At 40.5% G+C, this 268,009-nt stretch overlaps 4 protein-coding genes across 4 annotated transcripts; 3 read left to right on the top strand and 1 right to left on the bottom strand.

The window, feature by feature from the left end:
- Window positions 1–110,555: 110,555 nt before the first annotated feature.
- Window positions 110,556–119,365, top strand: LOC139291244 (uncharacterized). The gene is made up of 10 exons (XM_070913213.1): window positions 110,556–110,603; window positions 111,979–112,116; window positions 112,686–112,782; window positions 113,472–113,566; window positions 113,702–113,785; window positions 113,912–113,973; window positions 114,140–114,226; window positions 114,884–114,938; window positions 115,482–115,670; window positions 117,112–119,365. Exons 2-10 carry the CDS (start codon window positions 111,994–111,996, stop codon window positions 118,090–118,092), a joined length of 1,773 nt encoding a protein of 590 aa, XP_070769314.1. The 5' UTR covers window positions 110,556–110,603; window positions 111,979–111,993; the 3' UTR covers window positions 118,093–119,365.
- A 30,038-nt stretch (window positions 119,366–149,403) lies between these two features.
- spock1 (SPARC (osteonectin), cwcv and kazal like domains proteoglycan 1) lies at window positions 149,404–240,944 on the top strand. Its single transcript, XM_070913020.1, has 12 exons — window positions 149,404–149,538; window positions 193,547–193,555; window positions 196,660–196,705; window positions 207,127–207,207; window positions 219,418–219,532; window positions 223,051–223,183; window positions 226,032–226,152; window positions 237,096–237,215; window positions 237,586–237,807; window positions 238,317–238,379; window positions 238,992–239,129; window positions 240,748–240,944. Exons 1-12 carry the CDS (start codon window positions 149,404–149,406, stop codon window positions 240,942–240,944), a joined length of 1,380 nt encoding a protein of 459 aa, XP_070769121.1.
- Window positions 240,945–246,411: 5,467 nt separating this feature from the next.
- bicc2 (bicaudal C homolog 2) lies at window positions 246,412–256,631 on the bottom strand. Its single transcript, XM_070913019.1, has 19 exons — window positions 256,364–256,631; window positions 255,144–255,190; window positions 254,709–254,778; window positions 254,474–254,553; window positions 254,147–254,308; window positions 253,982–254,035; window positions 253,507–253,722; window positions 253,129–253,380; window positions 252,889–253,020; window positions 252,398–252,587; window positions 251,554–251,675; window positions 251,241–251,446; window positions 250,553–250,658; window positions 249,980–250,019; window positions 248,312–248,475; window positions 247,302–247,533; window positions 247,042–247,208; window positions 246,657–246,756; window positions 246,412–246,542 (listed from the first exon to the last, which is right to left on the bottom strand). Exons 1-19 carry the CDS (start codon window positions 256,629–256,631, stop codon window positions 246,412–246,414), a joined length of 2,739 nt encoding a protein of 912 aa, XP_070769120.1.
- Window positions 256,632–260,826: 4,195 nt separating this feature from the next.
- On the top strand, window positions 260,827–267,809 carry dele1 (DAP3 binding cell death enhancer 1). The gene is made up of 12 exons (XM_070913358.1): window positions 260,827–260,953; window positions 262,277–262,394; window positions 262,802–262,904; window positions 263,833–263,977; window positions 264,172–264,405; window positions 264,524–264,606; window positions 264,738–264,831; window positions 264,988–265,130; window positions 265,246–265,404; window positions 265,948–266,040; window positions 266,529–266,688; window positions 266,842–267,809. Exons 1-12 carry the CDS (start codon window positions 260,923–260,925, stop codon window positions 267,096–267,098), a joined length of 1,620 nt encoding a protein of 539 aa, XP_070769459.1. The 5' UTR covers window positions 260,827–260,922; the 3' UTR covers window positions 267,099–267,809.
- The last annotated feature ends 200 nt before the right edge of the window (window positions 267,810–268,009 follow it).

Below are 268,009 nucleotides of genomic sequence, written 5' to 3'. Positions count from 1 at the left end.
ATACTTCCTGCATTTCCTCATTCTCCTCTCCCCTCTTCACCTTCATCTTCCAATTCTCTTTCTATGGTTCTTCCTTTTACTTCTTTTCTTTTCTGCTTATTCAGACAAAAAATCACAGAGTTTCATTAAAAATAACTTGATGACTCAAGACATTGTCTCGTTGGCATTGACATTGGCAAATGTAGTAGAATAACAGACTTCAGGCATGGGTGTAACATCCACTAGGGACAGGGGGGGACATTTACCACTTTTCTGGCAGAATGATTAAACTAAGAATGATAGCCATCTTAATCATTATGTGTTTATGTATCTGAGAATATGATAGATAGATAGAAATGCAGAAAATGGTATTCAAATCCTTCTGGGGGAGATGGAATTGATTTTTTTTGTTGATGAAATGAGCACAAACTTATTTTAAGATCACATTTGAATGTAAATTATTTGGATGAATGCGCGCCACTGAAACAATCAAGCTGTAAGATTATTAAGATGCTGGGTCTTAACTATAAAATAGCTCTATTCAGATATAATCATCTGATATGCGGGTTTTAATTGGAAAGCTAAATTCATTTGAACTAAATCTAACTTTTAATTTGCGTATGACTAGTGAGAAATGCAGCTTCATTGTCTTCCAGTTTGTTGATCATAGAAATACTGCAGTGTTCAAATTAAGTAAAAAGTCAGTATGGTGAATATCAACGAAGGGTTGCTGCACTACCAGTGTGTGTTAAGACGTTACACATGCATCTCCTTTAATATACTGAAAGCCTTTTCTATGAGGATTAACTTGTTATGTTTCCCGCACTTTTCTTATACTATTACTAGAAGATGTACATTTTGAATAACTTTTGAATTTTAAAATAGTAAAAGTAAACTACTCATAATGGATTAGTACATTAAATTTGACTTAATTAACTTAAAATAATTTTATTGTATCTTTTTATTTTTTATGTCTAGAATAAGCTATTTCATTCATTTTTGTACATAATATGTACATAACTTTCAATACTGTTACAGGTATATTGGTCAGATTTAGGAAGAAAAAAAGAGAGGGATAGAGAAAGAGAATTCAGTAAAAGTTATAGTACAGAGTAACAATGAAAACTACATAAATGACAGCAGAAAAGAAAAATGCAAAGTGCACTTTATGGGAGTTCTTTGTTTAGCTCCACAAAACTGCAACTTAAACCAAAATACCAGCAATGCAAAAACTATTATTTTTCACATTATTTTTTTTGCCTTATTGCTGTCCCTCAGCTTCTTTCTGCTTGATTATGTATTTTCCCTGACATTAAGCAGCTCACAGCAGACCTGGTTTAGTGTATAATGTGTTATGACTGAATCTGCCAGTGATGCATTTTTTATATATTGGATTTTACGAAGGTAATCTGAATGGTTTGATGTAAACAATGGCAAACACAGAAGCCGGCACTGGCACAGAAAGAGTCAGCACAGTCATTGGATCGCAATGTAAAGCAGTATGGACGATGGACGATTAGTAGTAGTAGTGCTTTATCTACAAATACACTTGTTTGTCCCTGAATTTCAAACTCCACAATGATCCATTCTTCCTTTTTAGGCTGCAGCAACACTTCCAACCAGGCTGCTGGCAGAAAACAACATTACAGCCCAAACTTAAAAACGCCATTACAAGAAAGGTTAAGTGTGAAACACCTTTCCCTCCCTGGAAACTGTTGTCATGTACTAAAAGACCTAATGTGCCTTCAGACAAAAACTGAGTCTAGCAGAGGAAGGGAAGATGAAACACTCTTCCTGGGTCCTCTAATACTGGACGGACGCCAGCACTGATTGGATAATAAAGATAGTCAGAGGGCAAGAGAGCAGGCCACTTTGCCAACAAGCCCTCTCAGACAGAAGAAGGTGGCCTCTAATTAATTGCTACAGAGCTGGACATGGGTCAGTGGGGTGTTTGAGACACTGTGTGTGTGTGTTTTTGTACTTCTATCTGTATGAGAAACAGCTTTAGTTAGTTTAGTTTTAGACCTTCAGAGTGAGGATATTTTCAGTGCTGTGAAATGACTTTGGCCAGTCCTCCATTTTTCAGTTGTTAGCCCTGAGGTTAAGAACGAGATGTTGCCAGTGAAAGGTCTTCCTAAGGGTAGATGAAAGAGGGTACATGTGTGTTGTTGTGTTGTGTTTGGCCATTGCTCTCTAGTGTGTGTTTGCCCAGCTCCTAACAGCATATAAACCAGTTTGCAATTAAATAAATGGGAGCTTCAACAACCGTTCCCAAATGATACATTACTGACTGTTATTAGAAAAATTAGCATCACTTTCAGGCTCGGATAAACAAATTAAAAAGGTGTTTCTTCTCTTTTACCCTAGGGCTACAGAGGAAAATACGAGATGCAGAGAGAGAAAACAGAAAACAAACAGACCAGGGGAGATAAAATCTCTTCGTCTCTCTGCTTTGTGAATGAGTCCAACTGTTTGGCCACTGGAGCAAAGGATGACAGAGGAAAGATGGAGGGATGAGAGCACAGAGAGCCTCTGGGAAGATAAAGTGAAAGAACAAATCATCAATATCGAGAGAATTAAGCACTGACATGGCTACTTGCCTTCATTCCTGTGGCCACAAAACATGGTAAAATATTAATGAGGATGGAATCAAGGACTGGGAAAAATAAACAGGCAATTTTCATTTGATTAAAGAATAAGGCAGAGTAAGAAAGTACAGGTTTTCAGCTGTTCACTAAAAGTATAATATCAAGTGTTATTGCGCTATTTTTATATAAAGTTTATACATGATCGAATTATCACATTCATGCACAACAAAGGGCTGTCCATGTTCTCTCTTATATATCACACTTGAACTTCTAGCCTTTGCAATACATATTAATATCAGGCGCATTAAAGCAGACATGAGGAACATGAGCAGCTTTTACACATGGATGCCATATTGTTGATCTCAAGCATCTCAGAAATTGCTGCTCCAGCAATGTTTTCTCTAATCAATACATTCTTTCAGACATCCAGCTACAAAATAAACTGGACCAAATCTGAGGCAATGCCTTAATCAATAAATTGTCCCCCAATAGTTAGGATCAGCTGGCTGTTTCAACAGATTCCTTCAAGCGTGGTATTAATCTCACAACAGACGCTGAGAAATAACAGCTGACCTTCAACCTACATACAGTATTAATCGTAGCATTCAGAGTCTCCTACATAATTCAGGGAAATTTAATCTATACCTATATATTGCGTTAGCTTCATGAAAAATTATAACCATCTATATAACCTACAGTATCTGCTGCCAATTACCCTCCAGCCATCCAGAGCACAATCATCTTTGATTTGGCCGGGGAAACAGCCTTCTTTTAATTGCTAATAGCTGTTCTTTGCCGAGGAGAGCACAGGACTCTCGCTCACTAGATCAGACTCACATCATTTGTGATTTTCACTCTCACAGTGAGCAAACGTTGCCACACAACAGGGAGCCTGCTTTGGGTTTAAAAGAAGAGATGTCTGATCCCTTTCCAATTGATGGTTTTCTTATCCAATAAAACCAAAACCATATCTTATATTTTGCAAGCCAAGGTGTTGGATTTTTTGGTAGCCACTTCTCTGACATATTCCAGTCATACATGTCAAGCCTCACATTGCAACTTTGCCTTAAGGGTGTCTTAAATGTAGCAAATCATCCATTTTAGCACACACACACACACACACACACTAATGAGAGAAAGCAAATGGATCTGTTTTCTACAGAGCAGTCAAAGGCTAATCACTGGACTTTAACACTAATTCCAAAATCCATCCTCGTAATAACAAATGTGTTAATCAAATTAAAACAAATAATGACCCTATTTGCACTTTTAATGCAGCTGAATGCATGATTAAGGGTAAACAACTTATATCAACAATTAAGTACACATTAGTTTGACATTCTACTGCACACACACTGAAATCAAACGGATACACCATCCACCACTGCAGTGAGAGTGCATATGACTACAAAACCAGGCATGTGTTTTAATCACACAAGGTCAGAGAGAAGGACACAAGACGTTCTAGTGATCGACCAATCGGGCACTGCCTTGTATTTGTGTAAAGGCTGTTCTCAGTGCAGGAGGCCCGTCAAGGTTGTGTTGATGTGGTGATTGGTTTGGCCATTTGAAAGATTCATAAAAAGACGCGGGCTGACCCTGTGATTCTGTGTGTGGTATGCAAGCTTAAGACCAATGCCCATGGCAGGGCTAATGTTGTGTGCATTTGAGAGTGTGTGTATGCGTGTGTGTTTGTGCGTTCATGCATGGACGTGAGTAGGAGGGTTATATCTTTCCACAGTCACCTTTGATATCAGCTATACACCAAATCCCAGAGAGAAAGCACATTGACTTCAGAGAGAAACAATTGACTCTCAGCTGCTGACAGACAAGGTTGAAGTGTTGCTTTTAGTTCAATGACGGTGAAAAATTCATTGACAGACTATAAATGACTGACAGTATGTCGGAGGCTGCTCATCTGTGCACTCCTGGCTAAAACGTGGCATTATGTTGCTTTCGTGCAGCTGCACGGCTTCATCCTTGGAGCAAAACTTCAAAATCACTTCTATTCAAATTTCATGTTTATATTCAGTTTATTTCCTGCGCACGTACGCAAAACACTGTTATATTAGTAACATAGCTAATAATAATAATAATGTATTTTGTATTAAATTACAGGGTTTTATAGTAGAGGTGAGCCACTTCGCCTGAAACAAACATCATCTTCAATACCATAAAAAACGCATGCACTTTTTGAAAAAGAAACTTAAATGACTTAAAATTTTACGCAACAGATGTTTAGGCTTTAATATACTAAACTGATGACAGGACGTCAGGATGTGGGTGGCCTGTCCATGCATACATACTGCCCTCTGTCTGTGTCCCGTCTCTTCGCTTTCAAGCTGCAATAATCTGCATCCTTGATTAACATTATGCTAATCAGCAGCAAAAAAGCACAATGCCAGTGGGTCAAAAGGTTGATTCTTTGGTGGGGATGTAATGCCCCTTTTGCTGCTGGAGTTTAACACAGCTAGACGCCATGCTTCAACTCAGCCCTGTGTTAATTAAGGCTCAACAGTGTGACTGGGAAGCCCATTCTGGCTGCAGGCTTTATATTTCCTCCAGAGATAGTGCAGGGCTTCAGGGCTGGCCTCCAAACTCACTGCAGGTACACAGCTGACTGAAAACATCTGTGTTCATCACAGCTTAGTGTCTGTTTCTTTTCTTTCAGCAGTGTTGCAACTTTTTCTTCCACTTTATTTATCACACACACACACACACCCCTCTCTACTTTCCCATAATCAAATGCATGGCAACCTCTTGGTTTGATTAGAATTTAATTGACTTAATCTCCCTTGAGCAGTCTGCTTGCTAAATTCACAATGCCTTATTGCTTCTTTCTTTCTTTTCCTCTCCATTGTTTCATTGTGTGTGTGTCAGTAGACTCCACATCACTGATTATATGTGTGACAGGGTAATATGATGTGGGTGAGAGCTTGTGTCTGGCTCCAGCTTTGTTTGTGTTGTACTGATGGGTCACAGGAAGCGCACGCCTCCATGAAGCGGAGTGACAATAATAATCACTGAGGTCGCGGGTGTTGATATTGAGTCACTGTTTGTGAACCATTAACATCAGAGGAGTAAACGAGCGTAACGCCTGAAGAACAAGTTACAAACTGTCAAGACATTACAAAAACGGGACACATTTGTCTTCCTTCACTTAGGCTGTGAGCTAATTGTTATTTACTGTTCTTTGTGTCTTTGTCTTTCTGTCATATTCTTTTCTCTTTCTTTACTCCCCATGGAGAAGATGATGTATTATGACATTAACCAGCACTAAGAGGGAGGAATTTAAGTGAAACAGGCACAGGTGGACTGGTGGAGTTTGACTAGGAAATTAATATTCAACAGCAGACAAATACTTCTTTGACTGATAAACTGCAAAGTATGGAGACAGATTATGTTGATGTTTCTAGTATAAAAGATCTGAATGTTGATTAAATATTGTTGTTTATCCACTTTCAGTGAAATCATATCAAACTAATATCATCTGTTATTATTTAACAAAATTAATTTTAAAATGTAGACAAAATTAATGATTCCATGCAAATTGTAGTGAAAAACTTAGTTATTAAAGTTTTGCTTTAGATGTGTCAAGAGTTTTGCCTCCTGTCATGTATAACAATGGAAGATGTTTCAATGCATTGCCCAATAATTTGATTATTTTATGTAATTGTGTAAACTCTTGCCATATAGTTATATATATGTTTTTCTTATGCATGATGAATTTAAAATTAGTAAGTAAAGTAAATAAAAATTAAAGACATATATTACAAACAAAACAAGGCATAAAAATCAAATAAAAGAAGTAATAAATAAGCAGCATACACCAAGTAATACAATCTAGTATAACAGACAGTACAACAATGTGCAATAAAGTTTTAAACTGAAAATTCATGCACAAATCAGGTCATCTAATTTCTCCTTGACCTGGAGTCAGTGCAGGCAGTCATATCATCATCACATCATTTTATTGTTACGCACATTAACAATAGTGTTCTTCCTGCCATCAGACAGATTGACAGGTTATGATCACAATGTAACTGGACTGGATGTGGCAGCTGCTGCTAACCTGCCAAACAAATCCAGCAACATCTGAGTGAGAATGTACCCTGACCGGACAATGAGATGACTGATGAGTATTAGCCAAGAACAAACTGCAGCTCAACAATGATGGACATTGACTGCAGTAGGGCTGCTGCCTACGAGTCGTTGATTCAAGTCAGCAGTCAAGAAGACCCCAAATCGACTCGCATTTTGTCAGTCGAATCACTGCACTTTCTTTTAGCTGAGTCATTGTATACAGAGCTCAACACAAAACTGTGATGGAAATAGAGAGGGGTAATGGAAATGGAGGGCAGCATGAAGCATGGCAGCTACGATTTATAACTGAATTATGGCCAAGGACACTTTCTATTTCTCTGTGTGGTAATCTGATGTTTTCACCTCACAGATAATGAACAAAGGCCTTAAAACATGAGTCTTACAGGTAAATCATGAGACTTATGTAGGATGTTATAGCATTACAGAGCAGTGCAGGGCGGCTGCTGCGGCTGCTTTTTTGGAGAGAAAACATTAGTAATAATGTTGAGGGTTTATAAAAAATGTGAAATATCTATAAATCAAGAAAAAGCATGAGCCATAAGCATGCGACAAATTAATATAGTGAAGACGCCCCCCTTTAGGAGGCGATGCATTGGTTAGAAGCGCCAACTGAGTCGACTCAGTACAGAAAATCCTGATTCAGGTGCAGCCCTAGACTGCAGCTGTTTCACCACTCTTTCTATATGCAAATGTCTGTGTACTGTGTGTTCTGGTTGTGTCTCTGTGCCAGTTTGACTCTCCTGTGCTCCCCTGGACTGGCTGTGATAATGGGGCACTGTCTGCCATTTGTAATCCTCCCTTTGACTGCCTTTACTAGATAATGCACTACAATCACAACCTCACAAATCTGTTGGGCATGCCGATAGACAAGACTCGGAGAATAAAATTTGCCTTGCTGACAGCTCAACTCTGCTCCCCAGGATTCTTCTTCACGTCTTGTCTCTCTCAGCAACTCTCCAACCATTACAGATGGCACAGAGCAGAAAATAATGCAGATGATGAAAACAAATAAATAAATCAGAGTTTGAATTTGGAAGAAGGCTGTGTAAACCTCAAGGACATTGTGGGCTGCACACTGGAATCCATCCAACATGGGACCTCACAATGAACAGAAGGGGGTGCAGAGTAAGTGTTTAAACGCGTCCTTGCATTTCTCTCTGAGCTTGTTTGAGAGGTTTCCTTGTTCACGTTAATGGGAAATGAAGGATATGTCAGGACACGGCCGACATATGAATGACTAGATGGCAGCTGCTCTAACCTGAGATTGCCGCAGTCAAGTCATACCTGAGGGGCAGAAACAAGGGCGACCACTTGTGTGTTTGGTTGTAAGTATGTGTGTGTGTGTATGTGTGTGTGTGTGTGTAGGCCTTGTACATAAATGTTTGTGTGAAACACTGGTCGAGTGAGAATGTTGGTGGCACCAGTTTACACCAAAATGGAAACAAGGGGAAGAATATAAGATCATGATCAACACATCTGCCATATGACCTTCCTCGTGAAGCTCAGTGACAGTGTTCGTCTGCCAAGGTACTGATCAAAAGTCAGCCTTCAAGATCAATCTTGTGATAACAGTGTTACCTCTAAGGTTTGAAGATCTTATCTGACATCAGTTTCTCATATAAGCACTGAAGCTACAACTCCTATCCAACGCTCCATCTCTCTCTCTCTCTCTCTGTCTCTCTCTCTGTACGCACATGGGTAGAGGCAGGTTTGTCAGGGCTACTTTGTCCCTGAAGGTGAAGTATTACATTCATTAACAGACTAACTAACACACTCACACACACACACACTGGGGTCAGGCATTTGGACAAATATATTGCAGATCACTGGTTGTTGTTCTTTTTGGGGCGATTTTTGTCATTTTATTTAGCTATGGTAATGGTTTTCCTCAAGAATTCAACTCAAAATATTGAACCTGTAAAGTGCAATTCAAAGCGTGCACGAACAGAGTTGGACGATATTATGCATGTTCTTGTTGCACTGATTTCCAACAAGTCTTTCACCAAACAATTAAGCCGTTTTCAGTGGTTGCTGTCCGATCGATTTGTGCTGAAAAGCAACGTCAATTCATAAATAAAGCTAAAAGTACAAGTAGTACATTTTTTTTATTGGCACAATTTAGAAAAAAGGAACAGATTAGCCATAAATATTCAGCCAAAAACTTCATAAACTCTCTGAAGTTGTGTTTGGGCCTGGATTCAAATGACGAAAACAAAAACTGGGCAGATGGTTACAGCACTTGCTTGGTCTAATGAAGATTCAAAGCAGTGCATAAGGGGCTGATGAAGCAAAAGACTGGTGAGATAATAATGAGCAAACCACTTTGTTCAAGTATGTGTGAAATGCATGCAAATATTTATCAGCTAAATCCCACAGGTCTTTGGTGTGTTGATTCACTGTCATCTACTGAAATAATTTAAGATTCATCTAAGGTCTCAATACATAAAACAAAAAAAGAAAAAGAGAAGAGTGACACACATAGAGAGATTGAATAATAATCATAGGAGAGAGGATATAAACAAAGAGAGGATCGTATGTGAAAGGCAAAGAAATGTTAAAAGATATAAAGTCAAATAAAATAAAACTGCAGTGAAATTGTACATTCAAAAGGGACAAAACATTCTTGTTATCATCTATTTTTATTTGTCATCATTTCCAAAAGACATACTTGTGCTTTCCCAACAGTCAGAAGAAGTGATCATTTACTGCAGAACTCAAAGAACCAAAAACTAGTCTTTATGCATATTTTGTAGAAATGTAAAAAATAAGCAATCATGTGTCTCAATCACGATTTTAATAGCCATAGAACAACAGCAGAAGCTCCAATAAACACTCCATGATGAACCACAATAAGGAGCTGAGGTATTGCCTCTAATATACTGTGGGTTTGGTTAATTGTCTGCTTTGTGACTAAAATATTTTGGAACAAAGCTGAGGCAGAAACTTAATCAAATGTGCAAACAAGAAAAAGAACTTGATTTAGTAAAACAAGCCGCCTGTGACAGAAAGTCCCTGTTTTAACAGAAGCCCTGTGGATTCAAAATGAGGCGTTGATTTAGCCGAGATTACAATGAAACGATACAACTAAGAGCCACAGGAACAACAAAATGCTGCCATGTAAATAGGACAAATACCCTGGTGAGATGGGGGCATATGTTAAGTACGATTCCTTTTTAATTTAAAATATTATTAATTGTTTATCTTGTTGCCACTTGGGGGCAGCAGAAACAGCTGACATATTATCACCTTATACAGTTGATATGGGAATTGTCTTCGTAAACACTTGCCTATTTACACATCCAGCAGATGCGGAGCAACATTAGCATCATATGAAATCATGTCTCTCTCCACCTGACAAATGCAAGTCCAATATTCACTCTCCTTTGAGCCCTGATTTCGTCTTCACTAACTCCGGAGGGAAATATCTGGTTCTTCCGCTACTAAATGTTCACCAGCTAACTTTGTGCTGGGCAGGTAGTGTACGATGGGTTTATCAGAACGTTTTCACTGAAAACAGCTGTCTGCTGCTGCTGAAAATATATCTGGATGAGAGTGAACCAAAACAGTAAAGTTGTAAAACCAAAGCAATGAGCTCAGCTGAGGAGCTGAGGAGAAGTGCAGAGTTGGTGGGTTTGTCTCTACCAGCGCCCTCTCTTATATTACATGTGATAATTTGACCCATTGTTCATAGACAAATACTGATTACTATTAAAAAGAAAATCTTCATATGAGTAACGTTTTTCTCTCTGTGAGATTAAAGATATGAAAATGAACTTGAGCAGAACACATTTTTTAACAAACATACACACCACGTTCTCCAGTCTTCTGTCAATTTGACAAGTGTTCATATTACACAAGTGGATGGTTGGGTTTCCAATACAAGTGATGACTGGGCTGTGCATTTGTTTATTTTCTTAGCTTAGTCACATGACAGCAGGTAAATATCCCATTCAGTTACGCCATACCTACACTGTGCTCCATATACTGTAAGGCAGGAAGCTCTCACCACACTGAACACTGCTTTACTGTTTAATGGACAGTTTGATATACATCAACTATAGAGGCATTATGGGAAGGGGCAAAAGGGTCTCTCCATAATGGCATAATTGTGCTCTTCCATTAATTTTGTCTCCTCTCCAGCTCTGTTCATTTGCCAGTTTCCCCACTTCAGCGGAAACTGTAAAGGTGAATAATGACATATTCCTTTAGCTGCCAGAGTCTAGCCCAAAAGACTTTACCTTACTTAAATTATAATCTCCTTCCACACCTTACAGTCATCTTCTCCTCACTGAATCATATCCCCTTCTCCTCAGATAACTTATTTTGCTTTATTCCATTTTTCTACACATTTGTAGAGGAACTAGTATTTCTAAAATGTTATGTGATAATGTTTTATAATGATTTGAAATTGTAAATCATTTATATAAGCATCTATGTGGTGGAGTATATGGAAATATGTCACCTGTGGGGTGTTTTTTTACATTGCAGATGCTGCTTATCAATAATGTTCAGAAACACTGGAGTATAACTATACTTTGCTATATATTTCGGATCAGTTGAGAAACACTCAGAACTCCCTTTTTCCCTCTATAACTCAAACATTTAAATTATGTTCAGTATGGAAATACTGATTCTATTATATTCTTCGAGCCCTCACGTTCTTCCTTCTTCCCATATTTGAACAATCTTTTTGTTCCTTTTCCAGCCCAAGAAAAAGGCATACATTAAAAGGCCAGGACAGAGAAGTCTTACCTCGGTCTTGGGATTTGGCAGGAGTCCAGCTCTTAAAGTAGTCATCCTAAGAAAAAACACAGCAGAACAAAAGCATGAAAAATAAATGCCGGTGCCACTGAATATACATACACAGAGACAGAGACAGACACAGGCAGACAGTTAAATGTGTGCATGCATGCTAGATGATTATTTGCCCCTTTGTATACATGTATCACTACTGAGAATGAAAATAAAATAATGTCAGCGATTAGTGCAGCTAATTTGTAAATCTCTAATTTCTTAGCTGTTTAATTCCTCTCTGTTACTGAAATGCAAATATTTAAGGAGCCCTTAGGATTGTAGGTCTTCATGAAGTATTCATCCCTCCAAAATCCTTATTTGTGCGTCAACAAACCACACCACGAGACAAAATGGACGCCAAGTGGCATTAGTGTTATCAGGTTAAAACACTGTAGGAGTACGCACACTGACGAGTGCACCTGATCGCTCAAACAAGAACATCCCTCCCACACTGTAGAGTGTATCTGACAGGGATTAATCATTTAGTTTGCCTGACTGAGATAGCTTTTGATTTAAAAAACTACAACCCCCCCCCCCCCCCAAAAAAAACAGTCAGTGATTCAGCATGCAGTTATGTTGTGCTGCTCTGATCTGCCATCAGCTTGGCTTATCGGATCCAGCAGTTCAACAGGGGTTTAGAGACAGACTACAGTGATTTGTTCACCTGATTATCTCCCCTCCCCAGACCGCTGATCTGTCCCATTGAGATGAGACAAATCACAGAGAATTAGCCTCCAATTACACTCCGCGAGCAGGCTAGCCTCTCTTCATCTGTCATCCCCAATTAGCCCCACACAAGCAAATGTTTGAAGTTAAATACTGATTAGAGGGTCGTACACTGAAAATGATTCCCCCTCTCCACCCACCTACACAGGAACCCGCTATCTAATGTAGCTTCCAATGCTGTTTTTCCTCCAAGGGCATCATGTTGGCGTAATTACAATCAAATTGGTGTATGATCAAAGTGTGTGTGTGTCAGTACCTGGATATTTCTAATAAATCACAGTTGCATGTTGCACAGATGGCAGTTTGGCAAACATATGTGTGATGTGTGTGGTGCTGCAGAGCAACATTGTGTGGAAAATAAAGGTTTTACTTCCAACATATGTATATTTTTTCCTCTTACACAAATAATATGTCAATAATCTGCGCCAGGATTTGATAAGAACTCTTAATGACTCTAAATGATACCCAGAAAATGATAAATGAGACTCTAACCTCAGCTTGCTATTTTGGTTTGCATGTTAGTTTGACTGGAGGATGTAGGTAATCACAGAGAAGACCACCTCTGTCAAAAACATCCTTGTTACACTTTACATCAAATACAATTGAAGTTGGCATAAACACTGAGTCATTCAGCACAGACACACGCAGCTGTCAGCCAGCTCAGAAAACACTTTGATACCCGTGCGTCAAATTCCAGAAGCAGTTTCTTGTTTTTTGACAATGCTGCTGGGCACCTGCTTCAGGAGAGAGACTGCTTCATCACCCACAGCTGGATCCAAATCATTACCTACAGCTAAAGGCTCCCTAGTTCATCAAAGTGGCTCAGTTGGTTTGAGGCCGGTGAAAAAGCTCTCTCTCCCACTGAGAGATGACAAAACAGCTCAGTCAGTCCCCAGTTGTGGCTTTTCACAGCTCACTACCCAGAGCTGCTTCAACTCTTCAGGCTGTGCTGACTTTTTTTCACCAGCAATTTGTCTTAGGCTCCCCGTCTCTCTATCTTAAGGCTCCATTTTTTTCTATCTCTATCCTTAAACACCCCCCCCCCCTTCCTGTAGCACTGCTCCTTTTGCACAACCGTTAACAGGAACATGTACGCTTAAAATACGCATGTACAAATAAAATATTGCAGTACACTGACATTAAACACACACACAGATAGTGTAGTAGTGGCGTCCACACTTCGAGAGTGTCATACCTGTGTCAGTGGGCCGTAACATGACATTGGCACCTTTTCCTTGATGCGATCACAGGCGTTGCCACTGTGCATGTGATAACCAACCTGTGATATTATGGTCCTGCTTATGACCAGGGCCAAACTGTATCCTCACTGTTTTCTACTTCACTTTTCCACAGTATATGAGCTGTACTCGCTGTGTTAAGTTGCTGCTAATGTAAACATTTTCTGGTGTTGCAGGGTCACAAAAGCTTTCAAGTGAGTCATCGATGGAGGGCTTTTATTGTGAGGCGGCCACCTGAAAACGCCTCGTCACTGAGGTCAGCAATCGAGTACTTGTTTGATTAAAACATCAACTTTAAACGTGGCAAAAGAGACGAGTGGTAAAAGACACAAAAGTAAACAGGCCACAAGAGACGGAGAGAGGGAGTGGGATGCATACTTATGTAACATCAGGATAGGCAATAATCTACAAATTTACCCCAATAACGTGACTCTGAGTCTTGACGTCCTTGTCCTATAATCTGCAGCTGCTGATGGTTCTGTTAGCTCGACGTGAGATACACAGTTAGCTACCTTCGTATCTTTTCCTTCACACTATTCATCTCTGTCCTCTCATTCTCTGTTTCACTCATTTTAGTTCCATTTAATGAGCTTTATTGACATGAAAGTGAAGTGACAAGATTGCTTTGAGACATAAGTACTGATACATATTTGATATGAAAATGCTTTTTTTCCCCTTTTTGTAAGCGTGTTTGTAAGTCAGTCTGTGGACAGTAGAGGTTTTGAGCAGTTACTTGGTTTCCATTACAAAACTCCTCTACTGCCCACTGTGAAACAAATAGTCATTGTGATGTGTGTGTGTGTGTATAACGTTTCTATACATCTATACATGTTACATTCAGGTTATGAAAAAGCAGACTTTCTACGCCATCATATTCCCCAAAGTAGTTCAACACAATCATAAAGTATTCACACAATCTGTGCATAGATAATACTTAATGCACCAAATTATGGCTGACCCAAACGTGTGTGTGCTGTGCATTTAAATGAGAAACACTTCTCCAGCTGTGCAGTAATGGCTCATGATAACACCTCCACTTTGAGAGGAATTCTACAATGTCTTTCAGGAAGGCGCTGCACCGTGTTTCAACATGCTACACCACCAAATATAAACAAAGTGGTTTTAGTTACCTCTGCTTCTGCAAATGGTTGCAGAAGAAAGAGGGATGAAGGCCACACAGATGAAAGAAAGGTCAGTGATAATGACATACTGTATGTCTGTCAGATATATTACAACCCCCTGCTACTCATTCTGAACACTGAAGTCAACCCAGAGTTTAATTTAATGGGAATCTGGTTCTGAGGGTGGTAGTGGTACCACTGCATTGCAGGATACACACACACACACTAAGGCTGCAGAAGCCAGATAGCCTTATTTGATGTGACATGTAATTCCAAACACATCGAGGGCAAATTATACAGGCTAAAAGAGAGAGGAACAGAGAGATAAGTTCCAGGAGAGAAGAGACACAGGCAGCTTCCCGTCCTCCCCCCGTCTATTTCTCTGCCTCTAATATGTCCTTACTAGTGGACAATAACACATAACTGTGAGCATGATACATTATGCCAATTAGGTGGCTCTTTAAGAGCAAGCTATTAGGAATAACTGTTGGTGTGTCTGTGCAAGTATTTGAGACTCGGTTTAGAAGTAATGAGAGTCATTCTTGATTTCTGTACCATCTGGATGTTCCCCAAACTTCTACATGTGGCTGGTTAATGTTGACTTAATTTTAAACTGTGGACAGAAGCATGCCCTGTGTATGACAAAGATTTTGGCATCCTGACTTTTATAAAACACCGGGTCCTGCAGTGTCTTTCATAAGACCCTCTCTGCCTGGTCGATGCCCAAGTCTTTCAAACACACCCCAACTTAACAACACAGACTTTCTGTCATAATGTCTCAGAAAATAACTCTATAGACTTTTGAAAGCTGCTTTCAGAGCCACAGACAACATTACAGATTGAGTAGCACTACTTGTGACAGTCATGTTTATTTGGCACATGTAATCATATAAGGTACAATCACTAAACAAATCCACTAAGTAAACTGATCTTCCCCTTTACTGTGAAACTACTACTCCATCTTACAATCATATTGGTTGCTACTAGCTCTCTTATTATTCCTCCTATGTCTGAGAAATGACCTTTCTTTTCTGAGATCCTCATTAATATTTAAGTATACTTATTTCAAAAGCATTAACTTAGCCTTCCCCGACTTTTCCCTGGCGTCACTCAAACCCTTCGAAGTGATTACAAGAACATAAAACTGTCTTTTGTGATCATATCCTCCTTTTATTGCTCCTGTCTGTTTCCTCTCTCGCAACTAATAAATAAAAAAGTTATGTCCGTGTTTTTCATCCATCTCCCTCCAAAACCTGGGAGGTGTGAGACAGATATAGAATGCCATCAAAATGAATGATGCATTTGCTGTCTTGTGTTATATTACAGTGGTAGGAGGACCAGATTGTGGCAAACACGAAAAACACCAGACACAAGGATGAGTCACACACTTGCAGTTAAAAGTCTTCACAGTCTTCGCTGTAATTGGTAATGGAAATGAACACTCAGAGAGTGAACTATAAAATGTACTCGGCGGTGGGCGGTGTGTAAAATGACATGAATGGACTAATAGTTTAACAACACATTCCTATCATGCTGTCATCTGTCCAGTGAGGCCATGCAGAATAAATACCAAAGATGTCAAACAGGATATAATCATTGAGTAACACAGGGTTGAATAAAACAAACTAGACTGCAGAATGCTCTTGACTACTCTATGAATAATGAGAATGGTATTTAAAGCAATTTGCCAACTTTCCAAAACGAAGTGAAAATCATTATGGAAAGAAAGCCGGTACTAAGCCCATGATGACTTTATTAGACACTCAGTGTTTGCACAGAGACGGGGCTTCAATCATTGAGTTGTGCCGCTGATTCGTATAAGCCAGATGGCACAACTGACATCCTTCCTGTGTTTCTGCAGGTAACATGCATCCTTTGCATTTGGGCAACAGCTGTTGTATCAGCTGGTCAGGGTGTCCTGGGATACTGTGGGGGACATTTCAGTCCTCTGTATCCATTAGGTGATAGACTGGTATGAGCCATTAGGTAGTATCTCATTTGCCTTCATGGCACAGTTAATAGGCAGATTTGATTCGGAGAAGTGACTGCATGGATCTGGTCGGATAGATGACTGGATTTCACAGCGTCTGGCTTGCACAGCTGCAGAGACGCTAGATTAAAAAAAATTATCTTCCCAAAAGGACATGTCATTAACCTCAGACACTTTACATCACGATCACAACCAGAAACTGAGCATGTAGACCTTGAATAGTTGGAGCCGTTATGTATTTTAGAGACTCACTATACAAACCTTTCTCAAAGGATAAACTGACTAATTTGTCAGGATTCTATTATAAGTATAAGAGATCATATACGTGAATCCACATGTCTATATATATATATATATATATATATAAGTTATTATAGCAGCTTGTTTTTATCTGTTTCTGTTGTGTGTTTGTCACAGTGGCAAACAGACTGAGGGAGACAAGACAGTGAAAGATAAAATCTGGGTGTTGCTGTGTTGAAAGTTTAATGATCGGAGGATTGAATTGCCTCAAAGCTAGATAATTATGATAACACACACACACACATACATACACTCTCCTTAGCTTGAGGAGGCCACTAGGGAGTCATTACAGTCAACTATGACTCCCACTAAGTAGGTTACTTACTGTGCAACTACAGAGTGCAAATTAGGTCTCTGACATGTGATGCTAATCATACTGTTGTGTTCCAATATTAACACTGTAGTTAGACAGACTGTGCAGAGCAAGAGCTATATCACTGTGGTGAGACAAAAAGCACTTGATAAAATCTATAAATCAAATTCCATAGTTGTTTCACTGTTTTGACTCTACGTGTGTGTGTGTTGTGTGTTCACGAGTCCTTTTATACACATTATTACCAATATCGTGTGCTGAGGCTTTCTGAGTTTCTGGTTATTCAAAGTTCAACACAGCACAAACTTCTGGGTATACTGTGAGTGATGACGTCCATGTATTTCTTTTGATGATAAAAAGCGATAGAAGAGCTTTAAATGTGCAGGAAAATTGATTTAGAATCACATTTTGTCTATATCTTCATATGGGTATACCCGAGTGTTTTGTGCATAACGTCTGTTTTTTTTTTTTCAAAGCCAACAAACTGTTTAACGTTAAACATCTGTCTAAAGCTGCAACTACATAATCAGTAAAATATTTGTAATACAGCCCATAGAGGCCCACAACATTCCTGCAATCGAGGTGCTGTGTCTTAAACGACATTTGGTTTACCAAGCCTCAATTTTTTTTGTATTCTTCGTTGAAATTCCTGCTGAATATCAATGTCCTTTTTATTCCTCACTTGTAATAAGAGGCTTGGATTATTTATTGAAATTTTTCTTTTTTTAAATGTACAGGTTTTTCTTTTACCCACTAATGCTACACAGTAGTTGCCAAGTTACCATTATCTGAACTGACTTGTGACCAGCGATGGACATTTCCCCATATATACATCACAGTACAGTCATGTCATTTAGTTACAGCTCTAACAACACGTTTAAGTGTGCATTACCTCTTTTAGAAACATGTGGTCACATATTTTATTCTTTCCCCAACTCAATGCTGCATCACTTGTGAGGGAAAACACACACTTGTTTTATTCATGTGTCTGCAGCCTTGCCCAACTCCTTCCTCCTCCTCATCTTGTTCCTTCATTCCCCCTCCTTTCTACACTGTGTAGATAGGTACTGGTCTAGGATCAGATATATCCTGTGAAGCTAAAGAAATGAGACTGATAGAGAGAAATGGAGTCTGTTGTGACGGAAAGATAGGCCAGCTTGGAAAATGGAGCAAAGGCAAGGATGTACAGAATGAGGATGGTGAAAGGAAGAAGGAGAGGAGAAATGAAGGTAAAAAGAACAAACAAGTAGAAGAAGGAAATAAGAAGAAGACTTGGGTCAGCCCACCCTTAAACAGCAACATTCAACAGTGAAACAGAGAGAAATGACTGTAGTAAAGGAAGAGATTTACTTCAGAAGTCCACAGTTCTCCAAATACAAGTCATAGTGGCACAGTTGTCACTTTTTCTGTACTGGTCAACCTGGTAAAAGCTCTCCTCTACTAGCCGTACATCTCCTTTTACCAATGCCTCAGGTCCCAGCAGGTTTTGTGGGTGTTGATGAAGGTCTTTCTGGGAAATGTAGGAAATCACAAACTGAAGTGCAGCAGCAGAGCAAGGTCGAGGGAAAGTACCACACCTATTTCACAGATTGCTAAAATATATTTGAGTATCTGAGGGTACATTTTTCCTTCCTACATTGGAAAGTGAAACATTGGCAATGCATTTTTCATTCTAAAAACACCTGAACTGAAGTCTTTTATGAAAACATGGGACATGGTGCTCAGTTCATTCAAATTCAAGGTCGTTTTCCACCCATGTATCCCCATAGCAGGAGATAGATGTCAAATCTGAGTTATAAATAATAAATAAGACAGCAGGTCATGTCTCTCGATTAGCCAGATGCTACAAAAATCCTGCTGCCATTGGCTATTTGAGATGGAGGGAAGAATATAGAAGGAGAGAAGAAATAAAGGGAAGAAAAAAGATGGTAAATACCTATAGGGGTGGACAGATAATGAGGGAGCAATAAAGGAAGGAAGAGTAGGGATATCTGACTGGCAGATTGCTGCATCAAAACAATGGCAAAAAATAACGAGGATAGGCAGAAAAATGGAGGAATTTCTCATAAATAACAATGAATTATTTGACCAGAAAGTCGTGACAAGATTACTGCCCTACAAACAGAAACAAGTCTGACTGAAATATGCAGGCGAGAAAAGAAGTGACAGTAAAACGCTGGAAGTGCAGTCTTGTTATTCTGTTTTTCTGTCTGCTGACCAATGTATTTCTCTGCTTGTGTGCCAGCTATGTAATCTTAAAAAGGTTGAAAGTGATTAAATGTTGTGCATGTTTGAATTTGGTTTGGTTAAATGATCATCAGAGATTCAAAGAAAAATTGAAATTGCACATGTAAAAGCAGCTAAAGTTTGAGATGAGCTCTACCAGTGAGTTTGCAGCTAGAAGGTGGTGAATTGAGTTTGCTGCTGCTGAGGCGTTTTGATGCTGCTGCTAACAGCCTCACACATAGCTTGCATGAGTGTGATGCTTCTGTAACCTTGGTGTGAAAAACAAAGATGTAGCCGTCTTTTTTTCCAATCTGTGTGTGTTCCTGAGAGAACTCGACAGCTTGCTCTAAACATTTCAACCCATAAGAGCCCATGGTGACACCAGTGTAACACACACTTCAAAGGCCCCAGAATCTTCCTTATACAGCTTTGTGCTTGATCTTAACTCATTAAGTCCCTAAACGACATATACGAAACATCCTGGTGTGGTGGTCATGTCACAGTCATGTGACTGTGATTGGTCGGGACCTTTTCAAAATGGTGGTGTGACATGTAAACGCAAGTGAAGGAAGCAACTAATTTCAAAAATCCTCTATTTTGATACTAAAGGTAAGTTAAAACCCATTTAACGATTCCAATGCTTTAATAGTGTGTCCTGTATACAGTCAACCTGTTTTGACCATATTTCTTGAACAAATTAATATAAAACAATAAAACAAGTAAATTTACCATAAACGCCCAATGTAACGTATATGTATCATCACAGATCTTTGACATTAAGGGGTAGTATAAAAAAAACACATCAGAAATGTCTTCAATGTGGTCCACTTGGTCTGTGGTGTATTCCCCATAATTTTCCTTTGAGGGGAAATGGGCCTGGGTTCTTATGGGTTAATGTTCACTCTCTCTTCTCTCACTGGCAGATGTTGGTATACCATCACTGTTAGCAGGATATAGATCTTCAGAATGAAAAAGGTTGTTAATAGCCCACCTGTTTCTGCTGAGTGTGAGTTTGTGTGTGAAAGTGAGAGAATAAGCAAGTGACAGACAGAGAGAGAGAGAGTTTGTGTACCTTTGCGCTGATATTCCTGTCTGTTGGGCTTTTACAAACCGAAAAGACACAAACTTTACTCCAGGCCATGGCCACATGTCACCCTAAACTACATAGAAAGCAGTTTTGCTTGTTATTAAAAAAAGAGAGGAAAAAAAAACAAACTCTTTTCAACTTTTGGTACAAAAAATATGTTTTTACTGTGTGGGCTTTTCAGGAGGTCAAATAAATTGTTTTGCGGTAAATGCTGAGCTCAGCCCAAATCCCAACCAGCCAATATTTCCTTCCCTTGAGGAACTATTAAATAAATTATTTTATTTATTGATGTAGCCTACAGTACTCTTAATGATCAATAACTCACTGCAAGTTTAGAACTGTGTAACAGCAAATACTGAATTAATTCTATAAATCCTTCTTTTTCAATGTATGCAGCCATTATTACAGGCAGCTATGCTTGTTGAATATAAAAGAGTAATATTAGAATATCTGCTACAACTGCAAACACAAAATTACATTTTACAACAGAAGGTAGCTTAGATTTCCTCAGGAAACTGTGTGTGTGTGTGTGTGTGTGTGTGTGGGGGGGGGGGGGTGGGGGGGGGGTGTATGTGAGGTGAGTACATGTGAAAACATATGTAGGTAAATGCCACCATGCACCGTCCATGTTCGTGGTGAGGATGGACTATAGCTCAAAATATCTTATGAGGGCACAAACCACATCTAGTCCACATGTCTGGCATGACACAAGATAATTAAATATTACAAAGCATTCCCTTTCTCTTAAGGAAGCTTAATTCTATGCCAGCATGTACATTTCCAAATCTCTCTAAATCATTCATGAGTTCCTTGCCCCTTAAAATGTAGGTTTAGTCACCAGAATCCTGACTCTCAGACATCTATAAAATGGGGTAATGGAAACCCTCATTTTATGGTTGCCATTTGGAAAGTTCCAAGACTGCCGCTGTGTCTATGTTGACATCTTGCAAAATGTCAACTTGTTTCAGTGATATTTCTCCACAGCCAAAGACCAGAGAGATGACGTTTACAGCCTGCAAGTTGAGTAATTCATAACATTTCAGAGAAGGACACCAGGTGATTCGGTAGACTGTCCTATGACCAGACTACCTTCGTCACCAGTCCATCCTTCATCGCTGCCCTCTAATCTACTGGTCGTGCTACAATACTACACCAGTGAGATGCTAATGAGTCCTCTTGGGATGCGACTTTCCCATTTGGAGATCTGAATGAAGGGACACGTTGTTTCACCATACAGAGGTGTCATGAGTTACCATGGGAACTGCTACTCAGCAAAATTATTTTTGTGAGGTATGAAGACAGCTTCAGCCCACCTACACACAAGAAGTCCACATCAAGAGAGCTTCTTTATGATCGCCACATCCTCTCTGACATGTTTGCTACCACCCCTCCGCCAATGCCCCTTTCCTTCTTATTGAAAGAAATAAATATATAGTGCGAGTATGCAGCTATAATATAAAACCAAGAATGTCAGGAGAGACAGGCGAGAGTAGAGGAAGAGAGGAGAGTGGCATGCTGCTGAAAGCTCAACTTTATTGACACCGTGATGGATGATGAATGATAACTCTCATCCCTGAAGTATTTTGGTTTCTTGTTTATTGTTTACTGTCTGCGTCTGTTAGTTAAATCTAGATTAACTGAAGCCATTGCTGTACGGTTAACACAAGAAGGGGCCAGAGTGAGCCTGAGTGGGTCGGCCCACCAACCACTGTGAGGAACAAGTGGAGCGACAGTGGAAAGTTAAACTCTAGTTCCTCATTCCACATTAACACAATAAAAACCATGGCTTGATGAATAAATTCATCAAAACTGCCAAAGACAATCTCTCTGTTTAACTCAAAAAGCCAGTGCCTGTGAACAAGAATTAATTACCTGTACATCAATTATCTATATATTAATGTACGTGTGTGTGGATGTGAACTTTTAGTGCTATTACTATGCAGCACACACACACATGCTGTCTGACACTGCAAAATAAAAGTCACTATATAAAGTCTTTCTAATTCATAAAATAAACAGAAGTCCAGCTGCTCGCACAGTTTTCTGTTCACATTCTCTTCAACAGGAAAACCTTCATCAGTCCTTTTTCTCTTTACATCCATTATTCTCTCTGCAGTAGGTAATGAGAATGGCAGTAAAACATGTAAAGCACAAGATTAAAAACGCCATAGAAATATTTTAGTGCTTTGTGTGCAGCAGACCAACAGTTTATGAGCTGTGGGGGGTGTTGGGCAGGGGGAGATGCTCTGCAACAGAGATGGATATATTGATTTTAGTGTAGGTATAAAACTAGTGATCATCTGGAGTCAGAATAGTCTCTCCAACCACCATCCTGTTGTCAATGGCAACACAATCACGCTGTCTTACAGATATTAATGATATCAAAACAATCTGAGGTTTTACTGCAATTAAATTAAATTGAAGAATTAGAGTAGACGCTGGGATAAAATCAATGCTCTTCTCAGCTGCATCTATTCTCTCCTGGCTCAACAAGCACCAACTGCACCTCTGGTATTATACCCTACAATGACAGATGTAAAGTCAATAAACTCAACTTCTAGTCCTGTGAATGGAGTAGATTATGGTGGACTGAATGACTGTTTGGACAATGCTGGATCTATACTACCTGGACAATTGTGCTATCAGACCAACTTTAAGGCATCATCTTGCCTCCTTTAATAACCAAATCAAATTCAGGTTTCCAGCAGTCCCTCTCTTTGGACTTGGTCTGACACGCTCATGTATCATCCCTCTTTTCTCAAGATTTATTAGGTCTGAGCGATATGGTAAGTGAAATCCAACTCTTTTTCAAGGTTGGGGACGTTTCACATTCATAATATACATTTTTATTCCCCACAAAACGCAGCTACACAAGCAACAATAGTAAAAGACCTGAACCACTTCAACTCTAGTAGATAATGAGTTTCAGCACAGACAGAGCAGAAACTCAAAGCCTGCTCATTAATCGCAACTAACAATTATCTACATTATCAATTAATCTGCCTTTTTATTTTCTTCATTAATCAAGTGGTCAAGAAAATAGTGAATAATGCCCATCACAATTTGCATAAAGTCATCAGATTGCTTGTTTCAGTCCAGAACACAAAAACAAACACATTTAATGAAGAGGAACAGATGAATGTTTGGCATTTTTACCTGAAAAGTGACTCAAACGATTAACAGATTCTGAAACTAGTTGCCAATTATTCTTCTGCCGACTGATTAATCAATTAATTATTTTATCTCTACATCATCATTATAAAACTGACAGAAGGAAAATAGTAGAGTGGACATTTTATTGGAAAGTACCGTAGAGACGGACTGACACCAAGGGGAACGATATAGCCTCCCTGCTTCATGCATGTGCCCCTGTGTGTGCTTCTAGGACAGTCTATGGGATCGTCAGTGAGGTCTGTGGTTTTATGAGTCTAATTCCAGCAGGCTGGTGTTAGCCAGTCACCTCTTTTACAACGGCCTCTCTGAAGCTGGCTGCTCCTCTCTGGCCCCGGCTGATTTATCACTAATCTACCAGTCAGAGGAAGACTGAGGAGGAAAAGTGGTGAGAGCCGCTCTAAAGACTTCAGGTAAATGACAGGACACTGGACTGTTACAGTCTTCTTACTGCATACTAGAGGCAAGAGAGGAGAAGGAAACCAGCCAGTGGTGTACATACTATCTGGCATACTAGGACAAATCCCAGTGGGCAGCCGCATTGGTGGGCCGGTGGACCGTCAAGAATCTGAAGATCTGTTATGTCATGATTTTGACATTTTGACTTTCAATTTGATAAGATTCAAAGAGAGCAGAAATGCTGCTCCTCTCCTGTAGCAGGATTTGAGCCTGAAGAAAAGTTGTGATCTGGGATCATCAGAGCTGCCTCAGGCTGGAAAAGGTCAAATATTATCTGAGTTAATAGGTATCATTTTATTCTAAAAGAGATATATTTGCCTGTAGTCTGGTTCACACTTCTTAGAGAAATCACACTGAATAAAGATTAACTAAGGAAACGCCTTTAACCAGTTTAAAATAGATTCTTTTTTTCTCAATTTCTTTAGGAAACAGGACAAACTAAACTAGGCTTCAAGCACTTTCAGATATTTTCCAAAGTATGTGTTGATCTGCCAGTACATCTGGAGATACAGCAGTGCTCATTGACTGATCTCCAATTTTACCAAAGGAAATTTATTTTACATTTTACATTACATTTGTAACACCAACTAACTCCAATTAATCTTTTTTGTTCTCGCATCTCCACATTAAGCGTTTTCTGCTTATTTTCAACTAAAGTGGACTTGAATGTGCCCGCACTCACATCTTTCCATTGACTTTGTATGCATTCATGGTGCTTTTAAATTTTGCTTTGCTGTAGATAATGTAACTGAAGGGCACATTCACCACATTTTCTATGAAGCAAACTGGTTTTGCAATGACGTGATTACAGGAGGCTTTACTTGAGCAACAGAAGTGGCTGCCACTCCACTCCACTCACATATTCGTTTTGTATCATTTAATATCGGTGCAAAACTCTAAAGTACATTCATTTCTTGTATACCAACACCCAAAGTAGTGTACTGTCAACATTAGTGGTAGTATTAGTAAGTGTGACACTTGTAAATAGTCTAAATTCTAAATTGAGCCTAAATTGAAAGAAAGAGCGGCAGGAAAGTGAAAATTGCCTTTTAGCCATTTAGGACAAAATGCCTCACAGTCTTAAAAGCAGAAAACTATGAAGAGAAAGGAGAAAATGCAGAAACACCAAGCTCAGATGTCGAAATGCATTTTTCCTAACAATGAAAGCTAATTAGACCAGTTGCACTGTGTGTGTGTTTGTGTTTCATGATCACATTTTCTCCAGCTTTTAACATAATTAAAGTTTTTCTGTTCTTTGAATAGAAAATACATCCATGTTGTTTTTATTGTCTGAAAGGCGATTTGAATATCTCTGCAATCAACATAATGTAGATACAAACCTAATTGATGTCATTCAAATTCAGAGCAAAACTGGAAATTGGAACTAAAAAAGTGCTAATGTTAAAAAAGCAGCATTCAAAATGAGCTTTTACCGCTGTATTCAAAATATTATCTGCAAGAATAGCTGTGGAAAAGACCTCAAACAACAATAATAACTTAGTTATTGTCTGGAAAACACATCAATTAGTTTAAGAGTGATTTGATGTTTTGAATTCTGGTGTTAATGGGACCCATTGGTTTGTATTCATATCACAGACTGTGTCTCAAATTATATCTTTATTACTTATTGTTACATTGTTAAATATTTCCTCCAGTTAGACAATGATGATAACATTTTGGTAAATACGCTCATTTGCTTTTTATGCCGAGAGACTCATGAGAAGATTAATATAAATCTCATGTCTGAATGCTAAATATGAAGATAGAGCCTAGAGATGATTAGCTTAATAGCATAAACACTGGAAAGTAACAGAAGAAAGAAAACAAAATCAGCCTATAGGCACCTCTTAAGCCCATTTACTGACACATTATATCTTGTTTGTTTAATCCATACAAAAACCAAAAACAATAAGTTGTTGCTTTATAGTGTGTGTGTGTGTGTGTGTGTGTGGGGGGGGGGGGGGGGGGGTTATGTGATGGACTAGTTCTTGCTCACTTGCTGGAGTTTTGTCATCACCATAAGGTTGGCAGGCAACGGTATCAATCTTCTCTGACTCTTGGCATTACTGGAACAGGCGTATATTTCCCAAAGTGTTGAACTATTGAAGTGTGAGCACAGTGGTCCTTAATATGGCTTATTATTAAGCAAATCTACACTTAGATGAGGCATCGCTATAGCTAACATTGACACACACACCCACACACACACACACACACACACACACACACACACACACACACACACATTTTTCATTCAAAATGGATTCTTCCAAAATAAATTCAACAGGAACTCCATGATGGAAACCATCCCACATCCCACTGGCTCTGAAACAATAACAATGTTTCTGACCAGAGAGAAAAAAAAATCACCAGTGACATTCAGGCTGCAGGCCAAACTGCTAATAGGCTCTACCCTGCTTATCAGTATACTGCACTGTCTGCCAGCCCATGCGCGCACACACACACACACACACACACACCTCCCTTCTCTTCTGACTCCTAGCCCCGGGTGATCCTCCCTCTCCTGCTTAGAGTTGAGAGATTTACAACTTAAGCCAGTTAAGTGCCGTATTGTTGTTGATAAGGAGGAAGATGAGGGTCCAGGAGGAAGGGTCTACAGTCTAGAAAACCAATTCAGGTCTCAGTCATAAATTTGTATGCGTGTGTGTATATTCTGACTGTGAACATGAATGCTTGGCTAAGCTGCAAGCTTGAGTTCAGAAATGCAATTACACAGCAATTCAAAATGCCACCTGTGCACTTGAGCCTGCATGAATGCACGTAGCCCCTACCTGCACCTGTATGCATGTGTGTGTGAGTCTGACTGCGTGTGTGAATGTACTATGGAATGTACTTCTTGAAGACACATACTTTGATGTAAGATAAAAGAGAAAGTAAACAAAGTGAGCGTGTGGTAAATACATCGAGCGATGCTAATTCTATGATGTCATCAGACGAGGTCAAGAGATAGGAAAGGTCAACCAATTAGTCCTCTAAATTTAAGCGTTGTCTTGGTCAACTCTTGTCATTTTAACTGAGAATGTTGTCTTGACTCGGCTTTGTCTAAACAGAAAAATCTCCAACTAATGAGGATCTGCTTGTGTGGTGGAAGGCGCGAGTTCATTCATACTTGAAGCAGTTGTCCAACAACCTGCACCCACACAGACTGACACTACAGACGTTTGTTCTTCAAGCTGCCATCTGTAACTTTCTACACATTAAAACTTACTCAAAGATGAAAGAGCACTTCATGTAATGTTCGTGAAGTTGGCTACTATGTTTAACGAATGATTTACTAACGTGGTTAAATTCGACTACTTCGGCATTGTCAACCAGACTTACCTTATTAACAGGTTATTTGTTATTAGTTAATAGTATAAAGAGTGTTATCATACAAGGTAAGTGTGCCTCTTTTAGGGTTACACCACACTCTTTCAGATAAAAAACAACATACTAATTGAAAAAGAACATGATGGATTTCAACTTTTGGGAAAAAAAGCAACCTGAAAAATCTAAAATGGTCATTGAAAAAAGAAAAGAAAATACAGGGTACAGCTGCAGGTTCTTATTGGAGTAGGCGATCAATCCTCATAAACAAGGTAAGCAACGCCTTTGCCCAAGCTGTTGCTGCCCTCCATGTTGAGGCAGAGAAAACCGTGTAATCTGTAATCAGGCACATCTTTTGTCCATAGAAAACTAGGAGGTAGGGAAAGGAAGAGCAGCTGAATAGTTGAGGAAACATTTACAAACTTGACATGGTGACAGTTGAGAAAACAAAGGAGAAGACACGATGAAGTGTAAGATGTCCTCTATAGCGGTGAGATATTGGAGGGAAACTAGAAACAGGCTTCTTCTCTCTAAAATGTAATTAGTTTAATCCACTGTGGTAACGACGCAACGAGAATACACACACAGGACAGACCACAGACATCAGTCTATCTGCCTCTCACAGTTTGATTACCATTCACTACAAACTTCACATGGCTGATGATTGGCACTCTGTTTGAGGCCCGAGATCAGCGCTGTGTTTGTTTGTGTACGTGCAGGAGGACTCATTTCTAGCACTAATGACTTAGCTGGCTCTTAATGGATGATAGAAATAATGGAGCCGTCACTGTCTACACTCAAACAAAGTCCTCCAACACATATAAAGCAAACATAACTATTTAGTATTGCCTTCAAGCTTTCCTGCGTGTCTCTCTCCAAATCCAGATATTCTTCCAACAGGCCTTGGTAAGACAATATGATCTCAACGCAACAGTCCAATTACATCCTTTATCTGAGCTTCATTAGCGAATGGAGCTGGCTCAGGTGAAATCAAGTGATCTAAGTGTGGAACCACTCTCATGTGATAACAAGTGGTCGCAACCCATCTCCATTGAAGGATGGTCTCTGATAAGATGTGGTTGAAACCTCAGGAAAAAGCTACAAAGGGGGACCTTTGAGTTGAGATAATTTTGTCGCACAGGATGTGATGTGGCACCTACAATCTATAACATATGGCTGCATAAACTCTGTGATTTGTAGTGCACTAGGCCATTGACTTGAAATTATAGTTCAGTGTTACTGGCAAAAATGTGCCTGCTTCAATGGGAAGGTGATGAAGGAAAGCACCCATTGCTCCAATGTGAAAAACTGCTTTTCCATTTCAGTTTTTATGAGAACACTAACTTTAAAGAGCTGCATAATAAGATATGGACTTTTTACTAAACATAATGCTCTGGTGAGCGACTGACCCAGTAAATCATGATGCAGTTGTAGAATCAAACAGAATAACACCCTGTGATTGGAAAATGTGCATAGAAGAAGAGCCACAGCTCATTCCTTCTCATGTAGAGTAGTAACCAAGGTTGTGTGTTCATACTCCATGGATTTTACATAATTAATTTGATCAATGAATGTTAATTATAATGAAATGATAATTGGTCAAGTAAATTCAGTTACAGTGCACCAGTACAAATCTGCACTAATCCAGAAGCAACGCAAGAGGCAACATTCAAAACACATTAGACCAAAATATCTGCCACAATGTGAGAGTGGAGAGTACCAGTTAAAACGTGAAAACATTAAGATCTCATGTTACAAATTTTAGAGAGATTAAACAAATAATTAATTTAGAATCAAACTATGCAGAGACAACAGGCGTTAACATTAAATTAAGGTGAAAGATACATAAGTGAAATCAAACCAAAGTAAAATCTATGATCATTAATGCTCTTTCTGCCATTATGGAGCACACACACACACACACACCCTCACTGTATGTGTATATCCTCCAGAAAAGATACAGCCCTGTCCATTTTGCAAACAGATCCGTCTTGTGTGTGTCCTTGTGAAAAAATAAACCACTCATCAATCTGCGAGGTAGAAGAAACTCTGGACCACTGCTGTCCATCAATCAGACTACCGGCCAGCTGTCCAATGGAAGGCAGAGTGACACAATGACCCCGCCCACCTGGTTGCCTAGGTGACCTTTGAATCATCGTGACAAGGTGATGGATATCCTGTGCCACAGGAAGTGAAACCTTTTCCCTCGAGACTGCAGGTGAGCTGACAGAATTACAACTCTAATACACTTAGAGTTTATTTCTGATTCTGAAAAAAAAAAAAAAAAAAAAAAAGTACAATTTCTGATTCTGATTCTGATTCTGATTCACTTTCTGCTGCAACCACACAAACCTTTACATGTCAGAACATGAAAAATACATTTATAGAGATAGATAAACATAACCTGAGAGCATATTTACAAAGTTTTCCAATCAGAAAATGAGCATCAAAAACAGCAATGAGAGGCATAAACTACCCAAAAGAGCTGCAAAGTGTTACTTCTCTCGAAGATGCTTCTAGTGCTTCTATTGATTAGCAGAATCAATGGGATGTCAAAGGGAAAAGCCACAGGTTCCCTCTGTGAAGAATCTACCAATATGGAAGCACACGAAGACAGTTGCTACTTTTACATCCACAAGACTAACACGTGGAAGTGAGGAAGAAGCAGTGCTGCTCTCCTGGAGGTTTACTCACCATTACTGTAGAAATGAAAAAACACTACTTTAACAAATAAATGCAGACAGGCACATACACGAAGAAAGCAGATCAACCGTCCCTTTAAATATTTTATCTTCTTTGAGCTGCTCCCCATACCACTGAACAGCCATTTACCACTGAAACACACACACACACATACACATACACACACACACACACACACACACACACACACACACACACACACACACACCCCAAAACTGCAGTGTCAGGTATCTGCAGTCTCTGCCCTTGTTTGGCGAGAGAAATGTTTTCCAGCCTCATTAATTATCTACCTTCCAGTCTCTCTCTCTCACACACATTGACACACACACACACACACACACACACACACACACACACACACACACACACACACACACACACACACACACACTGAATTAGTTCCTTTACGTCTGATTACATTAAAGGGTGGTAGAGCGCTCATTATATACTGTGGCTGAGTCCTTTCCACCCTTTCCTGCCTCTCTTTGACCGTCACTAAGAGATCCGTTCCCAAAGCAGTTTCAATGTAAGTGATGGAGGACAAAATCTATAGTCTTCATTCTGTGTAAACTCCAAAGTCTATCTGATGCTAGTTTGAGGCTTCAGCAGTCTGGGTTAGTCAAATCAAGTGGATATCTTCCAAAGTTACTGTCCTTTTCAGTATAGTTCCCTACCCCAGGAAGGAAAGACTGTCCAGGCAAACACAAAGAGGGAATTTTGTACTAACAAGACTATAACTTTGGAAGAAATCCACTTGATTTGATTAACTCAGACTGCTAATGCCTGATATTAACTTCATGTAAACTGTGGACTGTAGATTTTGTCCCCCATCTCTGCCATTGAAAGCACATCAGGAAGGGATCTTTTAATGTCCAGTAAGAACAGAAAGGAGGAAGCAAAACCTTTCTCAGTGTTCATATGGGCACCTGACTATTGTTTTAATACCTCAAAAAAGGTGAACCTATCCTTTGAGCACCATTTCTTGGTTAATTTCTAGCCCCTTTAATCAATCAAAATTGAATGGATAGATGATGAACATAATAGCTCCGAGGACACAGATTTTGATATTTAATGACCTTTAAACTGTGGCTTCTCTTTGATACATTTCTATAAAACCGACATCAAATGGGTTTATACGACCAGGGGATCAAACACCATCTGTTTCAGCTCCAGATCAGTTATCAGCAACTCTGTCTGTCTCACACACACATATAAAAAACGTAGAGGGCTGGAAGGTCGGCCAGAAACATGACGTCCAGCCAGATGTTACCACATCATAGAGTGCCATTTAAGTGGGGGAGGGGCCATTAACTCTGATTAAAAAGGTTAGGGTGAGCAGTGAGAAAATGCTGGATATTAATACTGAAATCAGCAAACTCATTTGATGTGTTTTGCTGAGAGGGTTCTAACAGGTTAACAGTGAAAATGAAACGTGTGCCAATTTTTTTTTCATTAGCTTGTCAATGAATGCCAAACTGAAGCAACAGACAAACACCACCCATCAGTCTGTCAAACTATTCTGTATCAAGACTGGAGCCATGGAGCTGTCCATGGCACTGACATATGATGTCTGCAGATCAGAGCTGATAAACAGCACGGAGATACAATGATGACACTATATTGACAATAAAACACAATGGACAATGGCATGGTTAGGTTTCTTCAAAGCTTTTTGATACTGGTTCCTAAACAATACTGTTTTTCAGAACCCTCATTATTAAAAACATAACGTCTTCAGGTAAGAAAATAAAATGTCTGATTAGCTTTAAAAAAACAAACATTTTGTTAATTACATGAGAGATTTACTCTCTTTTAAAACTTGTTGGCCAACGACTAATTAAGGAAATTGATTAAAGTATGTATCCCAAGTAGGAAGCCTGTTGAATTGGTCCTCTATATTCTGAAAGCCGGCCTGATTTTGAAAGCCATTACCACTTCAGAGGAGTGTGTAAAAGAAATGTGTGCTAGTGAGTGATTCTACCGTAGCTCCAGTCTACAGGGGCAGTTCTGAGTATAACCTTTAAACACTCACACACATTAAGGTCTACACTTGGAAAACCTGAAAATACCAAGAGGTTTAGTCATTTAAACATGCTTTAAAATCCCCCTTCTACACACACGCAAAGATTAAGTCAAGGCTCTAATAAAGGTCTGAGGCTAGGTAATTTCTCTGATACATATGGCGTAAAAATGTTTTAATCCCAGGAACCTCAGGGTGGTTAACTGACTCTGTGTGTGTGTGTGTGTGTGTGTGTGTGTGTGTGTGTGCGTGTGTGTTGAGATGTGAGGCTCTTCCACCGGTCTGCTCAAAAAGGTATCACACCACAGAAACACACACAGTTGAAACTGCCCAGAAATACTTATCCAAGCACCTGAGAATCGTACTCACTTATCACAGTCGACACACGTGTGAAAAAACAAAAAAAGAAGGAAAGACAGGAAACAGAACAAATGGAGGCGCAGAATAAGATTAATGAGATGGAGAGACAGAGGTTGACAACAGAAAAAGACAGCGAGGGTCATTTGGGAGAAAAGAGCAGAAGAGACAGAGAGGAAGAGTGAGAGAGAACAAGGCTATATGATTCATCAGTGATTAGTGAAGCATGAGACAAGCGATGGAAGAGCCGTGAGATTTAGAGGACGAAAGAGATGGAAGAAGAGATGAGGAAAGAAGGAAAGGAATGGGAAACAGGATAGAGATACAACAGAATTGTACAGTAGATGCTGAGCCAAGGAGTAAAACAACTCAAGATCCCAATAAGAGGGAGAAGCTGTATGTGTGTGTTGTGGTGTGTGACTGGCTGGTCGTACATCCCAGAGGGACGAGCTAGCTGTGCTCTAGAGAAAAAGCTCAGATAAGACAAAACCCGGTAGATCTGGGAGTCACAAAAAGTAAAAAGTTTGTAAAATAGACAATAAAAGATGTGATTCAGCCTAGACAGAGACTTATTCAAACAACAGGAAACTGTACAGACACAAACAAGTGCTGAATCTTCTTTCTTTTCATAAATGTTGTATTGTTGCATTACAACTTAAAAAAAGCAGAGAAATCAGAGATCTGTCTATCAGCACAAGGAGACTCAGAGAGAGAGAAGCGGAGGTAAAAGGACAAGCGGTAGAGGGCGTGTATGAAGAAATAACAACAAAAGATCTTTTCCACCTCTTGAGGATCAAATCAGTTGTACTTGTTCAGCAACAACAAGCTTTCTGTTACCACTTCCTCATACAAAAGATGCTGAAAAAGCAGGAGAGGCGAGGAGACTGCGGTCCATTTGGTCCAAATCTGGTTTCTCAGAAGTAGGCAGACAGAGACTACATAGTAATCACAACTCCAACACATATTTCTGAAGAAGAATCTCCTTTCTAAAATGAGCAAAAACACCCTTCTCTCACAGAAGAGCATCTATAATTACATTGCACAAAAAAAAGCTCAGCCATGAGCAGTGCCAGCTTCTCTTACCAGGGACATTTACCTATTTTTAGGCTCATGCATGAGCTGTGACAGATTGACCCATTTCACTCTGCTGCTAACAGCACAGCAGGCAGCCATAATAAGACTGTCCCCTACCTGAAAGCTGTACTTGACTAGAGCCTTAAGTTTATGGGGTCAGTACTCAGCTGTAAAAGTGTAAACTTTTAATATGCATGTTTGTTTCTAATTCAGTTACGCTAAAACTTTGGCATGTGTGAGGGAACAGTTGGTTAATCGGTGAGTTAGGAAGGAGTGAGCGTTTACAGACTCTAGCCATAACTGTTCAGTACTGGCAGCATCACTTCACTGACTACAGGATACCGTGATGAGTTTCCTGTCTTGAGACTTCTAATGTGATTCACTAATAATGTAGTTACAGGCAAGGTCCCCTGGGACAAACTGAACTTGCCACGATTATAAATTACAGGCACTGTGACCAGATTTAATGCAACTCTTTGTATCTCATTGATTCTAGTTTATGGTCCTGCATCTTGTGTGAAATCTAAGCATGCACCAAAAATCCTGCATGGCAGTACATCAGAACAACTCATAGATAGCTTTAATCTTGGACATTGCTGCTCTGCTGCTATCACTGTGTTTGTGTGTTTTAGGCTGGATGATTAGGCCCAAAAAATAAATGTGCTTTTAAAATGACACAAAAACGAATTAATGGAATTTCTTTGCGTGTTTTGTGTCGGTGAATGTAAAAGGTTAAAGGTGCCCTATTGTATATAGGCCTACATATAGAACTACTTTTAAGTAGTTGTTTCTAGAACATTCTATGTGTATTGGTGTGTGTGTGTTACAGTCACTTTGGCCAATTGGTGTGTAAATGTGCGTGTGCTTACACAGTTACTGGACTTCCCCTTTTTACTACCTCCCAGACTTCAACCGGACGAAATCATGTACAGCTCAGCATAATACTTTGGTCACAGCTCATGATAAACTTGAGATTCTGATCCATTCCTTTTCACCCATAAGGTCAATTTCTTGTTTTTATACTTTTATACTTTTATAACTTCAACAATACAATCAGTCAGTAAATCAGTTAACATACAGTCATATTAGTAAATCATTACCATCATGTTTTTTTCTTTGATACAACGGCTAGTGCTTAATCATCTCATATACTTGTTTTATGGTTACATGCTCTGTGTGTTGCTCTATTACCATTCTTATGCAGTAGGAAATCACCTTACGCCCACAGTTATAAGGAGAGTGTCCCTTACGCCTTTTGATGGAAAGAGTTTGTGTGTGAGTCTTTATCATAAACAGGCTTTTTGTGCTGTTAGAGGAGGGAGAGATCTCAACTCACCTGACAATATACTTTGGATAATAATTACAGCCTTTGTGTTATTCCTGCAGTGCTTTACATTACATGTTTATTTGATCAAACTTTTGTTTTGTCTGATAAAGCCTACTGAAGAAAGAAAATTTAAAGATGATTCCAAATTATCTTGCAAGTGGTGCACTTCTGTTATCATTCTTCCACACCTGTTTGGTAGAAATTGGTCTTAATGATAAAAGTATACGCTGTACATCAATCATTTCTCTCTTCATCAAATCAAGGCTAAATGGTAAATCAGTAATAAGCCTAATAAAAAAGAAACACATTTCATTTGTGGCCATATTACCCAACCCTACTTAGAGGGTCTGCTGTACTTGGGTTGTTAAAACTCACATCTCTGAATCTGTCCTTAACGTTACCGGAGACCACAGTTTCTCTGCTCAAGAAAAGGCGCAGGACAGGGAGCAGAGAGAGGATCTTCTGGAAGCAGCTAGTGAGCAAAAGACAGAAAAAAACATGAATAAAACCAAAGTTATTGGCACAAGTTACACAGACCTGGAGAAACGGATAACTGGGGACAGAACGCTGCTTAACTGCAGTTCTAACGTTAGAGTCGCATTTACAGAAGAGAATGCAACGTATCCCATTATGACATCACAATGTTCTAAAACTGTCACTGCCTTCTGTTCTGTCATAAAGGAACGTTAACAGTAAGGAGGGCAAAGCTGAGGGCTCCTTTCATCAAAACACCTAAGACCACCATTTGCCAAGCAATTAAGTAGCATTAATAGCTGTTAACATCAGCTAAATTTGACCATTCTCCTCTATTTTTGTTTTCTAGGTGTATTAGCGAAAGCCAAAACAATGCTGACAACTTACTTTTCTCTTATTCATTCTTCTCTTCCACACTTTCAGCTCGCGGTTCACTTACATGAGAAGTGAATTGTACAATACAAGTCTACGCTTGTATGGAGACATCAGGAGGAAAGGACCAAGTAGGCACATCAGGCATGTTTTAACAGGTAGCTTGTAGGTAAGCAAATATGTGTAGCCCATATGATAAACATAGGTTAGGTTTGTTATATGGTTTACAATGTGTTCCCCCTCAATATCCCTACAGACCTATTCTATCTATCTAAATTCAGCTTTGCTTTTTTGACATGACATGACAGCATGTTGTACAATGCCTTCAGTTTAAGTATAAATACTCATATAAAATCATTTATATAGGATGAGATTAGTTAAATAGTTTATGTAGTTTAACAATTGAATGTAATGAAGAACCATTGAAGGAAAGATATAGAAGAAAGAAATATAGATATTTTTCAACACAATCTACTTGACAAGACAATATTTTACTTTGTTTCATGTACGAATCTGTGACACAAGTTATAAAATAATGAATTATTCCTAATGAAATCTATATATCTATACTGTGTGCCTCCACTACCACCTCTCTGTCCCTGACTCTCTCTCTAGTGATCAGTGTGTCATTGATTCACAGTACAACAGATGGCGCGGTGCATCCACATGGGAATAGTGCCTCAGTTTGTATGGAGATTTCCAGGTGTTAAAGGCAAGGGGCCCCTGAAGAAGATTCGATGGTGTACTTGCATGCTGTTTTTCATGCATGCTAAGCATTCACCTGGTCTAGAGACCATTTGGGGCCACTGAAGGGATTAAGGGCGTCCCCAGCAAAGAGAAATCATGTTTTAATTACAGTTAAGCACAATTAATTTTAGCTGTTTTGACCATCTGCTTCCGTCTTCCACAACTTTTATCTCCTACATACAGGAATAACAGTTGCATTGCCCCATTAATATCTAAGTACACGCAGTACATCTTGTCTCGTTAAAACTTTTATCAACTTCTATGCTTTGGTGTGACAAAAAAAAACTTTAAAAATCCTCTAGTCTATCCTTGTCGACACAATGGTGAGATGAATTATGTATGTAGGCAGGTCAGGAGCCAACAGGTCCACAGACTGAGCTCTGACCATGGTGCTGAAACATTTGTATTCAGGCATTAACTGCACGTATCTACAGAACTAAAGCTGTAGCCTACAGTATAATTCAGTACAATAAAATAAAATAGAGAAGTGTTGAGTCAAATTTATGGTCTGTAACCATAGCAGCCCGGTGGTCTATGGAAAGTACATTTACTCAAGTATTACACTCAAGTACAATTATGAGGTACTAGCACTAGCAAGTATTTATGTTTTGTGCGACTGTACATTATACCTCTGCGCCTAACAAGTATTTGCATTATCGATTCATCTTACCATTAGTTTCTTGATTAATCTATTTGTCTACAAAATATCAGAAAATAGTGAAAGTACTTTGTCAACGCTCAAGAAAATGGTAGTTTACTATGACATGAAAAAGAAAAACACAAAATCCTCCCATCTCAAAAGCTGGAACCAGCAAATGTTTGATTTATTTCATGAACAATTATTGAAACAATTATTATAATCAAATTATTAAAATAGCTGCTATTTATTTTCTTTCTACTGACAAATCCATTAATTGAGTCATCATTTCAGCTACAAATAATGTTCTATTAACCACTTGTACTGAAAGCTAGTTAAAATCGTTTGCCTGTCTGCATAATGAGCTCTTCTACTTTTGTATTGTATTGTGTATTTAATTACTTTATTCAAGTAAAAGTTTTAATTCAGGACTTGGTTTTACCAATATTGTAGTTCCTACAACTACAAGGATTTGAGCACTTCCTCCTGCTGGTGTCAAAGCTTGTCATTGCAAGGTTGGGTAAATAGTCATTATCTTGAATAAATGTGGCCCAGAACAAAGTCAATGTGTCTCCCTCCTACTGACACCTCTCTAAGTAATCCTCACTGCAGCCAGCGTCAGCGAGCTAGATTACATTTTCAACCGCACCTACTTAATAGTCCAGTGCAGGTGTTCATCAAAGGCAGAAAATGTAAACTGAAGATGGTGGTATATGCTCTGCAATTATCTTTAAATATACCAGACTAATCAAGCAAGACAGAGTCATTAAAAAGCAGAGATCATCCAATCTGTCTTCCACTCACACCAGCTTTCATGCTCAGCTGTAACTACAGGTCTCAGCCACCCACCACTTTCCCTGAGGCAAGAAGTCCTGCTCGCACACTCATGCAACCCAGTGGCAAACCACATTGGGGTCACTCGCAAGAACAGTGTGTATGTGTGTGTGTGTGTGTGTGTGTGTGTGTGGACCATTAGGTTCAACATGCCACCACCATTAATTTACATTTATAGAAAGAGAAACTCTCCACATTGTGCAGTTCTCATTAACACATTGCCTGTAACAGCAGCCCAAGGCACCCCCGCAATCACACCCTATTACCGAGAGCGGTCCCTTTCAAAATAAACCGAAAGAGAAATGGCACACACGGTTCCAGAGGTTTCTCTGCTGGTGACAGCTGACAAGTGTAATTGCAAATTTTAGTTCATTATTACTCCAATGCATTTTTTGGTTATCTTTATCTGTGTTGCATTTTTACACACATCCCTGCAGTTGTTGTTTTGGTTTTTGGCTATATTCACCATCCTTCGGTGGTGAATGGTATTTTGAATGGTATTTTCCACTACTATTTTTTTTTTAACGTTAACTGAGCAGAAATGTAAAATATACTCACATTTTCATCACTGCTGTACTGTAAAGGTTTGGAATAGCAGGTATTACACCACTGCAATAGAGAATTTGGCCATGTGGACTGACATTAACTGACATATACGATATTCAGAACCAAAAGATCACAGAAAACTTAGTGGCTTACAGCAAAACAATGTGCTTACATTTCTGAGCAAACTTTCTGGCCTTTCATAAAATCAGAATTACGTTAAAACCCACAGTCACGCTCACATATGCGTACATTTCATGGCTCTGTCTGAACTTGTAGTGGCATTCTACAGGGAAGCCCCGTTGCACTAGAGCACCAGCATCTCTCAAAACAAATGGGAGGCCACACCTCCCGCCTAACCAGAAACAACTGTTATATCACTCTTTTCAAAGCCACCAGACTCCATTGACAAAAACACTAATTTTATTTTAAAACACACTTTATTCAAACTCAACATAACTCACCAAACCATCTATAAATAATCTATAATCTATAATGAACAGTAATAGTAACAGCTTTCGTTGGGCTTTGCAGTGTTGTGTGGGGAGGACCGGGCAGAGCAGAAAGACATAGTCGCTGCTTGCCGGGGGCAGAGCCAGTACTTCTGGAAAAATAAACACCTGGAGTCACACCAGCGGAGCTGTTTACCACGGGAGGAGAGCTCAGAGTTTAGTTTAACTTTTGGGATTAAAAAGTGGATTTATCTTCAATCTCGCCTCTCACCCTGTCTGCAGCTGCGAGCTGCGGAGGTGCCGACCTCCACTGTTGGGTGTTATAATGTAATTAGTCTCTCTTCGTCCATGTTGACTGCTGACTGGAGGGGAGGGGAAAAAGAAGATAGACTGGAAGGAAATAACAGAAATAATCGGAGTCTCTGGTGAGTGAGTTCAGTCAGAGGTTGAAGTGAACACACACCTACAGACACAGTCGGTACCTGCTTAAAGTGCCTAAAGTGACCCAAATCCATCTTGCTAATGCTAGCTACCTAAAACATCAAGTAAAATATGCCTTAGGTAGCTTAAGTTTGATGGTTTCAATTGAATATGAATGCCTTCAGCTGAACACTGCCATCACGCTTTTACAATTCTGTGTGAGGTCACTCCCTTAGTCTCTGTATAAACGCTGTGACATCCAACAGTATCACAGGGAGGGACTCACATGCACTCACATGCATGTGCGGCTGGACCAAAACACCAAAATAAAGAACCGAGAAACTCGGATTACAACCCACACACAGGGAGTGTGACTTAATCTCTGGCCAGGACGCCATTACTCCACTTTATCTTTACATAGCAAATAGCTGTTTTGCTGCTCATATATAGAACCTTTTACTAAAAATGTTTTGAAAGAAGTTAGTAAGTTAGAAAATGTTACTCTTTACAAGTGGGTTTTAAAAAAGTAAAAAGTGAACTTGAGAGGAACAGAATCAAAGTCTGCTGCTTCTATGTGTCCTCCTTTTCAAAGCGAAGAGATAAGAGCATTTTCTGCTGTTTCCCTTTATGTCCGTTTCTCTTAAGAGGGACGCAGCTTTGCCAAGATTTAGAAAAGGTCAATGATAAGATTTCTTTGTGTTACTGACAGTCTTGAGAGATAATAGCATTAGAGGGGGATGTGACTTAACATGCTCATAATAATGCCACTAATAACAAGCTAAATTATCAGAGGCAGCATTAAAAATACTCCAAAAACCAAAAATTTTACTTTTACTTTTTGTGTTTGAGCGCTGAATTTTGTACGGTCAGATTGAAGATCCTAGATTTTGATGTTTTAATGTGAAACAGGGTGTTGGGGCAAGGCTTAAATGGGAAATGGCTTTATCCTGGGCATCATCTCATATCTGAGAACTTTGGCAGTGGAGACAGCTGCTGCTGGTGTTAGCAATGTTGATGCAAACTCACTCACGCACAAAAGTGTTACTGGTACTGTTAAACTTTATGTTATATATAATTGGGGGAGGAGGTGGCTGAGCCAAAGATATTTCCTTTGTGCAAAGAAATTTGGTATTTTTAAAAACCTCAAAAAGGTCATTGAACACTGATTATGAAGTTCTTTGTCAAACTACATTAGACACAGTGTGAGTCATAGAGAGAGCAATGTAATCAGAGTTTTAATAGTCACGTTGTTCTGCAGCTAATCATCACGTATCCCATGTACACCCCCACTTCATTGTTGTAGGCGTTGTGTCTTTCAGAGAATTCACTTATTATTGTGATGTTCCCCAGATTTCAATATTAAAGAGAGGCTCTGCAGGCTGTCTCCAGACGGAGAGAAGACAACCACACAGCAGTCCAGCTGGATCAAAGTGTTAACAACAAACACAAAGCTTTCCAGACTGGACTATGTAGAAAGGGGCTTGGTTTTGTGGTCAGTCTCCTTGCCATATTTGTCTGCATACAAACAATGACTGATGGTGCTAAAAAGAGAAAAGAAATATAACACAAAGGAGGACAACAGGAAACAGAAGCAAGGTAAAAGAAGATAGAAGAAAGTAAAAGTAAGAGACGAGATGGAAACACAGTAGAACTGAATTAAAAGCCATTGTGTGTTACTGTTAGATTAAAGTCACATGTGATCCTTTGTATTCTGACTATTAGCTCTTGAGTATTCACAAACTGTGGTCAACAATCTATTACAACTGTGAAGGCTGCAGGACAAAAACCACACAACCTGCATATACACATGCACAGATGCATTATAAATGATTCTTGTTTGTTTTTGTGTTAGTCTGTCATGTATTCCCTTTGCCTTTTCTTTTTAGTTCCATAAATAATAAAAAGTCATCCCAATATGGGTGTCTGTGAAAAGTGGTTGAGCGTGTGACAGCTGTCAGTCAACTTGATTGACCTATGTGTCTTTTCCAGTGACCCTGAGTCTGACTCCCACTCATCTAATTCTGACAGGACACACCAGGATCAAAGAACACACAAGGTTAAATGATTTATTCGTTACATCCATTCCAACAACCTGTTCAGTGTTCTTCCCACCCCCATCAATCTCTCCCCGAGCACCAAACGTCCCTCCATCCTTCTCTCATCCCCTTGTTTTTCCACACCCGCCAACTCTTCTCTCTTTCACCCCCCCCCCCCCCCCCCCCCCACTCCCCAGCTCTCCTTGGTTTAGTATCTCAACTCGTCCTTCTTTCCCTCCCTCTTTCCATCAATCTCACTGCACAACTCCGGACATCAATATTCTGACAACCGTAGCACCACTTGCATTTCCATCAATTTCACCTGCACTCACATGTTTACCAGAAAAGGACTGCCTAATGAAACACGCACGCACACACACACACTCAGGTCAGTCTGTCAGTCTCCACACTGACATGCTCTGTGTCACTGCAGACCACACACACTGGGAGAGGTAAAACATCCGTCACACTGTCACTGGAAATTGGTGATAAACAGCTGGAAACAACGAGAAGGGGAGAAAATACAGGAGCCACACAAGGTAGAGAGAGACATAAAAGACAAAGAGAGGACGAGGGATGTTGTGTCTGTGTTGTTGTGATGGATTGAAACACATTAAAATGTCCTCTGCTGGGGTACACCAGGTGAAATGAACAAAATAAAGAATCAGCCATTGTCCTGGAGTGAGAAGCATCCAGAGGATTAAAGGCAAGTGCACATTTCCACATACTATCCATTAATGTAACTGAAAAGAGTGCTGGTTCAATATTGTGTAACAAGTAAATGGGACTTCAATAAAAGAAAAGCCAAATAGATCACCAGGGCACCTCAAACTTGTCTATCGTTCCCTCTCTGTAAGGAGGTGCTGCATGTGACTGGCGAGGTCTTTCTTTTCTTGTTTTTTTGTTGTTGTGAAGGTCGTAACAAAGCCAGAAGCAAAAGCATTCTCTTACTCCTACTGAGACAACCGAAAGTCAATAATTATTGGCTGGATAAGGATGTGTGGGTAGGAGGGGGTAAACTGCTGTATCATTCCAAAATTCAAGATTTGGAAAAACTCAGTCTTTCTGCATGCAATTTGTTGTGAATTATTTCTTTCTATAGTTTTGGAATTTCAGCAAAAGCAGATTTCGTCTCAGACTCTCTCTCTCTCTCTCTCTCTCTCTCTCTCTCTCTCTCTCTCTCTCTCTCTCTCTGTCTCTCTCTCTCTCTCTCTCACACACACACACACACACACAGGAATGAACCAACTGTATTTCACGATTATAGTTTGAGAATGTCGTGTTGTTTCAGCCGTTGTAAAGTCCAGGTAAAAGATTGGAACTGAGGAGAAAACAAATAACAACATTATCTGGCCGGCTATCCAAGCTGACATTTCTACTTAAATCACAGGCTGGTCTGTGTGTGTGTGTGTGTGTGTGTGTGTGTGTGTGTGAGTGTGTGTAACAACTCTTTTGGCAAGTGCAGACGGATAACATTTCAGAGCGTTCTTCATTTCCACAGGTCTGCGCGCAGAGAAAGAAAGATCAGGATAAGCTAAACATTATCTGCCTTCACCTCCTAAATATCATTCTTCCTCAGCCAGAAGTGGATCTGTAGCATGTTGCCCTTTTCCAAAACACAAACCTCAGGAAAACTCCAGCCTCTCTTCATTCATCTGACTCTTCTCTTTGATCCCGTCATCCAGCGTTTCCTTAACCGACCCCTCTCTCTGTCGTCTCTCTGCTTTTGTCATCCCACCGATGCCTCTCAGGACTTATTCATTCCTCTTGGTATTGCCTGTCCCCTCTCCATTTCTCTCACCTCCAGCTGTCAATCTCCTGCTAGTCAATAGAAGCCACTTATCCCAACTCCACCTATCCCACTTTCTCTTAGATCATTACACTACATCTCTTGAGCTCTGTCTCTCTCATCTCTTCTTTTGACTGCCCGGGGATGCTCTGAGTGCTTCCTTTCTCATTTCTCTCTTCACTCCCTCTACAGCTTTATAGTGCTGAAATACATCTCTTGTTACTTTTGATGCTCACTGTCTTACACACAATCCATTTTCTCTTCTCCTGACTCCCACTCATCTCCCTTTAGATTCTGCTGTGAGGCCCAAAGTGAGTGCAGAGCGACTACCTCTGTTTCACTTCTCTGACCTAAACTGTTGTGGAAGGACTCCAGGCCTGGTTTAGCCATCTGGCGTACCAGGCAAATGCCCAGTGGACAAAGTATTAATTCAGAATATAAATCACAATAAAACAAATTGAGAAGTTGAGCATGTTTTGTTGTTTTAATATCAGAAATTCGTACCAGTGGCTGGTCAACAGTTTTGTGTCTCTACTTTTTATTATGTGTAACTTTGCTTTCTCAGAATTTCAGGGCCTCTTCAAAGTCTGACCCTATATGAATGATTTGAACATTCATGCATTGTGAGGCATTGTCAGACACAAGATGAGAACACAATGGAGAAAAAAGCTAATGCACTTCAAAATGTCTGACATTGAATGTGGGTCTTTCTTAAGGCAGAAGACTGTGGCAGAGCTGGATTTAATGTGGAACTGCTGATCTGCTGCTGCCACTGGAAAACCAGCAGAAAACAACCATTATAGCACTGAAAGCGCATACAAACCTGTTGGTTCACACTCAAATGTTCACAATGTTACAAGACTTACAGGGAAAAGGAGAGAGAAGAGGCAAACAGGAGACAAGACTTTAGGATATGCTATATGCTGTGAATCTCCTGTGTGTTATTCAGATTTAGAGGCAGTGATAAACTCTGCCTCGGGCACTGAGCCACAGTCTCTTATCACACACCGAGAAATACATTTTCTTCACACTTATATACAAACACACACGTACAGAAGCTTTCAGCAAAAAGGGATTACCCACAAAGACATTAGATTACGCAGATACAAACAAACACATTGATGCTTGAACTGGAGAAACTGAGAAATCAATAGGTCATCTTCTGGATAGATAAAGAAGAGGAATGTTATTGTTAGATCTTATTATCTTAAATTCTCTATGTGAATCTCACCCTCTGCACCTACCAACAGCAGAATGTAAAAACACCATCTGTTACCTGTAAAGACAGCTTCCTCTCCATCCTGATCCCTCCTCACCCTGTTGGACAAAAAACACATTGTTCTCCAGAGAAGGAAGGGGAGACGAGGAAAAAAAGAGCAACTTAAGTACAAGAGAAACACACCTTCAGGTGCCAGGTTGGCATCTTATCAGCTTCTAGGTATTGTTCCCTTCAATACCCATGTTTACTTTCACTGTGATACAGAGCTGAGATCGTGGTGAGAAGAAGGTTTGCAGTGGAGACTTTGTTAGATGTGTTACTGAAAAGAAGCAGACTACTGAGCTTTTCTTCAACATCCTTATGTTGTTTCCACTGTCATCTGGCACTCGTTGAGAAAATACAAACAACACAAGCTGACCAATCAGAGCTGTTGCGGTATCTCTGTAGCCATCGTAGCCCCAACATGTAGTTACATTTCTGAGAAGGTGAGGGTATGGCGGCTACACGTGTAAGCTCCGTAACCATAACCTTGCTAGTCTAACCTAAAATAAAATAAGTGGGGTTTGTCTTACTGTATATTGAATCATGAAATATGTTGTGAGAAAAGCTGACATTTTGGCCCGACAGTGATGCAAGGGGAAATCTGATAAAGTGATTTTGATATTTTTTGGGGACGTGTGAAAAATTTGATCTGATAGTCGCGCCAAAGGAAAAGTCATGAATTCACTAAATGTATTAAGATTTGCTCTTATAATTGACTGACTGAGCGACATTGCCACCCTGAAGACTTGCTCGTAGCTCGTAGCTCAGGGCAAGCCAGACTTGTCCAGCTAATAAGTTGAGGCTAATATTTGATGTCTTTAGGGTGGCTTCAGGCTGACTATGAATTGCATTTTTTACAGCCAAAACCTCATGTCTCAGCTATAATCAGCTACAGCACATATAATTTGTTTTGGGGGAATATGTCTCCACAGAACCCAGGAGCAAGTGATACTGAGAAGCCAGCCAGACAGTCAGCATGCTTCTCACAGGAGAAGCTATCGATCAGCTGCAGGTCAGATATGAGAAACTGGTTTATGGCTGGAAATTACCTTCTTTTCTTTTTCTGCTTCCTGTCTCTGTCCTTCCACCTCCACGTCTCCCCCACTCCCTCGCTCCCCATGTCTTTCGTGTCTGCTGTCTCAGATCGATACAGACTCCTGGAGCACAGAGCGGACAAAACCCAACGGCCAGACCAGACATGCACACACACACACACACACACACACACACACACACACACACACACACACAAATACACATGTATTGTTTCATTGACTACCTGCTTCAGGGGAAAGTGGAAGATACACAAGCATACAGCACATACAGTGTCTACAAACATTAGCAAAACACAAATCCCAGCGACACTTTCCTCTCTAATACGTCATCCATTCAGTCCCTCTTCTCTGCCTCCTCTGTTCCTACAACTGCAGCACAGTTTACAGCTATATCAAAAACACATTTTCACCCCACGAACTCCCCTAACTTTTTTAATCTTCTGAATGATCCGTCTCTACAAAATGTTTTGACATCCTCACTGTGCTGTGGCTGGATGAAAGACAGGGATTAACAGAGACAGAAAAGGAGGAGAGAGGAGAGAAAAGACACTTTTAAACAATGTAACAGGGTTCAGCTTTCTGCTGCTGCGTCTTTTACTTAGTGTCCTCTATCCTCACACTTTGGATTTTGGAGGTTATTCAAGAGAACAGAAAAAGTGTTTAGTGGTTTCATTAATCAGACGCAACTCCATGAAAGGTTAACCGACTGCTTGCTTGGTATTACAACAGGCAACATTTATAGCAACACTGATCTTTAATGTGATGCAAAACCAGACAGATTACTCTGGTTAAAGGGATTTCCCTCACATGAATTAACAAAGGAAGAGACGATAGGGAAAGGGGGGAAACTGATGTTATTTGGAGACAAAGAGCCTTTGTGGAGGTCAGACACGACCTCGCGGTGCAAACAGAGGCTGTGTGTTCGTAATAACTCACTTGTATGAGTCAGGCAGGTCCTGATGTGCTGCTGAGACAGTTTACCAGTGTCGCCTGGGGTTACTGACACCTTGACGTGAAGGATGAGGACGTGACAGCTATCGTCATGGGAACACAGAGGCTCAGCACTGTCACATACATCTCTCTGAGTGGCAACATAGTCTGTTTCTCGAAATTTTTATCAAGTGGAATTTCCTCTAGTGTCACTTCGCTTCTCTCCTTCCCTCTTGTTGTTAAGTGAATATTCTCTGTGAAGACAAAGAAAAACATTTGGAAGGTAGTGGATGCAGTCAGTTTGTCAGCACTCATCAGGAGGCAGGTGCTGGTTAACAACAATCTGCACAAAGAGATGAAAACTTTCCCTCCATCCCACTCCTACTACTTTGATTTTACATGCACATCATGGCATTTTGACCACCTTCAGGTTAAGACAGGAAACAACAACAACAATAACAATGAACAACCACATTAATATAGCACTTTTAAACCATGTTACAAAGCGCTTTACAAAGAATAAAGATCAGCACCACAATTAAATACAATCCACCAAATAAAAGTACAGGGAATAAAAAAAGAAAATAGAATAGAATACTCAAAGAACAATAAAAACATAAAAAAATAAAAAAATAAAAGAAAGTCATAAAACAGAGTCAAAGTTGTAACATTACCATTCCTGGCTTTGGAGATTTAGTTGTTGGTTATTGAAAGTTCTCTGTCAATAACTGTGGCCTCTTCAAAAGTAAAATCTGTATAAAATGAATTTGTGGAATAATTTGTTACAACTTAATGATGACAGCATTTGTGTGTGTGTGTGTGTGTGTGTGTGTGTGTGTGTGCATGGTGATGGGCATGTCTCTGCAGCAGTTGAGACGAATGTTTAATTACACGGGTTCAAAGACACTCCATTATAAGAGATCAGACAGAGTGGAGGGGAGGAAAAGGAGTGGAGCAGGAACATAATCCATCCTCCTGTGAGCTCTGTGTGGCTGTCAGACAATGTTGCAAGGACAAATTTAATTTAGTCAGGGGATTTAGCCCATTCAGTGGCTGACTTTGCTTTGTGGATGTCTAGTTTCCTTTTGGCTGCTGTGAGCTGATGAAGAGGCAGAGTTAAAGGATCCAAACCCATTCACCTTTGCAGCTCCGATTTGAACATCTAATTAACTTTATAAAATGGAAAGAGACTTTCACGGCCTAATGAGTTCATATCGGCCCCAGTGACTATTTGGAGGACTGAACCACGCTTACACATTTCTACTGCTGCAATTACAATTGCGGTGATAATGCTGAAACACATGAATTATTTCTTTTCAGACAGCAGAACACAAATACCATTTGGTAAATAAGCAGTGAAGATGAGGACAGCTAATACAAATGGGATTTAATCTGAAGTAATATATTTGCGTATCCAGAGCAGGAGACTAATAGAGAATATTAATGGCCTAAGAGCCATAAAATACCAAGCCAAGTGTGTAAGATTTCCACTTTGTAGATAAAACTGTGAGCTTCTGGATGAAAGCTCACAGTTTTGAATCCGTGATCTTCTGGGAAAAAACCTGAAAATGAAATCTCTGGAAAAAAACTGTGAAGACGGAAACCCCAAAACACCTTCTTCCCTGTAAAGCGCTGAGATATCCCTCGTGTGCGGAGAGATTTGCTGGCGAGGAGGGCATGGCTTCATAACAACACCGCCTGTCTCCCTCCGCCCATCATAACCACAGAGCGGGTCCCATCGCACTGAGCTGACAGGTGCAAAGGTCTGAGAGAGTTTAACTGCTGCGCTCTTATCCCAGCATGCTCGGGTCTGTCCCCATATGGGCAGTGGAAGACAGAAAATAGATAAGAAAAACTGAAGAAAGTTGTCTGGACTGAAAGAGTGAGCGAGTGAACATCCCTCTGCATTGCATACTGGCCTTACTTGCCTGGCTGCCATTCATTCCAGATGGTGCAATATCAAAGCAGAAGAGTAGTAGAGTCAGCAGAGGGAGACATGGGGGGAGCCTCACCTTGTTTTCATCTCCCCATCAATCTCATTACAGCGTGATGGAGAAATATGACAAAGACACAGAGACTGGCTGGTGAGAGAGGGAGAGTTAGCAATTAAATGTCAGAGTGGATTAAAGAAAACTGTGAGAAATGAAACTCTGTCTGTGAAGTTTAGTCCATCAGGCAGAGAACGAGTGAGGAGGGAGTGAATGGATGCTAAAACTAATTAGTGAGAATGCTGAGGCTAAAGCCTGGATATTAAAGACAGCTGCCAGGATAAAAACAAAAAAAAGGAAAGAAAGATAAGAGACTGATGTGAGGAAGAAGAGGAGCAGACTTTTGACTTAACGAGTTTAGTTCTGCTCATCGAGCTCATCTGTCTGCATATCAACTCGCCGACTGCCTCTTACTTCTGAAATTAATATCTTAAGTACTGACTGTGATGTTTTAAAGAAAGAGACGCAACAAAAAGAGCAGCGATAAGAGTGAAGGCAGTGAGCCAAACACTAGAAAGTAATGTAATGTTTTTTGTTTTTTTTTTACACAGTCCAAGACCTGGAAATAAGAGACCGCACACACACACACACACACCCACACACACACACACACACACACACACACACATACATTCATCCACTTCCTTAACTCCCACAGCCAAGCTCTGAGCAAACCAAACACATAATTATAGTTTCCACTGATCAAACATGGGTGCGAAGTAATTAGGCAGCAGTCAAGATGGTAAAAGACTTCTCTGATATAGCATCACTCTGTGCTCCCCCTATCAGTCAGCCTTTTTCAGTGTTTTTCCAACCTGGACCATATTTTCTGTAGTTTTGGAAATCATTCTCGTCAGCTATGGTAATATTTTACTTGTAAACGTTATTCTATAGTCTCGGGATGTGGCAGTAAGTGCCATGGGACACAGCAAATTAATCAGAAAGTGAAACGTTTTCAGGAGGCTCAGATTTCTAGAAGCATCGCTGACAGTTTTGGTGACTACTGAAATAAAGAGAAAATTAATTTAATCAGTTCAAGCAGAGAGCACCGAACTTTCACTTGCATCAGCTGATTGGCATCAGCCTCTCCATTCATGCTTCGCCGTCAGTCCCTCATTCATAAGGTGCTTGGCAACCAGCTGACAAGCGGTATATTGTTTATTTAACTAAGATTTAATGCTCATGTATGCGTTTATTAAGGGAGGATTAGTTCGACCAGCAGGATGACATTTCACTTACCAACGCTGCTGAGATACGGAGACACGGCAGCTCTGCCATTCCTTTATAACAGAGTGCACAGGCACAGTGAAACAACAGGCCAACATATTTTGTTTTACATATTTTCCTTTACTAAAAGTCAGATCAAAGTCTGTGGTTTTATCAGTGCTTTCACTTCACTGTTTGAATCAAAGAAAAAAAAAGGTGATGTGAGCAGATATTCAGAGCTCTGGACCCAGGCTGGATCAATGACCCTGAATATTAAGATGTTTCTAAAAGACACACAATGCAGACAGTTGCTGTATACGTTCCAATGCAACAGAAACGTTTGGACAAAGACTCTCATCTAGGAAACATCCTTGAATATTTTCATTCTAAATGCCACAGTGAGAGCTTTTTTTTTATACTCCACATGTTTATTCTGTCATCGCTTTCTACACACACTCACATGGCTCTTGTTCAATGCTACCTTCTGCGTATTTATTTTCACCCTCTATCATTTCCTTTCACACCTGCCACAATGGGATTGACAGAATGGGATGAATGTGCCGTGTATGTTCTTGATTTGTGCTTTACATGTTAAAGGGGATGCTGGGGTTATTTATTATCCTACATATGTCTGATATACAACAATCTGCCAACATGTGATGCTAATACAAATATAGGTAAAACATGCGTTCTGTGAGTTGCTACTGTAGTCATCTGCTGAGACAAAACAACAATTGTTTTAACTTTTTATGTATTTTAACATACCTTGAAAGAACTTGTAGAAGTATGAAAGATGGAGGCTCATCCCACCACCGCCCCACCCGGGACGTATTAAGTCTGTAGCCATAACAGTCCATCCATTCTGCACTGGTCCCTTTAGATTACAATTCTCCTCCAGAATCTCTCCATCCATCTGCTGAAAATCCTATTTTCATGACAAACAATAAGACACGCACACACTCACTCCATCACTGCTGCCTGAAGCTGCCAGAGAACGGCGCCGAAGGAAGGGAAGGAGCAAAATTAAAAATGATGAGGTGGGAGGAAGCTGAGAAAAAGGTCCTGGTCCTCTTACAGGGTTTAATTAATTAAGCTGATATCATGTTAGTCACAACAAATGATGATGCAATTCTCATCCTATTAACTGACTGGTGAACCGATTGGCTATAAATGGTAACATGAGTTAAACCACGTATTGCACCGTGGCTTTAAGAGACAGCGCTAGTTTTACTGCAGCTCATCAACAGTTTACTTTTCTTATCACATTGATCTTCAGTTGTTTTGACAGTGAAATGCTGACTATACCTGCAACTTTGAAGATTTGAGCTGCTGCTCTGGTAACAAGATGGACCTAAACTGGCTTCAAGGAACAGAAAAATCCTGGGCATATTCCAAACTGTCAACTAACTCAACTGTAACTCGGTTACCCTGGTTCGAGGAACGGGATCCAGATGTGAAGTCAGCATGTGCTGTCACAACACCACTGCCCTCAAACATCAAAGTAAGCTGCCGCAGATACTGTGGGAGCGAGTGCTATTGCTCAGAGCCACGACTCACCCGGGAATAAACCTTCTCATCATAACTCTGATTGACCTACTCGGCACTATATCAGTTGTTTCTCTGCAGTCTACATACGTCCTTCTCTACAGCCACTTCCTCTTCCTCTAGCTCGTCCTGTTGACGACCGAGGCAATGCAGTGGATGACAAAATAATGCAGGGTTGCCTGGAGAAAAAAAGTTGAATCCAGGTCCACATGCAGTGGACAGTCAAATACATGCAAGTGGACATTCCAGGTGGATTACTTTGTAACGCTAACAGGCGTATTTCTATGGTTTCCCGCGTGATCGGTGCAATAAAAGATGCCGCTGTAATACATTTCCAGGGTTGTAAAATCCTAATATTAATAATTGCTGTGCAGTGTTTTCACATCTGACAAGCCTTCAAATTCACAGATCTGTTACTCAAACTGGACTTCCTGGATTGATTTTCATGTCTCACTGGTACATAAAGCAACCCGACCCCACCAACGCAAACACTTGCACTGTTTCAAAGGCCTGAACGTCCAGTATGAGTGAGCCCAGTCACCCTAAGAGAGAGAGGCCATTTCAGTTGCTTGTACAAGGATCTCATTCTTCAATCTATCGGTCACCATAGGTTGAAACATATATCAATTTATAAATCGATAACGTCGCCTTCAGGCTTGGCTGCCTCTTTACCACAACATTCAAAACCGATCCATGTGTCAATCTCATGCTTCATCTTACCCTCACTCATAAACAGGACACAGAGGTACTTAAACATCAAGCTCTTTTAATTGGGGCAGCAACTCCCAAACCAGGAGGCAATCCTCCATTTTCCAGCACATGACTGTGGCGTCAGACTTCGAGGTGCTGACGCTCATCCCAGCTATTTTACAACTGACTGAAAACCAGCCCAGTACACACTGGAGGTTACAATCTAATGATAGGAACTGCATAATCAGCAAAATGCAGTGGGAATGGGGGCTTGTGAGTATCCCCACAGCCGCAAGGTGCGACTCACCTTGGGCACCTTCTGCTCTGGAAAAGCAGGACCAGGCGTTATGTTACAGAGCCGTTGCTGTGTAGAGGTGAGCGCAGGGATCTAGCTGGTACTCCTCCTTCTACACTAGCTCCTTCCCTATTAGAGATAGCATTTCATGTTCAAACTGGCACGTTAAGGCCCGTACATTTCCCTGCTGCTGGATTGGTAACAGATCCCTCAAGATGAAACATATATTTGAACAGACCTGCACACATATGCACAAAGAAACAATAAACACAACCAATTCCCTGGTATGTGGGCTGTGTGACAAAGATAATACTTAGAATGCACTTTAATAGCATCACTCCCCTCTCAAATAAGAATGAGGTGAGAAATTGTTTGGTTTGGAGAAAAACAAAATCCAATCACAAGCCCCCCCCCCCCCCCCCCCCCCCAACAGAAATAATGGGAACTTAAGTAGGATATGTAAATCCTGCCTTTGAGCGGCTGAGGACAAGTGTTGTTGGAGTGACACCATGCTGCTCACATCGGCTCACTTTTCTCCCGCTGATGCCTTCTTTTATCACGTTCTAATTCAAATCCATTTCCTTCCTGTCACCTCTCTGATAGCGCTGCTAATGCTGCTTAATAAAATTATGCAAAGGAACAAGCTCTCTGTCCTGTTCTGAACATATTGAATTATCTGTCTGAGGTGGGAGAGAGAGAATGAGAGGAAAAACCCAGGAGATGGATGACCTCTTCAAGTCACTGGCACATCTCTCTCTGTCTCTCTCTTGGGGTTAATATGGTTTTAATGAAACCCTGCTCCTACAACAATTTATGTCATGGTGGAAAATGAGTGAGAAGTGATGGAGATGTTCAGTGTAGAATTTTTATTTATTATAATGAAGGATGAACAGTGAAAAGCAGACTAGGAGAGAAATACCTAATACATACATATATATATATATGTATATACATATATATATATATATAGATATAGCCATGAACCTGGGAGATTCGTCACTTTACCAGTTACCCAAATCCCTCCTAATGATATACAGTTTTCTGGAGTAGCTGCGGGTCTCTGTGGGTTAATGTGGTTTTGATACACTAGTTTTAATGCTGCATGAACAGAAAATTGAAGGTAAAACGAGCGAGAGATGACAGTTGCTGAGGGGTTCAATCTGGAGCTGCTCCACTTAACTGGAGGATGAACAGAAGGGAGCCGAGGAGAGATGATGATTTAAGAGGGCCGAGGAGTAATGTGCTGCAGTCTTTTTAGTGATGAGAGCACTGTCATATAAATAGGATCTTGTAATTATGTGTGTGAAGATGAGTGGCTGTATCATATACAAAAATAAAAAGTACTGAATTCACGCACTCTAGTCAGCGTGGAGAAGGACAGGAGTCAATAGATAAGTAACAGATAAAACCAGACTGGGAAGGAGAAAAGACAGAGAAGATAAGGAAATAAAAGAGGTGAGGGAATAAAATGAAAGGGAGGAGGTGAAGGACAAGTTAGTTTGGGTAAGATGACACAAAGGATGGATGAACTGAAGTTTACATAAAAGGAAAGTTAAACAGACATGACTTTCATTACTATGCAAGAAATGTGAATTTAGAATAAGAGGGTGACATACAAGAGTCAGAGCCAGAGGAAAGTAAAAAGAGACGAGACTGTGTGGTCCAGAGGAAGACACTATAAACTGGCTGTGAGATGAACACACACGATTACACACACAATGAGCTCCCTCCGTTGTTCCCTATTCTTGGTAACATGTTAAGCCTTCCCCAGGTTCAGTTTATGTGAAAAAGTGATACAGATGCCACACATCTACAAAAGCCTGTTGTTTAAGGTAATTAAACCCACATTTAATGGATACAGTTCTTTATTTTCCTTAAACAGATAAATAGCAGATAGATATATAGATATTTAATAGCAGATAAATGGGATTCAGCCATCATGAATTTCATCATTTACACCTGTGTTTCCATGAAAAAGGCTTATGCTGTAGCTCATCTAACAAAGAGTCACAGTTTAAATGTTTGCTAAGTGGCATGAAGTGGCTGTTTATCACTCTCACCAAAATCTACATTTATCACTTCATCTAAAATATGTTTATAATATCTGTATATATGTAAAAGACACCTTTCACATGATGCACCGATGTCTATATTTATACTGTTGAACACTGGGATATGCAACAGATATTTTGTTGGAACAGCTTTAATTAAGCGTTGCAACCAAACAGAGACAGAGAAGAGAAACAGAATGAGCGGGAAAGTCATTCCATAGTATTTTAAATGAACACTTTAAAAAGTTTGGCTTTTTATGCTGAAATTGTTACATTCAGTAATAATTTATGAGAAGAAAAATAAAATCTGTTTCGTACTGCGAGGAAAGTTTCCCTCTTTGTCAGGGTCAGCTGGAGAGGACAGTCCTGATTGGTCCACTGAAGTGTTTTCAATATGGGTATAATGACATTTTAATTCATCTAACAACAGGCTCATGACTAAGTGCCCTCCTGACAGACCAGCACTGGAATAGTCCTGACATCGACTCCTGAAGCGAACAGGTGGAGACTCCACAGTCATGCAACCTCTTTCACATCTGTAAAACGTCTGTAAAACTACAACATTCACATCCCAGATAGCATGTCATATGCCTCCTTGGTTCTTTACAAGTATCAAACTGACCAAGCGAGCTACAATCACTGCCACAAACAGATTACACACGCCTACTGCACCGATAAATAAAACAGTCATAGGAGGTATGACTTTCCCCTTGGCTTCCTCCTTCCTGTTCATCTTGGACCTTGTAAAGCCAACAAAGCAGAAGGGCGTTCAGCGCTGAGTGTGCTGAGGTGTTTGATTTCTTTGAACGGGATATCCATGACAGCCGAAGTGTGTCTCTGTGTCACAGATGGGAGCAGGGCAGGGGATGCTGCTGTGAAACCAAGTTCATTGTAAAAGACAGACCACCTAACAGCCGGAGACGGGGGGAGAGTTGATGGTGGCTGTGAGGTTTAGTCTGGAGTTGCTTTATCTAAGCGACAGAGGAGGAGAGGAAAGGAGACGTATGAGACTGTATTCAAGAGCTGTTAACAGTTCTTGGTTGTTGTCGTTTTGACAGTATGCAACATTACAAAATATCGTCAAAACATTTCAAATAAATGGCAAAGCTGCTGTATGAAATCCTTTTGTAACCTTGTTGATTATGAACTATGTACTCTGTGCGTGTGATACCACTACAAGGCCCTCTATCATTGTTGTGTTAATTACAGCTGAGACAAATTAAATGAGATTAAGCAATTGCATGGCTCAAAGCCTCAATGAGTGATACTCTTGAGAAGATAGAGTTATAACACAAGTAATTTGTTAGATAAATGTCAGAGCTAATAGGGAATTGAATTAATTCAAATGAAACCACTGCATTAATGACTTAAACATACCCACTTGAGTGCAGCAAAGCGTGTAACAAAAAAAAAACCTTTCTGTGGACGGTATTTACACTTAAGATAGAGTAATCAAAGACAACAGCGAGCAGATAAAGTGCATTGTGGATAAAAGATAATTGATGAAGCAAATGTACTTATGCTGGCACTAAGAGGAAGAAGACAGCACGATGGCCATGATGACATACTGTAAGAAAAACAGGCCGTATCCATTAAGCTTCTTTATTTGCGTGAGCTATTGCGGCTCAGCGACATTTGAGGCTCCATGTCCAGGAGCATCAGCAACATCTAAAAAATGAACACTCCCACTTAATTGCATAATTGATTTAATGTTGCCAAGAGAAATGGGAGAGAGCAGGGAGGCACGGGTTGCGTAGGAATATGCACCTGTATCATTTCACCCACATCCTCCCTCATCTCTCTGTCTTTCTCTGAATCTGTTAGTCAGCTTTGTCAGGACTGTAGAGGTCAGATTACACAAAAAGGTCTGAGAGAGACAGGTTATTACTGGTGATTGCAGGTTTTGTAATAATAACTGTAACTGCAGGGCACAGTGTGTGTGGGTGGCAGCCATTCTTATTCCTAAATAACAATATTTATGTGTAATAAAGAAACTTTATTGCTGTTTCTCTTCTGTTTTCTGCTGCTTGAGATGTTCTTCACACACTTTGTGCCTTTTTTTTCCAACTATGTCTTATTCTACTAAAGTACAGAAAAGAGCAAATACCTCTCTTAGCAACAACATGACAGACCAGACAGAAAAAACACTAGAAAAGATTGTGTGCAATCCATTACAAAACATTATTTTCCTAATACCAGTTAGTTCATATGTACCTGTCAAATTTTTTATTAAAGCCTATTTTTTTTTTTAAATCAAAAAGGTGAAGTTTTCTGTCCTAACATTAAATGTAATATGTTTTACAGCTGTGTAAAGTGGCCATGTTTTTCCCGTTGTGATGACAGATGCCAACAGTTCTGCGTTTGCTATGTGCGATTTGATATACAGTATGTGTATGCTAGTGACTGACTGACATCATGTGCATACCCTCTGTTGAATAAATTATTCAATACATACTTCAATTCATACATCATTTGTGTCAGCTACATGAGGCAAAGGTCATTACTGTTGCAGTGTTTCGGTCACAATAGAGGTCAATAAGCTGATACATTTGGTTATACACAATTTGATTGTGTAGAGTTTGTATGCAAGTAGTACAACAGAACAAAACATTTATTTTGAAATACAGCAAACTCTTCTTTGGTATTTCTCATATTCGACTGCCTGAAATAAAAACACAGTGAAGCCTGTATGGAGACAAAATGACCAAAGAAAGAAAGAGTACAAACTAAAACTATGAAACAGACATCAAGTTTTCTGAAGTATGAAGAGCTTCATAAGGAGATTAATTTGAGAGACCCAGCTGTCAGGTGTCCTAGCTGAGATCAAAGACTTTGAATCACTGTTCATTTATTTTTCCGCTATAAACACACACACACACACACACACACACACACACACACACACACACATGCCTTCACACTGTAAAATGGCTGAAGATGAATTCAAAGCTAGTTAATCATCAGTTAATCATGATTAGTATGTAGATCAAAGCATTGTGGGTAGATGCTAACGTCCATTAGAGGACTGATAGGATTGGGTTTTCAGCACAGCTGGCGCCTCTTTGTTGAAGAAATGAAGTCTGACCAGATAAGACGCTGTTGACATGACATTAATGTTGAATCAGCCAGAGATTCTGTGACGCCATCTTCTCATGTTTCTGATCCTCAGAGTAAACACTTAGATAGTAGATGTGTGTAAGCAGATATTAATGGGAGGGGAGGCTCTATGGATGGCAATGTTGGTCTGTCGGTCCACCACTTTAGTCCTAAAATATCTCAACAACTACTGAAAAGAATGAGATGAAACTACAAACATTCATGGTCCCCAGAGGATAAAGCAAACTGACTTTGGTGATCCCCTGACTTTTTCTCTAGCATCACCATCAGAACATTTTTGTAAATTTTTTTGTAAAATGTAAACAACTGTACATTTCAACAACGATTGAATGAATTGCCATGAAATTTGTCACACAAATTCATGTCCGCTGCAGGATATATTGTAATAACGTTGGTGACCATTTAGCTTTTCATGTAGTGCCATCAACAGGTCAAAATTTCAATTTCAATTAGCTTTATGACCAAACACCTGCAAAACTAATGACATTCTTATCTCATCGTGCTCAGCTGTGTTTAGTGCTAATTAGCAAATGTTAGCATGTTAACATGCTAAACTAAGATGGTGAAAAAGGTGAACATTGTACAGCCTCACAGGGCTGCTAGCATGGCTGCACACTTTTTATTTCCTTTTCCCTTTTCACAGTCATATCTTCTTCACTTCTCTTCGCCTGCTCATGTCTCATTCTAGCTTTAATTTGTTGTAGCCTCACAATTCTGAAAATGTTTATCATTGTGCTTGCGCTTTCCTTGACTGTTTGGCCCACACCTCCTCTGTATTGTTGTCTTTCAATTTGTTCTTCTTCTGAATGAATGAATGCATTTTGTCTTGTCTCTTTCTTTCAATTTCATTACTCTCCTAAAAACTATTGAAATGTTGTTTGTAATGCATTGTGGCTCTAATACATTCATATAATGCTGAATATTTCTGGCCTTTGAATAATCTAGCATCTATGAGACCTTAACACAAATTCTCTTTCTGAGTCAAACAGGGAGATGGTGCTATCCAAGCTGGCTGTTGTTGTTTGTGCAGCATATCTGTTGTTGAAAGGACAGTAACTGTCTGCACAGAATGGTTCTTTAATTGTTTGCTATCAAAGGATGTTTTAGGAGACTTCAAAAATCCCAAACAAACTGTGTTGTTTAAAAGCGAGACTTAGGTGTGGGTTTGATACACTAATAAATGTATTCCTCTCACGCACTTTAGTTAAAGGAAAGAGAGCAAAATATAAAACAACATTTTCCACAACATTCCCGTGGGTGTGACTCTGTTTGGCCATTGAGTGGCACTGGAGTGTGGGAGAACAGAGAGGAGGAAACAAAAGAGGAATGATAGAAGGATAAAAAACAAAGCAGACAAAGCCTGTAAAGGGATGATGGGAAAAGGACAGAATTAATGTGCAAGAAATATCGCTGTATTATATGCATGTAGCTCAGATGATTTGTTATATAATAAGCTGCTCAGAGAGAGAGAGAGCAGACGTGGCTCCATTGTGGCACTGTGGACTGACTCACTGTCTTGAAGTCAGACAGATTTCACACAAACACACACACAAGCAACTGACAAGTTGTATAAATCCCTGCATACATTCCAGCTCAACATAAAGTAAGAACAGTGCGTTCAAAACAGAGGCTCTTTAAACAAAAGAGTCTTATTTATCGGTGCAGTAGTCTGACATTTAGCCAGAGGACCTTGCAGGGCCAGCACATCTGCATGATGACCTTGAATTAGTCGTTTTACTAAACAGAAAGGAGCGGCTTAAATCCATGACTTGGCTGCTCACCTTCAACTACACCTGTTGTGTTTGTATCCTAGCAGGGAGATTTTCCTTTGGTGCTTTTCTTTCTGTCAAACTTTTATTAACAAAGGCATGTTTGATGTGGCTTCTGTCCTTCTTCAAATCCCCAGTTTCTTCTGCAGAGACACGCTTTCCCCTTGAAATGCTCTGACCTCTGAAACAACCCATTAGCTGCTGTCTGTCTGAAGGACTTATTTTCTATCCTTTGGTTAAATGGCACTGAAATTTCCACCAGAGCAGCACAGAGAAACCATAGTGTGTGTTTAAGTGCTGTCATTTTAAATGATCATAAAGCTTATATACACGTTCACAAGAAGCAAAATGTAACTTTTCATTAATATTTCATGAATGCTCCTATGGTTGCATCTCGTTGCAGCTCCTGATTGCGACTGTTGGAGTTGATTCGCTGCCTGGACCACATAGCCGAATTCAGTAGCTAAATTCTGTGCTGTAAACATCAGCCTCTCTGTCTGTTGTTGTCTTTCCGTGGTCCAGCCTTAATATGTATAATCTTGCCGCTCCACAGTGCATCCTGGAGTAGTGAAATGCTAATAAGCTGCAGATGGACATGTTGCCAGAGGGCCATGGGACAGATGCCAATGGGTGACCAGAGGAGTATAGTCTCTGAAATATCCTGTTAGAGTTGCAGCGAGACTCCAAGTGTCTACTGTGCTCTGGTGTTAATGAAGGCACAGCAGAGTGAATGTGAGGCCACTGTGTCTCCAGGCTACAGGATGCCACTGCTGATTGTGACCAATTACAGTCAATAGAGCTGAAAATAAATAGTGGAGCTCGGTGACACTGTTAAAAGAAAGTTTTCTCGACATTTGCATTGTCAGCTCTGCATGGATTGTTTTGACTACTAGAAATCGAGGCAGCTACTTTATATGCACTAATTAAATCCTTCATTCTATCCAGATATACGTTTTAGAGAGACGGTATTTCTGTGGCCAGATTGTCAAGTCACTCACTGTTTAATACACACACGCTTCACTGTTCCTCCTATACGAAGAGACACAGTGAACCCTGTTTGGTAGGTTACTGCTGGTCCAAAATATGGCTACATATGTATTTAAAATCTATAATATCTTTGGTATGAAAGCCTTCAACTCCTCTGAGGTATCAGTGTTTCTCCAGCCCTTTAAGTAAATGATTCTCTGCAACAGTGCCAATTAGATTCAAGCACGCTGAGATGATCAATGGCCACCCTTATCCACATGCAGCTGGTATAAACCTGGTTATCACTTTACCAAGTGGGAACGTGCCTCTCCATCCATATAGGTAGCCATTAACAGACCAACGGAGACAAGCTGAGGCCACTTGTGGAGAAGAAGCAACCTCTCCCAGTCATCACTGGCTTGAGTTGAGTATTAACAAAATGATTTGTGCCAAGTATTGTGGTCAAGATACGTAAAAAAACTGTCAAAAAGACAGATTGTATTACAAACAGAGCAGTTGCATTAAGCAGCTGGGTTCCTGCTCTGAATTGAATGAATAACAATGATTGGGCGTGTTAACTGTGGAATCTAGACTTGACTTTTAAGGCAACGGGGGGGGGGGGGGGGGGGGGGGGGGGGGGGGGGGGGGGGGGGGCAGTGGTTGGATAATAGCTGGAAACTGGATTCCAGCCGGTTGGCAGCCAAAAAGCCTCCGGCTGGGAGCAGCAGTTCTGAGAGGCTGGGACTGAAAGCTCCTGCTTCAGAGATCAGCACTCACGAATACAATTTGTCACCCTTTCAAGAGTACTTGTTCCAAAATATTAACAAAATGGACACTGTATCAAATGCAGGTTTTTGGTGGCTGAAGTTTTACTCATGGATTAAGCGACACAGAGTTACTTTGTACTGTTGCGAAATGAAAAGGACAAAATAGATGTGAAGCATTTAGGTGATGCCATAACTTATTTATTTAGTTAATAACACATGTTGAACAAAAAGGGAAAACAGAAACTATGCTAGTTATTTAGATGGTATGACAATAACACATACAGTAGTAATCAATTGTGTCATTCTTTCCTTGATATCAGATATTCAAATAGCAGGGTCACTCCTCCTACATATCACTTCTCAGCAGTAGAACTGCTTTTATGTCGCTGAAATGTAAACAGTAATGCCTTACTTTAATCCATTACAGGGAAGTGAGTACAGCAAAGTTGCCCCCTAGAGTTTATGGCTGTAGGAAAGACATTGCATTATCCGGTAACTATAAAAGATGGTTTGAATATTGAATGAGTGACCTTTTCTCCCTCCTTCCCCAATGTGTCACACACACTCACTCCCCTGAGTGTTTCTGTCCAGGCACAAGGACACTGCGATCACTGAGAAGCATACCGTTATGTTTTTGGTACTCAATCCCTTCACACTGATGTCTTTTCATACAGACTGACCTCTGGAATTGTTCTAGCCCAGAGCAACTACTAAATGTAAGTTTTAGAGTTTCTGCCTTAGGCTGCATACTTCCGGGGAGGCTGTGGGACTGTGCTTCAGTATGTAGGACTGGCTGACGCTTTCCTTGAACAATTTTCACTCTGCTGCTGTCTTTAGATAGAAGCTACAATTAAAGATCCATGAGGTCAGACTTCAATATTTAGTAAATTACCTGGGCCTCTGGTTTGCCCAACAAGAGCAGAAACAATATTACCGTCTCTTTTTATGTAGTTTGCATTGGAATCTGTTTCTCTGCAGCTCAGCAAACAGTCCAATACTGAAGGTCTGATATTCACACATTCAACACACACACACACACGATCAGCCAGCAGGGTAGTTCATTTCACTGGTTCCCCACCGGTATGTGACGCACACACAAACACACACTGTCTGCAGGTAATGCCAGAGGTGGCCAGCATTCATCTCATTTGTATCTCATCTATCCGCTGAATCATAATAACCACGGAGAAGCAGACGCATGGCAGGGAAACAAATGGGGAGAAGCACCGAACCATTTGGTCAAATTTAATAAGGTGGATGTGCAGAAGAGGGTAACTTTTGTTTTCTAACAATCTTTTGTTGTTCCTGGCACAGCAGCCGGAACTAAAATATATTAGTTTGATAAATATTCTCTCATTGTCCTCTGTAGAAAACACAGATTTCAGGGTTTCATTTTCAAGTTTTAACAAAACACATTTCTTAGGAAATTTCTTCATCAAGTTTCAGGCATCAGCTGGGTCTACTAAGACATTTCAGTTTTTTACTGTATGTTTGAATGTGTATGATGGTCACTGAACAAGAAATACAGACAAACAGATCAAATCCCTGCCCACTGTGTATAAGCCTGTTAGCTTCTGAGAAAATACAGCCACATGTGCCAGAGAAGAGTCCACATTAGCCTATAAAACGACGTGCTACTGTAAATACCCATGCTGTTCTGCGGAGGAAGATCTTTAATCTACTGCCCACACATTAACAATGTTGCTAAGTCCCAAGCTACAGCTTTCATGTTAGCGTGCACTAACAGACCATGATGTTAGGATTGAAGCTAACCCTGGAAATAGCTCCATGTTACTGAGGGGGGTAGCTTTGATCCTCCTGTGTGCATTAGCCATGGCTCTATCTGGTTCACATGACAGGCTGTTGGCTTGGTTATCTCTCGGCTCCATAATGACACCTCTTTACACTTCTGACTCATGTGGAGTGTTAAACACTACTGTACACCAAAACTAAAGTATCATTTCTTTACTGTAGTAGGTACTGTAGTACTGTGAGAGAGAAAGAAACAAGAGTTTGGCTTCAAGTTCTGTAACTGTTGTTGTCAACCAGCCATTAAATACTGATGCATCCAGTAATGAAGAAAAAATGTGTTCTTAGTAAATCAATACGAAGTGTGTTTTGTCCAAATGTTTATGCCAGAGCGGTCACAGTGGGAGGATAGTTATGAATCTGGTTTGGAGTGAATTTTTCGTCAGAAACTACAGTAAAAGAAGAAATCAATACATGAAAAGACAGGAGGGATGGAAAACAGACAGACTTTCCTCAGTGCTATAGCTATACTCCAGTGGGCAACTTTCTGTGTGTGTGTGTGTGTGTGTGTGTGTGAGAGAGAGACAGAGACAATGTAAGATATAAGTTGCCTTGTTTCTTGAACGTAGCTTTATCCAGGCTAACAAGGAAAATAATTTGTGTGTTGTGTGGGTTTTTTTTGTCCTCTTCGGCTGGCTTTATTCAGCCATTCAAAATGTACCAAGAAGACAAGCTTGTAACACTTAAAATGAACCACCATGACATGACTTCAAACCAAGCCTATGCTGCCTTTACACTTAAACACTCTGGAGCTTTTGATCACATTACACAATCTTCAAGAGCAGACCAGTTGTCATGGAATTGTAGATATTATAGATGCTCAATTTATCTGAGCACTTTCATTTTCAAACATATCTATGAACAGAATAAAGAAAAAAATTACCTTTGATCTGCTGGAAAAGATTGTGTGATATAATCGTAAACATCACAACAGCTACTAAATGGACCTTGTAGTGAGATTTTCTTCTTCTTTTGTAGCCAACTACAGTTTCTGAGGTCAAGAATGAAACCTTGATCCAAACGTATGAGCGAACATGGATGAGACCTTGTGGGGAATTTTGCTTTGTCATGCTACATGTGATGTCATTTCCAGTGGAAGCCACCAAAATAAAAGTAGGTAGGATTAAGCTCAAAGGAACCATTGTTACCATGACAACATAAAGACCTCAATAAAATACATGAAGGACAGGAAACAGGCTGATCATCGATACAAATAAATGTATGCACCTCTCATCAACCCCTTCACACAGACACACACACACACACACACACACACACACACACTTCATGCTATGACACACCACCATATGGTGAAGTGGTGGCAGAGCCTGAAGGAGGGAGCAAAGCAGCCAGACTGAGGGGTACGAGGAGTATTTCATGTCTGTCATAGGCTGTGACATTAACAACCAAAGGTGATTTAACTTCCTAATTCATCCACCTCCGTTATTTATGAGCCAGCAAGGCTTTTTAGCGAGCGCTGATGGATCTCTCCTGCTCTTTATTCTCCACCCCGGAGGATTTGGTAGCAGCATAAAAACTGAGGTGGAGGGAAAACGGAGGAGGAGAAAAGTGGGGAACAAAATAGTGTTGCAGAGGTGTGACAGGGTCATGGTTTGTTGCTAAGCCACCCAAGACAATACATTTCATTTTAGAGAAGCCTACAATTTGTTCCTTGTTCACAGCCGTCCCTCCATTTCTATAATTCTCTTGCTGTGTCCATTCTCCAGCATCCTTTTTCTCATCACAAAGTGTCTTTCTTATCTCAAAGTTATACTCTCCTCAAGTAATCTGTCTCTGTACAAAGCTTTTTCTAGGCTTGTATATCCCTCTCCACACACACACACACACACACACACACACAGTCTGGGTGTCTCTTCCCCCCAGTGTCGCTTAACTTCCCGACATTTGGCCTGAAGGCTGCTGTGATCTTCACTTCAGACTCTTTGCTCGTCATATTGCCTGGAGAGCAAAAGTATCAGGATCCGACAGATGCAGAGTACACACACGCACACACGGAGGCGTACACACACAGTTATTCATCTACTTCATCTGTGCTGTGTTTACCCCCCCTAAAACAGCCAGTTTGGTACCGTTTACCACAGACCGATTCCTTGAGGCGGTCGTCCGAAGAAAAACAATAGGATTAGCCATTTCAGCTATCATTACATAATTTTAATTATTGGGCAAATAGAGAGAATTAATACCAAATGCTAAGCTAGCGATAACTTGAGACTATTGGTCGGTGAACTGCAGGTCAGCTGAACATGCAAAAATGTGAAATTTTGCCCTGCCCTGGAGGGCAGTTACAAAAACACATTGTGTGGTTTAATTTGGAGAACTTTCAATTCCAATCCATCTCTCTCATTCCTTCCACATCTATCAATATTTAACAGCGATGGGATCATTTTCGCTGACATGACAAGCAAACAACACCCCTGGCAGTTGTGACAGTTTTCTGTCTCAACGGGTTCCACATCACTGATTACTGTGACTTGATAATGTGTTATTTGTTTTGTTGAGGTGAGACTGTAGGATAAAAAAAACACACGCTGTAAGCATTTTTCTTCTTAAAGAAGGAAGACGGGAACTCTTGAGGTCACTGGCATTTATTCTAAGTCGCTTTTTATGACATGACCAACAAGCCACTGAAATCAGAGCGGTAAACAATGAGTAGAGAACACCCAGAGAGAGAGCTACACACCCATGGCATATTAAAATTAAATGAGATTTGTTCTTGCTGTGATTGTCGCTCCATTTAATACAGTACATGGTAGGGACCTGAGGCACTCACTATTGTTTTTCTGACTTCTTTGTCACTTTTCATTGTTAGACTCTGTTTTCAAAGTGCTTTAAGCTTTTGGAGTTTGACATCTCTTATTCCATTAGTTAAAATACTCTCTAATTATGCCTGGAGTTGTGGTTGAACATAAAGGTCAGGCTTGACATTACTCACACCTGTCAGAGCCACTGCAGCATTTCCTTTGCCCAAACTAAAAGTACTTTTGCTATAAGTTCCTGTCTTTTTACCATCATATTTTAACAGATTTTCACAGTGTTGATTCAACAAAACCCGCTGCTGACAGTGACGCCAATCATGTTCCATATCTTAACCAGGTGGGTCAGTAGCAGTAAGGTAGTTCATATCTTAGACCAGTCTGGTGTTAGAAACGTGGGCAGTTTCTCGATAATAAACAATAATACTGATTAATTCTTGTGAAATAACCGAACTGCATTTGATCCCATGAATGCCTTTGTGCCTGAGATTCAGCCAAAACAGAAGGACTTGTTCTATTTTTCATGTTAAGCGATTCGATGTTAAACAAGCCTTGAACAAAGCCTTGAAGAAACTCCAGTTCTTATGACACGTGTAGGGCTGCTTTGTTGTCTGGTGTATTTTATACATGAAAATGAAGCAAGTGGTTTGTTGCATTTTCTGCTTGGCCAGGTCACACATGCCCAGTGGGAAGCCCTCTGCATGCCTTAGTTGAGTACATTTCCCCAGGTAGACAGTACAAAATCTGATACTTACTTCAGTTTACTTTGGTTTGCTCAGTTTTGTAAACATACTATAACCTTTTTTTTGCAGATGAGGCACCTATTGACATCCAACACCAACTTGGCAAGCCTGGACAGATACAGTATCACCATGTATTGGGAATAGGCTCCATCTATATCAGTTGGTCATTATATCCTGAAATCGCAGCTCAACATTGACTGATGGTTCATGTAATCCTGTAATCCAGATCTATCTCTCTATCACCCCTCCCTCTATTTATACAGTTCTCTGTTGTGTCAGCTAGTTGGGCCCCAGTTTGACTCTCCTGCTCCTATTTGTAATCCTCCCTTTGATTGCCTTCACCAGAAAATGCATTACAAAAACAGACAAAAATTCTGCATACCCGCATACAAGAGCCCAGAATGAAATAACAATACTGCAATACTGATGCTAACTATGGGACTCTTCACTCTTATTACTAGCAACTTTTCAAACCAAGGTAAGTACCAAAACTGGCTGGAAATATACATATATATATATATATATATATATCTGCATCACCAAATACCAATTATTGTTATTGAACCTGGTGGAGAGGCTAGAGATATCACTACTTGGGCACTAGTATCCATGAATAGAAGTTTAATTTATTTGAAATTTAAACACAGATTAAATATGACTGCAGGACTTAATGTTTGGAATATCAAAGTATAGATCCAGAAGCAAAACTTCACCTTTAATCCTCTAACTGAGACTCAAAAGTCCCCAAGCCCCAATCTCCAATCAGTGTTTAAAAGGACATGCCCCTGGTGACTGAGACAATATTATCTCCAAACTTTTAAGACCTGATCTGATATCAGCCTCTGGCACAAAAGCTACACCTCTTATCCCTGTGATACATTATGTAAATCCTTGCTTGCTGTTCCGGGGTCAGCTGAGGGGAGCGGTGGCAGACATGTGAAGCCCTGCAGGATCTAATGTGAGTTCAGCAGATGTCTGGTTAAACCACCCACAGGGCAAGCAAGGTTGTCTGCAAGATACAGCTAGACTGACCTCAGAGCTGCCTGTCACCTTATCTCTCTCCACAGGGACACACACCCTCACAACCTATTTCCATCTTCACGTATTTCTCTGCTTTCAGTGGGAGCTACTTCTTTCACACTTTATTTAGATGAGGTTCTCATCCAGCTCTCTTACCAGGGAGGAGGATTGGGAAATAAAACAGACGATGTAAGTGAGATAAGAGAGGTTGACGTACAGTATTGGTTCTTGAAATGGCGAGCTTTGTGTACGTGACACAATGTAATTCAGCTGTGTGAACCGGATTAGGAGGACTGTTCTATCATTGTGAAGCCAGGAGAGAGAGGAGGTGAAGCTGCGTAGAAAAATAAATTGCCAGAGGAAGCAAAGAACAAGGTGTTCAGGCCTGGACTCAAGCCAAGAAGTATGGGGGGCATTGATAGCCTGTGCTTAGGAACAGGGTTTTGAAATTGAATTTCAACAGGCACTCAGCAACTAGTGCAGGGGGTTTAGGAGGGGACCGCATTAAAGAATTTGGAAAAGTGGAAGACAAAGGGTGCTGTAGCATTGTAGGTGAGTTGTAGAAGCTAGAGAGAAGATTTTGGGGGCCTGGCTAACAAGATGGCTGGCTCATTTCAGTGAGACCAGTATGTTGGCGCCCAGCAGTTTACCTTGCAAATGTTGAGACAAAGGATAAAATGATTGTTGCCACTTTGTCGTAACTTATTAAACTTATAAACGTATTGTTTATAAAAGTTATAAACTCCTGTCTCATAACATTTGAAACTGTTAAACAGTATTCTGGCACGTGATAAGCCTTCATATCCACGGATCTATTACTCAAACTGGACTGTCATCAGTACCTGAAGAAACTTCCCCGACCAATGCCGCCTCGTTTGAATGCGGTGCCATTGTCAGAGTGCAAGTCTTGCAAAAGGAGCTGGTAAGCACATCTCAGAAGAATCAAGTGTTTCATAAATGATTTTCTCAACATCCTGAAACCTCTTTTCATTCTCATCTACTGCAACACTCAAAGACAGCAAAAAAACACAGTGCCCCTAATGTTGCATCTGTGAAGGTCACTGTTGACCTGGTAATGAAAATTTGAATCTATCATTTATAGCACTGCCATTATCAGCAATTATGCAACCTAACCTGATTCCTCAATAGCAGACAGTGCAATGGCTTGGTTATATGGAAGGTGGTTAGACAGAACAGTCACATTTGATTACAAAAAGCCAATATTTAAAACGAATGACAAAATAATGACTCACTACACACTACTAAACCTTTCAGTAATTTCACAAATGATCAGACATCACCTTTCAATAAATATCAGTGCATTTGATCAGCGTAATTCAAATGAGCCTTAACTCTGAGATTCAGCTTTAAAATGAAGGATGCAGAGATGGAGAGGAGAGAAAGAAGTGCTAATATTTACTGCAGGACAATAAAGCTGATGGAAGAAGAGCCTGAAGTCACTAGAGAACAATTAGGGAGAGAATGTGCGAGTAATAACTAAACCTCTTTAATAAAATATGAATATATGAAAACTGCTAACAGATGATTCCCACAGGCTTTCATTGTGTCTGCGTGTACAATATATCAGTGTAATATGTTTGAACACTCGCTCCATTGTTCATGCACGACTATCAGCATGTAATCTTTGTCTGATGAACTCAATATGTCAGAAATCATATAAAGTTCTGCAAGAACATGTAAGCAGAAAGAAGAGAGAGTTTGTGGAGGAAAAAGGAAGCATGTAAGTGAGAGGCTGGAAATTAGGAATGAAGCTGGAAACAAAGAATTAATCCAGAGAGAAAAAGAGAGTTGGAGTCAGGAATAGAAAATGAAGGAGAACAAAGGAAGAGGGACTATAATAAGGAAAAAAACAGATGAGTGAGGCCACAGGCTTAATGCAGTGTCCTCTCTCTGTAACAAAGCAAACTAAACAGATAAGCTCTTGTAACTAAGGTACTGCCTGTTTAATAAATTACCCGCCCTGAAAAGAATACTGTACAATGCCAGCAACGCTGTTCACATTAACAAAACACTGGTGGGGAAGAAAAGTAATTAAAGCGACTACACAAACAAGACAGAGACGGATTCTTTAATAAAACAAACAGGGGAGTGTGGAGGAGCAGTTCCCCATTTAAACAGAGGTGTTGTTGTTTAAAATGCTTAGCCCAGACCCCCTCACACACAACAGAGTCAATACAGAGCCAAGAATAAAAGAAAACCAACAACACAATCCTGACAAGATAATAACAGAATTAGATTAGTGAAATAGACCGTGTGCTCAGGAGGATAATACACTCTATGGTTCAGTGTGTTCAGTAAGTTTGAAAGACTTCAGGCAGTGATATATATGACAATTACTGCAATCATGGAGATGTTGCACAGCAATCTAGCAATCATCCCCATTAAGGTGTGTGAGAGTGTAAAAAGGAGTTCAAGAGAAGTTGGAGGAGCCATTATGTACTTGTAATTATCACAAAGGACCTTTCACTGTTGCCATGACAAGCAGTTGTTTCAGAACAACTGAGCACACACTGACCCGAACACACACGCACGCATGCACGCAGGCACGCAGGCAGGTATTTGATATTTACATGTGGGATGTTGGCTTAGCTCTCTTAGCATGAGTACACAAAACTCAGCTACAAGAGGTCTAATGAAAGAGGAAATTATTAGATGAGATAAGTGGTGGAGTTTATGAATCCTCTCCCTTGTTTCGACAAGAGAGAGAGACCCCGATCTTTCCCTACCCTTAACCAAGTGCCTAAACATAACCATAAAAAAGTTTAATGATGCTGTAGTTACTATGAGCGACAACAACATCAGTAACAACAGCAAGATTTCACAACAGTAAGACACATCAAGTGTTTGCGTGATGGGTACATGATTGGGTTGATTTTAGCCATGATTTCATCTTGAATTTAAAATCAGTAAAGCTGCAGCACCCTCTTATATGACTTAGTGCTGAGCTCTAAAAATGTGTTTATCTAACAGAGATAGCTGATCTGCCAAACACAGTAGATCTGTGCTGTCTGTCATCATAGTCATCCTCCCATTATCAGAGCGCAGTGATATGAACTCTTTTAATGGGGGAGGAGCCAGATCATTGATCACTTTGTACACTAAACTAACATCAGCAAGATGCATAAAGCTGTCAAAGGTCAGGAGGTCATACTTCTGAATGATGTTACAATGATGGTAACCTGATGGCTTTCAGTGCCTTGAGTGTTTGTTTGTAAAGTGTTTGCACAAGTCAACAGTGACTTCAAGCAGGAGACACAACATGTTTCATTTCTTAACATGTAAACAAAACCACAACCTTAACCAAAGTGCGTAACCTTAACCAAAGTGCTTTTGTTGCATAAAGCCAGATGCACGCGGGAGTCCTGCACTTTGTCTGCCCATCACCGCCTCCTTACAACCTGAGTGGCATACTAAGAGGGACTACTTCTTTCTGAAAACCACTGCATCCCTAACCTCCTGATTGTTTGTGTCCCACAAGCACTGCTCTCTCTCTCTCTCTGTTATGCAGCATATAAAAGGTGTATATACACAGTGTATTTAAAAGAACCCACTGAGAGCTGATTTACGGAGATGCATAGCCACACACTTTGTTAGGGTCTTGAAAAAGACAGATCCAAACAACACTCTTTTTCTCCATTTCTCTCATTATTAACCAGTCTGTCTCTCTATGTCTTGTGCTTGGCAGTTGTGTTTGCCCTAAATTTCATTTCATTACTTTTTATACCAAGCAAAACTGACCCCCAAGGGAGTCAGTAAACTCTGTCCCTATTTCTTTTCGGTGTTCAGGAGAGCAAATACAGCAAAAAAATGTCAGAAAACGTCAGTAACAGAATGACGGACAGAGAGCCACAGAAACAGAAGTAAGGAGAAAGATACAGTGACCTGGCCGTCAAGCTTGACTAAGCAGAAACTTTTTACAAAACAGACCTAGAGAAACAGACAAAAGTCTCTCTTTTACTCTAACTCTCTTGCACACACACACATATATACACACAAACACAAACCTCAACTCTTGCACTCTGGAAACAAAATTGGCTGACCAAATTATCCTCGTAGGTGCTTATTTCACTCTGGACCTCTCTTTCTTCTCGTTGTATCTCTATCTCTGCTTCTCTCCATCTCATTTCACTCCCCTCTGACTGAGTTAGACTTAATTAACCTTTATGAAAGTGGAAAGTGCAATATTATCACAATATTATAGTCTGATTCAATGAGATTTCTGACTAAAATTTGATTAAAGTAAGTACATTACCATTTAAACAAGTGAAAGGCAATTACTTTAGAAATGTCTTGGAATACAACAAGCCTTTTGGAGTTGTGCAGCTTTGCGAGTTGAGTTTGTGAGTTTGCACAAATGGTGAGCAGCGCAAGAATCCAACTGTCCCTACGACTGGATTATGGCACTATCTCAACAGCGACAGCCTGAAGGTCTAAATGTAGTATAACCCAGCAGCCCACCTAAGGTATGAGGGTGATTCTAGTATTTATGTTTTAATAAATGAACTGGAAATTTCATCAATGACTGGATCAATAGGGAAAATTCCCCAAAACAACTTTGCCAGCCACTAAAATGTCTCAAGGCAGAAAAGCTATTATCTCTCAAACAGTGAATTAATTAATTTAAGTGAGTTATTAAATAGGCCAGTGTTGAGTGCTGATGAGGGAGCGTTTAAACATGACTTACCATAAAAATGCTTATGCCTTATCTAACACCTTTCATAACATAAATCAGAATTGTAACAGGCTTCATAAAATTAAAGTCAGTGCTGCGGTACACATACTGTATGTTAATATGTCATTCATGCAAACAAGGACAAACGCTTCCTCAACAGATGCTCTCTTACTCAAACACACAATGTTGCTTTTCTGACCGTAACAGATCAGTCTCGCCAGTTTAACACCAAAACACCACATGATGAATGATGTTTTATATCCTTGATGTTTTGACAGTTTAAGAAACTGAAATAAGCAGTTTAATATCAATACATCTGGCCAACTACCCAACCTCAGCTGTGCAGCAATGCCTTGTGATAACATTCCCACTATACGCTCTTATCCCAACATTAGGTTTGGCAGGATCCTGCAGTGAATTTCAAAATACTGATCAAAGTATAACAAGAGTGGATTAATAACTGCACTTACTTTAAATAATTGCTGAGGACAGAGGAGAGAGACGGAGCAGAACGGTTGGAGGAAAACAGGGAAAGGTCGTTGATAATGGCATACGTGATGTACATCAGTTCTAATTGAGGTGCCGAGTTTCTTCCTATGAATACAGAACTGAGGCAAGGAAATCATTTAACAGCTGATTCAAGGATTCATTTCTTTCACATGATCACATGTCCTCTTGCTGCAAGAGTGACAGGCTGTATAACATAACAGAGATAGGGACAGCGAGGAAAAAGGTGGACAAGGAAGATAAGGAACTAGCTTCATCATTTGATTTGTCCATACAGGAAAGTTCAGAGGGACCCGAAACAAATGTTGCAGGCACAGGATATTTTTAATGCATACGGTGTACGAGTGTATAATTACCATTATTATCTTGGTATGACCACAGGATGAATGAAAATATATTAAATTAAGTTCAGCTTCAGTTTCTCAGTATACAGTTTCTCTTGCTCACCCACTAAAATGTTGCTCTCTTTTTTGAATAATCGAGCAGTCACATGCATTTTGTAGCAAAGGAACAACAACAACAACAACAGGAAACAACATTAACTATCAGAGAAACAGTAAACATTTTATTCACTTTTAGTTGCCACAGCCTCAAGCTGCAGCTGTTTAGACATTTAAAAAGATGTATTTTCCAGTCACCTCTTGTAAAGGTGTCTTATTAAATAGTTGAGTAAAAAGCATTTCTTTTGATTAAAAAAATTCTATTCTTCTGCGAGATGGGGCTGACAGATTTTCAATGGATTAACAGTGTTGCAGGTGGGAGTGATCTGATTCTTAGCGTTAACTTGTCAGAGTGGGATGTTGCCTCTGTGGAGAGAGCAGTTATGGTTGGAAATCCTTCAAGAACAGGTGGGAAAATAGTGCCGCTGCAGACTCAAAAAAAATAAGATATGTAAGCTGTTTGGTCAGCATCAGTATCTGCCGTGCCAATGAGGTTTAATAATCCACAACCTAGACAGGATGTAGTCTCAATGAAATCAGCATGTATCTGTTTGTGTGTGTGTACCTGTGTATGTGCTGGTTTCTCTGCTGACCATCAAAGCACAGGACAGCTTCCAGTAAGAATCCATTAGTCCAGTAACAACCACATCAAGCCCCAAACAGCCCCCGTCAGCTGAGAGTCAGAGAGGCTCGGTTAATATCTGAAGACTTCAAAGATAAAAATACAGAGAACAGACTCACATCTGTAATGTCATGATGAAAAGCAAACTGGAGCAGTTCCATCGATAATAACATGCTGACTGACACAAAGTCAGAATGTTACTTTGGGTTTGTGCATCACAGGCTTGCATCATCATGGCGGAGTATCTTTGGAAATGTATTTACTTTGATTTAAAATTCAGCTCTTCCAGATTATTGTGATTAATGTGTCTCTGCTATGTCTGGATATTCCCTTTAAATGAAGGAGAATTGGTGTGATTCAGTGTTGAGTCATTCAAAGTTAATCGGAAACAGAGAGAAGGAAATTAATTACTTCACAGTCAGACTTTCCTACCGTCATTGTCAATTTGAATGGATTGTTTTGCACCTATTGTAATAAATAATCAACATTCCTGGTAGAGCATCTTTAAATGGACCTATTCACAGTTACCTCCAATTTGTGTTCCCCTCTTGGTAGGGGCACATATATTATTCATTTAAGTTTGCTTAGTCAGGGAAAGTGGGAGAAATGAAGATTGTCCTCAAGAAAAAAAACAACAGCCTCAGTCGTTTAAGCAAATGCCTCAAGATGACATCTGTTTACGTTCACAGCCTTCTATCAGCCGAAGGAATTATGAAGCAACGGAGGACGTAATGTGACGTTACTATAAAGCCACAGAATCAGAGCAAGGAGGGAGGGGTGGAGGAGTGAATGGGTGGATGGATGGGTCGACCATTGGAGACCGCTGTTTGTTTCCTGTTTCCTACCAACAGACAACTTTGGTTTGTTTTAAAGTTTTCAAAGCAGTTATTCAAACCCAAACTATGCTCCTTCCCGAACCCAATATCTACCCAATATGACATTTATGGGACAGGACAGGAGGGGATGTGAAAATAGAGGAGCAAGGGAAGATTAGACACAGAGTTATGACAAACACAAGGGCTAGAGAAAGTGTGCAAGTTGGAGGGAGGATGACATGAGGGAGAACGATGAGAGAAGAAGACAGTTTGAAGGACTTAGGAGCAACAGAAAATGACTCGACTGCAGAGAAGAAACACAGACTGACAGAGGAGAGGAGATGTTAGGAGGAAGGGAGGAGGGAAGCTGAGATGGGAGGAGGAAGAGAGGAAGTTAATAAGAGATGGAGCTCATCTGGATTCCATCCAGTATTCATGTCCACAGCTTTGAGATTGACAGACAGCGTCTCATTCATATGAACAGGTAGCACTAAATATTAGATGTGGTGCTGAGGAGATGAAGTAACACACACAACCACATGACTTTGCATCTGGTTTGGCAAATACGCACACTGACAGTGATCAGAACTGTATTAGCGGATACTCAAATACACACAAAGGCACACACACATAATCAACCATTGCACTTGTTCCCAATCAATGGTTCATTAATAGGAACACACCTTTCACTCCTGAAACAAGAGCAGGATGATCATTTGTGCAACTAAATGTAACATTTAATATGACCAGACCCAAACTGACACTCATCTCACTGGACACAGAGGCAGAGAGAGAAAAGCTTATCTGTCTTTGTGGCACAAAAAAGTGACTGGTGCATCAGTTGGTGGTATTAGGAGAAACTTATGCTGATAAAAAAGCTGCATTAGTGGTAATTGAATCCATATATTTGCATTGATGAGCTGGGAGGAGGCACTAATGAAGGGAGATAAATGAAAACACAGGAGAAAGCAGTAAATGGGGAAGGGGGATTTGCAGCAAATGTAATATTTTGATAACCCTTTCTCTCAACTTCACAACTCTGAAGCTATCCCACGGAGATGCTGTGGTGATGGGCCAAGTGTTAAGCCAATCAGACACAGACTCTGTTATCTGTCTGCTCCTATAGGAAACAAGGGATGCGCTCAGGAAGAAGGAGAGATAGATGTCCTTTCTTACCTCTGAGTGCTTTGCTCACTCTTTTGTTTGACTTTCACTCTGGTAACCTCTCTCTTAATGACTTAATTTGCACGTGCATCAGTGGATCTATGTTACATTTAGTGTTTCATAGTGTCATGCATTATGTTTACAGATAAAAGCGTATGTTTATAAGAGTGGAACCAAATTGAATTAATATGCAAATTCCACGATAAGGTTTCTGATTGAATAAAAGGTGCTTTTTTTTGTTTTTTTTGGTCTGGAGAAATTCAATTAAAGTACAAACACTAGCTAATGTAACTTTACATGGAGAATGAGCTGCTATGTGTGTGCATGTGTGTGTGTGTGTCAATACCCTTGTTTGCTTTAAAACCGAGGACCGCAACAAACAAATCAAAGATTCTGCTCTCTTTCATGTCCTGAGTAAACCCAGGGGGAGGGAGTCACACCGCACAGGAACAGACTGAAGGCAAGAAAACAACAACAAACAAACCATGTGAACCATGTTTACCTCCATGAATGACGCAGGACCTTGGGCTAGCTACTAACATGTTGCATCATCTCTTCATTGAAGTTTCATCAAAGCTGCACCAGTAATGTAGTTGTTTGGACTTGACCTTTAAATGTTCCGCCTAAACCTTTTTTTTTCAAACAATACGACCACTGCTACTTTGCGGGACCTTTTAACATCTACTTTATCTTTGTCACCAAAAGGAATAAATCAATTCAACTTCAGGTGCCAAGATGCATCAGTAGAAATGGTTCTGCTGGATTAGAGTCGTTCTCCAGCTGGAAAACATTGAAGATGCAGTTTGTTGTCGACTGCGTATTGTCTCAACATGAACACAGCAGGAGCAGGAGCACAGCACCCGCATTATCACTGATCAAAGACTGAAGATTTCAAAGACTAATTCCTCCTCAACACGTGCACATGCTCAGCTCTCAGACACACAACAGCTGTGATCTCATTTCACACCACCTTAGAGGAAGCAGGAAGTCTTACTTCGAAACAAAGTTACTGAACAAAGAAAGAAAAAGTGAGGCGTATAATGCAGAAAGGAGAAAATGCAGAAGACTTCTTCTTCTCAATAAGCACAATACACCAAACTGAATGTCAATCAGACACATACTGGCAAAGATACCCCCCGACATCTCAGCATAATATAGCCTGTTCAAGATAAAATACTGAGTCACTTTTTACAGGGCAGCCAACAGGTGGTGCAGCCATTGAAATCTGTGGAGTAAAAAAAACTGTGAAGAATCTCAAGAGTGGCTGCCAACACTTGAGACATGACATATTGAAAAGATGGCAACAGAATTACCCAAAAGTGACACGTTCGCAGGAAGTCTACCTCTGATATATGACGTTTAATTTGAAAGAAAGAAAAGCTTGTAAGGGCATGAAAACAGATGAAGAAAAATTGTGGATCTGATTATTTTATATCAGATGGGTTTCAAGTGTCAGTGGTTTAACAGAAGTATCAGCCTGTGTGGTCCAAGTACTGTTGGAGAAGAATGGTTTAAAAAGTCACGTGCAACATGGACATGTCAGTGAACATTATGATGGGAAAAGGGGAAAGTCAGTTTACCACTGTAATGGTAGTTGAGATGATTATTATTTTGGTACCGGCAAATATGGCTGAAATCAATATCACAATATCAATTAGACTATTGTTTTGATATTGATGCATATCACAATATGGGAAATGTACTGTAATGTAATTCCACATTTATTTTTTTTTCGTGAATGTTTAGAGAACAATGTTCAATGTACTACAATGTATAAAATTATTGCCAGGTCCTGTTTACAGTCAGTATAGTGTTTTTTTTTCAGCTGTGCCATTGTATATCAAAGGAGTGATGCTCCAGTCCCTAACAGCATATAACATCAAATCCCAAAGCATTTCATTTCTCTCAACCAACACTACAAGATGTCTAATGAGCCCTCCTGAGAATACAAACCCTCCCCCATTGGATTATCTTCAGTCTGATCGGCTGAGGGAGGCCTGGTTCCATCTTAGATGGTCTGTTGAACGCTGTTCTGTGGTGTCGTAGGGAGGGCTCTGAAGGAGAAATCAGTTTCACATCACAAGAAAATGATTGTACATTACAGCCCCACAGTCATTTAGCTGATGACGCTGGAAGTGAAGATGTATTTTCTTTTATTTCTGCCCAGGTCTGAATCACAATGGCACACTGAGTCTGTTTTGCCTTTCAACCAGGCTCCAGAGAGTTTTGTTGTTTTGTTTACACACATATCATCAAAGTGAAACTCCATCAGCTGCTGTTCGGGAAGCAGAGTGGAGTGGCTTGCTCAACATATTTCACTCAGTCAGTGAAGTCCTCATGCTTGCTTTCCGTTTTCCATGTAGTTGGTTGTATTTGATACTACCGTTTGAAGCAATATATGTTTCAAAACCAAGTGACTTAAAACCACAGTGACACTCATATTAAAAATGTGTTTTAAGCTTTTTAATGAATTTCCTGGGTTCAAACGTTGAGGATCACTGGAAGGACTTACACACTCCTCCTCTACTGCTGTACGTCCTGCGGTTGGGCCAGTGTAAAAATGTTTAAACCAGTTTGATGTTAAGCCAAACACTGGACTGGACCAGTATAACGGATTTTACCACCAAGTGTCACAGGAGCAGCCACTCCTGAGTGGATATGAATGTTGATGAGACGGTAGCGACTCCAGTCCACTTGGTGGCGATAATGCGCCTTTAAGCTGGTTTGCCAACCACCAATAAACACTAAATAAGAAGAAGCAGCCGAGCGTGAAGGGACACGACAATCAGCAGAACAAGTTTTAGTTTTCTTTGAGACTAACTCTCAAACAACACATGAACTTTCTAAACAAACACAGCATGTGCATCTCTCCCCTCCCATCTCCACTGAAATTTGATCTCCTTCATGTTGCCCGCCTCAGCTTGGCAGCACAGCCTATCAAACACCTGGCTCCGTTAGTCCATTTATAAACAAACATAATATTATGTTAGTCCATTTATAAACAAACATAATATTATGTTAATCACGTTGTCATATTGCTTATTATTAATGCAATTCAATGAGTTGGATTTAGCGCTGTGACGCCGGAGCACTGCTTGCTGATGTAGGCTACTTTTTAATTTACCAGGATGTGTCATAATGACAAATGCTGGTTAAATAAAATAAAATAAAACAGGTTTAAGCTGATACACCTGACTGGACCGGCAAAACTAGAAATCGACCCAACTCTAGTAAATACAATGGTCAGCTCAGGGCAACTGAGGAGCTTGATAACATTTCCCTGCTGGAAATGCTGATTTGTCTTTGAATGTTTGTGAGGCGCAGGCTACTGCTACTGGCTCTTTAGAGTTATAGGGAGCTGAAACAGAAAACACTTAGACAGACAGACAGTGGGCTGATCAATTAAAAAAGTGACACTTCCTGTTAAAGGCTATCAACTAGGAAATCCACAGGTATCTCAGCCAGCTACATGAAATAACTGAGCTTCTTATGTACAGTAAATAGCTCTTTTATTTGAATGTCATTCTGCACACAAAAGCAGAGAAACATTAAGATTGACAAACTGCCAGTGCTGACAACTCTTATAATGAATAATATTCCACTCTCTTTTTACCTTTTTATGTTTTTTGTTTTTTTTGTGTGTTTTCCATGCTGGATATCAATGCCCATGCCACCAAATTCTTCCTCTCTTTATTCCAAAACAAATCACAGCTACTGCTGCAGCACATGTAAAAGCTTTCACAAGGCGATAACAGTAGGGCTCCAACTAAAAATTGTTCTTAATACCAATGAATCTGCCCATCATAGAGAGATATTCAGTTTACTACATGACAAAGGAAAGCAGACATTTTGATTTTCTCTGCTCTAGATTCAGTCACTGTTGTGTGATATGAATTGACAAAATAGTAACAACATAGGCCATTGTTTAGTATATGTTACTCATACCTTGAAATACAACAATTCAAACATTTTCCATACAAATGCAAGCTGGTGAGACAAGTTACACTGTAGTCACTGATACTATAGTCAGTAATCATAGTAGTTTAAACAGATGCTCAAATTCTATGCAGGCACAAGATATTATATATGCAAACTAAACCATCGAATTGCAGCAGTTGAAAATTAGTCTTTTCTGTTGTGATGGTGAGATAAGTGATGTTAAACGAGCAGAGGATCTTTGTGTACTTCAGCCCTTTAACCAGATCTCATCCCATGTCAACCACTTGTACATAAATACACAGGGGATTTTATGCAATGCAAAGGCGTGTGTGTGGATGTGTTCATACGTGTCGTTCTCATATATTTGTATTTGAACACAGTGTCGTCCGTACAGATTACTGGTAATAGGAAACCCCTCCAATAGATAAAAAGACAGAGAGGTAAATAGAAGGAGAGGAGGAGATAAGACAAACACACAGAGCCACCCCTTACAAATATTAATCTCGCCAAAACAAATTGCGGTCTCATTGCACTTTAATGATTATAAGAAGCTTTCCAGGCAGAGAAAAAAAAAGAAATCAATGTTCCCTATAGCCATCTATCCTGCTCTGACTTAACAGGCAACACGAGGACCTCTGGTATTTTACCCTGATCAATAATAAATAAACAAGACCAGTCACTTGTGTTCTTCAGATTAAGGAGACGTGTGTGTATAATGCTGAATATGTATTGCCTGGGAGAGCTTGCTGCTGGAAAAATAACCACTTCCCTCTCACTCTTATTGCCTCGTTACAGAAAACTCATTTTGTCTACATTTTGAAAGATTCTCGTTTTGATGCAATGTGCCTGCGTTCTATAAAGCAGACAATATAGCTGTGGTCTGTATCATAGCTAAATGTAAATCAATGGGTGGGCTTTACAAGCTTTCTTTAGCTTTAGCTTCAGTGCTACTCGTTGTGTATGCTGCTGCCGTTTTTGACATTTTGTCACTTAAACAAAGATCTATCAGTTCTATTGATAAGTGTGGAGTTCCCATTCAAGTAGAAGTTTTGAGTTGTTTATTCATTGATGTGAAATGTGATTCACCTTCCATGTGACTTGCAACAACCCCTATGTCACTCAGCAACCATCACACATTAGTGACAGTGCAAGAGGTCCTTTTCAGAGAGGACATTTTGTCATGTCCCAGTAGGAAACACACAGGTGTAAATAACTGAATTAATGATGGCTGAATTCCATTTAGCTGCTCAGTTTCAGGGTCCTGGTGTTGTCTACTGTCACCGCTTACTGGGACACTTTTCCTATGACAAGTCAAAATGTCTGCTGTGAAAAAGGCATATAGCAATAAATCGTGGTAAATTAAGATGGGAAGTCACGCCACATTTTTCACAGGTAACCTTTCATTGACAGATGTGCCGCCTTATTACCCAAGTAAAAGAAGTTATTTTTATATGATAAAAAATAGGACTGGACCAAGATGTTCTAGAATATTGCTTCTTAAAGGTATTATGACAACAATGTGCAATAATTTACACGTATTAATCACGTTTTATTGCCAATGTGTGAACAGAGCATAACGTCACTATTGAGACCCAACTTTCTCGGTGCTTATAACAGCCTGTGGACTGATTTCTATGTAAAGGACTCGGGACAATTTTTTCGGGAAAATCCAAAGGATGTGACGTTATGCCCGAGTGCCTGGACCTCTCTTCAGCTCCATGTTCAGCTCCCCTACAGCGCAGACAGTGTGCAACATTAGCTAATGTTAGCTTAGAAATGGAGTCCACTAACATCAACCAACGACTGGCATCCACTAAAACAAAGGGCCCAACACAAAGTCCACATAGCTTGCTTGCTTGCTAGCTAACATACTGGCCCGAGTGGATAATGTCAGCTAATTCATCCAGACTCCTGGGGCTGATCTGGCTGGTAAATTGGCTAGCTTGCCGTTTGAAAATCATTTTCTCAGCTAACGATACAAAGCAACCAACATCAGATCCATGCAGCGCAGCTAAGTTACAGCTAGCTGGCTAACCTTAAACCAATTCTTCACCTTAAATACCTTAATAATTTACATTAAGGGGACTAACATTTTGTCCCCAAAAAGGACGGCGAGTCCCCACAATGTGACTGTGTAAACACATTTATGTCCCCACAGCATGAGTAATACACGCTCACACACACACCGTCTTTGGTACAGGACTTGTAAAGCTCGTCCTTCTCTCCTCTGTTGATAATTGTGGACAGAATGAGTCGAGTGCAGAGGGAGCTCGCTGAACAAATGAATCAGAGATTGGGGTTTCATCAATTTGCAAAGTAATCAAAAACACAACCATGATCATCACAGTAGGTATGATCACCATAATTATAGAGCTGGCACTATTGGTAATGAATTTGAGAGGATTTTTTTCCTCTATTTTTTTCCATCCTAATTTTAGTAAGAAACGGCTGCATTTTATAGATAATGAACAAACTTCAGTAGATGACATGTCTTTCTAAAATGGACACAACAGAGGCCAAAATTACTACTGAAGTTAAAGATTGTGACTGTTGCTATGGTGATTAGACACATGAAGACAAATAAAATGGCATTGTGAATTATTGTGACTTTGATACAATGAAGCCCAGACTCATTCCCAGCAGAAGAGAAGCAGAAAAGAGAAGAAGAAGGGAATGAGACAAGACAAAAAAGCTACAAAAGCCATAATCTCAGGGGTGCTCTTGTTAAAATGTAGATAAAACAATGAATGCAGCGCTTCCTCTCTGGATGACAGAAGTTTTGTCCAGATTGCAGCATGCTGGAGGCACACACACACAAACAGAGAGAGAGAGAGAGAGAGAGAGAGAGAGAGAGAAAGGACTGAACAAGAAGAGAAGACAACACGAAATTAGGTTTGTGGCTGAGGCTAATGAATAAAGAAATAACAAGAAAATCACGTGATGGAAACCATCCCACGTCCCACTGGCTCTCTGATAAGTGTGGATGTGATTTCTGACCAGAGACAGAAAATCACCAGTGACATTCAGGCTGCAGGCCAAACAGCTAATAGGCTCTACCCTGCTTATCAGTATACTGCACTGTGTGCCAGCCCAGCAGACACACACATGCACATTCAGACACTCAAAAGAAATGAGGGACAGAACTGAATTTCTAATTTCTTATGTATGTGTGTGTGTTTCTCACCACATGGCAGAGATGCTGTGCCATTTACAGTCATAATTTCTATTATTTAAAACGTGATTGTATCAGGTATGTGGTTGTTCAGGTCATGTTGGTCACTCATTGCATTTCATTAGACCAAATACTGTATACTTTTTCATCTAGAATTTGAGTCCAAACTTCAACAAACTGACCTTAGCAGAGGCATTTAAATTTCACAATCTAGACTGGTATAGACACACACACACACACACACACACACACACCTGAGTGATACTGTTCTTAACCTAGCACAAATAAGGCTCTAACATGGTGTTTCACAGTGATTCAAATAAATGCTATTATCTTTCTGTCACAGTCACACTGTCAGTGAGGAAGTGAAAGAGAGAGTACGAGAATAGGCGAGGAAGGTGATAACATGAGAGAGAGAAATGGAGAAAGCAGAGAAAGAAAACATGGCCGTGAAACAAAAAGAGGTAAAAGAAAGGGCAGGGGAAGGGGAGAAGGAGGGTTGCAAGGAGAGAGAGGAATCAGACTCCACTATAGTAATGACGCAAGAGGAGGAAGCAGGACAAACTACAGACACTCCTGCTTGTCTTTTCTTTCCTCATATTCCATCACTCTCTTTCAGTCTTTGTTTTCACACTGTAACAGCTGCTTCTTCTCCTCACTCTCCCCTCCCGTCTTCCTACAAAGATTTGTACATTTGTACATTCAGCTGCTGTCAACTCCCGCAATTAACTATGAATCATTATTCACATGACTTACATCCATCTGTTACTATTCTATTTCTCTTTATATTCATCAATCTGTCCAAGAGAGAAAATAATGCATACATTACATAGTAATAAGCAGACTTTGAAGTTCATTTACACAATGAGATTTAGTCAAAGGGCAGAAAAAAACTGGAGATTATTTGCAGGCAGTCGTTTATTGTCATTAAAATTGAAGTGATGGCAGCAGAAATCAATGTTGGTCTGTCATTATAAATGGCTAGTAAATCAGCATGACTGGAAACACTTTATCACGTCTCCAATTTTCTTCTTTTGTTGCCAGTATTATTTACACAATGCCCCATAAGGACAAACATTACTCCTCTTTACCGTATAGTTATGTATTTTTACTGTATATCACTGTTTTCACCATTTACTTCTCTTCATGTTGTGGATTTATTGGCACTCTTGAGATGGGCACTATCTTTTAGGTGGAGCATTAGCAAACATTTCTACCTCTAATTCATTATCTGATCTTAGTGGATGATGGTAAATAGAGACTTCACTGTCAAGATTTAAAGTCTTTCAAAAAATTGTCATCTCTTTTTTCACTTTCTCCCTCTCTTTTCACTCGTCTCAAGCAAGCAAGGAAATCAAAAACTCAAACTTGGTTTCATATTATCTTTAAATTAGAGACTTGAGGGGAATGAAAAAAATAATTTGAATTTATCAAGGTGCAAAGTAATCTCTGACTGATTAGTCTTCCAGCTTCTTATCCATACCTGCACGTCTAATAAAATGTAATATGTACATTCATATCCGCAGTGCTGGAATGATGGAACACATTTTAGCCTGGAAGTTATTTTTGGAAGCTAGAAAAAACCTCATTGTTATCTGCACATGCTCTATGTGAGACGGGATAATAAGCCTGATATAATATGCAGAGTGATCATGACAAGTTACAGTGGAAGAATAATGATGAATTGTGTGCACTGTGACTCATTTTCCAAAATGTTGCTTTGCTACAGTACATTGTTGTGTGGCAAAGGTTTGATGAGGCGCTTTAGCGTCTGTAAATCCATTAATCTCAAACAGCTGTATCTGATTCAGCTTTATAGCACCATAATAACCTCTGTAAACCCAAACATTACAGCACCTTTAACGAGTTTCTTTTAGTATGCTGCCTGGTGAGAGAACTAATTAAAATGATAGTGGTGAAATCACACTTAATAGACTTTATATGAGAGGAAAGGATAGAAAAGCTAAAGGTCTGTGTGACTGAAAAGTAAAATCATCAGACATCAATAAGCAGACAACCCAACTCACAATCTAGAGAACAACCTTGCAGGTGTTTCCTCTGCTCATGTACTGTACGCGTGGTGGAAAAATTTAAATAAAGAAATGAATGCCCTGAGTAGATACGATGAAAATCTATGTGCTGATGAAACATAATAAGTTTTAGTATAAAACCCATTTGGACATTTTCTCCATAACGTCACACAGCTGACACACACACAGTACATGATACCAGATTGTTTGCTTGTTTGAGGGAGGTGACAGTTTTGAGGCACAGCTTGCCATCTTGCCATGTTGACACCTTCACTTGGCTCTCCTTAATGAGGTTATTTAACCCTCCACCAGCAGGAACAGTATCTTTTCTGTATGATTGGGTAAATGAAAATGTCAGTCATGCTGCAATGTAAATTAATGACATGACTAGATTAGTGTGTTTGCATACACACACACTTGAAAGGAAGAAGACAGTATGTTGGTACATGTGAGTATGCTAATGTGTTTGTATGTATTCTTCTTTTAAACGTTCAGTTTTTCTCATTTTAGGTTTATCTAGTCTTTTCCATGTTATTTTTCCATTGATCTGATTTTGGTAATGCCTCCAACACTAATAACTTTGGTGTTTATCTGACTTTTCCTCCAGCGCCGTCATCAGATCAAAGTTTTCAGCCAGTGATATATGTTTACATCGACATGCTAGAATTATCATTGTGAGCATGGTAGCATGCTGATGTGAGCATTTAGCTCAAGTATAGCCTCACAGAGCCGCTAGTCTTGTTTTCCCATTAAAGGTATAATAATGGGGATGCTCTTATGAATAAAAAAATAATAATCAGTGAAAATCAATACATAGTATCTGTCAAAAAAGTTTGAATGACCACCAGTTCCATTCTGGTCACAACATCAAAACTTTGGCAAAAGGTCAAAAGGTCAAGGCACAAGTTGTTTTCCAACAGAAACAGCTTTAGTCACTTAATTAGTGACGTGTTGGAGGTTTGATGTTTGCCTGTAGCTCACTGTGGCTGCTACTTTTTTTACCTTTCCACCCTGAAATATTTAAAACTCATTCGCTGACCAAAAAGTACACAATAATGTCTACATCTTCACACAGAGGTATTTGTACGCACCAAGGAGTTAGCAGTCACCAATGTTGGTGTTTAAGGCGCAGGAAGCTGTCGCTCCTTCACAGTAAAAGCCTAAAAATGTCAGGTCAGGGGAAAGCTTTCATTGTGAGAAGGGGAAACTATCCAGCCATCAAGTCGCCAAAAAGACAGTGGACACAAAGAGGAAAAAAATGTCCCGACTCCGCTGGTAACCTGAAGTAAGAATGTCAAGGTGATGGATTTCATGTAAATTCATAACAGGAAATGAAACATATCCCAACAAGGCCTGGCTGACAGCTCTGATAGATACAAACACGCACGCAAGCACAATAGAATTACTTGTCACCAACAACAAGGTGACATGTTAGGTACTGATTGGCCTTGTGGGACCTGAATCCCTCCATGGGGGATGACATTTTGACTGTTGCAGTTTTGTGGTGTGTCCTTGGTGAGGAGAAGAAATTCTCATAATTATGCTCTGTAACTGTAAATCAAAATTACATTTTAATTTGAATTAGAAGCTCATTTAAGTCACTGGGAGAGGGGGTGTGATGATAGATTCAGAACTCCAATCAAAACCCTTGATTTCTCTGTTGGACTCTCACTGATGAAGAGATTCACAAGTCAGGCACAACCAGGAAATGACCGGCCACTGTGCTGGTGTGTGTGTGTGTGTGTGTGTGTGTGTGTGTGTGTGTGTGCGTGTGTGTGCGCACAGATGTTTTGAAACTAAAATCACAGGCTGCATTTAAAGTGTTGATTCAAGCAGCCCCTCTGCCACAAACAAAGCATTGCATGCTGCACACCGGCACGTACATGTGCACACATAGGACAGCAGCTTTGAATATCTTATCTTCTGTTTGCTGCTTCCCACACCAAAAGGGAGCCAGAGCAATTTACCGCTGACACAAACACAGTTTGCAAAGTCAGCAACCCACACATGCACACACACGAGAACATTGTTTACAGCCTCTGGCATACTTACGGAGGTAAAGGCTACAAAGTAGAAGAGATAGAGAGCTTATAGAGAAATCCCGTTAAGTTTAGCAACTACATCAAGGAGGACAGGAGAGGAAACACACACACATCCAAATTGTACAAACAAGATCTCAATGGGAGATGAAATTGGATTACATATTATTTAACTATGACTGTATTTGTTTATTTGTTTTATCGCATAATAACTTTCTCAAATTTGTTGCTTAATTCTGTCTGATTGTCAAACAAAACAGCCTGCTGAGCTTTTAAATGCTCCACATTAAAACTATGCAGAGAATAAAGTAGAGGAACATCTGGAGGTTTCCTCAGTCAGAGCAGGCTGTCCATGGTGCTGAAATATACTGCGCTGAAACTCCAGTGAGACACAGAGAAACTCTGTCTGACATATGACACACTAGGGCTGACACATGAGATGGTGATTTTGACTTGATCCTGATAACCATATAAGAGAATAGCTTGCTAAAACAAATTATTAATAAATAGGCCATCTTATTAAAAAACTTCTCATTTTGTGTATAATTTAGAAGCTAGTACAGGACTGTTTTATATAGTTAAGTTACACTTTACGCTGCATAAATAACTCAACTGTGATCTGCATTACAGCCCTCCACATTAAAACTCTCCAGGGCTGCAGCAGGAAGTAACAGAGCTTAGAAAAAAGGAGTACAATGATCAGATTTGGCACGTGTTTCTGTCAAGCTCATCTTTCCGTCCAACTCTTTTCTCGGCCCTCAACCTTGACTGTCACTCTCGTTCTTTCTCTTCTTCTTCTTCTATTTATGTCTCACCACAGACACTCAGGAACAAAACAACACAGAAATCCTCTGAATTATTAAAGCCGGCATGGCATCTCCCTCTCTCTCACATACAAACACACACACAGAAATGACCATAGGGAGCTTGAATGCCTGCCCTCGACAGATAAAGGCAGATAATGACCAATTCATTCTGACACTGTTCTAAAGAACAAGCACATCAGACAGAGAGAGAGAGCGAGAGAGAGAGAGAGAGAGAGAGAGAGAGAGAGAGGACTAGAGACTGACAAACACGACAAACAGCTGATCATGTATTTTACTGTGGGACAGACAAGGTTAGACAGGCCACTTTAAAATGCCATCTGAGAAACATCAACATCAAGAATTGACCTTCTTGAGTCAGATATCAACGTGCAATCTCCTGCATTACTAAAAGGCAGTTATACTATATACAGTACTTTATATTTTTAAAATGTCCATTACCAGTCTGGATCCTGATTCCAACCCACTGCAAATTAACACTTTTATAGTTGACGATCAGGTCTTGGCACAACTGGGAACAGAGAGACAATTAGAAAAGTGAAGAGTATAATATGGCTTAATCTATTTTAATGTAAACTGTTGATGGAACAACACAAGTAGGTGAAAACAGGTTCAATTAAATAATGTTCAAGACAAACAAGCATTACATAACATAACATTATGAAAGTTGTGAATAATTTCAACAATATTCAGCAAAACCTGTTTTTCTTTATGCAGAAATACAATACAAGTCCAGTCAGGAAACCTAAGCAGGCCAACACTGACTGAAGACCTGAGAAGCAAGAACATGACACAGGCAAAGCATAAAAGACACTTTTATAGTTTCACCAAAATACCTCTAAACAGTGTCCTCTCACTGTCCAACTGCCAAAATCCACATAAGACAAGCTCGGAGTCAATAAAAATGTTGATACATTTTTCTATGTACCCTTCAGTTATTGCAATGCACTCACAGTAATTAAGCTTTACGAGCAGCAGCAACTTTTTTTCCCCGGGTTTGGCCTCTCAATATACACGCTGCCCTTTTCTCTTGGAGGCAGATTGTTGGAGCTGTTTGCCGCATGTGAGGATGACTGCAGGCACTAATCAAGACTGGAAAAAGTTAATTCTCCCAAAAAGATGCAAGACCTGATCATCAATCAAAGAATGCAATGTCAGCAATTCTTTTAGTTAATTGTTGATATTGGAAATAGAATTTCTTCTTTATAGGTGATTATATAATGAAGCCTTTTACTATTCTATTGTTGACATGGAAAGCATGATAACCAATTTAATCATTTTCTTTATTTGTTAGACGATGTAAATTCATAAAAATATACAAAACGCTGACATACAGTATGGAAAGAAACAGAGAAGCCAACAGGGAAAACACAGAAACAGACTCAACAAACAAACACACACACACACGTTCCACCTACTTTATGTTCCACCTACTTTTTAGCATGCACAAACAACCACGCATGCTTAAGCTTTTATGCAAGAATCTAAAACCACATGCACAAGTGTACACCGAAGCATATACACAACAGCGCATGACAACAATGTCACAACTTATTTTTGATCAAATCAATCACCTCCGAGCTGCTCTGCTCACTGCAGCAGAGAGATCTCTTTGGATTTGCTTTTGGACGTGAACAGCTCTTCGAATAGATGTTTGATTACACTACTGAACTACAAATTCACATCAGCCCAGTCAGAATGACAGCAGTGATCTGATAAAGTGCAGTCACAGTTTATATAACTTGCTGCCTGTCATTAATAGAATAATTCAGATTTTTCTATAATAACTTAGAGCAGAAGATGAAATACAGTATGAAAGAAATGCAGCCAGGACAGCTAGAAGTTGTACATTATCAGTACTGCAGTACTGCATGCAGGGTAATGATGATAAATGATTCAGGGAATCAAGCTCTATTAGCTTTTCCTCTTATAGTGTTTAATATTCCTCACTGTAAAGCACAGAAAGGAAAAGACAAATGGCTTCATAAAAGAGTTAGTTGCATGTTTTCCTGGGATGATTTACCTTACTTAGTAATATTTGGTGAAAGTAGCACTGACATCTTTCAGGGAAGCTACTCTCAAATTCTAGCCTGCAATTTAAAAGCTACTCATGTTTCAAGCACTGACCTAAACAAGCTGGGTATTTATGTATGTACAATGAGGCTACTTCATCCATTGCCATTTGTCATTATGTGAAAATGTCCAGTGAAAAATTGGTCAGTTACACAATAACTAAACAAAACTTCTGACTTTGGCAGAAATTGCAGCCATATCAAAGAAGACACTGTTGCAGACAATGCAACAGCACGCGTAGAACGGCCCTGGCATTACAATAAACTGGCAGAGGCAAGTGCACATTGCATCTTCTGCTTCAACCCATCGGATGAAATCTACATTTTTGAGGGTAAAATGGTGACAGATTCATCTTGATCTTAACTTGGAATCTGGATCATCTGGCATATTAATAGCTGAAAGAAAAGGGGTGACAAAGAGAAACCCCCTCTTATCTCTAACCCATACAGTGCACACAAGAAATGCATGCAGCAAGTAAAAAGAGGCAGAATTTGTGAGCCGGGCTGTCGTATATGACTATATATGCAACACTTCATCAGCAATTAATGAAGCATGAAACGAGAGAGAGAAGAGCCAGGAGGATTGAGCTCTAAAGATAGTAGACAGAAAGAACGAGAGCGAGAGAGGGTGGTACAGAAAATGGAAGAGGAGAAGAAAAAGAGAGAGTGATAGATGTTACATCAACCTTTGACTTATTACACTGTACCGTTGACAAGTTAATGAGTGAGGGCGAAAGAGAGAAACTTTTCTCATTTGACTGGTTGGCTGCACAGTGGGAGGAGCTGGATGTGCTTCCTGAGCCGCATGGCAAAACCTGGAAGTCACCTTCATTATGAATGTTTTATATCCATGGAGACGACACCGACAACAACAACATTAATAACTGAGATTTTACAAAAATCAAATAACCCCTATCAATTCTATCAATGTATTTTCTGTCCCTGTGGTCCCTGTTTCATCATTAGTGACAGACTCGTAAATACTTACAGCAACTCCTAATGTTTCCTTTTCTCTTCATACCCTCTCCGACTGTTCACCCTTCCAGTGAGGCAGACGGGAATTAGATTATCTCTGTTGCAGACCTGTTTTCCCTGTTGTTCAGCAGCCACTGATCTAATTTCATCTTTTATGTTACAGCCTGACAGCAAAAATGTTAATTCCCATCGTATGTCCATGTTAGTTAGCACAATTATTGATGGCTATAAGGTTCTAATCAAAAAAAGACACACACACACAAGGTGAATTAGTGTACATTAAAATGCATATATCTGGTGTGCATCTTCTTGAGGTGGTAATTAATATGCTCCTTTATATCTGTCATAGTTTGTTACTCTCAGTGTAACCCTGGGTCACACTGATGCAAAGCACAGACAGACTGGGCTGTCCTCAAGCTTTCAAGTGTAAAACCACTTGAGGAAAAAGGTTATATTCAAGATGTGTCAAAATCTGCTTTTGGATATAATCTCTGAAAAAGCAGGACTGGGTGTAAAAATATGCAAAATCCACATGGGGCTACACACACAACACACACACACACACACACACACACACACACACACACACACACACGAGAAAGACGTTATAGCAAATGGCAGCCCCTGAGAGACTGTCAGAGCTTGGCAAAGAAATGACTGCTGATAAAAGATGACAATATCTAATCCTCGTCGAGGGACTCAGCTGAGACAGGCTCTCTGTCTCTTTTTTAACATACAGAGAGCAGACACAGCTTTGGAACTGGTGGGTGCCACACAAGCAGGCAACTAGGCATATGATGCTTAGAAAGAAAACATTATTACACACAGATAGAGATGTTACATGCAGAAATATTCCTCACAAGCATGGCACCTGCTTTCTTTGACAGCACTTAGGCAGTAAACAGTAGAACTCCTTGTCAGTGCTGCAGAGAAAAGGAGGAAACGAGCAAGACTGGGAGAGAAGGAAGAAGAGGAGGGGGGACAGGCGACAAGTAAAAAGCCTTTGAGGAGCAACAAACAACAAGCTCAGAGACAGACAACAACTTTTTCACCTCTTTAGGATCAAAGTCGGGCTGTTTGATAGGCAACAGCAGGATTTCTGCCACCTTTTCCATACATAGATTATGACAAGAGACACTGAAGAGGCAGAGTGGAAAGACAAGTGGTGAAGAGATGCCAAACTTATCTACAGCTCAACAGGGATTTGTCATATTCGCTGGTCCATTCAGATGTCCTTCTCCCCAGCCACATCAGCCAGCTCTTCATAGGGAGTCCTAAGGCATTTCCAGGCCAGATGGAATATATAATCTCTACAGCATGTTCAGGGTCAACCACAGGGTCTCCACCCAGTTAGATATGCCCCCAAAACCCTCCATAGGGCGGCACCCTCAACTCTTTTTTTGATGGAGCGCTAGTTCTACTCTGAACTCCTCAACCTGTCCCTGCGGGTGTGCACAGACAACGTGCAAAGGAAACTCGTTTCAGCTGCTTGTGTCTGCAATCTCATTCGATCACTTCTCACAGCTCACGACCATAGTTAAATGGATTTCAACTGGTAACCCCTCGGCTCCTTTTTCACTGCGACACTCTGGTACGATGGCTGCATCACTGTGGACTCTGGAGCTATCCGCCCTGACAACCTCACGCTTCTTCTTACCCTCTCTTGTGAACAAGAACCTGAGATAGGGCAGCAACTTTCTCACAACTCAGCAGCAGAGGGCCACGCAATCAGACTTGACCAACATCTTAAAAACTTTATACTAGACTGCAAAACCAACTTTGTACACGCTGGTGGTCACGGTCTGATTAAGCCAGCAGAACTACATCATCATCAAAAAGCAGAGAGGCAATGCTGTCCACTCCACAGCTGTGTCTAGATATCCCCATATGGTACAAGGTGTAAGATGTAAGAAATCCAATTAATTTCTTTTATATCCTGTGTTCTTTTTTTTGTTGTTGTTGCAGTGGCATGCTAGTATGCTATGCCGCAAGCTGGATAACATTTATTTATTATAATAATTTAAGTGTAAATGGTATGCACAGGAACTCTTGTACAGATGTTGCATTGTTGCATTCAACAGTTGTGATAAAATTAATAGTAACTTTTATACTAATAAAGATAAAAATTTGGTTATGGAGTGAGACTGACACGCAGACACACTGTTTGGAAGAGCCAAGTTAAACTTTTACTTTAATCTGCTCTCCTACCTGCTGATTCTCAAAATAACCCTGATTTAAAAATATACTGTCAAGGTTATTTCATGTCTCTGTAACTGTTCCAGGCTGTGATCGTGTTAAAATGAGACATTGTTGTGATAGCGACTGCTGCTTGTGTACTCCAGTACTCAAGAGCCATGGCGGGTTGCAGAAAAAAACATCTTTTAGAAGTCGGGGCAGTGGTGTGACTAGAAGGTTGCCAGTTCGGCAGGATAAATCTGGGTGGGGGCAGTGAAAAAGTAGAGCTTGCCCCTCATCCACACTACTGCGGTGCCCTTGAAGAAGGTCCTTTTAACTGCTCCAGTGGAGAAGCTCAGTGACCAACAGTGTCTACTTGTCCACGGAATATGGACAAACATTAGTGCCACTGGAGATGAAATTTGAATTTCACAAGTGTGAACTTGTAATGGCCATAACTGCCACTGTGGTTAAAAGTGCTCTTATTGATTATGTGAAATATGGATGAAGCATTGGGGTACCCTGGTTGTTGACTGAAAGGCTATCATGTTTCTCAAGGCTGCCAACAGCAGTCCAACTCTCTTCAGGTAGCCAATCACAAGCACAAGCACATGTCAATGAACTAGGGTTGTTACTCTGGATGACTTTCATTTGCAATTTTTTGTTTAGTTTAGAAAACATTAGAAAATACTGAAAAATGCCACAATTTCAGTCTGAAGTCACATCTTCAAATTCCTTGTTTTGCCCAACTCTAAAACCCAGAGATATTAAATTTACAATGATGTAACAAAGAGTAAAGCATCAAAACTGAGAAGCTAAAACCAGAGAATTGACTTAAATGATTAATTGATTGTCAAAATTGTTGCAGACTAATTGTTTCAGCTCTACAGTGACAAGCTGCATGGGGCACATCCTATCATTGTGTTAAATCAAGCTAAAATGTAATGTTATTTAAAATCATTAATAATAGATGGGTGAGGTTGACGCTGCTGACTAAATAGCACCTATCAATGGGCAGCTAAATGCTATATACATGTATGATGCCCCCCACGCTTTATTCTTCAGTTGGCTGAACACTCCCACTATGTAATGGAGCCACCCTGAGTTATCTGTTTAATAATAATCATTTTAAAACCAATCACTTATGTCACTTGGTTTCTACTGTCATCCAGAACACATGACAGTAGCATGGCTGGGTATATACCTGGTATGACTGGATGGCCGTGTTTTGTTACACTACACTACGTATTGTTTGTTTTGTGGTACGAGTGATGTGAACTCGGTTGTGTGTGTCTGTATGGGTACTGGATTGGATCAGTCATATTGAGACCACACAGCCTTGACTTGTGTTTCCCCCTGCAACTTTCCTATAGACAATAAGCATTAAGGTGAGCTGGGTTACCGCTGATCAATACTTGGAGCGAATTGAAACTCAAATTGATGTGGATCTTTGATTTTTCTTCACTCCCCCATCACTTTGTCAGCGTGCCATCCCAGTCAGTTGCTCGTAGACATGGATTTTCTTTGAAAGGCGCGTTCTTGACTGCTGCTCGAGGCTCATTTAGCCAATGCCCTTCAATGAATGTAGGGGTGGGGATGTGGGGTATATTTACATATAGATCAATGCAGAGACATGGATGTGCATGTCCATAAACATGCAGAGACACTCACAGTAGCTCATATTTCCCACACTCGCACTGAGATACATTATATTCATACAGTTTGATTTTAAAGTGATTAACAGCAAAACCAACTGCTCATATTTAAAAGTAAATGCCCATATATATATATTAATAAATATATGTAGTGTGTGGATGTGCTTATACTGTAATGTACATAATAATTTTATTATAAGTGATTCCTAGAAAATAGAAAGGAGACTACAAAAGAAAATAGCAAAAAAAAAAAAAAAGTCAGTCTTACTTCACAGAATGAGATATCTTAAATTTGCATAATCACCAGTCAAAATGTAAATTAATGTTTTGACCAGTCATAAATAAATTAAAGCTATATGGAACGTGAAAGCTGGTCAAGCTATAACTGTGTATGATAAAACACCAATACCTTGTTATTTACTTATGCCGATACTGGTATATCTGTGGCAAGTAAAAACGGTAGAAAATGTCCACCATTCCGATTCAGTGGTCAATCATTTCCAGATATACAAAATAACGAAATAATTATGGATAGTCACTTGTTAAATTTAAGTTTGTTAAAACAGCTTGTCACAGGATTTGCAGGTGAGTGGTGATATTGTGAATGTGTGTTTTCATGTGTGTGATCATACGTCAGACCACTTCCCTTAACAATTTGGGTGAAATGTCATTTTCTCTAAGCTGTAGGCAGAGATCGTCTTTTCCTCCACCGTGCCGAAAAATCAGTGCTATCATTTGATGGTCGTTTTCTACCACAGGAATCTTTATGAACCCAGGAAGCCTTTGAGGAGTTCAAGAACTCTGCGTGCATGTTGACCACAGGAACTTAGTATCAGTTGTGATTCCTGGGCCACATTTCCTGCCCCCCCAAAAAAGTCCCTGCTCCGTTGATGCTTACTTGCCCACTTTGTGGGGGCTTCAATAAGATGCCCTGGGGTAAATTCACTTCCTACTGCTAATAAAATCCCTGGAGCACCAAGACGCTTTGGGAAGTTTTTCTATTGTGTACCAGGTCAGCCCTGTCGTACCAGGATGCTCTCAGAGGCGTGATTATCAGATGCCCGAGTTACATCAACCAGCTCACCTCAATGAGAAGCAGCAGCAGCTCAGTTCACTCAACATACATCCTGATTGCAAAGCTCCTTATCCCGTCACGACAAGTTAGGACCATTGCCCTACAGAGAAACCTCTTTTCAGCCACTTGTGTATGTAGTCTCGTTTTTTTTGGTCTCCACTCAAAGCCATGTTTCATCACACCAATCCTTCCCCATTCCCTCAGGAACACTTTCTGCTGCCCTCTTACCCGGTTCCCATGGTTAAAAGAGAGAGACACAGAGGAGGAAAAAAAGGTAGCTGGAGCTCAGAGCAGAGACCCTCCACTGCACTCAGTGATACTTCAGTATCCTTCCACCTGTCTCTCAAAGTTGATAAAATAGTGCAGCAATATGCAGATACAGTATGTGTGTGTGTGTGTGTGTGTGTGTGTGTGTGTGTGTGTGTGTGTGTGTGTGTGTGTGTGTTTGTGTATGTGAGCATGACGGATTGTGTGTTGCATCAATTCATTAATTAAGTTTTTTTTCTGATGGAGATTGAAGCGATTAATATTATTAACACTCCATGGCAAAAAAGACCGTAATATATTTGAATGAATGTTGTGATGACCCCTGAGGTCATCTTGAAGGCGGCTCTAAGTGGTCTATTTCTATTGGTTGTGTGAGTGGCTGCTTGGTGTGATCAGGAGCACCTGTGGGCCCCAGTGTTCCCAGGTCACTAAAGAGCTGGCTGATTTGTAATCACTCTGCTTCCCTCTGCAGGTAACACACACGGTTTTGGTTATGGTGTTTTAGTTTTCCCCTTTTAGGATTTGGTTTGCATTCGCAACACTTGCACAGACATGATTCACGCATGTATCACTCACACACCACTGACTCTACTGATTTTCATACCCCATATTATCTTTGGCTTTAATTGGATTTGTTTTAAGTTAATAAAAATAAGCTTTAATCTTCAATCCTTTGTGTGTCTCTCCTTTTGTTGTGGCCATCTTGAGCCAGGTCATAACAATGTGTTTTTCTAAAACTATGTCTTCAGTAATTGTTGCCAGTGCTTAGATGAAGTACACTGTTGGTGACGTTGGTGTCGCTGGGGGATGAGTGAGTGGCCTACTGAAGGACAAACAGACCTGCAGTAAAATAAGCAGCTATTCGTCCCTCATATACCTCCATCTGTGCTGATTTGCAACGGCTTCTACAAATTGCAGTGTGGTAATTTTCATTCTATTATTTACATGGACTTCAGTGTTGAATAAGTCTCATATAGTCTCAAGTCTATGCACTACAGGGCATATGAAGCCTTATTTTCATCAGTTTGAAGATAAATGAGCTTTTCTCAGCTTTCAAAAAGCTCAAACTTGAAAAATAAAATTAAAAGTTTCACAGCCAAGCCGCGTGTGTGTGTATGTTTCTTTGCTGGCAGCACCTTTGTGAGCACTACACTCTCAGGCAGGGAACGTGGCAGCTGTGATTTGTAACAGTACCTCTCTTTTTCTCTGAGGCTCAGTTTGAGTTTCATTCCATCACTGCTTTATATTTACTTGGCTGGTCACCAAAGAGAATAACCATGAATATAACCCTTTAAAGCTAGTGTGGAATTCAACAGGTGTGATGATCCACACTAGGTTTTTGCCATAAAGCTGTATCTGGTGAACTCACTGTATAGCTTTACTGTAATGTTGTCTCAAACACATGCACAGCCATTTCCAGTAATGTGCCCTGCTGCTGTAGCTGAGGAAATTATTGCAAAGCAATCCCTGTGCACACAGTTTGAATTTACACAAAGACTGTCTGACCAGCAAGGGATAGTTAAATTTGTTATGCTTCATTCTTCCTCTTCCCTGCTCAGCTCTGTGTCTAAAGAGTCATCCTGGGATTTGTCCCTTGGAGACATTCTCCTGCTTAGCATCTGCGTAACTGATATACAGAAACCCCACACACAGAGAAAACAGGGGCAGACATGAGAGGCTGACTGTGATTGATATTGTTTGCGTTACAAACATTTGTGCCACAGATCCCTGCTCTGCCTTCACGTCTCATTACACTGTTGCCTGTGACGCTTGTCACAACGACAGAATGGCTGTCACCCTGATACAATGACTGCTGTTATGACAGGAGAAGAGAACAAAGAAGGAGAAATTCTCCTTAGGCTTTCCAGATGGATGAGAAAAAGTCATCAACCTGGAGCTAGAAATAGAGATCTGCTGTGCTGCTTCAGCATCGCTTTGATTTTTTCGTAATTTAGTCAAGGTTTCATGTGCCTTGTTTTTGCAGCTGAAGAACAAAACCGAAATCACAAAACTGGGTGCATTTAATGTAGTCGTGGTCACTGGTTGACGAGATGGTGAATAACTCACTTGGCATGTCAAATCAGGAAGAGTCCATCTTCTAACTGGCAGGCTGTCTGTCTAAGCGGGCACTGCTGATGTTATTGATTATTCACAGCACTTTTCCAAAGTTAAACCCTCAAAGCAGCTTGTTGCTCAGAGAGCTGCAGCCAAAACAAATCTGCATTTACAGCAAGGCCTCTGGAAATGTTATCACTGCCGACATTATCATAGAGGTTATCCAACATCTGAATCCAGAGATTGTACAAAAAGCTTCAAGCGCTGATTTAACCTGACTGTAAAACTCCCCTGAGTCCTCCTCAGAAATTCACGGCTGTCAGAGGAGTTCAGGCTTCACTATCTAAAAGGGCATAGATGTACTGTATTTTAACTGTAGCTGCTTCCTTTTTAATGGAGCAACAAGGCAGAATCATACAGTATGACTGACTGAAGCAGATAAACTTTGGTGAATGAGAGCTGCCATGCTCGGGTGTGTACAAATATACAGATAAGTTTTCTAGTTACCATCCAGAGGGTAACATTTTGAAGACAGCTGTGATGGTGGCTTTCTTGTTCAGTTCTCCCTCTCTATGTGCTAAAAACATTTTGAATACTTACAGCTACATTAATTGACTTTAGACGACTAGGGAGCAGAAAAACATCAAAACAAGCTGACAGATGCCATCATATCTCCAGCTTATACAATCAGTTTATAGAGGTTATTTGCCTGATTTCACATCAACCAGACAGATACAACAACATTTGCGTTTATTTGGTTTTCAGTATTCACTCTCGCTTTATCTCTGTTATGGTCTCCACCAACTCCTCCTGCTGCCTCTTGCTAGTAAAGGGATTAAACCTAAAGACCATAAAACAAAAAACAATGTGCTAAAACAGACTAAACAACTGCATATGATTGATTGCAAAGCTCAACATCCAGAATTGACTACTGTAATACGGTTTAGTATGACCTACTCATGACAGCCACAAAAGGTCCAAAACGCAAAGAAATTTGATCATAATCCTCCTTCTGGCTTACAAGGATTTAAATTGATTGGCTCCTTTGTACATCGCCAGTCTTATTACTCCGTATACTCCATCACGTCCTGTATGTTCTCTTGATGCTGGTTCTTTAACTGTTCCTCGATTTAACAGAAAATCTTTTGGGGGTAGAGCCTTTGCCCATCAAGCTCCCCTTTGGAATAAACTTCCACTAACACATATTCAGGACTCAAGCTCTGTTCCAGGATGAAAATACACTCTCCACCGGCTGAGAAAACATCAGCGGATTTCTTCTTTGACTAGTTGACAAGGCCAAATCTAACCTCAATCCTGTTGTTATTTTAACATCATTGCCTGTATGTTTGGGACTACCTGTGTGTGTATATTTTTACATGTGAAGTCTCTTGTCTGATGTCATGTTTTTTAATCCATTAATATGCAAAATATTGATGAATGCAGGTTTAAAACCCTATGATGTGATGATAGGGTGGAAGGCATTTGCTTTGGAGCTAGAAAGTTGCTGATGGTTGTGTTGTGCCTCCTAAAAGGCAATAAACCCAAATGCCCTTTACAGCCTAGTGCAGGGTGTTCTGCAAAGCATTGGAACAATAAAGCAGATTCTCATCTCACCTCTGACAGGTGAAACAAGGCTTTCCTCAGCAAGAGTAGAGCCTTGGGTGGAGCCTTTTCCCAAGGAGGGTCATTGGAGTCCCTTTGGTGTTGGTGAGTAATGGTCAGAGACAGATTTCCGTGCCTGAGATAACAGGTAGTGAGGATTGTGGAAAAGAGAGTAAATATGGTGTAGGTGTATAGATTGTTAGGTCAAACTGAGGTCCGTCCCTTCTTTCTTTCTCGTTTTAACTTAGTGCTCATGTCTCTTGTTAAATTTAATGTGAATGCCTTAAGTAAATAGCTATGACCTCACATTACTATAGTGTGCATGGTCCATTGTGTATTTTACACTGTGTGTGTTTACTGTGTCTGGGGCAGTCTATCTAGATCACCTGTGATAGACCTAACAGCCTGTGGTTTTATGGCTCTAATTCCAGCAGGGTGGTGTGAGCCAGTCAGCTCTTTTACAGCAGCCGACGTGAAGCTGGTTCTTCTTCTAGCTGAATCACCACTAATCTATCAGACAGGATCTGCAGACCACTACGTTTCACATGAACACACAGTCAGAAAGGGGAGGGTTGAAGGTGACGGAGAAGTAAAGAAATGGGACAGAAGCCCAAGCATGTGTCATCCTTTTTCTTTCATTTTAGAGTGGAAATACTGCTTTGGTGATCTATGAGAGAGCACCTTCCCTGTTCAAATGTTACTCTGAACCTAAAGGCTCTCTGTTCTCTTGTTGCCTGGTTCCCACTCCTGTGTTTCTGAGATTGTTAAACCTTAACAAACTCAAAACAGTCATGTTACCATCCTCTGTGTAAACCTAGTAAAAAAGCAATCACATTTGAATCAAAACTTGGCTGCGTAGCAAGGTATATTCCATTACTAACACTGGCTTAATGCTGTTGCTACCACTATACTATAATGCTTGCCTACACAGAAGGCATTTCAGCCATGTTTTTCAGTTGTCTGTCTCACGCAGGTCTGAGGGAACAGATATGCGTCAATTTTCATCAATACAGCTGACTACACAGGCTGCATAATTGCTTGACCCATTCACTAACACTTTACGCACACAAGATGAAGCATATTTTTACACGTAGAGTCTGTTTTCTTTCGCTTTTCACTTGCAAATACAGTGATTATGAATCGGGCTCTGAGCGCTGCTGAGGCGCAGCTAACCTACAAGCAGAACTGTGCCTGAACACATCCTGTGCTCACTATGCAGGCAGTGTAGACAAGTTTATAGGTAACTGTGGATATTTGATCCAGTCTCAGCCAGACTGTAGAGAATAATGGAAAATCACAGTGTCAAACTCAGAAAGTGGCAACATATTGCAATGTTGGGCAAAATTTGGCTTTATAGTGAAAGACTGAAGAGGTGGAACCCACACTTGTTGAACATATCCATATATGACTTTATTAGCTGATTGGCCACATGCTGCAAGAAAAAAAGAAAGATAAGAAATTAAATCAGTTTTTGTCACATTATCTAGAAAATAAGTAAAAAACCAACACAAGCTTAGTGCTATTCAAACTGAACATTAAGCTGTAATTGATCCGAACTCCATCCTTCATGTGTCACAGAGGATGTTTCGTCATCCTGACTGACAACGAGGTGACTGTACCTGAAAAGTGTATTTAATTCTATTTAATAATCATGGTTGGGTGTTGCCATTTTTGGTTGATGGCTGTGTTGATGAATGCAAAATCTTCTCAATTAATATGTTTTATGATAAAAAAAAACAGACATTACAGTGGTCACATGGGACAGTAACCTTTAACTGTCCTCCAATGTGCATGCTTGTGTATGTGTGTGTGCCCCCCCCCCACACACACACACACACACACACACACACACACACACACTTTCTCAGGCACTTATTGATTACATCAAGGTTCCAATCAAGGCTGTCAGTCAGTACAGATTAAGTAATTGATCACTCTATGGATCCCTGAGCTTGTAGCTAAGTGTGTGTGTGTGTGTGTGTGTGTGTGTGTGCGCGGGGGAGAGCAGGGAAAGAGCGCATGGGTCGGTTGAGGTTTCTTTTGTATTTGTTCCTAAGTGACTTTCATCCTTGTCTTATACAGTAGCTTCCCTCTTCCTTTTCTTCATGCTATCTTCATATTAGCCACAGTGATCTCCACACACACACACACACACACACACACACACACACACACACACACACACACACACGGTGAGACCTTGTTTCATGGGGAAATGTATATTAGCTTCTGTTTGTGCTTGAATTGATTTTCTGTTGTCCAATTTGCAGACCTAACAGAAGCCTAATCTTTCTCTGTCCCTCTTTGTATTAATGACCATGCTTTCTTCCTCAGCAAGGGTGACAATTATGTGTGTGTGTGTGTGTGTGTGTGTGTGTGTGTGTGTGTGTTTGTGTGTGTGCATGTGTGTGTTAAATTAGACAAGTAAATGGAGTGAGAAAGGACATCCTGTAGGCTTTTCTCTACCTTTAATGTTCCCTCTTTCTTCTCTAAGCATAGGAAATGTGCAATTACACAATCCCAAACCATTACTGATATCTTCAGTAATCAGCAGAGTAAGAATACATTATTGATCAGACGCTGACGACGATCAGTAAAAGGTCATTTCAAACGATGAGATGTAAATATTGGTGTTGGATCCTTCAAGCTGCAGAAGCAAGACTTGCTGGGGAGGGAGACCTGATATAAAAAGATGTAATGAATGCAATGAATCCTCCTCAAAAGCATCCATGCATTAGGCTATAGAAATGCCCACAACATATATTATGCAATGCAGTAGCTCCAATGGGATGGTTTGGATTCTTTTAGATATTACAGTATTGTGAATGTGGTCACTGTTTAATTAAAGCTTTTTATCTACAGTGAAGTAAGAAACAACTATGTTTTTTCTTCCTTGTCGAAAAAATAACTATACAGTACAACAATAATACAACACTATCAATTTACCACCACTACACAACCCCCACCAGCGACTCTCCTGTGTAAGAGTTTGGGTCTTTCAAAATAAAACAATCTGACTTTTAATTACCAGGTGAACCAAGGACACTATAAAAATCATCATTTAAGTCTGATCGAAACTGTAACCATGGTTACTGAGATATCATGTTTAAAAGGAAACTTTTTATCGTCACTGCACCCAATTATAAATCTAACTCAATGTAATTAATTAATTAATGTTCATGTCTTTGCTATGTCAATGAAAGTTTTTCATTAACAGAGTGACATCTCTGGACTGAAAAAGATGGGTTTTTTTATTTCTTAAACTCTCATTTGATTTAGAAAAGCTTAACATAAAGACACACACACACACACACACACACATCCCCATGGACAAGCTTTGAACTTTCCTTCTCTCTAATATTTGCTCTATGTGGCCAAAAAGTCAGAGTGAAGAAAGAGTGCAGGATTGTAGATCAGATTTAATGAGCTGATAGGGCAAAAGAGCTTTAGAATAATAACCTGACGACAGAATGATGAGAGAAAAAAAAGATCTTTGTTTTCTCTATCTATCTCTCTTCAATCCGTATGGAGGTTATTATCTTGACTGTTTTTCTATTCTACTTTCTATTATTTTACTTACCTTCTATTATCAAAACATTTAAAAAGAATGGGTGAAAACTGAATAAAAATCATATTTTGAAAATACAATTTGCTGTGCAAATGCTTAGTAGCTTAACCATTTTGTGAAATGTAATTTTTATTTACTTTGAGTGACAGTGGTGCTCATTTGCATTTTCTAGTTTTTCATTTATCGGATGTGTGGGGACATGACACGTGGGTGCAAATTAGTGTTTGAAGCAAAGTGATTTGCTTCTTTTTTAAATCTGGATATAAAATCTGGAAAAAACAAGGATTCTTTAGTGGATTCAGTCAGCATTCAATCATTATTGCAGCCCAAGAATCAATTAAATGGACTAACTGTGGCCTTATCAAGGAACCCGGCTCACTCAAATCAAGTTCAGTATGGATATTTCCTCTTCTACTCTATAAACTGGATGACGGTACATTCATTTATCTCTCCATTCTGAAACTTTCATTAGTGCCACACAGCTAATCAATGCAAATGTATGGATTCAATTACCATTTTATTTATTACTAGCCATCCCCACCCCCTTACCAATACCACAAACTGATTAACTGATTTGAGATAGGACAGAGGCTAGGCCCTCCATATCAACTCTGCTGTCCACGGCAGCGTCTGGCACTGAAGCTACATCATGTTATTTAACTAAAGAAGAAGGAGAGGAGATGGAGGTGTCGTGAAAAGCAGATTCAGCACTGGATGAGAACAGATGTGAGGCGTGTTTCTCCCACAGCGGTTTCCACTACTCCTAGCTTCTCAGTTATTAATAGCTGCAGATACTGACACACTAACACACCCATAAAGCTGCAGTATAGAAACAGGTGGGCCATTAACAGCTCATAATGTGGGCTCCATACAACCATATCCTGCTCCGTGCTGATGGGATGGAAACAGAAAAGTCTGTCAGCAACAAGACAAGAACTGACAAAGAAAAGCTGAGAACAACAACCAAGTTGGGGCAAACAGCTTCATTGTCCACATCCAGTGCTGCAGAAACACAACAACTACAGGACAGAGAAGGCTTTCATGTGATTCAGGTTTGCAGGTAGAGGCTGCAAAGCCGATGCAGCTTTTCTGTGCTTCTGCCACTTATCTGTCATGTTGTTTTACCCCCCCCCCCCCCCCCAAGTGAAATTATGTTTTTAGTATTCTTATACATTTTTTACTCCCATCAGCATGATTGTCTATTTGTATGCATGTTTGGATGCAGATCTTGGACCCTTATTCACATTAAACATTTCTAATATTACGTATTATTAAAATAAATTTAGATGATTGTGTAGCCTAGGCAGATGTGTGTATGATGATAATTGTTGAAGTTTCTGCTGTCAGAATGTCGCTTCAAGCTCGTGTTAATAAACCTAGTTAATACTGAATAAGGGCCTTTATCACCTTTTTTTTTTACAAATCCTTTGAGTTATATGTCGACTACATTAGCCAGCAACTAACTGTTCTGTCCTTCACACTCTCCCTCCTCCCATCTGACAACATACCTTCTCTTGTTTCTATGAAAACTATCTGTTTCCACTCTCTGTTGCCACTTACACAAGCTTCTGTCACCATCTTTTACTCTGTCTGTCTTGATCATAGTTGTTTCTCATCTTTCCTCCCTTTTGTTGCTCTTTCTAGTATACGCAGTGTCACATTGCTCAACACCCTTCTCCTTCTCGTCACGGTCACTTTCAACACAGATTTGCTTCTGACAAAATAATTTCCCTGGAGGGCAGCTGCCTCCCATAAATGTCATATCTGTTTTTTGTTTGGACTGGCAGTATGTGCATATAGGGTACTGATGCACGTACTGCTCATACCACTTTTTCGGCTTGGCTAAATAGAGCTCCCTGGTAACTGCGGAAAAGTAAATTTCAAAATTATCAACTCTAAGGAATCAGTCATCAGCAATGGACAACAATAAAAAAACATTCAATATAGTATCAGAAACCTTGGCAGAATCTTTAACTGATAAAACCATTTTAACAGTAAATGGAAAAAAAAAGCACCAAATCAGCAATGTTAAATACAGATACAATGCACCAACTCTAATAATGACTAAATGAGGATTTTTATTTCATTTTACAAAATTAAAAAAACAATAAAGTTCCCTCTCTTTCCTATTGTTGACATTAAATATTACATTTAGATTCTATTTTGTTTGAAGGAAAACCTGATGCCTGTTATGCCATCTTATCCACAGTCAGATGAGAAGATCAACATAAATCTCATTTCTGTCTCAAGCGCAGAGATTGATCCAAGACATTTGCCGCCTCGCTCAGCACAAAGACTGGAAGCAGGGAAAAGGTTCCCCTCCATCAAAAGTGGCTTCCAACAACTCCAACACTTTTCTAGTTACATTAGTTGGCAAATGGCCACCAATACATAAGAATGACATGTTTTTTTTTTTCGAAGTTTGTGGCCTGCTGTGTTTCCAGCGCAACTCTTCTCTGCAACTTTTAGAGGAACTACAAACATTTCCAGCCACAGTGCATGATGCGCTGACTGGACAGAATGACTCCAGCTTTCCAACTTTCAGAGCCTGGATTGCAGCTTTTCCAGATGCAACGTGATTTACTAGTAAAGACTGTTTACAAGATTACTGATGAAGGAGAACCCTCCACTTTCACTCGGGGACTTTCTGTATCTTCTTTTGTTTCTGCCTATTTCTCCTCCTTTTTGCGGCCTCAACTTTTACACACTACTATTCTCATGTGAATCACACGTTTTGTTTCAAGCTTACTGGCAGAGATGCTGATCTCTACATCCTTTCATGTGGCTTAAAAGACTCACAAGAGTGAGCTGTTTTGACTGACACTGTGCAGTTTGTAGCTAGCTCAAAGTTTTCCCCCTAATTACTTTGAATGAGGAAGGAGAGAGAGTGAAGTCAGCAAAGAGGTACGAGCAGAGGGAACAAGACATGAGAGGAAAGGACAGAGAGAGGTAGGAGGTGCCTGGATCAGCTGAAGGACAAGACAAGAGTTGCACCTGAGAAAATATCAGCTGTCAGGGAAAAAATAATATTGAATGGCCTAGTGGCTCAGTGGCTATCAGCACCACCTCACATCAAAGAGGGATTCCAAGCTGAGCCCTGGACCTGGTTCTGGTGTGCAGTTTGCATGTTCTCATACCTGTCACAACCCAAAGACATGCAGCTAAGGTAACTGGATACTTTAAATTGCTCATGGGTGTGAAGATTAATGTGTTTGTGTTAGTCCTGTGATGTCCCATGACCACAAATGGGAACATGTGGGTATTGGAAAATGGTGGAATGAATGTAAATATCCCTTTCAGATTAGACAATGGGATTGGGCTCAGGGTTAAAGGTACAGGGAAAATTCAAGGTCTAACCGTGTGTATGTTTTGAAACTCATTTATCTCTTCACATGTATGACATTTTGCTTTTCTATCCCAGGGCTTTTGCCACAAATTCTAGATTCACCTAAACTTTCTCCTCTCCTTCCCCACTCTGCCCCTCTTTACCTGCATTTGCTCATATAAAATCAGACTGTCTATACTCTGTCCCACTTGGATTTCTCATTCATCCTCTTTCACATCCTTTCCTCTTTTCATTTGCTTGCTCATAGTCCCTACTCCATGATCTTCCCTCATCAGCATCTGTTTCTGTGTTATCTGATCTTTTCATTTCGCCATCTTTACGTCTTATCCATCCCGCACAGATTGGAAATTACTGAGACAAAGTGAAACAAGAGGAAAGAACCCATGTGTCCAGTTAAGAAAGAAGAAAGTCCCCCCTAAGGCAGTGGTATTAGTTAATCTTAAGACTGTCTAGGCCTTTTACCCTACTACAGAAGTCATGTCAGTGTCCTAAACTTTATGATGAAACACATCCAGATATTAATTGCAATAGTTGAAAGCAAAACCCTCCTTGGATCATTACTGAAGTTCAAGGCTAACTGAAGGCTAACTAATTGCCTTTTAAGCAGTTCTCACCCTGTCTTCTGCTTTGTGTATGAAAGTGTGTGTGTGTGCACGTACACGAATACCGCCAAATTATTAGCATCAATATTGAAATTGGCAAAGTCATGCTTGAAGTGCTAACTGATCATGTCACAGTCGGGTCCCATGTTGAGGCTAAACAGCATTAAAGATTTACTGCCTGCTTTATTCATTTTATTCATGGGCCTGGAGACTTGCCCGTCTCCACACATGCTTTGCCTGGTTTTAATATTAATGCAAATATTTGTTGTGCAGCGTCACACATTCAACACACACACACACACACACACACACAGAGTACTCTGAATTGAGCATACTGAGAAATGGGTTTCTATCACGCAGATCCTCTGAGAATAACCATTCAAACTTAAATGATTCCTACTTTAGTGCCACTGAGAATCCATTCTGTCTGACTCCGTCTGATTAACACAGAATCCCTCAGCACTGATGAACATTACTGTACTCCTGTTCCATGATTTAAAGGATAAATCTAATACTTTATATACAACCACAACATTTATGTCTGTTGAAGAGGTTCTTAGATGTTATAACCGATACCCCCACCCAACGCGGACATTACATTGAGTGACGGCTGTTCTACGACCTAACACTTAGGTTTTCGAACAGACAGTGACAACAGTGTTGGACGTGTGCTGATTGAAGATCATATAGACTACAGACAACTAAAGAGACGATCACTTATCACTGATTTATATATTTATTGGGTGATATAGAAACATGTGTTTATGAATCTGTCTGCTGAAATTCTGCTCTCTCCAGTGTATTTTCTTTACGTTGATACCTTTAAACATCTGAAAGAGGGCTGCTCTTTCTGCTCACCACTCTCACAAACAGCTGTGAAGCCAGGGAAGGGGACGGCTAACTAGGCCAAACAAATCCTGAACATGATGTTAATCAGCATGAGAAAATCAGTATCTTCATTTAGTTTAGATTCATTCATCAATGCAGACGTTAAGAAGGTAACAAAGGTAAACACTATAGAAATGCAAATATTCTGATTATAAAATATTAAACATCTATACACGCCGTGTTACACCTCCTGTCTTCACTGTTCACTACATATGGAAGTGAACGTTACAGTGTGTGCATGAGTGACTCAGTTCTAACACTGAGATTAGAAAAATGATTCGCTATCTATCATTAGCAAAGACCAGTGTACAAAACAGTCAAGCTTCTCATTTTCAGCCGCCGCTGTCGGTCGCTTTCACTGGTTAAAATGACAAACGTTGCTGGCAGCAGATAGCATCAGCTGTTGATAATTAATGTTAATTTTCAATTCCAATACAGCGATACGTCTTCTCTCTAGCGGATCGCACACGTCAACCTCAGGAGTCGCATTCACCCAGTTCATCTTTCTTTCATACTATATTAATAACTCTCCACCAAAGGCTTCCAAGTCTCAGAGCTTCCCCTTCTTACAAATCTCAATTTTCACCCATGTTAATGACATTACACACGTTTAAATGGTAATGGACTAACACTTGGCTGAATGCTGTTAACTTCAAACAGAATTCAATTCAACTCAGCAGTTAAAGCCTTGGTAGCATCATATTTTATACAGTCATTCCCATAAAGGTTAAATGAGTCTGACCAGATCAGATGGAAACCAATAGGAGGGCAGAGACAAAATGAAATGGGAAAAGAGAGGAATAGGAGGGAATGAAGGAAGGCACCTCGGGGAGCATCTAATTGACTTTCATCCCCATGTCAAACTAATGGATCCGTTAGCACATACCTTAGCAGTAATTTGCAGAACAAGGATTTCAGAGGTGAACAGGTCAACATTTGCATAAAGGTAGACCCAATACTAAAAATCTGTCTGTACACAAAATCACATGTGTCAGTCTGACAATAGAGTTGTTCTGTAAAATACAAGCACTGCTGGAGTTTGGAAAATACTTCTTCCCTTCTCCATGCACCTTGGAAATAGGTGAAGTTGTGCCAGAAACCCCTACTCTTCTGCATTTTCACAGGCCAGTGTTTTTCCTCTGGTCATTACTATTCTCTCACTCTCTCTGTTCATCACTACTGAATGAAGTAGATATCCTGCTTACATGCCCATCACATGGTTACGACACAGCCCTACTCCCTAATGAAACACATTTGACTTACTCTACGTGCTACTACTGAGATCTAGACATGCCATTGATGCTTAAAGAATCCTGTTTGCTCTATTCTAAAATAAATCTTGGGTATCTCCCACATATTTATATGCAGACAGGAGTCTAGTCATTCAGGCTGACAGACATGTCAGAAAAACACAAACACAGGTGGGCTGAGGCCACAGGAAGAATCTAAAAGTAGCTGAATCAGCCAAGATATGAATGTCAAACACAGCTTTAATCTGCTTCTTCCTCATTTTGTTGTCATTTCTCCTATTCACTCGTACACATACTCTGTTGGTCTATTCAAGCTCTTTCTCTTTGCAGCTTCATGTCCAAGTCACATTTTGATCGTTATCAAGAAATATCTGCTTCTGTCATGTTTGTCTTTCAATCTGTTTTTCTATGACACAATGGCACAACAGTGAGAGAGAAAGAAAGGAAAAAATCTCAGCAATGCAACATAAAAGACTTTGGGAGGATGAAGCTGTTATGTTATGTTATGTCTTTTTTATTCAGTTCTTACATCATTTAATCAGTCAAACTTTTAGAAAGAATAATAAGGAATCAGGAAATTCTACCCATCTTGGATTATTAAAATAAGATTTATTTATGTATCAGCTGATAAGGCCATCACTTGTTTTCATCCCCATTTTTAATATGAACACGTTATGCCTAATTCATACAGATAATTGGTCATAGTATTTAGCCGGCTGCTCATAGTTTACAGTGATCTGAGGTTAGCTAGGAAAAACCAAAAGTGAAACAAAAAGGTTTCCATGCAACAGTCACAGAGAAACAAAAACAGGTTGCGAGTCAGCTAATTAGATCCAGATCAATGGAAGAATCCAAAAGTGAACTGCTGTAAACTGCTGAATGTAAGATTTCAGGTTTTTACAAAGTGTAAGCTTTAGCTTTCACTCACCAACAGAACTTTCAGCTTAGTGACTGGATGTTTCTTACCAAAATACACCTTAGCAGTCATACTTGGCTGTAAACAGTTTTTCCCACATTAACAGCCACTGTATAAAACCTGTTCCTTGTCCTCTTGCTTTCACTTTACATTGTTAGTCTTGTGACCTCCATGCCTGACTGCCACCTTCCTCCACCCTTCTGTGTTGTCCTCCTTTTTATTTTATATGTTGATAGTCTATCATGAACCCAGGCGAAATCAGACGCCTGTAGGAAGTAGATGTCTTTTTATATTCATATCTGATTAGAGAGCTCGGCTACTATCATGATGTTGTCCAACTAATATTTCTATTGTTTCCATTCTCTTCTATCAACTTATTTTGCCCTGCAGTAAATCAATAAATTAGACATTTTCCATCATATCTCTTGTTTTCATCCCAACATTTAATTTGAAGTTTACTCATCATACTACAAGGACCATAGCACAGTTTTCCCTATTGTAATTAGTTAGAACAACCACCTGACACAAAGCAAACACTGTATGAGCTCAACACCTCTTTGAAGGCTCTGATAGGAGGATGTAAAATGACAGCATTATGTGGGTGGAAACCTTAATATTCAGTTTCGTTTCACTTTTCAATATAAACTCAACTTCACTTTCGGTTGATGGGGCAGAGTCTCATTCGCTGATGTTGGGTCATCGACAGTTCTGCATTTAGGTATGTAGAACAATTGTCTGTTACATAATATGTTATATTGATATCATCACAATGAAAGGCTCTAATTTCTATTATTTATTTTTTATCAAGCATAGATCAAAACAAGTCTGCAAGTGTAAATGTGTTAGTGTGCGCTGCTGGAAGAGCTTTTGCTTTGAAAACCTACATACTTATCTGAGAGTTTAGAGCTTTCCATAAGCCGCCGACCACTTTATTGATTCAAATACAGGGTTTTCCTTACCATTGTAACACATGTACACGTTTTTCAAATTATGTGGAGAAAAAACACTATGCTGAGACTTCTCTAACAAGTTTTGCCGCAAGCTTCCCTGTCCTCTCCTCTGCTGTTTAACCGAGGGCAGGGCTCAGCTCCTACACACACACACACACACACACACACACACAGCAGAGCAGAGCAGAGCAGAGCAGAGAGGCCGCGGTGGAGACAGTAAAAGTGAAAGTAACGTCTTGTAAAAAAAAACAAAAAAAAAAAAAAAAAAAAAAGAAGCGATATTTCCACCTACTTTCTCAGCAGTTGTTCTTTTACACAACCACAGCGCGCTTCTTAAACTAATAGCGTAACTAACGTATTTACTATACGTTATAAAGTATTTACTTTTACTTTCAGCCTTTATCAGAAAGAACACATTCCAGATCTTTGGAGTTATTCAAACTAGTGCCACAAAGACATGCACAGCTGACACAGAAATGTGCACACAAATACACAGAAACCAGACGCCTGTAGGAAGTAGCTGTTAGATGTCTTTTTAGATTCATATCTGATTAGAGAGCTCGGTTACTATCATGATGTTGTCCAACTAATATTTCGATTGTTTCCACTCTCTTCTTTAATCAACTTATTTTGCCCTACGATAAACAAAGCAGCCCCTCCCCTCTCCACAAGCAGTGAATCATGCAGCAGCAGAGTGATGAGGACAGAGGACAGGAGGAAGGACTCTGATGTGATGCGTTTTGACGTCAGGAATATTATTTAAGATATTTAAGATGTGTTTCTATTGAGATATTATTGAGTAAATCCCTTCACTATGAGCCACTATGTTTACAAACGCTGCAATAATTAAGATTAGTGCATATGATGGAATAGTGGCATTAGAATGTGCCAGAGGCCACCAGATGTGGGATTTTACTGCCACAGTTTTTCTCCTAGACCCCCCTCGCTTTTCCCACTGGCTGGCTACTCCATATCCTTGAGAGAGTTGTGGGTCCATTTTTCAGTGAAGACCAGGTTTTACTTGGTTTGTAATTTTACTGAGGCGGTTTATACTCTGAACTTAAACATGATTTACATTTAACATATATAATGTTAACATAAGGTATGCAATTTTTGTGTTGGCTTGATTTTGTGTGTCATTAGGAAACAACAACAAAGATGGGGAATAAAGAGAGCACCCTGAAACAGAATGGCTATGTACTACAAACAGAAACAAAAAATGCTGTTGTTGCCACAAAGGGGGATGACACATTTCTCATAAAAAAGATCATTTTAGATCAGGTAAGTGAAGAGTTCTTGAGTTAACCTTATTTACTGGAAAAAATTAAACATATGTCCAAATTCCTAAAGTAGCAAAGTGAAGCTCAATTCAAAAGCCCAAATAGCACAATTTGACTAAAATAAATGAAAAAAAAAAGAGAAATATATTTTGAATTGAGCTTACTTTTTGTCAGCTGGGATCAGTAATTGATGTGTTGTGCTTTTCCACACATCACACTTCTACCAAGCTACTACTCAAAGAATGCAAGTTTATACAGTTAACTCATTAAGACTATCTCTCCTACTAATAATGTATTCAGCCTCTCTTCCACACTGTGCCACACTGCACCTAGTTTGGACTACCACTAATAGTAAATAAAATTGCAAAGATTTGTTATTCATACCCATGTGCATCTGTGCTTTCATCTGCGTCCAGTTACATGACAGTAGGGCCCTTAAGGAAAGAGTGAGAGAGTGACTTTAGCGCAATTTGAGGCAGCAGGTAGAAGTACAAGTGAAGGGTTTTGCTAAAGGACCTAATGTGTTGAGTACTGTCTGATACCAGACCGCCTCTGTGGTGTTTTTAACAGACATCAGGAAATGCTGAGCCAGCATTAACCTCAGCGATAGAAATCCTCAAGTCAACAAGCCATCCCCATATTGTGAGCATCAACAACTCCTTTAAAGGTAAGTTTTGACAAATCTGCTTCAAGTTTGATGCTCCTCTGAACTTGTAATATCTGTTTGTACACAAAGGTAGTATTTACATAAAAGTTGTGATACAGATGTATATTTAGCCAGAGCCAGGATGCCAGCGCCATTGTGCCAATATGTGCTCTTTCCAGCCAGCCTCGTCCTAAGAGCAACACCTTCCCCTTGTTCAATCATACACCTATTTCACTAAAGTTATTGCTATAAATATTCTTGTTTACATCAAATATGGCGTGGGTTGTGTGGGTGGTTCTGGTGTATCGTGCTGGTGTAACCACAAGCCGCAATGCACCAATCTGTGCATTTCTGTTTCTGTTTCTGTTACGACTTCACTCAGCTTTGTCAATATTTACAGGCCCATGCCCATAGTCAAGATACCACTTCCATAGTCCTCCACAGGTTTTCACATCATAATTGCAGAGATCACACACACACACATGCACACACAGTATAAATATGTAATAAATTGTTTGTTCATAAACTCTGTGTTACTTGAACATTTTTACTGTGCTCCTAAATTTGTACTTCTTGGGAAAAAGGTTAGCTCAGAGAAAAGTACAAAACCTCAAGTACTTTTTTATTCATTTGGTAGAAATATCTGTCTATCTTGAAGATGATTTGTTATAAAACACTAACAGATTCTCTTTTCTCCTTTTGTCATAAAGATCAGAACACTTACTATGTTGTGATGGACTACTGTCAGGGAGGGAGCCTTGCTGCAAAGATCAGAGAGATGAGTCAGCCTCAACAAAATTCGGAGGTACAGTAATCTTATCCAAAAGACATTTCAAATTTACATCAGTGATATATACTGCAGGCCAGTCCATTAGTGTACATATGTTGCAATTCATTGACATTCGTGCTATCCTAGAAGTACCATCATTTTGTTTTCTAGCCACTGAGCTGGATTGTTGAGATCTGCATGGCTTTGAAAACCATCCATGAAAAAGGCTTGATTCACAAACATCTGACACCAGAGGTACCACCATTAGATATTTTAGCTATTATATAATTATATACTGTATATATATTTAGTTTTTCATTTTCATTTGAAATAAAATGAATAATCAATGTGGTCATTGTTTTATCTTTCCTCTTCTTGCAGAACATATTCCTCACTGAATTTGGAATAGTGCGTTTGGGCGAATTCGGAATAATTCATGAAAAGTACTGTATACTGTCTTTTTTTATTTATCAAAAAAAAAGTACACACACACACACACACACACATATATATATATATATATATATATATATAAATATATATATATAGAGAGAGAGAGAGAGAGAGAGAAACAAAATGTATTAATGTATTTGGGTTTTTTCCACACAGTTCAAAAACAACTAATTCAAATCTGTCGGAAACAATAAATTATCTGGCACCAGAAGTCTTCTCAAAGGGGATCTATGATGATAAAAGGTAAATAGTTTTTATCAGAAATGTACTTAATAACAACCAACAACAAATCCACTTGGTTTAGGTTGCTGTAAGTCTGTAATTCGCTGTGTGTGTTATAGGCAGTGGCTCTTCAGGTCGTGGTTACGCACATATAGCAAGGGTGAGGCATTAAGCAGCCTGTGTAGACAGCTGTATTGATTAAAATAAAAGCCTCTCTTTTCTGTCAGATGTGTGAGATGGATGACTGACAATACAGCTGATGGCTGAGGTTTTGTATTTAGACAAGCTACAGATTGTATGGCTAACTGTGGCATTTATTTTGATTAGTGAAACGTATCAAAACTTGAATATGGCAGCTTGCGTGTAGAGCATTTGGTGAAATGTGCCCAAGATGTTTAACGTTACATGTCTGCCCAAAGCTACAGCTGTAACAGTGCAATGTTTGACAATGTGTTGAACAAATACAGTATCACTGTTCTGGCTGAATTTCACACTCCATACAAATACTGTTTTTGTTCATCATTTGAAATAAAACATAATAGTTGTACTCTTCCACAAAACAAAGAAGTTGTGAAGGTTTTTTGTCCAGTGTTGTTACCTGCTTCATTCATTTTAACTTTTTTGTTGTACTACTACTACTAATAATAATAATAATAATAATATTTGCTTTGTTTATAGTGACATTTGGTCAGTGGGATGCATACTGTATGAGCTCTGTACTCTACAGTCAGCAGTAAGTTACCCAATGTTTTGCATGCCATCAAAAATGTATGCAATGAAAACATGAATGACATTAAAAACAACAAATTTCATAAAATTCATAACAGTATTAGAAAAACACAGATATGCTGCTATGCTTTAACACAGAGCACAAGGACAATCCTCTTATGTAATTCCAACAGTTACCAACAGTACAGCACTTCTCTGAAATGTGTGTGTAATGAAGAAATAACTCCTTATTAAGAAACTTCTGCCATACTGACGTAGTACCTAAGACGTTTGACTGTGATGGCCTAAGCAATGATAAAGGAGCATGTCATTTTGGAGGTAGTGATGAACTTGTTCATGAAGTTATTTACTTTTGACACACAAGTTTAATGTTCCCTGTGGAGTTTTTGACCACTAGTAGGTAGATGCTAATCTCAGGCATGGAATAACATGACTTGAAGTAATGTAAAAATAATGGATAATGTGTTTACTTTCCTTTCTGAGCAATGAGGAAAGTCATCTTATTATAATTAGTAGTAAGTGTTTTCTAACAATAATTCTCCTTCAGTTCTCAGCCGAGACTACGATCAAGCTCATTCCCAAGATACTTGGTTGTCCTTACCCATCTCTCCCAGAGACGTTATCACCAGAGATTTGTGATCTATTGAATGATATGTTAAATAAAGACCCTCAATCAAGACCGACAGCCAGTGAGATCCTGGAGCATCCTATTGTTATAAGCTGTCTCACAGAAAAGGTATGACACTTCTGTCAATACAGTATTGACCTCACTCTCCCAGAACACTCTATGTGTCCAACATCTAATTTACATCTTATCATCTTTCCATTTAGGGCTGCACGATTCTGCCATGTTTGCATTAGTAACCAAACACCCCCAATTTCATTCTCCCCTTGAAGAAACCTTTAGTGATTTTAATACACAAATGAAGCCTTTTTGAGCGTTTTGAGATTAGAACACAACAAGAAAACATTTTGTTAAACAAATGTGTTTCCTTGCATTTCAGTTCTTTTGAACACAATGTCTAACAACGGGCAAGATGGGCCATAGGATAAGCTGGTACACTGACGAGATCCAAGTCTCGATCTGCCCATAGAAATGCCACAGAAATTGAATATTACACTATTGATTAGACAGTCCTATATGGTTGATGCTAGCCGGGATTGGCGGGAAGATGATGCACATCGCAGTCATTCTCTCCTCACTCACTCACTCACTTTTATTTGTATATCATCGTATACTTGATAACCCTTTACCACATTTTTGTCACTTTTTGGGCTCCATAGACGATATGAGACATAGTTGATCATTCTTAAATTTAGCATTACAAGCAGTTGCATATGTAAATAATATAAACTGTCAGTTTAAAAACAAAACTAGGTCGAAACGTAGTCTATGGCTGGACCGCGAATGATCATGATCAATGATCACTGTAGAGCTTTGTTTATGATCAACACAGTGTCCACAGCACAAGGGTGGTCATGCACCTCCCAATTTCACTCGACTGACTGGACGACTTTGGAGGGTTTTTTCTTACTTTGTTGAGTACAAAGGTTCATCTGTAGAACATGACATTAGTTCATTACATTTCAAGTGAGAACATGACTGCCACAAATACAGGCAAATAATTTAAAGGATATTCAACCTTTGTTTCATTGGAATACATTTGTTCCTTGACAGGGATTGTAGAATGACGATAATGATGAGTGTGCAGCCATGTTTGGTCTATGGCATTCATCTGGTAACACCTGTTGACTTACTTTAGTTTGTACGCCCCCTGGTGTTTCGTAAAGTACTGCAATGGACAGCACACTGAGCATTAACAGCAAACTGTCCCTTACTGACGTCTATAGGGATGGCCCCATTTTGCTGCGGTCCAGCCAAAAAAGCAATGTTTTCTCACTAGTAATGATCATATTGTTTGTCCTGATCTCAAATCTGAAAGGAAAAGATGATTCTAATTTTGACCAGATTGTGCAGCCCCATTTCCACTATTATTACAGATAAAGCCTTCTTTCCAAGTAGTAGAAAGTACTACTGAATAGGCATGTAGCTTCTGATTATACAACATGTGCCTCTCTTGATCAATTGAAACTTTAAAGAGTAACTCAACACCGGACTGAACAGCAGTGTTTCACATTGCAGTTTTCCACTGACAATGTCTATTCTTTTTTGAAAGTGCAAAACAACTGTGGAGGACCTCCAGACCAGGTTGGACAAGCTGAGGGGTGTGGCTGACAGTTTGGAAAGCTTCCATTATGGCACCACCATCGGCAGTCTGACAGGAGGAGTGATTGGAGCAGTGGGAGGGATTACATCCATAGTGGGTCTTATACTGTCCCCCTTCACCCTCGGAGCCTCTCTTATTGTCACTGGGGTTGGAGTAGGGGTGGGTGCAGTTGGAGGGGTCACTGCTGGTGCCTCAAATATCACTAATATGGTCAACCAGTCTTCTGATCGCAAGGCTGTTCGAAGCATCATTAAGGAGTTTGAACAGAAGATTTATGCAGTTGTCACCTGGCTCAAGGAGATTAGCAACAGCGTACAGACAATCAGGAGGAGATTGGACTCAGCTGACACACTTGACACTGAGGATAGCCAGTTCAGTAAAGACAACGTGTACAAGGTAGGCTGCAGGGCAGGAAAGGGCATCGGTGGCATTGCTGAAATGCTTCGCCTAATTCAAGTGATGAACATCGGCAAGATTGCAGCACAAGCATCTAAGTTAGTACGTGTGGCAGAGGTAGCAACAGGTGTGTTTTCTGGTTTATTCATGGCAGTAGATATCTTCTTCATTGCCATGGATGCAAAAGAGATACAACACATTAGAGAGGCAAAGGCAGCAGAGGAAGGAAGCGCAACTGGTTCTGAGTCAGTGTCTGAGACTGAAACCGATGACTCTGTGCCCACCTCTGATCAAGCGGAACTATTGTCCAGCTCATTGATGCAAGAGGTCAATTCTGATATTGCTGAACAAGAGCTCAAGCCTTCCCAAAATACAGCTCCAATCAGATCTGAGATCATGAAATTTGCCCGATCAATCAGGCAGGCAGCAGACAACTTGCAGAAGATCTTGGATGAGCTCAAAAGCAGCATCTCATCTATCCCTTCACTTGGGAATGAGAGAGAGCTGGAATGGCAAGACATGGAATTAATGTAACCCAAAGGTCACATTACATGAAATCAGAAACACATTAAGTTACTCATTTAACCCAGTTCTTCAGTTCACTGGAATCATACATAATTATGTATCATCAATATCGTGATAACATCCTCTTAGCAAAATAAAATACACTTTACACTTTTTATTCAATTCCTTCCAAGTATTCGCTACATTTATTATACGAGTCTGGACAGTAAATTACAACCTGGCTGGTGGGCGGAGGCATACAACCGTGGGGCAGTAATAGTTTAAATCACTAGTTTAAATAACAGTCAAAGCCCCTATGTGTGCGATTTGAAAGATTTTTACTGTACTTACATCTAGTGTTAACATTAAAAAGAAGGACACTGTGGCACATCACGATGCACCCACAGATCGGACCTGGGACCCTGGGCTCAAAGGCACACATAAACTGCACCAACTTCAGGACTGTCTCATCTTTATACAAACCATAATTTCTGCCCCTGCAATAATTTGAAAAATTATTTTATCACAATAATATTCCACAAATAGGCACTTTAACTGAATTCAAACATGCCAGTTTATGAATCATTTGCCAAATTTGCCAAACTTTGTAGTTTTAGTTAATTTTGTATAAACATGAGGACATGCTGCTGGCTGTCTCCTATATTAAAATGTGAGCTTGCGATTACCATATAAATGCATTTATAATACTTATATATTGTATACATCTATACTGATGAAAAATAAATGCAAGTTGTAACACAGATTCTCTCCCCAGAGTTATCATTAATACCCACATAAAGCTGTCAATATTATTATTAATGCTTAACTTTTTGATGGCACAAATTTTACTTTTTATAATAGTTCCTCTATTTAGTAAGTGGCTGGCTGGGTCTAACTCTCACATAACTGTAAAATATTCATTCAGATCTTGTTGTCCGCATGGCACAGTGACTCAGTAGTTAGTATTGCCACTTCACAGCAGGAAGGTCAGTCAGCCAGCTGAAGCCTTTTTGAATGTAATTTGCATGTTTCCCGTGTGTCTGTGTTTCCTTACACAGGACATGCAGGTTAGGTGAAATGGAAACTCTTAATTGTCCCCAGTTGTCAGTGTGTCAGTTTAAGTCTATATGTGTTAGTCCTTCAGTCATTTGTTTATGGTAAAACTTTCCTCACATTTGAAAGTGCAAAAGTATCAAACATACTCTACTTGCATTGACACCTTGATTTCACTGTAAGGAATCAATCAAAGTTTGTACAATCTACTTGCAATTGTTGATTAAATTGTTTTGGTAAGAATCACCAATCAATGTGCACTCTTCCTTAATGCCATTTTATTCTATAATCTGATTAAAACTGGACTTTAACTATGCATGTAAATATGTGGTTGAAGAATGTAAACAGACAAAGCTATCATACTTAACAGGGGGTTTGTGTCATTTTTGAGAGGTCAAACAGACCGATGTGCCTCTGCTAACAAGAGTGGCTAAAATAACACAGAGCCTTGCACAGTTTGCCACTGACCAGGTCCTTGCAGGCAGGAGATGGACGGTACAAAATGCAATCAACCTTGACACATTAATAGCATCGAGGCTGTGGTTTGCCGCTGGCACACACGCTATGCACCTCTTATCCCACATCAGACTGCAGCAAGTCACAAAAATACCAAATGAACCCTAAAAACCTAAAAATGTGTCACAGGGAAATACAACTCAGTTGAGCAAACAGCACACATGTGCATGACACCATAAACACACAGAGACGCATAAACAAATATACTAACAGTTAAATCACTTTTAATTAGGCTATTCAAGGAAATAATGACAAATGCCTCCAGCACTAGAATGTTAAAAGTCGTTTCTTTCCAAACTATTAAATAAATAAATGAGAATAAACAGTAGTCAGTTGAGCTTTGGTTTTAATTTTATACTTTAATTGAAATAAATTCACTCCTAGCACATACACTTCATTTAAACTGGAGCAAAGCCATTAAGCTACAAAAGTGAACCTCATTTCTCAGCACTTGTGCATACAACAATGCTTAAATGTGAGACCAATCTAAATGATTAAATAACCAAATAAAGCATTCATACCAAATGCAGCAGTGCTTAATTACAGCTGAGAAGACTCTCAATATCTTTTAACTTGTATTACAACAAGTGTATTTTGTGTATTAAGTAAAACTTTTGTGCATCTCACTTGTATCTGAAGTTTTCTGGACTTTACAACCAACTCATTGCCATGTCCGTCCTCTCCACCATCACCCCGGGGCTGTCAATCATCAAATTAACCCGGTAAAGGACAGTGGTCAGACAAATCGTTGGTTGTGCGTTTTGTGTCAATACTTTTGTCCCTCCGCAGCTGCCATTCACGCATCATGTGGTGATTAGACGCACAAATACACACACTACAAGCACACACTTTCAACCCACACCATTGACTTTTTCCACTCTGTTCTTCTCTTATCAGCTAAGCCATTCTGAACACTGTGCCTTTTCACAGCCTCTGATGAAGAATCATCACATTCATTACACACAGGCACACACACACACAAATACGCAAACACACCCCACTGTTTATTTGGCAACCTCTCTTCTCATTTATCAACAACAGAAGACCTTACTTCATTTAAACCCCCGTGATAGCGTAGTCAAGGCAACCACCACGGAGAACAGAAGGAGCTGTGAAATTTCTGTGAAGTAATGAAAATTTACTTTATCATTTCAGCTCAGCAACAGAGAAATCATGTGATTCATACAGGTCACGTACTCTCAGATGAGTTTAGAGTTGAAGACTGGAGATATTGTGCTTGACTGGTGAACTATGAATTACAATTGGTGCTAATCTCAATGACTTTTGGAGAGGTGTAATACGTTTTTATTGATCTGTGTCATAAACATCTCTTTGTAAACTTAGTTTTGTCGTCTTTATCAAAAAGTACAGTAGTTGCTTTCATATGATGAAGGTGTTTGTTATATGAACAACAATGACACTGATTGAAAGATATTCCACTGTTTTAATGCAGAAAAGTTTCAAAACAGGAATGTCTCTCCTATGTTGACTGGTGGTGGCTGTCTAATCCCAGTGTGTGGCTGTCCAACTAATCATTTTTGTGCACCTTTTGAAAGACTCCAATGAGAGTCTACTGTCAAACTGAAGTGGACAAAAAGAAAAATATAAAAATAAATAGACATTTCGGCGTGCTTTCTTTCTGGAGTTCCGAATACGGTTTTAAAATCATGGCTCCGGTCATCCTTATGGTAGGAGCCTTGGGCTTTGGCTGCAATTTATCTTAGCTTTATTGGTAGCTGTCTAAAAATAAAAAAAAATCGCATGACTCACTTCAGAAGATGCCTTCAGTTGTCAGTTCAAGGTCTCCTGTTTCAACCCCGTGCCCTTTATAGCACTGGAGATGTCAACGTTGACAGCGAGACATATTACGTGCTGCCTACACAGGATGTGTTGAGCAGTCATCTGTCACCCTCTAACAAGATCTGTTTTTCTAAACCATGAGTTTGCAAGTAAAAATTGAATGAGGTGTGGTGAGCTCTGTAATACTGTTGTTCTGGCAGAAACCTTGTTCAAAAATGAGTTAAAATGAAAACCCAATTTTAAAATGTTACTGTTTAAAACAATCAGTCCTGACCCTGTTGTGAGAGTGTGTCTTCCTGATCTTCACAGTTTAATAATAACACAGTGGAAGGTGAGATAACTCAAAACCAAGGCAGCGCTTGTGACGTATAGTAGCCTTCACTGGAACCAACTAATTATTAATCAATCTTACTCCCTGATATTCAAGATAATACAGAACAAACTAATTCATCCATGTAAGTATCAGTATTCACATAAAATCATCTAAACTTATATAAGCTATGAGGTACCTACCACCATGCTGTCAACTAGAAATATTGATTAGGAATATCTTTATATATTTCCGCATGGCAGATTTCCACCTTCTCCCAAAAATTAACACTATTAAATTATTTCACTTACTGTTTATGATTCTTATTTATTTATGCAGCTTTTTCTTGTCATTACGAAGATATATCTCTTTCTTTCACACACATCTGACTTCGCCTGTGAGACTGACAGGTTCACCAAGACCACCGATCAAGAGTCCACTGCCTGATGTCAGCTTGAGCTCTACCTCTGTTTCCTTTTCATCCTTACTTCATCTGCACAAAAATCTCAGTTCTCTTTCTATTGCTGCCATTTCCTCTCTTTCTTCCACCTCTTCAAGGTTGTTGTTTTTTTTTCCTTCTCCTTTGTCACCTGCGTGTTGAGTTTGCGCTTTTAGCTTTGTGTGAAATGGCACAATGCTCAGAGTCAATAAGCTGCTTTGAACTCTTTCGCCTTGGATGCCTGCCAGTGGTGCCACTGAAAGAATAGTCCTTATTAAGTTGTTCAGGCTTTTTTTTTCTTTTTTTTTTTTAAAAAAAGGACATGTCTTTTGTTATTCTTCTTTTGATCCTCACCCTCTTGTTTCTGAATTTCTGACATTCTTTTTTCAGCTGTCTTCATTGTGTTTGATAGACAGAAGAACTGAATTCTGCTGGGAAATACAAAGAACAATTGGCTTAATCTAAAAAAGGAAACTTAAATTACATGTTTGCTTTGTGTATTGGAGTAGACGGACCTCCTCCTGCAGTGTGAGATAACAATGTCTCCCATCTTTCATCATGTCATTGGTTTAGTGGAGGAGAAACAGGACACATGGGGTTTAAGCGTCTGCAAGAATGTACACAGGTTGGTGGTCCACATAATGACTGAGAGTGAGGCGAGAAGGAGAGGATGTAAAGATTGACATTGTTTAAAGTTTTCTGAAAAAGTTCTTCTCAGTGATGATTTGGTCATTATATAAAATGATTCTTTAAGTTCTTTAACATGAAACGTTTATACCCAAGTGCAATGCAAACATGATCTTTAAAAACATTTACAAAATGCATATTTATAAAACAGTGGGTATAAGTGTTAAGTATATATAAAAGACTTTTATCAAATATGAAAGTAAGTTTTTTCTTGTTTAAGTTTCAGTGTTTCTGTTCCAGAGGCTAAAATATGCCTCCAGAGTCACTTTGTATCTTACTAAGGACGGTGAAAGGCCAGGGCTAGGTGATTTAAAGCAGTTTGCCCCTGGAACAAAATGATTATATTTGATCTGCATAATTATGCCACGGTGTTTAATGAGTAATATAAAATAATTGAAGAACCTGGAGCTTATTGGGAGCCAATGTCAGTTCAATATTTGTGTGGTGGTCTGTTTTCCCTCATCCTGAGGAGAGCAGGGAAGATCGCTGCCGACCCCTCCCACTATCTGTTTGACCCCCTCCCCTCTGGCAGGAGGCTGCGGTCCATCAGGACCAAAACCTCCCGCCACAAAAACAATTTCTCAAAGTCTTGCACTGTCAGATTATATGTTATATGTAAAAAAATGTAGCACCATCAGACCACGGCAAAATCCTTGTAATGTATGTTACTTGGCAATAAACAGTTTCTGATTCTGATTCTGATTTCTGATTTTGAGAATTCTTGCTGTTGTTAACGACATAGACAGCTCACAACAAAGCATAGAAGAAATCTAATGTAGTCGTAATAAATTATGTACTACTCTCTATGTGTAATCCAGAGAGATGAAGCTCCACATTTAATCAGTATTCTTTAAGTGATTAAAATCATATCTGGCTACATTGCTCATATAATAAATTGAATTTAGCAAGTAACTAGTACAGGACGTCTTGAAAGATGTCTATACTCTCTACTCGCTCTACAGATAATATATGGAAGTTGTGTTTGTTTGTAAATTTATTCCTTATGAAGTTGCCCCTTACAACCCTGGTTTGACTTTATTCTTTCCTTTTTTGGGCCTTTTTCTACAGTCAATTGGTAACTATTGAGGATTTTCTTTGACACACATTGACAACATGCATAAAATCATCAGCGTGTTTTACGACAAAGCAAGAACCATTTTTATTTTACGTGGGGGTTTTAAATTGGATCTTATATGAATCAATGTCAGTGTCAAAGTTACTGGGCCAGACTGTGTACATAGAAACATTCCAGCACAGTGCAGCATTGTATGAAACTTAATCACCAAGTTTAAAATGTAGCTGCACATTAATGGTGGGCTGAAGCTAAGTATTGTGCTTTGTAGACATCAGCAGATTAAATCAATTCACTTCTGGATTCTGGTTCAGTTTTGTATGAATTCAGCAACAATGGAACAGTGTTCTGTCTCTGATGAAACTCTGATTTCACAGCTTCTACAGTGTTATCCACTGAGGCTCATGGATGCTGTAATATTCAGAGTCATTTGCATCACCAAACTTACAGAAAACAACATTACTGTGTTGTTTAATTACCCAGGAGACCCCCGTGATGCTATGTGGGGAAGCACTGAGCTTAGCATTACAATAACTTCAAATCCTTCAAAATTTGAATTTACAGTGGGAAAAATTACTCCAGGAACTTGCGGCTCCACCCACTTTTCTTCTCTGTTATGCAGTTCTTGTCTTTTCTTTTCTCTTGTGCTGTAAGGCTGCTCTTGCCAGATGTGAGTTACTCAGAAATATGCTTGACAGTTGGGGGGGGTTCTTGGGGAAAGCGGCAGCTGGTTTTGACAGCACCACAGCAGGATGGCATTTAACACATTACTGAAAGGGCAGTGCATATGCGTACTGCAAATAGTCCATCCATCCATCCAGCAGTGCACAATAAGCTTATTAAGACCCACACGGGCCTGATACTAATCCTTTCTGTGGCTCTTCAATGTACAGTGTGTGTGTGTGTGTGTGTGTGTGCGCGTGTATTAACACACATGATGTGTTTTCTGGCAAAGAAAATCCACAGCTCAGTACACACAGATGTAGTGAGCACGCTTCAGCTCTGTTGGGTTAAATCTACCAGGAGAAAACCACTTGATAGGAAGAGAGGGGAAGCAATACTCAGATCAGAATCAGAATCAGAAATACTTTATTGATCCCCGGGGGGAAATTGTACAGTACCAGTGCTCCCATTCAAGAGTAGAAAGTAGCATAATTTAGAGCTAAAAGTATGTACAAAATAAAAAAATAAGAAACAGAAAATATAGTACAGTATTTAAGTGAAAAATAAAAGTAAAAAATATATACAATAACAATGTATATGTATATATATATATATATATATATATATATATGTATGTATTGCACTGTTGTGTATGACTATATATGTATTGCACTGAAACATTTAAAGAATAAATAGTGAGGTAGTATATGGCAGGTGAAGTAGGTCCAGTTTTCCAGTCTCTTCCTGAGTGTCGACACTCAGAGAGAGGAGTTGAACAGTTTGATGGCCACAGGCAGGAATGATTTCCTGTGGCGCTCTGTTGTACATTAAGAGATAGAGGAGGAAAAGTGCCAGGGGTATTTATTATAAGATGACTCTCTTATTCACTGATGATTCAAATGTCTGATCTGCAATGACAGTGAATGCATCTTTGAGTTGGATAATTAAAACCAAGCAGGCCGTTGAGACTTGTACACTATGGTTTCATATATCAGTCATGTCACTAATATTCTGTATACATGATGTGACATGCTTTCTCTCTTTTTCTTCATTAGGCACACACAAGGACTCCACTGCTTCACCTAAATTCAGTTGCAGACCAGTTGCTTTAAATGCTGTCACTTAAAACACCGACCAATTTAGAACAGCAGCTGCTGAATTTATTTTTTAAGACATGACTCCAACAGTAGCATGCATGTATGTTGCTTCTACACTGCCACAAAACCCTGAGGTGCACCTTCACCTACAAGTTGAGTGGTTCTTTACTCCCTTTCACTTATCATGACCTGTCTGTACCAGTTTGACTCCTCTCCTTTTCTCAGTGCACAAACAGCTTTTAAACTTGTGTTGTAAATAAAATACATTTCATCCATAAAGTATAGCATCTTCAGTGAAAGGATTTTGTGTATTTTTGCAATATGTGCAACTGTATTGTGCCTGATAGAATAGATCCTGTTTTCCTATCCTATTGTGTGTTGTGTAGACTTGACTTCCTGAAATCTTAAGTTTCTCTTTACCTTACCTAACCTCTCGTGCTCCTCTCCCATCCACCCCTCCTTTTATTTAAGCTTACTCTCCCTATCTCCTGTTGTCACTCGTTTGCTGCTGCCCCCTTCCTTTCCCCTTTTGTAATTTCTATTATGATAAAATGACAAAGTGAATCTCAGCGGTAAAAACGCCTCCTGTTTTACCAACAAACCCATCTCACATACATCTTATCATGACCTCATCCATTCTGAGGATAGAAAGGAAAGGCAGATTGAAGTGTCGAGGTCCCTGGGGGTTTAAAAGAAGAGGATCACAGTGCTGTTACAATATTCCCATGGAAGGGTGAGAGAAGAAGGAGAAGCAGAATAAATAGGACCAGTATGGTCAGAGTTTCCCAGTGGTGTGAGTGATAACCAGCGATGCCAGTCCTCATCAATGCATATCGAATGGACAGGTTCAGTTGACACTAACGAGACCCTCTGGCCCCATCTAAAATCACAAGTGGACTCACTAGTGAGCTATCTTCTTTATGAAGAAGGAAATCTCAATTAATCATCTTCGATTATGTACACATATGACCTTGACCCTTTATACTCCAGATCCTATTACTATGAAAGTGCTCCCATCTCAAGAGAGTTCACAGACCAAATCCAATGCCTTCCTCCTGATTTTCAGCCATCATTCTTCTCCTCTCCCCCCCTCCTGCCCTTTTTCCAAACAATTCTTTTTTATTTCGTGTCTGTTCATGGCTGTTTTTCCAAACCATTTCCCCCCCATCTCTCTCTGGTGCTTTCTCCCCAAGTTTATGCCTCACTCTCATTCTCCTCTCCCCCTACTCTCTCGTGGTTGCTATCTCTCCCGTTCTGCCCTCATATTTCATTCTGACTCTGCCTCTCATTAGGCCCTCTATCTCTCATGTCCACTCGTCTCTTCCTCTTTCCTTTATCCCACCTTACTCACTCTCCTCTCCCCTTCTCTACTTCATCCTCTGCTCTGTTTTTACTGTTTATCTACTGCCTATCCCCCAGTGCCATTCTTTTTCCTAACCTTCTCTCACTCTCTTTCTCTCCCTCTACCCTTTTCACTCTTCCATTTTCATGCTGCATTAAGTCAGTGAGCAGTGTATAGAAACCATATTAACCGAGAGAGTGAGGGAGGGATGGGGAGAGAGAGGCTGAGAGAGAGACCTAAAGAGATTCTCAGAAGTTCTCAGTGTGCTGACAGTGACTGAGGGAGGTCATCTATCTTCTGGGGTTTCTCTCTCGCCTCCTCCCTCTCCAGACAGCTAATTCAATATGTTGAGAACAGGACAGAGCGCTGTTCCTTTGTCAACAAATTTCATTAAGCAACATTAGCAGCGCTATCAAAGAGGTGACAGGGAGGAAATGATGGATTCAGATTACAATATTGAAAATGAAAGTGTTGGAGAAGCAAAATGGCTAATGTGTGTGTGTGTGTGTGTGTGTGTGTGTGTGTGTGTGTGTGTGTGTGTGTGTGTGTGTGTGTGTGTGCATGCGTACAATCTCATACTTGCCACACTTGTCCCCAGCCACTTAACAGGCAGAATTTACATAACCCATTTGAATTTTCATTATTTCTCTTGGAAGGATTTTGTAATTGGATTTTCTCCCACAGAATTTCTTAGCCCACACTTATCCAAGAGGAGAGGAATACTGTTAAATTACTGTACCTTTTGAAGTAGTTAAAGCTGGGTGTGGTTTCCTTTTTTTTGTCCAGATAGTGTTATTAACATTATGGGAACCATTTTGCTTTCCTTACATTCACATATTTGATTTTGTAAAAGAACCCATCTAAAAATCTTGTAATGGAAATTATTTGCAATCACATTCGCCAAATTCTCACTTGCTAAACGGACACGATAGTGCTAAAATGTAAATGTACAATCCATTAAACAGATTGTTGCTTAAAGCGTACAGAACGATGGATGGCATGGTGACTCATTTTTTTCCACTGAATTGCAGAGAAAACCATAACTCCTTGACTGAGATGGCACTTGGACTTAGCCTCTTTTGTTTTAGTCACAGTTAAAAGTTTGTGATCATTGTTAGAATTAAAAAGTAATTTTAATTACGCACAATTGACCGTACTTATTTAATTTTGTATTTAAGTGTGCTGGTTGTACAGTGGCTCATAGTGTTTAAATCATTATCCTTTTTTTCATCCTTTTTCTGTCAACCGGTGGCTTGAAATAGAGGCTTAAGATGGTTAATGGAAAAAGATGAAGGAGAAACAAAGGACAAGTATGAGTGTCATGAAAATGCAAACTTGATAGGAAAGTGATAGGAAAGAGATTAAAAGAAACAATGAACAGTCACTTTGCTGATTAGTGAGGACAAAGAGGCACAAACTATAAAAGAATATTGTCAGTCTGATTAAATACAGCCACTGTGAGATGAGAAGAGGAAAACCCACAGAACAAATTACAGGCAACAGTCTGCTGACAGTCTCCCACAGACATGGATCAATTAATTATTTGAGACCAGCCTTAAAGCTTGTTTTAGTCAACTTTTAGTGTCAAGTGGGTATGGTCTACCTTCAGGAACATATCGTGTTGGTCAGGTCTTTCAAATGAAACGATTCATATGGAGAGTGGCAGCAACAATATCCATCCAAAGCAAATAGTCTCTGAAACAGGCCTGATTGCCGGTAAGTGTATGTATAAGGGTGTGTTTGTCTGCCAGGAACTTTTGCAGCATGTTTCACTGCCTTTCTTTAAGTTCATATTGCGGTAGGCCTCACCTTTAAAAGCCTAAAATAGGAATAAGACGGTATGCAACATACGTAAGAATAACGAACAACAAACAAAAGCAAACAAACGAGTGAGATTAACAATTATTCTTATCATTTAAAGAAACACTTTCAATATATCTTATATTTGCTATCATTTTTTTACCTCTGATTTACAGTTAACTTCAGAATTGCTCACACACTTGATCACACTCAATCTGATGTTTCCGCTCAACACGGCATGGCACAGTTGTAACTTGACCTTTAAGGAACTAAATGCTGGTGGCCTACACCACAGGAGTTCAATACAGCAGCCGTGTTTCTGCTTAACTCTTTCTAAGCTAAAAGAAAAGAAGCAAAGAAATAGAAATGTCTGACTTCACAATGCTGAGCCTGACACTTCTTCAGTGATACAGGTAGCAAAAGTGGTATGTTCAAAACATACTCACATCATACACCGCACTTTTAAATTATTACATTTGAACTAACATCCGGCATGTGTGCATGACAAAGATCATATAGCCAGTCTACAAAAGAGGTTCTGTTCAAACACACCAATACAGCAATACATCGACACAACATGTGAAACCGTGACGGCAGCTCTTTTTCACACTTGGTAACTTCACATCTGCTGCCTGATATCAGACAGAATCGTCAACCTTCAGTCTGACATTGCTTCCTCTCTAACAGATTTCAATGGGGGAGGGGGATCCAATTTCCCTTAACCAATGACTAGAGACCTATCCACCCAATCTTGACAACGCTTGACAACAGTTTGACAACGGCGTTAGTCCCCCCGCGGCGCTCATTGGATCGATCGCTTTTCAACCGAGAAACCGCTGCTTCATTATGATGCCAGACCAGAAGCAGTCAACTCGGAGGAGTGGGCAGTCTAGGCCCAGGCAAATACAGCAATACATCGAGACAACATGTGAAACCGTGAGGAAGATTTGAAGTCACCAGCTGTTTTTTATATTTGGTAACTTCACATCTGTCCAGTTACAGTGTGTGTCACAGAAGGTAGTTACATGGAGATTAGGTGAGTTTGATAATTCTCTTTCTTCAAGTGGCTATAGCTCTAAAAAGGAGATTCATCACTAGGCTCATTTGTTGAAGTAAAGTTACTAAAAGGGCCTTGAAAGTCACCAACTTGACTTCTACACTTTTACTTTTCACTGCACTACATCAACATCACATTTTCTGCATTGGCACTGTTGCCACGAAATATGCAGAACATTATTCAGTGGACACTGGGTTGCACGTTTACTACATTCCCATGTGATGTTCAAGCACACTTAGACCAACTAAATCACACACCCATGAGCCCACGCTGGTAATCCCTCAAATTGTCTTGCAACTCAAATGGTCTCCATCCCTTTTGTCACCTCCCCCTCCCTGTGTTTTATTTCCTCCTTCCCTCTCCTCCTTCGTCAGGCTCTCTGGCAGCTACAGGGGGCAGTGAAGGAGTGAGTGTGTGCGTCTTATTGTTTGTCATGAAAATGGGATTTCAGCAGATGGATGGAGAGATTTTGGAGGAGAAATACAATCAAAAAGAAAGTCTACACAGAAAGAATGGATTGTTATGGTTACCGGTTTCCTCTCTCCCACATGGGGGAGTAACAGACTCTATTGTTCTTTTGTGTGTGTGCGTGTGGTGCGTGTGTGTGTGTGTGTGTGTGTGTGTGTGTGTGTGTGTGTGTGTGTGTGTGTGTGTGTGTCCACTTGTGTGGTATCTATGATATGTGCTGGCATGTGTCCTAATATAATTTGAATTCATGTGTGTGTGCTTGACGTTTGACTTGTGTGGGAGGTGAAATGGGGAGAGCGTAGAAATTCATTCCTGTTCTGACTACAAAAGAAAGGAAAAACCTGTGCAGTGAGAGGCAAAAGGAATGAACCTTAATCTGATATTTGCAATCAAAAGCACACAGTGCTACCTACACATTGATATGGAGGGATTATCTTGTTTAGCAGATGCATAGCTGATTGTTTGTATACCACCCTCTGTATGTAAGATATTTAAATAGATTCTGTGTGTGTGTGTGTGTGTGTGTGTGTGTGTGTGTGTGTGTGTGTGTGTGTTTTTGATAGGACAGGAAGAGAATATAAGAGAGTGTATTTCCCATATTAATGCCGATCTCCTCCGCCTCCCTCTGAGATGTTGAGTGATGCAGAGACGATGAGCCAAATTTCCCCATGGGGATTATGAACAATTCATGTTATTTTATCTATATTCGTATTATTTCATCTTTTCTTATTTTTATCTCATGAGTTCATGAATATGTATTCTTTTTTGATAGATCTATCTATCTATCTATCTATCTAGTCCAATTGGACGCGTATCTACAGTACATACATAGTCTACAATCCGAGACAAAAGAACATTAGATACATTTGTAATATGATACACTGCAATTCAAAGTGTTTTTGTTATGTTATGTTTTAATGATAAACATGTGACTAAAATGAATCTATTATTTCCTTGATTTATATTTCAAATACTGTCTATACAGAAAACTGTCTATTGCCACACAAACAGCAGTAAACACAGGCAGTGATGCAGTGGACAACTTTTTGGCAAATCCCTAAGAATATCCATTTTTAGGGGCACCACTTCCTCCAAACATTAGCTGCTAATGCTAGCATTACTTGCCTTCTGTTCACCGCTCTCTAACTTTACTGCCAGCACATGAGTAGCCAAGTTTGTGGTGCTAACGGCATATTTTATGATATCGCTACTCATTTTGAAACTGCTAATGCAATGTCAACATAAGGCAACATTGCACACAGTCGGTCAAACCAGTATTCTGCCTTTGCAGGTCTTTTCTAATCACTCTCTGATAAGAAAGCATTTATATGAATCAGGCACATTAAAAACTAAAGAAAAGCCTCAGCCATTTAATGACAACTCTCTCTTTATATAATTCTCTCCTTCATTAGTTTAAGGCTGAATGATGGAGAGAACAGAGTGATGCTGTAACAGAGAAGTGTTTTACCAACTTGACTGCTGCCTAATTAATTCCTCCCCATCTTTGTTCAATACAGACTATAATTATTAGTTTGGTTTGCTGAGAGCTTGGCTGTGGGAGTTAAGGGAGTGGATGAGTGTGCGTGAAGAAACAAGATCTATTTCCAGATCTTGGACTGTGTCAACGGCATTAGACTGATTTCCAGTGTTGGCTTCTACTCTGAGTTTCCTATTTGTGTCAAATAAACCAACACACTAGCTGTGTCCATCTAGCTCTCTCTTTCTCTTTCAAGTAGCAATGTATCTAAGAACCCTTTCCGTAGCTTAGTTGAGAGTATTTCTATCATGTGCTTGTGTCCTGGTGTGTCTAACGATATCTTTGCTTCTCTTCTCAACCTCCTATTTTTATGGCTCTGTCCTTGTTATTTTCCCTTTCATATGCTTTAAAGTCATCTTTGATTTGTGGTAGAAAATGACTAGCAATGTGCATTATGCTCTCTCTTAATTACACTACAACTTTTTCCCTCCCTGCTGCCTCTGTTTTGACTGCACTTCTCAGTAAATATACTTTATATAGTGTATAGGGATGCAGGATCTCTCAGGGCAGAGTTGATGCTGTCAAATATCATGCAGATTAAGTATTTCTGCCCCTGCTTGCTGACAACAAGTGTGTGGGCAGTGTTTGTCAGTCAAACCTCCCCATCTTATCTTTTACACTCACTTCTCTTCGCTCTATCTCTCACCCATTTATGTGCTGTCAACAACTTTCATATCCATCATTGCCCAGTCCAGCTATCTCACTTTCTGCCTCCTCTGCCCTTCTCCTATTTCCTTTGTTTTCCTTGCCTTCCTCTGGCTGCTCAGTAGCACACGAGAATATGCACAGATGACCCACTGGCCTGTAAACGAAGGCCTGCCAATTTCACAACCATAAACTACACTATAGCACAGTACAATTAGCCCAGGGCGATATGGCTGACATCCATACCACACTATTAATAAAAATGTTTTAATAAACTGTGTTCTACTGTTATCCATTAAATCGAATCTGAACTTTTCACATGTTTTAAAATAAAGGCCTCACGAAGTGATTTTGTTAGTTTTTAATCACAATTTGCTTTAAATCTTTCATTTGGACAACAGAATTTTGTAAAATGATAACATGATATGATCATGCCACTGAAAGTCAAGTCATAATCGTATCAATTCAATTCAATTCAATTCAATTTTATTTATATAGCGCCAAATCACAACAAAGTCATCTCATGACACTTTACAAAATAGAGCAGGTCTAGACCGACTCTTTATAATGTTATTACAGAGACCCAACAGTTCCCACCATGAGCAAGCACTTTGGCGACAGTGGCAGAAACCTCGAGCAGAACCAGACTCTAGGTGGGCGGTCATCTGCTTTGACCGGTTGGGTTTGAGGGAGAGAGAGAGAGAGAGAGAGAGAGAGAGAGAGAGAGAGAGAGAGAGAGAGAGAGAGAGAGAAAGAGAGGGAGGGAGAGACAGAGACAGAGAGATAGACGTAGAGACACAGATAGACAGACAGACATACAGACAGACAGACAGACAGACAGACAGGTAGGCAAAGATGTATGGCAGCACTAACAGTAGAAATAGCTGTAATATTAGCTTAGATTAATAATAGGAGCTTTAATAGTGACAGAACTACGACTAAACATAATAACTGTAGTGATGAGAGTCAGGCAGGCCCATGGCGGCAGCAGCACCCAGGCGTACCAGTATCCATAATACTTCATATGAACTACTAAACAAAATGTACACGTATCCCATGATTCTCTGTCACTATGTGTATTTAGATGCAAACGCAGATTAAACATTAAACATTTTCTATTATTAAAGTTAAAACCATTTTTGGCGGCTTACAGCCTTGGTAGAGATATTCACTCTCAAAATTCCCCCTGGTTTTCAGGAAGGTTTTTTTTATGTTTCATAACCTTTTATCATATTTTATCATTTTATATATTATGTCATATAATGCAAACAATTTTGTCTGCAAACATTATTGAATATCCCTGCAGCAGAACAATGTTTAAAAAACAAGACACATTGTTAAATAATGATGGTGTGTTGTCAGTTGCACTACAATATGTAGTTTTTATTCCATTCTCTCTAGCTTCTTCCTCCAAATCGAGGTCTTAAACCCATACAATTTTAACCTTCATCACTTATGAGTTCTGCAGAAATGTGCCTGTCAAAACACACACACACACATACATGCATGGGAGTTAGAAAGTTGGAGGCCAACAAGAACAAATAGAGGTACAAAAAATAATAATGAAGCTGTGTTAAGGACAGAGCAGAGGAAGGGGAGTGAAGGGATGGATGGAAAGAAAAACTCAGAATGAAGAAGGACAGTGTGGGACAACACAGCTGAAACAGCGTGTTTGTGGCTGGACAGGCACTGGCTGCCAGATTTAGCTGTTCATAAATCTTGATTGATTGCAATATTATTTTAATATATGTCGCCACTTACAGTTACAGCTAATACTGAGACAAAACCCTCGCCCTGATAACCTGTATATAGTCTGTTCCATATAACACATAACAATGCACTTCATTTAAGACAAGTCATGCTGGGGGAAAAGTAAGCAGTCACATTTATTGCTAGAAATGTCTCAAAAACAGCAAGTAAAGGAGAAAAATGTGACAAAATGTGACAAAACACTACACACTAATAGTTAGACCAAATGACATGGCATTACAACAAGATATATGATGTACCACGCCTGGCTTTCCTCTCCAATTACTCAGTCTCCAAATAATTAAAGTGTGTTGAACACGGATTAGTGCTGGTCCTGGTTTAGTTATCAATGTTACACGCAGGCTTGCAAGCACTTGGGCCTAATACACTGCAATGCAAATAAAAAGGCAGGATTTTGTAGGAGGTTCATTGTAAAGAGCTAGAAGACTTCACTATGGATACATTTACTCAAATGCATCACACCACACCCAGTTAATGACATAACAGTGCCATAGTTTGACAGAGGCTAATCATAACATGCTCTGTAACCACTGAAATAACGTTACAGCTGCCGTGTCACAAGGTCAGAAGTATACTTTAGGCACAGTACATTAATGTGGCAGGACACACCACAAATAGCTACACCACCAATAACATGCAATTAAAAAAGTTTAAAAGTTTACTCAACTTACTGATAGTAGGTCTTTGACAGCTGAGCTGTAGGTCGTCCTTGGCTATTCCCCAGTGTAACGTTACGGATGAAAATGTCCTCCACACTTGTCACAGTGTCCAGATTTGATAGCAGAAACTGTGTCGCTGATAACTGAACTCGTTAGCTTACGTTATCAAAACCACACAGTCCGTCTTCCAAAACAACGTAGTTATGGATGAAATGCACTGGTGGTGTGGGTCCGGTTGTGGTCTGGTCCCTCCAGAACTTCCTATTGGCAGTTAGCCATCGTTAGCATCGAAGTTGTTCACATTTAGCTCCTCACTCGGCTGAAAAAAGGTGAAATCTGGAAAGTAACTAGTAACTAACAAATGAACAAATAAATGGAGTGAACTAAAAAGTACAATACAGTACCTCAAAATTGTACTTAAGTACAGAACTTGAATAAATGTACTTACTTTCCACAACTGGCAGTTATATGCAGTAGCTTTTAGCATGCACTTCTCACTTACCAGATCACATACTGTGTAGTGTCTCATCATATTGTCATATTTGATGAATAAGAGCAAGAGATGCAAGCTGACGATTAATCATAGTTGTGGTTTGACAGAGGACGCTCACTGATGGCTTTTACTGGAATTGCTTTGGTAAGCAAGGGATGCTGATATCTTCATAGTCTATACAGTTTCCCAGTTTATGCAATAAAAATATGGAAATTGTGATGTCCTTGGGACGCATTGAGCGCACACTGTTCACATGGTTCCATAAGAAATAAATGAGTCAATTCAATTTCTCTGTTCTCTTTACAACACCAAAACCCATCGGGACCATCCTTTCTCACCAAACCTCTCTTTGTATCTTCTTCTAAAATCAACAGGTTACCAGGGCAATAGCTGCATGAGCACTTCTTTTCTAAAGGCCTGACAATATTAACACTTTGAACTTTGAAATCCAGCCAAGAATTAAAGTCAGTCTTGTCTTACAAGTTGAGCAACAATTTCTGACAAATTTTGGGAGATTGTCTGACTGATTGATAAGCGGGCAAATGCTGTGGGGCCAAAAACCCTCAGAGGCCCCAAAAACCCAGGTTCACGTAGTTTAAAGACCTTCATTTATTTATTTTATGTAATGCTCACATAGTGTATATTTCTAAATATAGTTGTGGTCAGTCAAATTATCTTAAACTAAGCATCATCCTGATGCCAAGTAGTATTCCAGAATAAGAGTACTGCTTAGTTTTTGGCAGTATAATGACTTTATAGTCCGCCATGTGCATGGCACTTGCTGGAATCCTAGAGGGACTGGATGTGTGTTGGGGGGTCAGTAGGGGCCCTGTAACTTTTTTGGTTACTCCAGCATTGGTTGTCAGCCTGTTAGGCAGTGTGTGGCAATGTGACAGAATTCCCACAGGTGACACTGGCCGCATTGTTCTGTCTTAGAACCGGTCATGAGGAACCTGATTCAAACAAGAGAGTAATTAGAAGCACATCACCTCTGTTTACATTATTATTCATGCTGTCACTCCAGTGTTGTCTGTAAGAAACCGATGGCCGTTGTTTTGTTCTGCCGTGTCATTCTCAATTGATCTGAGTTCAACATAATCCAGTGTTTGATATTTGACCTATGGCACAGATCAGTAGCTTCTCCTGTGCGGTTCCTTGTGGCCATACACAAACAAGTAACGCACAAACACAGCACTTGACAATTCAGAGTAACCATGTAAAGGTTTAAGATTAAATGTTGCAGTTTTGTGCTCAGTCTAGCACATCAAAGATAAACATAGCATATTATATTGTATTGTATTGTAAGTCAGAATTCAACCTCAATCCAAATCTATTTATGCTGACTTGTTCAATACCAACCAATAGATCCACTTTCTATGGCTTACCACATATTCAAGCATGGCCTTGACAGGCTCAAGAGCACCACCATCAAGCATCTATTACAGGCTTAAAGCAGAAACTCTATTCTCTCTTCCTGCGTCTGAAACTCTTGACAAGGCCAAAAACACAGTGCCCAAGGATATCTCAATGGTAATTTTTTAAGAATTCATTCACCGTTGCAGTCCCGATTTTCCCACCTGCTCAGTAAATCTGAACAAATAAACTTTGCAAACTTCTGCAGCATTATCCTCTGATATTATAATCCGATCGCATTCCACTTACATCCTTGTATGAGCGGCAGAAACCTCTCTGTCAGAAGCTTGCTTTTTTATCCTTCATGCTTCTTGCTTTTTATTACCCACTCTTATGGCCACTGCCTTTATAGGTCGAATCATTATTTAATTTGAGTTACAGAAACACCTCCACTGTAGACTGCAGTGGCTTCTTTTGAAAGCCATTGACATGGTGATTGGAGCTGGTGACCTTCCAGTTACAATCTCACTTCTCCAGTCTCGCTTTAGTTATAGGCTGTTTTACTGTGGTTTGAACTGTGAATCCACCATTATATTCTCTGATAACATCTTTGTCTAAAAGGGTAATCAACCCACCTTTTACTTGAGCTGTAACCACTCTGCTTTGTAGCTATTTGTTGATTTATATCAGTTTGACCTGTTGCAACAAATGTCTCTATCTCTCTGCAAATGGGTTGATAGTCTACTCCACATTAGTGTCAAAGTGGAAATAATTCAAGTGTTAAACCTTGTTTCAGTGGTGGAAGAAGTATTCAGACCATTTAATAAAATAAAATTACTTATACCACAATGTAAAAATACTCAAATAAACATCCTGCAAATCAAAATCCTACTAGTAAGTTAATGCTAATACTGATGCATCGATGTGTAAGTCACATTTTAGTGTTGTAGCTGGTCAAGCTGGAGCTAGTTTTAATTACTTTATATACAGGTACTTTAGTCCAGAGGTTCTTAACCTAGAGGTCGGGCCCCCTGCAAAGGGTCACAAGATAAGTCTTAGGGGTCGTGAGATGATCAATAGTGTAGAAAAGGCAACGCAAGCTTCTATTCAAATTTTTTACTTTTCTCCAATCTTTGCCAAAATGTAATATTTCTGCCCAAGATGTTGTGGAATAGAAGTATAACGTAGCTTGACATTGAAATTCTCAGGTAAAAGTACCTCAAAATTGCACTTAACCCTTTAACACCGAGTGTGTTGTCTACGACGAAAGCTGAGACAGGACTTTTTTGCTTATTTTGACTGAGAGGCGCGAGTGAAATTACCGTAATGACACCATATTGGCTGTAAAGCGCAACGTCTCAGCTTTCAGAAACCGTTGGAATTTTTCCGATAGCGCAAACCGTGACATAATTATGGTAATCCAAAGTGCGCTTGCGCAAACGTGTCGCAGACAACACACTCGGTGTTAAAGGGTTAAGTACAGTACTTGAGTAGATGTCGTTCATTACTTTCCACCACTTCCTTGAATGAGCTACTGTATACCTACTACACTGTTCTATAATTTCTAATAATTGTAACAGTCACACTTGTTTATCCTTGTTTAACATTTGCATCACTATCATATGTATTCTCTGGTAGCTTGTGTCTTTTTGCAGCTTCATGTGTTGTTTTGAAGTTACTAGATGCTGATAAGCTGCCAACCTGGCACCCCTGGCTGTGTTTCATTTGTTTGTCTCCCTTTTTCTCCTTTTCTCTCTCCTCCCTTCACCAGTAATTCATTAGTTTTTTTCTGTAGAAAGAGATGAGGGCAAGAGGAAGGCATCTTCACAGGTGGCTGCTGTGGCAACAGAAGGTGGGGATTAGATTTCACACCCTGTGTGTCTTTGTATGTGTGTAGAAAGTTATTTCTCAGCATGTGATAAGAGAATATGGAAGATCTAAGTCAGTGCCCCAGGTAGAGTTTATCGCTGCCTCTAAATCTGGCTAACACACAGGATATTCACAGTGCATAACAGATCCTGCCAGACTCCACTCTTCACCTGGTCAATTCTCTCTTCTTCTCTCTCTGTATCAAGCAATGCACTTCTTGATCTCTCATACTTTAACTAACAGGTTCTACACAATTTCTCGCCATGAGGCCTTGCTGTGTGCTAATTTCAAAATAAAATGAAATGAAATTAGTTTAATGAGTTTTTACCATTCAGGGATGTTTTTGTATGTATTCAAGTTCTGTTCTCCCTACTCGAAACCTCACCACTGCCCTTGGAAAGGTTTTGATGCTGTTTGTGTGTCTCACAACTAATGTATAAACCTGTCTGACCCTGCTGTGGAGCTCAAAGAGAGACAGTGTTCTCTCTGTGTTGTATCCTTGTATCTGTGCGCCTCTCAGTGCATGAATGTTTTCAACTACAGCTTTCTGCCCAACAAAAAGACCTCTGGCACAGGCAACCATGACGTGCCTGTCCAAAACAATTTGGGTCACACCCAGAGAAACAAATAAGAGGGGTGCTCTGAGACTCATCCTGAGCCACGATGCAAAGTCTACAGAGAGTTGAGGGGGAGCGATTGAGAGACAGGGCAGTAAGAGTAATATAACATCGGAGGCTGAAAAAGTACAGAGAATCAGCCAGAGATGTACTTCAGCATTTTAAAGCTGTAGGGGAAGTGAAGAGAGAGATGAGGGCGGAAACTTGCAGTCAGAACAATTTTGGTTGTGGGAGCAAGAAAAAATGAGAACCTCAAAGACAGAGAAAGAGTCAAAGATGAGTAAAGTAAATGAAGAAAAAGAAGGAGGATTACAGAATTGAGAATAAACTAGAAAGACCAGGTGGGAGAAAAACTCAGGCAAGTGAGAGAATAGTTGTGGAGGACAAAGGAGAAAGTATACCAATAACACTTAAGTGCACCAAAAACAGATGAGAGAAAGTCAGAAAGAGACAAAAGGGGATTCTGATACACCACCTGCAGAGTATTATCATGTATCTCTGAAACTGATTTAGTTTTCAGATTGGTTGAAGAAACACATGTTCCTTAGGCTCATAAAACCCATTAAAATGGGTGGCATTGTGACCAAGCTTAAACCAAGAGTGTTTTCCAAAGTTCAAGAAAATTTGACATTTTGGATGTTGTCACAGGACAGCCACAATATGCCACAAGGTCATGCTTCATAATAAGATCATTTTAATTTACATCACCCCTTGGGCAGTGTGTTTTACTCACTATTTCATTTTCAATCTACAGAAATGAGATGACAATGCACAATAACTCAGAACAGCTATTTAAATATGATGATTATATGTCCCCTGTGGGCTTCTTTTCTGATGACACAGATTTAAAGGAACAATCCACTGGCACCACCAATTCATACATACATATTTAATTGAGACATTTGACTTGAATCTGATATCCCTCACAAATGTTGTGTGCATACACAACTAAATCTAAGTCATTAATGCTTTGTGATGCTGTAAACGAGCCTGTAACATATAATCAGGCTTATAAAGTCAAATGTGCAACCTGTAGAAACTGTGTGAATGTTTTAAGCATTTGGGGACATGTGAGGCTTTATACCCAACAGAGAGCCAGCAAGAGGTTGTCTTTAATTCAGATAATCTGTAGATGCATTCAGGAGATTTTATTGCAAAAATCCTGCTCCACATCATATCCATCCAGAGCTCCAGCTAAGGCTGTTCTTCACTCCTGTACCACCACCAGTGTCTAGACTCCATCAGAGGGATCTCTGTACGGCTTATTGTGTGACTACCCATACTACTATACATATCTTTTCCACTGATCCTGTCATGCACAATGTGAAATAAGTCATTTTAATTGCTAAGCCCTTCTTTCAGTTGGTCTCTCCTGATTGAAGTAAACCTGTATGGTGTGAAAACACCAGTGCAGAGACTGATTTGTACAAGGTTTTGGGACTGAATTTCCTGTGTGGTTCGGTTATATGCGGTAGGGCACAGGCGTGAATCAGCAAACACTAACCATCCCCTGCATCCTGAGTTTAAGTTTTTTCCTCTCTGGCTGTTGCTGCAAAATGCAAATAAACAGCAAAAGATCCTGGCTCCCTTTTGCAATAGACCTCCTCAAGGAAACTAAGTGAGGTCTTTTAAAAGTGCAGCTTTTTTATATGTAGGATTTTCACTGCATCTTGAATTTGATATATCATACTTGATATATCGCAGGGTTTACACAGGGATCAATCTTCTCTGCCCATTCTTTCTATGAAATAACTTACACTCTGACAATTGTTGCCCCTTTTATAGTTCAAGAGCCAATCACTTCAGATATGTAGTTTTGTAGACACATACACCAATGTATTATTCTTTTATTTCACTTGTCTTGCCTAAACGATTGGTGTGTCAGGCTGCGCTTGAACTTTGAGAAACTGCCAGTTGAATGTTAAACGCCTCCTTCTGGAATATTAATACATTTTCGATCAGGCATTCCAAGAACTCATCTTTTAGATTGACTGCCTTGGTATGAGGCAGAGAGCGCTCTTCAGGGATTATTTTGACCTGCACAAAAGAAAACAAAGAGAAGACATATATAGAGATAGATTGATAGACAGAGAGGGAGAAAACTCTTATTAATTGGCAGTCAGACCCTGTCAGTGTCAAATGTTTGACGGATTGGAGTGATTTGTTGAGCAGTGAAAGAGACTCATTTAGACTGACAGTATCTGCAAAATATGACACAGGTTTGAAGGAGTTGAGGGAGATGTTTTCAAGCGTTAATTTGATAATATTAAACCCGCTCTCTGCAGAGATAATGTGTGGACACTGTCTGCTCACACATTGTGAAACCTTCCTTCTTTCCTTTAGTCCCTTTCTTTCTGCTCTTTGTTTTGTTGGCAGTAAGATCACTAAATCCACAATTATGCTCCAACCTCTTGCCTGTCGTAGGATTTGCAGGCAAGGCATACTGTATGTTATCACATACTGCGTAATATGATTACGCACAAAATAGAACTGCAAGTAACAATTTGTGCCCATATACCTGTCAGCAAAGTTCAGAGATAATAAAATGTAAGGGATCAGTGGGTTTTATAGTTGTTCTCTGTGGATCCAGAGTGTAATTAGCTTTCATGGCTGCAACTTTCCTTTGAGAAAACCTTGATAAGGGTAATCTATTTCCTCCCACTCTGAGGCAGCCCTGAGCCCACCGCTGTGGTCAGTAACAGAATTTCCTCTCCGTCGCTGTTGGTAGAGAAGATGCTGTATCTTATCAAGCTGGGGAGCAGTAATGACCGAGGGTGTGTTCACACTTTTATTTTGGACCATCCCCCAAACCAGAAAATGACACTATAGCATTTGTGTTCTATTCAGCTCACTCTGCCCTATTACAAAAAAACCCCAAACAAAACAAGAGTTCAGACATTGCTCCATATAACCTGTAACTCATTCATGACTGGAAAGTTTCAGTAACCTAATCACCCGTCCTAGTCAGCACCAAATCCAAATAAAGAATATTCTTGTGATTCACAGAAAAACAAGGTGTTTTTCTTCTCTGGTGGTCTGACATGCACCGAAATAAAGAAAGTGATTCTTTCTATCATAAATAACAGACAAGGACCAATACAAAGGTGTCCTATAATGTTATGAAGTAAATGATTATGACAATACTGGAAGAAACAACAGGCAAATATGTCTAGTTTAGCTTTTGAGTTCATAGTGTCTCATGTCCGTATCACATCCTCCTTTGGCTGGTCCAGACTTTAATCACACCATAAAGAAAGCACACTGTCGTTCATTTAAGATGACTTAAACTGTCTCAGGGCTGTTGTTTGGTCGGAATCCGAGTGCAATTAGCAGCATTTTCAGCACATCAACCACAATAAACCGATGGTGCAATTATTGCAAGGTTCATTTCAACTAACCAGAACAGGCCAAATGTGAACATGTCTTTAATCTATGCCAAGAATTAGCTCAGATTTGCTCTTTTTTATTTCCTCCTTTTGTTGTTTCATTGTCTGTGAGGCACAAACCAGTTAGAGAAATGATACTGGTCATAATAGCATAAACACTCAAGCGTATGAACATGGCATATCTTAAGTAAAATCAAAAAGTATAATTAACAGAAATAAACTTCCTGATGGGAGAAAATAGCTTTCAAAGTTGTTAATATGTGAAGAAGGTGAAGAGGGGGCTGCTCTGCTTCATTGCAGATGATAGCTCTGACACGGTGTCAAACATTCCTCCCTGGGGTACTGTTATTTCTGGTGCCGGTCTCTGATGAGAAACTCCTCCCGAGAACGGCTCTCCTAACTGCCAGAGTCAAGAAACCTTGGTGACCTTGTGCATTGCCTCTTCACTGCTACCCTGGAGGGAGACCCAGCAGTTTATGGTGCTATGCTGCATTGCAGTGCATCTCTTTTTCTGTTGTGTCCTCTGGAACAGTGGGCTGCTGTAAGAAGATAACCTCTCTGTGTCATTGCTGGTATATAACACTAAACAGTTTCTCCTCTTCTGTGTCCTCTGCTCTTCTGGAGTCTCGGGAGTCTTTAGACCCTAAACACAGCACTAGCAGCAGAGTACAGTGCTTTTCGAGCCCCTGAAATGTTTTTCTGCATTCCTGGTCTATGCCACTCTTTTTTTAATCTTTACCTTTTCACCACTAGCCTTCCTGTCCTTGGCCTCCATGTCTGCCTTACCGTCTGTCTTGATAGATAGAAGAATAGATGATATCACACTGTATGAACATTTTACTTCTGCCGACTCTCCTTTCTCTTTTGCTTTTCTCTCTCATCTGATTTGTCTCTCTAATTCTGTCAATCCACTCTTTATCTACAGCATGTGTGTCAATGTCAGACACTCTGTTCAATATGTTGGGCCAGATATTTTAGTTGATTTATTTGATGTAATTCCTGGAAGTAGTCCATTTTCTGTATTATTTTCCCTATGTTCTGCCAGGTTTAATGTTGTGAGCTCCCCCTGAGGTGTACAATATCTGGATGACTGTTCATTATTTACCAAATGGTCTTTGATTAGAAAGCAAACATGCTCTTCAGATAGTTTTGCTGCATGCGTAGTACCCACAGTCTTTATACTTACTTAGTCTTTAGGGTATCACTGTTCTTTCTCCTACTTTAAGATAAAAATCAGGCACTCTAAGTCAATCGCTCCTCTGCCTGCAGTCCTCCATTAAACTTCACAGGCCTCCTGCACAATCCTAAATTTGGAATTTTAAAGGAATAGTTTGACATTTTGGGAAATATTCGCTCTCTTGCCGAGAGTTAGATGAGAAGATGGATACAACTCTCAATATGAAGCTACCTCCAGCCAGTTAGCTTAGCTTAGCACCAAGGCTGGAAACAAGGGGGGACAGCTAGCTTGGCACTGTCCAAAGGTTAAAAAGAAGGATTCCACCTACCAGCACCTGTAAAGCTCACTGATTAACACGTTATATTTTGTTTGTTTAACTGAAATGAACCGTTTTTCCTGAGGTAGAAGTTGGAGGATGCGGTTCTTTCTCCTAATTTTAAGACAAAAGCCAAACGAAAGATCGTCAGTTTCTGAATTGTTAGATGACTTTTTTTCTATTACAACGTAGTGAGTGGCTACTTTCAGCACCATGGACAGCTCTTCTGCCTGTAACGTTTACCTGCTTCATTAAATCTCCCAGCCCTGCTGCACAACTATCCTGATTTGTAAGCACCAATAGATGCCAAAACATTGACAACATTTCTACATGTTCATGTGACGATGTTCATGTTCAAGCTCATTGCCAGTTAATGATTACAAATCCCATTTTCTTTGTAACCCGGTCCTTCCTCCACAGCTGCCTGGACAATATTGTACACGTCTTTTAAAAGAAGACACTACTGTAGTTGGAGGCCAAACAAAGCTCAGTTATCTGGAATTGAAATGTCTCTGTGTCAACTTTTAACAATAGTTATATTTTATTTAAAATAATTTGTGCTCTTATCTATAATTGGCTGTTGTGGTGTTATCAGTGTCACACGCTCCAATGATGTCTCAGTGGAGAGAGAATCAAAACTAGCTGACATACTTTTTAAGTACAAATGCATCCCCTTTTTTATCAATTTATTAGCGCATGTTCACAGAGTTTTCCTTTTTTTTCATTTTGGGGCTTCTCATTTTTGAGGCTAAAACTTATTTTTCAGCTCAACAAAGAAACGCTGTGATCATGTAGAACTTTTCCAAACCTTGACAAACCAGCTTTTCACACACACACACACACACACACACACACACACACACACACACACACACACACATAGGCAACCATTTCTTTGCTTTGAAAAAGATGACATATAAATGCAGTAGTGCCCGAACGACAGAGGAAAACATCAAAGCCGGTTGGGGGTTGTTTCTAAAAGAGTCAGAGATCTGTCGTGATTTAATGTGTTTACATGCTGAACATTATCCAATTATTACTTGGATGCTAAATTAGGCCTTTTTTTAGATTGGGCAAGTCAACAACAAATTCAGTTTACTGTCACTAAAGTCCTTGATGAGGAACTGATTAGGATACGTACACGGCGCACAAAAACATCTATCGGGATGCTGAGACATTTGTACTCTTTATCCCATTTGCTGGTGGGTTTCATGCTCTATGAGTTTTCTCTTTTCATCCTATGTGGAACGTCAGATGTATGATTGGATTTGCGAATGCCCCCGAGAGCACCGAGCAGGAACATGAATTGTTGTGTGATGGAAATGCTGCATTTGGCATTTTGCACCTTGCACAGTGGGACAGCCCAGGCAGATATCATCAAGGAGGCTGATATGCTTTATGCTCATGGTCCGTTCTCAGGCTGACTGACGGAGCTTTTCTCTGGAGTCACTCGAGTGGAACTGAAGTTCTCATGCACAAGTTAAGTTACAGACACACAGCTCATTAAGAAACAGTCTATCACACCCCACTGCTCGCTTTCAAACATCTCCCGCACACTTCCCCTTCTTGTCTCCTTCCCACTTGTCTCCAACACACCTACACACACAACCACACAACTTTAATCTTGTTTCAACATTCTTGTTTTCCTTCTCTCCGTCCTCCCTCTTTTCCTTTCACCATCTGCATTTGCAATGTAGGGGATGTCTGACTGCTGGGACACTGCTCCCCTTTGCTTTGTTTCATATATTTTGATCTTTATTATTCAAAATTGGCTCTCCTACAGCTGCTCTTATCCTTTATCTTCCAGAGGCCCCCCTGGTGGATGCTGGGATTTGGAGAAAAAGAGGGAAATCAGGAGAATATCTGACTGAAGTGGGCCTGCATCAGATCCTTTGAACTGCGACAGTGGTGAGTCTCTGGATAAACTATCACAACACAATAACAATGAACAGTGGTAAAAATGATGAACATATGGGGCATCAGGTTTTCTATTCAAAAGCATAAAAAATATCCTGAGGTTACATGTGATATGGAGGCTCTATTCCTGAAAGCAAGGCAGCAAGCAAAAACCTGCCCACTGTAACACATCCATCAATCCAACTATGATGTCTATTTAAGTTTACACTATGTTAATAGGTCTCTGTGATACATAATGATACTGTGTCTTGCACCATGTCGGGTAGCCAGCTCTTTTCTCCAGTCATTAACATCAGGCTATTAGTATAATCTATTAGTTTTTAAATCTTCAACCAATGTCTTACATAAAACCTAAAGACATCTTGTTGCATCTCACCAGCCCCTTCAAGCTTTAATGTTTGTTGGAGTCTCTCAGAGCAAAAGGCCAAAATGGGAATGGGAATGTAAATAAGCCATTTAGCAGCAGCTGAAGGACAAATGCTTGATCTCATTTCCAAGACTGAGACAAGTGTCCCAACTTTAATCAGATTTACTGTAAATGTCAGGGTACCCATTTAACACAGACTACATAACTGTTAACATATACTGCATATAAATGTCTTGTAAGAGCTTCTAAATGTCAAAATCAAGTGTCTCATAATCATTCACTCATAAGCCACTTATTTGACTTTCCAATTACACCACTCACACAGTACTTCACAGTACAAGATGGCAGTGAGTGAGGGGGAAAGTCTCATTATAAGCCTGTATCACGCAGACCTTCACTTCTATCCTTTAACTGTATAATGTTGATATGACTATTGTATATTACCAAAACACAATGAGGTTTTGGATGTAAAAATCACAGTACAATAATTTTGAATACAGTTATGGCAAGCAAGTTTTCATATTGTTTGGTTTCATTCAATAGACTGCATATTTCTAGTATCAGTCAAATGTATCAGCCATCACCCTGCTGAAAAGTAGATGGGGCCACCTGTGAGTTTCCCATTGTATTTTTTGTAAACATCCTCTCTTTGCTAATGTTGATCCAATAGGAGCTCATGCCTATGCAGTCACGGCTAAATACACCAACTGTAAATTCTTTCCACAAGTGGCCTTGGAGCATTATATCTCGACTCTGCATTTGTTACAAAAGACTGAGTAGAACATATCACCACTGGTCACAATCACTAAACCACAAATTAACTAATAATTTTATATTATGCACATATTAGTTGCTGTTTTTGTACCCTCGCAAGTAAAGAAAAGCGTCATACTGAGTTGCTACTAGGAATCCACCATTACTTCATAATTAACTTACCATTAATTACCATTTTGTGTCTCCTCAAGCAAGGTAGAGTGTAATCCCATCCATCTGACAAACAGCTACTGAGGTTTTATTGGGTTTTGGGTTGCATCAATGTATACATTTTATATATTGTCTCTATCTGTATATTTCTGTGTTGTACTGACTGTGAAAACAAATCTCCCTCTTGGAAAAAGTTCACCGCTCAAACAGCACTGAACTTCGACAGACTCATTAAAAAAAACACGGTAAAATATAAATATATTAATATACAATACAATGCTGGCAAAAACAAAATCCCCCTTTCAGGGGCAGTGAGTTTTGCAACGTAGCAGGTCGAGATGAATACAGAATTGCAAAAGGGAACTAAAGTGTTTCTTTTGACTACTGTTTCCAACTAAATCAATCCTGCTATGCAATACTACTTTCCAAAAGTGCCAGCAATACAAAAGAGAATTGTGATGTCAGCCAGAATAGTAGGAGAACCTTTAATGTGAAACTGGGGGAGATAAGGACCTGCACCACACTCCTGACTTCCTCTGTGCACAAACAGATCCATAAAACAGACTTAAACCGAAGCACGTAGACACCACAGACACCACAGCACGTGCACCAAAGCTTTGGTGAACAGCAGACACAATCTCCTCACTGAACTCACATCCAGACACACATTATGCAGAGAGAGAGGGAGAGAGAGAGAGAGAGAGAGAGAGAGGTGCCAAAGCGAACAAAACCCAGAGAGAGTCAAAGCAGAGAGTCACAGATTAAATATTTAAACATATATCGTTACATTCCCCCAAAAATGAACGCCCTAGTTATGTGGCCCATTTATGAATTGTGTTTTCAAATTTGTTTTTTTTAAGAGCGTTTCATGTGGCCTGCCTCTGTCCATGGTGCCAAAAAAGCGCGCTCTATCCTCAGCAGATCTAGCCTTCCGCCGCGGAGACGTTTCAGGCACCAACACGACGCCGATTTCATGGTTTGCGTGTTTCTTAATTGTATTTATCATGGTGGGCACGAGTTGAGTTCCACAACAGAGGCGAGTGACTAAAACGAAATGTGTGTTTGTACACCCAGAACAGCGCTTGGACACGGCTCCCAAATCCTGCTTGCGCTCTGGTGTGAGCATGAAAAAAAACCCCCCCCCCCGCTGAAAATCAATGACACGCGTTAGTGAGAGAGAGAGAGAGAGAGAGAGAGAGAGAGAGGGAGAGAGAGAGAGAGAGAGGGAGAGAGGGGGGGGGGAGAGAGAGAGGGAGAGAGGGAGAGAGAGAGGGAGGGAGGGAGGAGGCGGTGTCTTGTGACCGAGGAGGAACAGAAGGCTCCCGGTCCGCTCGTCCCTGCAGCTCCCTTTTACCGTCAATCCTACAAGCAGTCGGGTGTCACCGGAGTGCCCGGGGCTGTGGACTTATTTTTCCCCCGGGAGAATCGGAATTGGACACCAACACACTCTCCCAGGTAGGTGGTGAGGCGCCGGTGCTGGCCGTTTGAGGGGCTTTCATCAAAAGAAGCAGAAACTGGGAATGAAAGTCAGTAGTAGCAGGTTTGTCGACTTTCACGGTGCCGGGGATGGAGGAGGAAGCAGGTGAAGCCAAAGACAAAGCTCCGGTGGGGGCGGCCGATTGTGTTGACGCCGCTAATTGCTTTTTAAATTGGCGGGGGGGGGGGGGGGGGACTCGCGAGCTAATCGTTTCGAGGTGCCCCATCTGCCGCGGTGACAACTCTCCAATGTTTCTAATCCGATTAGGTGAAGGATCAGCAATTTGATCAAATGAGCACTCTGCCGCGCGTGCAGCCACAAACTGCTGCTTTTTAAAAAATTATGCGTCACAATATGAGAGTTGTGTAAAGTGCAGAGTCTCACTTCACCCTGTTCTTCTAACACTTTGCTGCACCCTCCTCTCCTCTGGACGTGTTCTTGTCTCACTCTGAATGGCTCCATCAGTCTTATATCCTCCTGTTTTTTGTTTTCTTTGTTTCTCTCTCTCTGTCTCTGCTTCCAGAAAGAAGATGTTCTTCTTTCTGCTACCTGTCGTGGCTCTCTTGCTGAGCGGAGAAACGGCGGTCTCCGCGAACAATAACGACAAATGGCTGAGCACCGTGGCTCAGTACAACAAGGACAGATCCTGGAACAGATTCAGAGATGTGAGTTGCACTGAGAGACACAACATCTAGCCAAACGGGGCATCGCTATTAGCTTCACTGTGTGTGTGTGTGTGTGTGTGTGTGTGAGAGAGAGAGAGAGAGAGAGAGTGAGCGCACTACGCCCTTGATACACCCTGTGAGCACTTGAGCACTTGCCAGCAGGCATAATCCACCTTGTAGAGACTCAGCAGGTTCAAACCTTTGTTGAAAGAGAACAGACAACATCAGACTTCTGCACATTATGGAGAAAAAAAAACATTTTATGATTTGACCGACTGGAGGATTTCCCAACCGAAGTGTCTGTTTTTACTTGCCAGTGTGGACATTAAGAAATGTTGTCATTTCAAGTAGCCATGCTGTAACAATGGGCTTTTATAACTGATAAATGATCATCTATTACAGTCAGAATCAGGAGAAGTGAGTCTCTGATTTATTATGTACAGCCATCAGTCCAGTGGCATTTCATAACTTAAAGAACAAGCTCTGCAATATGTTTGGTATTTCTGCCTTTACTTCTGACATTTATTTTTATGATTTCTCTGAAAAAGAACATACAGTGCATGTTAATTATATAATCGACACGGGAGCCAGTGCACCTATAGGTCTGTGTGTAGTGCAGATGCACATCATTCTTAATCCATTATGGAGAGGCGTGTTTCTTCAGGGATATCAGGCATGCTCTTTTTCCAGAAGTAGCCATGTTAGCTGTACAGTTGACTGCCAACTGACTATACTCAAGCTGCATAAACATTTGCGTATTTCTCTTGTATCCACCATGACCGAGATGGTTTGAAACCTGGTTGCTATGGTTAAAACTTCTACAAAATGCTCTTAAGAATGGTCTTAAGCGTTGACTTAAGAGCGACCTAGTGAATACAGGTGCTTCTCATAAAGATGCTGAAAGTCAATTTAAAGTCTAAGCACTGTTCTCAAGCTCTGACTGCAGTGACACCAACATGTAGGTTTAGCTGTTGTAAAATAAGAGCTAAAGCACAGAATCAGCCAGTTGCTGTGCAGACACATTTTTCAGACTCACAGAACTTCAGTGAAGAGCTGGAAGACAGTATATGCGAAACCTTACAGCTACTTAAGGTAAAAATTAAAGGGGTTGTTTACACAGAAGCCAACATAATGAACATAATGACTTCAGCTCGTCCTGTGTTGTTACACTTGGTATTGGGACTCTTTTTCAACTTAATGTAATCATACTTTTCCAAAACATTTGTTCATTGTTTGAAAGTGCATGACCTCCACCTGCCACCAGCTGCTGACTCCTAAATGTGTTGGGATACCTCTCGAGCTCTCTTAACACTTGTAAATGTTTATATAAGCCATTTGTTCTTTGAAGAATTAGGAGAAGCTTTTGCTCTTCTCAGAATATTTTCACCTCCAAAAGTGACTCTGTTAAACTAACATACCGTCCAGTCTGACCGGTCGCCATCCAACTTTTCAGTTTGATATCGTACTCTTAACATTATGATGTCCTTCGCTGTCTGCTAACATGTTCTCCAGAGATTTCAGTAGACTGTGGGCTACCTCTGGCCTTATTAGAGCTGGCCTTCCCCATACAGCACTGGAGCGGTGATGTGAGAGCTGTAGTATTAGTCATGTCTGTATACACCTAGCCAGGGCTCTACTACCTGCTGTGTGTGTGTGTGTGTGTGTGTGTGTGTGTGTGTGCGTCCCCACTGTTTATGTCTCTCTGTGGTCTCCTGTGCAAATGAAACTCATTAACAGGAAACTGTCAGTGGAGGGCAGAGGACAGGAGTGGAGAGGAGGGAGGGGAGAAGAGGAGCAATGGATATGGGGGAAAGGCTGTGACATTTATGTTTAATATTTCAAGCAATACTACCAACCAAATGCAGGAGCTGCTGCTGTGCTTACGTGTGTGTATTGTCCCTATCACCTTCTGGTCGTAATTTGTCTCCTGCAACATTGGCTGTCTTTGGTCCCACTGTGTCTTCTTTCCTCCTCCATTCTCTCTTAGTCATTTCTCTCCTCCCCTCTCTGGTACTAAAACCCTTTAATATCACAGGCAGCAAGACCTTAGATAATGGAACATGTGGTTCTGTATGAATCAATTTCAAACTACAAAACAGCCATTCTTGCAACCGTCCAAATTTGACAATTGAAGAAAGCCTGATCTTAAGGCTCTGTCGTTGTGGCCATTATGTGCTCAAAGGGCCCGTTACACTGTGTGATTTTTGACTGGTCCAGATGTAAGTGAATGACGAATGTGTGGTGAAATCATCAATCATAAATGGTGGTCTTAAATCGTACTTTGTGACACATCCATGACGGCTTATTTAGAGCTTTTGTGACCAAAAACAGGCTGCTTCTGAAAATACTGAAAATGTAGGACCAGAATAATCAGAATATGACTTGAAATGACACACAATATACTGGCCAGCTAGCTTAATATTTACCTCAAGCTCACTCTGCTTTTTCACCGGCCAACACCAGCTTGCCAATCTCCTCCTCCTCGGCCTTTTAGGGTTTTAAAGAGCCTGCGCGATGGCCAAAACATGTTTAATTAGCCATACTTTCAAAACAAGAGAGCGGCGGTGATGGATGAGATGATGAGAGTTGATGACAAAGCACCATCTGACATCTGACATGCAATGAACATGCAAGACTATTGTATATCACACAGTGTATGGGTAGAGCCTTAAGTAGTGCTTGGTGTAGTAAAGCCACATCAATATGTTGGATGGTTGTTACTGTCAGTGAAGTATCAGTAGTGGTGTATACTTATGTAGGCCAATATGAAAAATACTGGACATATTTCATAAAAGATAAACAGTGTTGTTGTTACATAGATTGTCGAGTAGCTGATTATACTCCACAGCATGGGAGTTGGAAGACTAGCTGAGCAGACAGTGGGGGGAGTCTAGTAAGGATAATGACTTTATTGTCAAAATGTAAAATACCTTGCCTTTAGTACCTCATTCTGTCTTACCTCTTTAATGGCTGGATTTAAAGGAACTTTGTTAAAAAAAAAAAAAAAATATATATATATATATATATATATATATATGAAAAAGAATATCAGCCAAATATCTCACAAATTCTTCATCCTTTTTAATTCATCGAGCTTCAAGTGAGCTCCATTATAAAGACAGTTTTCCTCTTTGTAATGGTTATAATGGTTCATCTCCATTTATTTACTATGAATCTATGTTGATTTGAAGTCATAATTATCCCTTACATCCCGAACATGTGAAGTAGCTTTTATAACCCCCCCCCCCCCCAGTTCTCATTGACTCATGAACTCCACATTTTTCTACCATGCTCGTCTCTCTCTCTCATTTTTTCCTCTGTCTCTTGAGCGGTGAGTGACCCTGTGCTTCCTCAACCATAGACCCTCTCTACCGCCCCCCCTGCCCTCACCCATGACTCCTCCTCTCTGCTGGTCTCCTCTGCCTGCCATGTTTCACTCTGCATCCCTGATGAGCCACTTGCTCCCTCCTGCATAATGTATGAGCGTCCATTTGTTGGCAGGGGAGCTGGTGCAATTGTTTAACAGTCAAAGTTCAGGTGGCTTATTTTGAAAACATAAGGAAAATAAGATTTGATTTATTCTTCTGCCGAGTCACATTCCTAATAACTGCACTGCAATGTGTTGGAAGATAAGTGTAATGTAGACAGAGGCAGGTTTATTCTAGACCACTTCTATTGAGGAGCAACATGCAGTAGAAATGGAAAATAAAAGTCCCTCATTACCATCACATTTTGTCAGTTCAAAAACATATTTTCTGCAATCAAAACAAAGCCAATGTCTTTTGTTACTTGCTTGTATACTTGATGCAGACATGAATTTCAGCTGGTTTGTAGAAACAAAAGGACACATTTGTGGAATAAATGACACACCTAATTGGCTTCAGACTGAAGTTTGCGAACAGGCCTGCTGGCTGAGCTTGTCTGATTCTTCACACACACACACGCCACCATTGTGTAACTGTCTGTCTCAGTCTAAAACCAAACCTTAGTTGAGTTGTCGTGTGGAAAAGTGTCTTATTTTACATTTCTAGTGCAGTGTCTTTGTGTCCAGTATGCTATATGGATGGTTTGGAGCTTGCTCAGCTTGTTCGAGGATATCTAAATGTTTCTGACCAGTTAAATAGTTTCTTAATCCCTAAATTTGCTCAACCACCTTTGTTGCTCTTTTGCCAAATCACTTGGTGTTGTAATTCATGCAACAACACAATTTCCATTTTCCTTGGGTTACAATCACCATTCTAATTTTCATGAAATTTTATGCAAATAAAGTATAGCTGCAGTGAATATGCACACATTTGTATGCAGCACTGAGTTCGACTGTGTTTTCTGTTTCAGGCAGGGTCAACTTCCCTGTGTTGTTGGCTACATCAAAGTATTCTGGTCAGGACAAAAGAGAATATGAGGGGTCCAGCTGGAACAGGGGTAGACGCAGCAGCGGTAAAACAGAGGATCTTATTAACCGATCCAAATCTGGTAACATTAGCATGCAGGGTTGACGCCGACTGTGTAACTACAGTGGTTTCCACACTGTGTCTTTATAGTGCTGCTAATGCATTTGTTCCTCAGACATATTCACAGTCAACACATTTGTAAGCTGAGTAAAGTTCTTATAGTAATAGACACAATTTTAGCTGATAATTATAATCATTATTTCTAAATGATGTGCCTAATTACTTCACCTTGTTCACCTTACGTGTCCAAACCGCTGAACTCAATCGCATGTGGTCTCTGCTGTGAAATTAGGAAATAACTTTATGGTAATTTGGAACAAAACTATTGTAGAGTTTATTGAAAGGCAAAGTCATAAGATTGGAGACCAATTACAATATATTATTTAACATTGGATAACAACAGTTTGAAAAGCTCCTGGTGTAATTGCTTTTTTTTTTACAGTAGTGAGGTCTATCAGCTAATACATACAGTGTTATATTCTGTGGACTGCTGAGCTCGCTGGTTCAAGCCAGTTCTGCTACCCTGGCCTGAGCGAGGCTATTATTGGTGGATTTATGTTGTGCAAGGAAATTATTGGGTAGTTTGTATTGAGCTAAAGGTACAGTAAGTGTTAGTGTCTCAGTGAGACTCAGTGTATAACATGAGCATACGGTTGATCTATGCAGAGAATGTGCGGAGAGAACTGAACATCAGCACTGCTGGAGATGAGTCTGATAAAATATCTGAGATCTCCCAGGAAAGTGGGTACGTAGACTCTGATCCACACACGTACTCGGCTCGTCTCATCTTGTCTCGTCTTGGGCTGGATATTGAACCTCAGTACTCTTTTGGCACAGACCTAGATGTGTCTGTTGAACCGAAAGCACTGAAGTTTGGCGTTAAATGCCTGGTCAGATTCATAAAATGTTTATCTATTCTTAAATCAGATGTTTACTGATTAAAAAACAATTGTCTTAATTTTTGTAGAAAGGTACCAAAAGAGGGATAGTTTTGGTATCAGTACCGAACTTTGTATCATATCGGTAGTAGTATGTAAACATTTCAAACAATGCCGAGCCCGTGTGTTGTCTTAGGTCTTATATTGTATAATCTTGTCTCCTCTCCTGTGTCTCTCGTCACAATCCCTGTCTGCAAACAGTGACAGAAAAGCTGTCATATCCATTCAGGCAGCCTCAACTTTTAGTTGAGTTGTTTTCACTCTTCTTAGCCTGTTTTTTTGTTTCTCCTAAAGGCGCTTTTCTTGTCCCCGTCCTCCTTCGCTTCCTTTCCTCTCTTTTCTTCCTACTGAAATCCTGTCTTCCACCCTGCTTGCATGCTGTCAGGTTTAGAGAAATACGCGTAATCTTATTTGTGAGGGACATTGGGAACATGCTGCACATTTCCTCATATATTTGTGTAAATCGTCTCCAGACTGTCTGTTCATTAGCTGGTGGACCTGGTGGCAGGTTGAAAAAATCTCAGCAAGTTACAAACCGCTTGTGTGTGTGTGTGTGTGTGTTTGTGTGGTTGCATTGTGACTGTGTGTGTTGGAGCGTGCGACCTGTCTTGGCTCAGTCTCCTAGTGAGAATTAAATGTTGTCATCTTTTATCATTAGTTTTATCTTTTCCAAGATGACAGTCTCTCCGGGGCTGCCAGTCACAGACCCACACTGTCTCTCTTTATCAAAACAAGAGGCCTGTGTGTGCATGTGTGTGTACAGCAATGTTTGAGTTACAATGTGTTTTTTTCTGCAGTGGATGCAGCTGCGGTGATGCTGTTATTTTCATTTCAATGCTGGCTGCTCTCGTAGGTTGTACTACATGTTTTCCCCCTTTTGCATTCATGGAGGGGAGGGTTTTGCTGAGCCTGCACATTCTCTTCCTCGCGGTGAACATATTCACACCTGGGAGCTTCCCACTGCATCCAAATGAACTGGTCGTCTTCTGTTATATCTATGTTTGCTCCTCGGTGTATATGTGTGTGTGTCCTGAATGGCTAGTTGTACAGCTGAGGGGGAGGGGTGGAATGCGGGTTAGAGAAGCAGCTTAGACAAGGCGAACCCTGGAGTCACCTTCACCTTCTCTCACTCACACACACACATAAACCCTCTGAGTGAATACTCCCCAGCAGACATACAGTATTTCCGTCAATTAAGTGAAGACTTGGCTGAACACCTGTCATTCTTTCTTATCTCTCCCCTGCTCTGTCCTCCATTTCTCTTTCTCATTTTAAGCTGCCTCTATACCTTCTCTTCATACCGTTTATCATCTCCACTCTCTGCTGGCTCTTCCCTCTCTCGTTTTTATACTCGACTAATTCCTGATGAAACAGTGCCCTTCAAAATAAACCTTCTCTCTCTCACGCTTTCTGCTCCTTTCATCCATTTTCTCTCCTTCTGTATGCATATTTCTCACTCTGAGCTATTGATTTCAAATGAGAAATTGCTGATTCTAATCTCTGCACTGAAGGGTTGCTGTTGTGTGTGTGTATGTGTGTGTGTGTGTGTGTGTGTGTGTGTGTGTGTGTGTGGAGAAGGACAAATATTGCACAGTTCCAGCTGCAAGCGCATGTGTCATGTAGTATGTCTCTAAACTGACTGGTGGAAAAATTTTGCGTCTCGCAGTCTCTGCACGGGTATGAATGCCCACACAAACACACATCCACCCTGAGGCTCTTGTAGAGATCGATCAGTAAATTTACAGGACCTGGTAACCCTGATTGGAGCCTTGATATAATCAATAACAGTGTGAAAAGGCAGGAAGACACACACAGACACACATATACAGGCACACACACACAAACACGCTGGAGGACAATTCGGTCACAGGCTAGACAAAGGTCAGTGTCCCCCACGACCAGGATAAATAGGTTTGTGTGTGTGTATGTGTGTGTGTGTGTGTGTGTGTGGGTTGGAGGGTAGAACAGAGGGAGACAGACAAAGCAGGGGAGCCAAAGGATTGGCAGCGTAATCTTGGCTGACGATAAGAAAGAGGAAATGGGGAAAAAAGAGTGATGGTAGGAGAAGAGAAGAAGAGGAGGAGCTTTAATGTGAAGCCCATCAACGCTGTGGGCAGAACAGATGGACAAACGGATGATGGAAGGATGGGAGAAATGTGGAATCCATCGTCAATACAATGTGTGTGTGTGTTTCAGTCAGCTTTGTCATGGCAGCCCCTCCAAACTCCCTTCTCTCTCTGTGGGAATTGTCTTTCTGGTGGTCTATTTGGCGCTGATATGAAGCTCTCCTGATAAGCTGTTGATTCTTTTGAAGAGATTCTGCTTGATTTGTTGATTTTTGTCTGAAGATTTACCAAGACAGAGAAACCACCCTCAGACCACTGGACAAATACCTGATATACCACTAGTTCTGTATTTGGATCCCTTACTTTAAGCAATACTATATAAACCTTGAGATTTTATACATTTGTCTATAATCATGCTAGTGGCGTGAATCTACTGTAGGGATGGCAATGTCGGTCTGTTGGGCCACCACTTGAAGTATTGGCAGGATTGCCATGAAATCTGATACAGACACTCATGTCCCCCCTCAGGATAAATTGTAACAACTTCAAATAACATTTTGACCTGAAGAAAGTGCCATATGAAAAGCTAAGGGATCAGTTTTCATTAGGTCAGACTTTTATTTTGTTCAAAACATTGATTTATACCTACCTGAATACCTGCAATGACATTCCCATCAGCTTCCCATGTGCTTTATGTTTAGTGCTGATTAGCAAATGTTAGCATGCTAACATGCTAAACTCACTCAGCTCTACCTACAGTATTATTCAGTTAGAGATTCAGTTCATATCCTCACACAGAATGTGGAACCAGAGGAAGTTCATGTCAACAATTCAATTAAAAAATGATCAAAATTGTCATGATTTCAGCACTAAAATGGATTCGATTTCCAGTGTTACAGTAATGTGCCATTACCCTGCATGCAGTTGTGAGCCATGTGGCTTCAAGCTGTCCTCACTCTATTTCCACCATATTTCATTTTCATGGATGTCTGCCGTCGTTGTTAGAGAATTATACTAATGACAGGCAGCCAGCTTTCTATCAACATATGTCTATGATACTGTAGGATTTGTACTCGCATTTGTGGCAGCTGGTTTTGATGGAAGAGGAGGATATATATATAGTGTGTGTGTGTGTGTGTGTGTGTGTGTGTGTGTGTCACAACCTGCATATGAACAAAATTGTGCATAGTTTCATGCATAAAACATGTATAGCTTGTTTTGATCATCATGTCTGCATGTCAGAGTAAAAATATAGACATATACGTCAGAATAAATGCGTTTTTGTTGAAATTGCCTTTAATGAAGCTGTCACCCCCACTGTGCGCTGGTTCTAGTGATCAGATGTTTCTTCCTCGGGGTTTGGCTCCCTCTACATCTCTCCATATGCCAGTGTTTGATTTGTAAGTTGAATCTATGAGCGAAGATGAGCCAAAGTAGCCTTATTTGCCCACTTATTACTCTGCCAAAATAAGAAGGCTATAGTATTGTTGTGTTGGTAGTTTGAGGTCTTGGGTGCCATGCCTGCTCCCTGCAATTTGATTAATTGCTTCTCTTGCTTTAAACCTTTTGTTTTGGAAAATCACCCTGTAATATAATCCAGAAGAGGCTTGTAATCATAAATACATCAATACTTCTAATACATATTATTAAACAGCAATAAAGAAAAACTTTGTAATTAGGTTGTCCTATGCACTTTTTTTAAGGAAAGAAATTGGAGCTTGAAGGGGGTATTTCTGGATGTAGATGCTTTGACATGATTTTTGACAGCAAAAAGGGATGAGTTGTCTGGTGGTGTTAGGACGCAGAAGCACATTGAAGTATGGTGAGCAAGAGAATCTTCTTGATCAGTCTGCATTCATTTATTTTCTTTGTTGACCTCTCACACGTCTTCTCTTTGGTTTGGTCTTTCTATGATTCTCTTTTTTGGTGCTATCAGCTAAATGGTAACATCAACATGCTGTCCAGTTGGTATGTTTGGTGTGTTGCTAATATTTGCTAATTAGCATTAAACACAAAGTATAGCTGAGGCATTAGTTTTGTAGGTATTTGGTGATAAACCAAAGAATTGGACAAAAAACATTTTGACCTGATGATGGCCCTAAATGAAAGGTCAGGAGATCAATATGATTACAATTCATCCTCTCGCCATGAATGTCTGTGCCAAATTCCATGGCAACCCATCCAATTAATTAATTTAATTAATTAATTCTTAGATTCTTGATTAAGGTTTAATAAATAATAGTTGTTGTTCTAACAATCTTTAGTCAGTTCAGTTAGTATGTTGACACAAACAATTCTTTTGCGAAGAAGCTAATGAACCAGTGCTCCATTGAACACGTAGACAAAACTATGCACATACTGTACATCATGATAGGTAAGTCTTGATCAGTAGGGATGTGAACATGAGACAGAGATGGATATTAATTAGTATTGTTCACAGTCATAATAATCATCTTTTGTATCTTGCAACATGTCGCTTTGACACTCTGGACCAACATTTTCCTCTTTTCACTCTCATGTAATGATGTTATGTCTTGTGATTTATAAAACATCTCCATGATTTGATTGATTGTATGTGTCTGCCGCTGCTTGTTCCCAGTAATCACAGTAGTTGTTATTGAGATGATGGACGCAATCATTGCTTTGTCCATCGTGATAGCTGATGCAGACGATCATATAAACAGCATTCAAATTACAGATTGTTCTTTTGAATAAACTGTTTGGCTATGTATTGTGTTTCAGGGGAAGTTGAATCAATTATGTAATGTAGCAGATTTTATTTACAAGTGGGACGTCTTGCTCTGATCACATTTGAAAGTAGCCCTCCCAACCCTGAGTATCACAGAGAGAAATAAATCATGGGCAGCCTGTTTCTCTTTTTCACACCTCCCCAGTCCTCCTTTCGATCAGTGTCTGCATCTCTCCTCGCCCTCCCTCTCTTTCTCTCACTCTGATATTTATGGTCTCTAAAACCATGTCAGATTGAATTGGTCATTATCTCATTTTCCCCCTGAGGGCAGGGATACAGTTACTGTTTGTGTGTGTGGGTTTGAGATATGTCTTGACTGCTTCAATAATTCAGTAGGTTTCTGCTACTGCAGCTCATGTGATGCTCCTGGGAGAGAGGAGGGGAAGGGAGGGAGAAATTGACACAGAGATGTGGCAGATCTGTTCCTTGTAGCTTTTAGTGCCTTCCATATTCCTTACTGCATCATTTTGTAGTTCTCTGCAGCTAAGTAACTCCCTCCCCCTCTTGTTTTTGACAGACAAACTCTTGGGAATTTTAGGTAATGGCAACGAACAGTTGAGCCCTGAGGGGTTGAATGAATACTGCATGTTAAGTCATGGACTCTCTGTATGTGTGTGCGGACAGTTAAACCAATAGCCCTCTGGGTAATATAGTTAGAAAGTGTTCGTTTCTCCTAAGACTTACTGGAAACTGAGTGAAACTGACTGTTTCTTCCTCAAACTGTTTTCCTGTGAAGAGCTGTCTCATGGCCCTGTGGTCTAAGATTCATATCATGTTAGCAAAACAACCTTGGTTTAATTCCAGCTGCTACATACCTGCATGCTTCCCATATTTCTGTTTCTGCCATCAGCTCTCCCAAAATAACAAGACTAAGAGTCTAAAGCAATGCTAGCAGCTCTATGTACTATTGCACAGTGGCGTTTTGCACTAAATGCTAACACATCTTAGTTTATTGTGTTAGCATGCTAATAATTAGCACTAAAAATGAGCTATAGCTGAGGCTGATGGGAATGTCATTCATTTTGCAAGCATTGGACAAATTACAATTTTGACATGACCATGGTGCAAGAGGAAAAGTTAAAGGACCACCAAAGTGTTTAAAAATCATCCTTAGGGGGTCATAAATGTCTGTACCAAATTTCATGTCATTCCATCCAATTGTTCAGATATTTTAGTCTGGACCAAAGTGGTTGACGGACAGACGGACGCTTGTGTAATGCATGTCCTCTTAGTGTGGCAGGGTAGAAATGAATATTTACATGAGTCCTCCAGCTGTAATCCAGGCATTACATTTCAGCACCATGTTGTTGCTGTCCACTCTTAATGGAGAAGAATCCAGTTTATTGATGGTCTCAGTGCTGTGTGTGTTTCTGCTGTCAGATTGGGGTGACTGAGTCATTTCAGCTCTGTGTTGAGGGTCAGAAATGAAAAGTTCAAGTGGATAAAAACAGAATTGGACACAGTGTTCTACTTTAACCCCTCGGATAGATGGACTGCTGCTGATGTGTGATGGTGTGATGGTGGTGGTATTGGAATTAACTTTAGCCCGTCACTGCCAACTTCACGCCCATGTTCACTGGCACTACACATCCACTCTCCAGTCAGATGCCACGGTGTTGTGAGAGTAACAGCTGGCTGGACGTCCTGTTTCAGGCTGACTTTCAAACCCAGAGAGACATGAGTAACCAGATTTAAGCCAGATGGTGTTTTTATCCCTCGTATCCTATTTAACCTTTTTTGATTTTGAACACATAGATACATGCTTGAAGGAGAAATTTTTTATAGTATTTCTGGTGTAAGTGTAGTTACAGAGGAGTAGTTATAGAGGACGGCATACCTGGCTACTTACAACAACTTAATTATTTACAGATATTCCAAGAAGGATTTGTGTCACTGTTTGCACACGAGGCACCATTCAACAAAGCTTGATATTGCTTTAAATCAGGGGTGTCCAAACTTTTTGCAAAGAGGGCCAGATTTGATAAAGTGAAGATGCCCGGGGGCCAATAGTTCCTTCTGACATTTTTTTAACCACAAAAGTTACAAGCAAATACACACTGTTATAAAACAATTTTCATTGTCACAATTATCTTTATTTTTCAAATGGCAATGTAACCAAATATAAGCCACTCAGGCAGACGTGAACAACTCTAAAAACACAATTCTGCCTTTCAATCATATCTGGAGAGTCAGATAACATTGAACAAACTGTATGGAATACCTTAAATTTCCATGAGTTTGATAAATGTCTTTGCCTCATGATCATTTTAAACAGGAGTTATAAGTAATGCAAAGTTGTCTGTTATCATTAAAGTTTAAAACAAGGGAATTTTGCTCTTGTCTTTTACAAGATCTTTCAGAAAGTAATAGTTTGTGTCACATCTACAGGTACATAACATCAACAGTTATAACCAAATCTTATTCAAGAGTTTAATAAAATAAGTGCCATAAGTCCAAGTGCATAAGTGTGCTTTTGACTTTTCACTGTTAATAGTGACAGATGTTACCGTTCAAGAAACAGATAACTTGCTGACACTAATGAGAAGGGTGATACTGAGATCTGGATTTCAGTAAAGAGGCCAGGTCTGGTTTGAGGGCAGTGGTTGAGATGCGTAAAATGTCACGTAAGTGGGAGTCACTTAGTCTTGACCTCAATCAGTTCTTGTTTAAGTTCATGACAGAGAATGTCTGCTTACACAAATATGTGGAGCCGAATAAGCTCAGCAAATGTTCGCATTTCTGGAAACCTGCCTTTATCCAGCTGCCAGTAAAAGTCAACAAGAGAAAGCTGCTGGTGTTTGCCGCGCCACTCATCGTCACACTGCAGATCAATGAGCTCCAGCTGCAGCTGTGGAGGAGCATCATCAGGATCCACGGAGAAGGGAGAAGAGAAAAGCAACATGTCCTTTTCAATAACTGCAAAATCCCGAAAACGTTTGTTAAATTCCACAGAAAGAGATGCGATAGCTGTTGCGTAACTCTTCTCTCTGTTGTCCTGTGAGAAAATGTCAATGACCTCTTTCAAAGCTGGGAAGTGCGCGGTGCAGGGCTCTGTTTGGGACAAGTGTCTTTGGAAAAGTTGCAGCTTGGTTCCAAAGGCCTTGATGTGAGCGTACAGCTGGTTCACCACTGCATCTTGTCCTTGAAGATTAACATTCAGCGCATTCAGATGCTTCGTTATGTCAACCAAAAAAGCCAAATCTGCCAGCCATACAGGATCGGACAGTTCTTCCATCGGTTGCCCCTTTTCACCCAAAAAATGTCCAATTTCCTCTCTGAGAGAGAAAAATCGCTGCATTGCGGACCCCCGACTTAGCCACCTCACATCGTCAGCCTGGATGTCAAGCAAGAACTGCTGAAACTGTTGGTGGTATAGAGCTTTAGAGCGAATAGAATTGATTGCCTTTACCACTGGTTTCATAACATGATCAAATTTGAGATGTTTGGCGCAGAGAGCCTGCTGGTGAATTATACGGTGAAGTTTAATAGCGTTACCTCCTTCTTCGCTGACTTTATTGCAGATCAGTGTGGACAATCCACTTCGCTCACCAGCCATGGCAGGCGCACCATCGGTAATGATCCCAGAAACTTTACTCCATGGTAGTTTCATATCATCAACAGCTTCACAAACAGGAACGAATAAATCCGTTCCTCTGGTTTGGCCTTTTAGACTTTGGAGGTCAAGCAGCTCCTCTGTTACGTTCATGTTGTCGTCAGCTCCTCTTTAAAAAATCAGTAGCTGTGCAGTGTCAGATGCATCGGTGCTTTCATCGCAGGCTAATGAGAAATAATCAAAAGCCACTCCCCTGTCTCCCAGTTGTCTCCGAATATCTGACGATATGTCCTCAGCTCTCCGTGCCACAGTGTTACATGCCAGGCAAACATTCATAAATTCTTGCTTCTTCTCGGGGCAAATGTTTTCCACCATTTTCATGACACAGTCTTTGATAAATGTACCTTCAGTAAAAGGTTTGCCATGTTGAGCTATTAACATATGATATGTGATGATATTTTCCTTTGACTCACAGGCCTGTGTGAAGAATCGCTGTTGTGATGCCAGAGCAGCTTGGAGTTGCTTCACTTTTTCAGCGTGGTCACTCCCTGTTAGCTTGTCATATGTGTTAGCATGTTTAGTCTGGTAGTGTCTCTTTACGTTGAAACCCTTAAACAAGGCAACCGTCTCTTTACAAATTAGACAAACACAATTGCCTCGATTTTCAGTGAAGAAGTACTGTAATTCCCATCTCTCCTGAAAGCGGCGGCCCTCACTGTCAACTTTCCTCTTTTTCTTTGCAGTCGCCATGGCAGAAATAAGCGGAGAAGGGTTCGCGGCAAGGATGCAGAGCCACATAGCATTAAAGTGGTGCTGCCACAATGTGGTGAAAGGAAGAATTACAGTTTATTACAAGTTTTATGATTTATTTATTCTGTTTGACAGTGCTAGCAGGCCACAAATAATACATTATAAGACTGAAGCTGGGGGCCGTATGAAATCTGACCGAGGGCATGCCTGCTTTAAATGGAACTGAATTATCACTGTTACTAATTGGACAAAAATATATTTTGCTATCTGCGATCAGATGGATCCTGACTAATGAATTTCACACATTCTGTTCCCTGTGAAACTATTACATCTACACCAAGTTTGTGTAGGTTTGTTGATGCAAAAAAAATGTTTTCATGTTAATACACCAAATATTAGATGGTCATTAAGTCATAAAGACTTGAAGCAAAGTAATGAAACTCTGCAGAGCTGTTGGTCTGTGAATACGGTAATTAGAATCGTATGCGAAGCAATTTGACAACTCTTTGCAACTACACAAACAGGATGCGCCCTGTCCAGTAATGTATGTGCTTGAGTTTTTAATGGGTCATCATGGGACACTGTGCTGGAAGGTGCCAACATTGGTACCAATTTAAATTTAAATGAGCTGCTGTCCAGACTGTAAATGATGACCAGTAATGTTATGAGAACAAACAGACATACAGACACAAACATTCTTCAGTGTTAGGGTTAAAACGTTAAAACGTCTTGTCTGTCATTCAGTATGTAGGATTCACCATCCTCACCAATCTTTCAGTGCTTTCTGAAGGGTAGAAATACTTCCTATACAGTATTGATTCAATTAATATCCTGTAACACTCTTGCCGATTCAATCTGTATGTGCTGTGCAAAATCAGACATGTATAAGAATAAATATTACTTGTTATGTACAGCAGGTAATTGCTATTATGTTAAAATGTCTTACACATAAAGTCACACAAAGAGTCACCAGCCTCAATATATATGTGGTAGAGCAGTACGTAGACACAGATGGTAGACTGACTAGAAACTAGAAAAAATTACTGAGATCTGGCTCAGTGTCTTCAGTGATAGCTACGGCCCTGCAGGCCGTGTTTTCTGATGACTGGAAACCCTCCTACTTAATAACAACCAAAGCGATGGGCTCCCTCATTTCCTTGACTCCGCCACTCCTGTCATCTCTCTCTCCATCTCCCTCCATCTCCCATCCCTGTATGGTCGTGGTGATACAGGCACGTTGTGTGTGTTGACAGCGGCAGTCCCAGTGATCGAGCAGTGGGCGGGGGTAAAGACGTGGGAAGAATAGTGAAGCCAAACGGCCACTCATGTCTTCGGGATAAATAAAGGGAGATTGATAATGCGAATGTAACACTTTGATTGCGGGGGAGAGAGAGAGAAAGAGAGAGAGAGAGAGTGAGATGGGTGGGGGTGTAAAAATGAATATATTTATGCATATGCATGTTGGAGGGTGACACAAGAATTGTTTGACAGCCTTAATTAAACTCAGCTGAGTCAGCCTCTGAGCTACAGCTTCAATCTAATTTTAATGAGCCACACACCCAGCAGCCCACATGGAATAAGGTCGGTTTCTTTAAAGCTCCCCTCTTCTCTCCGTCTGTCTTTGGTTTGTGTGTGAAAGTGTGTGTGTGTGTGTGTGTGTGTGTGTGTGTGTGTGTATACACTTCTAACCTTGAAAGCACCAGCCTTTGGCATGTTACCAGTGACTTTCTTATGGATTTTGAGTTGGATAATAAGGTGAGCTGGGATGCTGCTGATCAATACTGGGAGCTTCTTTTATCTGGAACTGACAGATAAAACGGGTCCATCCCTGCCAATACTGGCAGACATAGCTTCACTTTGGATGGCACCATTTTAACTGGTGTTATTATGGGATTCATTTATCCAGAACTTCATGTGAACTGCAGCAGACCTGACTGATATATATCCGTAGGCAGATACTATCAGCTGATATGTGGTTATCGCAGATACATTATATTGTAACCAGCATATGTTGGAAGATATGTAACATGAAATAGCTGGTTTAGAGTTTAAGTCTATTGTGATGCCTAAGTGTACGTTAAACAAGTTATCTTTCGCTAATCTGTAGTTAAGTTTAATATGTATTTTGTGTATACGTTTTTATGCATTCTTTATTATCATTTAATTTCCAGTCAGTTTACTGTTCAGAATTAGCCGTCATCCTGTCAACTTTGATCATAAAGGGACTATGCCAAAAGTTCTTGTTTATGTTTTGTGACTATGTTAAAAGCAAACGTCAGCCAATATATCTTACATATCTTATATCTTACATATAGGTATTGGGAGTGCTCCCAAAAATCCAGTATTGTTTGGGCTTTAATTTGAAAACAAGTAACTCAGGGTACATGCACACAAAATTGCATTAATAATCTTAATACACAATATAATTAAGATGACATTTCATATACTTTCAGTGGTCTGTTTAATGATCTTCGGTTGATTGCATTTTAAGTAATCAACAACTGTAAACAACATTCACAGCGATATTAATCCACTCTGGTGCACACACACACACACACGCTCAAATGAAAATGTTCATGACCCCTTACTTGTATGTGTTCTTACTTTTATTACTGCAACTTTTCATGGTGAGAGCTCTGACATTTAGATGGAAACAGCCAATACCAACCCACTCTGACTTTCTCCTGTCTGGCTTCTCAGGAAGACAGAGTGGGTGAGAGTTTCTGCGGCTCTCCTCCAGTGAATGTACTTTCTATCATTATGTGTGCCTGCATTTGTGTGTGTGAGTACCCATATGGCACTCAGCATGCTGTTTGCCAGACCTGTGATTCTGTCAGGCGAGCTTTAATTGTTTCACTTCCTGGGACACAGGAACTGCATTATCCTGCCATGATGAGGATCCCTGGAGAGACTCGTTTTTGTGAGGTTGAGAGTCGTCCTGCACGCTGGGATCCTGGTATAACTGGACAAGTAACGTATTCCATGGCTGCTCCAGTCTGACAGAATAATGGTGATTGGTTCATTTGCTTAAAAAAAAAAAACAGAAGGGTAATGGCTAATTGTCATGTTAACACTGTTAACTGTTGAATCTTTCTTGGTCTCACTAGAGAGAGAAAGATTCACCTGTTCAAACCCAGCCAATCTGATATTTGGTAATATCACTGATTTATGATCAATGCGAGGGGTTAATGGGAGCGTCGGATTTCTCCCCTTGATAGCACCACCACAACACTAGACAGATGTATTGTACGTGATCAGGTTTTATCATGCGTCAATTATGTTCCCCGCAGTAACTGTATTTAGTCCTCCAAATCAAACAACAAAATAAGTTGTTTGTCCATGGCATCTAGAACGACACAGAAGCGTTTTCTGATCTGAGTCCACTATCCTCAGGACAACATAATATTTGTCTTTTTCTGTTGAAAAGTGTTATATTGTGACAACGCTGTGGTTAAGTTTTGGTTAGATTTAGGCACAACAACGACTTGGCTAGGTTTAGGGAAACATCGTGGTTTGGGTTAAAATGACTACTTCATTAACGTTAGGGGACATTTGTCGTCATGATGACAATAACAAACACGGGTTAAGATGAGGGAACAATGGAGGTCATACCCAATGTTGACTGGAAACAAATGTGTCATGGAGTTTTGTTGATTCAACCATCCACCTCAGTGTCCTCCCTAAGTGGACTTCACTCTATAACACCGTCACCTGACTTCCTCCTTTGCTCCCGTCATAACCACTCCAGCACTAGAGGGATTTGTCACTTGAATGTAAACATATGTCATTTGGGGCAGTGATGCTGTCATTCTTTTGAGGACACTCATCATATTTACATTCATTACTTTACTTTGTGATCCAGGTCACGTTAGGAAGGTCCGCCTTGTTTCATTGCTGAATATGGGACTCTCGTGTTTTGATTGTGGTGAGAAGAAGGTTTGCAGTGGAGATGGCTTTGCTAGATGTGTGTTACTGACAAGGAGAAGTTATGCAAGCCTTTTTTCAACTTGCTACATGTTCTCTTTACTATCAACACCAGCATTGTGTCCATGTGAAGTACGTGAAATGGATAGCTTGGGATACTTTGTTCAAATCAATATTTATGCCTCAAAAGTTCAAAAGTCAGTATCTTAACTGACTGCTCTGTGTGTGTGTGTGTGTGTGTGTGTGTGTGTGTGTGTGTGTGTGTGTGTGTGCGTGTGTGTGTGTGTGTGTATAGGAGTGTGTGTGTGTGTGTGTGCCTTATTCACATTTCTTGCACTTCTTCCTCCATCTTAACAAGGACACTCAGTAATGGAGTGAAAAGGGGTTGGAATTCCCAGACTGTGATATTCCTTACTCAGATTTTAAAGCTGGCCTAGTTTTATATTTTTGCAGCGAAGGTCAAAGTAAAAGTCAACATTTTGTGGAGGTGTGGGTACAGTATACGTGTGCGCTTGTGTGTGTGGAGTATACTTTCCCCTGGACTGCTGACGTTTCCAACAGAGGCGAAGACAACTCTGGTTAAATACTGCAGGGTGTGGTCTGATTATTAATGACTTTGGCACACACACACACACATTTAATCACAGCCCTCAGGAAACATTATATGTGTTATATGTGTGTGTGCATTTGGAGAGTTTGCGTTTAATTGTTTGATGTTAGAATGACGATCAACACAATGAAATACTTTATATTTTTGTACCAGATGGTGATTTGATGGAAAAACAGATTTTAGTACTTTTTTTACTGTTTTTGATTGTGCAGAGAACATGGCCCTATGTGTGTTTGTGTGTGTGTGCATATGTGTTTAGTTCAGTGTGCTAGACAAACAGTTTGTAACCTAACATATTATTTTGCTGTTTTCCTTTCATGTCTTACCCGATCCTTTTCTTTCGCTTATGGTACAGGTAAGTCTGTATTTTCTATGTGTTTACTGTGTTGTTGTTTATTGTGTTTGAAGGAGCAACAAAGAGACAAATGTTTGTTAAGCTCTAATCATGGAGTCACCTAAAAAAAATATGTCTCTGATAGCTGTCAAGCAGTAAATTGCAGCACAAAATGTAGTGCTTGTATTTTAATGAGAGTGTTTATATGTGTGTGTGGTGTTATGCATGTTTTCTGGTTGGTGTGTAATTGTGACTGCAGGGATTTACGCCGTTTTGTTTTAGCACACACACACAAACACATCCACACATAGAGAGAGAGACACACACACACACAGAGATCTGTGCCGCTGGCGAGATGGTTTGTCGGCTTTGAGCGTGTAAGTGTGTTTGTATGTGTCTTAGCAGGTACGGCATTGGTTGCTACAGTACTGGCCTCCAGGCTTGAGTGTGGCAGCGGAGATTTGTAGCTCTGCGCTCGGCTGTCCCCCGAGTCTTCACCCTCACAGTACAGTTTGATTTCACTACAGACGCTAAAATACTGTCTGTTGACTGCTGCTAACTGACTCAATCTGCCAATAACACGACTGTGCTGTTTGGACTTGTGTGTTGAAGGTGTGGCGATCCTGGTAAGGGTGTTGTGAATATCCCACTGACCACCTGCCAACTGGCTACACTAGTATACAAGTCAAACATTTCTTATAATATTGTACTGATACATGTGCAATAATATCATTACTTACTAGGTACTGTGGAAAGTATTTTACTATATTATATGGTAAATAATGAAAATGAGGTAAAGTTGGAGGGAGTGAGGGAAATGAATACACCACTGCATAACAATAATACATTTTAGAAATTACATAAAATAATTTAGAATATGATAAAGTTAAAGTCACTGAACGCTGTGTTGCTAAATTCTCAGTCCTTCTAGGGTTTTGAACATGGTGTAAAAAGATAAACTAAGTAAATATAGCGCTGGAAAGTTTTATTCATTTATGTTTTTATGTTTCAGTTTCTTATTATGACCATTTCCCACCAGCACAATGTTTACCTCTGAAATACAATCTGACCCAGCAGGCTGTAAAGTTTATTCATCAAGAGGAGCCTCTTTATTTTGCCTCTGTAAAAACCTCGTCTTCATATCCTGAATGGATCCTATCCAAGTAATAAAAAACCACCAGTGGCCCACCACAAGCATAACATTTCATGCAGTCTTGCAGTACAATAGTACACATCTCCTGCCGCATTCATGATACAGAGGTGTAATAATCTACAACACATTTCCTGCTTAATTATTCTTTCTTATACCAGACTAAATAAACTTGGTTAAATGAGCCACTTTAGAAGCAAACTGAGGAAGGCTGTGGCTCAGGAGGTAGAATAGTTTTCCCAGTGATGGTTAGGTTTGTGGTTTGATTCTCATCTCCTCTAATCCACAAGTCACAGCGTCATTGAGTAAAATACTGAACCACCAACTGCTCCCAGTTCATGTTTATGGGAAAAAAAATGTTGCTAAAAAATAAGTTTCTTTGGACAAAAGTGCAACAAAAGTAAATGTAATGTAAATAGCTGTAAATTAGACAATTACATTGTCTCCCCCTGATTATGCCAACTGCTTTGAAATAGCATTATGTTTAGCTTTGAGAAACGCTCATGATACAGTATCAGTAGAAACAAACCATAGCTATTCTTATTATGTATTCTGATTATTATAACTTCATAATCATCAGCTCCTACTTTTCAGAATCTTAACTTTACCAATACCGCTGCTTTACGTCAGTACTTGTTTGCTCTGTCATTTACTGCTACTGCTGCTAGAGGCCAGTGACTTTTCATACAACCCTTTTTAAAGCTGATGTACATTTACTAAGGTTTGATGGTGCTCTCTAAACCTGAATCAAATATAGATAGAAGTTAGAATGGTGAAGCCACCTATGTAGAGTTTCCCTGGTCTAGTCTGCTACAGAAAATCATGCTCTATTTATGGTGCTCTTACAATATTGTGTCGAGCAGGAACAGGCCTATATATAGTAGCTGTATGTATATATGGTATGTATTCCTGAGAATGTAGAGCAAAGAATGACTATCTCAAACATAAATGGAGAGTCAGTAGTAAAATATTATAGTGATATACTGTACTTTAAGGTGTACAGAGGAGTGGCAGAGGTAGAAGTGAGGGAAATAGTAGAACATAGCAGGAGAGGAAGGGAGGACATGAACCAAACAGAAGAGTATGAGTTTTGAAAGTGACAGCTCCATTACTGCTATCATCCATTAATAACCACCAGGTCATTAGTGTGAGAAATGAATCCAGGCGCTCGCAGAGACAAACAAACACAATGCTAATCTCTGTTCTCAAACAGAGTGTCAACAGCTCGACATAAATGAGGGGAATGGAAAGTGAGCGGAGAGGTCAGGGTGGAGAGAAAAAAATAGGGAGGGAGACGGGGAAGATGGCGAGGGGAGAGAGATTGCGACACACAAATGAAAAGCTGACGTATGGATATTGATCTAGAAGATATCTAAACAGGGTAATGAGAGCGAGAGAGGCAGACGCAGACAAGAGGGAGAGAGAGAGAGAGGGAAGGAAGAAGTGAATTGGCTGTGATTTCTGTAATTTCTTTAAGTTTGGACAATGACAGCTCCATTATTTCCAACATCTGTGAAGAGTCAGCTAAGTCATTAGTGCTAGAAAATACATCTTGTCTGTGCCTGTATGCTATCTGGGTGTGTGTGTGTGTGTGTGTGTGTGTGTGTGTGTGCATGCCAGTCGATTACAGTAAAGTGGACAACAGCTTCGAACTAAGTCTGCAGATGTCGCTGGCTATATAAGATGAGATAAGACAATATGAAATTGTATTGATCCTCACGGGGAAATTGGATCTTCTCAGTATACTATGTGCACTTTAATATACTGTAGGATAGGATTTAACCACAGAGGTGAAATATAAAGAAATAAATACAACAATATAACACAAAAAGCAAAATGGAATTTAAAAAATCACAGAGGAATGTAAACACAGAAGCAACTGCAACCAATAACTTCAACACATAGACGTCAAGTGTACTAGTGGGAATTTATATTATACATTTTGTTCGGGCTTGCTGCTGGTTTTGTTCACCCAAAAAATTGCAATTTGTAAGCCTGTAATTATTCTATGCGTGTACAGAATCCTTTTAATTTCCTGCCATGATGCAAACACAGCAGCACAATAGTCAGTGTGTTGATTTGTCTAAAAGACCCAAGATGAATGTGGTTTGCAGATAGCTGAGGAGTAATTAGACTTTCTGATTTGAAGATCTGAATGCATCAGGGAGTGTTCAGTTCTTCTGAAACCCAGAGCCATGAAATGCTATTTGACTTCATCCCCGACATTATCAGTTGTTGTCAGAATATGTTGGCAAATAAATTAAAACGTGACAGCAACATTTGCGCCGTAGATTATTTAAATTATGTAGTTTAATGAGTTTAGCTTTAGTATATCACTTGAAAGTGTTTTATGCGTGTGTATGTGTGTGTGTAGTTGGTAACATTAGCACGTCCTGGCCTCAATACTACATGGACACACATGTACACTCACACACACACATGCACAGAACGGCTGTTTTGATCTGTTCGATTCTGCTTTGTGGTGCAGAGTCTGTATTGGATTTGTGTTTGGAGCCAGCCTGCAGCCTTTTTACTGCGTTGTCATCACACACACACACACACACACACACACACACACACACACACACACACAGAAAGGAGGTGTGATCAATTCATTTTCCAATTTAGGTGACCAGTGGCAGAAGTGCAGCCCTGGCACGGAGCAAGATGACCACATTATTAGTAGGAGGAATATAGTATCAGAAGGTGGAGTCGGAGCAAGCTTCAAAATAATGACCAATCACATCAGCTCCTCTCATTCCCTTTAATTGGAGCAGACAGTTTTCTAATGAGCCAGGAGGAGAGTCCAGGTCAGGCTCTCATCAGAAAAAACTTCTGTGGGAGCACTGAGACTACAATTACAGTAACTTGTGTTTCATTATTACAAGCCTTGTTTAATTAAGTGATTAACACACAGAATGTGCTTTCAGTGAGTCATATTAATGCCATTAATGCAAGAATCCACATAATATTTTATTTTATTTTATTTACATGTTTGGACTTTTATTAACAGTATATATTGTCTGACTTCTCTGATGGAGATCAAGATGTAGTCTCAGGATGCTGCAAATGATCACACTTAAATCTTAGATCTGCACGAAAGAGCTCACCAGTCTGTTGTGCAGAGAGACCTTGTTTTGTTAGATCCTGGTGCTGTGTGATTAATTATCAAGGTGCACATGCTGTTTTACCCATGTGTACTCAAATCACAAACTGCAGTTGGAAAAGCACCTTGCTGCCGTATAATGGCAACAGTATTTAATCAGCTGAAAGGAAAAACCAGAGAACAAAGAGTTGAGGATGACGTTATTTGTGAGAGTACCATTAACACAGTGAAGGCCTCCATTGCATAAAAAATGGCATTTGATACGCATTTACTGGAGAATTTTAACGTGTATATTTATATGCACTGAACTGACACAAAAATGTAAATCAAAGTGAAAGCGACACAGCTCATATCACATACGTTAAAGAGCTTCATTTGGTAAAGTCCATGTGTGCGGCCACACCAATTAAGCTGCAGAAATTGGTCTTTGTGCTTGCGTTCGCGATAAGAGGTCATGTAAGCGAGCTGAAACACAACCGAAATTTTGTGCGAAAGGGAGAACTGAAATTACTGCCTGATTTGCATAATCACAACCACCATCCACCTCAGTCCAAGATGGTTCATTTCATTTGGACTTGCATCCATTGAAAGCGGAATCGCAACTGGGTTTGCGCTACTGTCATCTTTTCCCCGGCAGGAAATAGAGGTCTAAGTATTTTACTTTTTTCTTACTGTTCCTCTTTGACTGTATCACAGCACTGCTTCTCTCTGCTGCATGTTTTTATTCTAGAGTTTTTATTCTATTTGTTGGAAAGGTTGTGACTATTTTCCATTCAGGACCTCTCTGTCATCTGTATGTTTGCCTGCTTGCTGTGATGATCCCAGATTGCACTGTGTCATTGGGGAGCCTGATGTCCTGATGAAAAAATGATTTAATCGTGCTATGGCACTGGAGCCTGTGTGTGTGTGTGTCTGTGTGTCTGTGTGTGTGTGTGTGTGTGTGTGTGTAATACTGTTGTCCTTTGCTGTCCTTCATTTTCAAATGAAATCGGTATTGCTTCAATCCTAAATTTAAAAAAAAAATGAAAATGGATGGATGGAAAATGGGAGAAAAAAAATCCCTACTGTTAATAAAAGAACCTTGAAATTACAGTATTACAGAGCAGATTCCCCATTTAGTACCTGCAGGCATTGTTCCTGAGCCATTTCATTGATGGCTTTGCCTTGATCTCTGACCCCGTGTGACACTCGCCGTGAGCCTCAGTTTGACTCGTTTACGGTTCATCTATCGCTGTGTTCTTTGACGAGGCACACTACAGCAGTAAAAGGTCTTAGAAGAGGAAAAACATGAAGTGAGTTATAGTTGTAGTGTTTTTTTTCTAAATGTGATGGGTGAAATGTCAGTTTGGTAGTTTTTTTTTTGTCCATTGTGTTCTCTTACTGTCACGCGACAGGTACAGAAGTACTGATAAAATGATTTTTTGTTAGGTCTAGGGCATTTAATTACCACTAAGCCTTACGGATGTACCAGCTAGTAAGAGACATATATACAGGCAACATTTACTAAATGCCCTCGGTTGCCGACATGAAAAGGATGCAGGCCTTATCTGAACCTCGGTGAGCTCGACTAGCTTTCCGCAGTGCTCCACTTGTTCCCTGCAGCACCACTCGCACTTGACCAGTCAAAATGACAAATGACAACCTGTGACCGTGACTTTACTGTAACACAGTGTTTACACAGCCTGCGCAGTGGAAGCAGCACATTAGCAGAGCAGCAGCAGCTTCAGTGCTCCGTCAGTGTCTCCACAGGATGCGTTCAGGCACAGTATTGAGTGTAGGTCACCCCATAGTTTTGATAGTGCTCAGAGCCCAACACACAATCACTGTAGCTATCTCTTCCGTCAGACATGCGTGAGGCGGCCGACTAAAAGACGTAGCTGAAACGCCTCCTGTGTAGACACGCTTTCAATGGGTTGAGCTCTCTCAGCTATCGTAGAGTCATGTTAATTTGCAAACAAATGAAGAAGCACATTGGTGGCAACAAAGACACACATAACATCAGGTACATACAGTAAGGCACATGACTCCATTACATGAAAGGGTGTCAGGGGTGTTATGCCGGGCTAAGTCTATTTTCTCTGTGCACACAATCTGCCCATCCACTATATTTATTAGAAATAGTATCACTGCTGTTTGTCATTATGTTTTTTAAATTACATGCTTATTTGTCAGTTTTGTCGAAGCAGAGAGCGAGAGAGACGAGCACACACACATGCACACACACACAGGCTTCAGGTGTAAACAGCCAAGCTACTGCTCACGTGAGAACTGAGATATCGCAACACTTCCGCTCCTGTCTGCAGCCGGCAATAGAATTAACACCTACTAAATATGTAATTGTGATCATGGGCACCTGCTGCAAGTGGTCCTCCATTGTTTTTTCAATGACAATAAAAATGTACTTGTTGTCCAGGCAACCATTCTTGGCCACAATGACAAACTAATGATGTCTGGAATAAGTCCAGGCTTATTATTAGAGTTACTAAGTGCAATTAAGTGAAATTTATAGAAGCTTTTTCTGCACTCCAATATAGGAAGGCAATGCTTATCTAACTATGCCAGTGCTTCAAATCAGTACTCCTATTGTATTTTGAATGTATTATTTTTAGTAACACCCTTTGTTTCTATATAAATATGATACTTTGCTGGATATATGTTGGGATGTAGGGGGGCTCATATCTGTATTAGAAACAGGCCTCCAAACTGGAAAAGCCGCTCATGAGTGCATGTTGTCGTCAGCCTGCAGCCATATGGAGCTTAATGTGTTGCCATCCAGAGAGATAAAACAGAGCTCATTGACTTATCTACACTTCTAACAAGTGCACTCCAGAGAAATGATGAGCTCCCTTTCATCCCTACACAAATCTTTCTCACGATACACACTTTTTCATTTTGGAAAACATTTTCAGATGGTTTTTGACACATTTTTTTTTAGCACTGTTGTTGCATAATTCAATATCTTCAATTTGTAAAGCAAATTAGCTGCCACTGTGTGCTCTTTAACCTCTGTTGTCAAGGTTTCCTGCTCTCTTGCGTATATGATCCTGACTTTCTCCAGCTTGATAGTGTATTTTCTTGACACCCTGGGTGACAAATTTGTTGAGACAAAAGATGACGCAGGCTGCAATCTTCACTTATTACTGTGGTTGAAGTGAAGGTTTTTGGCAGCCCCGCTAAAGGGGAATTACATTACTCAAGATTCGAGATGATAAGAGCTTGGATATGTTGTGTAACATCACACCAGGGTGCTTGCCGGTCTGGCCAGGACTCACTGTCATGTTGTCAGCGGTGATGGAAAGGTCTTGAAGAAGATAAGATTCCCATGGGAGAAGAGCGGCTCAGTATTGGCAGTCCACGCCGAGCATCAGGTGGTGGGAAGCCGTCCAGCTCAACTCAAAATGTCACCTAGGTGAGCAGAATTTCCATCTCATGAGCCAGAGTGTCATCAGCACAAATTCAGTATTGACTTTTATACAGTAATTTGCTCACAGATGTTCATAAGCTTGGACATTATTGATTACTTCTTTAGGTTTTTCAGCAAAAATGGAAATGATTTGTCTAGTTCCAGCTTCTCAAATTTTAATATTTTCTGGTTTTCGCAGTCGTCTATGACAGTAAGCTGAATATCTTTGGGGTTTTTGCTTTCTCAATATTGACTACATTTCTCTCCCTACTGCATTGATACACATATTCTCTGTGCCGCACATTCACACACTCGTGCTCAGATGCACAGTTACAAACAGAGTGGCAAACATGCAGTCTCACCGGCACACAAAATGTAAAAGAGGGTCTCTCGCGTCAGTCACATTTGTAAGTCTTGAAGTCAAGAAAAAAAAAGAAACCCTCAGGCTTTAGAATGGAGATAAATACCTTCACATCCGTTTCAATTACTTTTCCACTCTACTATCAGCATTTTGATTAGCTTCCCTGTCAGCTTTATGATTATGATGCCGATTATGGTGATCATAACTGTTGTGATGATGGTGATGATGATTGTGTTTGTGATTACTCTGCTTATTGACTGTGGCCATGTCACAGACGCAATCTTTCATCCGCTCAACTCACTCTGTGTGGACTGTGACAGCCTGGAGAGGAGAAGGACGAGCGTTCACTGGTCCATACCTGTTCCAGACAGAGAGGATACTGTGTCTCTGTGGGAGATGACAAAAACCAAAGAGGAGAGTTTTTGAAAACTAGATTTCAATTTCGATGGTGGATGGATGTGGAGGAGTTGAAATCTGGCATAAAATTTTATTTCAAAAGATAAAATATAGATATAACATAAAACTCTCAGATGTATGGGAGAGTGGGGGAACTAAAATGCTGACAAAATTTGATATGCCGTCAGGATTACAGAAGTAAAATGAAAGAATTAATGAAAATGAATGAAAAATGATTATACTGCATAAGAAAACTGAGTTGCAAAAGCAGCAGAATCGCAGCGGTAATACATATTTTGTATCATATAGAATATACTGTACTCTCTCACACATATGCCTCTCCTTAATTTCCAGAACAGGTGCCACTGGTGCCTGTTGAGTATGCAAGATATGGCCGAGGGGATTATTGATTTTTTTTTCTTTTCTCCTCAGAAAGTTTATGATATTAATTCAGCTGCAATGAAAACTCAGTTTGTATTACTGTAATTTATATTTGCACTCTCAAAGCCCCAGTCCCACCATGTGCATCTCTCTCTTTCAATGTGGAAACAGGCTTTTCTTGTATAACAGTGATTTGAATATCCACAAAGTTATTGTCATGATTATCAGGATATGATTGTTATTGTGTACACTTTAAAGCGACACCACAGTACGTAACTTTTACTGAACAGCAGCAACTCAACAACAAGCCACTGCACTGACTCAGTAATGTCTGTTATGCAGCATTATCCATCTGATGTTTGCTAAAAATAAGCATTAACCACAATAAACCACTGGGCATGCCAGATCAAGTAAGGCGGTAGCAGCAACCCCTGAGTGTATTGGATTGAGCAAGGGTGGATTTTATTGCTTATGAATTTAACATTTAATTTGTAAGAGGAAGAATGTTATTACCTCTTTCGAAAGTAGCATAGTCTTGCTTATCGTGTCCATGCAGGTTTTAATCCTACATTGTACATTTACCATCATGCTTGCAATGCGGAGGCCCGGGAGATGGAGAAAGACAAAGACAGGGCACCTGAGGAGGAGCGGTGACAGAAAGGACAGAGTGATAATCAGAAAACAACTCTTCTACAATTCTCTTCTAAAATGTTCCTCTTGTTGCACACAAGATGCTTTGTGAATTGGGTGTGAATTGGGTGTGAGCTTTAAGTGCACTCCTGCAAGAAAAGGATTTAAACCACACACACACAGATAGAAGTTAAGACCTATAATCTCAACAATAATTTGAGGAAGAAAAGAAGGAGCATGGTAGAGAAAAAACAAAGAGAAAAAAATCCATCAGCTTGTGAATGTCGCCTCTGCATGCAGAAGCTCAAATCTCATTTAACAGCTATTAGGAAGAGATGGAAGAAAAGTTAACATGATAAATAGATGCAGTAGGGTTTTTTTCGTTGTCTGCTGGCTCTCCAGAAGGGGAAAGGAAAAGGAGATCACTAGTGAATGGAAAAAATGACAACTAGCAGTGGAAATGTGTCCCCAGTCGTTTTCTTTTTCTTTATCTGTGCATAGCATAATACGTTCCAAATGGAAATGATGAAAAACAGACTGTATGTCATTGTGCATTCTTTGTAGATCTTATTTGATGAGGAGTCTGCAGATAGCCCTCTAAACCTCACACTCCTGATTCAGAGAGCTCCAACCCAAAACAAATCTGCATTTACAGCAGGGTTTCTGGAAATGTTGTCACCCTGACTGAATTACTGTATCAACACCATGACAGGGAGAGTGTGTGAGGGGCATGGGCGTTCTTTACGGGGTCCTCAGCATCTCAATACAGAGAGATTGTGTATGAAAGCTTCAAGCACAGATGACTCTAAAAATCCACAGAGTACTGCTCAGAGGAGTCACTGTTTTTTAAGTGAGTGGATTGCTTCAAGCCTCAGCATCTACTCAGTATCTTTCATCAGCCTTGTGTTTTCAGTCTAATTATACTGAACTCGTAATTACACAGTAGGAAAGAAGGATTTTAATAGAAGCATTAAGGCCGACTTGACTGATCTAAGCGGATATAAAACAGCAAATAAGCAACTGAACTCTGCTACTACCGAGTGTAGAAATACAAGGTTTTCCAGCGAGCAGCCAGAGAGACTCAAGTTGATGGTGCGTGTGAAAGCACCTCCTGTGCCGAGAGGCGAGTGACTAGACTGATACTGTGGTTCAGAACGGAGAGCAGAGAGAGCAATAAGAGCTTTTACTTACCCCAGTAAGTTCACTTTCACTGTTTTGAGAGCGCTTGTTAAATTCAGAATGATTAACAGTGCAAATGACTCAAAAATTACAACGTGGACTTCCAGATCAGAGCACATGATTCAGCTTTTAAAGTACCAGCTGGAGAAAGTGTAAAAGCAACTGCTGTGTTTGGAATACAGCTATGACATCACAGTTGGACAACATTCTAGAATCCAACAGTGCAGTCACAAAGAATTAGAACATGTTGTGTTAGTTCCACACTCCAACACACTGCACTTGTAATGAACCGTGACTATGAGTTTGCTAAGTGCTGACTCACAGCTTTAACTTCAGTAACCCTCCTTCACTATGAAAGAAATTCATATTACAGTTACTTAGAGTTAATATATAGCTAGCCTGTCATCATCTGGAAGGAACCAATCGCGCAGGGATGCGTCCAGCCAAGGAACCAATCATCACACGAGTCAGTCAGGCTTCACTTTGCTTCACAATGACATGCATACACCTGTCACATAGTTTGTATGAACTCAATTGTAAAAGCAATCCAGCAGATGAGGATTTCTTTACGTATCTTCAGTATCTCCTGTGCAGGTTCACAGAGAACAAGTAACCACATGTTTAATGTACAGTAAAACACGCAAGACGCAGAGCGACGAGGACTGTGCGCACAAGTGTTTGCAAGTGTAGTGAACAACACAATGATAAACTGGTCAGTTAATGCTGAAATGTCAAACCACATGACCCAGACCCAGTGAAAGAAGTACAGTGATGGTGGTGGTGCTGGCTCACAGATCCAACAAAGCCGTTCCAACAATTTATCAATAGCAGTCACGGATGGATGAACGCGTGGATGTAAGGGTGTGGTGGTAAATCTAGGCATGAAGACTTGAGATCAAAACAAAGCTATGAGAGTGGTGAGAGTGAACCAAAACCGTAACGTTGCTAAATAATGAGCTGAAACTCTGTATAATTTGTTCTTTTCCATACCTTTGGCTGTCTTTTCCATTTACAAATAATAAGACATTTATTTTTTCGAGTGTAGTATTGTGGGAGGCTATTTCGAATGTTTGAGAATAAGTCTCTTAAATACATTTGAAGAAAACCTTTTTTTTTTCCAAATTAGTCAAATACATCAAAAGATCAAAAAAGAAGAGAATATATAATAACATAATAAAATAAGTTCATGTTGATGTTTTCTACAATATACTGACACATGTAACAAAAAAGAGCAAAAAGGAGTGGGCAAAGTGGGCAACCACTTTACATCTATGATCAGGAACTGTTGCAAATCCTCATCTCACCTCAAAAGGGTAAAATAAGGCTTCTATCGACCAATGAAAGCAGTTGGAGGGTGTTTCTCCCTGGAGGGCTCATTAAATTTTATGTTGTTTTTGTTAACTAAAAAGAAGAAAGACTTTTCTCCATGTCATTTCAGACATGACTCAGATTGAAGTAATAGTAATAGGACCCCTCCATACAATTATCCAGAGGTGGCTGCAATGTAGAGGCTCTGATAGGAAATAATAATTGTACTTGATCATCGTATCACCCCTGCAGAGTGGGAGCACATCCTTCAGCCAATCAGTGTAGAGATCACTCGCTTGGAAGGGCCAATCCCCATGTGAGCTTGTTAGGGACATGGTGTTGTTTGTTTGTCGAGAGGCGAGCGAGAGTAGAGATAATAGCAGGTTAGACTGATAGAAGCGATGAGGAAAACACAGCAATTGTGTGTGCGTGTGTGGTTCTGTCTCTCTCTCTCTCCTTTATATGTCTGAAGAAGGTAATGTGTGTGTGGGTTTGTGTTGCTCTGGTATAATGTGGGAAATGGCTCAGTGACAGTATGTGACTCCTGTCTTCTCCCACCATTGATACTGGTGCCAGTGTGGTTTCTGAGATTTAGCACAGATACCAAAGTAATTAATACTCTTTTAATACCTTACTTTGAGAAATAGAAACACATTTTCCTATAAAACCATCTTTTGCTATTAAAAAATGAAACTAAAGTACTCAAATGTTTATGTTATGTTATGTATGTGCCATGCAACAACTTAAATAAAATAAGCAAATTAAACCAAATATTAAATGGCAGCTTCTGGCACTTGACAGGTTTCTGTACTTGGTGCTATGGAGACATTTACAATACAAAAAAGTATTGAGGTTTGATACACCAGCTCTGTCCACTGCCTTGTTACTGGATGTGGGGGTGCTGCTGCATGTGTGCTCGCATCAATTTGTTGGTCAAATGTCACGTGTAGGAAAGTGTAGGGTGGGGAATTCCACTCCACATTTGAAATGGGGTTCGGGGCTGTGGTGATCCAGGAGAGACCCCCTGGATACAGCTCAGACTGTAAAAAGGTCAAACACCATCTGGGTTCATGAGTCCTACTGATTCTCAAAGAGCTCTGTTCCTCTGTTTGGTTGGTTCGCCCCACAATGTAGAGTGGGACACCACCTGGCTTACACGGTTAGACACTTACCTTTCTAGTTTTAAATCATCACTGTAATAGGGCTAATCTGTCCTAATACGGACTGTTTCCTCACAGCACTTATTTACACTTGCACTTAATTAGCCAAAGCAGGCCAAATACAATAATCCTACAAAAGAGATTACATTGCAACACTTCCTTCCGTAAGTCAGAATTGTCCACAACAATTATTCATGGCCTTTCTTCATATTATGTTTTTAATGTATAACTAATAAGTAAGTGATGATTGATTAATTTTTTATCAATTAATTGACAATGATAGTGTGTGTTCATCATCATTAAGGCCATTTTGATAAATCACTTACATAATATTGTACTGTATCTTGACTGTTGTGAATTTCCAATGATTTAGAAAACATGAATATCTGATATGTTTTGAAACTCATGTAATGTCAAAATGTGTCAGTAAATATTAGACAAACCAGCATAAAACACACCACTGTAATATAGAAGACCCCCCACAACTAAACCCGACTTTCACAAAGTAAGATGTAATATAACAAAACACCATGGAATTGAGCCTTGAACAGTGTTGACAGAACAATATCTGTTCTATTCATCTTGTAGCATGAAAAGGATCGAGTGTATTGTTTGTTCAGGCTTTAGTTCTGACCGAGTGCGCTTAGTTAGATAAAGACGTCTCTCCGCTGTAGCTAACCTGAAGTTGCAGTTCTCTGCTGCAACGTCTTAAATCAGCCACCATGTTTGCTTCATCTTTCTCCTTTATGCTCTTCTCCATTCCTCCCTCTCTGTTTTTTTTTTATCCTGCATTCGCCTTTCCAATTTATTCTCCTTATTTTCCTTCATCAGCACCTTTCCCACTTTTCCTTTTGTTTCCCTCACTGACTCTGTTCCTGAGTAAGCCTTTTAAACTCCCGAGAGACTGTGGGAAATTAGCTCCTGGCTGCTGTGGGTGGTAGAGCTGTGTGTGTGTGTGTGTGTGTGTGTGTGTGTGTGTGTGTGTGTGTGTGTGTGTGTGTGTGTGTGTGTCAGTGAGTAGTCTTGGTAATCTTTACTACTAACTTTGAACAGACATAATACAGGCTGCTGTTCCCCTGTTGTGTTTAGAAGACAGTGGATGTACCAGTGAAGGAGAACAGTATTTGTCCAGAGTGTTGTCCTGCTTAAAATCCTCTTTCCAGCCCTCAAGCGGCAGCAATGCTATGTTTGTCTAAAACCCATTATTTGTCCATCTGTGTGTGTGTGGGATCTGTTGTTATGGCCAAGTTGTCTTGCTGTGGGTCAGATCTTGGCTTTTGCCCTACGCAGTGTTGTTTCCTTATACAAGATGCACCCTTAGGTGATAATTATGGAAATCAAGGAAAGTTATTACAGTATTCTTTTACATACATAGTTTTGATACTCCTTTCCTAAACACACAAAAAACATTTTATTGTTTTTGCCAGCAGTTTTATTGTGTCTGGCATGAAATATACATGCTGGTTAACCTTAAAGGGAAAATTTGCCACGTTTTATGCGGATATCCAGTCAGATTTTAGTACTTCAGTTGACTACATTTACCATCAACACTGAGTAGACATCCACATAAAACATTTCCTTTAAAGACATAACAGTATAAAGGGGTCAATGTAAGCTTCAAACAAAGTGCTTGTTGCATTGTCAGCAGCTTCCCCGCATACCTTTCAGACAACAAAACTTTTGTAACTTTCTGAAACCAACAATCCGATATTCACACCCACTCCATTTCAGCAATTTGCCAAGTGTGCAGGATTTTTTCTCTCTTTTCATTCTTCACACAGTTACTGCTGTCAATGCTGCTATGCACAAATGATCACATGTATTACATGTATTATTTAAATATTATACCCATTTGAATGATTGTCGCACCTTGCCAACTGTTTTGATTCATTGTAAAAGTCCATTCAATTTTTCTCACATGTCCAAACAATCTCCACCATGAGGAAGTTGAATATCTTCGGGTGTGGCTCTGGGAAATAACAAACATTTTGTAATATAAATAATAAAAAATATTAAGCACATTGTTCAGAAAGGAATTGTTAGTTGCAACACTAACCGAAACGTAAGTGCTACTATGCATATATGTGATTTTGTGAGATCTTATCAAACCAGGATTTTTAGATTCAACACGAATATCAAAGTTTTTGTTCAGGCATTTATCTGCAATGATATCTGACTTTCTGTTCATGAAGGACACCATGAGCTCTAACAACATATCACTACCTTTACATATGGACCAGTAAAGTGGAGGATATACTTAATGGTTTGGGTTGTGGCTGAGCTCAGCTTTTACTGTAAATATCATCAGGCTATCATTTCTCCATAACAAAGTGAAAAAATGTTTGTTTGCCGTTCACATACAGCGAACATAAAAACGCTTTGTGAAAAGTTTAGTGTGAGAGCTTGTCTGGGGCCTTGTGTGGATGTTCTGTCTGCATTCATTTGACTTGCATTTAGTTTGACAAAGCCTTAGAGACAAGTTCGTATCAGCACAAAGACACACACACACACACAGTAAGACGTGAGAGCTTCTTCCCACGGGCCTCCTTTGAACTTTCTACTGGCATTTACTCTGTGAACAGACAACAACACAAGACAACAAGAAGAAAGACAGGAAGTGTCAGAGCAGAAGGAAGGCAACCGAGGAAGAGAGGAGAAGCTGAGCGCAGGACGGCTCTGACTGGTTCGGGACCGCTCTAACATGTGGAGGGAGGAGGAAACTGTGCAAAGGGGAGCTGAGGAGGAGGAGGAGGAAAGTATTAAACAGAGCAGAGTAATGCACTTGGAGTAAAGAAAGGACATTTATCTCTCCGTCCTCCTGAGCTCTTCCCTTGTTCCCCCAGTGGAGCAGACAGATAAGAGAGCCCATGTGTGATTGGCTTTACACTTGGCCCGTCGCCACGGCTGCACTATCGCCGTGGGATACCGACATGAGGCTGAGGGATTCCGTCAGATAGGATTGGTATTAAAAAGAAGATAGGACAGTTTTGTACAGGAAGTTAGCAGAGTGAATTTGAATCAGTGTGTTTGAATTCTGTGTATGTCCTTGGAACAAGAACTGCCCAGACACACAGCTGTAAAACATCTATCATGGTCCCTATCGCACTTCTTTTGCATAATTTCCTCCACTTTTTATATATTTTCACAGTGAGACTCAATAGACCTCTGTTTAGGTTAGTAACTCTCTTGCAGAGAGACACACTGAGAGAGAAAAACATCGTTGCCATTTGAATACATTATGTCTGTTGTGAACTTTTGCATCCTTTTGCCCTCATCTTTTGTGCTTCACTCATTTGCGTATTCGTTTATCTCCATTCTGGAGCCTTCTCCCAGCTCATCAATGCAAATATATGGATTCAATTACAGCCAATGTCTCTTTTTTTCTATCAGCCTTGGTTCCCTCTAATGCAACAAATTGAAGATCTAGCCGCCAATTAGACAGCAGAGAGATTAAGAGAGATGCTCAGATGCATTTTCTGTCTCTCTGTGATTTCAGCTGTTTCTCTTCGAATCTCACTTTCTGTATTATTATTCAACTTTGGGTTATTTAGATGTAGTATTGATAACACAAGCAGAACAAGGCAGAAGCAGGTGGGCTATTAACTGTTTATAATTTCAACAGTGACAATGCAGCAACATCTGTCAGCTAGAGGAAACTGAAATGTTCAGAGCAAGCTGTGTTGTAGTTTTCCAGGAGCAGGGGAAAGAGACAGCCACAGCTTTGTTTTTCACACCAAGGAGAGGTTATGGAGGCATGGCAGCCACAGGAAGGCACCGTGTGAGAGCTGAGGCTGTGAGCAGCCAGCAGCCACAAGAGTCTATTCATCATCATCTAGCTTCTGGCTGCACTCTGGTGGAGCTCACCTCACAGATAAGAAAATCAAGGACCCATACTCGCAGTACACTAGTTTGACACACCTGTAGTCAAGTAGACAAAAAGACAAGAAGCACTTCCTATTGTGTTCCTCTGCAGTCCATTTCCTCGGCCAACAAACAGCCAGGGGCAGCAGGCAGCAGACCTATAGCCTTGTCAAGCTAATCTAATGACATGCTGTCTTATCTATTATTTATCACACCGGCCTGTGTCTCCCCCAGCCTCAGATCTGGGTTGACCTCCACACGCCTGCGAGCTGCTGTGAGGCTTACACGGTGAAGAAGCACTGATCCAACAGCCAAAAGTGACTCGGGAACAGTTACAAACATGAGACTTAGAGCTAGGTGTGTGGAGGAAATGTCGGGATCACAAGCAAAAGGTTTTGGACTTTGAATTTCTTCCTTGTCAGTTTCCTTCTGCCTCTGCCTTGATCTCATTCTCCTCAGTTCTTCCTCTGTCGCTGTGTTTAACTCGAAACTTGTGGCTGAGATTTTCTTCTGCCTTTTTCTCCTTTATCCTTGTCACTTACTGACTCGGTCACTGTTTCAAGCAGTCATTCTCTAACTCAGTGATGGGGACACACCAATATCTACCTTTCTTACTGCAGATATGGGCTCTTTAAGTATTAGCACATACAGTACCTGACACAAATAATCATGATAGTAATTATGATAATATTTTAGCTGGTGCTGAAATGATAAGAGGATAAATGATAGAAATGAAATGATTATCACTGAAGTCATTTATCAGGCGAAAACGTTGGTTGGTTCCAGTTTCTGAAATGTGAGAATATGCTGCTCGTCTCACTTATATATTCTTGTATAATCTTTGTTTTTGAGCATCTTTATTTTTCACCGTTTTTCACCATTTTCTGACATTTTAAAGACTAAAAGATTATAATAGGAAAACTAATTGACAGATTCATCGATAATGAAAAAAATTATTTGCTGCCCAAAATGTAGCCTTTCTTCTTCATCAGAGAGATGATATATATATATATATATATATATATATATATATATATATATAATGTTACATGTGCTATCATATCAGATTTCAAGTGATTACATCTTCGCCTACTAACTAATTCTAACAATGATGAATAGGGAGTCTGAAAAGCACCAGAATACTCCAACCGAGGTGCTTGTTGGATTCTCGATCAGTGTCTGAGTGGCCTCCTCTCACATCTTTCCGCTGTTGTGGGGAGGCAGGGTAGGGCTGCGTTCTGCAATTTCTGTAACTTTCCAAAAACCACAGTCCTACATTCACACTCATGTGACGCAGCGATTAATCAGGTGTTCGGAGGTGAGAAAGTAAGCAGATACTTTTCTCTCAAGCTCTCTCTTTTCATGTGTGCAAATGAGTGCAACATTACTATGTGACTGTCTGAAAATGTGCGCTCATTAATGGGTCATGCCCCTCTCTCTATTTTTACTTTACCGTACCCAAAAGCGCGGCTGTTCGGAGCTCAGTGATGAGGTCGAACAACATGTCGTAAAACTAGTTCTATTGGAGCATACCCCAGTCGTGTCTCCCAACCCAGTATCATGGTGGTTGTGTCTCCAGATTGCTCTTGAATCTTTTAGGCATCAAATAGGATTTAATTTATAACTCATGAATCCACAAATTGAGTTGAGACCAACATGGGCCGGAGAGGGACATATTTTTAAAGCTAGATATCATTACAATGAGGCTTTTTCCAACTTATTATTCTCTTCTTTCCTTTATGAGCTGCCTACTGTATATGCATATACTATAAAAATGTGATAGCTTTTTGAAACAATGAATTTAGAAAACAGACTTTGATATTAAAAAAAATACTTGTTACATTTACTTTAGAAAAAGGAGATTGTTGTAAAATTATTCAGCAAAAATCCAGTGAGTCACATACTGTAGCTTTGCATAATTTCAAAAGTTTGCTTAAAAAATTACTTGACATTTAGATGGAAATGCAACTGCAGATGTCCTGACAACCAGTCAGGCATCACAGTGTCCACAGTGTCATTCATCTACAGCAACTCTCTTTTTCTCCGCGCCGTCATTTCTGCTCTATGTGTCTCTTCTGTATTAACTGCTTGAAACGTCTTTTCTCTCCCCGGGAATGTGCAAAGATTGCTGTTTCTCAGAGGTTCAGTCTCCTCCTTTGTCTTTCCCTTTTTCTTTGTTTCTCCAAACTCTAGTTTTCTTCCTAGTTCTCCCTCTCCATTCTCTACACTTTTCTGTTAAACTAATTCAATCTCTCTCCTCTTGCCACCACTCCTCAAGTTGCAATCAATTGAATTTCATGTTCAATATCCTGAAACTGAGAGGAAGTAGGAGAAAAAAAGAAAGGAAGCCAGTTTGGAGAGGGCATTGGAAAGAAGAAAGACATCTGGAGAGCGTGAAGATGGGAAGATACTCTGAATAACAGACTGCTCAGTGAAAGTTTTTCCCTCATTAACATGAAAAGAAAAGGACAGAATGAAGAGGAAGCATATTTTTGATGTTCGGCTTTGAGCCACATTGTGCAGTTGAGGGATGTTTTCAGCAGTGCAAAGAAAAAAAAGAGGAGTAGAGGAGAGAGGAAGAGAGTTGATGAATGCGGGAGGCTATAAAAATAGAAAGCTAAGGGGAGAAGTAAGCAGAAAGAAAAGAAGTCGTTTGTCTCAGTTTAGAGAAGCTGGATTGGCTGTGAATACAAATATTGTCATTGGTTAGCCAGATCCTCACGTAGTGTTACAGCCTGGAAGGAATTCAGCGTTGTAATATGATAGAGCCGCGTTTGTTTTTAGCCTAATTGTGTGTGTGTGTGTGTGTGTGTGTGTGTGTGTGAGCGAGAGAGAGAGAGAGAGACAGAGAGAGAGAGAGAGCAGGCGAGAAAGTTTGAGTACACACCAATAAACTATTAATTTGAGTTTGTGCAGCTATCCTCAAAGCAGGTGCAAATGTGTGTGTGTGCATGTGCGGGTATGTGCAGTAGCGTGCTGCTTCATCTTCTCAGCGCTGCATGTAATATTCAGTGTTAACCTGTCTGTTCATATGAATGAGATACTGCCTGTCAATCTGGAGGCTGTAGACACGAATACTGGATGGACTCCAGTGGAGCTGCTCTACAGGAAGGCAAACTCCCATCTCTCTCTCTCTCTCTCTCTCTCTCTCTCTCTCTCTCTCTCTCTCTCTCTCTCTCTCTCTTCCTACTCTGAGTTGCCTCCCCTCCTCAGCCCCTTCTCCTCCCCGACTCTGTCTATGTTGACTTGTCATCTTCAATCTCTCTTTTGTTCCTGGAGGACATTCCTTCATTCCCCTCTTCTTTTCTCTTCCCTCTTGCTCTTAAAATCATCAGTCTATGCTTCTCTTCCTTTTGTTTTACTGTATATCTTCATTCCCTTGCTCAGTCTGTTCTCCTGTCTACTTCACAGCTCAGCTATAGACACATTTAGTTGGAAGGTGTAGCATCTCATTTGTAAACCAGCGCAGTAACGCTGTCATGTATATGAAAGATTTTACTTTATACCGTTTTTGCCAAGAAATATGTCGGGGAGATCCTGCAGAACATGTTACGTGTGGAGATTATATTCATCAAATTCTGTTTTAAACCAATTAACCTCCAGTTTGAATAGATGGTTTGACTTCTTTTCTCATTCTTTTTTTCAGCTGCTCCAAAACAATCCACAATTATCTGCTCCATGAAATCTATTTCACTAATCTATCTCCATTGAATCTGCATGTTTCAATTCTGACAAGTCTGCCTGTTGTGTGCTGCTGATCTCTGGGTACACTCTGCATATGTTTCCTACATAAGTTTTTATGTGTTTCAGATTCTGGTATGAAATTCAATAAATCATGGATCGCAAGTTTGTTGATTTATAATCAGAAGCTTGAAAGTAACAGACTATATAGGAGACTGTGAAGGCTGGACAACACTGTAGTGTCATTTCTTTCCGTAACCTGTGGCATAACCAGTTTGACACTAGTATTCTTAGACTGAACAACTTCCACATTCACACCGACAACCATCTGCTGGAGGGGTCGCCTGCTGACTGTGATCAACCAAACATCTCTGCTCTCACTAGTGGTGTAAATGTGTCCAGTTTGACTCGGGTTTGACCGCAGTAATGGAGGCGCTGACGGATTAGTTTATACTCATATTGTTCAGCCAGTTAAGGCATGACCTCACATTTCTGTGGGTTTGAGTCTTGCTCATAAGTTTAACAGCATGTAATGCCCTCAAAGTCACTGTTCCAAGTAATTTGTCTTTATAGAATTGCTAATACCCGCAATTTATCTTGTCCTATGTTCTGAGATAGTTTTGTTGGATTAGGTCAAATTATTTTAATGTTTTGGTGATATTTTCTTAATGTTATGAACATGACCGGCTTGGTTGACTTCCTTTCTTTTTGTGGGTGCTCTTCTGAATGAGCGCGTGTTTCCGCTTCAACATTGTTGTTGAAGCAAAACTGAAACCACTGGTCCTACTCAGCATTCCTCACTTGTGCAGAGGCGCAAAGTAATCGGATGCAGTGTGTCTCTAAAATCCATTCTCTGCTCTGCTCTGCTATCTGCTCTCAAAGCTCATATATCAGCTTCACAGGATGCTGATCAGATCCCAGACCAGTGCTTGTCTATTAGTAGGATGTAGCCTAAAGAGGAGAGCAGAGACTTGGTGGAGAGGAAGGAACAAGAGGAGGAGGGAATGAATTAGAGACTATGGGGAAAAAGATGAGGGAGGGAAGGAATTCGGCAATGTTCCAGACCCATTAATAAAATGCATAAAGTACACAGTAAATTTTTAATGCTGTTTAGTTTCCACCGAGAGGCCAGATTTGCATCCTCATCCCCTGATTATGACATCTTCAGTCAGCACTCCAGGCTTTGCCTATTATAAAGGTAATGCGAGTATTTGTGCGAACCAATACCACACACACACGTTCGGTGAAGGTTACTGCTGCTGAGAGACGCTAATCGGGCTGAAGACATTCCCACTTTGCTGTGGAATCAATTCTGCTCCTCCTCTACCTTTTCCTGTCACATTCTTCCTCAGGGATCTGCTATCAGATGAGATCTCAGGCCCATCACTTTAAACTCGAGAGAATAAAAAAGATTGGCGGCTGACCTGCTGGAGACCTGGGAGACAGACTGACTGTGAAGAGGTCATCCCAGAAATGAAAGACTTTCTGAGGCTGTCCTCACAAGTAAAACCAAAACACTCGTTCATACAGCATTTACAAACTCTTGCTGAGAATAATGAGCACATTTACATGCACACTAGTTTCCCTGTTTTGAGCCTTATCACGATTTCAATCATATTCACGATATGTTGTTTTTTTGTTGAACATAGAGGAACCCGGTTATTAATCTCCTTATATACACAATTATGAAATTATCCAGCTTTCTCATTGTCTGCGTAACTCCAGGTTTGGCTTTTTTAATATCCACTTTAACAAATGAGGATGAACCCAGTTTGGGTTCTGACTTCTCTGGATTCTGTTGCATTTACCACTTTACTGGGTTTAGCTTCTCCATCTGATCCCCCGACACCACTCTGGTGTATCGGAGGATTCCTAATTACCACTGTCGGACTTTTACTTTTATATCTGCATGTGGACCATCATTACATCACTTATCATCATATTTTCTGTTTTTCGGACTTACATAACTTGAATTAAGGAAGCACCTGCGCTCATAGAGAATCATCGGAAACCTGGGCAAGGTGTTAACATATCTTGGTTTCTATCAAAGTACTCCTTCTAGCATATCTAGGTTTGTGGGATATGATGTTTCCATGTGCTAACACATAAGTCAATGATCGTCCTCATTTGCTAATAAAACCACCCATGTTTATGTCACGTACCAACACAAAAAAATATTACGTTGTATTGTTTACTACAGCAGAAATCAGATTTCTGGCTAAGACAGGCCCTTTTCTTCCTGCAGGGAGACTGTCTGAACACTGCAGCCTAGTTTAACTTGATTGTCTAGCTGCTAAACAGCAACGTCTAATCGAACTACTCACTGCGACATGAAGGTGTTTGAACGCAGACATGCAGCCAATTAACCATAATTAAAGTAGAGGCACTGCTAAATAAACTGCATCATGTACAGTTTTATAATAAAGGAATCCCATTTTCACTGACAGCTGTTGGGCTACATTTTAAACAGATTTTAATTAAACCCTAAAAAAGACTTAATTAAACAGTTCAAATGTTTTGCTTGCCAACAAGCTCCTGCTGAGTGTTTTCAACTTTAAATGGACACAGTTGAAAGACTTCCTTCTCTGTGAAACCCACACAGAATATTCCAGCTCCACCTCCAACAAAGACGACATGATTATAACGACACAGTTTTATCTCTTTGTAATCACTTTAAAGCGTTTGAATGACATTGGGGCAGTGTCGCAGCGAGCTAAACAGCCAGTTAATGCTTTTGAGATGAGCGTACTAAAATATTAATGGGGGTCCTAGGCAAGGAAAGGTCATCCCTGAGACTTAGATTGAATAATAAGAGGGCTGGTGGCCACCACTGTGAACCTTAAGTAAAACCAGCTAGTAAAAAACAGTGAAAGTACATCTCAGGGAACAGCGCCTCAGCTGCAGTCCTCTGCTGGACACAGTAAATGCTGTTATCTGATGGTAACAGATGAAACACTTTCTCTTGTACACACAACATGTTTGTAGCTGCGGGTAAAAAATGAACTCAGCAGAAAACAACAACACACGGCCAGTGGACAGATAGTTACAGAAATCAACAGTTTACAGCAAGTTTATTTATTCCACAGGATCTGGATCAGATGTAGCCACTCAGCCAGGTTTATTCACTGGTTCTAAAGAGGACCTCAAATGGGCTGTAATCCATCATTGTCAGCAGGTTACGCAAAGTTACCGTGGGTGTTGCAAACAGGTACAGAAAAGGAAAAACACTGTGGGTTAAGATAGAATGGGAAGCTCGATATCTTGACTAGTATCACGTCAACTCAAGTGAATTTTATTTATGTCGCTTAAAATTACAACATCACATATATCCCTCAGAGGACTATTGTATTATCAATTATAGATTATAGATAGTAAATTTAGTGAGTAAATTTAGTTTTAGCAGCTTTCTCGTCATAAAACATACGCCAAAAGTCAGATTCTTATCATAACTCAATTTTGAAATGTGTGTTTTGGCTTTGTAAGGGAGGAACATATAACAGCCTCAATCCTAGACCCTCACTCAGATAAGAGAAACCTCCGCAAAAAATCATTTAACCCTCTACTCTCCTCTCCTCTCATCTCAAGCGAAGTTTAGCACAATAAAAAGGCACTAAATTCTTATCTCCTTTTCCCTCTTGCTTCTACTTTTGCACAAATCCCCTGCCTCTCGCTCTTTCTTTCTCCTCTCTGTCTTTTCCCTTTATGCTCCGCCTCAAGTCTAAGACTGTACAATTTGCCCTCGATGTGTTTCAAATTACTTGCCACATCAAATAAGGCTGTCTCGTATGGCTGCGAGCACGAGTGCAAGTGTGTGTATGTGTGTGTCCTTTGGTATTCTACCACCTTCAGAATCAGATTCCTATTAAATGAATCTTTGGAGTTGAGCTCAGTATTCAGAATGAGTAACACAATAGATCTGATAGACACAGTATACTGTGCCATTATCACTGACCTTTCTTTCTCTCTCTCCTCTCTCCCCTCTATTCCTCTGCCTCTCTCCTCTGCAATCACTGAAAGGAAGCGGAGGTAAGTAAATCCATTGTGTTTGTAATTTGATAATGATATTTTGAAACATACTGCAGGACCTTCCTGAAAACCCCAGATCCTGTAGTGTGTCTGGCACTTGCTTTAAGGCATTGTTGCAGAGCTGGAGAGGTGTTGCTGATTTAAATGCACAGCAGGTTGTGTGGCTGGTCAGACATAATGTGGTATAGTACTGCATATTAAAATGTTGTTGTAGTGGTTTGATCGGTTTCATACACTTATCAGTGCACAGTGTAGCTTTCAGTAATGTTAACCTTACAATAATGAAAAATAGATCTTTCTTGTGAATTAGCTAGTGTGTTAGAGTCCATGTCTGTCTTACTGATGGAACAGCTTACATTACATGGCAACATGTATGTGGACACCTGCACACTGCACCCATAATGATTGTCGATCATCTCATTTCAAAACCATGGGTATTAATATGCAGCTATAACAGCCTCCAGTCTTCTGTGTAGGATGTTTGGCTGCAGAGACTTGTTACCATCAGCCACAAGAGCTTTAGTGAGGTGCAGATCAAAAGTACACAAAAGTGTTTTGGCCACATAGTGTATATAAGTATTTACTGTTTTTTCTGCACCAAGTTTTCTTATTTTGTTATCCATGTTTTATTTGCTGTCAGCTAAAATTCAAAGGACAAACAATCTCTGCTGCACGCTGGAGCTGATTTAATAAGTTGAATTAGGACGTTTCGGCATTACATAGGCAATAATTATAGGCTCGACCCGGGTTGCATACCTGGGTTGAATCAGGTGAAGTGTTTATGTACCTTCTTGGTCACATGATGAATATTACCTGATGAAGATGTAATGTTGAAGCGTTGTCATTTTACTTATTAAACTGTCTTTTTAGGAGCAACAGTTCAGTGTGCAGGCACTTTTTTCTCTGGAGATTGTTTTTGCCTTTTTGCCGACTCACCTTACATCCTGGGATGTACCTTGAACTACCTTGAAGCATACAGAGGAAAAAAAACATTCCCTGATCAGTGCAGCAGCTGTAATATTTAATGACCTATTAGGGCCTCATATACTGTGTCCTAATGGATGGGCCTCAAACTATCATCATTTTGTTCTGCCGCTGACAATGGGGATTTCATACTGTAAAGCAATTGAGTGTTTAAAGCATGGGGCATCTTCGCCACTGTATAAACTTAGAATAAAATTGCCATGGCCTCACATTTGTCTAAATGGTGTAGGTCTCAGTTAAAACTTGGCAGAAATAACTTTTGCCACAGTAACTCTTGTTTTCACTTTCACAGCCATAAAGGATGATTTCATAATAGAGACGGAGCAGGAGAGATGGACATAAAATAAGAGGAAAAAGAAGCGAGGATATGAGTGAAGTGAGGTCCTAAGGGAGACGCTAATTAGGTTTCATCTCCTCATTTCAAACTTTTGGGTTGGCGGCAGTTGTCATTTATAGAACAAGAGTGGATGAGTGGGTCAACTGTCCATTTTCTGTGGACTGTTTCCTATGACTGCTTAATTTAGCCTCTCTCTCTCTCTCTGTCTCTCTCTCTCTCTGTCTCTCTCTCTCTGCCTCTCTCTGTCTCTCTCTCTCTCTGCCTCTCTCTGTCTCTCTCTGTCTCTCTCTCTCTGCCTCTCTCTCTCTCTGTCTCTCTCTGTCTCTCTCTCTCTCTCTGCCTCTCTCTGTCTCTCTCTGTCTCTGTCTCTCTCTCTGTCTCTCTCTTTTATTCAATAAATAAAGGAGGTAGAGACCCTGCTTTCAATCCCAGCAGGTTTTCTCTGCCTCGTTCACATCGTGTCACTGACACAGGCTCGCTCCCTGCTGACACACATATGGCTCGCTCCGGGCACAACTTTAGTTGCAGACACCACCACTGAGTGTGTGTGTGTGTGTGTGTGTGTGTGTGCGTGCGTGCGTGCGTGTGTGTGCGTGCGTGCGTGCGTGCATGGTTTTGTGTTTGTGTGTATGGGCTGGTATAGCTCACATTGTAAAGAAAACACTTTAGACCTACTTTCAGTGCAAACCTAACTCTGTAACACTTTACTTTAACTCCCTTGCTTTAGCATTTATAAGCACTATATAAAGGTTGCACTATAATGTGGTTGTCAGCCGATATAAGCGCTTATATATATTTTTAAGCAAGTATCGCTCCTACTGTGGGCACCCATAAGTGTAGGCTGGTGCAGATAATGAATGACAAACAGTGATGTGTAATGTTGACAAGTACTGTACATTAATTAACACTTCTAATCTCCTTACATCTGTTTACAACTACATGATAGATATAAACCATTTGTAGTGCCTTTGAATGGGGGGAATGACGCGAACAAGGCAGCTGATCTTCTTAAGCATCAATCTGTTCACATGACGGAGTCCATTGAAATGTTCAACTGCTTTTGCTGCAGCTGCTATTCTTATTCAGCAGCGACTGCACTGCAAGCTGAAAACGCACCACCTGTACTTGATCTACATGTTAGTCCTATAAGCTGATTCGTAGACTATCAACCAATCTTTTCACTTATATGTGTGGCATGCAACGCTAAACAATGTTTAAGCTGTGGCTCTTTTCATAATGGGGTTTTTAATTGCTACAAATCCAAACCTCCTCTCAACTCAGCTTAGCTGAGACAAGTCAATTATTTTCTGTGTTAATATTTTCAGTTGATGAGGCGTTCTCCATGGCTGTAGACTATACTGTGTCTGAACAATAAGAATAATAGGCTCTTCTTCAACAGCTAAAATGTAATACAACACTATCTCTCTCCTCAAAATACTTCTCCTCCTCTCATTTTTATCTAATAACAACAACACATTTTGACCTTGACATTAGTCCCCAGTGTGTCTCCTGAAGGTTTCTCTGTAGATTAGTGTCCTATTTTGTAAATGTCCAAACAAGCTTCTACCTCTTCAATGTTTTTTCATTTTCTACTGTGAACATTCATTTTTACAAAACACAACTATGAAAGAACAAAAGGAGAGACGAATGAGGACAGGATTTCTCAGTAGTTAGGTTTAGTATTTGGGCTGTTCTCTCTGTGGTCTACAAAATAATTCAATGATATTCTTGGCATGGAGTTATTTTTTCATAACCCAGTTTCTTATGTTGTGTTTCCACACAGGATGACTACTTCAAAAGCTGGGCTCCTGCCAAGTCTCTAGACCAAGGTGAGTCTTGCTATTTTTGTGTGTTTATAATGTTTATATTAATACATACTGTATATGAGACTTAGGGGGGAAAGCACATATCCTCAATTAAGTCTAGTCATTTTATTTAGTTAGGGACACACACACACACACACACACACACACATAGGGGCTAATGTGGCCACCATTACCACAGGACAAAGACCTTAAACTAATGCTCATTTTTTACATTTTCTGTAAGTCAATTGTAGTAGCCTGAACTGAAGATATGTTTTATTAGTTTTGACAAAGATTGCAGGCTTATTCACTCCCATTCAACTTCAAACAACATTTAAAATGACTTTGAAGACTTCTGATTCAGGCAAAGGTTACCAATCTTTGTTACCTTTATATATAATACATTGTAAACTTGCAATATGTGGCTCTAAATGTTTTTGTTTTGATTCCCTAATTCGTACTAGGTAGTAAATCATATGTATGCAGTATAATACATATACAAAATATTATATAATGCAATGGTTAAACATGCAGTGATAGAAATAGTGCAAAGACATCTACTGAACAGTGATATAAAACAGTAAGTTAATGGTTACTTCACATGAATCATCCTTCACTCTCTGTCTTTTAATAGTACATTTTATAGAAGGACTCCAAATGAACTAATTGTGCTGTTAAGTGAGCTGCTGCCAAAAGTCCAATCATCTCTTTAAATATAGGTGTGTGTGTGTGTGTGTGTGTGTGTGTGTGTGTGTGTGTGTGTCTTTTTCCAAGGCCAAATACTGCTGCTTTTCACAGTTATACTCTGCTTATGGACTTACTATGGCAACAATGCCAAGTCCACTTTATCAATCACACTCAAATGTGTAATGCTCTCAGACCACCAGTAACTCTTGACTAAAGTCAATTATTACAAACACTTGCTTACTCTCACTCACACTCTCCGTCACAATGTTGCACACACAGACACACAGACACACACACACACAGTATGAGGAGTTGATTGGACTGCAGCTCTTTGAACAGCACAACAGACTTTAAATCTTTCTACCACAACTATGTTCTGTTCTGTGCTGGCTTGGTTTTGCATATCTAGCACAGTAACTGTAACTCTTCAGGGAAAGACTTGCTGAGCAGGTTTATCTGGGCCAGCTCCTCGTGGATACTGAGCCTAATGAGAACAGCCTCGCCTGCATCAAATTCTAGAGTTACTCTCTAGTTTCTCAGAGCGAACTGAAGACAAAAAGTAAACAGAGCTGCATTCTCCTAACCAGGGACTAAATACATCCAATGCTATAGAGGAATCCTCGGTGCAGTCCAGAAGTAGCACATGTATAGAAGCCTGATTTAGATGCTAAATCAATACTAACAGGCTCTGCTTTGTTTCCCTGTAAGGCCAAACATTTAGTAGTATCCAGTTTGTCTATCAACTATACTCCTCACTTTACTAATATATCAGCCAATTAGGCCAGAGACCAAACAGAGAGTGCTTCATTGCTGACAGTTACGGAGAATAACCAGAGGGAAAGGACACTCACTGTCCTGGATTACACACACACACTCAAACAACAAGTCACCCTTCACTTCCCAGTTTTATGTTCCTCTGTGTTGATGTCTTGTCCTGAAACTGAAACAGTTTATTACAACTTGGGATTTATTTTTTTAACTCTGGCCATCCATTCTATCGGTTAGGATAACATTGTACTCACCAAAGTACGAGTCCCGGCAAAATTGTTTATAGCTGTTACAAACAGCCACGCTCAAAGGTTGGGTGAAAAAAGACACAGAAAAAGAAATAGTAAAGATAAAGTATACTGGCCCCTTAATTGTTGAGATCAGGGAACATGACATCATTGCCAAAGGGCCAAACACGAGCAGCCGACTGTCTTTATTTTGAGGTCAAACCAAACGTGAGCACACCCGCAATGTTATAAACCGTGAGTGTGAACAACTGCAGCAAATACAGTAGGTCACCTGTTGATCTGATGTTAACCACATGGTTATTACTGTAACCATGGCGACGAAGGTCCCCTAACCGTAACATAGTAATCATTTTAACTCAAACCAAAATGTTTCCCTAACCATAGCGAAGCACTTATTTGAAACCAAACCATGATCTTTCCCTAAATGTTACAGTCATTTTTGTGCCTAAACTAAACCAAACTTTAACCACATCTAGAAACTTTATTTCAACATTGATGTGTAACATTTTTGGAAGCAGACAAATGACACCGTACTGCTGAGAGTCAGATCAGAAAGCACTTCTTTGCCATTTGTACAATTTGTACAATGTTACTGTAGCCAATAGAACTGATGGCCAGAGCTTGAAAAGTAAAATACACAGTGCAATTAACTTAAAGTTTTCCTTTAATTGTGGCAGGAGACAATAAAGCCCAGTCTTTAGAAGCTCACAGTAGAAACCATTTCATACATTTCTTTCAACATTTACTACATGTAGAAATTTCTTTTCAAATTCTTCCTGAAAGCCCTTTCCTTCTCTAAAATGTCTCTGTGCTCTTACACTGCCCACATCACACGGTACTCTCCATGCATGTGAGTCACTGCAACATTTTGACAGGACATAGTGAGGTGACTTCGTCCTCTTGAGAACGTGGCACCTGTGCTCTTCTCTAGAGAAACATTCGCTGTAGTTGAAGCATAGAGCAGCTTTGTGCCAATTAGACTCTTTATGGGAGTACATAAAACCTTTTTTTCTCATTGTTCTTTTTGCCTGTTCTGCAGCAGCAATGCACTTCAGCTGCATTATGACTGCTCCCCTGCTGCAGAGCTGCTACCGTCACCATGCATGATGCAGTTACTCCTACACAGACAGCACGCCTGAGAGCAATGGACAGCAAAACAATTACACGGCGAATAAATAATGGGAATCAATTAGACAGTCTGGTCTGCTTTGGGAACATTTGCTGTTTTCATGTGTCTGAATTGCTTCTAGTGGGTCCCATTTTCACCCAGCTGGTACTACAGGCATCACACTTATAAGTATTAACTTCACCTTTTGACTCCAGCCGGTGTCAGCATGGCAGGTGTCAGATGTGAGTCAACCAATGTGGGGCATGTTTGACGTCTTCCTGTGCTATAGCAAAGGAGTGGGAAGCCAAAGAGACATTGTTCTACCTGAAGAGTACATTTGGGATTTTGATGGATGAGAATCAGTAAAGTTTGTAGATAAGAGGTAATAAAACACAGAATATAAAGTGTGCATACAGAGTGGTGTAATCCCATAAAATCTGATGTGTGCGATTATAAAAATAATGTATAGCTACCCACAGCACTTGGTTGGGGGTCAGTACAGCCGAAAGTATAGGGACATCAGTCACCACCTGCTGATCTCAGTTTGACTAATGAATCACTGGTCGCCCTTGGAGACTAATCAGCAGCAGGAAAGTTGATGGGGGGAAATCCAGTCTCCTGATGAATCACTTGCCGATTAATGCTTCCCTTCACAGCATCTAACGGATGAAATCAGTGGGATCGCAAATGACTTGTTGGTGATACTGAACAGCAAGCGATCAAATCCGCCAGTGGTAAATCTGTTTTCCAGACTTCTTGCGGCTTAATGAGGTCCAGCAGTTGATTTGCAGTTTATTGTGGTAGCTGTGGTAAACATGTATTTGAATCCAAACTAATCCCGCTGAATTTGAGAAAACTTCAGAATCAGCTCCAGTCTGTAAGGCCAGTCGGCCACTTTGCCTCACTGAAATGAACACATGTTCCAGCTCATCAGTGTGCTGATATTATCCACATGTCAGGATTCTGCTGTTGATTTAGTTTTGCATGTAGAGCCAACATTAGAGCCTTATTTTACACTGGGGTTCTGCATATTAGATGCTGATGTTGTGGAATAATATACTTTATGTTCATTTTAGTCCAATGGAGGTTGTTGTTGTTGTAATTTGCATTTGACAGTAGTTTTGATAATTGCCTTGGAATGAGGAAGCCTTTTTTATATTTTTTATAATTTGGCATATTTAGTCTTACTTTTATGAAAAATTTTGCTCCCTAAGTAGCTGTTCATATGATTTAGGCGATATTGTAAGTATATTTTAAATACCAACAGAGCAGGATGTAGACCAATAACTGTCTGACTCACAATGCTTTATAGTGCTCTGTTAATGCTTTAAAATAGTTTAGTACGGGTAGAATGGCTCAACATATGTGGATCCATTTGCCTTTGTTTTCACCATATGTCCATTGTTTATATAATGACACATTTTGAGCATTAAAAACTTTTTGGAGGACTGAAGAAGTCACAAACTTAACATCCTGTGGAGGTGAGGTTTCCTGTCAGTTTTTGCTGGCAGGCAATTTTCTAAACCAACAGAATCTTATATGAAGTGCTGCTTCCTGCAAAATATATTCATGCAGCAACACAGTGTGCCCTGCAACCCTGTTTCGTGTGTGTCCCCCTCACTGTTTCCTCTCTCTCCCTTCTGCCTTTTCTTTAAACTTTACCTTCACTCTCTCTAAATTCTCTTATCAGTTTCACTCGTTCTTCTTCCTACTTTCATGTCATAAACTGTCTCACCACCTTCGCCTGTGTTTCTGTTCATTGTTTCTCCAGAATTTTCTATTGTTTCTGACGTATTGAGTTCATCAGATGGAAATTACATAATGATGAAATGGCTGACTGTGAATCAACATACCACAGTGACGTAAACACACACACACACACACACCAAAAGCCTGTGAGAATTTGTTGTTAGCTGTTTTCATACATACAGTATGTGATTAATATTTTAAGAGGTTTGGGGTTATTATTATTACATTCCCCCTGTGTAATTGTAGTCTTGTCTCTTCTCTTTTTTCTTTCATTAGCTTCTTTTGTCCTGCGGGAAATCTTTAGTAGACACACCAACATACAGTCCCTCCCAGCTCCACGCACACATTCTTCTCTTTGACAGATACATGTGCCTTTTATGTGCATGATCATTTTTTGCACAGTTTTTTTGTAAAGTTGGTTTATCTATAAAAACAACAAAGTGCAATGCAAACAGACTTATGAATAAATCATGACATCCATGAAGAGTGTGACTCAAACGTCCACTGAAGTTTCCATTGGAGAATGTCATCTTGTTGTGGCCTCTTCTTCTGCATTGGTTTGATGGACTGGAGGATTGACGCCACCAGCTGTTAATCTCTGCAAACCAACTCCTAATATTAGCATAATGGTAGTGGATGGAAGGGCACATTAATTTGCATATTCTTTTGCAGATTTTCTCGAAATTCAATTAAGATTTGCGCTACATTTGGATGGAAACCTTGCTTATGTTGCCTTTAATCGAGTTTCTAGGTAGTCAGATCACTGTGGCTGAGATGGGAAGTTTTTGTGTGAAATAGATGTTTAATTTAAATGTTTTGTACTTTGATTTTGACTGGCTTAAGTTTTTTTTTGAAGGCGGAATTTTTGCCTTTTTGCTATTTTGGAACAGATTAATGAAGTCTAATTATGAATAGAGTAATAATATTAATAGAGCACTGTATGCTTTACTTTGCCTGTACTTCATTTTGGCTGTCCATTAAACTTCTTGAAACAGTATTCTCCAGTGAGAGGAAAAATGCAAATACTAATTTGTGTTTCAAACGTTGCTCCTTTGGTCAAAAAGCACAGAGCGTGACATTAAAGGACAGGAAAACAGTGATTAAATTAAACAGAGTTCCAAAAATTACACGTTGCACTTAAATGTCACAACCCCTCTTGTCTCCATCATGCCTGTGGACAGATTTTGCAATGCCACATGACCTTGTTTCCATGGTGACAGTTCACTGACCTATCTTTTTGCCATTCATGGATGGTTTACCTGTTAGGCCTCTGTACATGTTCTGCTTAAGGCTGAATTTATAGCTCTGTAAGGAGGTAGGTGTGTGTGGGTGACACTGGCCTGTGTCCCAGGCAGCCCAGCTCGCTCTGTTCAATTCTCTTGGAAAACGGCATCACCAATCATAGAAGATCCCGTGGAGCTCCGGGCACAGATTGTGAGAGGGTCTGTTTGGGGGAGACAGAGTGTTCAGACCAGCCCTTTGGCTTCCCTGACGGTATAAGAATACACAGTAGTGATTTTTTTGCCTGCTGTCCTTCCTGCATCTGGCAGCTGCAGCTGTGTTGCTTTTAGCCTGGATGATGTGTCTAACGTCTTTGGCTAATATTATAATTTGCTCTTTGTTTGTGAACTATGCCGCTCTGCTACCAGTGGACTTGTCCATGTTTGCAATTGGTCAGATGCTGCAAACACCGCCCCTTTTATGTGAACGTGCTAGATTGGGAAACTCTGGGTTGATTTACAGAGTTGATAACCACCATCGTGTGACCACTTAGCGGGATCGCGGTTGTTAGGCTTAGCGAAGCCAGATAACGGAAAGATATCCTGGGTATGTTGAACTTGCTTCATAGTACAGGCCTCAGGGGTAACACTTAACAAAGGATATTTTATATGGATCACACTAACCAAGTTAGACCAAAAGTGATGAGTGATGGGTCTGTGTGTGTGTGTGTGTGTGTGTGTGTGTGTGTGTGTGTGCGTGTGTGTGTGTTGTAAGCAGCCAAACAAGGCATGAGAATAAACTTAAGACAGCATACTAAACCACTCAAACGGGTGCCTGTAGAGCGAAGGGCAAAAGGAGAGAAGGCTGCAGCAGCAGAAAGGCAGACAGCCAGTGAGAGCTGCTCTGCAGTCAGGCTGAAATAACCCGGGACACACCGGCAGCCACCCAACTTTGATGACAACTGAAATAACAAAGGTTGTGAGATGTAGTTGAAAGCATCTGAAAAAGCAAGAAAGAGGACCTTGTGTTGAGATTATTTTGTCAAACTACTATTACCAAATCGAGCATCATGAAGAGGTTTTTACATTTGATGGAGAACCTGTTTTGATGTTTGTTTTAAGCTTTTAAAATTAGTTTCATTGTTGAGGCAAAATCCAATATGTTGTGATATTTGTCCATCATAACCAGGCAGAGGAATATGAGCACACACACCCACGTTAGCCTTTTTTGTTCATACTATACACACAGTGTACACACATAAACACACAGGAACACACACACACACACACACACTTTGGTTGTTGCTTTCGCTCTCCGCCCACCTGAGATTGACTGCAGCAATCTGGAGTGAGAGCGGCTGCCTTGTAGTCATTAAAGTATCAGCCATGTGCGAACATTTACTTTTACCTTTTCCATTTACAAGGAGGCAGAAAAACCTGCTGTCAAACAACCTCATGCACTCACTCACTCACACAAGCTGAGGTCTATTCTTGACGTCATTTACATGGAAATAGTTTTTACCTATTTAACTGAGCTGTGACACAATAAGATCCTACTGCTTCTCTAGCAATGTAAAAACACTTAAAGCAGTACACCATGTTACAACCATGTGTCCTCCAGGTCTGCTCAGCCTTCTTCCAGAGTCAAATTCTGAATTTTATTGCTGGTTTTCTACATCTGCATTATTTTTCTGCTCGGTCCCATCTGTAATGGTTGGAGATTTGCCCTCAAAAGGCCTTTAAGCCCGAGCAGAGAGACAGAGGGGCGGGAAGGGAAGAAGAGTCCTTGGCAGCAGATAACTGTTGTACTGTCAGCAAGACCAATGTTAGAATCCGTAGTCTGGCTATTTCATTGTGGGTTCTTGTGTATGGGCATGCCCAACACATTTGTGAGGCTGTGATTGCAATACATTATCCAGAGAGCAGAGTCAAAGGGAGGATTACAAATGGCAGCCAGTGCCCCATTATCACAGCCAGACCAGAGGAGCACGGGAGAGACACAACCAGAGGACACAATACAGACAAAGACAGAGAGAAGACAATACAAGTTAAGTTCACTATTTTGATTTTCAGGTGTTTACCACTCCTGTCAGTTTGCCTAATTAGATTACATAGTGAATGAGTGGTTGCTATGGGAACGGTTTTGGCAGCATAAACAGAAGTCATTTGTGATGCACTCTGGTTTGGCAGTAGCAGCCGCAAACAAAGCCTCGAAAATCTGGAGCTTCCAAATTGCCAATCAGCCTGATTAGACGTGACATTGTGTTTTCCCAGCAGAGTGTTCGTCGTCGTTGTATATTTCATCAGCTATTTCTCCAACTCACTAAGCCACTGTCTCTCTCAAGATATGCTGCCTGTCTGCTCCCATTTCTCAGCGGTCCATCTTTAATCTCCCCTAACTCTTGTCGCTGCTTCTTAATACATTCTCATATAACCATCTTTGATCTGCACCTCGAGGAGCTAAAGAGAGAAACTGATAAGAAAAGAGACAGATAGGACAACAAACAACAGCGAGCACCTCAGGTCTGTGTATTAAACGGAGTGTGAGCTGGAGCAAGAACAAATATCTCATTTCAGTGTAATGTACTAAGGGCTTGTAGCTCGCTCTCCAGGCGTTTTTTAAACATTGTTTACTGCTCTGATTTTAATGGCTTGTTGGCCACATCATAAAAAGTGACTCAATATCCACGACCCTCGGCTCAGCTCTTATCTCGCTCTTTCAGAGGGCATGAGCACTCGCAGTGTTGAGTCTTAACACATAAATGGGACTATCAGCTGAAACGCACACGTACATGCTACAGCGATTTCAGGCGCATGCAGTAAATTAACCAGTCACTCACACACACACGGGTGGTAATCAATGATACCTGGAGCCTGCTGAGACGCAGAGGAAGGAAATACACACAGTCACACCAAGGGTATTGTTAATTTAATGAACAGATGAAGGCAATCATATCTGTAGAGCAGTTAGATTTCTGTTTAGGGTGGAAAAAAAGAAATGGTATGGAAGAAGAGGAACTAGTGGGACCAAGAAAAATGGTGATTAAGAAAGGGGTGAATGTTGGCAGACGGCTCCACAGTGAGCAGAGTGAATTGTTACTGCCCCACACTTCCAGTTTAGAAAGGCAGAGCCAAAACCAACAACAAACTCAAAGCAAAATGAAGCTGTGAATCAATGGACTGCAGTGTTTGAACAGTGCTGAACAGGCTGTTTTCAAGGGGAGATACACACAACAGTAGATCACATAGAGGGAAGACAGAATGTGTGTGTGTTTTGATTCTGCCCTTTGTGCCCCATAGCCAATAGAGCCGCCAAATCTCACTGTAAATTAGGATAAATAAACTTGAGAGGATGTGAGCAGACAGCCGTTGCTAGCGATCATAGCAGGAGCCCTCAGGCTAAATGCCAGCATGTGAACAGCGACAGTGGCTTCACAGAGTCTCGAGGGAGGGAGGCAGATACAAAAGATATACAGACACGAGGCCTACAGAGAGCACTTGAGAGAGATTGCTCGCAGAGAGGATAACTCGAGAGATAAGAAAGTCATCCAATAATGAGGAGAAGAGGGGTCTAGCAAAGAGGAGAGAAAGGAAAGAGTGAAGGAATAATGAATAGAGGCCATATTGACAAAATACAAAGTTCGACTAACTTTTTTTGCCTCCACACACACATCTTACTTTTTCCTAGTCATTATGTACAGTCCATGGTCAGTCCTTGTTCAATAGCCCCGCTCGCTAATAAATACAGGAGATGGATGAGTTCGGGAGTTAATCATCTCAGGGTGTTAATGTCACAGCCTACAGACAGACGTGACAAACTTCCTGTACCTCAGTGTTTGGCTGCTCTGCTCCCTCCCTGAGGCTCTGCCACCGCTGGCCTGCTTCCATGCGGGATGTTGTACTGCAGTGTGTGTGTGTGTAAGAGGGAGGATAGATTAGTGTTTTTGTATCCAGATGGATAGGTGCATTCTTTGCTTTCCCTTGGCCGAGTCTACTTGTTTTTGTGGTCGGTAATGATGCTGCGATGAGTATTCCTTTCAAAAGAGAAAAACTACGTTTGTGTCACTTTTGCAGTCTGGCTTGGGATTTCAGAATGTCTTTCAGGAAATTAAAAGCAATATAGGCTAACAAAACATACTTGTTCTGGATTGTGATGCTGGGGAGCTGAAAGCAGATGTTATAATCTAATTATTGAATATTTAAAGGAACAGGAACATACTTATTTGCTTATTTTCCAAGATGAGAAAATTGATACCACCCACATGTCTGTGCATTAAGACGGAGCTGGAGCTGGGAGATGATTAGCTTAGCTTAGCATAAAACAGGAAGTAGGGTTAAACAGCTTTCCTTCTTGCTGAGCCGGGTTGTGTCGGGTAACCAGCACAGACGTTACATTGTTGTTTTTACATTAGTGTTTGTCTACGGATTAAACAAAAGAGATCTTAAGTGTTAATTAGAGAGCTTTGAAGGTGCTGATAGGCATATTTTTGAACTTTGGACAGAGCCAGGCTAGCTGTCTCTCCTTCCTTCAAGTCTTTATGCTAAGCTAGGCTAATTGACTTCTGACATAACAGTTGCATCAATCTTCTCTTACATTTCACAAAGTGCTCAACTAAGCATGCATGAAACATTCTAATTATTCTGTTTTGTTTTTCTCTTTTTTAGAGCGAGAGGCCGAACCTGGCAGACATGGAGACCCAGGAACTAAAGCTCACTCAAGCTCATTCAAGAAGACGGTACAGGATGGTGAGTTCGGGCAACATCATTGTCATCAGGGTGGGGCGGTCCTGTTCCTCCTGTTAGCTGATTTAGCTCTAATATACTGTGTTGTTTGGCTATAGCCTAATGACCTCAGGGCTGATCTGTTTGTCTTATAACAGTGAGATCCACAGTCAGATCATTCCGGATTACCAGGTTTAATGACAAATAAGTAATTTAATAGCCAGTCATTGATTGTAGCATTACTTTACGTTGAGTTTAAATTGTTCCGCTTTGCTGTCTCAGCTGCAGTTCCCATAAAACGGTGGGTATAATACAGCAGTGGTTCGCACAATTAGTTCTCCACCCTGTCTCAGGTTGTGTGCAGAGATGTCAGCATGGAGGAGAGAGATAACCAAGCTCACAGCTCGTCGTCTGAACCAGATAGAGCATGGCTAATGGATGATCAAAGCTAGCCCTTTCAGTAGCATGGAGCTTTTTTCAGGGTTAGCTTCAGTACTAACATCATGGTCTGTTAGTGCAGGCTAACACGAAAACTGTAATTTGAGATTTAGCAAGCGGGCAGTGATATACTGGAGTAAAGATTTCCCTCTTCAGAGCACAGTTGCATACCTGTCAGTTCTGCTGTTCGTGCTTGCAGCATCCCAGAGTTTAACAAGCTAACGTGGGTGTAGTGGCTGAAATCTTCTGTAATATTGTTTGTTTGAGATTACAAAAGGTAACATCATCGCTTCCTCCCAGTAACCAAAGAGACAATGAATTTAATTGAATTCTGCAGTATGTGGAAAATGTATTTAGTTCGTTTACTTTTGGTCAGTGTATTTTTGCATCATGTTTTATGTCTCCAGCACAGCAAAGATTTCGTTTTTTTATTTAGCTTGATTTATTGAAAATGCAGTGGCATAAAACATTTAATCATCTTCTGAAAATGCATTTTATATACTATGCATGATTAATCAACATTTAAAATGTATAAGGAGGAAGTGTGGAACCTATAATGATATGGAGGACTTCCTTATTTACTTCTTAGCTAAATCAGTTCCTTGACTGCTATTTAATTTGATAATACTGTAAAAAAAAAAAAAAAAAAAAAGGAATTTATAAAACCATTTACACAGAAATAATTAATCAAACAATACACCAGCTGTTCAGAAAAAGCCAAATTAAACAATGGCAAATAGGAAATATAAAATTGATTAATTGATCCCTTCACCATGTTCTCTGTGGGAGAAAAACAGAAAGCTTATATACCTTGTGACTCAAGGCTCTCATGTCCACTCAGCTGAAGTTGTTGGCCTGGCATACTCACAAAACTTTAATTTCTCTCAACTTTGATTAAAGGCCATGCACGTCTGGTGCACAAACAAATCAAAGTGACAGCCAGTGAGCATTCTCAAAACACTGCATGGCAGATACGTTTTGCCACAACAAGGCTCAAGAGTGCTGCTTAAATGATTATAGAGTTGGCAAATGGAAAACTAAATTGGGGAACCAATCAGTGAATCAAATGCAATTTGAAATGCGACTGACGCACACATTGTGTTCTGTTCGTTAGGTAATTACAAAACCAATTACACGTGTTTTGATCTAATTCAATGGGAGATAAGCTGCATGGTAACATACAGTAATCCACATTATCAAAGCCTAGATAAATCTACAAAAAGAGCCGCAGCCATATTGGCCACAGCATTGCTTTCTCAGTACATCCTCATGTACTTGAGTCAGTTCAAACGCAGATGTTGGGGTCTGTGGTGAAGGTTTGGCTATTTTTAGTTTTTTGATGTCATCCTGATCTGCTCTGATGAAACCTCAGTTTAAACACTGCAGAGCTGCTTCTCTTTCAGTTTTGAGGGAACGTTGATCTCTCGTAGACAGCCGCAATTCAAGGATTTAAATTAGCAAATGCTTTTGAATGGGGGTGCCTTTGTTCTGAAAAACAGGCAGTGAGTTGTGAAAGCCAGAAATCTCAGTAGCTCATGTAGAAATGTGAGTCACTGGTGCTGACCCCTCATGTGCTGTATATAACAAACCATACTCATTTTTCCTTTTAAATGGAGCAAAATGTGCAATTTTGAATTACACATCATGTCATGTCACTCTCCATTCTTCCCTCTTACTACTCTATGGTGTGAGTCACTTGTAGTAGTCTTGCTGGGGGCATAATGTGTTCAGTTCAGCACACGGGCTTTGCCTCTTCGAAAAGGTGTAAAGAAAGAGAAGCTTGAAAAGGGTTTTTAAACTTAAAGTGAATAGAGTCTGGTCTTTCTCCTATTTGTCACTTTATTTCATGCTTTAGGTAAAAGGACGATCTAATGGAGCTTTGGTATGTCATCTGGGACAGTTTGCATACTTTTTTGAGTAACAGAAATAAAACCATGAATACGAGTGGATAGTAACAGGAGAGGAGAGTAGATGGAGGTAAAAGGCTCAGATCTACTCTTACTCATTCATGCTCTCTCTCTCTCTCTCTCACACACACACACACACACACACCCTTCCGCTTCAGATTAATGAATGTCTCAGTCTAGGACAGTGCAAAAACATTTAATTATCCCTGACATTGAAGGTGAGGCAAGAGAGACAGATCTGTCATCCACCTTTGTGTGTGTGTGTGTGTGTGTGTGTGTGTGAGGACTGAGGAAAAAGAGGAAGAGTTCACGGTGTGTCAATGAGCCAAAGAATCAGGCTGCAAGTCAAGCGTGTGGTCTTTCGTCGTGACCTCTCCTGAAATTGACTAAAGGCCAAACTGACACAAACTCCTCGTCTGGCAGCAACACATGGTCAGTTAAGAGCCTGGGGGATTTTTTTAAAGCAGAAGAAAACAGACTTGACATTGTACAGGTGTAAAAAAAAAAGGATCTTGAATGGATAAAATAAAATAAAATTCCCTTCCTGCACAGCTGTAAACCATTCACTTCCAACCCTGCCATGATCAAGTAGCCAAAAATACAGAAGCCTTAGATTTAGAAACTAATACAAAAGAAGAATTTTATTCTGCATTAAAGTGAAGATTTTTACAATCAGCAGTTATAAATGGGTTAAATTTGTTTGTTTTTTAGACAGTTTAAGACCAAACTGAAGTAACTCAACAACTGACAGATTGTTCAAGCTCCCCGGAGGATGAATCCTAATTACTTTGATCCCCTGACTTTTCGTATGAGCTGAGCACAGACACACACGTACTTCCACACACACGCTCGGTGCGTCCATTGTGAGTTAGCTCACAACTAACATCTGTACAATTGGGACATTAGCTCTTTGGGGTAAATAAACAGACTGCACAAACACGAGGTGAAAATTAGCTCTGCTTTCTGTCTGAACACACCTTTAGTCTTGTTAAAATATGGACTATTGAAGTTATTAATACACACTGTGAAATGTGCCAAAAGTTGGGTGAGCATCCCTGTGGAAGCCCAGAATTAATTAAGTCCAACAGATGACATGTTTTGAAATGAAACCCTTCGTACACCACATACACTGAGCTGTTAGCCACGATGAAGACCTCACAATCTGGTGTAAATGGCTGTTATCAGGAGCTTGTATTGGCAGACTTTTTTTTTGTGAGGGTGGATGAAGTTAGAGACTCCAGCCTCTACATCTGCCATTGTGTGTGTGTGTGTGTGTGTGTGTGTGTGTGTGTGTGTGTGTGTGTGTGTGTGTGTGTGTGTGTGTTGTGTTCCCTCCGACCAAACCAATTTCATGCATATTCTATTTTAATTCTGCTCTCTCAGTTCTCCGTTAGGATGATTAGAATTGTAAACACACTTCAAGCAGAACAGGTTATGTATAACTTTATTTAGACTGTGACAATTAGTAACTTCCACCTGTAATGAATGGCCTCTTGTTTGCGCGTGTTGTCCTTAAATGTATCTTTGCTCCAAATGCTTTGAAGCTGTCTTCAAAGACCGTTTGATTATTTGCTTTCATAGCGTTTCTCTAAAAATGCTTTGCTGCCAGCAACAGCTTCCCAAAACATCCTCTTTCAGGGCTTTTCACAATAAAGTGTGAGTGTGCATGTGCTAATAATGGTTGTGTGGCAGTGATGAATATTCAGTTGGTAAGCGATAGTCAATAGCCTCTCTCTCTCTCTCTCCAGATATTTTTGTCCCGTAAGCCACTTTGGTTTCTTCTGTGACATTCAAACTGAAACAGCCTGTTTATCTTCTCCATTCCTCAGTTACATCCACAATAATATGATTTGCCTATGTTTTCAATAATTAATTTTATGGATGGTGAATCCGTTGTAGCGCTGCGTCCTCCCTGAGGCCCTCTTTGTGCTTTCATCCCGCCATCATTCCTCTCTGTCATCCCTCGCTCTGGTGCCTCTCGTAGGCCAAGCAGCCAGACCCTGAGGAACGTTCACAAAGAAGAGCGAGAAGGAGATTTTATCTCCTCCTGAACTGTTTGCCTTTCTCTTCTCTCTCTCCGTCTCGTTTTTCTCTGTAGACCCCTCAGGTGAAAGACAAGAAACACCTTTTTAATTAGTTTATCAAAGCCTGAAAGTGATGCTCATTTTTCTAATAACAGTCGGGAATTTGTCCTTTGGGAATGGTTGTTGAAGCTCTTGTTTATTTAATTTCAAACTTGTTTATTTGCTATTAGAAACAGTAGCTGGGGAGAGCAAACAATGGAGAGCAATGGAGTACGGTGTCGATAAAGGAGCACACACACCCATACACACAAATGACAAAAACACCCCGTTGACCAATGTCCGGCTCAGCAGCAATTAATTGGAGGTCACCCTTTACTCTCTGACAAGGCTTGTTGGCGATGTGGCCTCTTCTATTGGACTCTGACTATCTTTATTATCCAATCACTGCACTCCATTCTGGCCTCCGTCCAATATTGGAGGACACAGGAAGAGTGTTTTATCTTACCCTTCTCTTCTCTGGCCACTTTTCCCTGTCTCTAAAGGAACATTAAGGGTAAAAAAGAGGGATAAAAATTCTTGAGGAGACAAAAAGTGGATGAGTGGGGCAATTTACTGTCAACTTTAATTGTAATAAAATTTTACAGCTTCAAGTGTAATGTGCCTTTCTGCCAGGAATCCACTTGGAAGTGTTGGAAGCAGCAATTAAGTGGCTGGAAGATATGTTCAGGGTTGGATCATCCAGGAGCTTTTTAAAGAAGGATTCTTTTTTTGCACACAACAAACTGCCATATTTGCAGCTTGCCTTAAAGAATAATAGTGCAATGAGGCAGCAACACTGCCACACTAATGCAGTTAACAGTGATTCAGTTACCGTAGACTGATTCTGCATTTTTCCCTGTGAAGACATGGATGGATGTCATACAACTTTCAGTCTTCACTACAACTTCCCTCAGTAGTCAAAGGGAAAGAGAAAGAGACATAATGTTGGACATGCAGTTTAACATACAGTATATGTTAAAAACAACTACACTTGTATTTTATCAGACTGGTGGGCCAAGTGTATAAATCAGTCTGTCATGAAGAAGAATTTATATTTCAAAATCAAATATCGAGTGTTTGAATGCTTGACATTAACGCAAATAAAATTGCTGTTGCATCAGATACGTCTATTGTTAAATGTCATTAAAAAAGCTGATTTTCATATTTTTTTATTGAACTTTGATAAATACAGAAGCAATAAGCAGAATAAGAATGGGTCTCTTAATTTTTAATAATTGTCTGCAGTATGTTTCTAGCTCTCCTCTGGCTGACTGTGTTTACCCTGTGGCTCCCTGTGGGCTCTGAGGTGTGGACTTGGAGGCAGGGAGAGAGGTGATGGAAGTCAATATATGAACCTACCTCATCCACAGGAAATGGACGCACAAGAGAGCACTGGAACTGTGGTAACAGCAAGGGCAGAATGATGGCAGGTTTATTGTCACGCCAAAGGAACAAAGGTGTGACTGCTGCGACATAAGTACGATGATGAGGAGAGCTGGTGACTTGTAAGACATTTATTAAAACCACAGCATAGATACAAAAGGAAAATGCTTCCGAAACAAACTGAAAAAAATGCATAGCATTCACATATCCCTTTACATATACAGACAGGGCTTATGGATCCCTTACAGATAATATATACACACATATATGTGGACACCATTCTCGCATGAGCTTGATGAAGATGACTTTGATCTTCATGTTCAATCAGATGAAGCTTTTTTTGTCAAAGTATTTTTTTTCTAATATGCAGCACAACTTTTGATTTCAGCAGGGAATATATTTTCTTTTATGTACTTGCTGTGCTCGCTGAGCATGAGCTACCAACCAAGGAGTATATTGATTCCCCCCCAGTATATAAAAGCAGATCCGACCAGATGGTAGCTGGATTGATGCTGGGTTTGCAGCAACAGCAGAGCTTTGAAAGCATGCAGCAACACAGCAGTGAGATGTACAACAACCACGAGGTGCCCATGTCAACACATTTTGATTCAGATTGTAAAAGTCCACAACTCGGCATTGTTCAAGGTATTTTGGCCCTGAAAGGCTGTCAAATGGTCACAACTTTCTGGAGTTAATGTACAATTTAAAAAGACTGTGATTACAGCTGTAGATATTGCACATATTTATATTATTATGTATATAAACACAATCACTTTTACATCAATGCATCTAGAAATGTATTCTTTCAAACTGAATATTATAGCTTTAGTTTATGCAGAGCACTGAAGTCACGCTTGCATTAGCTGATTGGCATCAGCTGCTTCATTCATGCTTCACCGGCTGCTTGGCTACCAGTTGACCAGTAACATCCAATCACATTCATGCACTCACTATCACTCTCTCAACACCATTAACGCTGCTTGCTGCCACAGCCCCCTTCACCACCCCAATCTCCTCCTAATGGTCCGTTTACACTGCAGAGACAAAAGTTGACAACCGTGAGAGCAACATGATGAAATCATTGGTCATCAATCAAACACAGCGGTCCTAGATCACACTGAGAGACAAGTCCGCTAGCAGCCAATTTAGAGCTTTGGCGACCAGTGGCTACATCACAATTGTGACAGTGTCCGAAATGTAGGACCAAAATCCCACAATGTGACATGTCTCTGTTTGCATCAGCTGCCCATTTAATAAAGTCAGATGGATCTAATAATAGAGCCACATGTGGCACGCAAATAACTTGAGATTGTTTTTATCACAGTCTATAGGCACCTTTGTGTGTTATCTTTTGGTTTTGTTAAGTGAAGATGTGATGTATGTGTTAGGGGGGTTAGAAATCCTCATTACTGCTCAGATTCTTTGAGAGCTTCATTAAAGATTAGGACCGACTGCTATAAATGGTCTCTGGCTGAAATACTCATACATTTAAACTGCAAAATAGTGTTTATATCCAAATTAATTGAATTCAAACTGTGGGCATTTGTGCTCATGTGTTAATGATCTGCCGGTGTCTTGTGCCCTTGCTACCCTCAGCTGCAGCTCTGCCAACTCTTCCATCTGTCTCACCCCTACAGACTGGTAACCCAGCACCTGGGGGTCATCAGTCAGCCTTACATATGGCCAAGGACAATGGCTGGACAAATTGGTGGTGGTGTCTGTGTGCAGAACTGTTGCTCTTGCTTAAAAGCTGTAACTGTACCATTATAGAGAATACACACATGACTTGCTTCTCCCTGTTTTTTCACCCCCTTATCAGCTACCAATTTCAAAGCACTGCGTCTTCACATTTTCTCCATTAAGCAGTGTCTGATGAAGGAAAATAATATTTACTACACGCACACAGGCACAAAACTTTTTACACTTGTTCATCTGGCAATGTCTTATCAGCAGCAGACAACCTTGTCCGATTACACAAGTCAATAACATTGTCAAGGTAAAAATGTGTTTTAGAGTGTGAAAAGGAGTTTTACTTGGCACTTTGGAATGAATGGATATGCAATAAGGCATGTCAAGTTATATTGCTCATGCATATTGACATATTCACACACACACACACACACACAGATGAGAATAAAGTCACACTTAAGATTAGAAAGAAGAGAGGGGAATAAAAGGAGATGAGAGTGCTTGAGGAAAGAGAAAGAGAGGTGGCGAGAGTGTGCTGCAGTGCTCCTGCATTACAATTGATTGGCTGGTTTAACCGCCAATGCTGCTCACTCAAGCTTTAAATAGATGGATAAAACTCTTTTACCCTACACTCTTCTATTCGCTTCTCTTCCCTGCCTCCTCCTCCCCCTCTCCTTATCCTGTCATTTTCTCTTTTCCTTTCCCTTTCTTTCCTTGACTCTTTTTTTTGTATCCTCTCCTTTGCTCTCTGTTGTCCTCTCCTCTCCTCCTATATATATCATAAATATTCAAATCAGCTGAAAACGATTTCACATTCAGAGCATCAGTGTCTCTCCAACTTAACTTTTTTACTGTTTATGAGAAAGTTTTATCTGCGTAATCATCTACACGTGATGCTTTGTGTATTAGTGTGTGTAGGTGGATAAACGGACTTGCTCATTTGTATGTGTGTGTCTGATTTCCAATTTGTCTGAGAGTGGAGGTCACGCACTAATCCTAAATTGTCCTCCAATCCTCTGTTAACCAGATACGAGCCTCCTTTTTCCCTGATCCTTCCTCTCGCCCTCTCTCCTCTCTGCCTTCATCTCTCATTTCCTCGCAGTGATAAAGTCATTTTGCAGCGAAGTGAAATAAGATGGGTTTCCTCCACCACTGATAGATGGAGGTGAGGACAGGCCCAAATAACATGCGATAGAAACACACAGCAGAGCAGACAGCTATCAGGAGGAAGGTTGACATATCATCTCTCCGCATTCTGGGGAATATGAGAGGCCACGCAGGCTTGTTAATGTGTTTTTTTATCTGTGTGTGTGTTTTACAGATTGGAAGGAAACAAGTGTGTTGCTCAAATATGTCGTGTGTGCAGTGTACAATGAATCTCTTGCCTTGAGACTATCTAAGCTTCACCATCTTTATTGTGTGTGTTCGTTCTTATACCTCAAAGATAAAGAAAGCTCTGCCATATACTTTGGCAGCTCCAGATATGTTCAGAGTTACATATGTTAAGAGTTATGTGTAGTTGTTCATTCATTCCTGAAGATGGTTGTTGAGATTACAGCGTTACTGCGAGCCGAGACAAGAAAACTGCCATCATGTTTGACTGATTTAATGCTGATAAACCAGCATGTAAACAGCAGTGCAGTGTGTGATCAGGTTAGAAACTAGTTGATGTTCACAGCAGACACCAGCTGTGGCTCAAACACAACCCATTAGGCCCCTAATGGAGACAAGGCTACACTTGTTTTATGATGTTAGCAGCCACATGCTAATGACTTGTACATAGCGCTTTGATCTATACACTCTGTACTCTGTCTTAATTAACTTGGATTTGAAATTTTTGTTTTGTTCACCATGGTGACTGCATGTAGTCTTTGTATGTGGCTTAAAACCCACTTTGTCTTTGTTGGTTTTGTTCATTATAAGGGCTTTTTTTATTATCTAATACGTATCTGGCACATGACTGTCCAGTCCCGAGTGCACTGCCTGATGTTGGCATGTCTCTGACTTAATTTATACCAATGAAAGTAACTAGTTAACTTAGGGTTCGGGAGTAGGGCCACGCCTCAACCACACCTCTACACCTGTCAAGCCTACTTATACCTGATTATCCTGTCAGTTTTCTCGACAACAGACCGTTCTTCGTGCTTAATCACACCCTTGCATCAATCTAAAAAGTTGGACTAACACCACCTTCAATTACACCAAAGAATCAACTTCATGGATCCCGAGCTGCAGATGATCTGTTTGAAAGCAATTTTCCTTCAGCCATCATACTCCTACAGCAGTCAGACCACAAAATCTGCAGAGCTGCTTGCGCTCTGTGGTGCACATACCTTGCCCTCATGGGCACCTCCACTTAAGCTCCCCTAATGAGATCTCTCCAACTCTGGATCGATCTCAGGCTTCCTCTCCTCTGTTCACAAGGGCCAGAACCGTGGTTGCCATAGGCTTAGCCGCGAGAGACGGCTTCAACCCCTTCCTCATCCGCCGCCTCCCTCATGCACAGTTCCTGGCAATCCACCACCTTTCACACTCACAGCACGCCCTCCTCCTTGCATCAGCCATCTTCGTATCCACAGTCAAAATCCAACAGTAGAGACTGGACAGTGTCCTGTCTCGAATGTGCTCTAAAAGGGAAAGGCATTCCACATCCAAGGGGCCCCACCACAGGCTAAGCAGGTTGGCTCCTCTCAGCCTCCTTCTCCATGTCCTGCTAGTCTATCCTTTTCCCCCTCCCTCCCGATACCTAAATGTTTTTCCAGCCTGTAACCATTACACACTAGCCACAGCAGCACCACCTTCCCGGCCAGCTTAATCAATTTATCGCCCCTCTTCCATCTCTCCCTCATTACGCCAGCAGATTCTCTTTGGTAATTATGTAGATGTAGCACAGCTCCGTCAGCTATCCTATCATTGACACCAGCCAGCCTAGGGAATTGTGGGAACTCTGCTTCTGCCAAATTATGTCCTAGGAGACCAATACACCAAACGTCAGCATCTAGCCCTGAAACCCTTCCTGTCCAACCTTTTAACCAAAACAGCAGCCGTCCCCTCCCTCCATGTCATTCTGTATGACGCATGCAAAATGGAAATGTACGTTGGTAACAAATTTCTACGACTCCATGACTCAACCCGTAGACATCCAACTATGCCAACTGACGCAGCACCTTCCATAGGTTTTGGTGGCTACTGTGGAGGGAGATGGTTCGCTTGTCCCTCAGTGTTCAGATCTCTCAACTAAAGGTCAGTTCAGACCAATGTTTCATGACGGGTGGCTGGTCAAGTCGGTTACAAACTGTCAGTCAAAATGGCATAGTTTTGGACATAGGAAAGAGAGGATCACCTCATGAATTTGTTTGAGGAACAGCCATGTCAGCATGACACAAGCCTTAAAACAAATTTGCACAAGGCCCCTGGGCTTTCCATTGAAGGAAAATGGACGGCTCTAAATTCTTGACTCTTGGTTGTTTATGTTTTCGCAATTTCACCAATACTAGAAATGCAACTGTAGCAAGTAACTCATTATCACTATCCTCATTCATATTTTAAGATGCTACAAATTATATACAGCTACAAAAAAGCTCTCCTTCGCCTGCACTCCATGAGCTGTACCCCATCGTCATGTCTGCCATTGTTTGGGGGCACGAATGGTCTAGGAAGTCCATACTCATTCACTCCAATAACACAGAAATTGTAGAGATATTAAACAAAGGTCAACCTAGTCAGCCAGCCATCATGCAATTCATGCACTCATTTTACTCACATTTATATCTGCCCAACACCAGTTCATTCTCTGTGCAGCTCACGTTCCCATGTACCACAACAGCATACACATAGCTCCGCAGCAGGAAAACCTTTCAAATGCAGCCTCGTCCCACGCACCCTCTCAGCCTCTAATTGATTCAAGGAATATCACACCACATAACAGCTGCCCTTTCCTTCCCTAGAAATCATGGCTATCTGCAGTTTTATCACCCACCCATTACACTCTTTTGGGGGCACATAATCGGCTCGGGCAACTAAACCCCTAAGACGAATTCCCCACTCTGAGTCTCCTCCTCCCCGGCCTTCAATTATCCAACCCAGGCTGGCCTAAATGGACGAATTCCTTCTCCGCGTTCATCCCCTTCCTCACATCCATTCATCCATCCTCAACATCCAGTACTTCATTCATTAAACCTTTAAACTCACATTGTTTTGGTGTGGTCCTTGCTTGTGAAAAAAGCTCTCATCTCAATTTTACACTGACTGTGTCTTTTTCACCTCCTGTTTTTTCTCTTTTCTTCTGTCTGTCAAAGGAAAGTGGGTTTGTGCTGTTAGCCTAGTGTGAAATGACACAATGTTCAGAGTCAATGAGCTGTTTTGATCTTTTGTCACCTTGGACACCAGCCAGCTGTGCCTGGCTGCCATGGCAATAATGTTACTGTGGAGATTGATTTGGAAGAAGATGGGGTTGACGCTCAGAGAAAATAGTCCTCATTAAGCAGCTCACATCGCGGAAAAATTGACGTTTACTTCATACCTTTTACCTTTCTTCATCTCCATCTTTTTCTCCAACTCATTATTTTTCTGCCTGCTTCAGTTAGTAGAAAGTAAGAATCTGCCAGCTGGAAAACCAAAAGAACTGCTTGATGTTTTGCTGCATCAACTTTCAACTTCAGCACTACATTGTGCTGAAGATCCAGCTCTGCATGTTTCCTCTAACTTATTTTTGGTGCAGCTCGAAGATTAATTTATCCCATATCTTCCTGTAGGTCCAGACGCCACCAAGGACCCCTGTCTGAAGGTGCGCTGCCCTCCTCACAAGGTGTGTGTCAGCCATGACTACCAGACAGCCATCTGCACCAATCACAAGCAGCCAACTCACAGGTAAGAACCAGTAATGTGACCTTTTATAAATCCCCGGCTCAGCAGGTAGAGCGACCGTCCACTAATCACGGAGTTAGCAATTCAAAGTGTCCTTGGGCTAGACACTGAACCCCACATTCCTCCCGATGGTCAGGCCAGCACCTTGCATGGTAGCTTGCTGCCATCAGTGTGTGAATGGATCAATGAGAGGTAAATTATAAAGTGTTTTGGGTTAAAGTGCTATAAATGCACCCATTCATCATTTACTATTTTACTTCCTCATTGTTTGTAAAATTGCAAAATCAATCATTTTTCTATTTTTTTCTTCTAGTCTGCTGACCTTATTAAAACTCAATAGGTAGAAAAATATTGAAGTGGTAGCTCTTCTCTTTGACACAAACTGTGCTTGCACAATTGATGGAGGTGACAAAATACAGAAATATAATATAAAGCATTGTTATTTCTCCATATAAAGACATATTTGGTGTTGTATATGTTATATGGGTTATGCATGAAGAAACCTTCCTTTTTTGCAAAAAAGACATGCATAAAAAAAGAAATATCTTACATCTTGACATTACAAGTTAAACAGATTACAGCCAACAGAAGCATGCAGTAAAGACAAATGTTGTGTTAGCATACAGACACATATTTCTTAACACCAATTCATTTGAATAAAACTATCTGTTTGCTCTTTGCCTCTGTCAGCTCCCAATTTGTTTGTGTTTTCAACCTTGTTATGTTGCCAAATTTAAGGTTTTTCAATTTTTCAGTTCAAGAAGCATTTCCCCCAAAAGACATCTGGTTTTTTTTGTCTGTCTTGGCTTTAATTGATTACCTCAAGTCATTAGCTCCTAAGATGCTTGGTCTTAATGCTTTTCTTTTGAATTACACGGCCTATTTGCTGCTTAATATGTCAAACTATTCACCTGAAATCTGTATTTCCCCGACAACATCACTCACTGAAGCTTTGGACCATGATATTATTTTATCTATGAGTTAAATTAGTTGCAGTAATTAGCATAACACACATTCAGTGTCCTCTCAGAGGACAAATCCAGACTTTGTTGCTCTCAAGATATTTGCAAAGAGGTGTTGAGAAATACAGTTAATGTACACTCTGTTGCAGCATGTATGTCTAGATGATTCATCATTGTTATTCACTGCTAACAAAATTGCCTTTGTGAAGATGCCCTGAACACACTTAGGTATTACTGATTTGTTAACTAAAATCCACACGCAAATTAGTTTAGTTCTCTACTAAGAACCTGTCAACACAGAAGTCCCAAGCATAACTTCTTCTTGATGTTGAAATTGATATACAGACTCCTTGACTTCCCTTATTGAGCGATAATGTTTTGCTGCAGGCTTGGACATCTACATTAGCAGCAAGCTATAATTCAAAAAGCATTACGGAGACTTGCAGTGTTAATTTGTGTGCACCTCTATCCTGCTGTGCGCCCTCAAATCAGAGCTTTTTTGGATTAGTGCAACATGGAAACTCTCAGCAGGGTGTTGAAGTACAGCAGTATATGAGGGAGAGAGAGATCACTTTTCTTGTTTCTGTTTGAGATTAATATGTCTATAGATCATCTGTCCACTCTTCTCTCTGTAGCTGTCGCTCTCAGTGAATATTTGTCATGCATACACTAATTTTCCTGGCCAAGCCAATCCCGCCCTTTAAATCACACTAATAACTGCAGATTCTTGTGCTTCACTGCATTTATGCAAAAAGTACTTGATAGGAGAGGAGGAGAATCATTTAATATGATGGAGAGGCAGATGAGGGGAAACATCTCAAACATCAACCCACAAGTTTCATCATACCTCCATTTTACCTTATCTGCCAGCACTATCTTATTTATCAGTGCAGTGTACATGTCTAATCTGCCGTGGGACTGAATGATGAACTCTTACATAATGTCATGTTGTAACCTGTAATGTAATTTAATATTTTGGGCTCGTTTCCCAAAGATATTTTAGACTGGTCTGTAGTGTTAAGCAAGCAAGTTTCACAAAAAATAAAGATGGACTTATTTTAAAAGTTAGTCACCCCTCTCCCAGGCTAATTTAGAACATGTTTCCATGGTAACAATAAGTGACACCTGCCACCACCAGTCGCATCAAATGACAAAAAAACAGGACAACATTGCTCATAAATTGTGGTTTGCCAGTAATGTTGTGGAGCAAGAAATGAGAAGGGAAAGAGATTTTAAAGATCACAGTAACCTGTTGGAAAGATACAGCAGTGAGGACATTGTCAGTTGTTTTTTTTGTTTGTTTTTTTGCTAAAGAAACTGTGCCGAGCCTGACTGACAAGTTAGCAGAAGTGTTAAGCCTTGCCACATTTAGAAGCCACTGCATCTCAGCAGGTCTGCACTGTCTTGAGATTTCATGCTACTGGAAGTTTTTTGTATTGTTATATTGTTTGCTTTTTAAAGTCTTTATGACTGTTGAATTTTTCCAGAAGGCTGCTGAAGTGAACGGAGCAAAGCGGTTTGACATGGTTGCTCATGTCAGCCGTGTTTTTTTATTTCAAGAAAAAAGTATTGATTTACCCAGAATTCATGGCAGATTAGTCCTACCTAAGATAGTTAAATTATCCATTTTTGACAGACATCAAGAAAGTCTTTATATCTATTCAGTTTGTGTTCACCACAGTCGGTTTCACTGTAGTCTCTAGAGGTGAGTAGTCTCAGAGAGGGTCTCTGATACTTAGACATTGGTCAGAATTGCCAGTCCCCTCTTGGCAATTCATATATGTGCGTTTATGTTGTGAAAAAAAGACCTTTAAAGAAAGATTTCCACTCCATTTTTGTTTTTTCAAAATGACCAGGAACAGTGGTCCACACTCCACACGTCCACAGTCCACTGTTGGTATAGTGTAGGAATGTATGTGCGTGTGTGTGTGTGTGTGTGTGTGTTCAAGGTGTTTCACTCGAGCAGACCGAAATGTCGTAAATAATTACATATTCCAGCAGTAAGCGAGACGGTGTGAGTTTTTAGACATCGATTTTAGAGAGCAGACGTGAAAGAGTTTGTATGACTGTGTTCACTTTGCGTCATTTGTTGTTGTCACATTAGTTTCTCTGTAAAGAGTCTGTCTGGCTCTAATTCCATCTCTGCTCAAAGGATCAGAAGGCAGTAGGGTGTTCAGTGAGAGCTATTAGATAGAAAATTGCTGCAAGATTTGGATCAAATGTAATTACACTTGTTGTAGAAAAGGCCTCGATGGACCAATCGGGACTCACCCTGCTTCAGCTGACCCTGACAACCAGAAACATTTTCTGTTCACTACTAAACTGATTCTGTTAGTTTGGATAATATTCCTGTCTGAAAAGTTATTACTATACTTAAATTTCCCCTCATACATACATTTATAAGATTAATATTAGTGAAAATGCAATATACATATTAGAAAGATTTTGACTTCAAGCACTGCAGATAGTAGTATAATAGTATGTGCAGGAGAGCAAATGTCAAAATTCATGACTATGAAATGAAGTATGTTTTCCCCACCCTCTCTCTGTTTCTCTTAGTGTGAAACCCAGGAAAGGCAGTGCAGGCCACAAGCACAGGCTTGAAGCTGGAGCTCATGGGAAATGTAGGCTCTGCTCGGCGCTCCAATCAAGTCCTGTGTGTGGATCTGATGGACACACCTACTCCTCCGAGGTGAGACCATTTATCTCTATTTAAGCTTCACAGCCTTCTTCATCTCTCTCTCATTATATAAACACTATTCATCAAGTTTGTTTTGAACCATAAAAGCAATGACACGATTTCTTAATGACATACAACAGCGCTCGAAGAACGACTGAATTATATAATTTACGGTGTAAATTAAATTGAGATAATGTGCTTTCCTTTCTTTTTCTTGATAGAAAATTAGATATTTTAATTGTCCTCATCTGTCGTCACCTTTTCACTTGTCTGCTCCCCTGTCCTTCTCCTGCCTCCTCTTGTCTTCCTCTAGTCACTTTTCACCATCCATGTACTGCCTCTTGTCCTCCTCCACTGAGTTGATTTCAGCAGTACTTTTCTCAATCTGTTATGCAAATGACTGAGAACGGGGTCAGCCATCAGGGGTCTTTCCAGCTGCTTAAAATCATCTCTGGACGATCCAACCTCCATCTTCTCATCAGACTCTAGCCCCGTTTTCAGCCACTATCCTCCGCGCACAACCTCATTGTCAACTACATTCAATTACACATAGCCGCAAACTCACAATGCCATGATAGAGCAGAAAAGAAAGGCAAGGTCTAACCTTCATGATTAGTCAGACTGAGGAGTTGAAGAGTGAAAATCAGGTCACTGAAAAAGGCATAAAGACGTGAAGCATTGTGGGTCTGCCCTTGGTATAACAGACTGTGGATTCTTATTGACATCCAAATTCATATTATCTTATTTTCATTGCCAGGGGGGACGCACAATCCAATACACAGGAACCTCATACAAATGGACAATATAAGACTCTTGAGAATACAATCTCTTGAGTCTTTTGTATAGTTGAAACAAAGTCTTTGTGACAGGAATATTGGCAGAGAAGAGCAAGCTGTTGTCACTTGCTCTGTGTTATTTATTAATTGCAGCGCTTCAGTCAGGCACGTTCAAACGTTAAACATATTGTGGTGTCTGAGGAGACAGAATCAATAAAAGCAAACCTTTGCAAGTTCAACTGCGGTCATGTTTTCTTCACAAGGAAGCATCAGCTGTGTTTTTCAGCTCAGCTCTGCCGGAAATGAACAGACCCAGAAGTAGCCTATGAAACAACCTGAGATTGGGAGTTTTAAGTCCCTGTGTATGAGGAAGTCAGGACATACTGTAGGTTTTCCTAATGACCTGCCTGCCTGCAGCTGTGCTGAGGTGGAGAAGTGTTGAAGGAGAAACAAGAAAAAGAACAAAAGGAAAAGGAGGGCTGGGAAGTCCCTCTGCTATCTGCTGTAATTTAGTTGGAGGGGTTCAGTTAGCTGGTGGAGTGATGGGTCCCCGTGGCCCAACTTAAACTCTGCTCACCAGTGAGCTGCCGGTCTCAAGCTTATTCATGTTTTATTATGACATTACATGCCTCCCTCATCGTAACCACACACACACTCAATATCCTATTAAGAGGACAGTGCTCTTATCTCCTGAGAGGCTTCAGCCCACTAAGTTAAGTCCATTACTTCCATCCTCTCAGATCATCCTTCCTCTCCTCACCTCTCCTCTCCTCACCTCTCCTCTCCTCACCTCTCCTCTCCCCTCCTCTCCTCACCTCTCCCCTGTATATTTTTACTCCACCAAGTCAGGTGTTAAAACACTGTTTCATCAAAACCACATTAACCCCTGGAGACAGACAAACATAAAGATTCATGGGGCCTCTCAGTGTGCTGACAGTGACTGGGGGAGGTCATCCATTTCAGGGCTCTCTCTCTCTCTCTCTCTCTCTCACATCTAATTCAATATGTTGAGAACAGGGCACAGTGCTGTTCCTTTGTCAACAAATTTCATTAAGCAACATTAGCTATGAAAGAGGTGACAGAGAGGAACTTATGGATTTGAACATGGGAAATGAAAAGTGCAGGCAGGATAAAGCTAAGCCTGTGCATGGCATGATATGTATATAGATGTTTATGCACAGTCATGGTCTCACCCTGACAAAACGCCGTCATCATCTCGCAAACAGAATTTACATAACTCATTTCAGTTTTCATTATTCCTCTTGGAAAGATCTTGTAATTGGATTTTTTCCCCCAACTAGTCCAAACAATTTCTTACCCCTCACTTACCTAAAATGAGATTTATACTGTTAGATTACATTCTGAAGTAGTCCATCTTGCTTTTTGCATTGCATTAGGTTTGTGCTGCACTGAATAATAGAATATCACTGGGCAGCCCTGTGTCTAATGGTGTGTCTACACGGCTGCCTAATGGACACATCTGTTCATTGACGATAAATGACCAGTTCTGTCTCAGCAACTCTTTCCCTTAATCAGCTCAACAAAGAAAGTTCAATATTCAAAGTTTTGGTTGTAATTGCATACATCCTGTAAATTACGTGTCCTGAATTATGATTCATCCTTATCCGTGCTATAGTTTTATTTTTATAGGGGGGCCCCAGTGATTTGGTATTGCACTTCCATAAAGTAAAATAGATTTGAAAAACAACGGTAAAATCGGTGCAGCAGAGCCCAAAGTATCTTGACTTTTAGTCCAAAAACGCTGGACCCAACACTTCCTATGATGTAACTAGAGAATGGATTTGAAAAATTGCCCTTTTCCCCTCCAATTAAGTTTTCAATACACTAACACTCCATATATTTGTAGTCCAAGCGCAAGACTAGATAACCCTGATGACATCATCTGCCTTGTTTTCTTGGAGCACCTCCAGGACCTCAGAAAACATTATACGAGTGTTTTTACAGGTCGAGTACTCCCTATGATGAGTGCACCGATCTTTATGTGTAAAGTCAGTTAAGTGCCCCAGCCCTCAAGTCTGTGAAATAAAGCCTCCAATACATATATATATGGGTTTTTTTTACAGTGTAAATTGGAGTTTCAGAGCTGCCTGTCTGGGAAGACGATCTCAGTAAAATGTGATGGGCTGTGTCCCTGTTTGCCTGGTCAGGAGCTCAACAAACCACCACATAAGACTGGAAAGGCTGGTGAGTACTGTGACTCTCTGTTCATATAAATAAACTGATGAGTAATTCTTTGTTGATTTAGGTCAAATTACTTGTTACTAAGGCTGTTACATGGTTAAACCTCCTTGTCTCTCTGTCCATTTCAGCTGTTGTGAGCTTGTCAGTCAGTGAATATAGCTAAAGCTGGGCTGATCAAACCCCTCTTTTTAGTCTTTTTCTGACAATATGTACGGTATGGATGGACGTATACATGTAGATGGTTGGATGGTAGATAGAGATGAGAAGATGGGATAGCTTGACAAAGGGATGAATGTGCAAATAGAGAGGTTATCTGTATTTTAGCCATTTTCAAGTTCAGGTGGATGCCTCAGAAACACACTGTTATGACAACAACACAAACACTCACACAAACCCTTCCACTGGTAATCGCTCAAATTCTCCAGTGATTCACGGTGTTTCCATTTCTTTCCTGTCACCTCTCCCCTTACTCATGTTATTTTCTTCCCCTCCCATCCCATCACACACACACACACACACACACATTTCCTGACAGCTACAGGGAGCAGTGACGGAGTGAGTGTGTGTGTCTTATTGTTTGTCATGAAAATAGGATTTCAGTAGATGGATGGAGAGATTCTGGAGGAGAAATGCAATCTAAAGGAAAGCAGCGCAGAAAAGGATGGATTGTTATCGTTACAGACTTCCTCTCTCCCAGATGGGGGGAGTAGTGGGATGGGTTTACTTTGTGTGTTTGTTTGTTGTGAGTCTATCTATCTATCCATCTATCTATCTATCAAGTTGGAATACTTAATATTTGGACATGTGCTTATACCCACACACACATTCTGCCCTCACAGGTCTTTTCTAATCAATGATTAGGAAGCATTCATAAGAATCCAGAGGTTCATCAGGCACATTTAATATTTAAAAAAAAGCCTGCCTGCTAATTAGTGACGACTCTCTCTTTATCTTACACTCTCCTCCATTAGTTTGAGGCTGAATGATGGAGGGAACAGAGAGCGATGCTGTAACAAAGAAGTATTTTACCAACCACTGCCTAATTAACTTCCGTCCATCTTTGCTCAATAGAAGTTATAATTATGGGGTTGGTTTGGTGGGAGTTTGGCTCTGGGAGAGAACAGAGTGCAGCATTATTTTCACTGTCTGGCTCTCTGCTTTGATTTCTGATTGAACTCTCTTTCTCTCTGTCTTCTTCTCATGAGTGTCACTGTACTGTCTTCAGGCCATCAGTGAGATAGCAGGTTCAAATGTTTGTGCATTCAGAGGTAGTAGGAATGAATGAGTGTGTTTGTCATCTCCCAATCGGATAGAGTCTCACATTAGATCAGCAACACAAAATGTAAACAGATGGATGGATGGGGCAGTAGGTGAGGAAAACACTGTGTCTATGCCAAACTGTAATTTGAAGACAAAGCTCGAATCACATTTTCAAAGAATGTTTTGATGTATTTCAAGAGGTATTTTGGTTTTGAGACATTCCTTCATGAAATGTCATCTTGATCTAGCATGATCAAGATTTGTTTTATTTTCTGTGTAAACGTTGAGAGTGTGTACTGTCATATCCCCACAGCAGTGTTAACAGCTCAAACACTTATCACTTATTAAAAAAAAAAATTTTCAACAGTTCAGAAGGTCAGAGGTCTCTCTGGTTGTCGGGAAGTAGTGTACATGCCATTTGTTCCATTGTCAGTTTTTAGGGCACTATATTGTGCATACAAATTCATACTCAGGATTTCACTCAAATAAAATGATGAAGGGTAAATGTAATGACTATAGAATAAACAAGAAGTAATTTCATAGGTTGTCTTAAAACATAGTCACCCCAGTAGCTGCATAGTTGGGGCAAAAACCACAATTGCAGTGTCCCTGGTTCAGGACCTTTGCAAAAAAAAAAGCAATAAAAATAAATAAATACATATATAAAATATATAGATAACTAGATTTTAGTGAGAGGTACAGGTATGTTTCTCAAGCAGAATAGTAACACTTATATATTAATTATATATGTTTTTATTACTTTTAATTTAGGAATTATTATTATCATTATGATTTGATTTGAAAATCAAACCAGTCTTTGCCATGAATGTCAACTCCCATGCTGAGACAACTTCTCCACATTCAATATAGAAAACAGTTTGACACCTTTAAAAAAGAAAGAAGAAGAGAAGGAAGAGGAAGAATTGTTGAAAAGGCCACAAGCAGCTTTTATAAGTGAAGCTCGCTCCCTTGGTTTTGATTGATAGTTGTAGATGATACAGTAAGTGTGTGCTGCAGGATACAGTTTATCTGGAGTGCAGGCTGAATATTGTTTTTTATATTTGACAAGGCAGAGTGGAAGGCTTCAAATCTCCAAATCATCCTGTTTGAGTACCTTTGCCTCAACCGCACTAATAACCTTTATTTTTCACTGAGCGTCAGTGTGTGTCTGGGGAACATGTCACTGTGTGTTTGTCAGTCACATCTCTCCCACGCTCTTTCTCCTTGCTCTCCAATCTCTATCTGTTGCTCATTTATTTTCTGTCTCAAGCCTCATCATTTTTGCAGCGTGTTGGGTTAAAGTTCCACCTCCACTTTTTGTCACATTTTTCTGCCCTTTAATTCATTGCACAAAGGACTGTGAGAGATGCATCTTTTAATACTACAAACAGAGTTGAACCCTGTCCTTAACTTTCAACGTTAGGTCAAATTGGCACAGAAGGATCCTGCAAAGTCTCTGCAGTATTGTAAACTACAAAGACACAATGCAGAAACAGTCTGGAACTGAGAGAAATTAGACAAATTGTCAAAGATTAGGCCATAATTACACGTTAATTGTATATGTTAATTGCTACATTTTGTGTGCTCTTTATTGTAATGACTAATTAAGATCTTTCTCTCAGAGGCACTGAGGTTTAATGTGATCTGTCGTCCGCCTCTGAGGCAGCATTGCTGTGACGTTGGACATCACCACTCATCTCATATAAAACAATGACTCGAGCTGGTGATCATGTGTAAAGGCCCAAGTCAGTACAGTTCTGGTCAATGAGATTTTTTTTGAACAATAATAGTTAATTTTCTGTCCACTACTGTTGAACAATGACGTTGACAAAACAAAGAGAAGCGTTAGAGGCTGAATGAGCTAAATCCCCTCACATATATTACATTTTTCCTGGCAATTCTGTCTCACAGCTCCACAGAGAGCACACAGGAGGACAGATTGTGTTGTCCTCTCTTCTGCCTCCACACTTCCTATCCTCTCCTAACACTTGGCAATTGCTTAGGGATTTTTTCCAGAGTGCTGACCAGTGTGAAGAGAGCCTGTAGAGCATTTTTAGAACATCCTATTGAGACTGTCCTCAATAGAAAAAAAAGCTGCATTGGCCATTTGTTCAAACACAAACTGTTTATGGTTTCCTGACAAGCCGCCTCGTGTGGACAGGATTTTGTTATGGTGATGCAAAAAGGACGTGAGGTGGATGGTTGGGCATTCAATTTTGGCACCAGAAACTACTGTTTGCATCCCTTCTCCTACCAACAGTCAGTGTTTTTTAACCATGGCACTTTCACATCATATAATTCAGACTGTAATTAGAGCCAGTTGAGTCAGAAAAAACGTTCCCGTGAGCATTTAAATTGTTCCAATTTGTAGATACCTGGAATTTGTGATGGCTACAGTATCTCCCACTTGGTGAAAATACTTAGAGTGGTGTCAACAAACTGGTGCAAAGCCGCCATTGCTAACAGTTATATCCAAATAATTAAATGCAATATTAACAACAATGCAACTAACTCAGCTAATTTAAAAAGAGCTGTACACTGTTTGTATCTGGTTTCACTTCTTAGCAAACTGCTCTGAATAGGTAACACAACAAAAGCAGCTGATTTATTGTGGAATAATGTATGTATGTAACAATCCCAAGTGGTAATAACGGGGGATGTTCCTATTCTTCCCATTCTGCCGACATTGCATGAATGCTGCATTTACCAGGAAGTTTTAGATGTCTAGAATTATCCACTACGCACCCGTTGTTCCCCTGCACAGGTGTTTCCACTTGTTTTGCCTAATTATCCCTCTTCTCAGGACTGTCGGAGTTCACGAAGACTGTCTTGATTGACATCTATCAAATGGATGTGGACTTTGGTGCTCACTGTCACACGGTCACGGCTTACTGGGACACTTGAATAGAAGATATTAATAATTATATTATTGCAGGGCCTTCAGAAAATGATATACAGTTAGCTTTTTTAACAGTCAGGCGTAACTGTTGGAAGGCAATGACATTTCCTTCCTTCCTTTCCAATTCCTTTTTTAGTTTTGGACTGTCTGTTGTTCACTTGCAAAGCTTAACTTCCATGCTAACCTGATTGTAAACCTCATTCAAAACCCACCTAACATAAATCCAAGTCCTTACTGCAAATGATTGAAGAAATCATGAAAAAAGCAAACACCTAAAAAAAATGAGCTCCCTTTGCAGTAGTCTCACTCTTAATGTTAAACCATAAACTGTTTCTCTTTCTGGCTCTCTCTCTGTCTCACTTCTATCTCTACCTGTCTCCCTGTCCGTGCCGACAGTGTATTACTGATCATTATCTGGGCTAACCTTAACTCACTGCCAGTGAGGTTGTTCTGGAGAGCTGATAGCTCGGGGCAAAGAAAATCAAACATGCCCTTGTATCTTTTTAATGAATCTGACCTTCTATCTTCCTCATATCTCCTATCTGACTGTCTCAGACCATTTCTTTCTCCTTCTGTTTCCTTGTTAAGAAGTGTCACCTCACTCCACCGCCTCCCGTCTCTCCTCTTTCTTTCCATATGCCTTTCATCTTGATCAGATCAGACCATGATCCTGATGTCTCAAGGTGATCGCCACCCACCTTTTCTCTGTCTGGATTTAGAGCCACTCCTTCTCTTTTATATGACAAACTTAATTAATCATTTATAAATGATAAATGAGACCCATGGAGGGATTCAAAGCCTGACTTCTACTGATAGTTGGAGTTATATATAAGCAAGTCTGGAGGACACATTTATCTCATGACCTAAACCGGCCTAGAGGGATTTTCACCATATGTGATTTGGGGAAGTTGCACTCTATCAGCTCCTGATAGCAGTCACACCCACATCTGGTGATGGTGCTGTTGCATATTAGTGCCAAACTAAAAGGGAACAAAGACGATGTATCTCAAATATAACAAAGAGGACAAAATGTGTTGATTAAACTGACCATTCTGGCAAACATAATAATGAATAAATGATAAATAAATTGATTAATATGTGGCTAGGTATGGCACACTTATGCCTCGTTCAACAGGATGTTTTTCATTACATGAGATACATTTTAAGTTGTGGTTAGATAGAAAAGTTGTATTTTCATAACAAAAAAGAGTCTCCTGATAATTTCAGAATCATGACTTTTTAAAGTTTTTCTTTCAGTGTCAAAATAATCCAGTGATCCAGTGTTTTCTGTACGTCCATGGGTACATTGCAAACAGGAACAACTCATTCCTTGTTTCAGCATACTTTTAATGGTGCCAATTTGCCGTAATGCTCTCCACAACTTCACCAAAATGCCAATCATAGCTGCTTCGCTATGGCATGTTGTCTTTTCTGATGAACCAACAAAGATGCACTTTGTAGCCTGTCTTATGTGTAGCTCTTTGTCCGGAAATGATCAGATTGGCCTCTGTTAGTAGAAGTTCATCACACAAGTAACCAAGTATTGTATTGAGTATTGTGTTCTTTTCTGCCATAAAGGTATAGGAAAGCTTGTTTCTGCATTATATCTTGTGTGCTGGCTTGCAATTTAGCTTTACTTTTCCATATACAGCTGGTAGTTTATGTGTGCACCAGTCGGTGAAAAAGCAATGGCTTGTGGGTATTTTTGGCTGGCAGTTTCTAGACATGAAAGACAGCAGAAGCGAGGATGTATTGGGTGAGAGGGCAGGAGGGAGGAAGGAAGAAAGATAAGAAGGTAATTCCCAGCCATGATTCAGTGTGTGATATTTGACGATTCTTCTTCTTCTACTGTGTGAAAGCAGCCAGTGTCTGGCTGGCTGTCTACTACCACTTCATTCCGGGTAAAAGTTCACTATCAAACAATACGTGATGGGTTGGAAGTGGAGCCAGGAACATCAGTTCTTTAAACTTTAGCACTGTGTCTCTGTCTCTGTGCACATGAGCATATCCGCTGAAACAACTAGGAAGTAGCTGTTTGGTGTAAGGATATACCAGTATTCATATTTGAAGGGGAGAGGTCATTTTTCTCTCAGATCTGGAGATCTGAAATGGCAACTTCTTGGTCAAAGGCTTCTGGCCCCTCTGATTGCTGCCAATTTCACATCACCACCTATTGAAGCTTTTGTTACATACACAACAGTTATATTTGCTGCAAAAAGTCCCTCCAGTTCCTTGAAGTGATTTTTACACAGGAAGTTGAGTCATGAGTAGTTACAGGTGGTTGGCAAGGTGAAAGGGAAAAAGCAAAGGAAAAAAGAAATAGGCCTTTTTAGAATTCAGTGCATTACAAAGCCCTGAAAAATAGAATATGGAAGAATAGCCAAATTAATTAAAAACATTGCTAAATTAATATCTGCTTCATTGAGCATAACATGAGATACGTCTACAAAAAGTTAATTAATAAAGGAAACATATTTTGTCAAATGAATTATGGCGAAGGCTTTGCATAATCAGCCAGACAAATTGTTAATTTTGTGCCGTGGCTTCCAATCTTTGTGCCATATGACCCCTTAAAATAAAGTAATGTCTAATTTAGGCCCCTTATCACACGTTGCATCATATCTCTATTAGTTGTGAGCAGGTCTCCCAAAGAGGGATTTTACTTCCTCAGGTTGTTGGTTGTTTCATTTAAATAATGTTTTAGGCCTGAAGAGGTAATACAGAGCCACTAGCCTGGCTGTAGACATCTTAGTCTTGTTAAAATATAGGCATACATTTTATACCTGTTTCCTTTGGCCTGTATGGCCTGTCTATAGCCAGCTGAACAACATGACCAAAATAACATAATCAAAAAATCACGTGTCCTGGAGTAGGAAATCAGTCAAACTACACAAAAATATAGCATAGTGAGCAAAGGCGACTGTAGTTTGAGTAGCCTTAGGAGTAAAAGCAACCTCGGCTCCAGCCATGGGATCCCAAAGTCAAACTTTGAGTGTAGTCCTGAGACACTTCAGATTTTCTACTGACAGCAGCAACATCACTTGTTGAGTCCCATGTCAAATCCAGTCCTGCCATGAAGGTTTATCTGTAATCTTTGTAACTGCCCGTGGAAGGGCTTTGATGTTGTTTGTGTGTCTGACATCTTTAAGCCTGCCTGACCTGCTGTGGCTCGGAAAGAGAGAGAGAGAGAGAGAGAGAGAGAGAGAGAGAGAGAGAAATGGTTAACAGGCCATTTTATCTCTGTTTGTTGTGTCCTTCAGCGCGTGAATGTTTTCAGCTCTGGCTTTCTGACTCATTGCCCAACAAAAGGACTCCTAACAGAGGCAGCAGCGTCGAGCCTGTCCGAAACAATCTGGGTCACACTGAGGGAGAGAGATAAGAGGGGTCCATCGAGACTCATTGTGGTGGTGCTAGTGCAAAGTCCAAGAGACTTGGGAGGAAAAGATGAAGAGAGTAGCGGAGTCTAAAGTGTAAAAAGTGAAGGAAGAGGGTGAGGGACAGAGAGGGAGTGGATATCAAAGGGAAAAACAGAAACACTTAAATCTTTGAACTCTATAGGTACAGGGGTGTCAAACTACGGCCCGCGGGCCGGAACCGGCCCGCAAGGAGGTTCTGTCAGGCCCGCAGGATGAATTTGAAAGTGAAAAAATCCATAAAAGACTTGGATTTGATTTTTTAAATTAAATGCTTTTCAAGAATTATCCGCTAGGGGCGCACTGTTTTGGTCAGAGTAGAAGACTCGCCGCATCACTGAGACAGACCAAACAGCAGATGGTATCAATGCGCCATCTGCTGTTTGGTACAACGTTGTTTCTACCCTGTTCTCTACCTGCCCGCTACACCCTCATTAGCCAAAATGTCATTATCAAAAAGAAGAAAAGTGGATACAGAGTGTAGAATTTTCCAAGAAAAATGGACCACGTCTTATTTATTTACGGAGATACACGGGAAACCTTTGTGCTTGGTGTGCTTGCAACAAGTGTCGGTACTTAAGGAATATAATATTCGGCGCCACTATGAGACTCTTCACGGCGAAAAATACAACAGCTTGCAAGGACAACTGAGAAGAGAGAAGATTAATGAATTGCTGGTGGGTAATAAATGATAAAAGTAAATTGCACGTTTCTCTAAAGAAATCTGAGGTGTTTCATGAAATGTTTTGTAAAAGAATAGTTCATTAAATATCAAGTTTTTCCTAATGTTCTTGTACTTCTTTACACTAAAACAAAGGAAAGACATGACATTTTTGTTATTTATAGCTGAGTATGCTACAATGTTAATGGTCCGGCCCACTTGACATCTTCCTAGGCCGTATGCGGCCCGCGATGTGAAATGAGTTTGACACCCCATAGGAGGATGTGTGAGGAGAGAAATGGGAAATGAAGCACTCAAAGCAATTTAGGTGAGAGAAAGAAATAGAAGAGCGGGGCATATTAAAGTGGACTTCTAATTCTAAGAGAAACTGAGTTAGGTACAGCTAAGTGGCTTCTATTGAATCTCAGAAAATTGACAGCAGAGAGAGAGAGATTAGAAATAAACAGGCAATAGAGGGAAATGAGCAAGAGGTCCTCAAAGGCATCAAAAGAATCACAAAAGCAGAGATTCAAATGGCAATGAGTGGGAGCAGAAAGGAAGACAATGAGGTGAAAACTTGGGTGTGGGGATGAAGAACGGTCAAATAAATGAACAGGCGGATAAAGCAAGCGCAATATGCTGCAGACTCCTCTTCTGCCAGAGGAGGAAGTCTAATTGAAGACAGATAATGTTTAGCTGTTGGTGTTTTGCTCTCTCTTTCTCTGCTCTAGACCGTGGAAATGAAGAGCACTCTGAAATGTTATCTGTCCTGAAGGGTTACATCACACACACACACACACACACACACACACACACACACACACAGACAGAGCACCTTGGGATGCCAGAGGTAATGTCACACGGATAGCCAGCCACATAAATGTTATTAGTCCTCTCCTCACCTCCAGTCTGTTACCTGGGGGCGTCCTCTGTTTTATAGCAGCTGCAATAATGACACAACCCCAAACTACAACTATAAAATATGTATGTGTGTTTGTGTGTGTATGCACGTGTTTGCATCCATGCTAGGATGCCGGACATGTTTTGGCAACAGAGTGACTCGACAAAAACAGAAACTCTTCCAATAGGTGGAAACATATCTAAGCCTATGAAAATACCCGCTTAAAAACTCCCACTGGCTCTGTGGCATGTTTATGTGTGTGTGTGTGTGTGTGTGTGTGTGTGTGTGTTGTGCTTGTGTGTGTGACATACTCGTGTGTGTGCAGTGCATGCGCCTCCTTTGATGTCATGCTGCAGACGTCTTTATCCACTGACAGCAAAGTGTGATCCAGGTCTTCACACAGGGACCAATCTGCTCTGTTATTAAAGTAAATACCTGTGTGTAGCTCAGTGTGTGTGTGTGTGTGTGTGTGTGTGTGTGTGTGTGTGACAGAGAGAGAGAGGGAGAGGGAGACTTTGGATGAGATTATCTTTCTCTCTGCCTGATGCGTCTATAGGATTCAGAGTATTTGTATATGAGTAACAATGGATTTTTCCTTCTTTGGGGATTTCTAATACTGTATCCAAGAATTAGAAGTAATTCTCAAGATAAAATCCTTATGATTTATATTCAGACATGAACACTCAAAACCTTTGCATGTTTCGCAGCAACCTGCCTCCATTCTGAAATAATAAGAGTGCCACAGGAATCTTAACAACCTCCTTCTGCATTTTCTATCTGCTGAGACAAAGCTGGAGCGTTGGGATTGGAAGGCTCAGTACGAGGTGGAGAATGGCTCTTGTCCTTCAGGCACATTTATCAAGCTCTCAAAAAAAACTGAATGGGAAAAACAATATGTCAATCACACACAGGAGGGAAAGAGAAAGGGAGACGGAGATTGACGGACAGAGACGCAGAGGGAGACAGGAAGAGGCAGAGATCTGCTTGAATTGCAGGCAGACCCTGTCAGTCCCACACGGCTGAAGGAACGAAGGATTTGATAGGCAGCAACGGAGGCTGGTTTATACTTTTAATCAGGGGAATCATTAAATATATTGTTCGGTTTGTGCTCTCTTTGGGTCGTACCTTGGAGAGCAGCATCAGCTTGCTTGACAGTATTGGATCAGCTTTGTTTTTAGTTGCGCAGAAGAGTGTGATCTTGCATAAAAACACAAACACACACACAGATCTATCTCCACTGTGGATAAAGTGCAAGTGGCCTCTCACTGCAAGACATCTGTTTAGTTTTTCCTTTGAGGGCAAGAGGACATTTTGGATTTCAAACACACCTTTGTCCATTGGTTGTGTGTGTGTGTGTGTGTGTGTGTGTGTGTGTGTGTGTGTGTGTGTGTGTGTGTGTGTGAGTGACAGTGAGTGCGTAGTTTCCCATGCGGATAAAAACCATTGAGTTGGGCAAGAACACTAACTGGTGAACCGATAGAGATGGCAGCAGATGAGGAAACTATGTGTTTACTGTATGTGTGTGTGTGCATGTCAGATTGGGTTCCTATGGTAACTGTCAAGAGATAGCAGCAGTTCAGTGCGTTATCACTCCGCTGTGTTTACTCAAGGAGAAGAGTTGGATGAGAAAAAGAAAAGAAAGGCCAAGAGGAAAAGTACACAGCAGAAATGAAATGAACGTTTGATAAGGAGCAATTGTTTTTCTTCTCTGATGACAGCAGTAGATTGACAGCTTCCCCTCTCTTCATTATTTTGTGTTTGTGTGTGTGTGTGTGTGTGTGTGTGTGTGTGTGTGTGTGTGTGTGTGTGTAGCCTGCACTGACACAGAGCTCCACAGTCTGGCTGCCAGACTGAAGGACTGGTTCGGAGTTCTCCACCTCGACGCCAACAGAGACCTCAAATCCTCTGACAGCTTTGACTCCACCACTGGACGTGAGTACAACCCTCCCCACACACACACACACACACACAGACACACACACACACAGGTTTTGCAATATGTACGTGTGCGTGTGTGTGTTGGTGTGTGCAGCCCTTTTCTCTTGAACAGCCACGCTTTTCAGTCCCCATGAGGGCTGGCGGTGATGTTGACAGCGACCCTGCTCTGTTCTCTGTAATGTCAACATGTCTGAACACATCTCAGCTCTGCCACCACACGCACTCACACACACTCAAATCTCAGCATGCTATTTGAAAAAAGATAAAAATGTAAGTGACTCGGACATGTTCTGCAGTTTCAAAAATGTTCACTTCAACAATTTCTTCATCTATTTTTTCCTTCTCTGTCTCTTTTCCCATCTAGACTTTGACACCAGCATCTTGCCCATCTGTAAGGACTCGCTGGGCTGGATGTTCAACAAACTAGACATGAACTTTGACCTCCTGCTGGACCAATCAGAGCTGAGTGCCATCTACCTGGACAAGTATGAGCTGTGCATGAAGCCCCTCTTCAACTCCTGTGACTCCTTCAAGGACGGCAAGCTGTCTAACAACGAGTGGTGTTACTGCTTCCAGAAGCCTGACGGTGAGGGGGGGGGGGTTGAATAAGAAACAGATCGCTGGAAACTGATGTAAGAATAATTAAAAGTTCACCTCAAGCAGGTATTCAGTCAGCATCGAAGTGAATAGAAACCAATAGATACCAATGGAGGTTTTGCGGATGACTCACTGGCTCAACACTGAACCAGCGTACTTCTTAACACTGTTTTTCTATGCAATAAAGATTTTTATAGACATTTTAGTGCATTTATTTTCAGTTTCACCTCAAATGAATTAGTAACATAATATGATAAATTCATATTGGGGTCTTGTATAGCGATTCACCACCATGTCCCCAGATATACTCTTGACGTAGCATACCACCAACGAGTGATGGGTGACCAATATAAGAATATAAGATGTTAGAGTAGCGTAAGCAGTTGGAATAACTATTGATTAAATGGTAAGACAGAGAAAGAACCAGTTCAATTTTGTTGGTAAAAAGACAAAACAAGCTCTATTAATTGAAGTACTTTGTATGTTCTCTGGTTGTAGGACTTCCTTGCCAAACTGAGAAGAGCAGGATCCAGAATCAGAGTCGAAGGAAGAGCCTCATAGGTCAGTCTGGATGATTGACAGCTGTCTAAGAAACCAACATAGCCACCTTTAATGCTAACAAACACACACACTAGCAAGTATCTTTTAGTAGTTTCAAGCAGACAAAATAAATCAGTGCCATTAAACACAAACACACACACTATAAAGCACATCCTGACATTTTGTACTCATGTCATCTGTCCCCACCGGGCAAATCGCTCAGCGTTCCAGCTCACAACAAAACAGCTTGAAAAATGAACTTGGACTGGGTCAAATGAAGGTAACGGAGCTAGGTGTGTGTTTGTGTGTGTGTGTGTGTGTGTGTTATTGAAAGTGACTGCTTCCCTTTAAGCAGGATGTATGGTTGTTGTCCTGCAACCTTCACAGCAGTAATTGATTGTTGATCTCCCTCTGTGAATACACAAGAACTTTGCTCACAACTTCAGGACATTCAACCTCTGCTGAGGACGCATCAGATTCTACCCTCTATTTTTGTCAATTTAATGTTCTCAACCCTCTCGCTGTTTACTTACTTTCTCTAACCTCTCTAACCTTCTTTTCCTTTTCCCCGTCTTTCCTGTCACCCTCCATCCTCTCCTCTTTGACTTTCCTCCTTCCTCTCTCCATCTTTAGGCTCTTATATACCTCGTTGCACTGAGGAGGGCTACTTCAAACCAACCCAGTGTCACGGCAGCACCGGCCAGTGTTGGTGTGTGGACAAATATGGCAACGAGATCGCTGGCTCCAGAAAACAAGGCAACCCCAACTGCGGTAAGACCACAAGACACACACACCCACATACTCAGAGCCAAACAATGGTTTTGGTTGTGTTTGCCCTTATTGGCTCCCATTTGTCTTGCTGTCTTCCAGAGTCAGTGCTTTGATCCAGGTGGACTGCTGTACATCTGTCTTTGTAATCTGGTGCTGATACACACAAGAGAGACTGCAGAGCTTCTCTTTAAAACACAACGTACCACTGACACGCGAAGAGCACCACATTTCCAACTTTGTTCTATTTCTTTGCTCAGTTTCTCTCCCTGTCTCTCTTTATCTTTACCGGTATCTACGCATCAGTGATCATTTAGGAAATAGATAACATTAGGCATGCCTCTGGAGCCAGTCTGGCTGCTTTACTATCAGTCACATGCCTGATTCTATCTGCTTCTGATATTCTGCTCATGTAGCTTTGATAAAACACCAGCGCCTTGCAAGTCAAGTAGGAAAATCCGTCACGCTTGTCAGCAGAGAGCAGTTTCAAAAGATTTGTTATCAACATGAATTTGGAGCCGTGGCTGCGTTGCACCTTTTTGGAAGAGAATAAACACTTGAACTGCTGGCTGATGTTGGCATCCAAGAAGAGGCATTTAGACAAAGAATATATATATATAATTAAGTGCTTTGATATGTCAAAGTCATAGCTAACAAGCCAGCAGTGGAAATTCAAAGGGAATGGTCAAAAAGCCAATAGAAGCACTTTGCTGCAAATCAATGGCCGAGGGATTTCACTGTGGAAAAAAAAGAACAATAATAAGCAAGAAAGAATCCAGGCAGACATACTGATTACCAATCACAGCCAACTCACAGTCACAGATTACGGCTCACTCGAATGCCAGTGTAGTCCAAAGCCAGTAATTGCAGCTCCCAATATTGATGAGGTGTCTCTACAGCCACCACACACATACACACACACACACACTCACTGACAGCAGCAGTCCTTTGTTTTCCGGTCTAACAAGCTCATCTAACTCTGACTGAGTGGCCTCAGGCTGGAGCAGTCTGGACTTCTCCCATTCGGCCTTGCATAGAACAAACAGGTAGCAATGCAGCAGCTCTCCGCTCGATAGCCTGAACACAAGGACACCAAACTGATTTTAACACCGTAAGTGCCTCTCAACAAGAGTACACTTATACCCAGGTGTAACTGGGCTATTGTGAACTGAACCCAGAAGGATTTTAAGGTCCCAATTTCACAAAATGCTGGAGGCAGCAGCTGAGATAATGACTCCTGTTCGCACTGTAGCTACACAGGATTCAACGTCAGTGCCAAAAAACTTTGTTTAACATCAAAGTGTTTGTAGGTTTAACTTGACATAGCTGAACTCAAACTAACAACACTGAGCCTGGCTAGTTAAGCAACCCCTTGACTCTGTGTTGTGTTGTGTCGAGAGGAGGAATGATGGACAGGAAGCTTGAGTCTACTTCCTCTTCTTCATTTATTGTTTAGAGAGGAACAGAGTACTGAGTTAAACAACCTACCTATGGAGTGTCGGTGACCATGACTATTGGATATATGGCAGGTTGAATCACACACTATACAGACTCTGTTGCTCAGGGATCTTTCTGTGCTTCTAACCTGTCTGTTTGTCTGTGTTTGTGCATCTCCCTACAGAAGAGGACCAGGAGACATCGGGCGATTTTGGCAGCGGCGGCGCAGTCATTCTCCTTGACGACCAGGAGGAGGAGCCATCACAGAGTGGGCGAAGCCGGCAGAAGAAGAGACGGGGCCGGATTCACCCCCGAGGGGCCATCGAGGACGACGAGGACGAGGAAGATGATAAGGAGGATGAGATCGGCTACATTTGGTAGCTCCGCTCCATTTTGTTCTGCCATCAGCCGACCAGGAAACTCCGTTAACTCAGCACAGATCTGAAGCCATTCCAATGTCTCCTCCTCCTCCAGTTACTTTGGCAGCAGTCCATCTTTTTGCTCCTGAACTTGCTCTTGTAATCCCTGTCCCTTATCTATACCTCTCTCTTCAGTGAACCTCACCCAACCTCTTCTCTTCAAGTGTTTCGCTCTTTCCTCAGACAGAAAACAGAGAGCCTATTAGATTTCAACAACAAGTGTCAAGACCCTGTTAGAATTCTGCTCAAGTTGTCCACTTTCTGCTTCTTCCTTCCCCCAAACCTGCGATCTTTAACCTCTTCCAACATGGACCCACTTCTCTATTTTCTCTTATACTCCCTCCATCTCCTTCTCCCTCTCTCTTCTCTCTGTATGTCCATGTCAGAGCCTCTGGTCAGTCTGTGAGCCCAGATACATTAGCTGATGTACTGGATGTAAATATGTTTCCTCCAGGAAGGCCAGATTGTGGATTACCTTCCCTGTACTTCCATCAGCGGTTCATTCTCATGTTCTGTGTTCATCCGTCGGGCTCCTTCCAGTGTTCAAAGATGTTTCCACAACACGTTCCCCAGGCTCTGAGATGCTCCCTCTCTCTCTGTTATTTCATGGAGGATTGTAAATTATTTAATCGTTGATCTTGAATGTCCCAGAAAGCCCAGGAAGCAATGAGATTAATGATGTATTGTCGTTGTTGTTGCATGTTTCTCATCGTGTTTCTGTAAAAGAGAGATTTACCTGGCCAGGTCTAGCTCTATGCATCTCAAACAGAAAGTGATGCCTATTTGGCTGCTACAATACGTTGTTGCTATGTTGATGCTGTCTAGTGTCTTTTTGGTTCTTCTCCCAATCTCAGGAGGTAGGAAGTTGCATTGCAAAGCGATAGCAGTGTAGAAAAGTGAACTGCAATGCCTACAGTCCAAATCAGCCAGCTATTCTTTTACTAATTGGTCAGTAGGGCTGCTGAGGCTGTTTGACTGTGCATAGACACTAGAGGAAGAAGCTGCTCCTGAGCTGGGAGGACACATGAAGTCGGGCGAGCAGAGGAGAGGCTCTGTTCTGCCTCCCAACATTGGATATGTTCAGTGATTGAAAATTGAAATCTTCACCATGTCAACTAAGTGAATTTTTATTTGTAACTTTGAAAATTTAAGTAAAGTGGCACTTTGGGTGTCTTTTGAACCTTACAGGTCTGTGTCCATGTGTCTGTTGTTCTCCTTATGTACCATTTTCAGCACAAGCCTCACGTTTCATCTTATTTCACCAAATCATGATGGAATAAAAATACATCTCTTCCCTCACTGTGAAACCACAAACACATTTATGTGAGTTTCTCATGCTTTGTGGTTTTTATTTCTTCTGAAGCTTAGATTTCTCTGCAGTAGAGCAATCAAAGTCTTCCATCAATTCTGACCTTTTCCAACCTTGAGAAAGCAGACTCCCCTGTTAGAAGCAGGCATAAATGGCCGCAGCAGAAAATACTCTTATCACTTGCCTTTGAGAGAGCAGAGCCCCAAAGAACGTAAAAACATAATGAGTGTTTTTGTAATATCACTGGCTAATGGGACAGCTGACCCTACTGGCTTCAAACAGCCTGCTCAGCACTTTGAAAACACATTGTACCAACAATTGGAGGCTAAAAGGACAACCAAATCTTCTGGCTCGAAACTGCCTATTCAGCAGTTCACACACTGTCAGATCCAATAGACAATGGGCTTAACTATGTGCATCAAATTAAGCCAGAAGCTGTGGAGGTTGTATAATCACCCAATTCTGGGACCGTGGCTAGTACAGCGTCTTCTTCTGTCATCAGGCTACATGACGAAACCAAATGCAGTGTCTGCTGCTTTTTTGTTTTACTGTATCCACCATATTGCTTACCTTGCAGGAACTATGGGCCAAGTATGTTTCAGGCGTCTTCCTTTGTCTTTTTCCTTTCTTTTTTGAAAAACAAATTATGTGGGAACCCAGACTATCACACCTTAAGGGAAACGTTTGGGGAAATATGCTTATTGTCCTACCTAGAGTTAGATTGTTACCACTGTCATGCTTGTGTGGTAAATATGAAGCCACCTCCACCGACCAACTAGCTTAGCATAAAGCTTAGCTAAGTGATGTGGTGATAGGGGACCTTGAGGCACTGATTTGGCTCTATGTACTCTTTTAGATTTTCTTTCTTCCACCTCTTTTAACAAAACGTGTTCCCACAACATCTGTTTCCACAAAATCTCTAAAAAAAAAAAGGCACGATACCTGTAGCATGCCGCTAACCCTCACAGATGGCAGATCAGTGAAAGGATAATCAGATGTTGTACCCATAATTTCTGGAAGGTATCATGGGGCTAGAAATAAGCTGGATGTATTCCAATAATCAAAATCCCAAAGAATTCATGTTTTGATGGCACTTTATTTTTCCTCCTAACTTGTAACTGTAGCCACCACAAGACACATCTATTACACACCAGTGCTCACTTTCAACACACACACACACATTGTTTCTATTTCCTCCGCTCTCCCACTCGCTCTCCTGGAGTGAGTTCCATCTTCATCTCAGTAAGGGAGATGCGTGGCTGTGTTTTAGCCTCAGGGCACTCCGTTCTTCTGTTTCATTTCTTATTGGCTGCTTTTTTATTATCCACATATGGCTTCCCTGTCAGGTGGTTCCTCCCATCGGCCCGGGGTCTCCATGGAGACCGGTGATTGGCTTGATGACGTTTGCCATTTAATGTGAGATGTTATTGTTAGCTCTTAGTTATTAGTGTGCTATTAGAAGCCTGTTTGTCTTTTAGCTTTTATTTGGATCATTGATTAACCACCGTATCTAACCATATCTAACTTTGAGAATACACAGCAAAGTGCAGAACAGTGTGAGTCCATTTAAATTAGTATCCATCGGTCAGCCATGTGGTAATCTATGTTTCTTTTGTACATTTTTGAATGCCTTTAAAGAAACTCCTATTATAAAAAAGATTATGGTAATGTTTTTTTCTATACTTGGTATAGCTGTATTTATATTGATTTTAAGTCACGTGACTGATGAACAGTATGTGAGGAAACCAGAAACCTCAGACACCACCCTGATCAAATCACCAAATCTTAGACCTGCAAGAACTAATTATTTTTGGCCACTTGGAGGCATCAGAAATGAGCTGTAAACAACATTCACATATTGTCACCTTTTAAGTTGATAAGATGATTTTTATCATCATTATGAATAACAGTTGCTTATTTTCGCATCCAGCAGACACAGAGCAACATTATGCTTGGCCACCTGATGAATGTAAGTCCAATATTCACCCACCCTTTATCTCTTTTTGATATCCATCAATTTCTGAGGAAAATATCTGGTTCTGTAGCTGCTAAATGTTCCACTATGTTCATCAGCTAATTTTGTCTGTCTGTCTGTCGTTGGGTGCTGTGTATGTTTTTTTCGCTAAAAACAACTGCCTGCTGTGGCTGAAAACTAGAGTGGAGAGAGTGAAGCAAAACAGCAACAAAAGGTTGCGGGCCATAAAACCAAAACTATGAACTGAAAGATACTGAAATACTCGGTAGAGCTGAAGAGAACTGCGGCGTGACAGTGGGTTCATCAATACGAGTCATCTGATCCATTTTTAATAAAACAATATTGATTATAGCAGCTTTAAAATGAAATCTTCACTCACTCAAATCCATCTCCCATAATATAAAGCTTTAACTTGAACTGCATCTTAATACTGAGAAGTTTAGACCACTTCAATAAAAAAGACCAGGCTCTAAATGGAGTCCACTCACAGCTTCACTGTAACTGTCAGCCATGTGCCACGATTGCCACTTCAGCAGGTGAAAAGTCCAAGTGGCTCTCCAAAGTCTTGAGGGTCCAGAGTGCTGCTGGTTCTTCCAGGTAGTTTTCGTCCTAGCTGCGTGACCAAGGACCAATTTAGACCCGCAACCACGGGGGAGTGCAATTAACTGCCTGACAGAATAAAAATCCAGCAGTGCTCCAGAGCCCAAGGACCAGATTTGAGGATCACTGGTCTAAAGCCTGCCTATGTAATTGGCAGAGACATTGTAATAAGCAGGGATCATCTCTCCCTAATCTGTCACAGCCCACCACTTCCACTCACACACTCTTTCATGCTTGGCTGCCACTGCACCAGCCAGCTTGTGGAGCGTCTGAACGTATCAGACCCCCTCATGCCCCCCGGTGGAGGCTTCTTGGATCATTTGCTTCGATGTGGTAACCAACAACGCTATTCCAAATTTGCAAATTTAGAGAGAGATTATACCATTCTCGTTTAATACCCCACCAGTGAGGTCCCTCTGATGGCACTAAATTGCTGGGTGTAACCCTCCGCTAAATAAATTAAACAAGAAACAACTCATAAGCGGTTCCAGTGGCTTCACTCCTGGCAACAGTGATAAATTAAATTGGAACTTTCAGGTGAGCAGTCAGGCGAGACCGAACTACATTAAAAGGAGTGTCACATCACACTCACACCAATAAATGTATTTACCTATTTGGGTTTTCTAATTCATTTTTTTATCCTTATCTGATTGTTGCTACTGTATATTTCAAAGGCAACACTGCCTTGTCCTCCAGGGGCTCTGATGCTGTTGTCACTGTGTTTCTTCTTAAAACAAATCCATTATTTTTCATGTAACATAAATGTGACTTGAATTTCTAAACACAGTGTGACACCAGTGCCCTCTGGTGGTCTGACCCTGGCTTTATGTGGAGGACCAGTTCACACTGCAGCTGGTTACATGAGGTTTTGAATGAAAAATACTGCTCTGAGGAATGCCCTGGTAGCTTAGGGGTTTAAGGCACTGACCATATAATTGCAATGCCCCTGGTGTGAGTTTGGCTGTGGGTCTTTTTGCATGTCATTCACCATTTCTCTCTCTCGCTCTCTCCCCCCTCATTCCCAGTCAACTCTCTAATAAAAGCATGAAAAGCCCCAAAATTAAACTGTGACGGCAACATTTTATTGATCATCACTATCATAGTACAATGTCATTTATTTTTGTAAATATCTATTTACAATTTGCATAAACGTAGTGGTTAACATGGACTTAAACACGTGGTCAAAGCGTAAGAGTGACAGTTTGTATAAGACAGGCACTTTATGGTGATAGAATACACCACAAAGGATCAACATGGTCCCATGTTCATTTGTGTTTCTTGTAGGATCAGAGGTTTGGAAGGGAAGACTTCCTTGTCTTGATTTTGTATAAAAAGCTTTGGGGTATGGCTGTAGATTAAAGGCACTGGATTCAAATGCTTACATAATGTTTGCTGCTCTTCAGGGCAGCTTCATGCTTACCCATTTATGGAAAATAACAAGCAGATTAGACCTCTGCTCTGGCAACAGCATCATCGAATACTTTCTTAGAGGCTGAGAGGCTCCACGTCGGTCAGATGGAGCTCAGAGCTGGTTGGCGTCTCAACTCACCAGCGATTACTCTGAGCAGCAACTTCTAGATCCATGATTCGTGGCAGTCGACCACTTGCACCGCCTTCCAGGTAGCCAGGTTTTACAGCAGGTGTATCTGAGAGCCTCCTCTTGCTCTTGTTCAGGTCTGGAGAGGAAGATAAATAATGTGATAATTTTCACAAGAGGAGGCAGGCACCACCCACCATGTTAACAGATGGAGAAGCAGATCTGAGTCCAAGCTAAGACATCAGATTCTCACCTGAGATTGCCAGTAACATCTTGCGTCTGGCTCCAAAGGTGGAGACGCCCACTTCCTTCAGATCTTCTTCAGACAGAGTGAGGAATGTCTGGTAGTCAATCTGGATGAGTACGGATAGCAGTTGCATCATGATTCTCATTCATGATACATTCATAATGCATAACGCTTTAGACTGGGTGACAAGAGTGTGTGTGCTTGTTTGTTTGTTTGTTTGTGTGTATCTGTGTGTTTTCGGGCTCTGCAGCAAGTTCTCCCACGCAGCCAACCCAACTTGTTGTGTGTGTTGCGTGTGTATGTGAGTGATGATGAAAGTTTATTTTCACACTGATAACAGTTTTTTAAAATGTTTGTACTCAGAAAAAAGTGTAAGCCTCTATATGTTTACCTCTTGTTGTTCAAACACATCGATGTATTTGATTAGGCCGAGTTGGCTGAGCAGCTCAGGCAGGTCATCTGTCATTTGGGGGGAGGGGCTCCGCTGACTGCAGGTTGACGCCCTCCTCGATGAGCACACACCTTCAAAGTAGCTGCTGCTGCTCGGGAAGCTCTCCGCTAGACATCAACGGTCAAAGTTCAGAGGAAAAGGTTAAAAGTGACCCACTGTGTTTTGTCAAGCTTAAAACACCTGCAGGTGAGAAGACTTACAGGGTTTGTCACTTCTGCTTCTATTCATTGAAGATGCAAATGCAGGGAAGGAGGAGGTGGATGAGGAGAAAGTAGACGGGGGTGAGGAGGGGGAGGAGGAGGAAGAGGAGACAGAGGAGGAGGAGGAGGAGGAGGAAGCGACAGGCATTGATGAAGATGTAGATCCACGTCTGTCCCTCCAGTTCTCAGAGTTGCTCCCGTTGCACACCTTCCCCGTCTGAGCAGCCCATGACTACAGTGGAAGGAGACAGAGAGAAATTGTGACGGCATTAAACATTAACCGCCGCCTCTTTCATCTGCGAACATTTCACAGCAGCTTCTTGTACTTCTGTCACTACCCCCTTCTTTCATCTCTCTTCTCTTTGTCAGCAGCAGAGGTAATGAGAAAAACGACTACAAGTGATATCCAGAGATCCAAAGATTTAAAAAGAGAGGCGATTAATCATGTTTCTAAACATCTGCCCCTGTTGGCTGACCTGTGATACAAGCACTCTCTCACTGGAAATTATCAATGCGGTGGGCAAAGCAAAGGCTTCCTCCCAGCTGCCTGGGTCTCAGAAGAAAATTGAACGTGTCTGAGGAATGCCTCTTGCTCTTATTAACCTAAGTGAGTCTGCTCCTCCATCAGTGGCTACTGAGCAGTCAGAGAGCGGCCGTTCAGGAGGCTTTTAAAAAGCCAGGGAGATGAGCTGAAACAACTCAGGTAAACAGGTTGCTGAGCGGCTGTGTTGACTGAGGCGATAGTATCAGACCCTGGGTAATTGAGCATACAAATTGGCAGTGCTTACCACACAGTGAGATAAATGCTTTAAACTGTTAGCGGGCATACCAATAAATGAGACTGTTGGTGGGCCACAATAGGGGTGCTTGTTTCACCACACTGCAACACCAAACGGCTTTGGCAGCTCTGAAGAATTAAGCAAGTTCAGCAAAAGTGTATCAAGCTAAAAAGTCTATTTTATTTCAGTTTGCTAAAATAGACATTAAGTGAGCATGATGCTCATTTGTACCTGCTGCTGGCTATTTATGGTGCTCAGGTAGGGTTTGTAGCTGCGTCGGCTGATGTTGCGGAGCTCTTTGACGGCCTCGGCTGGCATGGACTTGGAGAAGCCAAGGCCACTCCAGGTGTCTGTGGGCGTCTGGACCTCTGTGACCACAGGCTTTCTCTGCATGGCTGACGTACAAACACATACAAACACACACAGAAGGGAAATTATTAAAACCTGCATTAACAGATTTCTTTGGCCACTTGGGGGCAGCGGACACAAGCTAGATTCACGACACTGACATATTATCACCTCACATGTCAGCTAACATTTGCTGATTTACACATTGAGCGGACACAGCGTGGAGAAGAATGGTGAATGTAAATCCAATATTTACTCTTCTTTCAGCTGTTTGATCGTGCGTCACTTGATCCATCGAAAGATTTGAATGAAAACACACAAGCTGCACATTCTAAATTAACACGGATACTTTTTGTAGCATACAACAATGCATATAGCCACAGCCTGTCCTTCATGAAAATGCATTGCAGGTTTTCCACGTCTCCTCTGATATTCTGAATTGGACAAGCTGGGTTCAGGTGTTAAATAATGAATCACAAACAGTGCCTCTCCTTGCCAACATGTGGCACACTTAATAAAACTCAAATAGACTGAGACGGATACACACACTCAAATGACAAACAAGTGACCCTGGGCCTTATTTGGCACTGGAACAGGATCCATGTGTGAATGTGTGATAAAAACTGTAACAGCACTCCAAAGAGTGCGATATCAATAGGATTGTAACTGGTGGGTTGTCATTTGTGTGCGTGTGTGTGAGTAAATGTCCCATTCATGTACAGGCATATGTGTGTCTTAATGACTGTGAGGCAGATGGCCCATTCAAACTGCTAATTCATAATCCCATAAAGCAACACTGAGGGAATTTAGTACCATTTGGCTGCAGATCTTCCCAGTATCTCTCATTCTGGATGATGGATGAGGTAGTGTTTCCTGTGTGTGTGTGTGTGTGTGTGTGTGTATGTGTGTGAGGGTGCACACACAACTGCATCTGGATGCATGTGTGCGTGTTGTCTGCATTGTGTATTGTGAATTAAGTGGGAGTTCCAGAGCTACTCTATTATAACTTTGGCACAGTGCAGCCCATAAACAGGTCCCCTTCATCAGCTGTCTTGGCAGTGAGCAGCACTGAAATGGGCCCCCCTCTATCAAGTCCCTACCTCTGCTCAGGATATTGATGTGTTGCCTCCATAACGTGCTTGAATAAAACTAAAAAGGCTACTTCATCCTGGATAATCATATGACATTAAATCATGTTTTAAGGACATTGTGACCAAAACATGTGCACTTTTACAGCAAACGAAATGATTCTTTTCATTTAGTGTTTTAGCTGCGTTAAAGTACTTTTACAATCTGTGCCTTGTTCAGCTCCAAAAACAACAGCTTGGTTATATACACTGTAGGTGGCTATTTGATGAGCAAAACAACAATATACAGTAAGTAACGTGGACCAAATTCACCTGCAAAATGTGTTTTTAATATATTTATTTTCAGTATACAGTAGATCAATAAAAAAAGAAATGCTTGCTTTGCAGTGCCATTGTTGTTGCTGCAGAGCTCTGGAAACCACAGTAAGACAGGAAGGAATATTAAACATTTAGGAGCACTAACCTCTGGTTGCCTGCAGTTTCTTCTTCTCATAGTCATAATCCTACAAAGCACAAACAGGAAATAGAGCGGGTAAATAATGCATGAAATTGAATTATTTTCTTCTGTGGTTACTGAGGACAGGCAGGGTGGGATGGGGGTGGGGGGGGGGCTAACACTCCCTGCTGCTGTGGAAGCAGTAAACTTGTTAATCCTCTGTGCAGTAACCTTTGAGAGTGAGAGATGACAAATAAGAATGGAAGCAAACAAACACAAAAATTGATTCTCAAAATCAAATTGCACCGAGGGTCAGGGATGTGCAGATCAATAGGTTACATAAAACAACAAATAAAATGTTCCTGCTGCTTTCAGTCTGTTTTCAATGTGATGTGCAGACGTTATCTCCTCTTTCTGTCTCTCATACATAAAACACTACGACACCTTTGGTGTCAAAAGTCTTTCATAGGTTTAAAAAGACTTGATTGTCTTTCCACTGAGATGTAGTTGTAGCCAAATAAGGTTGTCCAGAGATGCAGCACATACTTTTGTGAGAAAACAAACAAAAAAAAGAGACCCGCAATTCCTGTTTTTACTCACCTCAGTCTTGGATGAGTCAGCACGAACATCCTGAGCCAGCGTCACGTCTCTCCTCAGGCTGTTCCTCCGCTCACTCCTCCCTCCCTCAAGCTCTGCGTTCAGCAATCTGGCACATTCAGGACACACAAACACAAACACACACACACACACACACACACACACACACACAGATGGAAAGGTTAAACTGTGAAGGCTGTGAGCAACATCTGAGAGCTTATCAAATCTTTCTTTCCCTAGAGCAACAGCAGCCATACTATAAGTGGATTTCAGAGATAGTGTCCTGATGCTACATAATTATAGACGGTGTTAAGGGAGAGCTGCTCCGTTAAAATTGCACAGTACCACAAAGTTGTTTTTATCCAGAGAACCACAAAAAGGACTGAAAGTCAAATATAGATGAGGTCAACAAGCTGTCCCTTCTCTAACTCGGTTTTCTGTGTTAGCAAGATTTGTGGATTCTCGGCAGATCTGACACAGGTGTGTGTGTGTGTGTGTGTGTGTGTGTCTGTGTGTGTGTGTGTGTGTGTGTTAATCACGCTGTAGGGGGAAAAAATCTGTCAGTGTGAGGACTCATCTACCATCTGACAAAACCTCAGTCCCCACAAGGTCAACCTGTCATCTTTAGGTTGTTACTTGGTTTTGGTTTAGGGCATTAATTAAACAAGTGTTTGTATCTGCGAATGCTCACCTGTATGTTAGCGCCTGCCCTGTTGAATGGCGTCTGCCCTGGACAAACACCTTGGTGATTTCAGGACCCTGGAGACTCCCCCTCCGACCCATCAGTCCCACCCTGCTGATGCTGCTGACTGCATCACACCCCTCAGACGATGACATCACCACGACCTGAGAGCTCTCATCCTCTGATTGGCCAGACAGGTCCTCGTTTTCCAGGATCTGAAGAGGAGAGAATTCAATGCTTAGTTTTGTTTTTTATTGAGGTTTATCTATCAGGAAGGATTTGTTTTGTGCCGATAGCAGTTTGACTATAAACTGTGACAAACCTTCTCCAGTCTGTCTGTTCCCTTCAGTCCTGTCCTCCCCTCGTCAGCCGGAGGGGTGAGACCTGGGGGAGGAGAGGGGCGAGGCTTAGTACCAGTCAGCACAGAGGGAGCAGGTACAGAGCCTGATCAACAAGAGGGGACATAATATTGAGTAAAAGATCACATTAGTTTGTATTACTGAATAAAACAGGTGAAACACAAGATACAAGTTTCAGAAATGGGGAGAAATATTATTTACAAAAAGTTTAAAAGAATAGCTGATATAGAAAAGTTACCATGTTGATAAAGACAGAATGTGTGAACAGTGATGATTACAGATCTAGAACATGTGATTATGTTGGTGGCCTTTAGACACAACATCAGAGTACTGCTTCTCCAGAAAACCCCAAAACAAACAAATGGTGCTGGATAAAACCACCAGATGGTGTGTGTGAACAGAGGAATCAAATTGCACAATGAAAGTAACATATATGCAGCATTAGGTGTGAAGCAGAAGTAACATGCCATAATGAGAAAAAGTCTTAGAGAAAAGTTACTGATGCTCTACTGTACATATTCTTGTTTTTCCCTTTTCAGATTGTTAACTTGAAGGTCTTTTACCTAAAACCAATATGTGTCAACTTCTAATGTGAATATAACATCTTTCAAATTATTCTGATTGAATATGTTTTTGCCAGTGGTGAAAAAAGTACTCAGATATTTTACTAAAAATATAAAATAGCAATACCACAGTGTTAAGTACAGTACTTGAGTAAATACAGTTCTGAACATGGTGGCTTTTCAGTTTCCGTGACATTTGTATGGGAACACACCCGCACAGATACATATATGTGCGCATGCTCACCCTGCTCAGAGAGACGAAGCTGCTGCAGCAACATGTTGAGCCAATAGTTGGTCAGCCCGCTGCCGGTTAACTTGGGGTCAGGGGTCATCGCGGTTACCTTGGCAGTCTCACAGGAATCCAGTCCGAGGAGCAGACGGCGGGCCTCATAAAGACAGGAGATGTTCCTTTCCAGACCTTTCACCACCACTGACTGATAGACATACACCAATACAGAGTTTCACATCAGTATTCAACACACCACAGCATGTGAGACCACAGGGCAGAGCCGTTTTTCCAAAGTCAAAGTGAACAGCCAAGAAATATTTCAATAAACATTTCTTATTTAATCCAGTGCGTATTAAATAAGCAATCACAAACTCAGTGTAGTCCTAGATTGAAAGTGAATTTAAAAAGATGGGATTGCATGGTAGCCAACAAAATTACCCTTTCTTTTCAGATGGGGCTGATTCTAACAATAACAAATCAACAAAGCTACACTGATAAAGTTGTACCTTGCTGGTCTGTTTTACTTTGGGCTTGACACTAATGAAGACTCCCAGGTTTTGCATCATCTGAGCCAGTTTACAAGGATCTGCCTCGCCATCTTCACGCATGTCAAACATCAAACACACAGGCAGACAGTCCTAGACGTGCACACAAAGACACACAAAATAGCAACAGATAAAGAAAACTTGAGGGGGATTGTCTGTCAGGATTGCTCTTTACAACATAAACAAAACACCCCTCTGTACCATGAGCTGCTGCCGAGCCAGACACACTCCATCAGGGCTGCCCTGGATCAGCAGTGAGGGAGGGCTCTGAGGACCACTGAGGTCTGGCAGGATGATCTGGGTCTGGGTCTGGTGCATGACGCTCAGGAAGTGAGCTCCATTCTGCCCCAACAAGAAGAGATGCTGCTGGGAGGTGACATCCAGCTGGCTGCTCACTATACCGCCTGTGACCTCTGACCCCAGCAGCAGGTCCATCAGGATGCAGGTCGCCTTCTGCCAGATGATGATGAAAACATACATGACACAACATGATGTTATATGATACACATTAACTACAACTTATTCTAATGTGTGTAAACCTTAAAATGGATTAAAATCTCTAAAAAGTTTGACACTAACCTTGACAGCAGCTGCGTTGCCCTGCAGGCCCCAGACGGTGCAGCAGCTCTCACAGAAGGCAGGTTGTGCCTGAGGATGGGGCGGCATGGCCCTGAAGCTCACACTGACCCCCAAAGTCTGCACTACCTGTTGGATGAGTGGGGAGCCTGCATCTGGCAGAGCCTGGGGCACCAGGCTGATTGGGAGGTCAAAGGTCAAGGACAAAGGCTGCAGGTCCTAGGACAAGGACGTTTGAAAGGGAAACAAGGGAACGAGTGTGATGTGCAGGAGAGGAGACGCACAGAGGAGGGGGAAATAAAGAGATGTGAAACAGACAGCAGCTTTTTGACAAATATACCTGTAGTCTTTGTGTCAGACTTTCTATTAATCACTCTATTGATCGCTGTGTCTTGACAGGAGTGAAGAAATTGAGTTTTGAGACAAATAGAAATCTATCCTGGGTAGTCTCTGCTCAGATCACACATTGACCACTCACTCTTATCCTCCTCCTGGCTTCCTCCACTCCCTCTATAGGCCCAGCGATGGAGACCTGTTCAATTTTGAAAACAATAAATGGATTTTAAATAAGATTGTTTTCAGTTCCTTCATTGTCAACATAATAGTTAGTGGCTCACTAAAAAGCCACCATAGTTAGTGTTACCTGGTTGCTTTTCTCTCCAGTAGCGTTGTGGCGGTTGGAGTCAGGGAAATGGATGTGACAAGATGTGACCTCCATCACTTTTTTGATGTTTCCACCACCTTTCCCAATCACGTGGGAGTGCTCTGTGTAGGCCACGTCCATCTTTAGAGTCACCTTGTTCACCTGGATTTTATGTAAACAGTGGTGTCATTTGTGCAGATAACTTTTCAATACTTACAATAATTATTTGAAGGGAAGTAGTAGCAAAGTAGAAAACATGTCTTCATCTGCATATTGCTGACATTATTGTTCAGGCAAATTGTGAAAATCAAGTACCAGAGCCCTCACCCTGGTTTCCAGCACTTCTAGTATCTTCTTTTTGGCTTTCAGAACATTGGCTCTCTTCCCTTCTACCTTCACATGTGGATCTAGATGGAAATAGGTGTTCAGTTTTCAGATTTGAGGATGTTACAGTTAATGGGAAATGATAAACCAATTTGTGGGAACATAGAAAGCCATGCGACAGGAAGGAGACGAAACTCAGCACTGATTTGGTGTGACTGAAATATCAAGAATCTGTCACCTTTCTTTGACTTGGCTCCAATCTTCAGCTTGGACGGCCATTTCACCTGAGTGTCGGTTTCTCTCATCACCTGTGGAAGCACACACAATAGAGAGTGAGAAAAAAGAGGGAGCTGTCATTGTATGCCACAAAGATGCACACACACACAAATCACACATACAATCAGAAGACACACAGAGATCTCCTCCATCTAAGAATACAAAGCCTCATTTGCATTTCAAAGACGGTAATTATCACCTCCATAAAACCAGTAATCACTGCATGCAGCGTATGGAACAAATGTTAAAACGGTGGCTCTCGCTGATCTGTAAGCTACATTGAACCAGTAGGCTTTCTGCACTGATGATTATCACTGAGGAGAGCAGCTACATTGTCTTGTTTGCTTCATCTTTTGGTTTATGAATAACACGTTTCCCGGTGTGGAGCTCTACTTACTCTCTCAAAAAACTCCTCTCCTGTCTCACCATCTCCGTGCTTTGGAGCTGAAAGACACACAGCATGCAAACATAAAGAACAGACAGATGAAGACACATTTTTTAAAAATCCTGCAGTGTGATTTGTCACGTTGTGTTGGTCAGCAGCACAATATTCCTCTGTTTACAACACAAGTTCAATATCGAGCATGTGTGTAAAGTCAACATTTAAATATTGACTTTGCTGAAATTTGCCAAGCAACTGGAACAAGAGGCTGCCGGGAACATAAACAATTTTAAAAGGCCATCGCTCCACGGTGACATTTACAGGGTACAGGGGGGACTCAGGAACGCCCTCAACCCCCCTCATCACTATGGGTTACGCTGGCCAGAGCTGAGGAATGGGAAGAGAACAGTATGGGGTGGAGAGAGAAGGTGGTGGTTGGGGGGGCAACCACAAATTAGCCTAGAGACAGCTAATCTCATCAATGGCATTTGCTGACGCAAAGACCTCCCACTTGACCAAAAAATGAAATAACTGCAAAATCAAGAAGGAATGCGTAAAAACCAAAAAACAGAGCGCTCCTCAGCCTATCAGAGTGGAGTCTCAAGTGCAGCCTGACAGATTATCACCTAAAGGGATGAGATACAGAGTTTACCGCCTGACTGAGGCTGCTCAAACAGCCGCAACAGCATAGTCCCACCTGCGCACACATTAAAACAACCCACAGTTATTGGAGCTGAATTCACTCAAGCTTTCCCATCAAGAGTGTACGTGAGGACAAACAGGGGAAGCACACTGTCAGAGAGAGTTTCCCCAGTAACACAGGGGAGGCATTTGTCATAAACCTGCCAAGCAGCGATAAGTAACAGAGGCAGTCACCTCTGCTTCCCAGACAGGAATGATAATAGCAAAAAAGACTTTTGAATGCATTATCCATTGCAGGTCATAAATCATGGCGATATAGCAACAGGAGTTTAGTGGATGGCAGTTATACTGATGGTGGCAACAAGGCTGCAGCCAGCTGGAGGCCCTGACAGACACACAGGGTCAGGTAGATAAGAGACGAGGAGCACACAGGGAAGCCATGATAGGCATCAAAAACAGAATTACTTTCAGGAAAAAGCGGCTTATAGAGAAGAATGTGAGAATGAAGTTGATAACAGTGCCAGAGGAAAACCACAGAGTTCAGGTGCTGGTGTTGACAGTAATATGAGCATTTAACATCTCAGCTCACTCACCGTACAACATGTTCTCCAGCTTCTTCCTGTCAATCCTGAACCTCTCCTCCACCCACTCCGGGTCCAAACTCGGCTGACTTGCGTTCTCCTGCCCCAGCACAGAGCTTCCTCCCCCTTCCTCCTCTTCCTCATCCTCTCTGTCACGTTGGGCCTCGCTGGGCTCAGGCTTTGCTGCTGAGCCGGGTTCTACGCTAGTTTCCAAGTCAGGCTGCTGGGGTGCTGTGGTGGCCGGGACCGGAGAGCTCTCCTCGGTGGTGGTGGTGGCCATAGCAGGACTGAGCCTTCGTCACTGTTTGTGTGAGTGTGTGTGTGTGTGTGTGTGTGTGTGAGGATGTGTGCATGTGTGTGACCAAGGAGACCGGCAGGGAGAGAGAAAAGGGGAGAGAGGGGCAAGAAACACCCCCTTTGCCTTTTTCTTTAAATCCCCCGCCCCTTCACTTAATTTAGTACTCAAGTCTAACTCTTTCTCTCTCTTCAAGCTGTTTGAGGCTTGGAGGATTTGCTGCTAAGGCCTTGCATTGCGAAGATGTCACTTCTTTACTATAACACAGGTCATTTCCAGGCAGACAAACAAAATCTACACTCTGCTGTGAACAAATCCTCTATAATCCTCAATTCAACAGATTATGTGGATAGATAGTGAAGGCCTGTGATAAGACAAGATCTCACACACACACACACACACACACACACACACATCCCATAAACCATTCTCACACCAGCACGCACAGCTAACAAAATAAACGGGTCATCCAGTTGGGTTCCACCGCACGTCCGTTCGCCCCCCCCCCCCCCCCTCCTCTGAATGAGAAGTACGACGGCTTGAGATTCCAGAGGTCGGGGTGAAGGGAGTGGAGGGGTGTATCGCAGCAGTGAGTGTGGTGTTTGTGTGAAGGGGGAGCTCGCAACAATGCTTGGGATAAAAAAGCCTCCAGTCAGGAGTGGAAGAAGCTCTCATGTCCTTTCCTTGAGTAAAAGTACCAATACAGCAATGATAAAATACTCTGTGACAAGTCAAAGTGCTGCATTCAAAGTCTTATCAGCAAAATGTACTTAAAGTAGCAAAATCATGAAAGTACGTGTTTCTGTGACTGATATATTATTATAAATTACATTATTAGATTGTTAACTTCAATAGTAGTATTTTACTGTTGTAGGTAGTCGATCTGTAACTAGTTTTAACAAATGTATGTATTTAGTTCCCCCTGGGGGGTCGGGCCCCCTCCAAAAGCTCACAACATAAATCTGAGATTATTAAGAAGTGAAAGAAAAAGAAAACAAAAAGGTCCTCTATACAAATGTGTATTATTATAACAATTTTACCTCTTTGGGCCTCGACCTTCACAATTAATTAAATGATACCCTCTAAGAAGTTTAGAGGGGAAATCACTCTTCGGTGTGACTGCTAACAACTCGTAGACATCTGCTCATCGTCTCGCTTACTGCCGGAATATTTATTCATTTACAACGTGAGTGAGACAGTGTGCCTCAATTTTATTTAAATTGTGCTCTTCCCCGATGCGCCTGTAACATATTAACGTGTGTAGAGACTTTCAATTTTTTGAACTCATAGAAACGTGACATGGCACTGTTTTTCAGTTGAGGGTCACAAGCTAAAATGGTTTGTAACCACGGCTTTAATCTCTGACCATGGGTTGTATTTATAAGCTTATCATATGTTTTTTTTTATCACATCTTAACATGAAAAGTAACTACCGCTGTCAGAAAAATGTTGTGGAGTAAAAGTATAAAGTAGCATCCAATTAAATACTAGTAGAGTACAAATACTGTACAAGTAAAGTGTACTTAATTAAAGTACTTGAGTAAATGTACTTAGTTGCTTTCCACCACTGCCTTCAATAATACAAAGCTCCTCTACCCACTTGCTGGAAGCCCATTTGTTTGTGAACAAGCAGGTAGCCTGAAAGTCTTAAACTCCAGGGACACGGTAGAAATGGTTTAGAATTTTTTTTTTTTCTTAAAAAAGAGCAAATGACATTTCAGAAATTGCTTAGCACTTATTAAGTCCCCTCCCTGCTTTAAATTTCTCAAACTTGAGAACTCGAGTACAGACTGAAACATGGGTAAAAACAAACTGCTCAATTAGTCAGGCCTAGTGGGACTCTGTTTCCAGCTCAACTCGATGTTTTCCATATTGCCCAGACAAATTTGGCCCCAGGCGAATCAGCAAACATTATTTGGCAGTGCAGAGATCTTGCTAACATTACCAACTACTGCAGGCTAGACTTATTTGCCGGAGGAGGGTGGTAAGTAAAAGACATGATGACTGTGTCACCATGGAAACAGGTCAAGGAGTGAATTATTCCAAGTTTAATTTGATTTCACAACTGCAGATCTTCCCCCTCCAGCCCCCCGTTAAGCCCCGTCTGACTGGAAGAGTGTGCGTTGCCAGTAAGAGTCGGGCGTGCGTCACTGTTTGACCCATGGGCAGAGGAAAGAAAAGCCAAACTGTCCTGCAGAGTGACGGATGAGCTCTGGACGGTTTACTAAATCAACCCCTGAACCCACGAGTGAGGCCTTTATCCATCTAGGAAGATAAATAGATCAGTACTACCCTTTTCCTGGTTAAAGCACAGTCTCCTCATTCAACACAACACCCCACAGCCCATTATACATTTAAACTAAAAACTGAGCTGGCACTCTAATCCTGAGAAACCTTAACTAGATGCAACAAACATTCATGTGTCCTCGGAGAAATTGTGTATGAGAGAGAAGCAAGAAGTCTAGGAATTAATGGCAAAATGTCGGTTAATTTTTAATTAGACACTGTCATGAAGCCCGGTGGTCTCTGCCTTATTCATGACTATGCAGAAACTTCATTTGAAAATAAGATATTCCTTCACTCTGTGAACAGAATCTCTACAAATTATTGATTTTAGGAATCAAGGTATTCAATACATATTCCTTCAGGTATTTATATTTTAGCATTGCTACAATTTGAAACTTCTTGTGAAGTGTGCACTGGTTTTGAAATGGCATTTCAAAAATACAGTTCCCTCTTCATGCAGTCTGTGCCTCTAACACATACACAAGAACCTATATTTAAAAGCGGGGTGTAGAAGTAAGACTGGCTCCATTGGTGATTTAATACTCTCACTTTTACTAGTTCTTTTTTAATGTAATACTGCAAAGATAAGATTAAACTCTGTTTTAAACTTCACTGGCTCCTGAAAGCCCTGCAGCCCACCAATCAGGAAAAGGTCCTGCTAATAGCCGCAGCCAGGATTTCAGATATACTGAAGTCATGAGTCCAGGTCCCCCCACAAACGCCACCTCTCAGGAAAGTTTGACCAGGCAAATGAAAAAAAAAGGAAGTCTCCAAAAGGATTTAATTATTTGGATTTGTCATATTTATTTATTCAATTAACTGTTAAACTGTTAAACTGTCTGTAATTGTTGGGGTTCCCAATTAATACCGTCTCAGACATCCATCTTGTTCAATAAATGTGATGTAATGTCTAGTACATTTATGCACTGTTTAACAATACTTACAATGAACATTTTCCAACATTACCATACTCATGTTATGAGATATTATACTGTACCCCATCTTTGTCCTTTAAGAACTTGTTTAAAAATCTATCCATAAACAGACATTTTTCACGAAAGACAGTTTGACATGTCAAAAAAGCACAGGTGAAAATGATAAAATTCATGGTGGCTAAATTCCTTTTATCTGTTTCAGTTTCAGGGTCCTGGTACTGTGCATGCTGGCACATTGCCGTTGCTTACTGGGACATCGTTAATGTCATTTTTAACACCTGTGCTACTAATCAAAATGTCTCCTGAGAAAAAAAAGTCTTATTAATGTGACGGCTGCAGCAGCACAGACTTACACATGCACAAACAGAGAGGGACGCACATTTTGTTTGCATTATTAAGGGCACTCCATAAATCTGTCACCCAATTATCATCCCAGTTTGATAAAGCACAAACATGCATTTGGATGCATGCATATTGGATGGCCCAAAAGTAGTCAAAATTAAAATAAAAAAAATCTAGTCTAAGAATACTTGAATCAGCCTATATTATATAAATGCGTACACACAGCCTCAGATATATACAAACATAAACATTACATACAAATATAAACAAACATAACAAAATCTACATTTATGCACCAATTCACGTCAGTTAACACGTTGTATGTCTGATTCCATTCATGAATATATAGCCTGTTATATAATCCACATAAAGACAATAAAGTTATTTTCCTTCCATGTTTCAGAAATGTATTCAGGGAACGTATTGTTATTGTTATCATATATACGGACCTGGCAATAAAACTAAAATGACCGCAGGGCGGCGCTGTGAGTCTCTAAACCACCTTCTCAAACCTCTCAGTTGCGTCACCCGAGCCACTTCCGGGTTGGTCCTCTTCCGACACAACTCGTGATAGGTTTTGTTTTCCTGCAGCCAAACTGCCGGAGTGCACCCGTGAACCGTTGTTCATGGGGCCAGACGACCCCCCACACACGAACCTAAACATGTCTTTCCGGAGATAACTGTTTAGTGAAACCTGTTGTAGAAGACGAACCATGTGGAGAGTTAAAGGTTTTGTTGGAAGAGGTGAGAGAAATGTCATCGACACTGAAGAAGCTCCATGTTGCTTCTTCACGCAGATTTATTACTACCAAGTGTCGCTTTTTATTAAGAAATAAAAGCTGTTTATTGTGATTCCCGTGTATCGTAACGTTAGCTATCCATTGCATTTAGCTAACCGCTAGTAAAGTCAGTTCATTTAAAACACACAAAATACAGTTTCTGTCGGTGCAACTGACACCGACCACCGGTTTATTTTGGTCGAAGTCAGTGAAGTCAGCTCCTGTTACTGACACGCTGTTTCTGGATCTTTCGATCCCCAGAGGCTGTTTATGGCTGAGCTGCAATGCTGTTGAACACACAAACATACATTAACAGTGTTAAATGTTAAATGACACACACACACACACACAATGTTACCTGCATGAAACACCTGCGCGCATGCCTCATAGACACATACACCTGTATGTGTATCATTTAGGTGCATATAAATCCAATGTGCAGAAATATGTGTTACATTTGTCTTTTCCCTGAACTTAATGTTTTTATTTATCTTCACCCTAATTCTTAAACCAATGTCTGGATTTATGTATTTTGATAAATCTTTTGTTGGTATGTCATGGATTTGCTTTTTCGTCATTACTGATTTCCATAACTTATGTTTTACTTATCTCTGTATGTGTACCCTATATATTTTGGGAAACCTTTTCAAAAACAGAATTGCACTGCAAAACTACACTTTTGTCATTATATTTGTTCCATAGTTTCCTACAAATGAACTGATTAGTAGTTGTAAATTCATAGAAAGGTTCCTGAGAAGGACTTTGTAATTTGGTACTTTTAAAAGGCAAAAGTGAGACAGTGTTCATTTCCAGAAAATGAATTCCAATTGCTTCCAGTGTCTTAACTAGAGAGTGTTTTATCAATGTACAGCAGGTCAGCTACACATGCAAAAATATGAAATTTGTCAAGTCAAATATACAATTCAACATAAATGGAGGTTACAATAATAAATAAATAATGAATGAATGAATGAATATCTGCTTGGGTTTAAATGAAGCAGAATTCCTTTGGAAATCAGCAATTGCTTATAAACTACGAAGTAGTAACTCAATTGAAATAACTGTTTCGATCTCGGTTTCTTTTTTTCTTTTTCTTTTCCCTGTACTTCGTATCATATTATGCGTTGTTCTTTCCAGGGAATTTCCAGGCATCTATTAGGAAGTTATGGAGCGTGTTTTGTATGTCAAGTAGTTGTGAGGAGGCTAAACGTCCCATCTCTCCCTGAGATTCAAACACTGGACATTATTGTCTAATTTCTGCAGTTTTTGTCTTCCCACCACTTCCCAGTTCTTCACCGATGCTATGGCAGCACCCCCCTGCGACTGCCCCAGAACCACCATGTGGAGGACGAGGTCATCAGCAGCTCGACTGTCCTCTCCACCTCTCGACACTCCTCTGACAGCAGGTACTTCCCACACCTCCATCCTGTCTTTTTCTCTGTCTGATTACAAAAGCCTAGAAAGAAATACAAAAGAAAAGCATTGATCTTCTCACTTTGATCTCACGACGTCTTTGCCCTCAAACCACTGGCCATATTATCAGCTGATGAAAATAGAACCTTGGAATTAAGGTCAAACCTTAGAGACTAGCCTCATCCCAATCCTTTCTTGTTCCTTTACCCCGTCTTTGAACCTGTTCCCTGGTCGTGACACACTCGCTGCCTCCCTTACAGCTGGTTGCATCATCCAGCGACATCTGCTGTAAGGGGTTAGTCGAGGGAACAGAAACATCAGCCTTAAACACAGTATTTCTATGATTTGAAATAGAAACAGACATAATTCTTGGATTTTGTTTGTGCTGTTTTTCTGTTAGCTCTCAGAAAGAGGAGGATGGAGAGAGGAGGAAGAAACAAAGGACCTTTCAGTTTGGCTACGCTGAGCTTCCACGTTACACAGCCCTGGATGCCGTGGGATGGGTTTGTCTTTTGTTGTTGCATTTTCAAACTTAAAAGACCTCCAAATATTTATAGTATGTCCAGTACGACTTTTTCAGTCATCAGTTCAGTCAGGAGGCTGCTAACGGAGGGTTTTTAAACAGTCTGGACTGATAAGACAACTAGTGCTAGATGGCCTGGCTTCCATGTACTGTTTGACAGCTATTAGTATTAAATAGATGTAGTGAAAATCATAATCTCAACTTCAACCCTCATGACAAAAAGAACAGCCATTAAAACAACCGTTCAACACCAGTCCATCTCCAAAACTGTAATCACACAAGGTTGTGCCACTGTTCTCATTTCCACACTTATGTATTTAATGCTCCAAGTGATGTGTATTTAACACAAACATACATATTACCTCGAATCTAAATACTTTCTCTTTACTCAAAGGAAGCACATTAGTGGTTCATGTTACCAAGTAAAAGTAAATGCATATTTTGAACAAATATGAATCAAGCATGGTGGCACATTTGGCCCCAATATGAGATGGTGCTCACAACATGATGCGGTTCACAGTTAGACTCCTTGCACACACACATATTCTCAATCTGTAACTAGCTGATTCATTCCTTTAGCACCACTTGGTGGTCTCACTTGCTAACTTTAAAGTATACAGCAGGGATGGACAACAATGTGTCATGGAGAGCCAACCAATCTCACACAGATGTTGCTGTAACCAGCATTGATGATTGTGTTGTCCGAATACCTTTATAATCTCTCCATAGCCTGTTTATATGTGCATTAAAGGAGGGATTATCAGCGTGTTGAGCTTTGGTTGGTATGAAAACCTTTTGGCTCTCCATGGCACATGTGTGGCTGTTCATGGTATACAGTATTTGGCGGTGCACATTTCACATCTCATGTTCTGGTGACAGTATAGCTGATGTTTCATGTTTCTCCGCAGGGTGCTGCAGCAGCTCTGTTCATGCAGATCTGCAGGAGGATCCACTCACAGCTCTCTTCAGGCACTGAGCCGAGTCCGATCCCTGGAGCCCTGACGGCACCCTCCACCCTACACAGGTGTGGCTACCGCATCCTGCTGGAGATCTGTGAGTCCTTATCGCACTATTGTACCTAAGCAATAGGCCCAGTGATAGTTCACCTTTATCATATCAACTCTTAAAATCCATTGCCAAGATTGTTTTACACAACAGACATTTAACCATCTCAACCCCAAACTCTCTTTTCTTTTAATGTTGTGTGATCAGAATCCTGACTTTGTTTTGTTGCGCCGGTTTTCCAGTGGCTAAACGTGATGTCCTGCCCAGAGGAAGGAGTGTGTTGTGTCTGCAGGGGGTGCCAGAGAGGCAGGACCAGGATCAGTCTCCGGCTCAGAGCAGCAGCAGCAGCAGCAGCAGCAGCAGCAGAGCGGGTGACGCCAGTCTAAATAGCAGCAGTGAACAGGACCATCTGACTGCTGGCTGCTCCATCTCTGACCAACAGAGGGCACTCCTGAATCAGGATTCTTCCATACCTGGTTTGTTCTGTGCTCTGTGGTTGAAAGACTGTTTAAAAATAGTATTTATTTCAAAATTTTGTTAACCTAGTTTTTGATGGAGCAGGAAAATAAAAGGTTTTTCTTTCCTGAATCACAGACGAATCACTTCTGTCAGCTTCCTGTCCTCTGCAGAATGATGCCAGCCGAGACAACACAGAGACAAACGATGCTAATGACAAGGTGAAGGTTTTCCTCCTTTTAGTTTGTGTGATGTTTATTTGAAAGAAAGCAGCATTTTTTCTTTATCCTTGCAAAGGACTGACTGACTTGTCAACTAATCTTGATTGTTTTATCCTCCTTTGGTTTTTCAGGACTTGTTGTCTGATGAGGAGAGGCTGGCAGGAGCAGCTATGAACCTCAGACATGTGGGAGACACCAGCGTTCCTGTTATCCTCAACATCATTGGTAATGATTTATTAACAGTTACACACCAAATAATGTTCACACATTCATTTCTACTCAAGACAATCCCTTTTACACAAACCAAATGTTTTCCCTTTTTGCTAAATTAACCATGTTTGTTGTACATAGCTAATATCTTCCTCTTTGTGTTTGTGGCAGGTCTAGAAAATGCCAAGAGTGAGAACTACGAAGAAGCTTTTACATGTTTTGTAGCTGCAGCTCAGCAGGGTTACAGCAAGGCCCAGTTTAACACCGGTGTGTGCTACGAGAAAGGCAGAGGAGTGTGCAAGGACAAAAAGAAGGTGAGACTTTATTTTACTTAAGTGCTTCATCATTCTGAACATCATCATACTCACTCTTCTTCTTCTATATCAGAAATAAAGTCTGGAGATGATTCTCATGTGTTTTCTTTCCAAGGCTCTGTATTACTACCAGCAGGCAGCAGTTGGGGGTCACAGACAGGCTCAGTACCGCTATGCAAAGCTGCTCCTGACCAGCAGGGGGCACCAGAGTTTAGAGGAGCTGAACACGGCCATTAACTTCCTGGAACAGGCTGCTGCAGATGGACTTACCAAGGTATGAAATCATGACAAAATCTGACAAACCCTTCATAATTCTTCATTGTTCCGTTGCAACTCTAGTGCAAGTACGTTCAAGTACTGTTTAACAATACTTATAATGATAATATTCCAACAGTGCTTTACCACATTTCTCTTAACGAGTTATGAGAAATTTATACTTTCCTTTATCTAAATGCAGACATTTTTCTCAGAATACATTTTGACTTGTCACAGTAGGAAAAGCAGAGGTATAAGTAATGAAATAAATGTTGGCTTCAGTTTCAGGGTTGTGGTATTGTGCATGCTGGCTCATGGTCACACTGTCATGGCTTACTAGGACAATTTATTTTTACTGTGACAGGTTCTTTTTTTGATTAATCAGTTAGCCTATAAAATGTTAGAAAATCATGGAAAATTAGATACAGTTTCCTAAAGCCTGAGGTGACAACTTCAGATGTTTTGTTTAGTCCAAACCAACAGTACAAAACCTAAAGCTATCCCTTGATGCTGCTGCATCCTAACAGAAGTGAACCAGCTCTCTGCTTCTGTCCCTCTTCAGGCTCAGGTCTGCCTGGCCTCGGTCTACTGTCAGGAGCTGGTAAGAGACAGGAGTAAGTCTGTCCAGTACCTGAAGATGGCAGCAGCGAGCGGAGTGAGTGCCCTTCTAGATGCTTCTGGAGTTTTATCTATGGCTTTATCGCTGAGGTTTCACCTCCCCTCACAGTGTACCATCTCTGTCTTTCTGCATTAGGACACAGACCGTCCCCACTGTCTCCTGCTTTTTGATATTCACATCTTATTTGTAAAACATCCCTACTTACATGTTTTTGCAACTTTCTCCTGTCATTGTGTTGAAGTAATACCATCAATTACTGTGGCTACAAATCCCTTTAGAGCTACGGCCTTGCCGAATGTCCCAGTGTTGAGTCTCACAGAGCTATTGTGATTGTTTTAATAGCGACATCTTCAGTCCTTTGCCCATACTACTGTGTCTATTTAAGTTCCTGGTGACAGTTTATAATGTTTAACATTAAGTTGCCTGTCAGCCTCTGCACAAAGGCCTCCAAGTCAAGTTCTAGTCCATATAGAAGATTGTTCTTGAAGATTAAAGCACATGTTTGTTTTTGTTCATGTGTGTAGGACGACACTGCCCTGCTGTTCCTGGGTCAGTGTTTTGAGAACGGCTTCGGGGTGCAGCAGAATCTAAGGACAGCGGTTGAATACTACAAACGAGCCGCTCGAGCAGGCAACAAGCAGGCTAAGAGCTTACTGATGCCTCCCAATGACTCAGGCAGTAAGGGTAAGCCCACATGCTCTGTTGGAAAGATTCACAGTTGTATTAGTCATTCAGTGATGCCACTGCATGTGATAATGTTTTAATGAGTCAGGACAGCAGTGATAATATCTGTGAGGATGAGCATTGAGTTCTCCTCTGCCTCCCTCTGCTCTTCAGGAGAAGATGCAGTGTTGCGCTCCATCCGCTCAGCTCCATGTTTCCCTGCAGCCGACCGTCTTCTCCAGCGGCCGCTCTCCTCTCTGGCCAGTCGCGTCCGTCCCTCCACCGGTCACCCCGTCACCCTTCCCCTCCTGCCTCACTCCTGGAGCACCGGGAGCCTGTGTGTCCCCCCGGCGCTGTCCTCCATGCCTCTGCACCTCCATCCCCTCAGCACTGAGGGAGGAACCTGCCAGTGGACTGTCGGGATTGGATAGTTCTCTTGAGCCAGCACAGGGTCAAACTGAGGAATGTATTTCATAGTTTGAATGTATTTTCACCAGAGGAGAAAGGTCAAAGTGTGTTAGGTGTGTACATATTGTGAAGTCTGGATTAGAGTGAATAGATTTTATACTTGGTGAGTGTAGATGTGTTTATTTGTCTTTTTTATAAGTCTGAATGAGTTGTTGGATACAAGGTCTTACAATATTATGTGTAGAATGAAACATGGAAGCTTTTCTATTATTTGCTTTTCTGTCATTTGTCAGTGTTTTCGTGTTATATAAGCTCCCCTGTGGGTAAGAAAATGTGAACCAGGTGCCTTGGAGTGGGTTGAGAATCTCGGGTGGTGACTTGTTTCTCTCCCTACTAATGTGGGATTAATTACTGAAAAGAGGTTTATTATAATCTTATCTCCTGCAAACTGTATTGCTGGTTTTACGCCTCTGAAACTGACAAAGTGCTTTAAATTAGTGTCATATTTTAACCTTCAATGATAGTTTCTTAATATGTGAAATCGTTCAGTGCCATCATTGTAAAAGAACAACTTCAGAGGAGAAGGGAAATTAGCCCACTACATGTTTTGTGATAGTCCAACCTGTTAACTATACACATGCCAAAGTGAATTATGATGCACTATGAGGAGGATGTTCTTCTGTTATATACACATGCACAAGTAAAATAATAAAAACAATATTCCTAAAAAGCTATTTTATGGCTGTCTGGTTACTTTGTAACTGATGATGAGCAAAAACAGTATTTCAAGGAGCAGAGACTTTAACTTGAATTAAGCAGTACTAAAGTATATTCTGGGGTAGGTATTCTGTATGGAAATAACTTCACAGATGGTAACCTCATTAGTTTTAGGACCTCTTTGAGTCAAACCTCATACATTATTTATCTAAAGAGA

Source organism: Enoplosus armatus, chromosome 10 (assembly GCF_043641665.1).
Source record: "Enoplosus armatus isolate fEnoArm2 chromosome 10, fEnoArm2.hap1, whole genome shotgun sequence".
NCBI classification, from domain to species: Eukaryota; Metazoa; Chordata; class Actinopteri; order Centrarchiformes; family Enoplosidae; genus Enoplosus; species Enoplosus armatus.
The sequence above is the reverse complement of the archived record's forward strand: the minus strand, read 5'-3'. Positions and strand labels throughout refer to the sequence as shown.

What these genes read in the sequence shown, in the direction of transcription:
- LOC139291244 (XM_070913213.1), top strand. Translation starts at nt 111,994, where the DNA reads ATGGGGAATAAAGAGAGCACCCTGAAACAGAATGGCTATGTACTACAA. An exon ending in AAAAGATCATTTTAGATCAG is followed by an intron (nt 112,117 to 112,685) that starts GTAAGTGAAGAG and finishes TGTTTTTAACAG; the next exon opens with ACATCAGGAAATGCTGAGCC. An exon ending in CATCAACAACTCCTTTAAAG is followed by an intron (nt 112,783 to 113,471) that starts GTAAGTTTTGAC and finishes TTTGTCATAAAG; the next exon opens with ATCAGAACACTTACTATGTT.
- spock1 (XM_070913020.1), top strand. Translation starts at nt 149,404, where the DNA reads ATGTTCTTCTTTCTGCTACCTGTCGTGGCTCTCTTGCTGAGCGGAGAA. An exon ending in CAAGAAGACGGTACAGGATG is followed by an intron (nt 207,208 to 219,417) that starts GTGAGTTCGGGC and finishes ATCTTCCTGTAG; the next exon opens with GTCCAGACGCCACCAAGGAC. An exon ending in ACATAAGACTGGAAAGGCTG is followed by an intron (nt 226,153 to 237,095) that starts GTGAGTACTGTG and finishes GTGTGTGTGTAG; the next exon opens with CCTGCACTGACACAGAGCTC.
- bicc2 (XM_070913019.1), bottom strand. Translation starts at nt 256,631, where the DNA reads ATGGCCACCACCACCACCGAGGAGAGCTCTCCGGTCCCGGCCACCACA. An exon ending in GGGCAGGCGCTAACATACAG is followed by an intron (nt 250,659 to 251,240) that starts GTGAGCATTCGC and finishes TGAATGTGCCAG; the next exon opens with ATTGCTGAACGCAGAGCTTG. An exon ending in ATGTGTTTGAACAACAAGAG is followed by an intron (nt 246,757 to 247,041) that starts GTAAACATATAG and finishes GTACTCATCCAG; the next exon opens with ATTGACTACCAGACATTCCT.
- dele1 (XM_070913358.1), top strand. Translation starts at nt 260,923, where the DNA reads ATGTGGAGAGTTAAAGGTTTTGTTGGAAGAG. An exon ending in CGACACTCCTCTGACAGCAG is followed by an intron (nt 262,395 to 262,801) that starts GTACTTCCCACA and finishes TTTTTCTGTTAG; the next exon opens with CTCTCAGAAAGAGGAGGATG. An exon ending in CAATGACTCAGGCAGTAAGG is followed by an intron (nt 266,689 to 266,841) that starts GTAAGCCCACAT and finishes TCTGCTCTTCAG; the next exon opens with GAGAAGATGCAGTGTTGCGC.